The sequence below is a fragment of the Microcaecilia unicolor genome, chromosome 4 (assembly GCF_901765095.1).
Source record: "Microcaecilia unicolor chromosome 4, aMicUni1.1, whole genome shotgun sequence".
NCBI lineage: Eukaryota > Metazoa > Chordata > Amphibia > Gymnophiona > Siphonopidae > Microcaecilia > Microcaecilia unicolor.
Window position 1 is genome coordinate 343,996,296 of NC_044034.1, and position 206,899 is coordinate 344,203,194.

Genomic DNA, 206,899 nt, shown 5'->3' on the forward strand with positions numbered 1-206,899 from the left:
TAAGGGCTCAGGCCGTAAATAGGCGCGTTCTGGTTTTAATTTCAGCTCACGCCCATTTCCCGGCCCACTAAAAAAAGGCCTTTTCCCCAGCTGGGGTAAAAAAAATGACCTTCGCACCGCCCATAACATGCTCCTCGCTTTCATTGTAAATGTTCTCTTCTAGAAAACGTCAGAGAGGACTTTCAAGATGTCACCTAGTAGCATATAAGCAAGACTAGCCGTTGAGCCCGTAAAAACGGGCTGGTATTGGGGGTTTTCCTTCCCCCTCCCTCCCCGCGAGGTCGCCCACCGCTAAAACCGTCCCCCCCCCCCCCCCCCCGGAGTTGCCGCCATCCCTCCATCTGGCCTGGGCCTTCTCTCCCGCTACTAAACTTACACATTCATTCGCCGGAACGCAGCACGCACATCAGCTGAGCTGCCGTCGGCCCTTCCTTCTCTGCCTGTGTCCCGCCCATCCTGTGACGTAACGTCAGCGAGGGCGGACACAGGCATGGAAGGAAGGCCGACGGCAGCTCAGCTGATGTGCGTGCTGCGTTCCGGCGAATGGATGTGTAAGTTTAGTAGTGGAGAGAGGGCCCGGGCCGGGTGGGGGGGAGGAACGGTAGCGGCGATCTCAGGCGGGCGGGCAGGGGGGAGCGGCATCACCTCGGCGGCGCAGTTTTTCCTCTCTGTTCCGCCCTCGTCATCACGTATTGACGCGGGGCGGGACAGAGAGGGAAGTCTCTACTGCGCATTTGCGAGTGAGTCGGTCACTCGCCGTTTATATGTTTGATGAGCAGGTGGACCCCACTCATTACGGAAAGGCTGAGCCAGTCCTAATTCTGTCCCATTATAAACACAGACTTCTAGTCCTGCTTTGTCTTTATGAGTAGTGGAATTATTCATAACACCTAATGTGGATCCTAACCCAAGACATATGACACCTCATTCCATATAATTCCTTCTTTTTTTATTCTTTACTTTTTTCTTTTTTCTTCTATTTTACTTATTTTAACTTTTTATACAGAAATATCTCATTCAACGGAGGAAAAAAAACCTCAAAAAAACAATTTTAACACAACAGTAATTTGGATGCCCATTTCTTATAATATGTGATGGTAGTTTTGCTTGGCTAAGTTTGTGGTAGAGCCGTTATACACATCATTAGTGAGCATAAGTAATAAAGTTTGATGGTTCTATAACGTGGTTTCAAGAGCGGAGGTTGACAAAGAGGGTGCACAGCAAAAAGCAAGATAAGTGTACCTCCAAATATTTTTATTCTGTGCTTTAAGTATTGGGGAAAGCAAGAGACGTGTGCTTTGAAGCAATTTTTATGCTCCTGCTTTAAGTATTTAGATGTTTCATGGACTTTGATGGACATTATAGTATATAGCAAATTAAGGGCCATATTTACTAAGCTGCACTATAGGCACGCTATCGTTTTTAGTGTGCTAAAATATAGGCACGCGTTTTTAGCACAAGCTAAAAATTAATGCGTGCTAATGCTTGAGACACCCATATGGCTGTCTCTAGCATTTAGCGCGTGCTAATTTTAGCATGCACTAAAAACACTAGTGCACCTTAGTGAACGGGTCCTAAGAAATATATTAATAATGGAGAGAAATGTTGTAAAATTCAGAGGTTTTTTTGACCAATGATGATAGATTAAACAACATGTATTCAATAACCATGCATCCAACTTACATAAGTAATGCCACACTGGGAAAAAACCAAGGGTCCATCGAGCCCAGCATCCTGTCCACGACAGCGGCCAATCCAGGCCAAGGGCACCTGGCAAGCTTCCCAAACGTACAAACATTCTGTACATGTTATTCCTGGAATTGTGGATTTTTCCCAAGTCCATTTAGTAGTGGTTTATAGACTTGTCCTTTAGGAAACCGTCTAACCCCTTTTTAAACTCTGCTAAGCTAACCGCCTTCACCACGTTCTCTGGCAACGAATTCCAGAGTTTATTTATGCGTTGGGTGAAGAAATATTTTCTCCAATTTGTTTTAAATTTACTACATTGTAGTTTCAGCGCATGCTCCCTAGTCCTAGTATTTTTGGAAAGCGTGAACAGACGCTTCACATCCACCTCTTCCAGTCCACTCATTATGTTCTATACCTCTATCATGTCTCCCCTCAGCCGTCTCTCCTCCAAGCTGAAAAGCCCTAGCCTCCTTAGTCTTTCTTCATAGGGAAGTCGTCCCATCCCCGCTATCATTTTAGTCGCCCTTCGCTGCACCTTTTCCAATTCTATTATATCTTTCTTGAGATGTGGCGACCAGAATTGAACACAATACTCAAGGTGCGGTCGCACCATGGAGCAATACAACGGCATTATAACATCCTCACACCTGTTTTCCATACCTTTCCTATTCCAACATTCTATTCGCTTTCCTAGCCGCAGCAGCACACTGAGCAGAAGGTTTCAGTGTATTATCGACGACGACACCCAGATCCCTCTCTTGGTCCGTAACTCCTAACGTGGAACCTTGCATGATGTACATAAGCACGCGTCTGTGGAACGCACTGCCACATGTGGTGAAAACAACTTATGATCACCTAAAATTCAGAAAATTATTAAAGACTCACCTATTCGGAAAGGCATATCCGAATGACCCAACTTAGGTGACTCAACCCTGCAACACTTCACTATCAAAGATCGTATTGGACATTAACAAACCCTTCTACCTCTAGCCCAACTTGACTGAATCTTATCTTCCCTATCCCACTATAACATCTTTTGTATTTATCCCCTACCGGATTTGGCGAATGCCTTTACGGTATTATGTAAGCCACATTGAGCCTGCAAATATGTGGGAAAATGTGGGATACAAATGTAACAAATAAATATCAGAGATGTTCTGATCGATACCACCTGGTTTTTTTTTAGGTCTTTTTTTCCTCTGTTGAATGAGATATTTCTGTATAAAAAATTTAAAAAAGGAATAATATATGGAATCAGGTGTCATATATTTGGGTAAGGATCCACAGGAGTTTATGAATAATTTTATGGTTTAAGTGGAAGTTCTGAAGACTATTTAAAAGTGTTTATTTTTTTTTTTTTTTTTTTATTTATTTATTTATAAGTTTCACATAATTACAAGATATACTTGTTTAAGATAACTCGGAATTGAAAAATCATTCAAAAGAAATCACAATAATATTTCACATATCCTTAGAAACAATATTTTCCTATCTTAGACCACAAATAAGGGGGAGTTAAAGAACTTGAGGAGACAAAATCAAATTATTTCCCTTATTTAGGTAATAGGACCTAGACCGCCCCACGGGTTCTCAATACTTCATTGTTCCCCTTAGTCCAAGAGGTCACTTGACAATCTTCTTTGTTTCAACAAAACTTTTCAATTGTTCAGGTTCAAAAAAAATGTACTTATTATCCAAATATTTAATTTGACATTTACATGGATATGCTAGCAAAAAGCTAGCCCCCAGAGCTTTAACTTCATCTCTCAACAAGAGGAACTCCCGTCTTTTTTCCTGGGTAATTTTAGTGACATCTGGGTAAATCCACAAGCGAGATCCCAAAAAAGTTTTTTGAGCATTTTTGAAATACAGTTTCATAATTGAATTTAGGTCTTGTTCAAAGACCAAAGAAACAAGTAAAGTTGAACGAGTATAAACTGCAGGTAATGAATTTTCCAGAAAAGCCGTTAAGTTTTGTAATCCTTCAGCTTGAATTCCGTGTTCTTCTGATTTTCTCCCTTGTTCCTCCATTTTTTTTTTTGGTATTGGAAGGTAATATATTTTATTTATAGGAGGAATCATCTCAGAGGAACAACCGAGAACCTCAGTAAGATATTTTTTGAATAGTTCCAAACCACTCAGTTCAACCATTTTGGGGAAATTTAAAACTCTCAGGTTAAGTCTCCTATTATAGTTCTCCAATTGATTTATTTTGCTATGAATAAAAGTTTTATCTTTTACCAGAGAGAGTGTTGTATTTTTTATAGTAGAAATCTCTTGTTGAAATACTTCATTCTGTATAGCAGTATCTTGCTTGATTTTTTCAAATGAGGTTTGCAAAGAGTCTACTTTAATCACTAAAGAAGCTGTATCAGCAGCTGCCTTTAGAACTGTTTGATTTAAAGTTTTTAACATTGCCCATATGGCCTCAAGGGTTACCTCCGTGTGAGCTGCATGCTCTTGTTGTTGAAGATCCCTCCCGTTCACTGCCTCAGCAGCGCCAGCCGCCGAATAGTCCACAACGTCAACTTCGGACGTTGTTGGAGAATCCACCGCTTCTCGGTAGTGCGCGGGACACGGGGGAGGGGAAATATCCGGTGAGGATAGAGTGATGGCATCGTGTTCCAGGGAAGGCGTCGCTCCTCCGACCCCCTCCACAGCAGAACTCCTCACCGCTGTAGCCCGTGGCGTGCTTGTAGCGAAAGCGTCGAGGGTCGACTGGACCGATCGGGTGGTCGTCGCTGCGGGTGGTAAGCTCTTGACCACCCCTTTCCTTTTAGTATGGGGCATTTTAAACGAAGAAATCAGAAGTCAAAAAGGAAAGGTCCAGGGAGACTCGGCGAACGCTAACAAGCTGCGTCCGCCATCTTGAAACTCCCTAAAAGTGTTTTATGTGTAGTGGGACAAACTAAGAATAGATTGAGCTTGCGTCTGGAGTTGTGTATAAGCGTGCTTACGGACTGGGGTTTGATACCATATTGAAAGCAATGGAAGTAAAACCCAGACTGGCTCAACCTATCCTACTTATTCTGGAGCCATATGGTAACCCATTGGTCAGGGCCGCTGAGAGGGGGGGGGGGGACAAAATTCCCCAGGCCTCCAGGGGGGGCCCGGTGCTGCTGCCGCGTCACTCCCTGGCATTGAGCTTAAGCGCCTCACCTTCGAAAGCGCAGCAAGCAGCAGCAGACCACTCCTTCCTTCCGTGTCCCGCCCTCGCCTGATGTAACTTCCACGAGGGCGGGACACGGAAGGAAGGAGTGGTCTGCCGCTGCTTGCTGCGCTTTCGAAGGTGAGGCACTTAAGGTCAGTGCAGAGGGCCCGGGGGTAGAGAAAGGGCCCGGTGGAGGGGGGGCCCAGCGACCTCGGGTGGGGGGGCCCGGGGGCGGCCTTGTCCCGGGCCTGGCCTAGTCTCTCGGCGGCCTTGCCATTGGTCATCTGACTTTCAGCTGGCTCAGCATTTTTCTCCTGTCGGATCCTTCTTCCTTTGGCTTTTCAAGATGTGTGGATTTCTACGACGTGTTCTTTCTTTGATGTGTCGCTGTCGCCGTCATGTTTTCTGTTGATCTGCTCCTGGCTCGCACTGCTTTCAGAAAGAGCAAGCTTGTTCTTAATAGTGAGTCCTTTAAGTTTGATGAATACATTTGGAAGCTCTTTCTTTTCGCTTTGCTTTCCAGTATACTCCAAATAATAATTCTCCTTGCTCTGCTTGTTAAGGATGAGGTTACTGACCATCAGACAAAACATAAGAAATGCAAAAAATCCTACAGTTGCCAAGATGTACAAGAAGGCTTCTCTGCTTTCCTTACTTGCTGCATGTGACGTTTTATTAAAGGTGGTCATGTAGTTTTCTTCTCTAGAGGTCACCCAGGAGAGAGGGCTTGCTTCTGTTACATTGAAACCCATTTTTCTGCTCTACTCTGGAAAACAAAAAGAAAGCTGGTGAAATTTTGAATTGTGCAGGTAAATAGGGCCAGATTAAGATTTTGGTACCCACAGGCAGTGCTCTGCTCCCCCACCCCCACCTGTGTCTGCATGTCAGTTTGTATTGTACTGACAGCCGATAGCTAATGTAAGATATACTCTGCCTTGGCCCTGTAACCTTTTCCCCTGTAACTTAAATGTTTCATGTGACTCTTTCTCTCTAGTCTCCTTGAGACTTGACGTGCTCATAACTCAGCAGGTATAACCTTTGACCCTACTGGTCCGTTTCAGACTCCTCCCCCTCAACCTTTTGGGGTAGGCTCCTGAACCTAAATAAAACAGAGATTCTTTTTTTTTGTTACATTTGTACCCCACGCTTTCCCACTCATGGCAGGCTCAATGCGGCTTACATGGGGCAATGGAGGGTTAAGTGACTTGCCCAGAGTCACAAGGAGCTGCCTGTGCCGGGAATCGAACTCAGTTCCTCAGGACCAAAGTCCACCACCCTAACCACTAAGCCACTCCTCCACTTATTAGGTTTTAATCTACGTTTTTCAAGTTTACCTCATTTATTGTATTTAACTTTATTCTTGGTTATTTTACTATTGTTATACTGTTAACAAAATTGTAAGTTTTATGTTAAACAGTACCAGCTGTACACTGCCTTGGGCGAATCTCTTCATAAAGGCGGTTAATAATCCCAATAAATAAATAAAAATAATAAATTCCTTCCCTTAGGATGAAAAACTCCATCTTGGCTGAGTTCTGGAGGCAAGATCACATGAGCCTCCTCATTCCTTCCATACCTGGGCAAGTCTATTGTCTTTTCTCCAGATCTACGGTTTAACAATCCAATATTCCTCTCTCTAGCAGCTTCCTGCATTCACTTCCCACGGAGGTCATGTACCTTACAAAAGAAACAGTTCGATCTTCATCAGCTACTCTCTTTTTTTCAATGTTCTGCATTCAGTAAAATTTTTTCATCATTACTTACCCCCCCCCCCCCCAATATTCAGTTGCATTTGACCAGCCAGGATCAGCATCTACTACTACTACTACTTATCACTTCTATAGCGCTACAAGGCATACGCAGCGCTGTACACCATACATGAAAAGACAGTCCCTGCTCAAAGAGCTCACAATCTAAAAATGGAATGTTGCTAGTGGAATAGCAACATTCCATGTAGAATCTCAAATAGTAGCAACAGAATCTCCAATAGTAGCAACATTCCATGTAGAATCTCAAGTAATAGCAACATTCCAGAATCTCAAATAGTAGCAACATTCCATTTTCCACTGCACTAACCACTAGGCTACTCCTCTACTAGCAACATTCCATGTAAAAGCTTGCCCTTGCAGATCAGCAATGGGGCCGCGCAAGCTTCTGTTTCTGTGAGTCTGACGTCAGGACGCCAGACTCACAGAAACAGAAGCCTGCGCAGCCGCGTTGCTGATCTGCAAGGGCAGGCTTCTACATTACTACTACTACTTATAATTTCTATAGCGCTACAAGGCATACGCAGCGCGTTACACCATACACAGAAAGACAGTCCCTGCTCAAAGAGCTTACAATCTAGATGACAGGTAAACAGACAGAACAATAAGGGTAACAGACAGAACAATAAGGGTAAGGGAATAAAGAGATGAGGATAAAAGGACAGGGCAGGTGAGTGGTGGTTAGGAGTCAAAAGCAGTGGTAAAGAGGTGGGCTTTAAGTTTGGACTTGAAAATGGCCAAAGATGGGGCTAGACGTACAGGCTCAGGTAGTCTATTCCAGGCGTGAGGTGCAGCAAGATAAAAGGAACGGAGCCCGGAATTAGCAGTAGAGGAGAAGGGAACAGATAAGAGAGATTTATCTACATCTGATCAGTTAAATGCGGGATAACTGGCTATATGCCGATATTCACTGGTACATGGTTGGCCGATTAGCAGCTAGCGGATAGAAGGTTATATTGGGAGGTATAACTGGCTATTCACCAATTTTTAAAGTCAGACTGGCCAAGTTTGGCAGCCATATTTGGTCGAGTGAAACCCTGGAATATCTTTGGCCAGTTTGACTTTAACTGGGCAGCGCTGAATATAGGCTTGGCTGGTTAAAGTCTGACCGGCCAAAGTTAAACCAGGTATTCAATGCCGGTAACTGGAAACGACCCGGCACTGAATATTGGCTCTCAGTGCTGACCGTGGTAGTTAGCCGGTCTAACACCCATGGTCTGAAAATTGGCAGCTTAGAAACTAAAACACACTAGAATCTGGGTTTAGCAGTTTTTAATGCAAGATTTTCTGGCGCACTAAGCCCAGATTCAACACAGCATGTTTTAGCTTTTTAAAAAATATATTTTTATGCAGGTTGTGCGCTAATGCAGCCATTAGTGAGTGGGCTGCCTGCTGGGGTTAAAGTGGAAGCACTTATCATCTCCTGTTTAGGAGGCACTAAGGGCCAGATTCTATATAATGCGCGTAAAAAGTCAGCATGGTAAACATTTCTGCCTAAGCATATTCTATAACTGGCACCTAGATTTAGGTGTCGTATATAGAATACGCTTAGTTGATATCCCAGCGCCTAAAACTACGCACCTCCATTTACACCAATGAAAATGTGGCGTAAATCCCTGCACGTAGATTTACGTGCACTGGGCCATATTCTATAACCATACGCATAAATTTGGGAAGGCCCATTTCCCTGCCCGTAGCCACGCCCCTTTTGAACTGCACGCATTAGAATTTAGACGCAGTTAATTACAGAATACGCTTAGTGAGTTGTGCATGTAATTTCTAATTATTGCCAATTTGTGCAGATTATTAGTCATTAGTTTCCATTATCGGCGAAAACCAATGGCGGCCATCTCTTACGCCGGCGATCTCTAAGGGCGGCCCAAATGTTGAGATTCGGCCGGCCCCCGACTGTATTATTGAAACGAAAGATGGCCGGCCATCTTGTTTCGATAATACAATCGGGTACGCCGCTTGACGGGGCCTGAGTTAGAGATGACCGCCCATATAGATGGGCGGCCCCGTTCGATTATGCCCCTCCGTGTTACTTGCATGCATAAGGGCTATTGTAGTGGTGTACAGTTAGGTACAGTACATTTTTTTTACTATTCCCGGAGAGCTCACCATACAATAATATGAGCCTGCTAATAAGTGGGAAAGCGCGGGGTATAAATGTTACAATCAGGGCTTTTTTTGAGGGGGTACTTGGGGGTACTGAGTACTGGCACCTTTTCCATTGTCTGCTAAAATTGACCCATGGACCCCAAGTTTTAATGAAAGAGCTCAGGCTCTACACACCAATTCTGCCTTGTCATAGATTCTGTGACTGGTTGCAGGGGGCCTGGCTATTGTGAGGTGGGTCCCTCAGTGATCACCCCACTCCTGAAGAGTGGCTTAGCATTTGAGTACCAGCACCTTTTTTGCTAGAAAAAAACGCACTGGTTACAATACAATACAATATAAGGGGGTTACGATGTGATGTGTACTACCTTTTATGTGAAGTTCACTGCAATGCCCCCTAGGCTGCCCCTCTGCTGTGATGTCTGTGTGGTCAGTTTAGTAAGACTGCTGGCCCCCAGATATCCCAATGGTTCGTTTTTGTGTGTTTTTTCCTTGGACTTTTTTTTGTTTGAAAAGGGGCCTTAAAGAAAGAGGCATTGAACACAAAAACGTCTAAAATAGGGTGATTTTTGAACCAAAAATATAGACCTTTTTCTGATTCAAAAATGACCAAGTTTGGAGCTGGATTTTTGGAAGTCCCCCCCCCCCCCCCCCCCCAAATGTCCAAAATCAGATTTGGACGTCATATCGAAAATGCCCCCCTGCGTTTCCTCTATGAATGTTGGACTGGATATTAGACTCGTTTAACCAACCGTTAAGTATTGCGCTAGGAAATACAGTATGAGAACAGTGAGGAAGTAATCACAGGGGCAAAGCAAGCCAGTGGAAAAAAGTGTTCTTTAGGGGCACAATGAGCAAAGTACAAAATATTAACCAGTAATAATTTTATTGTTTTGTTACATTTGTACCCCGCGCTTTCCCACTCATGGCAGGCTCAATGCGGCTTACATGGGGCAATGGAGGGTTAAGTGACTTGCCCAGAGTCACAAGGAGCTGCCTGTGCCTGAAGTGGGAATCGAACTCAGTTCCTCAGTTCCCCAGGACCAAAGTCCACCACCCTAACCACTAGGCCACTCCTCCAGTAAATCTCACTTAATCCCACTGATCAAAACTTTCCTGAGGGTTTAAAGCAAGCATACAAAATAATTAGAAAAAAAGGCAGCTGTGGACACCAATTTCTCAGCTTGGTAATGCTTAACTGAGGCTGTTATTCACAGAGCCACTGCCCTCCTCCTTCTCCCTTACTAGTGAAACCTCAGATACTGTAGCCATCCTGCAGAAAAAAAAGGGGCAAAGCTGACAATTTCGGAGTCCAATGTTCTACCACAAAATTAGCAAAACGAAACTATCATGACATACTATAAGAAATTGGCATGCAAATTACTGTTCTGTTAAAATTACCACACTTGAAGCAGTGCATGCAAATCTGTCTCATGCATATTCATTGTAACAGTGGCGTTCCTAGGGGGGCTGACACCCGGGGCGGATCGCCGATGCGCCCCGACCCCCGGGTGCAGCGCCCCCCCCGGAACAGCGTGACACCCCCAATCCCCCGGCGAAAGAACCCCCCCCCGGGTGCACGCCGCTGAGGGGGGGTGCCACGCGCTTGCCGGTTCTTCGTTTTCATGCTCCCTCTGCCCCGGAACCGGAAGTAACCTGTTCCGGGGCAAAGGAAGCATGAAAACGAAGAGCCGACAGGCGCGCGGTACACCCCCAGCGGCGTGCACCCGGGGCGGACCGCCCCAACCGCCCCCCCCCCCCTTGGTACACCACTGCATTGTAGATATCCTGAAAACCTGATAGGACTTGTTTCGGAATGGCTGCACCAAAGAACAATGGTCCCGATGATCAGTTTCTCTGCACTGTTCCGAACAGCGCTGTAACATTAGCACTGGAACAGCACGGGGAAACAATGCCCCGATGATCAAAATTAATAGCGTGCAAATTTATGTACGCTATTAGTTTTGATTATCGGGCTACTTCTGCGGGAGGATTGTGTCTGGGAATGCGCCCAAGGCCCAATCCTCCCGCAGAAGTTGTTTGACAGGTCCGGGCTGTCAAAAAAAGCCCGTACCCTCAAACATACCGATGTGGGCTGGAGGTCCAGTGGACCTCAGACTCCCCAACCCCCCCCCCCCCCCCCAGAACAGAGGCCCTGGTGGTCTAGTGCCCTGCCCCTGTACAGGATCCAACCCGATCCCCCATCCCTCTGACAGAAGAGAGGGCTGGAGACCTCCAGCCCCCTCAGTGGTCTAGTGGCCCCGAACTCCTTCCCCTCTCCTCCAAAATGGCGGTGCCCTGCCCAGGGGCGCAGCCAGACACCCAATTTTGGGTGGGCCTGGGCCCAAGATGGGTGGGCGGAAGAACTCCACCCTGTCCCACAAATGATTTGGTCTCTCCCTCTCTCGTCTGCATGCCATATGGTCTTTTAAACATCCCCTCCCCCAAATACCTTTTAAATAGCAGATTTTCACCGTCAGCGAGCAGCAACTAATACACACTTTTCATGTTGGCCCCACAGTCTTCCCTCTGATGCAACTTCCTGTTTCCACATAGGCGGGAATGCATCAGAGGGAAGGCTGCGGGGCCGGTGCGAATAGTATATATCAGTCACTGCTCGCTGCAGGCAAAGATCTGCTATTTACAAGGTACTGTATGCAGGAGGGACAGTTGTTGGGAGTTTTTGGCTGGTGGGGCTTAGGAATCCCTGCCAGCCACATCATAGGATGCACTAGGCGGGGCTTCCATACCATATAAGGGAGACGCACATAGGCAGTCATAAACCGCACAAGTTTGCTATTGTTTTCAATAGCGTCTGCGAATGTTTGGGGGTCACACAATATGGCAGCTGCATGGGAGAGACGGTTTCAACTTTTTGACATCATGATGAAACCTAACCATTTTTCTCCTGCTGATTATCCGCGCTTATCTCCTGCTGAATATCCCGGTTAGTGGCTAGCCGCTAACCGGTTATATTGCACAACAAGGCTGGTTGGGCGCAGATATTCAGCGCTTAACCAGCTATGTTGAGCGGTCAAAATAGGCCACTTAAATAGCAGCTATCTTTGATTGCTAAAAAATTAACTAGTTAGCGCTGAATATCAGCACAGCCGGTTAACATTTTAGCGGCCACGATAAACTCGGACATTCAGTGCATTACAGCCTGGCATTGAATATCTAGGTTCAATGCCAGTGGCAGACGGCAAACATGCTGCCCGCCGCCAGCTGTATATCGGATCCTTAATCATTTAATACCAGTTAAATAGTAAAGTTTTTAAGCATTTCTTAATTATTTTACTGTTTGTTTACTGCCTAATTTCTGTTGGCAAAACATTCCAAATCTTAGCAGATTGGTAAGGGATCGTTAGAGAATTAACATGTTTGTATCTGTAACTCGGGTCTCACCCGGTACTAGCTCAGGACCTGGGTCCATAAAACACACAGTCTCATTCCTGGGTCACTCTTACCACACACACATCTGTTCCAGTTCGCCTGTAGACGAACTAGGGTGGGTCAACGGTCCAGAATAGTGATCTGGGGGTTTGGGAGACACTCTTTCCACTTCTAGGTTCCACTAAGCTCTTCAGTCCAGGAACCACACAGCACTCCACAGGGGTTTAATAAAGGAACTCAACTTTTATTATAACTACCGCAACAGGCAGACTTCAACTTTTACTTCTTTCTCAGTAACAGTCAATATATAAACTCGGCAGTAATTTAGTTCCAGACTTCTGTTGCTCCCAAACGGGAATATCTTTTACACCGTCCTTTTATACAGGGGCACTCCCTCTCCAGGGCTATACACATATTTACAAGGCTCAGGTCCATGCCTATCCTGTACAGAGATTTCTCTTTCCTGCATCTGCTCTCCTCCTCTCAAAACCAGGTCCAATCCCCCTTCACTTGACCCACCTTTAGTCTACCCTAGTTCTGGGAGAAGCTCTCCCTTGCTCCGGTTCCTTTGCTCCCAGGCTTGGTCTCCATCTACCTACCTGTAGCCCAATGTCTCCAGGCTGCCATTTTATGGAGCTGCAACCAGCCTCTTTCAGCTACAGGAACTCTCTATTTTTCCAGGACTCTCCTTCTCCAGGTCAAGGGCAGGGGATCATACAGGCAACTCGAGCCTGCAGGCAACCAAAGACACCCTCTAAGGCAAAAACTCTGCTATATCTTCTTCTAATCTCCTCCCCCCCCTGTCACTCTTCATTACCAGGACACTATCTCTCTGCATTTTAATTCAAAACTACTCCCCATGGGTTGGGCTTCCTCCCACCCAGGGATCTCCCAGTCCCAGTCCAGGGAATTTACTCTCCTAGTAACCCCCAACCTAATAGGAGATCACTGTTTATTTCTTTCCGTCTTCCCAGAGGAATACTCCACACACTCCCGTGGTTAGGGAGAGACAAAGTAGAAGCCACGCAGATAATATGAGAAAATACTTTGGCTTTAATAACTTACCAAGGTAGTAAAGCAGACAGGCACTATCAATACTGTCTAAGGCTTTTCTCGTAGGAGAATACCCGGCTGTACACAGATACAGGCTCAGAGTAATTTCTCCTTCAAAAAATGCAGTAAAACCAGTGTCTACTAAATGGTAAACTAATACAAAACAACACACTGAAGGCACTTTACACGTGGCTGTATAGCTCAAATAAATGTTTTTATGAAGAGAATCCCTCAGAAACCTAAAAGACCTTAAGTCCTAGGTTAGCAACGGACACAAAGTTAACCGCTGACTTGTTTCTATCGTAGGGATTTTTATACTCTTCTCTTTCGTACGGGCTTGATTTAAAGTGCTAAAGTGCTTAAATTAAACAAGATACATTTTGATTTGGACTGGAATCAATATATATTGAGGAAAGCGCCCATCAGATAAAGTGCAACACTTAGCTTTTAGTCCTACGGTGCCACCGTTTTTGAGAGAAGAATTACTAACAGGAAATCAAAAATATACAAGCAAGGAAAGCTGAACGAACAGTATTTGCAGCGCTAGACCCTGAAGAAACCACAGAACGGCGAAACGGTGTCCGTTGCTAACCTAGGACTTAAGGTCTTTTAGGTTTCTGAGGGATTCTCTTCATAAAAACATTTATTTGAGCTATACAGCCACGCGTACAGTGTCTTCAGTTTGTTGTTTTGTATTAGTTTATCAGAGTAATTTCTCCCCAAATACAGGACATACATTCATTTTTTACATAGAAACTTTAACATGGTGCCTATGAGCTGCATATAATTAGACCTACCCCTTTTAACTTGTGCTTTTCTACAAAAACTAATCAAGATTATTTAGGGTGGTCCACAGAAGCATAATAAGCCTGATAGGTTTGTTTATGAACTTGCTCCACGGTCCATTTCACCATCAACCTGATATCTCGTGTTTCCATCACCTGCATATCCAGATAATTTGCAAACAGCGCCTTCACACATTCACACTACGTTTCTAGCTGGAACTTAGTTCCTCTTTCTGCAAGCTGCAAGCAAGCTGAAAGAGCCAGCCTGTCAGCTTCTTATTTCTGGGTCAGACAAATTACAGGATTGAGAGGCAGATGCATCAACCAAACGTAAGGGAATGAAAAATGTTAAAGGACTTACCGATTTGTAAAAAACGAAGAATGCACCCCCATCAGAAAAGTCCGTTTCGGGATTCAAAAGTCGGATGCATTAAAGTATCGTTAATCTGGTCAAATCTCCGTCTGTGGTATAGGGAACGCATGCTCACAATCGCCAAGAAGAACAGCTGATCGGGTAAAAAGTGTGGGCGAATTGTGCTGAGCATGCGCTCAGCATAATCCTCCCGCACTTGTTTGACAGGTCTGGGCTGTCAAAAGCCCAAACCTGTCAAACACCCTGTCAAACTAGAAATACCCTGCCCTGAGGCCCAAGCAACAGGGCCTGGAGGTCCGGTGGTGGGCAACAACAAAATTTACTTTGTAACCTCTGTAAAGTGAATAAAACACTGCGCCCACAAAACCAGGGTTATTCATAGAAATAAAAAAAACTGTTAGGTATACAACTCAGAAGAGGAAATACTGGCTGGCAACAAAACCCCCTCCCACCCACCGAGCGAAGGAAGTCTCCAGCCCCCCCCCCCCCCCAAACCCTTGAAATTGGTCCCTGGTGGTCTAGTGGCCGCCAACAAAACACCCACCCACCCAACGAGCAGAGGGGGACTGGAGGTCCGGCGAACCTCTAGACCACCCCAACCCCCCCATGTTGTTCCAGCAAGTACAGCCCCCCAACAAAACACCCACCCACCGAGCGAGCAGAGGGGGGCTGGAGGTCCGCCGGACCTCTAGACCACCCCAACTCCGCCCCCAATGTTGTTCCAGCAAGTGTAGCCCCCCTACCTTAGTTGGAGGAGGGATGCAGCCTGCCTCCCTCCTCTTCTTTGGCTTGACGACATCAAAATGGCGGCACCCAGCCCCACCCAGTGCATCCTGGGATGCGCTGGGCGGGGCTACAGACTATATAAGGAAGCGATTCCCTTACTTGGTCTGTAGCCCTGCCCAGCGCATCCCAGGATGCACTGGGTGGGGCTGGGCGCCGCCATTTTGATGTCATCAAGCCAAAGAAGAGGAGGGAGGCAGGCTGCGTCCCTCCTCCAACTAAGGTAGGGGGGCTGCACTTGCTGGAACAACATTGGGGGGGAGTTGGGGTGGTCTAGAGGTCCGGCGGACCTCCAGCCCCCCTCCGCTCACTCGCTCGGTGGGTGGGTGGGTGTTTTGTTGGGGGGTTGTACTTGCTGGAACAACATGGGGGGGGGAGTTGGGGTGGTCTAGAGGTTCGCCAGACCTCCAGTCCCCCTCTGCTCGCTGGGTGGGTGGGTGTTTTGTTGGTGGCCACTAGACCATCAGGGACCAATTTCAGGGGTTTGGGGGGGGGGGCTGGAGACTTCCTTCGCTCGGTGGGTGGGAGGGGGTTTTGTTGCCGGCCAGTATTTCCTCTTCTGACTTGTATACCTAACAATTTTTTTTATTTCTATGTATAACCCTGGTTTTGTGGGTGCAGTGTTTTATTCACTTTACAGAGGTTACAAAGTAAATTTACGAGTCCACACAGCCACAACGATAGGTACAGACCTCTCGTTGTTTTTCCGGCGTTTTTCCTTCGTTAAGGCATTCGGAAAAGGTTGGTGCATCTCGGTTCAATGGGGTTTGTACACGAATTGCTCATCTGCATTCCGTTTTCGTTAGCTGCTAGCTTCGTTGGTAAAAGCCCTTTGATGCATGCAACGGATCAAAATTTCCTCGTTGGAGGGTCGTTAAAGTTTAGTGCATCTGCCTCTTAAAGAGCAGGCAACTCTAGGCCTCAGAAACCTTGGCTCAGTGAAGGCCCAAACAGGTTCATTATTATCATTGCATATCTAATACCAACAGATGGATAATTTAGCTTTAACTGACCATCTGAATTAATACTTTTCCCAGAGGAAGAAAATGACAGAATTAATGTGAATGCAAAAGGTGCAGAACCATGAATAATATTGAATATTAACATACATAATTATCTATAAATGGTGTGACCAGCAGTTTAAAAAACCTGCAGACTGCAGGTGTTTAAACATTGACCTGTCAGTGGCTGGCATAATGCTTCTTTCTGGAATAGACTTCCTGAGCTGGTACGTCAAGCTCCATCTCTAGCCATCTTCAAATCTAAGCTAAAAGCCCACCTTTTTACTTGTTCAGAACCCTTATTTTATCATCCTCACTTTAATATTCCCTTATCTCTTGTTTGTCCTGTTTGTCTGTCCTGATTAGATTGTAAGCTCTGTCGAGCAGGGACTGTCTCTTCATGTTCAAGCGTACAGCGCTGCGTACGTCTAATAACGCTTTAGAAATGATAAGTAGTAGTAGTAGTTCTTTCTGGAACATCTTGTTCACCTCTAGCCACCTTTTAAACTGATGACTAAACTCTGACTATAAGTCAGTTCAGTGCTGATACCCTGCAATGTTCAGTAACATCAGGACAGAACTGGAATAGAGCTGTAATTTCAGCTAGCCCCTAAATTACTATCATAGTCCATTCATTCTCTTTAAGTCATATTATGCAATCCGAGACTAGAAATATCTTGCCAAGCTCCTTGCCTCTTGCATCACTCTAAGCTCTTCCTGCTTATTTCCAACATCTGTTCCTCTCTGAACCAGGGGCGAAGCCAGACTTCAGCGGGAGGGGGTCCAGAGCCTGAGGTGAGGGGGCACATTTTAGCCCCTCCAGTGCTGCTGACCCCCCCCCTGCCATTTTTGAACCCGCCCCGGCAGCGGTGCCGCCCCTCCCCCGTCCCTTTCGACCCCCCCTCGCTGCTGCCAACCTTCCCCCGCCACCGCCAGGTACCTTTGCTGGCGGGGGTCCCCAACCCCCGCCAGCCAAAGTCCCCTTCAGCGCCGGTCTCTGAGTCCGGCGCGTTTGCTGATCCGGATTCTGTTTCTGTGAGTCCTGACGTCCTGCACGTTGAAGAGGACTTCAGCTGGCGGGGGCTGGAGACCCTCACCAGCAAAGGTACCTGACGACAGCGGGGGAGGGGGGGGTCGAATGTGGCGGGTGAGGGTTGGGGTGAAAGCAGGGGGCCAGGTATAAATCTGCAGGGGCCCATGCTCCTGTGGCCCCACCTAGCTACGCCCCTGCTCTGAATGGAACACTTTTTGGGTGGGGGGGAGGGAAGAGTGTAACCAAACAAACCAATCTTTGTGCTTGTCCCCCAAGTTTCTAATACTGTGTGGGCAAGACGTTGATGAGACCGGGGCCCCTTGGCTCACTGCATTCCACCGCCTATGCTGTCTGGGTCATAATCGATGCCGAATTCTCCCACACTGTGCCGGTCTCTGTTTCCCCACAGACCTTTCTCTGTATCTTTGAACCATTTTGCAACTAATTCAAAAACATGCATCTTTTTTATAATGCTCCACATGAGCAGAAAACTCCCCTCACCCACAGGCACTACAGCTGTTGCTGGATTTGCTATGGAATAGAAATGATTTAACTAAATAAAATAAATATCTAGCCGATGTTCAGGCAGCAGCAGTCAGCGTCTCTTTAAAAACTGACCCACCACTGGCTAATTTAGACCCAGACAGTCAGTGCCGGGACCTATCCAGGCACCAGCACAGAATATCTGGGCTTTTAATGGTGCCCAGAAATCATACGGATGTGGCCAATATTCAATGTCAAACCCATACAGCTAATCAAGCAAAGTTAGGACTGCCTTTTGTGGTCCTACATACCCAATTACTTATTTGGGCACTGACACCGAATAATGCCTCTGCCTGCATAACTCCTGGCAACGCCTAGCCTCTGCCCCTGAATCGCCTTCACACTAACTGGTGAGTGCCACAGTGGTCACACTGGATTTTCAGTGTCACTGCGCTGTTAAATGCCACTGAAAATCTGGGGATGGCCTGCTCACCACCTCTCCTGCCTAGCTAAATTGTTTGGAATATTGACCGTTATGGCCGGGATTCTACATGCCGCGCTGAGATTTCTGCACAGAGATCTAATCGTATTCTATAACAATGCGCATAAACTAATTAACAAGCTAATCAGCTGTGATAACGGGATGTTAACAAACAATCATCAGCACTAATTGGCATTAATTAGAATTTACGCGCACGACTGTCTAATTTATGGTGCATAGAAATTCTAAGTTGCATTGTGCGTTGTTATAGAATACACCTGTTCTGCACCTAATTTAGGCGACGGGATTTTCACCAGATTTTAATTGGCGTAATTGACTGTGACTAAATTTAGTCGCATGGACTTGTGTTCTGCGCATCCTATATACCAAGTGGAAATTTAAGCCTATTCTATAAAATGTAGGTGTACTTTAGAGAATACGCCTAGGCGCATTTTTTTCCACGTGGAATTTTCAGGCGCCATATATAGAATCTAGCCCTATATTTTTAAATGACATGGAAAAAATATTCCTATCTTTACATACATGTTCATTGTTCCTTTTCTAAGGATGTGTGTATTGATACTTCTCTGCTAAACCTGCATTCAGTAGAGCAGAGCTTCCCAAACTGTGGGTTGGGATCCCAAATGGAATCACGACCTACATGAGCTCTTCAAATGCATATTATTATTCTGCACCGCCAGGGAGGGGGAGGAGTCAAACAGTTTTAGTTGGCTATGGCTAGGGTTGCCATATGTCCGGATTTACCAGCAGTGGTCAGTATTTCTTTAAACAATGACCACTGTTGCACATCCAGTGCTTGGCCTTCTCTGGTCAGTGGCACTGAATATCCAGGTCTTTGGCAGTCTTGAAGTTATGCAGGATCAACTAAGGTTCAGTGCCACACCTGTACAGGTAACTGGGCAAAGTTAAGGCTGCTATTTAAGCCATCTAACTTCCCCACTTAGCTGTGTGGGTGGGCACTGACAATGAATATCTGCTGGTGCCCGCAAAACTCCTGGCTCCACCCCAGACCAGCGTTGCCAGATGGGCGGTTTTCCCGGCCAATTAGGTGGTTTTCCGCAACCCGCCGCGGGAAACTTTTGCCCGCGGCGGGTTGCGGTTTTTTGGGCTGGTTTTGTTTTTTTTGTGCGGGTTTTGGGGCGGTTTTTCGGCCGGCGGGGGGTGGGGCTAATGGCAACAGAGGCGGGGTTTGTGACATTTTGGGCGGGGCGATGACGGTGGGGGCGGGGCTGATGACGGCGGGGCAGGGGTGATGACGGAAGGGGCAGGGTGATGACGTTGGGGGTGGGGTGTGTGCGGTTTTTGGGTGGGTTTTTGGCTGTTTTGTGTGGGAATTTTTTTTTTATATGGCAACCCTGCCCCAGACCACCCCCGGGATTAACTGGGATGGGGGAGGGGGGTTCCATGGTGGTCAGTGAGGATGCTTAGCAGCACCGCTTGGGTAAGTGGTACAAGATATCCCCTCCTGATCTGCTCAGCTGGCAGGAGCCTCTTCTGCTAGGTAAAATCATTTTGAATAACAGGTCAGTAATGTTTTATTAACTGGAGAACAGGGACACTTGCAAGTACGAAATAGCCAGGTTTACAGATAAGAAGTAATAAAAGTTTAGGCCGCATGTTTACTGCTCTCTCACAATTCTGCTGCCATGGGAGAGGCTGTATAATGACTGTCTGCTGGACAAACATTCCAGCAGGCTCCTCAGCCTGAAATTCCAGTCAAATGTCTGCAGGTAGTTTGCTGATTTACTCATATGTGGGAAGGAAAAGGATTGCTTAAGGGTAGCATGCCCTGACCGACAAAACAAGTTAGCATTTTTTTGTAAGACAGAGATAAAGTATGCATGCCAAGGAGCTGCAAAACTTTGTCTGTAGATATCAAAAATTAAATAAGAAAAAGGGGGAAAAAAAAGAAAAATATGGACATTAAAAACAAGGGGTTGATGGCTGAAACTTGTAGGGTCTTTTTACCAGTGCAATTTTTCTAGCAAAAAAGGTGCCGGTACTCAAATGCCAGGCCATCGTTCAGGGGTGGGGTGATCACTGAAGGACCCACCCCACAATAGCCAGGCCCCCTGCAACCACTCACAGAATCTATGACAAGGCAGAATTGGTGTCTTAAGCCTGAGCTCTTTCATTAAAACTTGTGGTCCATGGGTCAATTTTAGAAGACATTGGAAAAGGTGCTGGTACTCAGTACTCCCGAGTACCCCCTCAAAAAAAGCCCTGCTTTTTACTAAACCTTGTAAAGCACATAACGTGTGGTTTACTGCGTGATGACATCTAGCCCAGAGCCAGATTAAGGGATGTTGTGGTAATTGAACAATTATAACGCGGTAAACCGTGCATTAAGTTTTTGTTTTTTTTTTAAATGTCAGGGTGGAAAGTGGGCATGGAAGGCGTTTGGCAGGTAATGTGCTGCAGTTACTGTGTGCTAACATGGAGTTAACATGGGACCACTTACTGCCTCCTAAATAGAAGGTGCTAAGTGCTTCCACATTAACCGGAAGCAGACAGGACCGCCGAGAGACTGGGCCGGGCCTGGAGCAAGGCTGCCCCCGGGGCCCCGCCCCTTCCGAGGTCATCGTCATCGCCGCCCACCCTCCGTCCACCACGGGCCGGGCCCCCCTGAATTCAAATCATAGCGCCTCACCTCGACCTCACTCCGTGTGAAAGAAGCGCAGCAGCGGCAGTCTGCAGATTGCCTCCCTTCGGGCCTTCCCTCCCTGTGTCCCGCCCTCGCGCAAGTTACGTCAGACGAGGGTGGGACACAGGGAGAGAAGGCCCGAAGGGAGGCGATCTGCAGACTGCAACTGCTGTGCTTCTTTCACACGGAGCGAGGTCGAGGTGAGGCACTAAGATTTGAATTCAGGGGAGCCCGGCCCAGTGGTGGACGGAGGGAGGCAGGTGGAGGGGACTGCGGAACCAGGCCCCCCTTGGAGGCCCGGGCCCGGAGAATTTTGTCCCCCCTGCCCCCCCTCTCGGCGGCCCTGGAAGCAGATACCACATGATGTGAATATTAATCCACGAACTGAAAAGGAAAATACTTGGGCCCCATACGATAAGCTTTCACCTACTTCAGGAAGAAGGTGAAAGCTTGGCTCTTCAACCAGGTCTTTAATGGAATAAGTAACTAACGTGTTAGTCTCACTCACGCTCACAAGGAGTGCCTCGGGCTGCACATACTGCAGCGGGATATGTTTATCCACTCCTGCCCTAGCTGAGAAAATATTTAGCCATCTCTCTGACCTCATGTGCACCTTTCTTTAAATCAGTCACCCTACTTTCTAACTGTTCTTACTCTCTTACCTATCTATATGTTCCATCTTTGCTTAACCCTTCACTATCAATTATAATGTTCTATTACGTATTGTGTTGACATTGTAAGTAGTACACTATGCCATACTTTGTATTTTTGAATATTTTTATTGCTGTAATTGTTTATTGCTCATGTTTGATCTATTCTTACTGTACACCGCCTTGAGTGAATTCTTCAAAAAGGCGGTAAATAAATCCTAATAAATAATTAAATAAAATAAATAAGCCATGGTAACTGCAAACTTTACCTCAGCTTAGTAAAAGGGTTCCTTAGTGTTCACAAAATTGATTTAACGTGTTAATCTATCCACTACATAATAATGTGGAAGTGGAGGAGGTGAGCAGGCTTGATGTCCAGGGGTTCTTGGTTCAAATCCCACTGCTGCTCCTTGTGATCTTGGGCAAGTCACTAAACCCTCTATTACCTCGGGTACAAAATTAGATTGTGAGCCCTCCATAGACAGGGGAGTACCTGAATGTATCTCACCTTGAGCTACTACTAAAAAAGGTATGAGTAAAATCCAAATCAGGGGCGTAGCTACGGGTGGGCCTGGGTGGGCCGAGGCCCACCCAATTTCAGCTCAGGCCCGCCCACCCAGCTGATCTCTCCAGACTGGCAGCAGCGGCGAACTGGCAGGCAGCGGCACTAAAAGCATAAAGCAGCGAAGCTCTTCGATTCCGTCCTTCGCTAGTTCGCTTTCCGTTTCCTGCCCTCTCAGCGTCCCGCCTTCCTTTGATGTCATTTCCTTTCTGGCGGGCGGGATGCTGAGAGGGCAGGAAACAGAAAGCGAACTAGCGAAGGACGGAATCGAAGAGCTTCGCTGCTTTATGCTTTTAGTGCCGCTGCCCGCCAGTTCGCTGCTGCAACTACAGAAGGAAGTCATTGATTTAAAATCTCTGTTTCTACTCCCCTGCACAGCCGTCGCCATTCACTTAAAGCACAGCAAGCAAACCAATGCGCTGCTGTGCTGCCTGCATCCACGTTGTCTTCTTTATTCAGCAGAACGTGGTGAGCAGAGGGAAGGATGGGTCTGGGAGGGGTGGTGAGCAGAAGGAAGGTGCAGGAGATAGATGGGACTGGGAGGGGTGGTAAGTACAGAGTATGAAGAATGGGGGATTAATGAAGTGGGTGAAAGATGGGGAGGAATTTAGGAGACTGGGTAAGGGAGAGACAGAGGGGGGACTAGGAGTGCTGGAGAGGGAATGAGAGGGAGATGGTCAAAGGGGAGAGAGGAGCATCGATGGACATGGACGGGAGGACAAGGACCAGGGAGAGAGGAGAAATTGCTGGACATGGAGGGGAGGGCAGGGGAGAGAGGAGAATTTCTGGATATGGATGGATGGAGGGGGGCAGGGAAGAAAGGAGAATTGCTGGATATGGATGGATAGATGGATGGAGGGCAGGGGAGTTGCTGGACATGGGTGGATAGAGGGGAGGGCAGAGGAGAGGAGAGTTGCTGGACATAGGTGGATGGAGGGGAGGGTAGAAGAGAGTTGCTGGACATGGATGGAGGGAAGGGCAGTGGAGAGAATTGTTGGACATGGATGGAGGAGAATGAAGGGAAGACAGGAAGGAGATGCACATGGATGGAGGGAAAGGGAGAGAGAAGAAATGCTGACATGGATGGAGGGGAGGGAAGAGAGAGGAAGGATATATGAGGGAAAAGGGAGAAAAACAGCACATGGATGGAGAAAATAGGCAGAAGCTGGATCCACTGGACAGTCAAGTCTGCGGAGGACCCAACTTTTACTTACAGATGTAGAGCAAGAAATGAAGAAGAAAGGAGGAAAGTAAAAAAATAAATGGAAAGGAAGCTCTGGAAACGGAGTTAAGAGGACAGATAGCAGCAGAATCAGATACTGGGCCAGTATGATCAGAAAAACAAAGTCACCAGACAACAAAGGTAGAAAAAAAATCATTTTATTTTCATTATAGTGTTTGGAATATGTCCACTTTGAGAATCAGGTGCTCAACGTTAAAAGTTTATATTTATTTATTTATTTACTTATTTATGGCATATTATCCCACATTAAACATGAATTAGATTGGAACCTGGGATCATTTAATTTTTTTTTTCCTGGAGAGAGTAATGTATTGCCTCCCCCCCCCCCCAGGCTCTCTCCCCGGCTATAGCCAGCTCTGCAATTTTGAGGGGAGGTGGAAGGGGGGGGGGGGGGCGCAGAGGTGGACTGGGGATTGAGCCTGTTGTTAAACATTTACCAGCAAACCACTGTCTAGTGCCCACCCATCCAACCTGTTGGCCCACCCAAAAATTGACTTCTGGCTACGCCACTGATCCAAATAATCAGTTTGCATGCTTCAAAATGTTCCAACGCACTTCAAATACATTTTTTTGAATAACAGAATTGTGTGAAATGAACTGAAAAATTCTTCCAAGATAGAGGGAAAAGCCACATTAAAAAAAAAAAAAAATGAACCAAACCTTTTCTGCCTCTGTATATCCCTATCAGGTTCATACCTTATTATATTTAGTGACAGGGTAGGCAATCCACCTAAGTGGATGAATACAAAATCCCATGGAATCAAAACGCAAGCAAGGAAGTGGGAAGTGGAAGGTTCATGGAATCCGATCCAAGATGGCCGCAACTCGCTAAGTAGCTGCGAGTCTCGATCTCCTTACTAAAAAAAAATGCCTAAACGGAGAGGGAGATTAGCAGTCAGAGCTTCCCCGCTAACTCCCTCCTTACCTGGTCCTTTAGATCGCTATCTGAGACCGCAGGGAGTTATTCACGAAGGCGGAATGCCGCCAGTGGGAGACGCCGGCGAACTGGAGATTTCGGCGTTCCCTGGCCTCGATGTTACCTTGAGCCCCGCCGAGCGCACCCCTCCTCCTCAACCGCTTGGCGCCAGTTCGTACCTCGAGGAATCGACAGGGTCCACCCCGGAAGAGGGTAGGGGCCCAGAAGATCGCCGAATGGAAGCTGCTATTACATCTGGGGCCGGACTGGAGGGCAGTTTGCCCATGGAAATGCCACGGATCGAGGAGAGAAGACCTGAGGAACAGAGTGCGACACCTGAGCAGAATGTAAGGTTTGAAATTCCCATAGAATTCCTGGTCAAACCAAAGGAGGTTACATTAGAAGCTTTGTGGGATTTAGTCTCTAACCTTGGGCAGATATTCTTAAAACAAACTAATGAGGTATTGCCTAAATTAAAAACTTTGGAAAAAGACTTACAAAAGAGCAGATTAAGGATTTGAATGATAAAGTTGTTAAAATGGACCAAAGAATTATGAAATTTGAAACAGTACAACCCACTATGATTAAAGATCTGACGAACCTAAGGGTTAAAATGGAAATTTTTGATAATTACACTAAAAATTGTAACCTTAGATTTGTCAATTTTCCTAAACTTCAAAATGTTGCTCCCTTGGAAATGTTGAAGCGCTATATGCGCGAAATATTATTAATTCCCGAACAAAATATACCACCAATGACTATGGCTTATTATATCCCTGGGAAAGACCTGAATCAACCTGAAGCTCCGATAGATGTTTCTCTTTTGTTGGAGACCTCGGACATTGACCTAGCGACTGCAGCCACATTAGTGGCAACAGTCGCACTATTACCAGATAAGAGTTGGATTTTTCGTCTGTTTTTTCGTAACAAGGACAAACCTTTTCTAGGTTTTAAAGTATTATTATTTCCGGATGTCTCTAAGGAGACAAGACGACGGAGGAAACAATTTCTGCTCCTTAAACCTGAAATTCTGCACTTGGGGGGCACCTTTTTTTTAAGATACCCCTGCAAGTGCATAATAAAGTTTAGGGATAAAAAATATGTATTTACAGAACCTGCCCATGTGTCGGCGCTTATAGCCTCAGTGAAAGTGGAAAAGCGCTAATTATAAGAATTAACTCTGCTTAGTAGAATTAGCATATCTTGCGATTTTTTTTTTCCTTTGTAATGTTTTTCTCCTATAGATTTCCGAAATCTTGGATCCGAATTTATGGACTTGAGTATTGTTTTCTATTGAAAATGTGAGGAATTCTTTCTTTCACCTTTTCTTTTTTTTTTTTCTTGATATTAGGTTTGAGTATGTTATTGATAAACGGATACTTTCCTACACAAGATTTTTGCTTGTAATAAATCTAACAATATGAATAAATAAATAAATTAAAAAAAAAGGAAGTGGGAAGTGGACCAATGACTCCAGGAAGCTGTGACTATGGTACTAGATGATGAACAAACTTTAATGTAGACTCGACACAGTACTGTGTTTCGGCCACAGGCCTGCCTCAGGAGTCTAAAAGACACATTAAAAATACAAAAATTTGAACAGGAAATATAATACATATGAACCGCGTTTAAATATATGTCAATAAAAACATCAAAATAAAATATAAATTATAATCACATGAGCCATGTATAAACATATGTAAAAACAAAATCAAAGTACATATGAACAATGTATAAATTAAAACAGGTTTAAACATATTTGAGTGAAAACATCAAATAAAAAATATACAGTACTGTGTCGAGTCTACATTAAAGTTTGTTCATCATCTACTACCATAGTCACAGCTTCCTGGAGTCATTGGTCCACTTCCCGCTTCCTTGCTTGTGTTGTTATATTTTGGTTCCTTACTTTTGATCTATTAGTGACAAAGCCATAAAGGTGACTGCCCACCATTAATGACATTTCTTACAATCACACAGGGGCCCTTTTACTAAGCCGCGTAAGTGTCTACGCGTGCCCATGCACCAAAATGGAGTTACCACCCAGCTACCGTGTGGCTCTTGCGGTAATTTCATTTTTGGCGCACAGCCAAAAAATAATTTTCGGATGTACATATTGGGCACACACCAAGTGGCATTTGATGTGCATAGCTCATTACCACCTGGTTACTGTGTGAGACTTTTTACCAGTAGGTCAATGGTTGGTGGTAAGATCTCAGACCCAGGGGCATATCTGGACTTCTCCGTTAGGGGGGGTCCAGAGTCGAGGTGAGGGGGCACATTTTAGCCATCCCCCCGGTGCCACCGCTGCCCCCCCCCCTGCCAATGCCACCCGCCCGCCATTGCCGATACCCCCCGCCGCCGCCGCCAGAACCACCTCCAACAACTGTGGCCCGCCCGCCGATGACCCCCTGCCCGCCGTCGCTGTGATGTCGCCTACCTTTGCTGGCAGGGGACCCCAACCCCCGGCAGCCGAAGTCTTCTTGCTTCGTTTGGTTTCTGAGTCTGTCTAACGTGCAGGACGTCAGACTCACAGAAACAGAACGAAGCCCTGCAGATCGCAAGGCTTCGTAACGTGCAGGACGTCAGACAGACTCAGAAACCAAACAAAGCAAGAAGACTTCAGCTGGCGGGGGTTGGGGGACCCCGCCAGCAAAGGTAGCAGACGGCAACGGCAGGTTGACGGCGAGAGGGGGAGGGGTTGAGAGGGTCGTTGGCAGGGGGGTCCAGGCCAAATCAGCTACGCCCCTGCTCAGACCCAAAATGGACACGCGGCAATTTTCATTTTGCCGCACGTCCATTTTTGGCAAAACTTTTAAAAGGCATTTTTTTTTTGCAGGGGCGCTGAAAAATGATTCTGTGCGCGTCCAAAACACGCACCTACACTACCTCAGGCCATTTTTCAGCACACCTTAGCAAAAGGACCCCACAAATTCCAGGGAGTTCTCTGCACGCATACTTTTGGCAGGACTGTAATTAGTAAACAGTGGGTAGTCCCTGCCTGTAACCTTATTCCGCACCGGGTCTCTGCTAACCATGTAAGAGCTCCAGCTCCAGCCAAGGTATGAGACTAGCAATATGCTAGTTGGATTGGACGGAAGGCAGAGACGTTCTGATTCTACTGCCAGAGCCAAGGTATGAGACTAGCAATATGCTAGTTGGATTGGACGGAAGGCAGAGACGTTCTGATTCTACTGCCAGAGCTGCGGTGTCGGCCCACAAAACCTTCAACTCTGGCTCCTCTATTTTTCTGCTGTCTGACTCTGACTGAAATTTTTGGTCTGGATCTAAAGTACTGGCAAATACGTATATTAACCAGTGCTTCAGATCCATATATAACTGTAAAATGTTAGAACCATATGTTAGAATGTTGTAAGTTTTTATTTTGACGTTGGAGTTGGTGTCGTTACATTTTTAATGACTCCGACTCCACCCCAAATTGTTTCCGACTCCCCAGCCCTGCATACCAGCCTTTTTTCTTACCACCATCCTCATACTGGAGGCCAGCTGTCTGAATAAAGGGAGGTTGAGTTCTGGCTCCCAGAGAAGGTGGAGAAGCAGTGATCTTATCAGCTTTTCTTGGATATGTGGAGCATGGTGTGTAGTGCAAGCACCCTATGTTTCAGGAAGTCTCCATTATTATTTTATCCCAGATACATCAGGGGTTCTGAACCCAGTGCTCTGGACAGTCAGATTTTCAAGATATCCACATGCATAAGTTAGATTTGCATGGAATGGAGGTAGTGTATGTAAATTTATTTAAAAAACAAGATGGCAAGCGATCCGCAAAATCCAACGTGGAGACAAACAAAGCAGATCAATCAGTGATATGGTTCAAATTTAAATAACACAATTATTTGTGTTATTTAAATTTGTATGTTTGTAAACATAGGTTTATGCAAGTATTTATGTTTATTTCCTCGACGATATTTGATTTCTCCTTCCAAGTGTTTGATTGATTTTATATATCTGATATGGTTTCTTTTTCATTATTAACGCTTTATGATATAGTATTATACAAATATATATGTTTTTAATTGTATTTGATTTTATTTGCTTTTGTAGAGCCCCTGACGCAGCCCTTGTGGGCGAAACACAGTCTGTGTCGGGCGAATCTCTGAAAATAAAGTTTTGAACCATATCACTGATTGATCTGCTTTGTTTGTCTCCACGTTGTAAATTTATTTAATGCATTTTTCATTGTGGGGATCCTGAAAACCTCACTGGCTAGGTGTGTCCTGAGGACTGGTTAGAAAATCACTGTAATACATTTAACATACATACATAGTAGATGACGGCAGAAAAAGACCTGCATGGTCCATCCAGTCTGCCCAACAAGATAAACTCACATGTGCTACTTTTTGTGTATACCTTACCTTGATTTGTACCTGTCCTTTTCCAGGTACAGACCGTATAAGTCTGCCCAGCACTATCCCGCCTCCAAACCACCAGTCCCATTTATTTAATTACTAGCCGTTAAGCCCGTTAAAACGGGCGAGTTTTTTTAATTTCACCTCCATGTGTAGCAAGTCTGCTCTGTCCCCTGTCCTCCCCCCATGTCCAGCAACCCTCCTCTGTCCTCTTCCCTCACCCCATGTCAAGCCACACTCCTCTGTTCCCTGCCCTCCCAAAGAGACAGTGAGTGTGAGAGTGAGCAGCTAGTGTGTGTGTGCTTGGGTGTCTCTGTGTGTGTGTGTGAGTGAGTGAATGAGAGAGAGTGTGTGAGTGAGTGAGAGAGAGTGCTTGTGAGCTGTTAGTACTCCCTGTCTCAGTGGAGGTTCAGTGTCTCCTTGTAGTCAGCTGTTGGAGCTGTGTGGCAGTGGAGGTTCAGTGTCTCCTTGTAGTCAGTTGTTGGAGCTGTGTGGCAGTGGAGGTTCAGTGTCTCCTTGTAGTCAGTTGTTTGAGCTGTGTGGCAGTGGAGGTTCAGTGTCTCCTTGTAGTCAGTTGTTGGAGCTGTGTGTCAGTGGAGGTTCAGTGTCTCCTTGTAGTCAGTTGTTGGAGCTGTGTGTCAGTGGAGGTTCAGTGTCTCCTTGTAGTCAGTTGTTGGAGCTGTGTGTCAGTGGAGGTTCAGTGTCTCCTTGTAGTCAGTTGTTGGAGCTGTGTGGCAGTGGAGGTTCAGTGTCTCCTTGTAGTCAGTTGTTGGAGCTGTGTGGCAGTGGAGGTTCAGTGTCTCCTTGTAGTCAGTTGTTGGAGCTTTGTGGCAGTGGAGGTTCAGTGTCTCCTTGTAGTCAGTTGTTGGAGCTGTGTGGCAGTGGAGGTTCAGTGTCTCCTTGTAGTCAGTTGTTGGAGCTGTGTGGCAGTGGAGGTTCAGTGTCTCCTTGTAGTCAGTTGTTGGAGCTGTGTGGCAGTGGAGGTTCAGTGTCTCCCTGTAGTCAGTTGTTGGAGCTGTGTGGCAGTGGAGGTTCAGTGTCTCCTTGTAGTCAGTTGTTGGAGCTGTGTGGCAGTGGAGGTTCAGTGTCTCCTTGTACTCAGTTGTTGGAGCTGTGTGGCAGTGGAGGTTCAGTGTCTCCTTGTACTCAGTTGTTGGAGCTGTGTGGCAGTGGAGGTTCAGTGTCTCCTTGTAGTCAGTTGTTGCAGCTGTGTGAAAGTGGAGGTTCAGTGTCTCCTTGTAGGCAGTTGTTGGAGCTGTGTGGCAGTGGAGGTTCAGTGTCTCCTGTGTGGCAGTGGAGGTTCAGTGTCTCCTTGTAGTCAGTTGTTGGAGCTGTGTGGCAGTGGAGGTTCAGTGTCTCCTTTTAGGCAGTTGTTAGAGCAGTTTGAAAGGCAGGCTCGTTTTTTCAGTCTTGTGCCGGTCTGCCCCCCCTCCCCGCATACATGTTGTTGTTGTGCCGCCCCTTCTGCTGACTCGTGCTGTTCAGTGAGCCAAAGGGGCGGGACAGCTATGTCTTTGCTTCATGCTGCAAAGCAGGACTTGTGTGTGTGTGCTGTGAGTGAATACACCTGTTTACCTTTTTCTGTTGGCCCCAGAACGTTTTTTGATCCCTGCTTGGTTTCTGCTGTGGGTTTTTTTAGTTGCCTTGGCCACTTCGTCGTTCCTGCTGTGCCCTTGTACATGGTGGTTCTCTTCAGGGTTGCCAGGTGGAAAATTTTTTTCTAGCCCAATCCAGCCCAAAAACCAGCCCAAAACCCGCCCAAACACAAACCCCGCCCCTGACACCCCCACCCCCGCGTCATCACCCCGCCCCCGCCGTCACCGGCCCCGCCCCCGCCGTCACCGGCCCCGCCTCCCCCGTCATCGGCCCCGCCTCCTACGTCATCGGCCCCGCCTCCTACGTCATCGGCCCCGCCTCCCACGTCATCGGCCCGCCCAAAACGTCACTAACCCCGCCCAAAAAACGTCACTAACCCCGCCCCCCCGCGGCCGAAAAAGGCAAAAAGCCGCCCAAAAAACCGCACAGAAACCCAAAAAGCCGCCCAAAAAACCGCAACCCGCCGCGGGCAAAAATTTCCCGTGGCGGGTCGCGGAAAACCGCCCAATTGGGCGGTAAAACCGCCCACCTGGCAACACTGGTTCTCTTCTCCATCCTCCCTCCCTCCCCCATTGATGTCCACGCCCCCTCCTTCCCTCCCTATTGGCTGCATTACGTCCTCCTTCAATTTCCACGCCCCCTCCCCTCCCTATTGGCTGCATTACGTCCTCCTCCAATTTCCACGCCCCCTCCTTCCCTCCTTATTGGCTGCATTACGTCCTTCGTTTTCCACGCCCCCTCCCCTCCCTATTGGCTGCATTATGTCCTCCTCCGATTTCCACGCCCCCTCCTCCCCTCCCTATTGGCTGCATTACGTCCTCCTCCAATTTCCACGCCCCCTCCTTCCCTCCCTATTGGCTGCATTACATCCTCCTTCATTTTCCACGCCCCCTCCCCTCCCCTCCCTATTGGCTGCATTATGTCCTCCTCCGATTTCCATGCCCCCTCCCTATTGGCTGCATTATGTCCTCTTCCGTTTTCCACGCCCCCTCCTTCCCTCCCTATTGGCTGCATTACGTTCTCCTCCAATTTCCACGCCCCCTCCTTCCCTCCCTATTGGCTGCATTACGTTCGGTACAGGAGCTGCTGGTGGAGGCGGGGTTTGGAGTGTTGCTCCTTGAATGTTCGGTCTCTACTGCGCATTTGCGGTGAGTACAGTCACTCGCAATTTATATGTTTGATTTTTGTTACATTTGTATCCCGTGCTTTCCCACTAATAGCAGGCTCAATGCAGCTTACATATTGTATACAGCTACTTATTTGTACCTGGGGCAATGGAGGGTTAAGTGACTTGCCCAGAGTCACAAGGAGCTGCCTGTGCCTGAAGTGGGAATTGAACTCAGTTCCTCAGGACCAAAGTCCACCACCCTAACCACTAGGCCACTCCTCCACTCCACTCTTGCCACACTAAATTATTTATTTATTTTTATTTATTTTAGCGCATTTATATCCCACATTTTCCCACAAGCTACTGTCAGCTTTCCAAACTAGGTGTGTAGGTGCCTATGCGCATCCAACATGCGTCTGAATCTGGAACTACCGCATGCCCCGGGCAGTAATTCTATTTTTTACGCGTGTCCAAAAATATTTTTTAGTTTCTACCGTGTGGTGGTAATCGGCAGTGTACGCGTGCTGAGAATTACCGCCCAGTTAATGCGTGAGACCTTACCGCTAAGTCAGTGGGTGGTGGTAAGGTCTCAGGCGCAAAATGGACGTGCGCCAATTTTTATTTTGCCGCATGTCCATTTTCGGCCCCCCCCTCAAATATTTCTTTTGTAGGTACGCTGAAAAATGGACCTGCGCGCGTCCAATTCATGTGTCTACAACAGCACAGGCCATTTTGGCCTGGAGTCCTGCTGAGATTTCTGGTGTGGAGAGGTAGACCTGGGAATAATCAGCGTAAAGGTGATACTGAAAACCGTGGCATGAGATCCTGCGTGGTTTGGCCATTGTGGAAAACAGGATATTGGTCTTGATGGACCTCTGGTTTGACCCAGTATAACAGTATAAATTCTAGAATTTCCACCCTAATATAAATGCAGAAAATTTCGTATGGAAAAGTACAGAGTGGCCATGAAAAAAAAAATTAATGAACATTCATTATAACCTATTTAATAGTGTGTTTTCATTGTGGCGTGACTGTGTCTTTCTTCATCAGGTCAGGGTTTGTGAAAATGTATTTAACATACATTGCAAAACTAAAATTCACAGACCCCCCCCCCAGATTTCCTGTATAGTGACACACTGACTTCAGATTATAGAGCAGCTTTTGGACCTACTAGAATTGAACATGGTATTGATGCCCTCTGGTGGCACTCTGAGGTAGTGCAGCTGAGAAGTTACTATAACCATGTATAACTTGATTCCAGCAGCAGTACTAGCACACCCTGATCAATTCACTGGCAGGGAGATCATATTAAATGATTAAAGTTTCCCTTTATTCGTTCAGCTTTTGCTAGTGGTTAATGTTTTTTTTCCCCAAAAGTTCTTTCCATTGTAAATACCTAGTGTACCTAAATGCAAATCACCTTGAGCTATTACTGAAAAAGGAGTGAGCTAAATCCAAATAAATAATACAATTAAATTGGAAATCTGCTTCACTGGTCCTCAAGCCCAATTACTCACAAGGACTTTCTCAAATTGGCTGTCAACAGCTGCTTTTGGCTGTAATGGTTGCTTTAGCATCCCCAGTATTTTGCAGATTCATTGAAAATGCCCTTAAGAAGATAGGAAAAGCCATGCTGAGTCAGACCATGGTCACTGAATACAGCATTTATTTATTTATTTATTGCATTTGTATCCCACATTTTCCCACCTCTTTGCGGGTTCAGTGTGGCTTACAATAAGATATGAATAATGGAAATACATTTGTTACAACTTGTTTATAGGTTACATTGTGCAAGTTTTGTGAGACCATCAAAGTATCATTAAGAATATGACAATGGGAGATCAACATTAAAACGTTGGAAAGAGACAATGGGAAGCTTAGAGGGCAGTGTTAAGACACAGAGATATATGGTGTACATATTCCTGTGAGCAGATGTATGAGTGATGTGGAATTACGGGGATGAAGGTTAGAAGTGGATGTATGGAGCATTGATGATCAGTGAGTGTGGACTCTATGTGTTTTGGCTCTTGCCATAAATTGTTTCAAACAGATGAGTCTTCAGTAATTTGCGGAAGGAGGCTTGTTCGAGAGTCATTCTTAGGTTGCGCCAGTGGCGTAGCCAGACCTGAGATTTTGGGTGGGCCAAGAGCTAATATGGGTGGGCACACACTGTCTATATAAGCATGAGTAGTGTCTCTTGGGATCCTACAAAATAATGCCTTAGAATTCACTTGATGATGGATTTCTAAGTAGTCTGCCCAACAGCTGCCCTGCATCAGTATAACCACATACATACTTAATGGAAAAATTGATATTTTTAAATATAATTACATTATCCCACAATCTCTCCACTGCAAAATGCTATACACAAACTTGTGCAAAAACACACTCATATCCTTACTAAACCATAACAGCACTAATTCCAAGGACAGGACGAGCTACAACCTTATGCTTGAAAAGGCAGAACTGTAATTACACTAGGCTCTAAAACACCAATACACTACCTCGTGAAAAAAAAAAGCTGCAAATACTACACGCTATCAGAATACTGCACCTTGATCACACATGAACAACACAAGACACAACGGACATGACACAAGGAACTAGAAATAAAAAAATATGAAGGCAAAATACTGAACTGGAAAGTTAACTCAAGAAGTCAGACTCAGCATGTAGCAATACCAGAAAAATTGAAACTTACATGCAAAATATCACAGATGCACATTTCCAAAAGCTGACATATTCCAATTAATAAATTCTGAATAAAATACTTTTTCTACCTTTGTTGTCTGATCTATTCGCTTTGGTCCCAGTGTCTTCTGTTTTATGCAGTGTCTTCTTTCCATTTGATATTTTTTCTCTCACCATGTCCACCATCCTCCTGTGTCCTTATGTGTCCTGTCTACCATCTGTAGCCCTGTCCTTATCCTTCCTCGAGTTTCAGTATCTGCTCTCAACGTGTTCCAAACCAGCCCTTAAACTCAGCAGTTTTCCCTCCATCCATATCCAACATTTCTCCTCACTCCCCTCCATCCATGTGCATCTACTTCCTCTGTCTTCCCTCCCCTCCATCCATGTTCAGCATTTCTCCTCTCTCCCTTCCCCTCCATCCATGTGCATCTCCTTCCTTTGTCTTTCCTTCCCTCCATCCTTGTCCAACATTTTTCCTCTCTTCCCTGCCCTCCACTCCATCCATGTCCAGCATTTCTCCTCTCTTCCCTCCCCTCCATCCATGCACATCTCCTCCCTGACTTCTCTCCCCTCCCTCCATCCATCTGTCCAGCAACTCTCCATTCTCCCCTGCCCTCTCCTCCATCCACCCATATCTTGCAAATGTCCTCTGTCCCCTGCATTCATCCATCCATGTTCAGCAATTCTCCTCTCTCCCCTGCCTTCTCCTCCATCCATCTCCAGCAAATTTCCTCTCTCTCCTGTCCCCTCCATCAATCCCTGTTCTCCAGCAATTCTCCTCTCTTCCCTGCCCATCCTGTTTCTTTCCATCCCCTTCTCCATTCTATCCGGCGTCTCCCCCGCCCCCTCCCCCTTCGCAGCATCTCCCCTCTCTCAATAAAGAACAACAACGTGGATGCAGCAGCTCACAGGTTTGCTTGCTGTGTTTTGAGTGAACGGCGACGGCTGCGCAGGGGAGTGGAAACACATTTACCAAATGGGTTACTTCCTTACAGTGGAGTACTACTACTACTACTATTTATCATTTCTATAGCGCTACAAGGCATTCACAGCGCTGTACACCTTATACAAAAAAGACAGTCCCTGCTCAAATAGCTTACAATCTAGATAAGAAAGGTAAAACAGACAGAACAATTAAGGGTAAGGGGATAAATAGGTGAGGATAAAGGACAGGGCAAGTGAGTAGTGGTTAGGAGTCAAAAGAGAGGAGTCAACAACAGAGCCTGCAAGAAGGCAGCAGGAGATACATGTTGGGGGAGCTATTTTGCACTTTCTCTGCTCCTTACCTGAGGTGAGCTTTAAGTTTGGACTTGTGCACATTTCACTGGACAAAAAAAATATAAAGTCAAAAGCCTGAGCCTTGTGTATGACGGTGCTAACCCCTCAGCCTCACTCACTATCATTGCTATGGGTGTACTATTAGACTCTACTCCCCCTCCCCCCCCCCCATTTAATTTAATGGGGTTATTTTGCACTGGACTCAGCAACCCCTCCTCCAAAAGGAGAAAAAAAACACAACAAAAAACAAAATCAGAAAGATGGCTGGCAGCAAAGAGAAGGGCGTGCAGAGCAGGATCAAAATGAGAATGGGAAGTTTGGAAGGCAATAGAACATGAGAGACTAGGGCAACAGGGGAGAACAGGAGTGAGAAAAGAGGTGAAGGAGTGAGTCTGAGAAGAGAATGGACGGGAAGAGAGATGGTGGTGAGAAGACTGAAGGGGGATAGACGGATAAATAAGAGAGCACAAGAGGAGGGATGGCTTGGGGGAGGGTAAGCATGTCAGGAGCGGGGCATCATCAAGAATGTAATGTGGGACCTGCGTGACGATGATGACTTCGTCTTCTTGCCCGCAGCGGCGAGCGGGCGGGCATAAAGGCAGAAGGCAGACAGGCGCGACTCCGTCCTTCGCTTCCTGCCCTCTCTCCGCGCCATCCCACCTTCCTCTGACGTCATTTCCTCTCGGGCGGGCGCAACGCTGAGAGGGCAGGAAGCGAAGGAAGGAGTCGAGCCTGGCTACTTGCTACTTTTACGTCCGCCCGCTCGCCGCTGCAGGCAAGAAGACAAAGTCATCATCGTGGTCATGGAAAGTTGCAAACGACTGGGCGGGCCTGGGCTGAGATTGGGTGGGCCTGGGCCCACCCAGGCCCACCCGTAGCTACGCCCCTGGGTTGCGCGGCAGTGTATTTCAAAGTTGTGTGCTCGTGTGAGAAAAGGTTGACGCGTGTAGCGTCTTGTATTTCACGCCCTTGCAATTAGGGAAGTGGAGGTTGAGGTATGTTCTGGATGATCTTTTAGCATTTCTGGCTGGAAGGTCTATCAACTCGGACATATAGGCAGGGGCTTCACCATGAATGATCTTGTGGACTAGTGTACATACCTTGAAAGTGACGCGTTCCTTAAATGGAAGCCAGTGTAGTTGCTTTAGAAGTGGTGTTGCCCTTTCATATTTTGGTTTTCCGAAGATGAGTCTGGCTGCTGTGTTCTGGGCTGTTTGCAGTTTCCTCATCACTTGCTCTTTACAGCCTGTGTATAGTGAGTTACAGTAATCCAGATGGCTTAGGACGAGGGATTGCACTAGGTTGCGGAAGACGAATCTTGGGAAGAATGGTTTAATCCTTTTCAATTTCCACATGCAGTGGAACATCTTCTTAGTTGTGTTATTTGCGTGAGTTTCGAGAGTTAGGTGGCGGTCAATAGTGACTCCAAGAATTTTTAGCGTTTCTGAGATGGGAAGGTTTTGGTTTGGTGTGCTTATCTCGTTGAATTCATTTGTGTTGTATTGCATCCTGTCTCCAGTCACAAGTACCCATGTGGCTACCTGACCATTTAGCCCCACTTTCTGATATCTGTCTTTTAGCTAGTTTGTAATCCACAACAGGCGTTGTTGCTGTTGTCTCCTATCCCATGCTTCCTGAAAATCCAAATATTTATATCACTTTGTTCACCATTATCCACTTGTTGACACCTTCATATAGAAACATAGAAACATGATGGCAGATAAAGGCCAAATGACCCATCCAGTCTGCCCATCCTCTGTAACCCCCAATTCTACCTGTTCCTAAGCGATCCCACATGCTTATCCCATGCCTTTTTAAATTCTGGAACAGTCCTCGACTCCACCACCTCCACCGGGAGGCCATTCCATGCCTGCACCACCCTTTCTGTGAAATAATAAGCCCATTCCCTCTTAACTTTGTCATATGCCCCCTCATTCCAGAGCTCTCCTTCATTTGAAAAAGGCTCTCTTCTTGTACATAAATGCCCTTGAGATATTTAAACGTTTCTATCATGACTCCTCTCCCTCCTCTCTTCCAGCATATACATGTTGAGGTTCATAAGTCTGTCCCTATAATTTTTGCATTCAAGACCGTTTACTAATTTCGTAGCCGCCCTCTGTCCTGACTCCATCCTGTTTATTTCTTTCCGTAGGTGCGGTCTCCAGAACTGCACGCAGTACTCCAAATGGGGCCTCAAAAGAGACTTATACAACAAGGCCTTTGTTGAACCCATGCTGACTCATTCCCACCAAGCCGCATCTCGTAAATGATCAGTAATTTTATTTTTTTTTAGTACAGCTTCAACCATTTTGCTCAGAACTGATGTCAAGCTCACCAGTCAAAGTTACCTGGATCATCTCTAGAACCCTTTTTAGAACTTAGCATTACATTGGCCATCCTCCAATCCTGTGGTATTGTGGGCAATTTGAATGATAGTCAGGGCCGGTCTTAACAAGTGCGGGGCCCTATGCAGACCAATTTGGTGGGGCCCCATCCTAGCCCCGCCTACCCTAGCCCCGCCCCCACCCTAGCTCCACCCCATTGATAAGATTATTCCATTTTTAGAACATTTTTTTATTTACGAAATTTCAAATAAAGACAAATGAAGCTAAACTTGTACAAAAAAAACCTGATTGAAATAATAAGCACAATGCTATCATGAAACCTCCCCTCCCCAGAAATTATTCAGTTCAAGCCCACTACAATTAGTAGCGGGCCCAAGCCGGGGGTGGATGCCGCGCCGGTGGTGGCGGGAACGGAGTGGCCGAGCCGCGGGAATGGGGATCATCTCAGGCGACTAAGGCGAGCAGCGGCGGAGGTCGGAGCGGAGGCACGAGCGAGGCAGAGTTGAGGCGCTGTGCAGGGCGCCCTTAGGCGTGCCGTGTGGGCCCCCCTTAGGCGCGGGGCCCTATGCGGTCGCCTTGGTCGCCTCTGCCTAAGACCGGCCCTGCAACTAGTAATGGATTAGCAATTTTATATTTAAGCTCATTTAGGACTCTGGAGTGAATGCAGTCTGGTCCTGGTGATTTGGTGCTCTTCAGTTTATTACATCATCTAGTTGCTCCGAATTAACTAAGGTTTCCAGTGTAGGAATGACCCAATATCCCCCTTAGTAAAGGCCGAAGGAAAGAAAATATTTAGGAGCCCTTTTACTAAATCTCAGCATGCGCTAAATGCTAAGAAGCCTATTTTATACCTATGGGCTTCTTAGCAGTTTTGTAGTCCAATTTAATACTGGCATTTTTATTACGCTTTATTACTGAAATGGCTCAAGGTGGATCACAATTTAGTAAAGAACCAAAGAGATAATTTTTCTTTTAACAGTAAATGTTCCTATAATGCCTCTGTATCGCTCCATGGTACGACCACACCTTGCATATTGTGTTCAGTTCTGGTCTCCTTATCTCAAAAAAGATATAGCGGAATTAGAAAAGGTTCAAAGAAGAGCAACTAAAATGATAAAGGGGATGGAACTCCTCTCGTATGAGGAAAGGCTAAAGAGGTTAGGGCTCTTCAGTTTGGAAAAGCAGACGGATGAGGGGAGATATGATTGAGGTCTACAAAATCCTGTGTAGAACGAACAGAAGTAAAGTCGATTTTTTACTCGTTCCAAAATGACAAAGACTAAGGGACACTCAAGGAAGTTACATGGAAATATACGTTTAAAACAAATAGGAGGAAATAATAGTTAAGTTCTGAAACTCTTTGCCAGAGGATATGGACGGGTTTTGCTTCCATTGAAAACAATGGAAGTAAAACCCAGACAGGCTCAATCTGTCCTCCTTTTTCTGGAGCCATATGGTAACCCTAATATGATATGGTAACAGTGGTTAGCGTATCTGGGTTTTAAAAAAGGTTTGGACAAATTCCTGGAGGAAAAGTCCATTGTCTGCTATTGAGACAGACATGGGGAAGCAACTGCTTGCCCTGGAATTTGTAGCATGGAATGTTGCCGCGATTTGGGTTTCTGCCAGGTACTTGTGACCTGGCTTGGCCACTGTTGGAAACAGGATACTGGGCTAGATGGACCACTGGTCTGACCCAGTATGGCTACTCTTATATTCTTATGTAATAATTGCAACATTTAGATCTAAATACCCATCACATATTGAGTGAAAACATAACCTTTAACAATTCTCTTAAAGGTGTGATAACAAGAGATATTACAAATATTACATGAGAATTCATTCCACAAAACAAGGCCTTCCAATCAAAGATGTCTGTCTAGTAGTCTGTTTCCGAGAGGTTTGATATTGCTCTAAGCTTTAGTAAAAGGGTCCCTTAGTTTTTTGAGTTTTTTTTGCTATCTCTTTTTTTTTATATATATATTTCCTGAGCACTATTTTTGTCCCTTGCTAGTAGTCTAACTGACTCCCTCACAGGCTCTTTGCTTCAGATGTACTATACTTGAAACAATTTTAGTATTTGTTCTTGACTGTACAGCAAGTTTCTATTCAAGGTCTCTCTGACTTATTACTTTTCTTTAACATCTAACTAGCCAGTACTTGTGTTCAACCCTGTTTTCTTCATTAGAATCTGCTTTCTATTTTTTGAAAGATGCCCTTATGTCTTTCTTTCACCTCTTAAGCACATAAGAATAGCCATGCTGGGTCAGGCCAATGGTCCATCTAGCCCAGTATCCTGCTTCCAACAGTGGCCAATCCAGGTCACAAGTACCTGGCAGAAACCCAAATAGTAGCAACATTCCATGTTACCAATCCCCGAAACAAGCAGTAGCTTCCACGTCTGTCTCAATAACGGACTATGGGCTTTTCATCCAGGAACTTGTTCAAACCTTTTTTAAACCCAGATACACTTATCACTGTTACCACATCCTCCAGTAGTGAGATCCAGAGCTTAACTATTCTTTGAGTGAAAAAATATTTCCTCCTATTTGTTTTTAAAGTATTTCCATGTAATTTCATCGAGTGACCCCTGGTCATTGTCCTTTTTGAAAGAGTGAAAAATCGATTCACTTTTACCTGTTTTACTCTACTCAGGGATTATTTATAGACTTTAATCATATCCCCCCCCCCCCTGTCAGCTGTCTCTTCCACTTCAACATTAACCACATTAGTCGTTGTTTGGCCTTTTTTCAACCTTTTAAGATGTATGGAATACATTTTATCTGGGCTTTCAAAAAGGGCCTTTTTAAATAATATCCACACCTTAAGCAAATATTTGACCCTGGCAATCATTTCTTTTAGTTTTTTTCTAATTTCCTCATTTTATCATGGTTTCCCTTCTTAAAATTAATGGGCCCTTTTACTAAGCTGCGGTAGGCTCTAGGTGCGTGCAGCGCACGCCCAAATGAGACGACCACCAGGCCAGTGCACCCTCCTGGCGGTAGTTTCAGATTTGGCATGTGCCTGTAATGTGTAGATGAATGATTTATTTATTTTCTCCTACGCGTGCCAGTTCTGGCAGTAATCGGCACTTGGCACACGCCAACTGGTTACTGCGCGTGTAGCATGTGAGCCTTTACTGCTAAATCAATGGGTGGCATTAAGGGCCTAGGCCGGTTTTGGGCGTGTGTTGGTTTCGTTTTTACTGCAGGCCCTTTTCCCATCCCATTTAAAAAAGCCATATTTTGTAAATGCGGTAAAAACTGGCCCAGTGCGCACCCAATACAAGTGCCTACACTACCGCAGGCCACTTTTTACCACGGCTTAGTAAAAGGACAACTAATTGCTGTAGCAGCAGTTGTGTTAGCATCTTCCATTGATGACAAATTTAATCACATTGGGGTCCTTTTACAAAGGTAAACTAAATGCTAAGATGCCCATTTCATACCTATAGGCTTCTTAGCTTTCAGCGCACGCTAAATCCATTAGCGCACCCTGGTATACCTTACAGGTGTCCCCGGCACCTGCAGTAATTCAATTATTGCTGCCTGCACAGACTACACAGGCTTCCATTGGCCGGGTCCCGACAGACAGGAAATGATGAAAGCGAGGGCGGGACCTGGCCAATGGAAGCCTGCAGGGCCGGCGCAGGCAGCAGTAATTGAATCACTGCAGGCACCACAGATGCCTGTAAGGTATACCAGGGAGGGACAGGGTTCAGCGGCGAGCAGTCATATGCCACGATGCCGCGGAGGACAGATGTTGAAATTGAGTGCTGCCGGTGGAATGGGTAGGCCTGTGCCCACCAAGGGCCAACCGGAACTATGCCACTGATTTGTAAGACTTTCTAATTTCTGTTAGTATTTCATAGTCTGTTTCTTCATCCTGTCCAGGTTAACAGTAGTATAACCCCACATGAATGCTCCTCCCCATCACAGATGGAATTTCTATCCATAAAGATTCCATATTGCATTTTGCTTCCTGCTGAACTTTTATCCTGTTGTAGTCTATGGCAACATATCCCACATGCCTCCACAATCTGATCTACTCTGTCATTTCGATATAATTTGTACTTCTGTACCTTGGTGTCTCATTGGTTCTCCTCCTTGTGCCAAGTTTCTGAGGTGTTTAGCTTCCATTCTTAATCTCCCATTTTATTAAATATTATTTGTGACGTGCAGAGTAAAAAGGTACCAAAAGTGGAGGTACAAATAACAGGGATAAAGGCTATAAAAGTTTGGAGGGGTAAATTTGGGGAACTTTAATTTTTGAAAGTTTTGGGTACTAAAGGGTCAGTAGAATGGGACTATGCAATTTTTGTTTCACAACTATGATGTTTTTCATGTTCTGAAGCCTAAAAACTGCAAATACCTAAAGTAGTGTATGTGATTTCTGGGGTTAATTACTTTTTTTCATGACAAACGTTTCTCATTTTTTAAAGACGTAATTACGCCATACCTAAGGCTGAAATTTTGCAGGATTATGCAGTTGATATCCATCTTATGGTATAAATAAGTCACATACCCCACTTTTGGTACCTTTTCGCTCAGCAGGCACATTTATAATCTCTGTAGCAGATGATGGGGGTAATCTGGAATAATTTATCTCTGTCTTTTATTTATGCAAATACTCCTGCATTATTTCACCTTTTATCTTCCATTCCTTTCCTAATAATACCTAACATTCTATTTGCTTTCTTAGCCGCAGCAGCACACTGAGCAGAAGGTTTCAACGTATCATCAACGATGACACCTAGATCCCTTTCTTGGTCTGTGACTCCTAACGTGGAACCTTGCATGTCGTAGCTATAATTCGGGTTCCTCTTTCCCACATGCATCACTTTGCAGTTGCTCACATTAAACGTCATCTGCCATTTAGACTCCCAGTCTCGTAAGGTCCTCTTATAATTTTTCACAATCCTCCTGCGATTTAACGACTTTGAATAACTTTGTGTCTTCTGCAAATTTAATTACCTCACTAGTTACTCCCATCTCTAGGTCATTTATAAATATATTAAAAAGCAGCAGTCCCAGCACAGACCCCTGGGGAACCCCACTAACTACCCGTCTCCATTGAGAATACTGACCATTTAACCCTACTCTCTGTTTTCTATCTTTTAACCAGTTTTTAATCCACAATAGGACACTACCTCCTATCTCTTGTCTCTCCAATTTCCTCTGGAGTGTTTCATGAGGTATTTTGTCAAACGCCTTCTGAAAATCCAGATACACAATCCAGCTTATAATCGAAACTTTTCGCCAGCGATCTTCCGACACAAATCGGGAGATCACCGGCGATTTCGCAAAAGCGGCTAAAAGCATATAATCGAAAGCTGGCTTTTTAACAGCATTGCCGCTTTCCCATCGCCTCACTGGCGAAAGTTCAAGGGGGCGTGTTGCCGGCGAAGCGAAGGCGGGGCATGAGCGGGCATGGGCGTGGCTACCAGATGGCCAGCTTTCGGCGATAATGGAAAAAAAAGCGGCATTAAGCGTTATTTGGCTGGGTTTACTTGGTCCTTTTATTTTCACGACTAAGTCTCAAAAAGGTGCCCCAACTGACCAGATGACCACCGGACAGAATGGGGATAACCTCCCCTTACTCCCCCAGTGGTCACCAACCCCCTCCCATACTACAAAAGTTAAAATGAAAACCTTTTTTGCCAGCCTGTATGCCAGCCTCAAATCCCGTACCCACCTCCGTGACAGCAGAATGTGTTATATCGTCTGACAGCCTTTCCGTGGTTGCGATGTGGCTCTCGGGTGAGTGTGACACCTTTTCTGTTAGGTGCCCTGCAGAGTCACATCAGCAATGCATTGTGGTGGGTGTAGGGTACTGGGCTATACTCCCATGGTGCTTTTCCCCCCTGCTAACTGGGTCAGAGTGTGCCCTGTTTTGTTTCCGGTAGTCCATGAGGTAGTGGCCATTTTTGTAAGCCAGTTTTAGATCCCTTTCATGTGTTACCCACGTTAGACAACATTATTACCTTGAATGTTGCTGAAAGAGGGCATTGTACAGCATTCTGCCACCTTGGACCTACTGCTAATCTCAGTATCAGGCATAGGCGCCCGGTATAAGAGGCTTGGACAGGCTAAGCCTCCCCTGCTGTGCTCTGAGAGGTTTAAATTGTTGATTTACCTCCATCCTCACAGCAGGAGCTGCAGTGAAAGCCCTCTAGCCTTGTGTAACCAATTGTAGAAATTGGTTTATGGTTTGTTTACCTTACTGCTGGGAGAGCAGGGGGAGGGGGGGGGGTTGGCTGGGTTGCCAGGGAGATATTTAAGGAGGATGACTTCCTGACCTGCACTGAGAACAGATAGCAGCAGAATCGGACACCCAGACAACAAAGGTAGAAAAGATCATTTTATTTTCATTATAGTGTTTGGAATATGTTCACTTTGAGAATCAGGTGCTCAACATTAAAAGTTTATATTTATTTACTTATTTATGGCATTTTATCCCACATTAATTAGGATGTTTTGTGGCTCTACATGAGAATTGTGATGATATGATCCCTTGATCCATATTGTTGACGGTCTGCATTTTCCGTATGGGTGGTATATTGGTGTATTAGGTTCTGCCCAGCGTAATATTTATGGTACAGTAAGGTTCTGAGTGTGTTTTTGCACAAAGTTGTGCATAGTGTTTTGCAGTTGAGCGATTGTGCTTAGAATATGCTTTGAGCAACCACTTTATTCTTTGACATATGATACATATCTAATATCTAAATTTAATAAAAGGTATTAATTGTGACTTTTATTTTTATTTATTTATTTTTTTCTGTGTATTATCAGACAATTATGGATTTAAGCTCCACCCCTGGCCCCACCCCTAACCCCGCCCCCTTTAGCCTCCCCAAACAGTTGGGCCACCGACCACCTATGGTATCAGGGAGACTCTTTGCCAGTGGGGCACAACCTCTGATCTGCAGTTAACTGTGAGTAAAGGTGCTTATTCAAATAAAGCACTTTTTCAAAGACATTAGTCTTCAGGTGTCAACTGCTGTGCCAAGGTTATACAGCAGCAACAAGTCCTAGAGGCCTGAGTGTGTGCAGGTCCCTGGAGCACTTTTAGTGGGTGCACATTTGTAGGTAGGGGGTTTGGGGGAGGGGGGCTCAGCACCCACAGTAAGGGAGCTATTCATGTGGGAGCTGTTTCTGAAGTCCACCACACTGACCCCTAGGGTGCCCAGTTGGTGTCCTGGCATGTAAGTGCACTACAAATGCTGGCTCCTCCCATGATCAAATGCCTTGGATGTCGCCGGGTTGGAGATGGCCGACATTTTTTTCCATTATCACTGAAAGACAAAACCGGCCATCTCAAACCCAGCGACATCCAAGGCATTTGGCCAGTCTAAACCGTATTATCGAAAAAAAAAAAGATGGCCGGCCATCTTTTTGATAATACGGTTCCAGCCAGCTGTTGCGCCACCGCCAAAATAGATTGCCGGCGATCTATTTCACCGGCAACGTTCGATTATTCCCCTCAATATCAACCAGCTCACCTTTATCCACATGTTTGTTCACGCCTTCAAAGAAATGTAGTAGATTGATGAGGCAATATTTCCCTTCACTAAATCCATGTTGACTTTGTCTCATTAATCCATACTTTTGAATATGCTCTGTAATTTTGTTCTTTATAATAGTCTCTACCATTTTGCCCGGCACCAAAATCAGACTCGCCGGTCTATAATTTCCCAGATCTCCTCTGGAACCTTTTTAAAAAATTGGCGGTACATTAGCCACATATTACTAACAATAGCTCCACAAGTTCATTTTTCAGTTCTATCAGTACTTTGGAATGAATACCATCCGGTCCAGGAGATTTGCTACTCTTCAGTTTGTAGAACTGCCCCATTACATCCTCCAGGTTTACAGAGAATTCATTAAGTTTCTCCGACTCGTCAGCTTCGAATACCATTTCTGGCACCGGTATCCCACCCAAATCTTCCTCGGTGAAGACCGAAGCAAAGAATTAATTTAATCTCTCCGCTACGGCTTTGTCTTCCCTGATCGCCCCTTTTACTCCTCGGTCATCTAGTGGTCCAAATGATTCTTTTGCCGGCTTCCTGCTTTTAATATACCTCTTTGCCTTCCTTATCAGCTTTTTGCATTTGACTTGCCATTCCTTATATCGTTTCTTATTATTTTCAGGCTGATCCTTCTTACATTTTCTGAAGGATTTTCTTTTAACTCTAATAGTTTCCTTCATCTCACTTTTTAACCATGCCGGTTGTCGTTTAGTCTTCCTTCCTCCTTTTTTTTTTTTTTAATAAATCTTATTTATTGCAAACCAAACAATATCTGTGTACATTATGCTCATAATAAACTAAAACAAGTACAGTGCATGGATTGCATAACTTTTTTGAAACATTGTTGCTATTAAACCCCCCTTCCCCCCCTTCCCCCCCTCCCCCCCTCCCCCCCCCAAACAACAAACTACCCTCCCAGCCCTATTTTTTAACAGTTCAATATTTTGCTTCTTGCCACTGGAGTGAGAGTGTCCCAAAATGGAGACCAAGTGTCACAAAACTGCTCGCCTCGCTTGGAGGCCAGGTCCTTTATTCCTTTCTTCTCTATCACACAGGCTTGAATCATTGCTGACCTCCAGTGGGATATGGTTGGGCGATCCGTTACCAACCACAACTGCAAAATGACACGCTTTGCCATCAAAACTGCTCTTTTCAAAAAAGCTTTAAATCCCACCGGAGCTGGGTGTTGTATTCCGAAAAGGTCAAATAACTGTCGTGGCGATGGTTTCCACAGGTTATTCCATATCTGAGATACATGTGAGTTCAACTCAATCCAAAAAGATTTTATCAATGTGCAGTTCCAATACATATGCCCCAAATGCGCACCAGTACCATTGCACTTTGGGCATGTGTCCGTATCTCTAATAGTAGCTCTATATGCCCTATGGGGGGATATGTGCAGACGGAGTAAAAACTTATACTGCATCTCCCACCACGCTGCGTTCTCCGTTATTTTGTATAAAGACTTAAGGCACGCCCCAATTTGCTCTGACTTGAGGTGGAGCCGCAGTTCTGTCTTCCTCCTTTTTTAATACATAGAATATATTTGGCCTGGGCTTCCAGGATGGTATTTTTAAACAGCATTCACACCTGATGTAAATTTTTGACCTTCGTTGCTGCTCTTCTAAGGTTTTCTTTTTTTCACCATTCTCATTTCATCATAGTCTCCTTTTTGAAAGTTAAATGCTAACGTATTGGATTTCTTGTGTGTACTTACTCCAGAGTCATTACCTCCTGCACTAGTTCATGCGCTCCACTAAGGACTAGGTCTAGAATTTTTCCTTCTCTCGTCGGCTCCTGTACGAGCTGCTCCATAAAGCAGTCCTTGATTTCGTCAAGGAAGTTTATCTCCCTAGCATGCCCTGATGTTACATTTACCCAGTCAATATCGGGGTAATTGAAATCGCCCATTATTATTGTGTTGCCCAGTTTGTTAGTCTCCCTAATTTCTGATAACATTTCTACATTTGTCTGTACATCCTGGCCAGGTGGATGGTGGTACACTCCTATCACTATCCTTTTCTCCTTTACACATGGAATTTCAATCCATAGGGATTCCAAGATGTATTTTGCTTCCTGCAGAATTTTCAATCTATTTGATTCAAGGCCCTCCTTAACATACAATGCTACCCCTCCACCACTTCGATCCACCCTTCCACTAAATATAATTTGTACCATGGTATGACAGTGTCCCACTGGTTATCCTCCTTCCACCAGGTCTCAGAGATGCCTAATATATCTAATTTTTCATTTAGTGCACTATATTCTAACTCTCCCATCTTATTTCTTAGGCTTCTGGCATTCGCATATAGACATTTCAAACTATGTTTGTTGTTCATATTTGTATCTTGCTCAACAGTTGACAGTGTTAATTTGTAATCTTTTGTCTGGTTTTTATTTAAAGGCACCTTGTCTACTATGGTCTCTATTGCAACCTCACTTGTGAAAGGATACTGCATCACCTGGGGGAGAAGTCCTGTCACACTAGGAAGATGCTCTCCTTCCAGCTGACCCCTCTCCTCCAAGCAAAAACAAAAAAAGGGGTGGGGAAAATAGGCTCTATTCAAACAATGGGGCAGACGTATAGATTAGTTAAAACAATGATTTTTATTGTGAATAGGTGACTCAACACAGCCGTGTTTCGGCGCCATAGTGCCTTCCTCAGGAGTCTCCGGAAGTGTTTCAATCTTTGAGGTGATTGGCACACTGGGGAAAAAACACTAAGGGATACACAATCCTTTCTTCCAAAGGAGTATTCAATGGTTAGATGGGTAACACTCAGGAAGATAATGGCATAAAGAAATGCACAGTTCCTCCTTAAGAGCGAGCGAGTGGCGATGCAAAAATCTCAAGAATATTTGCACATTGTTTGAATACAGCCTATTTTCCCCACCCCTTTTTTGTTTTCACTTTTTTGTCCTGTGGGGATCAAGTGCACCTCCACACTCCGTGTGGTTTTTCTCTGACCCTCTCCTCCAAGGCCACCATGATGTGGCCAAGCTCTAAGACCACCAAAATAATTAACATGAGAGCTCCTGCTCTGATTCACCAATAAGGAAGTTTTCCATGTCATAAAATCTACAGAGACCAAACTTTGTAGGAAACTTGAGATAAAAGGATTTCAGATAATCTGGTTATTACTTCCTTATTATTATATGACCATGTAAAAACAAGAGCTTGTATTATTTTCTGTGTAAATCTGTGTAGAGAAAAATCCAACATTCACTGGTTTTCCATTGTGTGTCATGGACTTAATAATAGCATGGGATTTGCAAATCAAGCAGAGATTAGCTTCCTCCTTGGAAGGATGAGTGGTTTCTCTTTTCTCTTGGCATGTATAAAGTTACCTGGTTCCCATCGTATGACTATATTGTGAGCAAAATTCAGTACAGTGTTCCGGTTGATTCCAAGAATAGGACTTCTATGGAACTACACAAGGCAAATGACTGTACCAGAAAACTTAAAGCAGAATCATTAAGGGAGATTTCTCACAATGTCAACTACCTGGTTTCTTGGCTTTAGATGTCAGCAGATAAAGACTGCTCTGGCCCACCCAGTTTGTCCATTTGACAAGTATGATTACTTACTTCGATGCAAGTTTTCATTATACCCAAGCATCACACCCCCAACAAACTTTCTCTCCCTCTCCCCCTTCTTGCTCGGTGCTCCCCCTCTCAACAATCTCACCCCATCTCATTGGCCCAGTGCACTCATGCTTCTACCCTTCTCTCCCTCCTCAGTATTTTCCTCCCCTCTCGAACCCATCATACTTTTACTATTCTCTCCTATCCCCGCTGTTCTCTCCCTTGTGTGCTTCCCCTCCTCTCTCCCACCCTCAGTCCTCTCAGCAATATCCCAAGCACCTTAACCGCTTCCCCCACCTCAGTTCTCTTCCATTCCCAGTGCCCTGTTTGGTCCTTCTTTTTTTATATCATGCCCTCTCCCTCTAACTCTTGTTCTTCTCCCTTTTTCAATGCTCTAATCTCCCTTAGTTTTCTCCCTCCTCTAGTGCTCTCACCCTTACTTCCCCTAGGAAGATGCAGAGCTGAGCCTTTTCCGTCTCTGACAGTTGATTGGTTCTTGTGAACAGACTGAGCCAATGAGCTGTGGGAGGTGGAGAATCAGAAGCAGCAGCAACAGACGTCATGGGTGTCACACAGCACTCCTGAAGGGCCACAAGCCAGCCAGGTAGGAGAAAATGATTAGTACGTCTAGATCTTTGTGTCTGTTCTATTCGTACTTGAATTTTACCATTGCTTTAGCTCCTATTATCCAGTGGCGTATCTACAGGTGGGCCTGGGTGGGCACAGGCCAACCCAATCTTGGCTCAGGCCCACGCAGCTGCAGCGCCACACTGCTCTTTTCCCCCTCTCCTCCGCGGCATCTACACTCCGGTCTCTGAACCTCTTCACTCCCTGGTGTTGGTACAGGTATCCTTGGCGCCTGCAGCGATTCATTCTTGCTGCTTGCACCGACCCCATAGGCTTCCATCTGCCGTGTTCCGTCAGACAGGAAAAAGGCAATTATGTCATTGACGTCAGCAAGGGAGGGACATGGCAGATGGAAGCCTGAAGGGCCAGTGCAAGCAGATGACGTTTAATGTGAGCAAGTGCAAAGTGATGCATGTGGGAAAGAGGAACCCGAATTATAGCTACGTCATGCAAGGTTCCACGTTAGGAGTCACAGACCAAGAGAGGGATCTAGGTGTCGTCGTTGATGATACGTTGAAACCTTCTGCTCAGTGTGCTGCTGTGGCTAAGAAAGCAACTAGAATGTTAGGTATTATTAGGAAAGGAATGGAAAACAAAAATGAGGATGTTATAATGCCTTTGTATCGCTCCATGGTGCGACTGCACCTCAAATATTGTGTTCAATTCTGGTTGCCGCATCTCAGAAAAGATATAGTGGAATTAGAAAAGGTACAGAGAAGAGCGATGAAAATGATAAAGGGGATGGGATGGGATGACTTCCCTATGAAGAAAGGCTAAAGCGGCTAGGGCTCTTCAGCTTGGAGAAAAGGTGGCTGAAGGGAGATATGATAGAGGTCTATAAAATAATGAGTGGAGTTGAATGGGTACATGTGAAGCGTCTGTTTACGCTTTCCAAAAATACTAGGACTAGGGGACATGCGATGAAGCTACAATGTAGTAAACTTCAAATGAATTGGAGAAAAATTTTCTTCACTCAACATGTAATTAAACTCTGGAATTTGTTGCCAGAGAATGTGGTAAAGACGGTTAGCTTAGCGGAGTTTTAAAAAGGTTTGGTCGGCTTCCTAAAGGAAAAGTCCATAGACCATTATTAAATGGACTTGGGGAAAATCCACTATTTCTGTGATAAGCAGTATAAAATGTTTTGTACTTTTTTGGGATCTTGCCAGGTATATGTGACCTGGATTGGCCACTGTTGGAAACAGGATGCTGGGCTTGATGGACCTTTGGTCTTTCCCAGTATGGCAATACTTATGTACTTATGTTGGGCGGGGGGGGGGGGGGGGGGCACATGCGCGTGGAAGAGCCCATCCAAAATACCGAGTCTGGCTATGCATCTGCTATTATCTCTGCTGGAAGTCTGTTCTAGGCAGGACTGACCCCAGCAGAGTGGGGGCCACAAGATGAATTACTTGTATGAAACCACAGACTACAGACTTCAAGTGGCAGCCTTGCGAGAAGTCTCAGCAGCCATTTTGAAGCGGTGCTGGCAGCGAGTGGGTCAGCAGGAGCACTGGGAAGGAAAGAGTGGGCTATTTCCCGCCCCAGAGGCCACTAGACCACCACGGTGTAATAAGTTACGTGAGGTGAGGGGAAATGTATGGAGTTGTGTGGGTGGGTGGAGGGAAGGAAGGAAGGAGCTGTAAAAAAAGGTGGGTGGAGGGAGACTGAATAAAAGATTGGGGAGGGGGACATACATTGGGAGGGAGGGAAAAGGGTGAAGTACAGCATATGGATAGAAGGGGAGGAGCGGGAGATATGCTGCTCATGGTTGGGAGGGAAAGGAAAGAGGGACATGCTCATGGATGTTTGCATTTTTGGAAATGTACATCTTTTCATTTTGTATTTAGGACAGTACGGAAGAAAATGCATTTGTTACTTTATCGGTATTTTCGCTGTTTATAGCAACTGGCTTTCTTGGTGGGGGAGGGGGTCGATGACTATGCGGTGGTGGGGTGGGGTAGAGGACAGGGTGGGGGCAGGGTAGGGCAGGCTGCATTTTATTTTGTGTCCTCTTTTTTGTCATGGCAAATACGGTAACACTTACTTATTGACCCAGGACATGAAAAATCAGACACTCTCAACACTTTGGATCTGAGATTTTAGTCACTGTTTCCCAGAGCCAATTACAAAATAAGCTCCCACACAAAACAGTACAGCTGCTCTGGGGCAGGTGTAACTTTGTGAATTTATATGCTAGTAGAAATTGGTGCATATGTGTATATTTCACAAGATATGCATATCCGTGTCATTCGCCTTACTGGACAGAGTTTTTTCTGCCCTAAATTAAACTGCACAGCTAGTAGAGATATGATTTATTTCACGTTAATTTTTTTTTGCCAGATCTTCAATTATTATGAACCCAAATTTTGCCCCGCCTCGATCCTGCTCTCTGTGACCCCCCCTAGCAACCTCCAAATGCGCGAGCTGGCTGGAATCCCCAAGCCCCGCCAGCGGAGCAGGTCTTCTATTGGTGCCCTGGAAGTTGATGGCACTTTCCATGGGCTTCCACCACACTGCCCCCCCCCTCCCAAACACATGAGTTTTTGCACATGCACAAAAAAATGAGCATGTGCAGGGAGGCCAACATGTTGGTGGCCCATGGAAAGTGCCACCAATAGCCAGGCCATCAGTGGAGGCCCTGTTTTGCTGGCAGGGCTTGAAGATCCCCCCCCACCAGACATAGCAGCAGATGGTGCCACAATTTTGGGGTGTGGGGGGCCCGAACCCGAAGTGTAGGAGGAGTGAGGGCCCAAGCCCCTTTCTCCTCATCCCCAGTGGCTATGCCACTGATGTGCATTTTTCTGAAATGGTTTCATATCATTTCTAACTTCTAACCCAAAAAGACAAGAAAATGGCACAAAACCCTGGACAACACCATGATGCAAACTGTGCCAGTGAATATCACAGCACAGATACCTTATCTGAAGAATATTCAACACAGAGGACTGAAATTAAGGTCAAAAAGACAATGATAAACCTGTACAGATATAAAATAACATGTGGGGTGGGTCCCTCAGTTATCACCCTACCCCTGAAGGGTGGCCCGGCACCTTTTTGCTAGAAAAAATCACTAACAGCGTACACAGACAACTTCATGCCTACCCAACTCTGTACTATTTAAACTTGGTGCAACTGCACAGACTTGCCATTGACCCAAAAAAGGAAACCTCCTTCTTCTTCCTTGACCTTTACTGCTACGTTTTTCTTTCAACAAATGATCTTGAGTCCTATATATCTGTCTTTAGACATGGTCATACCACTGGATTAGTCTTACTCTATCTTTTTAGTCATCTTTACCTGTTTTCAACATCCCATTTATCTACTGTTGTATTATATATATCTTATCTGGATCTGTCACCAACCCTCAATACTCCTATCTACCCTCCTCTAGGACACTTGGACTGGTGCATTCCTGTTCACTTCGTATTTGATTAACTTCTTCTTTAGAGTTCAGTGGGTGCTGGTGTTATTCTTTCACTGATGACAATTTTTCATGTTCTTTCCTCATCATTCCTTTGTTACCTTTTCTCTACTTTCCTCTCGTCTTTCTGGCAGTTGTTGCCCAGCAAGTTCTCCTTTTCTGACAATTATTCTTAAACTCAAGCTCTCCATTTACCAGAATCTTCTTATATTCCTCTGGCTCCCTTTCTATTGAATTAATTTTTCTTCACCTCTTGACTCTGCTAAACATCTTGGTTTTCACTGTTCTCAGGGCTGGATTTACATCTGGTACAGAATTAGGCAGTGGAGAAAGTTGCATGAAGTACTATGAAATTGTGAGAGCAGGGTGGAGGCTGCTCTCAGAAACTGTGCTTCCAGGGTCCTAAAGCACCTCACAACCCACTGTCATCTTGGGTTCAAGCCCTTAAAAGTGCACAGTGTTCTCTGGATTCAAGGCATTCCCAGCTAGATTTACATATTTGAATTTGTGACTTGAAAAAAGGCAGCAGTGACAATCAAGGGGAGGAATGAAAACTAACTCAGGAGTCCACCAAGATTCAAAGATTTATTGTGAGTGCTGTGCTCTTTTTGATATATTTAGATGACACAATAATCTTTGAATCCTGATGGACTCCTGAGTTGGTCTTCATTCCTCCTCTTGGTCATCACTGCCACCTTTTTTCATCTCCGACTCTGCAGGGACTCTTCCTCTTCTCTTTTTGTAAATTTTTGACTCTTACATATATATTTATTGATGGCCAAACTCCCTCTTGCCTCCATCTCAGTTTCCTCACTCACAATCACACATACTCCTTTCTCAACTTTGTACCAGACAAGCAACCTCACTGCTTCAAGTTTTTTCTATACTGGCCCCTGCTCTATGGAACTAAGTTCCCTTTCATGACCCTGCAGCCAAACATCCTTCTGGTTTTGGCCACCACCTTGTCAAATTACCTTGAGATAATGTTACTCCAAGGCCTCTCTCCTGTGGAACGCTTTGCCCAAAACCCTGAAATCTATCCACAACCATCTTAACTTCAGGAAGTCACTGAAAACCAACTTGTTTAAGAAGGCCTACCCCCCCCCCCCAGACACCCTTTTCCCTGTTTCACCCCCTCCCTCCATCTCTAAAGGTTTTTTTCCCCCTTCATACCTGTTCACTTTTTATACTGTTCCGCTCCTTTTGCTTTCTCCCGCCAGATACTTTATTCCTGTTCTCATGCCCTCCTTCCACTCCCCGCTCCACAGGACATAATTAGGAAGCCCAATGCTAATTTTTTTCTCCCACTTTTGGGCTAAAGGGCAAATGCTTAGTATATAGGGCTCTGTGTGTATTCAAGTCTCAGTGGAAGGGTAACAAAATAAGAAGAAACTAGAACATAGTAACATAGTAGATGACAGAAGAAAAAGACCTGCACGGTCCATCTAGTCTGCCCAACAAGATAAACTCATATGTGCTACTTCTTGTGTATACCTTACCTTGATTTGTATCTGCCATTTTCAGGACACAGACCATAGAAGTCTTGCCCAGAACTAGCCCCTTTTTCAGGACACAGACCGTAGAAGTCTTGCCCAGAACTAGCCCCACCACCCAAACACCAGCCCCGCCTCCCAATCTCGGCTAGGCTTCTGAGGATCCATTCCTTCTGCACAGGATTCCTTTATGTTTATCCCATGCATGCTTGAATTCCGCTACCGTTTTATCTCCACCATCTCCCACGGGAGGGCATTCCAAGTATCTACCACTCTCTCCGTGAAAAAATACTTCCTGACATTTTTCTTGAGTCTGCCCCCCTTCACTCTCATATCATGTCCTCTCATTCTACCGCCCTCCCATCTCCGGAAAAGGTTCGTTTGCGGATTAATACCTTTCAAATATTTGAACGTCTGTATCACCCCTGTTTCTCCTTTCCTCCAGGGTATACATGTTCAGGTCAGCAAGTCTCTCCTCATACGTAACGCAAATCCCATACCATTCTTGTAGCTTTTCTTTGCACCGCTTCCATTTTTTTACAACCTTAGCAAGGTACGGCCTCCAGAACTGAACACAATACTCCAGGTGGGGCCTCACCAACGACTTATACAGGGGCATCAACTACTCTTATTCAGGCAATATTTTGGGGGGGGGGGGAGTTATCAAGATGCGGTAATACACAGGCTTTTACCACACCTTGATTTACCACAGCACTCACCAACCCGTGGTATCGCAATATCGCAGGGTGCCAACTCCTGTGGCAAGCAGAGTTATTGCATCGGCCTGGGAGCATGTTAAAGGCGTGGGAATCCTTCAGTAAGAGCAGTGGCCAAAGGAACCCTATGTAAAAGTCCTCTTGGGCCCCTCCAAATCAAGCCCCCCATATTAGCACTCCAACCAGAACCCCGCAACCTGAAGGGCTCCCGCTAGTGGCCAACTCCCTTCACGAAAATTGCCCCTTCCCCTACCAAGGGCAGAATACTGTAAGTTATACAGTGGTGGAAATAAGTATTTGATCCCTTGCTGATTTTGTAAGTTTGCCCACTGACAAAGACATGAGCAGCCCATAATTGAAGGGTAGGTTATTGGTAACAGTGAGAGATAGCACATCACAAATTAAATCCGGAAAATCACATTGTGGAAAGTATATGAATTTATTTGCATTCTGCAGAGGGAAATAAGTATTTAATCCCTCTGGCAAACAAGACCTAATACTTGGTGGCAAAACCCTTGTTGGCAAGCACAGCGGTCAGACGTCTTCTGTAGTTGATGATGAGGTTTGCACACGTCAGGAGGAATTTTGGTCCACTCCTCTTTGCAGATCATCTCTAAATCATTAAGAGTTCTGGGCTGTCGCTTGGCAACTCGCAGCTTCAGCTCCCTCCATAAGTTTTCAATGGGATTAAGGTCTGGTGACTGGCTAGGCCACTCCATGACCCTAATGTGCTTCTTCCTGAGCCACTCCTTTGTTGCCTTGGCTGTATGTTTTGGGTCATTGTCGTGCTGGAAGACCCAGCCACGACCCATTTTTAAGGCCCTGGCGGAGGGAAGGAGGTTGTCACTCAGAATTGTACGGTACATGGCCCCATCCATTCTCCCATTGATGCGGTGAAGTAGTCCTGTGCCCTTAGCAGAGAAACACCCCCAAAACATAACATTTCCACCTCCATGCTTGACAGTGGGGACGGTGTTCTTTGGGTCATAGGCAGCATTTCTCTTCCTCCAAACACGGCGAGTTGAGTTCATGCCAAAGAGCTCAATTTTTGTCTCATCTGACCACAGCACCTTCTCCCAATCACTCTCGGCATCATCCAGGTGTTCACTGGCAAACTTCAGACGGGCCGTCACATGTGCCTTCCGGAGCAGGGGGACCTTGCGGGCACTGCAGGATTGCAATCCGTTATGCCGTAATGTGTTACCAATGGTTTTCGTGGTGACAGTGGTCCCAGCTGCCTTGAGATCATTGACAAGTTCCCCCCTTGTAGTTGTAGGCTGATTTCTAACCTTCCTCATGATCAAGGATACCCCACGAGGTGAGATTTTGCGTGGAGCCCCAGATCTTTGTCGATTGACAGTCATTTTGTACTTCTTCCATTTTCTTACTATGGCACCAACAGTTGTCTCCTTCTCGCCCAGCGTCTTACTGATGGTTTTGTAGCCCATTCCAGCCTTGTGCAGGTGTATGATCTTGTCCCTGACATCCTTAGACAGCTCCTTGCTCTTGGCCATTTTGTAGAGGTTAGAGTCTGACTGATTCACTGAGTCTGTGGACAGGTGTCTTTCATACAGGTGACCATTGCCGACAGCTGTCTGTCATGCAGGTAACGAGTTGATTTGGAGCATCTACCTGGTCTGTAGGGGCCAGATCTCTTACTGGTTGGTGGGGGATCAAATACTTATTTCCCTCTGCAGAATGCAAATAAATTCATATACTTTCCACAATGTGATTTTCCGGATTTAATTTGTGATGTGCTATCTCTCACGGTTACCAATAACCTACCCTTCAATTATGGGCTGCTCATGTCTTTGTCAGTGGGCAAACTTACAAAATCAGCAAGGGATCAAATACTTATTTCCACCACTGTATATGCCCTTGACACATTTCTGCGATACTGGGCTATGGAATCCAGGTGCCCAAGTGACCGTGTGGCATCAGGTGCTACAAAGGAGGCACCTACTTATAGAACTGTCCCCATATTGGGCGATATTCAGTTGCGGCAGCCAGTGTTCATTAAATGGTGGAAGCCGTAGGCGTTTTATACTCCAATATTCAGCACTAGGCAGACCCTGGATCCCAGGGCTGAATATTTGGGGACCGGGTGGCACTGTTCCCTCTGAGCGGAAGTCCTCCAACTGCATTGCTGCCACTGGGGGGCGGTGCTTCAATATTGTGTTTACAATCACTAGGGACAGTTAAGTTCTCTGGAGTCCTACAGAGCTTGCCTCACTAATGCAATAGCGAAACAGCAGCCCCACCGGCAGGACTATAGGTGGAGGACGCCGCTCAGCTTAGAGGAAATTGTGCTGGGTGGCCACCAACACTTATGCAGTTACTGGTGATATTCAGACCAGTACCAGCCTTTTTCCTGTCCCAATGTCATCCAGGCAGTTGTTAGTAGACTGAAAAACTGCCACTAACCAGGTAACTCCCAGATGCGCCCTGGCGATAACTGTATAACATTGAGGCAGTCTAAGCAGAGGAGATTCAGTGGCATTAGCCAGTTAAGTGCTACTAAATATGTGGGCAGAATCCAGTCAGTGTAATTTAACCTCTCTTTTCTATCTTGCTCATGGCTCCTACCCAGTTAACTCACGCTAAATATAGATGACATACAGGGTGAGGCAAAAAAAAAAAAAAAAATTTAACCTCCTAGAGTTTTTTTGCTGTTTTCTCAGCAAAAGCTTGGAGTTGCCATGTGAAATTTTATAGCTTTCTTTGTTGTTACTATCTACGTTTATGTGCCGAGTGGAATGAGATTCAGTTCAGTTCTGGTCACCGTATCTAAAAAAAAAGATATAGCGGAATTAGAAAAGGTTCAAAGAAGAGCGACCAAACTGATAAAAGGGATGGAACTCCTCTCGTATGAGGAAAGGCTAAAGAGGTTAGGGCCCTTCAGCTTGGAAAAGAGACGGATGAGGGGAGATATGATTGAGGTCTACAGAATCCTAAGTGGTGTAGAACGAGTAGAAGTAAATAGATTTTTAACTCGTTCCAAAAGTACAAAGACTAGGGGATACTCGAGTAAGTTACATGGAAATACCTTTAAAACAAATAGGAGGAAATATTTTTTCACTCAACGAATAGTTAAGCTCTGGAGTTCTTTGCCAGAGGATGTGGTAATAGCAGTTAGCGTATCTGGGTTTAAAAAATGTTTTGGACAAATTCCTGGAGGAAACGTCTATAGCCTGCTATTGAGGCAGACACAGGAAGCAACTGCTTGCCCTGGGATTTGTAGTATGGAGTGTTGCCACAATTTGGGATTCTACCAGGTACTTGTGACCTGGCTTTCAAAACAGGATACTGGGCTAGATGGACCACTGGTCTGACCCAGTATGGCTACTCTTACGTTCTTATGAGATTACCTTTAAACAATGTGAAGTTACAGACTTTTCAGTGTGACCATACAGCAATTTTCGTGCATTCAAAAATATTTGTAAAAACTAACATTATTTGGAAAAAAAAAACCCCACAGGGTACCAGTTTACTGTTAATGTCAGTGATGTAGACTTTTGTCTGGGGAGCAATGTTGGAGGCTTATCAAGCTCCACCCAAAGCCACAAACAATCACTGAACTCAGGAAGCGCTGAAGATGATCTGGGACAGCCTGCCAGAAGGACCAATCAACAAGGCTGTTAAGAACTTCCCAAAATGCCTGAAGGCCAGTGTTAAAGTTGGGGGTGGACACCTTGAGCATTCACATTGACTGCGAAATTCAGACACATTGTTAATTGTATTGTTTGACTGACGTTAATTTACTGTGTTTTAGCTCAAACATTTTTAACATGCAGAAATCGCTGGGTACTAAAATGTCAGCAACATCAACGTAGCTTAAAATACTTAAATGTCGTTTACTAGTAATACATAAGTTTGATGACTAAATAAGTATGTAACATTTCTCATTGAAATTCAAAGTGGTTGCTGAGAAAATGGCAAAAAACTCTTAAGGGGTTACCTTGTTTTGCCTCACCCTGTACATTATTCATTTAAAGTTATGCTGGCATTTTCAGTGCTCATGTTTGAACACACACCTCCACCGAGTATTTGCAAAAAACATTTTGCACTTACAACTAGGAGCTCATATACAATGGATGGAAAAGTCACAATACAAGACGATAATGCAACTCACCTAGCAAATCTCTGAAGACCAGTATGAACACAACAAAATATAAGAAATCAAGCATGGTTTATTGCACATCCTCAGAACAAATTCAAATATGGGGTTTCTCAGCATCTTATGAAGAAACAAATCTTATAGCATCTTCCACGCTATAGAACTCCTAGCCCACTTGTAATCTGTTACTAATTTTCAAACCATTTCTAAAAAAGAAATGTACATGTGTTGTGCATCCTGTAATTTGCAGAGTAAGGCATGCTAACTAGAGCTGAGCATAGGGGGGGCAAGCCTTTCCTTCATGTAATCCAGCTGTGATGGGTGCTCTGAAGCAGCAAAAGGTACAGCCAGAGGTGGTATTGAGTGCATCAACTGGATCATACAAACCAATTTCAGAGACACCAAGGGGTGGGGGCACATGTTATTTTTGTGCTCTGTTCAGGAACAGTGCAAAACCACAAGTGAGATTAAAATTGAAGAGTTGCCCAACCTAGATCTTGCACTAGATATAGCCATCAAAAGTCACATCTGGGCACAGAGTCATGATCTGTTCAGCTCAAAGTCCTTAATATCAATATTTCTAAAAGCAGGCTGGTTAAGACCATTTGTTTGTTTAATTAGTAAGCTTTCATTCCGTTAGCTACGAGTATTGGTAAGGAGGTGCTTCCAGTCCCTTGTAGGGAGGGAGCAGTGGGCATGGCAGTATGCTCTTAAATTTTGGTTGGATAGTTTGTGACAAACTTCAGTTTAAGCCTCAGAATCCTTGAGGAAGGAATGCGACAGGTGTAGGGCAGGTAGAAACCCTTGTGTTTTTCTATTCCCTGGCTTACTCTACAGGCTTTTGTGCTCTATTCATATGTAATGCACGTTTGTAGCCCGCAGGAGGATTCATCCTAACAAGATAAAATTTAAGAGTGGTTAACTGGAAACAGTAACCCAAAAATTAGATACCAGAATGACCTCAGTAATGAAATAAAAATCAGAAAAAAAAGAAAGAAGTGATGATTACATTTTAAAATTATCTTGTCACTTTCACCCATAATCAGTAATCTGAATACCCTGCTCCAGATCAATCCTCACTTAAGTAATCCCTTCCTTTAATGTGTTTCTCTGCAAGGTAATCAGATCACAGGTATTATTCATCCGTAACAAGACAATGGACATAAAGCTGTTTCTGTCCAAATTGAACAAGAAGTTGGTTGGAAGGGGCAGTCCTCAGACCCCATGCGGAAACCTCTTGCCCGAATTACTGAACAGGACGTAGGTCAGCCTCTATCTACCTCCACGATCCAAGGAGGCACAAACACCTTGAGGTACAGGTACTGAAACAGCAGAGGTAGATCACAGTGAAGCCAGCTACTGGTACCAGTTTGGTTTCTAGCTCATGATCAGTTTCCTAATATTTTGTATTTGAAAATACCACTTAATGAAGGATTATTGTAAAGCGAGAAGATCACATACGCCATGAAAAAAACAATGCATGGAGGTGACTAGTGACCTTCTAACGATCTTCCAAAGAATCTGTCCAAGAACCTGGAACTACTGTTAATTAGGCTTCACCTCTGGAATGATACTGCTGGGCTGTTCAACAGCAAACTGGTTTTCAATCAGAAAGCAGGTAGAATTACTTTCTGCTGTTGGGGTGTTGACAAACTTCTGGAGGCTCTTATCCCAGTCCTTTGCGATATACGTGTTGTAGGGATCATTGGAATGCTCTTGCTTCTTGGATCGAATGTAGCTAAACATTATTCCGAATGTCAGGAATCCAAAGAAGCCTAAGAGCAGGAGGACATAAATTACTTCCAACTGGTCATGGTGTTTGTGCAGTGCGACAACTGTGCTGTTCTTTTCTTTCACCATGTACTGATATAAATTGAAAAGGATCGAAGTTAGCTCCGTGTCGTTGGCCTCACCCATTTTCCTGTGCCACGGTTTCCCTTGTTAATGGTGTTTTCTAAAAGAAAGTAAACATGCAAGCATTAAATCTTTCAAGAGATACCAACTTTAGTATTCAGAACACTCGATGGATAATGCGTCCCCCACAATCCTTTCTGGGTGAGACTTGTCCATTGACGCCACTATAAAATTCTAGAATAGCAGATCAACCCTGAAAAACTGAATCTGTCTTTGTCCAATTTCTCTAGGAGAGTCAGGACATGTCTATAATGTAGATAAAAGGGGCGAAACCAAAACTGGATCAGCTTCTCAAGGTTGACCTGGGTCAGGTGACAACTCTACTCACACTTCCACAGATTATACGCGGTGGGCCTAATATACATAAAAGCCTAGACTCCTAAATTTAAGCACCTAAGTTATGTTTCTAAATAAGAATTTAGCTGAAACTTTATGGGAATAATGCTCCTAGGAGCCTAAATTTAGGTACCCGATGCCAAAAATCAGTGTTAAGGACCAAGGAGTTGCTCAGTTTCTAACAGTGGCCACCAATTCAGGTCACAAGTACCTGGCAGGATCCCATGACAAGATTCCATGCTACCGACCCCAGGGATTAGTAGTGGTTTTTTCCAGGTCTACCATTAATAATGGTTTATGGACTTTTCCTCCAGGAATTTTTCAGACCTTTTTTAAACATAACTACATTAAGAAGGCAATTTTATATAAATATTTACAACATTAATACATACGCCAGTGGCATAGCTGGGACTAAATGTGCCCCGGACGGATAATTAAGATGGGCTCCTATAACACTATCTCTCCCAAGGTAGTGGGGACCGAGGGGGGAGGGAAGGAGCAACCCCTTCAGAGCTCCAGTAAACAAACAAACCCAGCAAAGAGCAAATACATTCCAGACCTATACATAAAATCTGTCTTAGTACTAGAAACTGAAATGCAAATGTATCAGACATAAACATTTCCCAAAGCTGACATATTACAATTAATAAATTCAGAAAATAATGCTTTTTTTCTACCTTTGGTCCCATTGTCTTTCTGCTTTTCTGTTTTTTTTTTCTGAACTCTTTCCGGGGTCTCATGCCCTTTTGACACTTCTCTTCTATGTCCACCATCCATATTCCCTGTGAAAATATGTCCTGTCTAGCATCTCCCCTGTGATCCTCTCCCCAATGTTCAGCATCTCTCCTGTGTCCCTATCTTACTTTGGACAGCATCATCCCTCCGTGTCCCTATCCCTATGCTCCCTCCATGTCTATGATCTCCTCTCTGTTCTTCCCCATGTCTGCTTCTCTGCCCAGGTCCTGCATTTCTTCCCTTTCTCCCCCCCCTCCCCGGCAGGTCCAACATCTGTCCATCTCTCACCTTCTGTGATGCAATTTCCTGTGGGTGGGACAAAGCAGATGAAAGGCCTGGCAGAATCAGCTGGAGGCAGCGTGTATTCATCTTTGCCTCTGCTGGCAACCCACTGTGGGTTTGGAGGACTAGGGGTGGAGGAGAAAGGGAAGGATGCCAGAGATGTGGGGGGGGGGGGGGGGGGAAGACGAGGAAATGGGAAAGAGGGTTCAATGATCAACGGTAGCCACAGCCCTGATACATGCATACATAGTAACATAGTAGATGATGGCAGAAAAACACCTGCACGGTCCATCCAGTCTGTCCAACAAGATAAACTCGTATGTGCTACTTTTTGTGTATACCTTATACATGCACATGCCAATATTCAGCCTAAGCGCTGTCTGTAAATATGCCTCTTGGATCGCGTGTATTTGCAAGGGGGAGTACACAGGGGCAGAGCATGGACAGGCATCCTGTTTACTTGCATAACTTATAGAATGCTATTACGTTATGAGTACATCTCCAGCATTTCAGCACATGCATTTATACTAGCTCTATGAGCTTGCATTAGTGGTTACATCAAAATGCTAAGCTCGTATATACCCGGTTACACTAGTATTCTATAAAGGAAAGTAGGCACCTAGAACAATAATAGGGCGACTGGAAACTGCTTTTACCACATCCTCTGGCAACGAGTTCTAGAGCTTAACTATGCATGGAGTGAAAAATATTTTTTTCATATGCCACTTAGTAACTTCATAGAGTGTCCCCTGGTCTTTGTAATTTTGGAAGACTAAAGAAATTGATCTATGTTTACCCATTCCACTCCACTCAGGATTTTTATAGACTTCTAACATTTCTCCAAACTGAAGAGTCTTAATCCTAAATCCACTACTATTGTTACCCACTTATTTGGGTCCTAAATTTGGGAGGAGGTTACTGAATTTTGAGCAAACATTTAGGAGCCCTAGTCCTCAAATGTAGGCCTCTAAACCCTTGGAATGTCAGCCTCTACAAGTATACAGTTCTGGCCCTTCTATAGGAAGATACAAAACATTTATCATTCAAGTTTACGGAGATCTTTGCAAGCATTTTCAACATGCTGAAGATATCCTCAATATGACTGCAAGTGCAGCTAACAAACCTATTAATAGCATGCACAGAATCAGAAAACATCCAGAGGTTGAACAAATCTGAAAGAACAAGTCTGGTGTTAGACATGCAGGGGGCCCACGAGGCGTTGTATCATGGGCGCTGATTACACTTGATTTTTGCACCTACTGCGATGTTCACTGAGACGTACTTTAATTTTTCTAATGGTGCGACCTACATAATATTTGGGACACGAGCATTTAATGTATAAGAAAAAAGATGATTCACATGTAGTCATTTGGCGTAGTGTGTACCGACGACTTGTACATATGAATTCCCAGTTGGTACTGGTTTTGGTGGAGGAACAAAATTTACAATTGCCACACGGGCTGCGTTGTCTTACTTGAGACTCAACATATTCCTGAAAATGGGTTCCCACTGTTAAATTTCTGATATTTTGGCCCCTTGAGTATGCTATACACGGACCGTCTTTAAAAACGGAATTCTGGAGCACATGCCAATGCTTATAAATGATTTTAAGTACCTGAGGGGCTAATACTGAAAATTTTTATATACAAACCTGTTTATCCATACTAACCCTAGCTTTAATTTGTAATAACAAATCGCTGTTTGTCTATAATAAGCTTTCTTCACTACTGCAAGTGAATATCCAGGATGTAAAAAATTGATGAAGATTCTTTTTGCTTGAATTTTATATCATGCAAAGCACAATTTCGAAGACCTGGAATGGTGGATCATTGAGCAGATAAATACCTCTCAGATGGCGGTAACACAGAACAATAATTAGCTGTACATGAACTTGGATTTTTCATTTGAAGTTAACTACAGAGTGGGGTATGAATGATACTGTGGAATGGAATTCCATCGTTTAAACAGCCAAGGAGGCATTAACTTGATTGATACATTTTGGGTCTCCATCGCACAAGTCGGGAGACTCTTACACATTGTCACGTTGCGTGGGGAATACTTAAGAAGGAAGTCCCGGCTGTTTCAATCAAGCCCTGGATTTATTTTCAAGTTATTATAGAAGACGTGATGTTGTTGTTTAATATGCTGGCTGCGCTTACGGCTCCTGATGAAGGATTACAAAACGGGGCACCTCATAGAGCTGCAGTCCATGGAGACAAATGCCAAAGCTCAGCTATAGAATGATTTAAAGAGGTTTTTTTTTTAAACAATTTAGTGATTGTATTTTTGGGCACATTAAGTTCAGCACATTGTATTTCTGCATGGGGCATAATAATCTGCACCAACCATATGTACACAATTTTTTGTTCACATAAGAGATCACGGTGATGTGTGAACACAGTCACCATTGTTAGCGGAAGTAGCTGACAGCTCTGTTCCGTGACTCGACGCTTTGCTGTGCACATGGTGTTACACTGAGTGATTTCTTTTCACCTTTATATTTACATTCACATTTATTACAGTGTACGATATTGCTGCAGATATTCTGTGATTTTGTGGTCCGTGAAGCGATAACATCAGTGGCGCAGCTAGGTGGGGCCACTGGGGCCTGGGCACCCCCAAATTTGCTCTGGGCCCCTGGTTCACTGGCAGGGGTCCTCAACCTCCACCAGCTGAAGACTTCATCCAGTGCTGGTCTGCAGTAGCGCCGCTGCTTTGCCTGCCCTGCTCTCTCTTCCCCTCACGTCAGGCACACTCCTTTTAGTGAAATTGAGCGCAGCATGCCTGACGCGAGGGGAAGAGAGAGTAGGGCAGGCAAGGCACTGGAGACCAGCGCTGTATGTAGTCCTCAGCTGGCTGGGGTTGGGGACCCCCTGCCAGTCAAGGTATTTCTGGTGGAGGTGCTTCAGCTAGCGGGGGCTGGGGACCCCCGCCAACCAAGATGTTTATAGTGGCGGCAGTGGGTGGTGGCATGGCAACCAAAATGGGCCCCCCACCTTGGGCTCTGGCTACGCCCCTGCGATACATTAAGAGAAGAGTATTTGAAGTTATATCAGTTATATTCTCTTCTTACAGACATATATACTTTTGACAAGTATTTGAGATTACTTTTGAAGGCATAAACATTTGACCATTTTAAACCTCTCCTGATAAAATTACACTGGTGCTGTGCTTAACCCACAGCCTGTGATGGTCCTCCAAGCCAGGGACATGAACCATGATTCACTTCAGAGGTGTGCCGAGCCTGCATGTAGCATTTCCAACCTAAGCAAAAACTTAAATGATGATATAAAAGGCATTTGGGGGGGGGGGGGTGTATAGAACTAACCTCTAAGGAGCAGCAGTTGCAATCTTGACCATTTTACCAGGCAGACTGGATGGGCAGGTGTGACTGGGAATTGTTCCTACCCCTCTAAACCACCAACAATACAGTAGACCTGGGGGGGTGTCTGCGTGTGGTTCTAGGAAGGGGGGGGGTTCCTTGTGTGAGGGGGGAAGGAAGAGAGTAGGGTTCACTGGTATGTGAAAATATTTTAGGGATTCTGCCATAGGAAAAAAAAAGTTTGGGAATCACTGCTTATCAATAGAAATCAAACAAAATAAAACATGGAAAAGAAAATAAGATGATACCTTTTTTATTGGACATAACTTAATACATTTCTTGATTAGCTTTCGAAGGTTCGTCAGATCAGAAATAAGCAAATGTGCTAGCTGACAGTGTATATAAGTGAAAACATTCAAGCATTACTATGACAGTAAAATAGATACCATTGGAGATTCTACATGGAATGTTGGTACTATTGGAGATTCTACATGGAATGTTGCTATTCCACTAGCAACATTCCATGTAGAAGCCTGCACGGCCACATTGGTGATCCACAAGGGCCGACTTCTACATGGAATGTTGCTAGTGGAATAGCCTAAAGAGAATCCACAAACAGTGGAGAACTCAATAGATCCCAAGAGGCGTGAAACGAAAAATAAAAAGGTGGGAAAATAAGCCAGGCTATCCAAAGAATGGAACCAAATTATCTTTTCTTAAAAAACAAAATTTAATAATCTTCAAACAAATAATAATGAGTCAATTTTAATGTGTTATTGTTACATTATTATTTGTTTGAAGATTATTAAATTTTGTTTTTTAAGAAAAGATAATTTGGTTCCATTCTTTGGATAGCCTGGCTTATTTTCCCACCTTTTTATTTTTCGCTAGTGGAATAGCAACATTCCATGTAGAATCTATAGAAATCAAACAAAATAAAACATGGAAAAGAAAATAAGATGATACCTTTTTTATTGGACATAACTTAATACATTTCTTGATTAGCTTTCGAAGGTTGCCCTTCTTCCTCAGATCGGAAATAAGCAAATGTGCTAGCTGACAGTGTATATACAGTGGGGGAAATAAGTATTTGATCCCTTGCTGATTTTGTAAGTTTGCCCACTGACAAAGACATGAGCAGCCCATAATTGAAGGGTAGGTTATTGGTAACAGTGAGAGATAGCACATCACAAATTAAATCCGGAAAATCACATTGTGGAAAGTATATGAATTTATTTGCATTCTGCAGAGGGAAATAAGTATTTGATCCCTCTGGCAAACAAGACCTAATACTTGGTGGCAAAACCCTTGTTGGCAAGCACAGCGGTCAGACGTCTTCTGTAGTTGATGATGAGGTTTGCACACATGTCAGGAGGAATTTTGGTCCACTCCTCTTTGCAGATCATCTCTAAATCATTAAGAGTTCTGGGCTGTCGCTTGGCAACTCGCATCTTCAGCTCCCTCCATAAGTTTTCAATGGGATTAAGGTCTGGTGACTGGCTAGGCCACTCCATGACCCTAATGTGCTTCTTCCTGAGCCACTCCTTTGTTGCCTTGGCTGTATGTTTTGGGTCATTGTCGTGCTGGAAGACCCAGCCACGACCCATTTTTAAGGCCCTGGCGGAGGGAAGGAGGTTGTCACTCAGAATTGTACGGTACATGGCCCCATCCATTCTCCCATTGATGCGGTGAAGTAGTCCTGTGCCCTTAGCAGAGAAACACCCCCAAAACATAACATTTCCACCTCCATGCTTGACAGTGGGGACGGTGTTCTTTGGGTCATAGGCAGCATTTCTCTTCCTCCAAACACGGCGAGTTGAGTTCATGCCAAAGAGCTCAATTTTTGTCTCATCTGACCACAGCACCTTCTCCCAATCACTCTCGGCATCATCCAGGTGTTCACTGGCAAACTTCAGACGGGCCGTCACATGTGCATTCCGGAGCAGGGGGACCTTGCGGGCACTGCAGGATTGCAATCCGTTATGTCGTAATGTGTTACCAATGGTTTTCGTGGTGACAGTGGTCCCAGCTGCCTTGAGATCATTGACAAGTTCCCCCCTTGTAGTTGTAGGCTGATTTCTAACCTTCCTCATGATCAAGGATACCCCACGAGGTGAGATTTTGCGTGGAGCCCCAGATCTTTGTCGATTGACAGTCATTTTGTACTTCTTCCATTTTCTTACTATGGCACCAACAGTTGTCTCCTTCTCGCCCAGCGTCTTACTGATGGTTTTGTAGCCCATTCCAGCCTTGTGCAGGTGTATGATCTTGTCCCTGTCATCCTTAGACAGCTCCTTGCTCTTGGCCATTTTGTAGAGGTTAGAGTCTGACTGATTCACTGAGTCTGTGGACAGGTGTCTTTCATACAAGTGACCATTGCCGACAGCTGTCTGTCATGCAGGTAACGAGTTGATTTGGAGCATCTACCTGGTCTGTAGGGGCCAGATCTCTTACTGGTTGGTGGGGGATCAAATACTTATTTCCCTCTGCAGAATGCAAATAAATTCATATACTTTCCACAATGTGATTTTCCGGATTTAATTTGTGATGTGCTATCTCTCACTGTTACCAATAACCTACCCTTCAATTATGGGCTGCTCATGTCTTTGTCAGTGGGCAAACTTACAAAATCAGCAAGGGATCAAATACTTATTTCCCCCACTGTAAGTGAAAACATTCAAGCATTACTATGACAGGGTGGGAGGATGGGGGTGGGTCGGAGGTATGCATGGGGACATCAAAGCATATCATTGATATTCTAACAGGGTGGGTGTGGATAGGTGAGGGGTATCACTGCTACAACCCCTTTTAGTCACATATAGAAAGGTTGTACTGGACTAAACACATTGCACAGATCCTTCATTCTGGAATATTTCTGGCCAACTCTGATTGACAGGGTCTTGCACAAGATCCTGTATTCTCTATTCTTCCCCTCCGATCTCAACCAGCAGCTTTTTATTTTTCATATACTAAATCCTTGCAACGAGGGCAATAAAACTAGTTTCAGTAGCCTAACAATGTGTCTCTACTCTCACTGTACAATACACTCATTATTCCAGCATTTCTTTACACATAAAATTGAAAAACATTTTCTAATCATCGTTTCTCTCAGTGTTGGCACTTTCACAGACAGCCTCAGGTCTCACCCTCAAGGTCACTAAACAAACATCCCATTGACAAGTCTTCTTGTACGTAAGCATAGATTTCTCCCAGTCTTCAACGCAGACATTCACGTTGTAGGGAAGCGTGCATTAACACTGACAACTCTAAAATTAGGAAGAAGTTCAGCGAACAATTCAGATCTATGTTTTTAACTGCACTTATTACATGCAGAGGGGTGGTTTATAATCGGTTGCTTTGGCCACTTCTGCAACTCATAAGTCCTTCTGTGTGGGAGAAGTGAACGCTCAGTCAGCAGCAAGGATTCAATGGACCAAGACAACAGCGCTTTAAAAACAAAAACAGAACAAAATGCACAAAATGTATACAGAACAGCACACAGCAGGGCTGGTTGAAATGTCCGACCCTGGTTTTCAGCCATTTCCAGCCCACTCACAAGAGCTGCCAATCCACCCCGTTCAAGAAGGAACACTTTTTGGCAGTCCTGATTTTATGTATTTATTTAGGATTGTTTACCATTTCTACATGAACTAGCCGTTATGCCCGTTAAAACGGACGAGATTTCCAGCTACCCTCCTCGCCAGGTCGCCGCCACCCCTCCACCCCGAGGTCACCGCTACCGTTCCCTCCCACCCCCCCCCCCTGGAGTCGTCGCCGCTACCGTTCCCCCCCTCCACCCAGCCCCGGCCCTCTCTTCGCAATTGAACTTAGAGCGCCGAAAACGCAGCAGGCAGATCAGCTGAGCTCCCGTTGGCCTTCTCCGCCTGTGTGTCCCGCCCTCATGTGACGTAACGTCGGCAAGGGCGGGACACAGGCAAGGAAGGAAGGCCAACGGGAGCTCAGCTGATCTGCCTGCTGCATTTTCAGCGCTCTAAGTTCAATTGCGAAGAGAGGGCCCGGGATGGGTGGAGGGGGGGCGGCAGCGGCGACCTCAGGGGGGGAGGGAGCGGTAGCGACCTCAGCGGTTCCCTCCCTCCCCTTCGCGCAGTTTCCCTCTCTGTCCCGTCCCCGTCATCGCGTATTGACGTGGGGGCGGGACAGAGAGGGAAAGTCTCTACTGCGCATTTGTGAGTGAGTACGGTCACTCGCAATTTATATGTTTGATGCCCAAAGTCATTTACATACGAACATAAGAATAGCCATACTGGGTCAGACTAATAGCCCATCTAACCCAGTGTCCTGCTTCCAACAGTGGCCAATCCAGGTCATAAGTACCTGGCACTGCCATAACAACAAATACAGTGATGTAAAAAGGTTCCCCCCCCCCCCCTTCTTGTCACACTGAATGGTTTCTAATCTTTAAACAAAAATATAATCTTAGACAAAGGAAACCTGAGTAAATATATAACACATAGTTTAAATTATTAGATCACAATATTACAAAATGTAGCCCCTCCCCCCACCTATTTTAACATAGCCACAAATCCAGCCCCCCCCCCCCCCCCCTGTGAAAATGCAGGTAATCAATATTTCTCCGATTACTCTCTTGGACATTATTCCACTGTTCTGGAGCCACCACTGAAAATGATTAGCCTGAACTTTGGCTAGCAGCTTAACTTCAAAATTAAGCAAGGAAACGGGTTTATAGGACCCAGGTAATAAAGGGTCCTACCCAGTTTCATTAGCACTATAATTTTTTCCAGGTTTAAGGAGGGAGGCAGTTCTTTTGAATCTGTGATATAATTAATCATATCCTACAAGGCTTGAGCAGTGTCCTCCTGAAGGAGCTTGTAGAATTCAACCCCATACCTGTCTGACCCAAGAGCCTTACCGAGAGGGCTTTGCTTGATTGTCCACCCCACTTCTTTGACTGACATAGGGGCATTAAGGAATTGTTGGTCTTCTGGGTTAATGCAAGGCAAGTCCAAACTATCCAAATATGTAGTCATCCAGACCCAAATCTGGAGGATTTGTATACAGTTTTTCATAATAATCTTGGAATATCTCACAAATCACCTTATCCAAACTAGTTTCTCCCCCTGAAGATATTTTCAAATGGGCAATCTTTTTGGGTCCTTCCCAATATTTTAGCAATGGGCCATTAACCTGCCACACTTGTTACCATGAGTATAGAGATAATACTGATAATGTATCTGAGACTTCTGGGATCTCTGATTTTGAAACGCATTCAGAGACGTCTTTAATGCCAACAAGTGGGCCTTATTAGCTATCATAGGGGCTTTCCCATAAAGGTGCCTACCCGCCACAATTTGCCATTCTAACCTCAATTAACAAGATGCACACTGGACTTTCACAATATCTAATTCTTTATTTCCTATCGCTCACACTATTTGGAGTTTAATATTCATGATTGTGTCAAGCTAAATTATCCCGATTTATATTATAAGATGAACTTTCCTTCCTGAATACCTACTCCATTCTGTCTCTTCTACCTTAACTATGTATTTCTTTTTTTCCGGAACTGGTAATCACCATTACGGTACTATGTAAGCCACATTGAGCCTGCAAATAGGTGGGAAAATGTGGGATACAAATGTTAACACAGAAAAAGAGTGGGAAATGGACCAATGACTCCAGGAAAATGGGAGATGAATTTTAAAGAACCACTTTATTAAATGACTCGACACAGACAACTGTGTTTCGGCCAGAAGGCCTGCCTCAGGAGTCTAAAAACAATAGATATTTAAAAACATAAATTCAAATAAACAACAAATATAATAAAAGTAATATAATAAAAAACAATAGTAAGTATTTAAAAATATATTCAAATAAGCAACAAGTATAGTAAGAAACAATAGTAGAAAATCATGCATCAGAAAATTTTTTAGAAAATTTTTATCAGAAAATTTTCAGTATATGTCTTGAGTAAAAGTATATATATAAACAAATATCCAAAATTATTAACAAAGATATATATAAATAATACAGAATGATAAAAGAATATGAATTTGTATGGTCTAAGAAAAGAGATATAAAATGTAGTAAAAGGTACATATATAATATATAATTACATGTCCATATGTGGAAACTCTATATGGTATAACAGATAAAAGGCAGAACATGCTTATATATTATATTACATTAGTGTGCACAAATATAAATCTGTGATTAAGACAAAGAAAGTCAGGAATATATATGCATATAAATATATATACATACACACATATATACATGCATACACACATACACACATATATATACATATTATATGTATATGTATCTTTAAATCAAATTAAAGGTTAAAAAAAAATATATATACTAAAGATATTTAATTATCAAAAAAATATTTTTATATATATATGGCCATGTTCACAGCACATTTACAAAGAGGGTGTAAAATAAGTAAATGCATAAAGCATGGAATGCAGTGAATATAAAAAAAAGGTGAGATAAGGTGTTTCTATGAGGAAAATGGAATGACCGACCTTGGTGATCCTTGTATTCTCAAATAAGAACTTGAGGTCGAATAGTCTATAAAGAAAAATAGGAATATAGAAAGGAAAAAGAAAGCGTCATTACTCCAACTGAGGTTACTCCAGAAATATATTGTCCTTTAAAGATGTGTCCACGGGATTTTACGTTGTGAATCGGGAAATGTAGGGCAGAAAAATATGCACGGTGTTATAAATAAATAAATAAATGAAATAACTACAGTACTCTGCTACTAGAGAATCAGAAACAATTCCTTACAGGATGGCACATATCACAGATCCCTCTATGAAGATCACAATAAGAGCTGCAAAAAAATTTGTTGTGTTTAGTTTCCTGGAATTTTCATTTAAAAAAAAAAAATTTGTTTCAGAGCCAAATGCCATAAAAGCACGCACTATTGAAAAAAAAACAAAAAACAGTGTGTACTCTTCAGAACACAGGGAAAAGACAATTTCTAGGTTTTTTTTTTCCTGTTTCAGGTGGAAAATAACATAAAATGACATGTTTCAGATCCCTGTGGATTATATGGAACCAGGAACTCATTCACTGTGGGCTTAACAACCAGTGTCAAGATTTTGAATATCACCGGTAAAGAGTTTCAAGGGAACATTGCTCAACAGAAAGAAAATGTGGTCTTTACTCCCCAAGCAGGATGACATTTGTACTCTCCCTGGGCTCAACATTCAAAAGGGTCTTGTACAAAGAAAAATAATGGAGTCGCTGCTGAAAGAAAGGATAGTTAACTTTCTAGGGGTTACAGGACCCGAGGCAACATGGCTTTACCAAATGAAAATCCTGCCAAAGGAATCTTATTGACTTTTTTGACTGGGTGACCAAAGAACTGGATGAGGGACGTGCGCTAGATGTAATCTACTTGGACTTCAGCAAAGCCTTTGATACGGTCCCCCACAGAAGACTCGTGAATAAGCTGAAAGGGTTGAACTTAGGACCGGAAGTGGTGAACTGGATAAGAAACCGGTTGACCGACAGCTGGCAGAGGGCGGTGGTAAACGGAATCCGCTCGGAGGAAAGGAAGATGAGCAGTGGAGTTCCTCAGGGGTCGGTGCTGGGGCCTATTCTGTTTAATATATTTGTGGGAGATATTGCTGAAGGGTTGGAAGGAAAGGTGTGCCTTTTTGCGGATGACACGAAAATAGCCAATAGAGTGGATACCCTGGAGGGAGTAGAAACGATGAGAAGGGATCTCCGAACCTTAAAAGAATGGTCGAGGATCTGGCAGTTAAAATTTAATGAACTGTAACAGAAACCCTAATTGAAAATCTTAAAATATCAGTATAGAGAAAATTGTGCTTACTGGTGATATGTGAACAAAAGTTATATAAATATTTGTTTGTTGTGCTCAGTTTTTTTTTTTGTGTATTGCAGTGAACTGGCAGTTCAAATTGTGCATGAACACCACATTTACATCATTGCACATCCTACCTCCATCCTCATCATAGTACTGAATTGATGAACAATATCAAAAAAACTGATGTTATGAGTGTAAAGATTATTATATATAAGCTACTTAGCTTAGGTAGAGTTTGTGCAAGTCCAAAGATCTTCTTCCTGCGAGTTCTTAGTCACTGTAATACTTTTTTGAATATCAATCCGTGCAATGCACAACAAACAAATAATTATATAACTATATTTATTTTCTTATTTTTCACATATCACCAGTAAGCACAATTTTCTCAATACTGATATTTTAAGATTTTCAATTAGGGTGTCTGTTACAGTTCATCAATTTTGACATCTGAAACCGATCCTTGTAGGTTACCCAGAACTGTGTTTAGTTAAAATTTAATGCCAAGAAGTGTAGAGTGATGCACTTGGGGTGCGGAAACCCAAAAGAGAGATACCGGATAGGAGGGGAGAGATTAGTAAGCGCGACTCAGGAGAGAGACCTTGGGGTGTTGATGTTGGAGGATATGAAGATGAAGAAACAATGCGACAAGGCGACGGCCGTGGCCAGAAGGATGCTAGGCTGCGTAGAGAGGGGCATAACCAGCAGAAGAAAGGAGGTGTTGATGCCCCACTTGGAGTATTGTGTTCAGTTTTGGAGGCCATATCTTGCTAAAGATGTAAAAAGACTGGAAGCGGTGTAAAGAAAAGCTACGAAAATGGTATGGGATTTGTGTTGCAAACCGTACGAGGAGAGACTTGCTGACCTGAACATGCATACCTTGGAGGAAGGGAGAAACAGGGGTGATATGATATTTGAAAGGTATTAATACGCAAACGAACCTTTTCCGGAGACAGGAAGGCAGTAGAACTAGAGGACATGAATTGAGGTTGAAGGGGGCAGAATCAGGACTAATGTCAGGAAGTATTTTTTCACGGAGAGGGCGGTGGATATGTGGAATGCCCTCCCGCGGGAGGTGGTGGAGATGAAAACTGTAATGGAATTCAAACATGCGTGAGATAAACACAAAGGGATCCTGTTTAGAAGGAATGGTTCCACGGAATCTTAGCGGAGATTGGGTGGCAACGCCGGTAATTGGAAACAAAACAGGAGCTGGGCAGACTTCTATGGTCTATGCCCTGATCATGACTGAATAGATAGGGATAGGCTGGAGTGTAAATTCGCTTTGTACTTATTCACATTACATTTAATTTACCATTTTGATGCACAGTCTTTCAATTTTCTAAGGTCCTCACAGTCCACATGCAATTTAACAACTTGGAACAGTTTTGTGTTATCTGCAGATTTAATCATCTTTCTCGTTGTTCCCATTTTCAGGTCATTTATAAATATGTGTCCACGTACACTGACAGAGGTTCTAAAAGGGAGCCCCTCGAGGACATAATGGGTCTCCCTGGGGGATTAACTGGATCTTTATGAACCTTCAGTAGTATGTATAGTACAGGGATCATCGGTGTTTTGTTGTTCAGAAACTGGTGTTCCTTCCCCGTAAGGAACCCTTGCTTAAGACCCTCTTGGGTGACCTCCTTAATTAGCCTTAGAACCTCCTGAGTGAAATCCTCCTCCAGCTCTCGATATGATGTTGTATCAGCTAATTGTGATTCGACTTCAGCAATATATTGTGCCTTGTCCAGAACGACCACAGCCCCTCCCTTGTCCGCACGTTTTATTACAATGTTTGTATCTTCCTTTAAATCTTGTAAAGCTTGACGTTCAAGCTTACTTAAGTTGTCATGGGTGCCTCGATGTTCGGTGTTGTAGAATTTATTGATATCACGCAATACGAGTTCTTTGAACACACTCACAACAGGGTCAAGTCCCGCATCACCCCCCACATCACCTATCCCTACCAACCCATCCATTCTATCACTACCCCCCTATCGCCTATCTCTACCGACCCCATCCATGCTATTCCTATGTTATATTTCTTACTTTACCTAACAAAATTCTGTATAACCTAATACTATGTAAGCCGCATTGAACCTGCTTTTAGTGGGAAAGTGCAGGATACAAATGTATTAAATAAATAAATAAATTTTAAAGGGGCTTCGATGTTAGCTTCAGAACTTAGTACAAGAACAGTACTGGGCAGACTTCTACAGTCTGTGCCCTGAGAAAGGAAAGGACAAATCAAACTTGGGTATACATATAAAGTATCACATACCATGTAAAATGAGTTTCTCTTGTTGGGCACACTGGATGGACCGTACAGGTCTTTACCTGCCGTCATTTACGGTTACTATGTTACATTAGTGGCCACTGTTAAATGTACAAGGTCCTTATTCCCTGATTTTTAGTGGTACTATGGGTTAGATTCTATATATGGTGCCAAAAAAAAAAAAAATCGGCAACGAAAGGAGCGCTATTCTATAAGCTGCATTTAAAGTTAGGCGTGGTTTACAGAATAGTGCTTACGCCCAGGAATCACGTCTAAGTTTAGGCACGGCCATTTGCACCAACTGAAATGCGATGCAAATGTATGCACCTACATTAGGCATGCGTCCCCATTACTCTATAACGATGTGAGTTAATTTTAGGAATGCCCCTGTTCCACCCATGACCCTCCCACTTCCACACTCCTTTTTTCAGATCATGCATAAATCAATTACATTTAATTAGTGCCAATAAATGCTTGATAAAAAGCCACTTGTTGGAGCACTCAGTATCAGGCTCTTAAATCACTGAACAGCCCAATATACATACATAGTAGATGACAGCAGAAAAAGACCTGCATGGTCCATCCAGTCTGCCCAAGACAAACTCATATGTGTATACCTTACCTTGAATTTGTACCTGTCCTTTTCAGGGCACAGACCATATAAGTCTGCCCAGCAGTATTTCCCGCCTCCCAACCACCAGTCCCGCCTCCCATCACCGGCTCTGGTACAGACCGTATAAAAGTCTGCCCTCCCCTATCCTAGCCTCCCAACCACCAACCCCTCTTCCCCCCACCTGCTCCGCCACCCAATTTCAGCTAAGCTTCTGAGGATCCATTCCTTATGCACAGGATTCCTTTATGCATATCCCACGCATCTTTGAACTCCGTTACCGTTTTCATCTCCACCACCTCCCGCAGGAGGGCATTCCAAGCGTCCACCACCCTCTCCGTGAAAAATACTTCCTGACATCTTTCCTGAGTCTGCCCCCCCTTCAATCTCATTTCATGTCCTCTCGTTCTACCGCCTTCCCATCTCCGGAAAAGATTCGTTTGCGGATTAATACCTTTCAAATATTTGAACGTCTGTATCATATCACCCCTGTTCCTCCTTTCCTCCAGGGTATACATGTTCAGGTCAGCAAGTCTCTCTTCATACGTCTTGGAACGCAAATCCCATACCATCCTCGTAGCTTTTCTTTGCACCGCTTCCATTTTTTTAACATCCTTCGCAAGATACGGCCTCCAAAACTGAACACAATACTTCAGGTGGGGCCTCACCAACGTCTTATACATGAATCTGGATAATGTCGGGCCAGGATTTGGGGGGAAGCAAAGTTGGGGATATTCAGCCACATTCCCCCCCCCCCATCCTATATAGGTTGCCTAATATTGGGCACAGAGCCCAAATGTGCACATGAACTAGTCAATTGGGTGTAACCAATTATTGGCATTAATTTGTATTAATTGCCAGTAATTTGGACTTATTTTTATGTACGTATGACTATAGTTCTGTGAAGTGCATTGTAGAATATCTTAGCTGTAAAGTTCAATGTTTCCTTTTGAAGAAAAGGGGAAAAAAGCCTCAGCAGAAAGCCCAACAACCACCTGAAAACAACGCTGGAAAACAACGTGGGTGGAAAGAAATCAACGGACTGTTTAATCTTCACAGGCGCCAAAAAAAAAAAAAATACCCTTCTAACTCCAAAGCTATAATGTAAAAATGCTGACTTCACAGAACTGACTTGAAGTGGATCCCCAAACATGAAAAAAGTTATTACTTAACTTAATTATCAAGTAGAACAGGGTAATGTGCAAGTAGTCAGTCCATCACACCGACTTTGGCCAGAGTTTGGCAATCAGCAGTCTCAAGGCATAGAGGACCATTGATATCAGGCACATTTAGCCTTAGTATAATGCTCAAACTCCACAACACATCAAAACCACAGTACATAACGGCATAACACAACCCTTGCGCTTTATGATACCCTAACGAGACTGTTCCATGAGAACCTATCTTACCACAACACCATTTCGTATTTGTTCACACCGTCTGCGAACGCCTCTCCGGTACTATGTAAGCCACGTTAAGCCTGCAAATAGGTGGGAAAATGTGGAACACAAATGCAACAAATAAATAAATAAATAATGGGATCACCAAGCCGTTGTTTTCTTTCCACGCACGTTGTTTTTCAACGTTGTTTTCGGGTGGTTGGTTGGGCTTTCTGCTGAGGCTTTTTTCCCCTTCAAAAGGAAACATTGAACTTTACAGCTAAGATATTCTACAATGCACTTCACAGAACCATAATCATACATATATAAAAATACTTTGGTGCCAACATATGAGAGAAATCTTTGAGGTTATACAGTAGTGATACTCTCTCAAATCCTTTTTTGTGACATACACTAATTTGGACTTATACACACAACCCAAAAATAGGTGTGGCCAGTGACTTTTAGCCAGGAATTTTTGACAGGGGGTGCGACAGTGAGATCTTCCAACCTTCCAGCTGCCTCTCTGTGTATTCCAAGCCTCATTCTGGTGCACCAATAGCCTCTCTCGGGGAACTTCAAGCTTCATTCTGGTGCTCCAATAGCCAGCCTTGGTGTATTCCAAACCTCATTCTGGTGCTTTCAGTGCGTTCCAAGGTGCATCTGTTGCATACAGGGAACGAACTTCCGGTGGGTGAATATTATATGCAGCCTCTCCTTCCCTCCGAGGGCGGGGCACTGAGAGCGAGTGCGAGGCCTATGGTTGGTCCCTTCTCTTTCTGATGTCGCGTTTCTTTCCCAGGCAACTATACAGAGTTCCCTCAAGTGCGGGGCGATTACGAACACTACACGGCTTCACTGCCACGAAGTCAGCTTCAGAACGTTGGAGGTGTGAATTATTATATTAAATGTCAGTTGTACACAGATGAAACACTTGGGCACACTCACTTACACCTGCCATTGACCTGGCAAGTGTACACCTAACATCTTTGGGCTTACGCTGGTATTTTATACGGCTATCTGTATGCATAGATGCCGTTATAGCATTTGAAGCTCAGGGTGGCACCCAGTTATAGAATTGGCCCCTTTGGATTGCTTGTGGAAGGGATCTGCTCATGCCCAGTAGTGCAATAAATGCGTCAAGCATATTTACCCTGACTCTCAAACAGCACAGCCTGGAATTGAGACGCCTGGGACTTGGGACGTAACTCTGTAAAGTATGTGCTTATATTAACAGGATGATTCTCTGAATAAATGATTAGAATAATGGCATATACATGTGTAAATGCAAAAAAAAAAAAAAAAAAATCCACCAAGGTGCTATTCTCTAAATATGTATCAGTACCCCCTCCTGTTTGAAGTTAGGGTGCTGACGATATTGAGATTCTCTAAATATGTGCATATCTTACATCAGTAGCATTGCCAGAGAGCAGTCCCCCAAAACTCAAGGTTTAAAAGAAATTAGAAATACCTAAGCTGACAGGGATCCCCAAGCCTGGCCAGATGAAGAGCTCTCCGAAGGCGCCAAGAAACACCTGTGCTCAGCTGAGCATGCTCAAAGTACTGGCGTGGACGGCTCACGATACAGCCACCAACTGCCAAGCTAAGCACAGGTGCTTTTGGTTCCTTCAGAAAGATCTTCAGCTGGTGAGGCCTGGGGATCCCTGTCAGCTATCACAACAGTGTTGGTTAGACCTTAGCCCAAAAAGAGTGGGCCTGTGCCCACCCAGGCCCATCTGTGGCTACGCCACTGTCTGTCACACTAATATTCTACAAAGGAATCTCCATTCCTTTATAGCAGGGGTTCTCAACCCAGTCCTCGGGACACACCCAGCCAGTCAGGTTTTCAGGATACCCACAATGAATATGCATGAGATAAATTTGCATACAATGGAGGTAAGAATGCTTTATAGGATAGGCTTCTGCTAGGTGACTTCTGAGTGTCTATACAGTTTCCTCCAAGGTACAGGGAAGAGGAGATGGCAAATGAATGAGGGCAAAGAGCACATGAGAGAGAATTGAGTCCAGGTGTGCGGATGTTATAATGCCGTTGTATCGCTCCATGGTGCGACCGCACCTGGAGTATTGTGTTCAGTACTGGTCTCCGTATCTCAAAAAAGATATAGTAGAATTGGAAAAGGTACAGCGAAGGGCGACGAAAATGATAGTGGGGATGGGACGACTTTCCTATGAAGAGAGGCTGAGAAGGCTAGGGCTTTTCAGCTTGGAGAAGAGACGGCTGAGGGGAGATATGATAGAAGTGTATAAAATAATGAGTGGAATGGATCGGGTGGATGTGAAGCGACTGTTCACGCTATCCAAAAATACTAGGACTAGAGGGCATGAGTTGAAGCTACAGTGTGGTAAATTTAAAACGAATCGGAGAAAATTTTTCTTCACCCAACGTGTAATTAGACTCTGGAATTCGTTGCCGGAGAACGTGGTACGGGCGGTTAGCTTGACGGAGTTTAAAAAGGGGTTAGATAGATTCCTAAAGGACAAGTCCATAGACCGCTATTAAATGGACTTGGAAAAATTCCGCATTTTTAGGTATAACTTGTCTGGAATGTTTTTACGTTTGGGGAGCGTGCCAGGTGCCCTTGACCTGGATTGGCCACTGTCGGTGACAGGATGCTGGGCTAGATGGACCTTTGGTCTTTCCCAGTATGGCACTACTTATGTACTTATGTACTTATGTAAAGATTAGTCAAGTCCAGGAAATAAAAAATGATTATCACTCGGAGGGGCAGATATCAAAACTTTGGCGCTATTCTGAATAGCACCATAAAAAAGCGCAGAACAACGCTCTAATGCTCAAAGCTAATGAGATGCAAATATAAGCGGGCTTGTAGCTTTGAACATTAGGGAGGATTGTGCTTGGCGCATGCACAGAAAAGTTCAGTGGTAAAGTCAGCTCCTGTGCGCATGTGCCTGGTAAAGCCTGAACGTGAAGCACACATCGGTGTCCATTTTAGTTTTTTTTTTTTTTCTCAATGCTTATATTTAGATGCAAGTAACAGATGCAAATGTGTGCTTTGCTTTTTTTTTTTTTTTTTTTAAGCATGGCCACTTTAAATTTAGACGCAGGACAAGAACGCTGTTTCTCACAACCAGCGCTCAAGGGCTTGCATGGGCTTCCTTCTGCTTCCAAAAGCTAATTCAAGACTCCGTTCCTTTTATCTCGCTGCACCTCACGCCTGGAATAGTCTTCCCGAGCCTGTACGTCTAGCCCCGTCTTTAGCCATTTTCAAGTCCAAACTCAAAACCCACCTCTTTACCACTGCTTTTGACTCCTAACTCACTTACCCTGTCCTTTATCCTCACCTCTTTATTCCATTACCCTTAATTGTTCTGTTTACCTGTCTTACTTAGATTGTAAGCTCTTTGAGCAGGGACTGTCTTCTGTGTGTGGTGTACAGCTCTGCGTATGCCTTGTAGCACTATAGAAATGATAAGTAGATAGATAGATTTTGTAGAAAGAATCATGAGAGAAGTATAAGAATCATGGGAGATCGTCTCTTCCAACACCCTAACGCCTGCTCGGATCTGGCGCTATTTTCTACAGCAGTAAGGCACCTTTGTTTCGGACACTCTTTTCTGATTATCGGAGAGGAACATATTTAAATGAGCTTGACTAGATTTGCATGCTAGCTGCGTAAGGCCTGGCGCACTCGTTGTTTGCTGCGCTAGACCTCTCTGATCATTCTGCGCCGATAATGCGGGCGCTTGTACGGTGCTAGTGGTCTCTAGTGCCCACCAAGGCCGCAGAGAGGGGGGACAGGGGGGACAAAATTCCCCGGGCCTGACCTCCAGGGGGGGCCCGGTGCCCCAGTCCCACCCGCCTGCCCACGTCTCCATCGTCTGACCGTCTGCCACCGGGCCCCTTGCATTGAACTCACAGCACCTCACCTCCGAAGGCGCAGCAAGCAGCGGCAGATCGCCTGCCTTCGGCCCTCCTTCCCTCCCTGTGTCCCACCCTCGTCTGACGTAACTTCTGCGAGGGTGGGACACAGGGAGGGAAGGAGGGCCGCAGGCAGGCGATCTGCCGCTGCTTGCTGTGCCTTCAGAGGTGAGGTGCTGTGAATTCAATGCAGAGTGCCGGGCTCAGCCTGGTGGGAGGGAGCGGCGGCAGCGACCTCATGGGGGGGAGCGGCGGCGACCTCGGGGGCGGGGCCCCGGGCCCGCCCCAGTCTCTTGGCGGCCCTGGTGCCCACGTTTATTTTTTGATCATTGGGGCCTCAGTCTCCACAGCAACAATAAATCAGCAGCGATTTTCTTTGAAATAAAAAAAAAAATGGTACCAAGCTGGGGCAGTGGCAGACTTCACTTTCCACTCCATCTGTAGTGGGAGAAAGGAAGCAATATCTCCCAGTTCAAAATGTACCAGGTCAGTACCCTGGCACAAGATCAGCATTGATAACCTTTTCTACAAAAGGCAGCCAACAGCTGTCTCTCCTAAAAGGACACAACAATGAGAAAGTTATAATAAAATGGGCAAGGATGCTCACAAGAACTTCCCTTCAGATCCTGAACAAGTGATCCTTAAAGTGCTGAGAAAACAAGGCAGGAGAGGACAGAGAGGTTCCCTCCTCTCCCCTCCCCTGGAATATTGAGCAAATCTCTGAGCGTTAAGGGTGCCTCAGAAATACAGGGGACATATCAACTTTAAAAAAAATAAATAAGGGGGGGGGGGCTGCACATCTAAGCAGAGTTCACTTAGTTTCACTAGTCTTAATGTTTCTTCATTTAAAAACAAGCCATAAAGCCCGTTAAAATAGGCAACATTTTTGTTGTGAAAAATGTGATGAAATAGCCAAAGCAAGAAATGAAAGTGGATGTCTACAGTACACTTTTATATACTACGACCCTCCTCTCTCCCCTGCCCCCCCTCCAGCCACCCATGTCCAGCGACCCTCCTCTCCCCCCTACCCCCCCTTCAGCCACACATGTCCAGCGACTCTCCTCGCTCCCCTGCCCCCTCTCCAGCCACGCATGTCCAGCGACTCTCCTCTCTCCCCTGCCCCCTCCTCCAGCCACCCAGGTTGTCCAGCGAATCTCAGTGGCCATTTTGAAGAGCGATCCGGCAGCGGGGGAGAGTCAGCGCAGGCAGCGGGCAGGCAGGCAAGACTGGGGATCTTTCCTGCCTGCCCCGAAGAATTCGCTGGACAACCTGGGTGGCTGGAGGGGGGCAGGGGAGAGAGAAGAGTCGCTAGACATGGGTGGCTGGAGGGGGGGCTGCGGAGAGAGGAGAGTCGCTGGACATGGGTGGCTGGAGGGGGGCAGGGGAGAGAGGAGGGTCGCTGCACAGCACTGCGTACGTTTAGTATAGCGCTTTAGAAATGATAAGTAGTAGTAGGTGTTGTGGTTATGATCAGCTGACGTCGGGAGAGACTTGTGATGTGCCGCGCAATGCGCAGAACAGCTGCTCTCTACTGCGCATTTGCGGGTGAGTCAGTCACCTCTCATTTATACAGTTAGATATTTATATGTCGCCAATCAATAATTTCTCAGGGTCAATACAATAAGACAACTACTACTACTACTACTATTTAGCATTTCTATAGCGCTACAAGGCGTACGCAGCGCTGCACAAACATAGAAGAAAGACAGTCCCTGCTCAAAGAGCTTACAATCTAATAGACAAAAAATAAAGTAAGCAAATCAAATCAATTAATGTGTACAGGAAGGAGGAGGAGAGGAGGGTAGGTGGAGGCGAGTGGTTACAAGTGGTTACGAGTCAAAAGCAATGTTAAACACTTAAACTACAAGACAGTAATCGAAACGTTAAACATTCACTAGAATAGTATTTTCCAAGTCCAGTCCTGGAGTACTCCTTGCCAGTCAGGTTTTCAGGATATCCACAATGAATATGAATGAAGGAGATTTGCATATAATAGAGGCAGTGTATGCAAATCAAGTTCATGCATATTCATCATGGATATCCTGAGAACCTGACTGGCAAGGGGTAGGAAAACACTGCACTAGAACTTATCTCCAAACACATTATCTTAACCATAGGCACCAACTTTTCAAAATTATTGGGGGTGCTAAGCACAATGGAAATAACCCCTCCCTGGACACATACAAGGAATTTTCTCAATATTGGGGGTGCTCAAGCACCCACAGAGCCGGCTCCTATGGTCTTAACACACTTCCATAGGCACCAACTTTTCAAAATTATTGGGGGTGCTAAGCACAATGGAAATAACCCCTCCCTGGACACATACAAGGAATTTTCTCAATATTGGGGGTGCTCAAGCACCCACAGAGCCGGCTCCTATGGTCTCATCTCCCCTTATGTTCCCACCCGAAACCTCCGCTCACAGGACAAATCCCTCCTCTCAGTACCCTTCTCCACCACCGCCTCCAGGCTCCGCCCATTCTGCCTCGCCTCACCCTATGCCTGGAACAACCTTCCTGAGCCCTTACGCCAAGCCCCCTCCCTGCCCATCTTCAAGTCTTTGCTTAAAGCCCACCTCTTCAATGCTGCCTTCGGCACCTAACTCTTAACTTCAGGATATCCAGACTGCCCCAATTTGACTGCCCCTATCGAACTGACTATTCACTTGTCCTTTAGACTGTAAGCTCTTTGAGCAGGGACTGTCCTTTTATGTTAAATTGTACAGCGCTGCGTAACCCTAGTAGCGCTTTAGAAATGTTAAGTAGTAGTAGTAGTAATATACTTCCAAAATCTCAGATAATCATTTCCAAGTGCAAGACCAAAGGCACACGCACAAGATCGTATCTCGGCTTTATAAAAACCTTAAGGTAGGTACCTGCCGCAGATCACAACGCTCTAGAAGGGCAACAGGTCCGCGACACCGCTGTAAAGTAAACCGATGTCAAAGTTTAGAATTTCCCCAATACTCAATCAGCAGCTGGAACAAATATGGGGTAACAGGAACATTCTTGTGTACAGCAAGAGAGTTTGGGAGTAATGTGGAAGACGCAAATACATAATATTTCAACATTCTACTGAGGACAAAAACAACACTTGGAGCTCCGATGCTCTCTCTGCTTCTAAGGAGAAGGGAAGTCACCTAGTGTGAGAACCACCGACACTTCTTGTGACCTTGGATGTGTCACTTCACCCTCCTTTGCCCCAGTACAAACAGATTATAAACCCTCTGGGCCAGGGACCTACCAATTGGATGTAAGTTGAAATTTTGAATAAAACAACACATAAATAATACTTTAACTCCCCCTGAGCTTGGGTTTGGAAAGGTGAACATTTAAATCCAAATGCATACCTCTGCATCTTGTGTTTCCACAGCACTGATCAGTGCAAACTGGCTTTTTTTATTTTAATCTCACAATGTTAACATACAAACACCACACAGAGGGGTTAATTTAAGGATGACAATGCTTGGCCAATCAGTAAATGACAACAAAGACCAAAACAGTCCATCCAGCCTGCCAGGCAAGGTTTTTAGGGCTGTAAATGCTGCTCATGTTACTCTTTTGCATTTTCTTTAGGGCTGTAGCTCAGGCCCCCTGTTTATTGTATGATGGAACCCAAGTACATAAGCCACCCAGGTCACTGCAGACTCACCCACTGCTCATTGAAGCAAGCAACAGAAACCCCAGTACTCACATTTTTCAGGCTATTGGTATCTGGGGCCTCCAGAATAGAGAATCCAGTACAGGATTTTTGTCATTCCCCTCCCTGGAGTTTCAAGCTTGCTCTACAGGGAACTGGATCCTCTTGGCTGATATCATTAGGAGCTGTTACCACACATCCAACTCCTTCCACGTTCACTGGAGAACTTTTAACAGACTGTCTGCATCCTTTCTCCTACTTATATATACGGTATACACACGCAACCACACACAGGAAAACCACTGCCATCTACTGGCACCTGCCCAGAACACACCTAGCTCAGCCGTCATTGCTTTCTGTACAGGGTGATTGGATATACCAGCTCGACCAGTTCAATTAGTAATAGAGCATCTATTTGTCCAGAAATCTGCTTTCACAACTTTGTCCTCATTTCTGGGGAGGGAGCAGCACTGTGCATGGCAGGGCTGACATTACCAAGCAGGGGCCAGAGGAAAGCATGGATAATCCACCTCATTAAGGGAAAACTTTTCATATGTATTTATCCAATCAGACCATTTTCCACTAGTTAGCAATCTGACCAGGCATTGCAGAACAGACCCACAGCAAAAGCAGAGATACTTCTGCTGTGTACATTAAAACAGGTCTGCTAACCAGGGCTTAATTTGTAGAGAAAAAGGAAGTGGAACCAGGGTTGCCAGGTTGAAAATGTTTCCCCACCCAAACGAGCCCAAAACCCACACAAAGTTAAACCCTGCCCCCGACGTACCCTCGACATCATCAACCCCGCCTCCGAAGTAGCTGCTGACGTCACTAACTCCGCCCCAACGTAGCCGCCGACGTCACTAACCCCGCCCCCGATGTCACTAACCCCGCCCCTGACATCGTTAACCCAGCCTCTGTGGGGCTTTCTATTGGACCAAATTGGACCAATAGAAGCCCCAGAAAACCGCCCCAATCGGCAACGCGGCTTTTTAAAAGCCGCCCAATTTCCCGCAGCCCGCAAAAATTGCCCGCAACGGGTCGCGGAAAGCCGCCCACCTGCAACCCTGAGTGGAACTTAGAAACAGGGGGGGGGGGGGGGCTGGTGTAAACTGTTTTTCTCCAAGAAACATAGACACACACTCTTGTCCACATATTTGAACACCGAGGAGCCACAGATTGTGGTAAAAGCAGTTAGCTTAGCTGAGTTTTAAAAAAGCATGGATAATTTCCTAAAAGAAAAAAAGTCCATAAACCATTATTTAGAAGGACTTGAGAAAACCCATTGCTTATTTCTAGGATAAGTGGCATAAAATCTGTTTTACTATTTTGGGATCTTACAGGTACTTGTGACCTGGATTGGCCGCTGTTGGAAACAGGATACTGGGCTTGATGGACCTTTGGTCTGTCCCAGTATGGAAACACTTATGTTCTTATGTTATTTCTTCACACCATCAATTCTGTTTTGTTTCCACGGGCAAGCAGAACTGACTTCAAGGCTGATCCTGCCACTGGCTAGGCTAAGTATCCACCTAGGGCAGGTTGGGGGAGGGGCGGCAGACATGCATCATATTCTCTCCCCTTCCCCCCCTCATTCACCCTGCCTCCACCCTCTGCCCTATCTCTTCCCCAGGTCAAACTGCAAGTAGATATAACAGTGCGGGATTATTGAACATAGGCCTGCACTCCAGCACTGCCATGATTCACTTCTCTCTCTCTCTGTCACACAGAGCAAGAGTGGGACTCTGCATGCATTGTGTAAGCACAGATCCGTGTTTAAAGGTTCAGCTAGGACGTCAGGTAGTCATGGGCAGGCCCTGACTGACTTACACTGCCGGCTTTGCTACATTTACTCAGTGCCTGGAAAAAAAAGGTGAAAGAATGCAGGTTGTTCTGACAGACAGGGACAGGACATGACAAGGGGTTGAATTAGCACCAAGAGCTGAAGCTTATGGCCAGTAATGCCAGTTGTCAAGGGCTGGGTTGAAGCTCTGAAGAGTTTGCTCACACATTTCCGACCTGTGCTAATTCACCTCCTCTTATGTCTCGTCTTTGCTCTGCAGTGTGTTTCCGAATCACCACCTCCTCCCAGGCTGGTTAAGCTCTTTGGTGAGCCTTAGACACACAAGGGTGTTGGGGTCTCTCACTGTGCATAAGAACATAAGAGTAGCTATACTGAGTCTGGCCAATGGTCCATCTAGTCCAGTATCCTGTTTTCCAATGAGTGGCCAAGCCAGGTCACAAGTACCTGGCAGAAACCCAAATCGTGGCAACACTCCATACTACAAAAACCCAGGGCAAGCAGTTGCTTCCCATGTCTGTCTCAATAGCAGACTACGGACTTTTCCTCCAGGAATTTGTCCAAACCTTTTTTAAACCCGGATACGATAACCGCTGTTACCACCTCCTCTGGCAAAGAGTTCCAGAGCTTAACTACTCATTGAGTGAAATAATATTTCCTCCTGTTTTTGTTTTAAAAGTATTTCCATGTAACTTCCTCGAGTGTTCCCCAGTCTTTGTACTTTTGGAACGAGTAAAAAAAAAAAATCGATTTACTTTTACTCATTCTATACCACTCAGGATTTTGTAGACCTCAATCATATCTCCCCTCACCCGTCTCTTTTCCAAGCTGAAAAGCCCTAACCTCTTGAGTGCCACCTCCTTTATCAGTTTAGTCGCTCTTCTTTGAACCTTTTCTAATTCCGCTATATCTTTTTTGAGATACGGCGACCAGAACTGTAATATGAATACATTTTAAGATGTCCACAAACATGACTCTGACTACAAAGGAGACAGCCAGTAAGAACCGCTGCTCACCAGTTTCTTCTACCATAGTGACTGGAGGCCAATGAACAGGGAGAACAGACCTCTGCGGGGGGGGGGGGGGGGGAGTGGGGGCTCTGTTCCCACCCCTCCCCCACCTCCACTCTTCTTTCTGCCAGCAGCTGACTTACAAGGGTAAATATCACCTTTGGGAGTGACTGAATTACACTCTGGCAGGGCCCCCTGAAACATTTAGGGGTCAATATTCAAGCAGGCTGGAGAGGCTCCTGGCTGTTTAAATTGCCTGTGCGGGCTCTCTGCTGAATATCAGCACTAACCAGGAAAGCCAGTGATCTTCTGGGCAGTCCAAGGGCAGAGTTAGCACTTATGTGGTTAAGTGCCAATATTCAGCACTTAACTACCTAAGTGGATAAACTGGACCACATAAAACATAGCTCTGTCTTTATTTAGACAGTTAAGTGCTGACTCTCACACTTAACCATGTAAGAGACAGCAGGCTGCACAAACCCGGATATGGCCATGGCCCCTCACTGAACATCGGGGCTAAATATTTACCCCAGTTTGCCTACAACTTAATCCTGCCCTGTTCTGCCCCTCCCCATCCCCTCCTGGTGCCTGATTTAGGGAACAGAATAGCCGTTCTCTGCCGCCTCAGATCACCCCACTTTCTCCTCACTGCAGGCTGTGATTGGACCTAAACACCCTTGCAGCTCCACTTCTGAAAAGAAGCAGCAGAACTGCCTTATAGCCCAAGGCTAACCTGTAATTAAAATCCTAACTTTCCAGGAAACTCAAACATCCCTCTATCCTTCCTCATTTCACAGTGGCTTTTCTAAATTAATTTTAACTCAAGTTGACACTGATGCATCACTGTCAGTGTTAGATACACAGAGGCCAAGGGAGTCCCTTGGGGTACTGGGGCCCTGGGCACTTGTCCTGCTCCCCTTCCCCAAACATTCACAGATGTATATTTCAAACTGAAACCCTCTGAAAACAAGTGGTCGAGGCATGCATGGCAGCTCTGAGGGCATGAAAAAAGGCAGTTACTGCTAACTTTAAACACACTGCTCTCCCAAAACATCCCTGGGTTAAAAGGACTCACAGGAATGGCTGTTTTTTTTCTTAAAGCTTATAAGTTGTTTAAGAGAGCCAAAAGAGATCGTTAAGAATCAAAGAGGAAGCTTACCTGGGAGTTGCATGGGTGCAAGCGGTTATGTAATCTTCAAGATCCTGTCTGCCTCTCATTCAGCGTGGGCAGATGGGAAAAATTTTCCCCATCCCAAATCAGCCCTAAACCAGCCCAAAACCCACCCAAAGTCAAACCCCGCCTCCAACATCACCGACCCCGCCTCCAATGTCACCGCCCCCGCCCCCAACGTCACCGACCCCGCCCCTGACGGCACCTCTGATGTTGTTAGCCCCGCCCCTGATGTCACCTCTGATGTCATTAACCCCGCCCCTGATGTCAACCCTACCCCGGAAAAGCTTCTATTGGACCAAATTGGACCAATAGAAGCCCCTGAAAAAAGCGCAAACCTCGCATAGCTGCAACGAAAAAGAAGCCCAATTTCCCGCAGCCTTCGAAAATTCCCAGCATCCTGGCTTAAAAACCAGCCCAATTGGGTGGGAAACCCACCTATCTGGCAACACTGCTCTCATTCCTCTGTCCTTTGCCTTAGAAGAAGAGACCTCAGACCAGACCCTGTATTTGTGCCCCCTGCTGGCAGGAGTTTTAATAGGCTATTTTTCCTTTGAGCACCTCAAAGAATTGATAGAGCAGTGAAGAACAATTCTATAATTGGGAGCCTGCAATTAATGCATGCATAAGGCAACTGAACGCTATTCTGTAATGGAGTGTGTAAGTGCCCTGAAAATGACAGTTACAAATCAAGGTAAGATATACACAAAAGTAGCACATATGAGTTTGTCTTGTTGGGCAGACTGGATGGACCGTGCAGGTCTTTTTCTGCCGTCATCTACTATGCTACTATGTTATGTTACTATATAACTGCAATGGGGGAGCATGGGAGAGGCATGGATATCTCCAATTTATGCATATAAATCAGGAGCGTAGCCAGACCTCACGGTGGGAGGGGTCAAAGCCCGAGGTTGGGGGCACATTTTGAATGCCGCCCCGCCGCCCCCCCCCCACCGCCACGCCTCACCTCACCTCACCTCCTCATCCTTCCCCACCGCCTCGCCTCCTCGTCGCTCCCCCTCACCTCCTTGCCGCTTCCCCTCACCGCCTCATCGCTCCCCCTGCAAAAACAAATACCTTTGCTGGTGGGGGTCCCCAACCCCCGCCAGTCGAAGCCTCCTTCAGTGCCGGTCTCCGGCGCAGCCGTATTCGCTGCCCTGCTCTTTCTTCTTGCTCCTCTTGTGCACGCTGACGCTCCTTTACAAGAAGAAAGAAAAGCAGGGCAGCGAATTTGGCTGTGCTGGAGACTGGCGCTGAAGAAGGCTTCAGCTGGCGGGGGTTGGGGACCCCCACCAGTCAAACCAGGGGCCCGGATGAAATTTGTGGGGGCCCAGGCCCCCGTGCCCCCCCCATAGCTACGCCACTGATATAAATTCTAGAATACTGTAAGGTACACGCTTCCCATGGCACACTTAGACACGCCCATTGACACTTGCCATTGACCTGACATGAATGGGTACATGGGAAGGTGGTAGAACGAGAGGACATAACATGAGATTGAAGGGGGGGGGGGCAGACTCAAGAAAAATGTCTGGAAGTACTTTTTCATGGAGAGAGTGGTGGATACTTGGAATGCCCTCCTGCGGGAGGTGGTGGAGATGAAAACGGTAACGGAATTCAAACATGCATGGGATAAACATAAAGGAATCCTGTTCAGAAGGAATGGATCCTCAGAAGCTTAGCCAAGATTGGGTGGCAGAGCCGGTGGTGGGAGGCGGGGCTAGAGCTGGGCAGACTTCTATGGTCTGTACTCTGAAAATGGCAGATACAAATCAAGGTCAGGTATACACAGTGCGTTTTTTCTAGTGAAAAAAGGTGCTGGTACTCAAATGCCTGGCCACCCTTCAGGGGTGGGGTGATCACGGAGGGACCCACCCCACAATAGCCAGGCCCTCTGCAGCCAGTCACAGAATCTATGACAAGGCAGAATTGGTGTGTAGAGCCTGAGCTCTTCCATTAAAACTCAGGGACCATGGGTCAATTTTAGCAGACAATGGAAAAGGTGCCGGTACTCAGTTCCCCCAAGTACCCCCTCAAAAAAAGCCCTGGGTATACACAAAAAGTAGCACATATGAGTTATCTTGTTGGGCAGATTGGATGGACCATGCAGGTCTTTCTCTGCCGTCATCTACTATGTTACCACGTTACTATGTTACATTGTGGTAATATTGCGACAGAGAGAAAGAGAATGTGTAAATAAAAATTGAGAGGGGTAAAAAGGGTTCAGGGTGTAAATAAAAATTGAGAGGGGTAAAAAGGGTTCAGGTCTCCACTCAAAAGGATAAGATTACATTTTATTTTGCTCACACCTTTTTCAGTAGCAGCTCAAAGTGAGCTACATCCAGGTTCTCTGTCCCTAGTGAGCTCACAATCTTTGTACCTGAGACAATGGAGGGTTCAGTGAATCGCCCAATATCACAAGGAGCAGTAGTAGGATTTAGAACTGGGCACTCCTAGATGTTCAGGTTGATTCTCTAATCATCAGGATACTCCACATTTCCTTTCTACCCTTGTGTTATGCACATACCATAATTTATGGGTTATAAGTCACGTTTTTTTAAACATAAGAACTTGTGGGTGTGACTTATGTACTGATAATTTGTTGCCAGTGATGATGCTCTGACTTGTTCCGCTGCACGCAGAAAACTGATCCAGGAACATTTAGAAAGCATATTATCAGTCTATGACACATCCAAACCAGCTGCATCAAGGAAGCCGGGCTTCCACTGCCACACCTGCCAACTCTCCTCTCCCTGCCCTCTTCTCCATCCATATCCAGCAATTCTCCTCTCTCCCCTCCCCTCCATCGATCCATGTCCAGCAAGTCTCCTCTCTCCCCTGCCCTCTCCTCCATTCATATACAGTAATTCTCTCTCCCCTACCCTCCCCTCTTATCCATGTCCGGCGAATTCTCCTCTCTCCCCTGCCCTCCCCTCCCCTCCCCTCCATCCATCCATGTCCAGCAAGTTTCCTCTGTCCCCTGCCCTCTCCTCCATCCATATCCAGCAATTCTCCTCTCTCCCCTGCACACCCCTCCATGTCCAGTAATTTCTCCTCTGTCACCTCCCCTCCATGTTCAGCAATTTCTCCTCTCCATGCCCAGTAACGCGCCCCAAACACCACCTGCCCCTTTTCAGCCCCCCCCCCCCGAGTTCCAGTTCCAATCCCAGCCCAACCTCTTCTCCCACAACAGTCCTCCGTCCTCGCAGAAACAGAAAATGAGGGCAGGACCAGAGCTGAGAGAGAAAGATAGGCTGAAGACGAACCTGCTTGCCTTTCACTGCCGCTGCGACCTGAGGTAAAAAGAGTTTTAAATTCTGGGCGGCAGGAAGGAGAGGACGAGGACTGTTGAGGGAGAAGAGGGCGGGCAGGCCGGGCTGAGGTTGGAACCGGAACTTCCGACGACGGGTTAGAAATTATTGGGGTGCTCGAGCACCCACAGCACCCACGGAGTCAGCGCCTATGGATGCTTACAGGCTTGCACGGGCTTTCTTTCACTTCCAAAAGAGATAAAACCCGGCAGATTTTAAAGAATAAATCATGAGAAATCATCTCTTCAAACATCCTAATGCCTGCTCCAAGCCAGCGTTAGGTTTTCAGCAGTAAGGGCGACTTTCTTTTGTGCACTGTTCTCTGAGCATTGGGAGGGAATAGGAAATGACCTCATTAATATCCGTTTGACTACATTTGCATGCTATTTGTACTAATCTTTGGCAGGCACATGGTCTCCTGTGCTAGAGCCCTCTGACCATTTTGTACTCACAAATGCCAGCACTAGTCCAGTGGTAATCGCCTCTAGCGCCGGTATTACATTTTGAGCATCGGCCTGTGAGAATTATGGAGATGAAGGACATGTTCCCATGAAGGTGTCACTCTTGCAATGCAGGGTTTGAAATTGGTAGCCTTTCCCAGCCTTGAGGCGGCTGCATGTATGTTTCAGAATTGTTTCGGTTACATCCGCAGTGTGCTTGTAGAAAAAGATTCATTTTCACTTTTCTTCATGCTGATAAATAATTTAATTGAGCTACAAGGAGAGGAAAAGGGGAAGGGGGAATTGGGACTTGATATACCGCCTTTCTGTGCTTTTTGCAACTACATTCAAAGCAGTTTATAAGTATATACAGGTATTTATTTGTACCTGGGGCAATGGAGGGTTAAGTGACTTGCCCAGAGTCATAAGGAGGAGCTGCTGGAGGATTTCTTACAGCTAAACCTTTTCCTTCTGCACGTTTGCATAGTTCCACTAAGGGCTGTATCACTGACTGGAACTACCTTGCAAGACAGGCCTCTGAAAAATTGCATTTAAATCTTCTCCCTACAACCTGGAACACATAGTTCATGAGAAAATGGCTTTATGGAATAGACACTGTTCTTTTATAGCTTGTTTCATTGATGAACTTGTGGGGGATAAATTATTTTCCCTTTATTTAATAGTGTGTGCTAATGCATATTGATATATTCCCTTTTTTCTTCACTTGTTTATATTATAGACACATTTAATATAATTTACATAAAAAAAAAAAAAAAGAGAGAGAATGGAACTGATTAAAGAGAAACAATTTTAATCCTGAATTTTCATGCTTCCCATTTCAAAATGAAATGCCTTCTACCTACCATTCATAGTAACATAGTAAAGAACGGCAGATAAAGACCTTAACGGTCCATCCAGTCTGCCCAACAAGATAAACTCATTTTACATGGTATGCAATACTGTATATGTATATCCAAGTTTGGTTTGTCCCTGCCCTGCACCGGTTTTATTCTCCAAATACCGGCGTCGCCACCCAATGTCCGCTAAGATCCTGAGGATCCATTCCTTCTAAACTGGATTCCTTTGTGTTTATCCCACGCATGTTTGAATTCCATTACCATTTTCATCTCCACCACCTCCCACGGGAGGGCATTCCACGTATCCACCACCCTCTCCGTGAAAAAATACTTCCTGACATTACTCCTGAGTCTGCCCCCCTTCAACCTCAATTCATATCCTCTAGTTCTATCACCTTCCCATCTCCGGAAAAAGGTTGTATGCAGAATAATACCTTTCAAATATTTGAACGTCTGTATCATGTCACCCCTGTTTCTCCTTTCCTCCAAGGTATACATGTTCCGGTCAGTAAGTCTCTCCTTGTACAGTTTGCAACGCAAATCCCATACCATTTTTGTAGCTTTTCTTTGCACCGCTTCCAGTCTTTTTACATCTTTAGCCAGATACGGCCTCCAAAACTGACCACAATACTCCAAGTGGGGCCTCACCAACGACTTGTAGAGGGGCATCAACACCTCCTTTCTTCTGCTGGTTATACCCCTCTCTGTGCAACCTAGCATCCTTCTAGCCACAGCCGTCACTTTGTCACATTGTTTCTTCACCTTCATATCCTCCGACACCAACACCCTAAGGTCTCTCTCCTGAGTCGAGCTTACTAATCTCTCCCCCTCCTATTCGGTATCTCTCTTTTGGGTTTCTACACCCCAAATGCATCACTCTTCACTTCTTGGCATTAATTTTGTTTTTTTTTTTTGTAGAAATCTTCATTAGGTTTTGAGAAACAATACAGAGGCAAATAAGTCACAGCCATCAGCATAGAAAATACAACACAGATATAAAACCGTGCGATTTCAAACGAAGAGCGGAAACAAATAAACAGTGTATTAATCCCTCAAAGCTAGAGTTCGCTTACAAAGTACTCCTAAGATTTGTAACAAGATTTTACATGATACCTCCCCCCCAAATGAAACCATCCCCCAGCCCTCCCCTATTCCCCCACCTCCCCCCCCCCCCCACCTTCCAACCACAGACTCTCAACATGAACAATGTGACACAAATGGTTCCCAAATACCTTCCCACGTGGACAGAGTTTTGTGACGTATGGCCCAAAGCCTCTCCATTTCACAAATGTACCATAGCTTATTTAACCATTTTACCAAAGAAGGAACCTGAGGAGACTTCCAATGAGCGGCAGAGTGACCCTAGTGGCCGACATAGCATGGCGAACCAATAAGGACTGGGATGTAGTAAGGCAAGGAGGTTTTTTTAGGAAAAAGAAAAAATTCAGGTGACCACTTTATAGGCTTAGAGAGCCAACTCTGGAGTCTCTGTTGAATTGAAAGCCCGAGCCTTAACGCATGACCACCAGAGATGACCCGTAGTACCTTTCTGCCCACACTCCCTCCAATACAATGGGGATACCTTCAGAAACATGTGATGAAGGCGCGCTGGAGTCAAATACCACCGATATAAAACTTTTACAGCATTTTCTTTAAAAGGAACAGAAATAGAAATCCTCGATAAAGGGTATTCCATAAAATTCCAATCATCATCTCCCAGTGTCAAGCCCAGTTCCTGATGCCCGCGTAATTGATGCTCAACGGGAGGCTGCACCTGCCTACGCTGATTATATAAGTAAGAGATAAGACCCCTCGTTCTTTTAGAGTCCTCACACAAATCTTCCAAAAAGGAGTCCTCTCGAATTACCTTGGCCTTTATTTCAACAGTAGAAAGAAAATGTTTCACTTGAGTATAAGCAAAAATATCCTTAGGAGAAATTGCATATGTTTCAGCCAAAGTATTGAGTGGAATAAAGGCCTCTTCATCAAAAAATTGACCCCCAGGTCTCTAGACCCACAGAGAACCAATTCTAGAAAGGCCCTGGTTTGGAAAGGACCAAATCAGGCTTGGCAAATAAACTATCCCAAAAGTAAAAAGTTGTCGAAATCGAGGGACAAACATCCCTACCCAGTTAACGATATCTCTGAGGAAACCACATTGATGAACGCAAAGGGCACGAGCCTACCGAGTCCTGCTCCAACCCAATCTACCGCTTCTGGGGGCTCGCATGAAACCATTCAATAGCAGCCCGAGCCTGAGCAACTTTGTAATACCAATACACATTCGGAACACCCAAACCACCCTTTTTCTGATCCAGATACAGCAGTGTTCTAGAGAGACGTGACAGTTTATAAGACCAAATGAAGCAAAGAAGGCGATCTTGGAGAACTGAGAGAAAGTTACAAGACAAATGAAGAGGAAGAACCTGGAAGAGATACATCAAACATGGCAACACGTTCATTTTCAGAGTAGCAATCCGTCCAAACCATGATAACTCAATGGAACCCCAAGCCTCCAGATCTTTGTATAGTTCCCGCAAAAGGGGAGGGTAATTAGCCGAAAATAAATCAGAAAAGTTCTTGGTAAGATGAATCCCTAAATACTTGATACCTCGGGTTACCCACCGAAAAGGGAAGGCTTGTTGTATAGATTGTAAAATCAGACTAGAAATACCAATAGCCATAACTTCCGATTTAGTCATATTGAGCTTGAATCCTGAAACAGAGGAATAGTCCGCTAAAAGCTTAATTAAGTTAGGCATGAAGAGTAACGGTTTGGTTAAGGAAAGCAAGATATCATCAACAAACATTGCCAACTTGTATTCCTGACCACCTACCATAATGACCGAGATATTAGGATTAGAGCGAATAGCAATAGCAAGAGGTTTCAAAGTATCTTAGACTTCAGTGCATTTGTTAAGGGAAGGCTGGCTGGTTGATTCACTCACTAAGGGTCTGGATTTTCCGCATGTTGCATCTATGGGGAAAATGTTTGTATGTTTATTTATTTATTAGAGTTTATTTACCTCCTTTTTGAAGGAATTTACTTGAGACGGTGTACAGTAAGAATAATTCAAACATGCGTGGGATAAACATAAAGGAATCCTGTTCAGAAGGAATGGCAGAGCTGGTGGCGGGAGGTGGAGATGGTGCTGGCCAGACTTATACGGTCTGTGCCAGAGCCGGTGGTGGGAGGCGGGACTGGTGGTTGGGAGGCGGGGATAGTGCTGGGCAGACTTATACGGTCTGTGCCCTGAAAAGGACAGGTACAAATCAAGGTAAGGTATACACAAAAAGTAGCACATGTGAGTTTATCTTGTTGGGCAGACTGGATGGACCGTGCAGGTCTTTTTCTGCCATCATCTACTATGTTACTATGTTCCATAACCAAGGCAAATAGAATTGGCGAGAGAGGACATCCTTGGCGTGTCCCCCTAGACAAAGGGAACATAGGAGAATTGCCACCATTAATTTGCACACACGCTCTAGGAGAGTTGTAAAGAGCTTGAGTCCAATCCCTAAATCCTGACCCAAATCCCAATCGCTCCATAACACTGATCATGAAAGGCCAATGAACACGATCAAATGCCTTCTCGGCATCTAATCCCAGAACACACAAGGGGTTTTTTGACTTTGTAGTTACGTGCAGCAACTTAACCATTCGGCAGATATTATCTTTAGCTTGTCTTTGGGGAACGAACCCAACTTGATTAGGATGGATTAGATCAGAAAGAACTTTCTGTAGTCGATTCGCTAGGACCTTAGCTATAATTTTAACATCAGAATTAAGAATGAAGATAGGATGATAGGAGGCACAATCCATCTTTTCTTTACCTGGCATCGGAATCACTGCTATCCAGGCTTCCATCATAGAGGGAGGTAAAACCTCCCCTTCCCGGACTCCACTAAGAATCTTGACCAAGAGGGGAGCAAGCTCCCCTCTAAAAGTCCTATAAAAGTCATTTGGTAAGCCATCCAAGGCAGGTGCCTTCCCAGTGGGCAGATCCTTAATAGCTTTAATAACTTCACCCACTTGGATGAGACCATCTACAGTGGGGGAAATAAGTATTTGATCCCTTGCTGATTTTGTAAGTTTGCCCACTGACAAAGACATGAGCAGCCCATAATTGAAGGGTAGGTTATTGGTAACAGTGAGAGATAGCACATCACAAATTAAATCCGGAAAATCACATTGTGGAAAGTATATGAATTTATTTGCATTCTGCAGAGGGAAATAAGTATTTGATCCCCCACCAACCAGTAAGAGATCTGGCCCCTACAGACCAGGTAGATGCTCCAAATCAACTCGTTACCTGCATGACAGACAGCTGTCGGCAATGGTCACCTGTATGAAAGACACCTGTCCACAGACTCAGTGAATCAGTCAGACTCTAACCTCTACAAAATGGCCAAGAGCAAGGAGCTGTCTAAGGATGTCAGGGACAAGATCATACACCTGCACAAGGCTGGAATGGGCTACAAAACCATCAGTAAGACGCTGGGCGAGAAGGAGACAACTGTTGGTGCCATAGTAAGAAAATGGAAGAAGTACAAAATGACTGTCAATCGACAAAGATCTGGGGCTCCACGCAAAATCTCACCTCGTGGGGTGTCCTTGATCATGAGGAAGGTTAGAAATCAGCCTACAACTACAAGGGGGAAACTTGTCAATGATCTCAAGGCAGCTGGGACCACTGTCACCACGAAAACCATTGGTAACACATTACGACATAACGGATTGCAATCCTGCAGTGCCCGCAAGGTCCCCCTGCTCCGGAAGGCACATGTGACGGCCCGTCTGAAGTTTGCCAGTGAACACCTGGATGATGCCGAGAGTGATTGGGAGAAGGTGCTGTGGTCAGATGAGACAAAAATTGAGCTCTTTGGCATGAACTCAACTCGCCGTGTTTGGAGGAAGAGAAATGCTGCCTATGACCCAAAGAACACCGTCCCCACTGTCAAGCATGGAGGTGGAAATGTTATGTTTTGGGGGTGTTTCTCTGCTAAGGGCACAGGACTACTTCACCGCATCAATGGGAGAATGGATGGGGCCATGTACCGTACAATTCTGAGTGACAACCTCCTTCCCTCCGCCAGGGCCTTAAAAATGGGTCGTGGCTGGGTCTTCCAGCACGACAATGACCCAAAACATACAGCCAAGGCAACAAAGGAGTGGCTCAGGAAGAAGCACATTAGGGTCATGGAGTGGCCTAGCCAGTCACCAGACCTTAATCCCATTGAAAACTTATGGAGGGAGCTGAAGCTGCGAGTTGCCAAGCGACAGCCCAGAACTCTTAATGATTTAGAGATGATCTGCAAAGAGGAGTGGACCAAAATTCCTCCTGACATGTGTGCAAACCTCATCATCAACTACAGAAGACGTCTGACCGCTGTGCTTGCCAACAAGGGTTTTGCCACCAAGTATTAGGTCTTGTTTGCCAGAGGGATTAAATACTTATTTCCCTCTGCAGAATGCAAATAAATTCATATACTTTCCACAATGTGATTTTCCGGATTTAATTTGTGATGTGCTATCTCTCACTGTTACCAATAACCTACCCTTCAATTATGGGCTGCTCATGTCTTTGTCAGTGGGCAAACTTACAAAATCAGCAAGGGATCAAATACTTATTTCCCCCACTGTAACAGACAACATTGCTCCTCTGTCAAAGAAGGAAGGTCCTGGGATGATAAAAAGATCCTGGTGAATCTTAGAATCGGCTGAGTATAAAGACTGGTAGAAGGACTGGAAACGCTGACGAATCAAAGAAGACTTAGTCAGCACTGTATTCTTACCGTCTCCAATCTGAAGAATAGTACGATCAAATCTTTGCTGCCTCAATTTAAGGGCCAATGAACGACCGGGCTTATTATAATTAAAGTACTAAAGTTGCTGTTGTTGACCCCGGATAAAGTGCAATTGGTCCGAGTAAATATTATCTAATCTTAACCGGAGAGCTTGGAACTGCCTCAGAATAGAGATCGAGTGAGAAGACTTATGAAGATCCTCCAAATGAGACAATTGTGAGATGCAGTCAGCAACTTCCTTTCGCCTGGCAGTTTTAGACTCTGATGGGAGTTGCTCCTTCCCACAGTTGCTGATCTATTAGTTCCCCTGAAGACGCCAGCATTTTGGTGAAACATGGTCCATGTAGGGAACCAAAGATAAAGATAAAGAAGACTGTTTGGTTGATGTATCACGGAGTGTTTTGCAACATATAAGCATTACGTTGCCCCGGGGCTTGCATTGTTCTCTGCATCTGACACCAGTGCTCACGCCATCCTACGGATAAGATCGTCCCCTTTCAGACTCTACAAGAGCGCTTTTTGCTACGATCATACAGCTAAGTAGCCATTTTTTTTATTGTTTTTTCTTTTTTTGTTAATTTTTGGTATTGGAATGGAGGTAGGGTGTGCGATGATGCTGGAATGGTGTCTTTACATATCAGCAGCTTTCGGGTTGATGTAAAGCACCAAAAAAACTGAGCACAATTCACTATATACAAATACTGTTTTATTTGTGTACATTTGAGTTTATATTATTGTTTTTTAAAAAATAAATAATATATATTTGCATTCTGGTTTCTGTTAAATCAAGAGGTTTACTTAAGGGAAACCCATTATATTTACTAGCTTTTCAAGATTAAATTTAAACTGCCAGACCCTTGACCATTCTTCTAACTTTCGTTTCTACTTCCTCTAGGGCATCCACTCTATTGGCTATCTTCGTGTCATCCCTTGCCAGATTCAATATGAGGTCTGTACAATCAGACTAGCCAAAGGCAGTGGAATGGGTGGCACACAGGGGCCATGGCCCCAGCAATAGTTTGGATAACCCAACTTTCAGTGACAGCAGGAATCTTTCCCTTGGTCTAATTTTGGTTATATGACAGTTTGATGTGTCAGTTTTTAGAGCTGTCACAAGTTGTTATGTAATTGAGATCATAGGTGCCAACATTTCAAAATGATTGGGGGTGCCAGGCACAAAGCTAATCCTCCCCCTTCTCCGGACACAGTGAAGGAGCTTGCTCAATGGTGTGCTGGTAAATTTTTAACAACAGGCGCTCTCTCTGGGCTTAGCCAGCCCTGTAATTTGGGGGGACCCATGGGTGGACAACGGGCGTGCTAGGCATACCTTTGCCAGTAGGGATGCCAAGTCCCACCAGCCAAATAAATGCACTGCCGCCACCCCCTGCTGCTGGTTTCCGTCTCTGAGCAGCATGCCGGGACTTGTGCATGCTCAGATGCACGAGAAACCCCGGCATGCTGCTCAGAGACGGAAACCAGCAGCAGGGAGTGGCGGCAGTCCATTTATTTGGCTGGCGGGGCTCGGCATCCCTGCCAGCAAAGTAAAAGGGAGTTTAGGAGGGGGCCTGAGCCCAAGGTTTAGGAGCCAGTTGTTAAAGTAGCCATGGGTGGCCTACTTTAACAATGGGCTCCCAAAATTCTTAAAAGCTTTGCAAACGGCTCTTGCGAGCCGGGGTGAGCTGGCTCCAGCACATCATTGAGCTTGCTGAATACTGGGTGTGCTCAGCATCCATTGACACCCACAGAGCTGGCTCCAACGATTGAGATCATTTCCAACAGATTGTGATGCAGCCTGCTTTGGCAAAATATGGCCACATCAGGTTATCTTATCAATATAGGTGTGTGCATTTTTATTTGGACTCCTTCTTGTATGGTGCTAATTTTTTTCATTTCCTCTTTGGTTCTTTAACACCAGCCTCTTTTTTTTTTTTTTTGGTCTACCAATATTTTGTCCAACACTGTATCAGCAACCAAAGAGCATTGGGAGGAGCTGGAGATTGCTTTGTCTGGCCCATCCAACCATAAAGATGTTCTGCTGCAACTGAGAACAGCTACAATTTCCATATGAGAATACCTGAATACAATTAGTGAAAATATTTGGGCCAATATTCAAAGCTATTAAAGTGGGCAGGAATGGGTCCTGCCCATTTAAATCCCTCTGAGCCACCCAACCAGCAGCACTTAACCAGGCACTTAACTTACTGAATATTGGCTCTGACTGAAAAAAGTGGGCAGGTCAGGGGTGGTACAGGGGGCGGCGCTGGGGAGGAGCTGGAAGTTATGCAGGTGCTAGCAATATTCAGTGCTGGCACCCGCTTAAATAAACAGGTGAATTTAAATTTAAGTGCTTAGCTATGTGGGCCCAGGCTAAATATCAGACCCCCCCCCCCCTCCTTTCACGGTAGTACCATGAGGTCACGGCAGCTATTTTGGAAAGGCAGCCACTAAGAGCAGGAGTGAGTGGACTTTGTCCTCACTGTACCACCATAACATAGTAACATAAAGGGGCATAACTGAACAGGGCCGGCCATCTATAAGGGCGGCCATCTCTAATGACGGCCCCGTAAAGCGGCATACCCAACCGTATTATCAAAACAAGATGGCCGGCCATCTTTCGTTTCGATAATACTGTTGGGGCCAGCCAAAGCTCAACATTTGGTCCGGTCTTAGAGATAGTAACATACATAGTAACGGCAGAAAAAAGACCTGCACGGTCCATCCAGTCTGCCCAAGAAGACAACTCATGTGTGCTACTTTTTGTGTATACCCTACTTTGATTTGTACCTGTGCTCTTCAGGGCACAGACCGTGTAAGTCTGCCCAGCACTATCCCCGCCTCCCAACCACCGGCGTTAGAGATCGCCGCCATTGGTTTTCGCCGATAATGGAAACTAATGGCGGCCATCTCATACCTGGCCAAATCCAAGCCATTTGGTCGTGGGAGGAGCCAGCATTTGTAGTGCACTGGTCCCCCTCACATGCCAGGACACCAACTGGGCACCCTAGGGGGCACTGCAGTGGACTTCACAAATTGATCCCAGGTGCATAGCTCCCTTACCTTGGGTGCTGGGCCCCCCCCAAAAACCCCCAACACCCACTCCCCACAACTGTACACCACTACCATAGCCCTTAGGGATGAAGGGTGACACTTAGATGTGGGTACAGTGGGTTTCGGGTGGGTTTTAGAGGGATCACATTTACCACCTCAAGTGTAACAGGTAGGGGGGATGGGCCTGGGTCCGCCTGCCTGAAGTGCACTGCAGTACCCACTAAAACTGCTCCAGGGACCTGTATAGTGCTGTGATGGAGCTGGGTATGACATTTGAGGCTGGCATAGAGGCTGGCAAAAAGATGTTTTAAAATTTTTTTGGGGGGGGTGGGAGGGGGGTTGGTGACCACTCGGTGAGTAAGGGGAGGTGATCCCCGAGTCCCTCCAGTGGTCATCTGGTCAGTTCGGGCACCTTTTCAAGGCTTGGTCGTGAACAAAAAAGGACCAAGTAAAGTTGGCCAAATTCTCGTCAGAGCCGGCCTTCTTTTTTCCATTATCGGCCGAAGCCGGCCATCTCTTAACCACGCCCCCGTCCTACCTTCGGTACACTGCCGACATGCCCCCTTGAACTTTGGCCGGCCCTACGACGGAAAGCAGTTGAATCCAGACAAAATCGGCTTTCAATTATACTGATTTGGCCGGGTTTAGGAGAAGGCCAGCCATCTCCCGATTTGTGTCGGAAGATGGCCGGCCTTCTCTTCCGAAAATAAGCAGGATAGTAACATAGTAAATGAGGCAGATAAAGACCTGTACGGTCCAACCAGTCTGCCCACCAAGGATTGCAGTTAGGCTCGGGGGGGGGGGGGGGGGGCTATCTTGCTGCTGGAGTTCTGGGAGGAGGTGGGAGGTTTGTGTGGTTGAGGGGAGGAGGGATCGAAGTCCTGTGACAGGGAGGAGGCAGGATTGGGACCGGAGAAGGGGGATTTTTTTTTTTTTTTTTTGTTACATTTGTACCCCGCGCTTTCCCACTCATGGCAGGCTCAATGCAGTAGGCAATGGAGGGTTAAGTGACTTGCCCAGAGTCACAAGGAGCTGCCTGTGCTGGGAATCGAACTCAGTTCCTCAGTTCCCCAGGACCAAAGTCCACCACCCTAACCACTAGGCCACTCCTCCACTGTTGCTACTATTTGAGATTCTACATGGAATGTTGCTATTCCACCAATGTGGCCGCGCAGGATTCTGCTTCTGTGAGTCTGACGTCCTGCACGTACGTGCAGGACGTCAGACTCACAGAAACAGAAGCCTGCGTAGCCTTCTACATGGAATGTTGCTAGTGGATTAGCAACATTCCAAGTAGAATCTCCAATAGTAGCAACATTCCATGTAGAATCTCTAATAGTATCTATTTTATTTTTGTTACATTTGTACCCTGCGCTTTCCCACTCATGGCAGGCTCAATGCGGCTTACACAGGGCAATGGAGGGTTAAGTGACTTGCCCAGAGTCACAAGGAGCTGCCTGTGCCTGAAGTGGGAATCGAACTCAGTTCCTCAGGACCAAAGTCCACCACCCTAACCACTAGGCCACTCCTCCACTGTTGCTACTATTTGAGATTCTACATGGAATGTTGCTATTCCACCAATGTGGCCGCGCAGGATTCTGCTTCTGTGAGTCTGACGTCCTGCACGTACGTGCAGGACGTCAGACTCACAGAAACAGAAGCCTGCGTAGCCTTCTACATGGAATGTTGCTAGTGGATTAGCAACATTCCAAGTAGAATCTCCAATAGTAGCAACATTCCATGTAGAATCTCTAATAGTATCTATTTTATTTTTGTTACATTTGTACCCTGCGCTTTCCCACTCATGGCAGGCTCAATGCGGCTTACATGGGGCAATGGAGGGTTAAGTGACTTGGCCAGAGTCACAAGGAGCTGCCTGTGCCTGAAGTGGGAATCAAACTCAGTTCCTCAGGATCAAAGTCCACCACCCTAACCACTAGGCCACTCCTCCACTGTTGCTACTATTTGAGATTCTACATGGAATGTTGCTATTCCACCAATGTGGCCGCGCAGGATTCTGCTTCTGTGAGTCTGACGTCCTGCACGTACGTGCAGGACGTCAGACTCACAGAAACAGAAGCCTGCGTAGCCTTCTACATGGAATGTTGCTAGTGGATTAGCAACATTCCATGTAGAATCTCTAATAGTATCTATTTTATTTTTGTTACATTTGTACCCTGCGCTTTCCCACTCATGGCAGGCTCAATGCGGCTTACATGGGGCAATGGAGGGTTAAGTGACTTGCCCAGAGTCACAAGGAGCTGCCTGTGCCTGAAGTGGGAATTGAACTCAGTTCCTCAGGACCAAAGTCCACCACCCTAACCACTAGGCCACTCCTCCACTGTTGCTACTATTTGAGATTCTACATGGAATGTTGCTATTCCACCAATGTGGCCGCGCAGGCTTCTGCTTCTGTGAGTCTGACGTCCTGCACGTACGTGCAGGACGTCAGACTCACAGAAACAGAAGCCTGCGTAGCCTTCTACATGGAATGTTGCTAGTGGATTAGCAACATTCCATGTAGAATCTCTAATAGTATCTATTTTATTTTTGTTACATTTGTACCCTGCGCTTTCCCACTCATGGCAGGCTCAATGCGGCTTACATGGGGCAATGGAGGGTTAAGTGACTTGCCCAGAGTCACAAGGAGCTGCCTGTGCCTGAAGTGGGAATTGAACTCAGTTCCTCAGGACCAAAGTCCACCACCCTAACCACTAGGCCACTCCTCCACTGTTGCTACTATTTGAGATTCTACATGGAATGTTGCTATTCCACCAATGTGGCCGCGCAGGCTTCTGCTTCTGTGAGTCTGACGTCCTGCACGTACGTGCAGGACGTCAGACTCACAGAAACAGAAGCCTGCGTAGCCTTCTACATGGAATGTTGCTAGTGGAATAGCAACATTCCATGTAGAATCTCCAATAGAAGCAACATTCCATGTAGAATCTCCAATAGAAGCAACATTCCATGTAGAATCTCCAATAGTAGCAACATTCCATCTAGAATCTCCATTAGTATCTATTTTATTTTTGTTACATTTGTACCCTGCGCTTTCCCACTCATGGCAGGCTCAATGTGGCTTACATGGGGCAATGGAGGGTTAAGTGACTTGCCCTGAGTCACAAGGAGCTGCCTGTGCCTGAAGTGGCAATCGAACTCAGTTCCTCAGTTCCCCAAAACCAAAGTCCACCACTCTAACCACTGGGCCACTCCTCCACTGTTGCTACTATTTGAGATTCTACATGGAATGTTGCTATTCCACCAATGTGGCCGCACAGGCTTCTGCTTCTGTGAGTCTGACGTCCTGCACGTACGTGCAGGACGTCAGACTCACAGAAACAGAAGCCTGCGCAGCCTTCTACATGGAATGTTGCTAGTGCAATAGAAGTCGGCCCTTGCAGATCACCAATGTGGCCGTGCAGGCTTCTGCTTCTGTGAGTCTGACAGACGTCAGACTCACAGAAACAGAAGCCTGCGTAGCCTTCTACATGGAATGTTGCTAGTGGAATAGCAACATTCCATGTAGAATCTCTAATAGTATCTATTTTATTTTTGTTACATTTGTATCCTGCGCTTTCCCACTCATGGCAGGCTCAATGCGGCTTACATGGGGCAATGGAGGGTTAAGTGACTTGGCCAGAGTCACAAGGAGCTGCCTGTGCCTGAAGTGGGAATTGAACTCAGTTCCTCAGGACCAAAGTCCACCACCCTAACCACTAGGCCACTCCTCCACTGTTGCTACTATTTGAGATTCTACATGGAATGTTGCTATTCCACCAATGTGGCCGCGCAGGATTCTGCTTCTGTGAGTCTGACGTCCTGCACGTACGTGCAGGACGTCAGACTCACAGAAACAGAAGCCTGCGTAGCCTTCTACATGGAATGTTGCTAGTGGATTAGCAACATTCCAAGTAGAATCTCCAATAGTAGCAACATTCCATGTAGAATCTCTAATAGTATCTATTTTATTTTTGTTACATTTGTACCCTGCGCTTTCCCACTCATGGCAGGCTCAATGCGGCTTACATGGGGCAATGGAGGGTTAAGTGACTTGCCCAGAGTCACAAGGAGCTGCCTGTGCCTGAAGTGGGAATTGAACTCAGTTCCTCAGGACCAAAGTCCACCACCCTAACCACTAGGCCACTCCTCCACTGTTGCTACTATTTGAGATTCTACATGGAATGTTGCTATTCCACCAATGTGGCCGCACAGGCTTCTGCTTCTGTGAGTCTGACGTCCTGCACGTACGTGCAGGACGTCAGACTCACAGAAACAGAAGCCTGCGTAGCCTTCTACATGGAATGTTGCTAGTGGATTAGCAACATTCCATGTAGAATCTCTAATAGTATCTATTTTATTTTTGTTACATTTGTACCCTGCGCTTTCCCACTCATGGCAGGCTCAATGCGGCTTACATGGGGCAATGGAGGGTTAAGTGACTTGCCCAGAGTCACAAGGAGCTGCCTGTGCCTGAAGTGGGAATTGAACTCAGTTCCTCAGGACCAAAGTCCACCACCCTAACCACTAGGCCACTCCTCCACTGTTGCTACTATTTGAGATTCTACATGGAATGTTGCTATTCCACCAATGTGGCCGCACAGGCTTCTGCTTCTGTGAGTCTGACGTCCTGCACGTACGTGCAGGACGTCAGACTCACAGAAACAGAAGCCTGTGCAGCCTTCTACATGGAATGTTGCTAGTGGAATAGCAACATTCCATGTAGAATCTCCAATAGAAGCAACATTCCATGTAGAATCTCCAATAGAAGCAACATTCCATGTAGAATCTCCAATAGTAGCAACATTCCATCTAGAATCTCCATTAGTATCTATTTTATTTTTGTTACATTTGTACCCTGCGCTTTCCCACTCATGGCAGGCTCAATGTGGCTTACATGGGGCAATGGAGGGTTAAGTGACTTGCCCTGAGTCACAAGGAGCTGCCTGTGCCTGAAGTGGCAATCGAACTCAGTTCCTCAGTTCCCCAAAACCAAAGTCCACCACTCTAACCACTGGGCCACTCCTCCACTGTTGCTACTATTTGAGATTCTACATGGAATGTTGCTATTCCACCAATGTGGCCGCACAGGCTTCTGCTTCTGTGAGTCTGACGTCCTGCACGTACGTGCAGGACGTCAGACTCACAGAAACAGAAGCCTGCGCAGCCTTCTACATGGAATGTTGCTAGTGCAATAGAAGTCGGCCCTTGCAGATCACCAATGTGGCCGTGCAGGCTTCTGCTTCTGTGAGTCTGACAGACGTCAGACTCACAGAAACAGAAGCCTGCGCAGCCTTCTACATGGAATGTTGCTAGTGCAATAGAAGTCGGCCCTTGCAGATCACCAATGTGGCCGTGCAGGCTTCTGCTTCTGTGAGTCTGACAGACGTCAGACTCACAGAAACAGAAGCCTGCGCAGCCTTCTACATGGAATGTTGCTAGTGCAATAGAAGTCGGCCCTTGCAGATCACCAATGTGGCCGTGCAGGCTTCTGCTTCTGTGAGTCTGACAGACGTCAGACTCACAGAAACAGAAGCCTGCGCAGCCTTCTACATGGAATGTTGCTAGTGCAATAGAAGTCGGCCCTTGCAGATCACCAATGTGGCCGTGCAGGCTTCTGCTTCTGTGAGTCTGACAGACGTCAGACTCACAGAAACAGAAGCCTGCGCAGCCTTCTACATGGAATGTTGCTAGTGCAATAGAAGTCGGCCCTTGCAGATCACCAATGTGGCCGTGCAGGCTTCTGCTTCTGTGAGTCTGACAGACGTCAGACTCACAGAAACAGAAGCCTGCGCAGCCTTCTACATGGAATGTTGCTAGTGCAATAGAAGTCGGCCCTTGCAGATCACCAATGTGGCCGTGCAGGCTTCTGCTTCTGTGAGTCTGACAGACGTCAGACTCACAGAAACAGAAGCCTGCGCAGCCTTCTACATGGAATGTTGCTAGTGCAATAGAAGTCGGCCCTTGCAGATCACCAATGTGGCCGTGCAGGCTTCTGCTTCTGTGAGTCTGACAGACGTCAGACTCACAGAAACAGAAGCCTGCGCAGCCTTCTACATGGAATGTTGCTAGTGCAATAGAAGTCGGCCCTTGCAGATCACCAATGTGGCCGTGCAGGCTTCTGCTTCTGTGAGTCTGACAGACGTCAGACTCACAGAAACAGAAGCCTGCGCAGCCTTCTACATGGAATGTTGCTAGTGCAATAGAAGTCGGCCCTTGCAGATCACCAATGTGGCCGTGCAGGCTTCTGCTTCTGTGAGTCTGACAGACGTCAGACTCACAGAAACAGAAGCCTGCGCAGCCTTCTACATGGAATGTTGCTAGTGCAATAGAAGTCGGCCCTTGCAGATCACCAATGTGGCCGTGCAGGCTTCTGCTTCTGTGAGTCTGACAGACGTCAGACTCACAGAAACAGAAGCCTGTTGCTAGTGGAATAGCAACATTCCATGTAGAATCTCCAATAGTATCTATTTTATTTTTGTTACATTTGTACCCTGCGCTTTCCCACTCATGGTAGGCTCAATGCGGCTTACATGGGGCAGTGGACGGTTAAGTGACTTGCCCTGAGTCACAAGGAGCTGCCTGTGCCTGAAGTGGGAATCAGACTCAGTTCCTCAGTTCCCCAGGACCAAAGTCCACCACCCTAACCACTAGGGCCTCTGGAATTTTCTTTTAAATGGCGACCCTGGCTGACATTCAGCTAGGGACAGCATAATTGTCTTATGCAGGCCCTGGATGAATGTCAACTGGGACCCACACTAGTACAGTTAGCCCTGGATATTCAGTGCTGGTTCTGCACATGGCCTACAACAGAATATCCAGGGCTAATTTAGCAGCCCACACTCAGCATTTGAAAAAAAATACTGACCACCGCAGGACAGGGGCGTAGCCAGCCTTCCGTGGGAGAGGGGTCCAGAGCCCGGGGGGAGGGGGCACATTTTAGCCCTCCCCCCGGCGCCGCCCCCCCCCCCCCACCGCCGACATTGCCGCCCCCCCCTCCCGCCGCGAACCCGCCGCCGCTGCAGCCTACCTTTACTTTTGCTGGCGGGGGATCCCACTCCCCGCCAGCCGACGTCTTCTTCTCAGTCCTTCCTGCTCTTCAATGTGTTTGCTGACATCCTGCACGTACAATTATGTGTGGGATCCCCCGCCAGCAAAAGTAAAGGTAGGCGGCGGCGGGGGCGGGTTCGCCGGGAGGGGGGTCCTGGGGTGAATCTGCGGGGGCCCCGGCCCCCTCAGGCCCCACGTAGCTACGCCACTGCCGCAGGATGAATACTGACTGATTAAGTCTGAAGACATGTTACATAAGTACATAAGTATTGCCATATTGGGAAAGACCAAAGGTCCATCAAGCTGAGCATCCTGTTTCCAACAGTGGCCAATCCAGGTCACAAATACCTGGCAAGATCCCAAAAAAGTACAAAACATTTTATACTGCTTATCCCAGAAATAGTGGATTTTCCCCAAGTCCATTTAATAATGGTCTACGGACTTTTCCTTTAGGAAGCCGTCCAAACCTTTTTAAAACTCCGCTAAGCTAACTGCCTTTACCACGTTCTCCGGCAACGAATTCCAGAGTTTAATTACACGTTGAGTGAAGAAAACTTTTTTCCGATTTGTTTTAAATTTACTACATTGTAGCTTCTTCGCATGCACCCTAGTCCTAGTATTTTTGGAAAGCGTGAACAGATGCTTCACATCTAGCCATTCAACTCCACTCATTATTTTATAGACCTCATCATATCTCCCCTCAGCCGCCTTTTCTCCAAGCTGAAGAGCCCTAGCCGCTTTAGCCTTTCCTCATAGGGAAGTCATCCCATCCCCTTTATCATTTTCGTCGCCCTTCTCTGCACCTTTTCTAATTCCACTATATCTTTTTTGAGATGCGGCGACCAGAATTGAACACAATATTTGCGGTGCAATCCGTACCATGGAGCAATACAAAGGCAATGTTAATGAATGCAAATGTGGTAATTCTTTACATGTGGAGATTAATTTGGTTTGGAAACCAATAAGAATGTGTGAATGGGACACCCTCCCCCCCCACCCCCCCCCCCCCCACCCCCGAGGACAGAAATAAGATAGATACTCTGGGTCTTTATAGTGTGAGAAGTTTGGTGTCCGGAGGAAGCCAAGCGCTTTGAGCGATAACAGAGAGAGCACTATCCCTTCCAAACTGTTAAACTACAAGTCCCAGAGTTCCAGTGGGGCTAGGCTCCGCCCCCTAGGGAGAGGGATCGAGTGAGCAACCAGGGAAGGAGGGAGAGGTATAACACCCAGAAGCCTTTGCCACAAGGGAAGGAGCAGGAAGAGGAAGACTACAACTCCCAGCAGCAGGACGGGGGAGGACAAGATTGGGAGATGGAGTCTAATCAGGAGAATGAGGATCAGCTGGGATGTCAAGGAGGGTTAGAGTTAATGGACTGGGATAAAGGTGACACAATGCAGGAGGAGGAGGCAGAGAGAATGGAAGTCTCTGCACTGGCTCAAAGACAGGGAGGAGTATAAGCCCTTTGAGTGATTATCAGGAGGGTAAGGACTCTTGGGCTTGTTGTTTATAATGATTGCTGAGTTTCCCTTTTGTCTATTTCCCGCTCTATGAAGATGTGAGGCAGTAAAATCCAGACCTAAGTGGGTGCTTGTCAGATGCTGGTTATCTGGCAAATGTGGGAGGTGGGGCGGGCCTTTCTTCTCCAGTACAAGCTAAAGGGAGGGGGGGAGTGTGGGTTTGAACTGTGACTGTGAAAAGGCAGAGAGTTGGGACTGAAAGAGAAATAAGTTTGCAGCATTGTGAATGAGGGGGAATAAGGCTGCAGAACTGTGAAAGAAGTGTCTTTAAGGCCAGCGTTTGGCAGAGCAACTGCGGCCAGTCCAGGCTGTAACGAGACACAGCCGGGTACACTGAATTGAGGAGGAGGAGGTGTAAAGGTGTTGAAAGTGTTCCTTGGACTTTATAACTTTTGGAAGTGTTCCTTGGACTTTATAATTTTGGGAGAAAGGAATATTTATTCTGTCAGAGGTGGTTGAGAGACCAATGTGAAGTGCCCAGCAGCCCCTATTCAAGATTCCGGCAGACCTGAAGACCAGATGCGGCTCACAATAGCAACAAGCTGATATAAAGGTATTAAAGCTGCTTCAGGGCCTGGTGTTAAACATGCTGGGCCCAAGGTAGGTATTTGGGACCAGGCCTCAAAGCCCTCCAGCCGACTGTTTCTCCCTCATCTTAAGAAAGACTTGGAGCCACAGGTGGCCTGGGGTGTTTGCACTCCCCTAACACAAACCCTGCTAAAGCCAGTTTCACATGCAGAAAAGGGCTTTTTAAAAATTGCACCACCAAAATACACAAGAAAAAGTACACACCCGTTGACTTCTGGCCCCTGTAGGATACAAGCAGGCGGGTGTGCATTCCATAAGGTCTGACTCAGAAGTTTAATTAATCGGTGTTTAAAGATCCATTTTCTCTGTGTGAGGATGGAAAAGATCTCCAGTATGCCTCAGGTGCTGAAGGAGAAACCAGGAAAATCTATAAAAGAGCTGCACGCCATAAAAATGAGCCAAGAGCAGTGCACCAAGATGGAGACAACTGAGCTACTTCTGCCTCCACCGGCGAAAGGGCCTGAACCAAGGGAGTCAGAGACCTAAATATGCTGCTAAGAGGGACATAGGGGTCGAAAATTGAAGTAGTAAATAGAGTGATGGAGAAATTAGAGGAGAAACTGGTGTCAGTCTCACAAAAGTGGAGAGGAGATTGGGAAAGATATATTGGGGGAAGGAGGTGGGGACCAGTGGCAGTAGGGTTCATGATGGGAAGCAAAGAAAAGGGTTTTGGGAACTGGTGGTAGAGCAGTGACCATGGGGTGGGCATGTAGTGTAAGAGAAACAGGAGAAGGAAGGTGGGGGAGGTGGATGGTAAAAGGGCAAGGGTAAGGTGAGGCATACAGGAAGAAAGAATGAAAGAAAGAAAGATGACTGGGTAACCATTTATGGAAAGCATGGGTAGGCTCGCAAATGCTCAGAAAAATTGGAGGTGTATTCCTCCAAATAAAATTGCACAGGTGCCTTATAGGAAGGGAAAGGGGAAGAACGGAAGGGAGGAAAGGGATGGAAAGGGTAAAGGAAGAGTAAAGGGAGAAATAGAGATGAGAGGTGCCATTTAGGGGTGTTCTGGGGATGCCTGCACATATACTCAATGTTGGGGGCCTGAACAGCTCGGTAAAGCACAAGCGTATAAAGGTTATCTGAGGAGGAATCAAGTTGACACAGCACTTCAGCAAGAGATAAAGGTATTTCCTCAGATGATGAAATTACAAAGGGAATGGTGTGGTAAATTGTTTTTCACAGCGTACAACTGCAAGAAAAGGGAGTGGCAATTCTAATGCACAAAAAGCTCCCAATTGTATTATATGAAACAGATCAAGATACTTATGGGCAGGTGCTTTGGGTGGTGGGTAGAGTAGATGATGCGGAAAGTTCGATACTGAATTTTAACACATCAAGGACTAAATTCAATAAATGGTGCCCAAATTTGCGCCCAAAATGAGCGCTGAGTACTATTCTATAAAATAGCAAAGAACAAACCATAAAGAAACTTCAGACCGCTCAAAACACGGCAGCTAGGCTTATCTTCGGAACAACGCGATTTGAAAGTGCAAAACCCCTTCGCGAAAAACTACACTGGCTCCCAATCAAAGAACGCATCGCTTTCAGAATCTGCACTCTGGTTCACAAAATTATTTATTGTGAAGCTCCGGGATACATGACAGACTTGATCGATCTACCAACTAGAAACACATCTGAATCAACACGAACGTACCTAAATCTGCACTACCCAAGTTGCAAAGGACTCAAATACAAATCAACTTACGCGTCCAATTTTTCCTACAAAAGCACACAACTGTGGAACGCATTACCGAAAGCCTTGAAAACTACGAACGACCACCTAAACTTCCGGAAAACACTAAAAACTAACCTGTTTAAAAAAAGCATACCCTACCGATCCAACATAAATGCCCAATCTTTGCAACACAACAAAACTAAAGAACGAAATGGACATAACACAACTCTTCCGTTGTACGATTGCCTAATGTGGCTGTGCCACATGAACTTTATCTTACCACAACATCACTGTGTATTTGTTTACACCGGAGTCTGTAACTCCTCTCCGGTACTATGTAAACCACATTGAGCCTACAAATAGGTGGGAAAATATGGGATATAAATGTAACAAATAAATAAAAATAAAATAAATGAAACTGTGCTTCAAATTGGGCACCATTTATAGACTAGTGCATAGTGCCGGGATCCAAGCCCAACTTTGGGTATGATGACTTACTACTACTACTTATCATTTGGATAGCGCTACTAGACGTACACAGCGCTGTACACTTGAACACGAAGAGATAGTCGCTGCTCGACAGAGTTTACAATCTAATTGGGACAGACAAACAGGACAAATAAGAGATAAGGGAATTACTAAGGTGGGGATGATAAAATAAGGGTACTGAACAAGTGAGTAAGGGTTAGGAGTTAAAAGCAGCATCAAAAAGGTGGGTTTTTGGTCTAGATTTGAAGACGGCCAGAGATGGAGCTTGATGTACTGGCTCAGGAAGTCTATTCCAGGCATATGGTGCAGCAAGATAAAAGCAACAGAGTCTGGAGTTAGCGATGAAGGAGAAGGGTGCAGATAAGAGAGATTTTCCCAGTGAGCGGAGTTCCCAGGGAGGAGTGTAGGGAGAGATGAGAGTGGAGAGGTACTGAGGAGCTGCACAGTGAATGCACTTATAAGTCAATAAGAGGAGTTTGAACTGTACGCGGAAACGGATAGAGAGCCAGTGAAGTGACTTGAGGAGAGGACTAATATGAGCATAGCGACACTTGCGGAATATAAGTCATGCAGCAGAATTTTGAACAGATTGAAGAGGAGAGAGATGGCTAAGTGGGAGACCTGTGAGAAGCAAGTTGCAATAGTCTAAGCGAGAGGTGATGAGAGTGTGGATAAGGGTTCTGGTAGTGTGCTCAGAAAGGAAAGGGTGAATTTTTGTGATATTATAGAGAAAGAAACGACAGGTTTTAGCAGTCTGCTGAATATGTGCAGAGAAGGAGAGAGAGAGGAGTCGAAGATGACCCCAAGGTTACGAGCTGATGAGACAGGGAGGATGAGAGTGTTATCCACAGAAATAGAGAATGGGGAAAGAGGAGAGGTTGGTTTAGGGGGAAAGATAAGAAGCTCAGTCTTGGTCACGTTGGTTGAAACCTGGTGTAAATCCTGGTGCGTAAATTAGGTGCAGAATCCACAAATTCTATAATACTGTGCACATCTTTAGTGAATGCTCCTGACTTGGCCATGCCCCTCCCACAGCCACACCCCCTTGTGTGTGGAGGAGACAGGCTGTGGTGGGGAGAAGGGGAAGAGATGCCTGGACCATGGGGTCCCCTAGAGCTGTGGGGCCCAGGTGTCACGGACCCCGGGATGGTGAGCCCTTGGGCTGCAGCCAGGCTGCAGCAGACAAGTCCTCTGGGGAGGCACAGAGCAAAGGAGAACCAGGCACTGAATACAAACAAGATACCAGACATGGCAAATAGACAGAGCACACTCAAGACTGGCAGCAACTCCTTGAGCCACTGATGCCGGCACCCCATGCATTCTTAGTTATCAGTGGCTCAAGGATATTGCCGCCATCTGCCAAGCTTAGTAGAAGGGAGTTTTAGCTGCCTTCGAGGAGGTCCTCAGCTGATGGAGCTTGGCGATCCTCACCAGGGCTGCTGAGAGGGGAGAGCGGCAGGGGGGACAAAATTCCACGGGCCTGGGCCTCCAAGGGGGGCCCAGCGCCAGGGTCAGGCTGCCGGCGCTGCATTCCCCGGTCTCACCTGCCTGCCTCCTCGGCTCTGGGCCCCCTGCATTCAAAGTGGCAGTCACAGATCGCCTCCCTTCGGGCCTTCCCTCCCTGTTACATCAGACGAGGGCGGGACACAGGGAGGGAAGGCCAGAAGAGAGGCAATCTGCGACTCAAGAGAGGCAATCTGCGACTGCCACTTTGAATGCAGGGGGCCCAGAGCTGTGGCGGCAGGCAGGTGAGACCGGGGACTGCAGCGGCGGGGGGGGGGGGGCGGCAGGGGGAGTGACAGAGCGGCAGCAGCAGGGGGAGCGCCGGGGGACAGCAGTAGCAGGGGGTGCAGGTGGGGCGGCCTTGCCCCGGGCCCGGCCTAGTCTCTCGGCGGCCCTGATCCTCACCAGCTACAGCAAGGGTCAGGATTGGTGTTAGACATGTTAGGACCCAGGGCAGAAAATAAAGAAGGCCGCTCCCCCTCAATTCTCTCTCTTCCATGCCTCCCCTCCAATCTCTCCACTTACCATTACAATCACACTGACAGACCCTCACCAAATACAGAACAAGGGATCACAAATTAGAAATAAGACAAAAATTGAACTGAGAACTTCGGCATGTACTGCAATAGTGGAGAAATAAAAACAGAAATGTATTTCCTTTTCTACTGAACACAATAAAATGACATCTGCTATACACATTTCTCAAGCTAACATATTTCAGTTAAATTCAAAATAAAATGCCTGTTCTACCTTTGTTGTCTGGTCATTTTTGTTTTTCCATCATATTGGTTCCAGTTTCTATTTTCCACTTTTCTGTCTTTCTGCTAATTCTCTTTCAAGCAGCTGCTGTCCATTTGTCTTTTCTCCTCTCTCATTCCATTCCCTCACTGCACTTGCCTCTGTCATATTGATCTTTCCATTTTAGCTCTTTCCTATCTTTTTTTTCTGCTGTCTGTCCAATCAAATTTTACCATCTTTCTAACCCTTTTCCTTCTTTTTACTTTTCAGATATCTATCAGATTTCTATCTCCTTCTTTCACCCACTAGCTCTGCTATCCCCATCTCACTCCTTCCCCAGCCTTCCATTCCCTTTCATCTTCAATCTACTCCCCATTATCATTTCTACTCCTTATAATCGCTATCCTCCATTTCCTTGCCACCCCTTGGACTCTCCTACATGGTTCCACCATTCCCAGTGTCTCCCTCCCACCACCCTTCTAGCCCAGCATCTGCTCCCTTTTTCTCCTCCCCCCCCCCCCCCACCCTCCACCCCCTCCCAGCATCTTCCTGTCCCTTCTCTCTTTCCTCTTGCCCTCTCTCCCAGGGGCCAGCATTTCTCCCTTTCTCTTCCCTCCCACTCATAGTCCAGCATTTCTCCCTCACTCCCTTCTGCCCTTGGATCCAACATCTCCCTCCTTCTTCCCCCTTCCTGTGCAGTATCTCTCCTTCCCTTTCCTCCGCTGTCATGTCAAACACCTTTCCCTCTCTCCCATTGTCCACTAACTCTCTCTCTCTTTCTTATCCAAAGTTTAACTTCTCTCTCAACCCTCCAGCAGCATCTCTCCCTCCCCTTCATTACCATGTCCAACATTTCTCCCCGATTCCTCTCTCCCCTGTGCAGCATCTCTCTCCCAGGTTCAATATTTCTTCCTCTCATGTCTTTCATCCTTCCTGTTCAACATCTCTCCTATCCCCCCCCCCCCCCCCCATGCAGCATCTCTCCTCTCCCCAGCAACTTTCCCTCTCTCTAGTCCTACTCCCCCCCCCCCCCTGCAGAATCACTGCCAGCTGACCCAGAAACCTTCCCCTGTGCCGCATTCCTCCCAGGAATTTGCATTAGAGTTGGGGAGGGTGTGACAGAGGGAAGGCTTCTGAGTCAGCCGACAGCAGTGGCAGTGATTCTTACATGCTGCTGGCGATCCTTTGAACAGGCGCTGAGGGAGATAAAAAAAACAGCAGCAGGACCTTAACTTGCTCCCTAGTGCTGTTTGCCCTAGTGCTGTGTGCCCAAATTGGCTGGTGCAAAATAAATATCTGTATATAATATGTAAACTGCTTTGATTGTAACCACAGAAAGGCAGTATATCAAGACCCATCCCTTTTCCCTTTTCCCCTTACTTAGAAGGCTACACTACAGGATGTACTGAACTCACTTCCAGGACATATGAAATAGAGCTGACTCACAGCAGTAGCAGTGCTAACATAGGAAACCTTGTTAACAGTTTATTTAGACAACAATTATAATGCTTGACTAAAAAACTAACAGTCATAAAAAGTCTCATTGTTATCACAATAATTATGTCAGTGACTGGCTCCATTGTTCTGCACTCTGTTCATAAAAAGGGAATATTTATTAAGGTGCAGTAAATGTCAGGTTTTTACAGCACCTTAATTTCCTACAGGAATTCGTTGCCGGAGAACGTGGTGAAGGCGGTTAGCTTGGCAGAGTTTAAAAAGGGGTTAGACGGTTTCCTAAAGGACAAGTCCATAAACCACTACTTAATGGACTTGGGAAAAATCCACAATTCCAGGAATAACATGTATAGAATGTTTGTACGTTTGGGAAGCTTGCCAAGGGCACGGATTGGCCGCTGTCGTGGACAGGATACTGGGCTTGGTGGACCCTTGGTCTTTTCCCAGTATGGCATTACTTATGTACTTATGATTAACAAACGTTGAGTTTTAGGATTTTGAACTGATTTAGGCAGTGGCGTTCCTAGGCTGGCTGACACCTGGGGCGGATCGCCGATGTGCCCCCCCCCCCCCCTGGGTGCAGCTCGTTCCCTGCTGCTCCCTCTGCCCCGGAACAGGAAGTAACCTGTTCCGTGCAGAGGGAGCAGCAGGGAAGGAACGAGCAGACTCAGAGCCAACAGGCATGCGGCACCCCCCCAGCGGCGTGCACCCGGGGCGGACCACCCCCCCCCCCCTTGGTACGCCACTGGATTTAGGACTCAGAATTTTCAGCAGGCTGTTTTACGCACAGACAAGTGCTTTAATACAATTGTCCAGTACCTACTACTTATGATTTCTATAGAGCTGCTAGATGTATGCAATGCTATACTCTAAACATGTAAGAGACCGTCTCTGATCGACAGAGCTTACAGTCTAATTGAGACCAAGAGGACAAATAGCTGCACACACAAGTAAAAAGAAAGCACACAGAAACCCCAAAATTTTAGAAATAGTAGTCAAAATTGTGCACTCGAATTTGGGCACACGTCCAATTTGCATGCGTAATTTAACCGAATAACAAGCCAATTGGCAAAAATAATTATCTACTAACAATCAATTATTGGTGCTAATTTGGCAACACTTTTTTATTTACCCGTACATCTTCCTAGTCGGTATTCTATAAAGATGCACTCACAAATTTTAAAATGTGGACCTGAAAAGTGGGCGTGGCCATGGGAGGAGCATGGGTGGGTTTGGGGCGCTCCTAGCATTCGTGCACAGTTATAGAATGCAGCGGATCTGCATCTAATTCAGGCCTCAGGATTTACACCAGGTTTCACTTGGTGTATATCCTGATATGCTATTCTATGAATGGCATGGAACTCGGAGTGCTATTTTTAGAATACCGCTTAGCGCTCATATTTTTTGACACCCAAATTTGGCCACTATTTACTGAATTTAGCCCAAAGAGTGTTTTTATCTATAAGCCATCTTCATGTCGCTGTCTGTGGGGGGTATAGATTGGGTGGAATATGCACTGACAGTCTTTGGAGCAAGAATAAATTTCTGCACACTTGGAAATGATTCTTTGACTCAGAAGCCTAAGTTATAAAGGGGAGGGGATTTGGGATTTAACTCAGTGGCGTAGCCAAGGGTGGGCCCGGGTGGGCCCAGGCCCATCCAATTTGGGTTTAGGCCCACTCAGTAGCAGCACACCTATCATGTGGCTGGCAGGGATCCCGAAGCATCTCCTGCTGAAAACTTCCAACAACTGTCCCTCCTGCCAACCTTGTAAATAGCAGATCTTCGCCTGCAGCGAGCAGTGGCTGATACATACTTATCGCACCGGCCCCACAGCCTTCCCTCTGATGTATTCCCACCTATGCGGAAACAGGAAGTTGCATCAGAGGGAAGGCTGTGGTGCCAACATAAGCAGTGTGTATTAGTTGCTGCTCGCTGCCGGTGAAAATCTGCTATTTAAAAGGTATTTGGGGGAGGGGGATGTTTGAGAGACCATATGGCATGCTGGCGAGAGAGGGCGAGACCAAATCACTTGTGGAACAAGACGGAGTTCTTCTGCCCACCCATCTTGGGCCCAGGCCCACCCAAATTTGGGTGTCTGGCAACGCCCCTGACTTAACTCACTCCTTTTTTTTTAGTTGTAGCTCAAGGTGAGTTACATTCAGGTACCAGAGATACAAAGTAAGGGGCCCTTTTACTAAGCTGTGGGAAAAAGTGGCCAGCAGCAGTGCGAGTGCGTCTTTTGGGTGCATGCCGGACCAGTTTTTACCGCGTCCTGGAAAAAGGACCATTTTTTTAAGGTGCCGGAAAATGGACGAGCAGCAACATAAAAACCAGCGCGCATCTATTTTCGGCCTGAGACCTTACTGCCACCCATTGACTTAGCAGTAAGGTCTCACACGCTACCAGGGCAGTAGGCATGCAGCACGCGCCCATTGCTATTTCCTGCCGGGTAAGTGCCACGCGGTAGAAAATAGAAAATATTTTCTACCGTGTGTTTTCGGCGTGCGCCAAATTCTGAATTACCTCCCCGGCCATGCGGTAGCCGGGCATTAATGTCGATTTGGCACATGCTGGATGTGTGTAGGCCCTTACACGCCTTTGTAAAAAGGCCCTAAGGGACCAATGCAGTAAGATTGTGTTAGAGCTGTGCCCTATCACTTAGCTCTCGGCTTGCTAACACAAAATTACAGCTTCCCAATGAAATGTAAACCACTTAGGCACTGATATATTTCATGGTACATCAAATTATTAAATCCAATCCAATCCCATAAGAAATAGCATGAAAATTACAAGTGCTGCCAAAGAAAACAGCACACACCCACTGCAGTAATATGCAGTTGTTTGCAGCATTGAAGAGTAAAAAAAAATCCCTGGTGTTCTAGTGAACCCCTTCTGTTCTCACGGACCTCCTGTCCCTAATTCCTCAGCCTACGAACAAAGTAAAATTCATGGTTGACCCCTAGCCCTTCTCATCACCCAACATCCAAAATAAAATTCCTAGTGGTGTAGTAAGCCCCTTTTTCTCCTGTGCCCCCCCATCCCCAATTTCTCAGTCAATACACAAAGTAAGATCCATGGTGGTCTAGTTGACTCCCTCCCCTCCCCTGACCCACACCCTTCCTGAGCCTCCAACATCCAAAAAATATTCCTGTTGGTCTAGTGAAACTCTTCTCCTCTTGTGGCCCCCCTGCCCCCGATTTCTCACCCAGCACCCAAAATAAAATCCATGGGGATCTAGTGAACCCCTTCTGTTCTCACGGACCTCCTGTCCCTAATTCCTCAGCCTACGAACAAAGTAAAATTCATGGTTGACCCCTAGCCCTTCTCATCACCCAACATCCAAAATAAAATTCCCGGTGGTGTAGTAAACCCCTTTTCCTCCTGTGGACCCCCTGCTCCCGATTTCCTACTTAATACACAAAATAAAATCCATGGTGGTCTAGTTGACCCCTACCCCTCTTGATCACCAAACATCCAAAATAAAATTCCTGGTGATCTAGTAAGCCCCCTTTTCTCCTGTGCCCCCCCCCCACCCCCAATTTCTCAGTCAATACACAAAGTAAGATCCATGGTGGTCTAGTTGACTCCCTCCCTTCCCCTGACCCACACCCTTCCTGAGCCTCCAACATCCAATAAATATTCCTGGTGGTCTAGTGAACCTCTTCTCCTCTTGTGGCTCCCCTGCCCCCGATTTCTCACCCAGCACCCAAAATAAAATCCATGGGGATCTAGTAAGCCCCTTTTCCTCCTGTGGTCCCCCCCCCCCACCCTCAATTTATCAGTCAATACACAAAATAAGATCCATGGTGGTCTAGTTGACCCCTACCCCTCCTCATCACCAAACATTCAAAATAAAATTCCTGGTGGTCTAGTAAGCCCCTTTTTCTCCTGTGCCCCCCCATCCCCAATTTCTCAGTCAATACACAAAATAAGATCCATGGTGGTCTAGTTGACTCCCTCCCCTCCCCTGACCCACACCCTTCCTGAGCCTCCAACATCCAAAAAAACATTCCTGTTGGTCTAGTGAACCTCTTCTCCTCTTGTGGCCCCCCTGCCCCCGATTTCTGACCCAGCACCCAAAATAAAATCCATGGGGATCTAGTGGACCCTGACCACCCACAGCCCCCTGGACCCCTCCTATGCACCATGAACTTGGGAGACAGGAGTCATGCCCACTCACTCCTTCCTCCACCTTGAATAATGGCAGCGCCTGACCCCCACAAGGTGCATCCTGGGATATATGGTCAGTCAGCCAAATAAGAGAGTTTTGACAACTCATATGTGCTACTTTTTTTGTATACCCTACTTTGATTTGTACCTGTGCTCTTCAGGGCACAGACCATATAAGTCTGCCCAGCACTATCCCCGCCTCCCAACCACCAGCTCTGGCATAGAACGTATAAGTCTGCCCAGCACTATCCCCGCCTCCCACTACCAACTCTGGCACAGACCGTATAAGTCTGCCCAGCACTATCCCTGCCTCCAAACCCATTTGCACCAACATTGGGCAAATATCTCCGTTACTCTAGAACAATGCGTGCTAATTTTAGGAATGCCCCTGTTACACCCATGACCCTCCCATTTCTGCGCTCCCTTTTCAGATCACACGTAAGTGCCAATTAAATCTAATTAGTGTCAATAACTTTGCTAAAAAGCCAGTTATTGGTGCTAATTAGCTCATTATTCAATTAAATTGCATGCACAATTACAGCACACACCCAAATTTATGCACGCTAGTTCTCAATATACAGAGACATCCTCTATTGCCTTCCAAAATTATAACCATCTACCCAGAAACTCCTCAGACGCATCACTAAATACATCACTGAGGGGCCCTTTTAAAAAGCAGCGGTAAGCCCCAATGTGGGCTTACCGCTCGCTAAAAGAGAAGTACCATTGGGCTACTGCACAGTGGTGTTCCTTGGTCTGCTGTGCGCACCCCCCCCCCCACACCGGGTGCAGAGGCGTCTGTCCCCCCGGGTGCAGCATGACCCCCCCCAGCGCATCAACACCCCCCTGGTGTATCATCCAAGCCCCCCCCCGGGTGTATTCTTACCTGCTGGGAATAACCTGTTCCGAGGCAGAGAGAGCAGGGAACCAGCGGAGCCGACAGCCATGTGGCTGCTCTCTGCACCCCTCCAGCAGCGTGCACCCGGGGCGAACCGCCCCTCCCTCGGTACGCCACTGCTACTGCAGCAGGCCGGTAATAGTTCCCAAATCCAGCATGCATCATATTTGGTGCTACAAAAATATTTTTATTTTTCTAGCGCCGGTGTGTACCTGGTAGTAATTGGCTGGTGCTGCACACTGCCCAGTTATCGTCGGGTTAGCGGCGTGGGAGCCCTTATTGCCACCTCAATGAGTGGCGTTATGTGCTCCCCCTGAAATGGCCGCACAGCAACCATTTTCTGAAAAAAAGAAAGACCTGCCTTTTACCCACTGTGGTAGCAGGGGGCCTTGGCACGTTCAAAAACACGTGCCAACACCAGCGCAGGCCCCCTCTTGCCACAGCTTCGTAAAAGGGGCCCTGAATGTATCAGTCTAAAAAAAATAAAACAATTTTTATAACAATGAGTGCAAAGAAACTTTATCATATCAGCACTTATCTGATCATGCCAGCTGCTTACATTTCAGAAAACCAACTAACGTGATCACGTCGACCCAGTAACAGCTCTGCGTCAGGGTTTCACCAAGTACTCATTCATTCCATTTACACCCCTATGCTCTCTTATGGGTGCTGAGATGATAAAGTTTCTTTGCACTCATTGTTGTAAAAAAAACCTTTTAAGTGATATATTCAGTGATGTATTTAGTGAAGTACATGAGGAGCTTCTGGGTAATTACCACTAGGTTGGAAAATCTGGGGTACAAATGCGGGAAGGCAATAGACAAAGTATCTCTGTATTGGTAGCTTGCATTTTCCCGGAACTCGAAAGAGATTTTCCATTGATTAAATAATTTATTTTTAATTTTCAATTCTTTATTTATAATTTATAAAAAATTGTACAAGTATTACACTTAAGCAACTCAGAAAAGAAAAAAATTTCATCAAGAATCCAAAGAAAAGGGGAATCATATTAAACAATCTTTCTAAGACCACCAAATAAAAGGGGAGTGTAGTCAGTAAGGATAAGGAGATCCAATAAGGAACAATTAATAATATTCAAAGCCTTTTATATGATATATACCCCCAGGGCTTTTTTTGAGGGGGTACTTGGGGTACTGAGTACTGGCACCTTTTCCATTGGCTGCTAAAATTGACCCATGGTCCCCAAGTTTTAATGAAAGAGCTCAGGCTCTACACAACAATTCTGCCTTGTCATAGGTTCTGTGACTGGTTGCAGGGGGCCTGGCTATTGTGGGGAGGGTCCCTCAGTGATTACGCCCACCCCTGAAGGGTGGCCTAGCATTTGAGTACCGGCACCTTTTTCACTAGAAAAAGTGCTCTGTATACCCCACAATTCCTTTAAAGCGACCCTTAGATGCTAAAACATGTTATTATCAAGGAAACCAAATCAAGTTACAATTTTTTTCAAATCAAGAAAGACCTTTAATTGTTCAGGCATGAAGAAAACATATTTTGTCCCTAGATATTTAATCAAACATTTACATGGATAGGCCAATAATAAAAGTAGCCCCTATGGTCAAAAGTTCTTGTTTTATAGACAAAAAGATTTTTCTTCGATCCTGTGTCTGCCTTGTTACATCCAGGTATATCCAGACATTTTTTTTTCTATAAAATAACACTTGTGCATTATGAAAAAAGTCTTAATACCGCATTTCGGGGCCCTTTCACAAAGGTATGTAGGCGCCTACGTGCATCCAACGCACATCAAATTGGCACTACCGCCCGGCTACCCGCATGCCCTGAGCGGTAATTCCATTTTTGACACGCGACCAAAACACGTGGTAGAAAATATTTTCTATTTTCTACCACGTGGCACTTACCCAGCGGTAATCGGCAGTTTATGGGCTCTGGCCACTTACCGCCTGGTTAGTTCACGAAACCTTACCGCTAAGTCAATGGGTGAGGGTAAAGTCTCTGCCCTAAAATGGATGTGCGCTGGTTTTAATTTTGCCACACATCCATTTTCCGGCACAAAAAAAATGCCTTTTTTCCAGGTGCACTGTGCAGATGGACCTGCACACATTCAAAACACACGCCTACACCAGGGCAGGCCACTTTTAGGCAGGCCTTAGTAAAAGGGCCACTTAATTCTTTGTCAAACACAAATGAAAACAGTGTGGCTTTTTCGGTCTCTTCAGTTAAAGATGACTACTACTACAACTACTATTTAACATTTCTAAAGCGCTACCAGGGTTGCGCAGCGCTGTACAATTAACAAAGAAGGACAGTCCCTGCTCAAAGGAGCTTACAATCTAAAGGACAAAAAGTGCAGTCAATCAAGATTGAGGCAGCCTAGATTTCCTGGATAGAGGTACAATGGTTAGTATTAACACCTCATTATTTGCCATTTAATCTCCAGGCCCTTGACTCACTTCTGAACTGTTTTAAGAGGAATAAAATAAATCCAATTCACAGGAGGTATAGTTTCAGGGGTGAACTTCAAGACCTCTATCAAATATCTCCTAAAGATATCCATTGGAGGAATCCCCAAGGGCTTTGTAAAATTCAAGAGACGAAGATTAAGTGGGTGGTTATACTTCTCTAATTGTTCTATCTTCTTATGTAACACCAATTTATCTTTAATAATAACTGCTGTTGTTTCCTGCAAAGGTTTCAACTCTTTCTTGACACTCAAAATTTGAGTAGAAAACTCCTGCTTAGTCTCATCCAAACTCTTTGAGAAAGAATCGACAGTACTCAGAAGTGTAGAAATCTCTTGAGTAGATTTGGTATAGTTTCAGGGGTGAACTTCAAGATCTCTATCGAATATCTCCTAAAGATATCCATTGGAGGAATCCCCAAGGGCTTTGTAAAATTCAAGAGGCAAAGATTAAGTGGGTGGTTATACTTCTCTAATTGTTCTATCTTCTTATGTAACACCAATTTATCTTTAATAATAACTGCTATTGTTTCCTGCAAAGGTTCTAGCTCTTTCTTGACACTCAAAACTTGAGTAGAAAACTCCTGCTTAGTCCCATCTAAACCCTTCGAGAAAGAATCGACAGTACTCGCAAGCGTAGAGATCTCTTGAGTAGATTTGGCAACTGTCCCATCCAATTTCTGAAGAACACACCACATATTCTCTAGCATCACTGCCGCAGTCTTCTCCGACTCCACTTCATCAGTAGAGGGTACACCACAACCGTTTTTTCCCACACCCTTTACTCACGGCTTCTTCACCCCCAACCAGAGCCTCCCAACTAGTGCCTTCCGCTGCAAGAAGCTCTTCCAGAATCGCTGGTATAGGTGGTCATGGCAGCGGGTTGCATACTGGGGGAGACAATATTATTTAAGGTAACATCAAGCCCCAAGGGACCAGGCTTTCTTTCGCCCAGACCCGCAGCAGGGAATATCCTCCCAGGCTCCTGCAGTGGGGTCCTGGCAGCATATCTCTATATTGTGTTCTGCACGGGGGATGAAGTCTTGACTGTTGGGGGACCAGTCATGACTACCCTCTTCTGTTTAGTATGTGGCATAGTTCAGGCAAGAAGTAACAGTAAACTGCAGTAGATACAAAGTTAAGGCAATGCTGTCACCTCACCCTGCCATCTTGACCACTCCTCCCAAATAATGTTTTTTAAAGTGATATGGAAATATTTCAGATATTTACTGGAAGTGCTTTTTGAAGGATAATCTTTATAAAATAGGCTATAAAAAGGATCAGTTTTTCTATCACTCATTTGGAGCAGTTGATATTATTATAACTATTTGATTAAGGGAAAAGACAAGATCAATTAGTCCTCCCTCAGATTTTATGATCCTGAAAATGCCTATTTAAAATCATGCTTTTAGGTTCATCCTAAAAACGGAAGTAAGGGTCTCAAGTCTCAGCTACTCTCGTAAGGCATTTCAAAAGGTAGGACCTAGTACATTGAAAACCCATGCATGAGTTTCTGATAAATAAAAATTACCAGACTGGTGGAACCTCAGTTTAGGAATAATAAATCATTGTGTAATAGTGATCAATATGTCCTGACCCAGAACACCATCCAGACAAAGTTCTCACTTTAAATCTATAACATATTGATTTAACTATAGAGATAGTTACACATCTGCTATATGGTGTATGGTAGCCATGTTAGTCCACTTTTAAGGGTAATATGAAAATAAGATGATACCTTTTTACTCCAATAAAAAAGTATCATCTTATTTTCTTTTTTTATGTTTTGTTTATTTCCATATATTGGCAAAGCCTATATGAATTTATTATTTGGCTCAAATCGGCTGAGTGCTTTTGAATATTGAACTTTTAGGGAAGGGTAAAAAAAAATAGGCAACAATAGCTTTTAAATCACTGTTTGTTTGAGTTCATGGTACTTTTCAGAGGATTGTTTCAGAAAACAGGTCAAGGAGGCGTCAAGCTGGCCCAGGGCAACTTTGTGCAAGATATCTTGGCAAATTCTCATTCTGGATGTATACAAGGAGAGCTCACTGTCTCTAACAAGCAGGGACTAACAATTAATTAACAGGATGCTTGGTGGATCTATGAGAACAAAAGAAGATTGAACAATACCTGTAGGACGAATATTCACACCTAAAGACTAATGATTCAAGAAGGAAATCAAGGGACGATATTGGCTCAGTCGTTGTTTCAGTTATCTTGTTACTAAATATTAATAGTTTGATCAGAATATACTTGCAGAAGGAACCACCTAGTTCTCATTGATAGCTGCAAGTGCCATGTTAGTCCTCTTGAATATCTGGAAAGGAGGGTCAACAACCAATCTGTAGGTGATACCTTTTCATTGGACTAACTAAGGGGTCCTTTTACTAAGCCGTGTAGGCGCTTATGCACGTCCTACGTGTGTCAGTTTTGAACTGCCGCCCGGATACCGTGTGGCCCGAGCAATAATTTCATTTTTTACGCGTGTCTACTAAGTGCACTGGAAATTTTCCAGCATGCAGCGCTAACTGGGTGGTAATTGGTATTGTACGCACATAGACCATTACCGCCCGGTTAACGCGTGAGACCTTACTACTAGGTCAATGGGTGGCAGTAAGGTCTCAGGCCCAAAATGGACGCACCAATTTTTATTTTACCGCATGTCCACATTCAGCCCCCCCCCAAAAAAGAGGTCTTTTTTGCAGGTGCGCTGAAAAATGGACCTGCGTGTGTCCAATACACGTGTCTACACCAGCGCAGGCCATTTTGCGGCACATCTTAGTAAAAGGACCCCTTAATGTATCTTTGACAAACTTTTGAGAATGAATCTCAGAGCTGGTAGGTTTCCAGCATTAAGAGCAGGATTTATTTGTATGCTGTACTCTAAGCACTGGAAGGGAATAGCACATGACCTGATTAGCATCCGCTTGACTACATTTAAATAAAATTTGCCGCCATCTTTGGCACACACTTTTCCTGCTTTAATGCCTTCTGAACACCCTGCGCAGATTAACACCGGTGCTAGTCCAGCGCTAATCAGCTCTAACGCTGGCGTTAGTTTCTAAGGGGGTCTTTCACTAAAGATTAGCTTGCGTTATCTGCAGCAAGGCTCATAGGATTAGAAAGCTAATCTTTAGTAAAAGACCTCTTAAGCATCGGGGCCTCAGAAAATGGTAGTTCTATCCTCACTAACCCCAAATGGATATTCACCAGCAACCACAAATCATACCCCAGGGCCCAGTTCCTATGCAGCGTTTTTCAACTGGTGTGTTGCAGCACATTGGTGTGCTATGAGTCCGCAGGAATCCCCTCCAAGTCTGCGGTGATCCCTTGGAGAGGATCCCTCCAGGTCATAAGTGTCGCCTCACTATCTTCCTCCTCCTACCCCTCGGGTCTCTCTTCTCCCTGCTGCAATTTTACAAACTTTGCGGTTGTTGGCAGCTATTAGAACAGGCCTTCATCTGGCCAGCCCTGGGGTCCTTCCTTCTGATGAGGTTCAAACTTGCATTTAGCTACAGTTCAAGACCCCCAGAAGCAGGTCGTTTGATCAAAACGCTGCATTTACTATGATCGCCAGCGTCGTGTGTCACAGCTTCATAGCCAGCGCTGAGCCTGCTAATGTAGTATAAGTAGTCGCTCTCTTTTTCTTCTTTATATTTCTTATTGATTGCTTTTTGCTTAGAATGGTTGTGTGCTTAAATGCAGTTGCTATGAGGTTTTTTTTAGTTTATAGCCTCATATGAAGTATTCTTTAGAAGAGTTATATACAAACATTTTTTTGGTTTTGTAGCATTTTTAATATATTTACATGTTTTATGCACTTGGATACAAGTTTATAATAAAGATTAAATAACAGTAGAGGTTTTGGCCACTGGAGACAAATGATTGATTACATGCAGTAGGCTCAAGGGTTTGAAATAGCTTTGTGCTATAAGAGAGCTAATAGCCTTGCCACTGATGGAAATCTGATGCCCCCCAGGGTCTTTTTCTTCTTTTTTAGTGGTGTGTCACAGACGTTTTCCTGTTCCCTTGGGTACATTTCAGCTATACCAGCTGGGATAAGGCTTCCATACCAGCACTCTATGCACAAATCTGTTCACCCCGTGGAATTGGACCTGGTAGAAAGAATCAACCACCTCCACGTGGTGTAGTCGAATGAAGCGACCCACAGTCCAGTCCCTGAACTGTGAATCAACACGGTTCTTCATGCGGGGATCCTCCATTTTGATCAGATAGCTGGGGTCAGGCCTCATTCGCCTAAAGATATCAGCTCAGGCCCACACCTACGCATCCACTATGCACATAACAGTCAACGTAATGTGCAGTCCCACATGCTCCTTACTAGTTTCTTGAGGTACCAGTCCACCCAGCTAACCTTTGGTAACCATTCACCATTGGCCCTTCCTGGATCAATCCAGGGCTCTTCCAATAGTTTGACAGGCACTTGGTCTCCCAGCCAGCAGCCCTCCAACTCTTTGGGTTTCAAGGGAGGCAACACTCCCTCCGCAACCATGCTTGCTTGAACGTGGATCCTTTGGAGTAAACAGTCCACTTCTGGGCTATTCATTACTCAGTCAGTGGCCAAAGGCACAAGGATGTTCACATCCACTTCCCAAGTAGAGGTACTCCACTGCCCTGCGGTCTTTCCAAATATCCCCAGAGGGCCTCCGATGTTGCTGCCGCCATCATGAGTCCTGCCGGTATCCCCTCTAGAGGAAACACCCGCTCCTTCTCCACTCCTATTCGTCTCCATCCACATCCCTGAATCATGGTGATCGCCAGCTTTGGGCTACTGGTAATCCAGAACGAGCTCACCTCCTCCTCACCTTTACTGCTCCATTTCTTAGCAGGCACCTCTGCTGTGGCTGGGCCTCCCGGTCCCGAGCTGGTATACAGGCCCGCTGAACTTGACCCAGCCACCTCCATCCCCTCAGGGCCTTCCCCCAAGGAATTTGCGACAGTGGATTCCACCACTCCTGTGTCCTCATCCATATGTAGCTCTGGTCTTTTCTGGTGGGTTTCTCTTTCTCTGATTCCCTCGGAGCCGAGGCCTCCACGGTAGGAGTCACTGCTCTCAGCACCCTTTTATAAAACCCTATACCACATGCCTGGCAGCAAAACCATATTGGAATCAGGTCACTCTGGTAGGTGCACCCCAGGCAGATGATTCACCCCACGCTCGCTCTGTCCTTCACCATCAACTCAACTCTTGCACACAGACTGTGCTGCATTTCCTCCACTCGGTTGCTGTTATCATGAACCAACAGGAACTCCAACTCCCCTACACAATCCATGCATTCTTCTGCAGCTTTTATTCCCATGAGCAGCACCCTAGATCCATGTGCTTGACCTCCACCCTTTAACACCACGTGTGATGTCAAATGAGCTGTCCAATGGAAACTCTCTCCCAGTATTCCACGCAATGTGCAGCAAGTTGGCAAGCTTTCCTCCTCCCCCTGCTATTTTCCAAGTACTCAGAGTTCTGATGTTATCTCTCTGGTATGCCTGGCAGTTGGGCTAACTGGTTTGCACAGTTCATCCTGGTTGAGAAAATTCAAATTTACCTGTTTCAATCAAGCAGTCTTTTCTCCGGTATTGAAATATTTGTAAAAGTCCCAGGTCTGAACTAAGCAGTCATTCTGGACTTAATTTATCACCCCACGCCAAGCTCCTCCAACATCGACAATCAAATTTGTAATCCTTGGCCAAAAGTCCTTCCAACTTATACTCAATTGCCCCGTGTTATGGGTGCCATTTTATGTAACCTGGTCCTCGCTGCCAACTAGCTCAGTTCCCGGGAGGTTCTTCTCCACATGACATGCAGAGTCTGGTATCATTGCTTTCCATTTTTGTCTGCATGTTTTTTGTAGTTCCCTATTTTGTATCAGGCGGGAGTCATATTCTGCAACTGAGGTGAAGGGGTCTGCTGGCATGTGGTATCTGTGTAGGAATCTGTTACAGTCCATCTTGTTCCAGTTTCCCAGTAGCATATTGGTTCTCTAATGTATTTCAGTAGCATAATTAAATGAAATAATTACTTCTGAAGGTTAGAGGTACAGGTGGGGGATGAAGGAGATTACTTGTGGGGATGGGTGGGAATGGAATGGATCTTAGCGGGGATAGGCAGGTATAGATTCGATTCCAGTGGTGTGCCTTGACAATTTTCGCATCTTGTAAGTGTGCCATGGTTGATTTGTTACTGGATGCATAATTTGGTTTGAGCAGCCAGTTGGGAATGGATTCCATTCCTCCTCTTAGCCATAGATGCCAAGAAAGCATTTGATGGGATGTCTTGGTCTTTCATTGTTGAAGATCTTACATGCTAGAAAATGGAGGGGAGCTTCTTGAAATGGATTAGGATACTTTCTGTGGAACCTTTGGCATGCCTCTAATCCCTTCAAATTGGGCCGGGGAGTTAGACAGGGATGTCCCCTCTCCCTTCTGCTGTTTATTTTAACGTTAAAACCCTTGGTAGAAAAAGTGAAGGGGAATGTGGGGGATAGAGGATATCCAGCTCGAGGGCCATGAATACAAGGTGTCTTTGTTTGCCGAAGATATTCTGTTTTCAGTTTCTGAACTCCAATCTTCCTTAGAAGAAACTAGTGGGGGGTGTGGGGGGGGGGGGGGATTGGATCAATATGGGAAAGTATCTGGTCTCAAGGTAAATGCTTCTAAATGTGAAATCTTAAATATTAATCTAATACAGAATGTGATACAGGGCTTAAAGACTGCTTCCATACCCAAAAGTCTCTCGTTTATAGGCACACAACTTTGGAACTCACTACCCAAAGACCTGAAACTCACAGAAAACTACCTACAATTCAGAAAAAAAACCTGAAAACACATCTTTTCAAGAGGTCTTTCCCCCCTGGATCTGCCTAATCCCACACCACCATACATCACGAAAAGTTCAGAAATGGAAAACAATAATATTACCCTCTCTCACAATATGCTAAGATATCAACCTAAGTGTTTATTGTACTTCTGTATTATGTACTAGACTTCTACAAATCTAAATTTTGTACCGCCTTTTTAGCAATATGTAAGCCACATTGAACCTGCCATACGGTGGAAAAATGTGGGATGCAAATGCAATAAATAAGATGATAATAAAAATACCAGTATTGCATATAAAGTCAGCTCAAAGTAAAGGATCTGATTGATGATCTAACACATAAAAGCTCCTCTTGGTGGCTAGCAGTTCGCAAATGTCCATCTTGAAGACGAGTTAGCACAGCTATCACCGTTGGTAATTCTCTGATTTTATAAGTACATAAGTATTGCCATACTGGGAAAGACCAAAGGTCCATCGAGCCCAGCATCCTGTTTCCAACAGTGGCCAATCCAGGTCACAAATACCCAGCAAGATCCCAAAAATGTACAAAACATTTTATACTGCTTACCACATTCTCTGGCAATGAATTCCAGAGTTTAATTACATGTTGAGTGAAGAAAACTTTTCTCTGATTCGTTTTAAATTTACTACATTGTAGTTTCATCGCATGCCCCCTAGTCCTAGTATTTTTGGAAAGCGTGAACAGATGCTTCACATCTACCCGTTCAACTCCACTCATTATTTTATAGACCTCTATCATATCTACCCTCAGCTGCCTTTTCTCTAAGCTGAAGAGACCTAGCCACTTTAGCCTTTCCTCATAGGGAAGTCCCATCCCCTTTATCATTTTCGTCGCCCTTCTCTGCACCTTTTCTAATTCTACTATATCTTTTTTGAGATGCGGCGACCAGAATTGAACACAATATTCGAGATACGGTCACACCATGGAGTAATACAAAGGCATTATAACATCCTCATTTTTGTTTTCCATTTTATCTTGGTTCAACTGCCAAAAAGTCCTTGACTTGACTTGTGATAGTATTGTTGAAACTCACAATATCACTTGGTGAGACAAAGGACGCCTCGTACTGGATACCGCTCAATGCTATTCACAATCCAAAATGGACTACATTAGTCTTTACATGATTGTGTGTTTCCCCAAATATGCGTCATCAGGAAACGAAACCTAAAAAACACAAGTTGGTGTCGTATAAAACTATCTCACTACTGCATAAACCTAACTATTCTACATCATTTTATCAAACTTAACTCACTGTTAGTCTTATAATTTCATGCATGACCACTTCAGGTACTGCATTCCACTGGTGGGGCTGTTGCCTCAGCGAAACCTCAACACCGGAAGTTGAATTGTCATAGGTCAGATTTCTATTTAAAGGGAAAGGCAGCCGGGATCACCCAATCAACCTCCGTATTAAGACCAAATGCTTTCACTGTGTTCCACTTGAATATTATACATTGCTCTCTTCTAATTAAAATAGCTGAAATGTCTCCTCCCCCCCATCTGAGTAACAATATCTGTTCTAAAACCACAAATCGAAGATCTTCTGCTAAGTGTCTCGCTATTCTCCAGTGATTAATCAATGGAAGATTGAGATTACTTAATCGTTGCGCTGTTCTATGTTTGACTGGTTTCTTAGTTTGACCCAGATACCATTTATCACAGGGACACACTAGTCCGTAAATCACCTGCTTGGAGAAACAATCAGTCTTACCTCTCAACTCATATTTTTTGTGACTATTAAGCATTGAAATGATGTTAGCCGTTAAAGTCAATGGGCAATATATACCGTGGCCCCCATGGCAACCTCCTTGACCTGAAGAAAAATAATTTCTTGAAATATGAAATAATTTTTCAAAATTACAAACGAGTCTAATTTCCCAGAAATTCTATCTTCTGTGATGACATGGTCAATTGTTTCAGTTCGGAATGTACTGAGACATCTACTAGAAAAAGCGTACACAGCGCGTCAGTCACAGAACTGTCTCAAGATGGAAACCTCATGTAGAAACATGGAGCCAAGAGCACTGAGCTGCTTTCCATATGAACTTGCAAAGATGCAGCAACAGAAATACCTGCACAGCCGCTAGAAGTAGCAGACCAGGAACAAAAGAAAAGTGCCAAAACTGAAGTGAGGGAAACAACTAGGGCAGTCCTGGTTGGGGTTGTTTTTTTTTTTTTTGCCATGCGCTGCCACTGCCAGTGCCCACAAAAGGTGGGGGAGGAAACTCCAAGCCTCCCGAAAGGAAAGGGCACAGAGTGAGAACCCAACTAGGCCAGTCTAAAACAGGGCTCAACTCCCCCAGAACACCACCACAAGGTGGAATGCCAGGTCCTCATATAGGACCAACTCTGGATCCGAAGGAAATGTGAGAACGCACAGCAAGTGACAGATCCGCAGTATCATGAGGCCCACAGGATCCATGTTTTACTTGAACCCAGCAAGTAGCAAGGGCAGCCGGGGATTGCCGCCACCAAGGAAAAGCACCATGACCCAGCGCAGCTGTTCTGTGCAGAGCGGGAACAGGAGAAATGGTGCAACAAAGGCACCATGGAACCCTTTAAGCTGGGAGGGCGCCCAGCACCTTAATACTAGGCTACTCAGAGCCAACAGAAATGTGCCCTGACCAAATGCAGTTCAAGCAGGACTAGAAACAAAATACCCCAGCAATTCCCTGGAAGAAAGACCATGCACTAGGGTGATCGCTTTGGGACTCCTCAGGAAGCAGAAACATGCCCCCAGGCCCCCCACAGCTAGGCATAAGCAGAGCCTGACCATCCCTGTCTTCTCTGGGAGGCAGGGGCTGGGAGAAGATTGGGAGGCAGAGAAACATGACATAAGTGGCGAAACGTGCTAGTGTGGTCTGTCTGGGGTTAAGTTTAAAAAAAGATAAACAGAAAACCGCTACTAGAGCCACAGGAGAACCCCTGTGCAGAAAATTCTCCCCCTTGGGAAAACTCCCAGAGCCATACAGAAAGACCAGCATCAAACAAAGTCGGGGTGAGAAAACCGCTTTGTCAGTCCCAGCTAGCACACTAGCAAGATGGCCACCAACCCTGCTAGTACTGAAGGACTCGTGTCCCGTGCGTGGGAACAACCAGCGAGGCCTGCCCAAGAGCTGCCTCGAGAATCTGCTGTAAAACCAGATCAGCAGCCAGGGAAAGAAACGCGCTATACCGCCCACCCAACCGTGGAAACAGCCAGCGAAAGGAGGGAAACTGCAGGATGCAACACAGTAAAATACGGTAAAATGCAGAAATGAAAGACTCACTGCAGGGTGCCAACTGCAGCCCTGTTTGTGTCCCAGTACAGTCTGAGATGAATTGTCATCCTCTCCTTCACAGCCCTGATACTGAGAGCACTAGTATCTCTCCTAAGCCATATGCAGGTCCACTGCAGAAAGCTCCAAAAATATGGCTTTGTTTCTTTTTCTTTTTTAAACGCTGATTTCCACCGCATGGAGGAAGGAGAAGGAGCAGGGCAGCAGGGAGGGGGAGGGACCTGGGGTGAGCAGGTGTACACCCTAAAGGCGGCACTGCTCAGCTGCACACCCCATAGCTCTAGTAAACAGGCAAAGCCAGAAAAAGAGCTGTAACCAGATGAGACCAGGAGCTTGAGAGAGACCGTCCATCCGCCTGCTGGAGATAGAGAATACTGACTGGCGAAGGAGCATTCTATCCCGTAAGGCACTTCCGTTCAACGCTCTCTATTTCCACCTGCTGGTAGATGAACACAACCCACAAATATCTGGATTCATCTGCTGCTGACACTAAGGGGTCCTTTTACAAAGGCACACTGAAAAATGGCTCGCGGTAGTATAGGCATGGGTTTTGGGTGGACGCCGATCCATTTTTTTTAGTGCACCTGTACAAAAGGCCTTTTTAAAATTTTTGCTGAAAATGGATGTGCGGCAAAATGAAAATTGCCACGCGTCCATTTTCGGTCTGAGATCTTACCACCAGCCATTGACCTAGCGGTAAAGACTCTCGTGGTAACCAGGCAGTACTGACCTATGTGCACCAAATGCCACTTGGTGCGCGTCCATTACGCACGCCTGAAAATAAAAAATATTTTTCAGACACGCGTATTGGATGCACGCCAAAAATTAAATTACCGCAAGAGCTACACGGTAGTCGGGCGGTAACTCCATTTTGGCATGCATTGGGTGCGCATAGACGCTTAAGCGGCTTAGTAAAAGGGCCCCTCAGGAACTTAAATTTAACCCTAAACTCTATAATTAACCTATACATTTGTTGGAGGAGAGACATGATCATAATGGAATGCTCGACAACGTGTACGAGCCGCAGTATTTTGTAGTGTTTGCAATCTTTTAAGGTTATAGTTGCTAATCCCGGCATAGATGACATTACAATAATCATACCTGGAATGGAGAAAGGCGTAGAATAAGGTACTTAGTGCATCAAAGTCCAGCACGTTACATATTGATCTCAATTTATATAAGAAAAGAAACTTGTTTTGACACTGAGGGGTCAAAAGACAAATATAAATCTAAAGACATCAAACAGATTGAACCAGGACAATTTTCCTGCCAAATAGCAGAGGAAAAATATTTGGAGGTGATAATGACCCGGCAACCCAACAAGCTATTGTCATTTCGGGATTCAGAACCAACCGATTATCTCTGAGCCAAACTGCCCAAGTTCCAGACAATCTTGGAGAGGATGCAGATCAATAGAATTCAAATTAATATAATAAACTAAAAGAAAGTTGTCTGCGTAAGAGTAAGAGCTAATCCCCAAAGATTGAATGAATAATTCCAAAAGACTAACAAACAAATTGAAAAGTGTAGGAGAAAGCACTGAACCCCGAGGAACCCCCACGTGTAAGAGAAACGAGAGTGGAAACAGAAGAAGTCTGAACCACTTGAAAAGAACGCTGCCCTAGGAAAGAAGCAAACCATTCCAAAACTACACCAGCAACACCAAGTGAAGAAAGACGGTTTAATAGATCATGATTAATGAGATCAAACGCTGCCGACAGATCAAGAGAGACTAACAGAGCAATTTTCCCCTTTTCCAGATTACAGTATATGCCACAATGTATGCATTCCACAGCAAGCAAAATTGAAAGGAAAACATATACCGGTATATTCATTCCTTACCTCACTCTCACTCAGCCATCCTGCCACTCACAACCCCTATCCATGTACTTGCTCAGCCTCACCACTCACAACCCCCTGTTCACTCACTTACTCAGCCCCCCAATACTCACAATACCCCATTCACCTACTCAGTCCCCACCACTCATAGCCCCCATTTATTCTCTCACTCAGCTCCCCACAACTTATAACATCCAGTACTCATTAACACCATCCATTCACTCAGCCCCCACAACTCACAGACTCCCATTCACTCACTCATTCATTCCCTTCACCTTTCATAATCCCCATTCACGTACTCAGTCACTCATAAGCCTCAACAATTTTCTCAGCTCTCAGCTCTCACCACTCATAACCCCCATCCACTCACTGATTTATTTCTCCCACCAGTCATACCCCCATCCACATATTCATTTATTCCCCCCAGCACCCCCACCACCAACACTCAGTCATTCTATTCCTTCACTACTCATAACCCCATTCAATCAATTTACTTATCCCCCACCACTCATAACCTCTATCTACTACTACTACTACTTAACATTTCTAGAGCGCTACTAGGGTTACGCAGCGCTGTACAGTTTAACAAAGAAGGACAGTCCTTGCTCGAAGGAGCTTACAATCTAAAGGACGAAATGTCAAGTTGGGGCAGTCAAGATTTCCTGAATAGAGGTGTAGTGGTTAGGTGCCGAAGGCGACATTGAAGAGGTGGGCTTTGAGCAAGAATTTGAAGATGGGCAGGGAGGGGGCCTGGCGTATGGGCTCAGGGAGTTTATTCCAAGCATGGAATAATCCAACACTCATAATCCCCCATCCACTTACTCATTTATTTCCCCCACTAATTACACCCCCATCCACTCACTCTTTTATATCTTCCATCACTCATAACCTCTTTTACTCATTTATTTTCCCCACCACTCATAATTCCAATCCACTCAATCAGCTCCTTCACTACACATACCCCCATTCACTTATGTAATCAGCCGCCATCCACTCACTCATTCATTTCCCCTACCGCTCATAATCCCTATCTACTCACTTACTCAGAACCCCACCACCACTCATAACTCTCCATTGCCCCCAGTATAATATATACTACTTGTGCCCATTAGGGATAGTACTAGTACCTGTATAGAAAATTGTACTTATTAACCGCTGTATGCCAATGTGAAGGTCAGTGGTATATCAAATATGCTAAATAAATAAATATTAACTACTAATTAACCCCAACCACTCAGCCCTCACCATTCAACAGATTCCCCTCATCAACTCAGCCCACACCGTTAATAAACTCCATCACACACTATTTCACCACTCATAACCCCTATTTATTCATTCATTCAACCCCCACCACTCAGTCACCTTTGACTTTCATAATCCCCCATTCAATCACTCAACCCCAGCCCCTCATTTACTCAGCCCCCACCAGTCATAACCCCCACCACTCAAAACCCCCTATTCGCTCACTAATTTATTTCTCTCCCCACCCATACCTCCAACCACTCACACATTTATTTCCCCCTACACTCATAGCTCCCATCCACTCTCACTTAGCCCTCCACCACCACTCATAACCCCAACCGCTTACTCAGCTCCCCACCACCACTCATATCCACCATCTACTCATTTATTCATTTCCCTCACCACTCATAACTTCCCATCCATTCACTCAGCCTCTACCACCATTCATACCCCTATCCACTCATTAACTCTATTTTATTTTTGTTACATTTGTACCCCGCGCTTTCCCACTCATGGCAGGCTCAATGTGGCTTACATGGGGCAATGGAGGGTTAAGTGACTTGCCCAGAGTCACAAGGAGCTACCTGTGCCGGGAATCGAACTCAGTTCCTCAGGACCAAAGTCCACCACCCTAACCACTAGGCCACTCCTCCACTGTTGCTACTATTGGAGATTCTACATGGAATGTTGCTATTCCACTAGAAGTCGGCCCTTGCAGATCACCAATGTGGCCGCGCAGGCTTCTACATGGAATGTTGCTAGTGGAATAGCAACATTCCATGTAGAATCTCCAATAGTATCTATTTTATTTTTGTTACATTTGTACCCCGAGCTTTCCCACTCATGGCAGGCTCAATGCGGCTTACATGGGGCAATGGAGGGTTAAGTGACTTGCCCAGAGTCACAAGGAGCTGCCTGTGCCTGAAGTGGGAATCAAACTCAGTTCCTCAGTTCCCCAGGACCAAAGTCCGCCACTCCTCCACTGTTGCTACTATTTGAGATTCTACATGCAATGTTGCTATTCCACCAATGTGGCCGCGCAGGCTTCTACATGGAATGTTGCTAGTGGAATAGCAACATTCCATGTAGAATCTCCAATAGTAGCAACATTCCATGTAGAATCTCCAATAATATCTATTTTATTTTTGTTACATTTGTACCCCGCGCTTTCCCACTCATGGCAGGCTCAATGCAGCTTACATGGGGCAATGGAGGGTTAAGTGACTTGCCAGAGTCACAAGGAGCTGCCTGTGCTGGGAATCGAACTCAGTTCCTCAGGACCAAAGTCCACCACCCTAACCACTAGGCCACTCCTCCACTTCGCTTAGCTTTCACCATTCCTAAACCCCCATCTGCTCACTCATTTATTTTCCCTACCACTTATAAATGAAAGAGATGGAGGGAGGGGTATTTTTCCACCACTATCTCTATCCAGTTAATCATTTATTCCACCCACCACTCATACCTCATCCACTCAGTTATTTACCTCATCAGTCATAACCCCCATCCACTCACACAGCCACCATCACTAATAACCTTTCGCCATTGCTAACCTCCATCCACTCATTCATTCTGAATCCCACCACTCATAACCCCCATTCACTTGCTTACTCAACCCCCACCACTCATAACCGCTCATTCACTCACTCAGCCCCTTCACCACTCATTCATTTCCCCACCACTCATAATCCATGTTCACTCTCCCTCAGCCCCTCATCTCTACCACCACTCATGACCTCCCTAATCCACTCAGTCATGCACAGACCACACCTAGTCATACACTCCCTCAATAAACACACTTTCGTGCCATGCTTACACCATGCACTTTTCAACTGGTTCTTTCTTGCCATAGAGATACTGGCATCAGCATAATAGAGCTTTGCATTGGGAGGGTTGAAAGTTTAGCCCAGTGTTTTATGTAGGTGAAATCCAGGCTGAAATGTGGTTTGCATTGTTTCTCCAAAATTATAATCTGATAATTAACCTTCTTATGTAGATGATAGCTAGAACTCTCAACAGCTGCTTTCAGGCAAATCTTTTACAAGTTTGAAAGGGATCTATCCAATATTGATTATCTACTAGCAAAGAGATTGATATTTTGCTAGCTATTTTGTTTGCTAAAAAAGACTTTTAGCTTTTTACCCAATCTTGCATCATATTTTTCTCCATAAAAATGCAAGTGCCTGTTCATATCAAAGTATTTATTTAATGAAAGTTATTATGGGAAAATAAATATACAGGAACTTTATTTGGAGGGAAGTGAGTATAAAGCATTGATTTGATGGCAGGGTATAACTCTCAAAGTATAGTTGCACATGTATGGAGTGGCCACATGGCACTGGATTGATTCACTTTGTTGCAGGACATCATCACCCTCGAACTCCAATCTCTCCAACATCATCGCTTTCACTTCTCCACTTCCTCTCTCCCTGGTATCATTACCTTCCCATCCACTTACCTCCCTGGCATCATCAATTTCTCTTCATATCCTCCACTCCCCTGGCATCATTACCTCCCTCTCTCCACCTCCCTGGCATAATTTTCTCTTCCCTTTCATCTCCCTTGGCATCATCAAAGTAAGTTCTTTCCTTTCTTCTCACCCCCTGGCATTTTCACCTTACCTTCCCTCTCTGCCAGCTCCTGACATCATCATCTTCTATTCCCTTCACTACAATTTCATCCCACTCCCTGGCAGGGGCGTAGCCAGACACCCAATTTTGGGTGGGCCTGGGCCCAAGATGGGTGGGCAAAAGAACCTCGCCCCATCCCACAGGTGATTTGGTCTCTCGCCTGCATGCCATATGGTCTCTCAAACATCCCCCCTCTCCCTTATACCTTTTAAAAAGCAGATTTTCACCAGCAGCGAGCAGCAACTAATGCACATTGCTCATGTTGGCCCCCACACCCTTCCCTCTGATGCAACTTCCTGTTTCCGCCTAGGCAGAAATACATCAGAGGGAAGGCTGTGGGGCCGGTGCAAGCAGTATGTATGTCACTGCTCACTGCAGGTGAAGATCTGTTACTTACAAGGTATACAGGAGGGACACTTGTTGGGAGTTTTCGGCTGGTGGAGCTTGGGGATCCCTGTCAGCCACATCATAGGTATGCTGCTACTGGGTGGGCCTGAACCCAAAGTGGGTGGGCCTGGGCCCACCCAAGCCCACCCTTGGCTACGCCACTGCTCCCTGGTATAATCATCTTCTCTTCCCTCTGTCACCACCTGGCATCATTACCCTCCCTTTTCCTTCCCTCCACTCTCCACATCATCACCACCTCTTCTCTTACCTCAATCACTAATATAATTCAAACACGCGTAGGATAAACATAAAGGAATCCTGTTCAGAAGGAATGGATCCTAAGGAGCTTAGCCGAGATTGGGTGGCAGAGCCGGTGGCAGGAGGTGAGGATAGTGCTGGGCAGACTTATACGGTCTGTGCCAGAGCCGGTGGTGGGAGGCGGGGCTGGTGGTTGGAAGGCGGGGATAGTGCTGGGCAGACTTATACGGTCTGTGCCCTGAAAAGGACAGGTACAAATCAAAGTAGGGTATACACAAAAAGTAGCATATATGAGTTTATCTTGTTGGGCAGACTGGATGGACCATGCAGGTCTTTTTCTGCCGTCATTTACTATGTTACTATGTTACTATGTAATCACTTTCTGGCATCATCATTTTCCTTCCCTGCCATTATTACCTTCCCTCTTTCTCCTTCTCCTGACATCACCACCTTCTCTCCCTCATATCACTAGCATCATCATTCTCCCTCCCCCCCCCAGGTCATAACACCATCCCCACTCTTCCCTCTCCCCCAGCTTCAGATCTCATCAACCCCATCAACCTTCCTTCTCTTCTCCAATACCCCTTGCATTATCTCTTTCCCTTCCCCCCATGCCCTTACATCATCACCATCCCTTCCCTTTTTCTCCAGCCTTTGACATTCTCTCTCCTTCATGACCTAACATTGCCACTTCCCTTCCCTCCCTCCTTTGGCATCATAACCTCCCCTCTCCCCCAGCATCATCACCTTCTCTCCCTTCTTTCCTCATTCTCTTCCATCGTTACTTTCTGTCTCCCATCCCCCATCCCCCTCATATAATCACTCCACTTTCTCACCAGAGCCTGGCACCACTTTTCTTTCTTGTTCATCCGCCCATTCCCTGGCATCACCATTTTCCTCACATCTCCTTCCCCTGATATCATCACCTTTCACATATTAGCAAAAAAAAAAAAAAGAATAAAAAAACACAAAACAAAACAAAAAAAACAACAACCCAATAACAACTTCCACAGTGAGCCTACAATTACTATTTTTTAAACAAATTATTTTTAACACCCCTTTACAATCACTTACATGCCCTCCCCCCACCTCTAGGTATCATTTTCTCTTTCCTTTCATCCCACCCCTTGGTATCATCACCTTTCTCAGTGGTTTACAATAAAATAAATCTCAAAAACATAAAATAAGTAGGAAAGAAAATGAGGGGCTGGGGTAGGAAGTAAAATTAAATAATTGATGAGAAAAAAAAAGAACTAAAGCTGGGTATAGTGCCCAGCTCTTGGGGTAGGCGTCAGCTTACCAGGTTCCACTCTTGGGTATATGTTTGTCTACTTGCCAAACATATCCTAAAGTAGATATGTCTTAAGGCTGCTTCTTATCTACCGCTCTTCCCCCTGGCATCATCATCCTCCCTTCTCTCCCTACTCTTTGACACCATTTTCCTAAAAGAAAAGTCCATAAGCCATTATTAAGATGGACTTGGGAAAATCTACTGCTTCTTTAGTAACCTGGAGGGTCCGACTTTAGTTTTGCAAAAAATGTCTAAAATCTGAATAAGAAAGAAGTTCACTTTCCAAAAAGAAAAATGTCTCTTTTGTTTTAGAAAATACTGTTTCCAACAAGGTTTTGTGCTTTGGAAGTTTTGTTTTTTGGTCTATTTTCAAAACAAAAATGTCCAAGTGAAAAATGTAGAAAATCAAGCCATTGGGATGTAGGATGGGCCAGCATTTTTAGTAGACTGGTCTCCCAGACATCCCAGAAGATAAATGGGCCACCCTAGTGGAGTTCAAAAACATGCTCCCAGGTACAGATCTCACCATTGCAGGGGCGTAGCCAGACAGCAGATTTTGGATGGGCCTAGGCAAGAAGTGGGTGGGCACCAAGTGTTCTCCCCCTCCCCCCCCAAAAATATCTAAGCTGGTGGGAAAATGTTTCTCTCCACCTTGACAATCTGCAGCAGGCATGCGCTGAAAACTGAGCATTCACAGGTGCCAGTAACATGGAGCACACCATTTTCATTACCATCAGGGGGAAGTCTTCAGCTGGTAGAGCTTGGAATCCCCATCAGCTACTGTTAAACATGTGCTACGGTTGGGTGGGCCTGAGCACAACTTCGGCAACATCAGTCTTTTTAAAGGTATGTTGCAACAGTTCTTTCTGTGCTCTGGCACATTTCTTTTTCATTTTTATACATACACACTCTCTTTTATTTCTATTTAATTCTCACACTGATACATATTTGCTGTTCTAGACACATCAGTGTCGTCCGTTCTCTCAGTTACTCATCTGTAATTCAAGATGTATAAACGATGCATTTATTTCATGCTACCGGTCAGTTTCATCCTTTTTATGTTTAAATCATTTTTATTGGTAAACAACATATGAGAAATATACATTGTGTAACTCCTTCTGATTCAACTATTGTTCACATTGATCCATGTTTTGTTAAACAAAGATTTTAATTTTCACCCCCCCCCCCCCCTTACCTAATTCTAACATTTCCTTTTATGTCTAAAATATTAACTTGGTAGTAAACATCAGATCTGAAGTCTCTTATCCTCCCTCCCCCCATCCCTACCCTCCCCTGTCCCACCCTACTCCTTCATCTTTTCCGTATCCTCCTGTTTTTATCCAAAACATTACAGTCATGGGTTTAATATGTGACTTCTTGCTGTCGGTGTCATTGTAGTCCAAAACGGGCTCCAACGTTGTTGGAATTGTATGCCCTCTTTAGAGTCAAGGTCCTTTATAGCCATGTGTTCCATACGCAACAAATGTATCATACGTGTCCTCCACTGCTGCACCATGGGAGGTTGGTGGGACATCCAGTCCGACAGTATTGTCTGTTTACCTGCGAGTATAGCTTGCATCGCAAATGCTGTATATCCTCGCTTGGGTACCTTTCCCAATTTTGGGTGACCAAATAGTAAGAAAACGTCATAGCACCATGTTTGTCCCCACATATTGGTCACCTGAGCCACAATCTGCTGCCAAAAGTTTTGGATATGCATACAGTGCCAGAACATGTGTCCCGTTGTAGCTCCAGAGGTTCCACATTTTGGGCACTCACCCCAAGGCGACAATCCCATGTGGAATGCCCTTCTCGGTGGGATGTGCAGTCGAAGGGCCACCTTATATTGTAACTCCCAATGTGCAGCTGCATTTGTAACCTTCCTAATCTTGTAAATTACACTACTACTCTAGTGCTCTCTAAATTTGTAACAATCAATCCTACTACAGCACTATCTATTTGTCAACACAGTCTTATTTGTTGTATCAATAATCTAGACTTCAGATTTCCGGTGTGTTTATTCAATTTCATAAACTTCACCTCTCCGCTGTATCTTTCTCTTGACAGCGGGAATCCTCATTAGTCTTGATTATTAAATTTTCAATTTTTTGATTTTTCTAAAATATAGCACTTATCTTATATTCCGGCTTTTACTGGTTAGCTCTACAGTGCGCTTCTGTTTCGTAACTTCTTCGTCTGGAGCAATCACTTTAGTATACCAGTTCCCGTGCCTGTTATGTCGTTTTAGCTATCGGGCTTAAGCACACAAGCAAAAAGACGGAGAAGTCCGATAGCTAAAACGACATAACAGGCACGGGAACTGGTATACTAAAGTGATTGCTCCAGACGAAGAAGTTACGAAACAGAAGCGCACTGTAGAGCTAACCAGTAAAAGCCGGAATATAAGATAAGTGCTATATTTTAGAAAAATCAAAAAATTGAAAATTTAATAATCAAGACTAATGAGGATTCCCGCTGTCAAGAGAAAGATACAGCGGAGAGGTGAAGTTTATGAAATTGAATAAACACACCGGAAATCTGAAGTCTAGATTATTGATACAACAAATAAGACTGTGTTGACAAATAGATAGTGCTGTAGTAGGATTGATTGTTACAAACCTTCCTAATCTGCAATATATGGGTTTGTAACATTTGTGCAGTTATTGTAATTTGTAAGTCCAGAGTCCAGGTACGTGCTAAATTTAACATAATCCAGTTCCAAAGCCGTGTCTCGTATGTGTCTATGATGATATGTCATGGGTACTTTTTGTTGGGATTCCAAAGAGTAAGCTGAGGAAATTTCTTCCTGTACATCCTCTGTTAATGGTGTCCATGGTAAGAATAACACATAGTGCCGCAATTGTCTGTAGTAGAAATCATTACTGGTAGGCAAGCCATATTTGTTTTGTAACTTGTTAAATGATTTGAGTCTGCCCTCTGCAGTCACCACCTGAAGAAGATACACTATACCCTTCCTTTCCCATCTTCTAAATACAGAGTACATTTGTCCAGGTACAAAAGAATAATTGTCACAGATAGGTAAGTATGGTGTCACCTTAGATGAGAAGTGGTGGAGGCGACACACCCATTCCCAGACAGCCCTAGCAGCTGTCATTATCCCAGAGTGCTTCAAGGGGTACGGAACCACTGCACCAGTATTATGTAGGTAATTACTAAACAGTTTCATCCTTTTATACTGTTCTGAAACCATGGGAATGTCCCTCTCACTTAACACTTTTAAATATGGTTATTTTTCCATCATTATAACGATGCATACTCATTTGCATATTCAGTGTTCTGAGTATGGATGTTGTCTTTCCATTATAGATGTGTTCCTGGTTTACAGCTTTACCTTTCGTACACCCATACCGTTGATACAGGTTAGCATTTCATTTAACTATTGATTTTTTTTAACTATTTTGACTCATATAGGTAAATTTGTACCCCACATCTTTTAATAAGATTACATTTATTCAGTAAAAATCTATGTTTTATCTTGCAATTTACATTTTTGGTGTTACTCAGATTCTCTAAGTACATGTGCACGTATGAGCTTTATGCACTCATCAAATTTAGGACCCTGTTTACTAAGACGCGCTAGCGAGTTTAGCACGCACTAATATTAGCTACACCCATATATTCCTATGGGCGTCTCTATTGTTACCGCATGCTAATTTTTAACGCTTGTGTTTTAGTGAGAGTATTATGTACTTCAGTTAACGGTTTGTTCAATGAAAATGATTTAACCATAAAATCATAAAGATTAATAACCTATCATACTACTGGGTGAGGCAAAAAAAAAAGTAACCTCCTAAAGTTTTTTGCCATCTTCTCAGCAACCACTTTGAATTTCAATGAGAAATTTTATGCACTTATTTAGTCATATTTGGACACCTGAATGTGGAGTTCCACAAGGATCACCTCTCTCACCAACTATCTTCAACCTTATGATGATCCCTCTAGCAAAAATCCTATCAAACCATAACCTTAACCCATACATATACGCCGATGATGTGACGATATACATCCCCTTCAAACAAGACATCAAAGAAATCGTCAACGAAATCAATCAAAGTCTATATATCATGAACACCTGGGCAGATGCATTCCGTCTGAAACTAAATGCAGAAAAAACCAAATGCTTAATACTCACCTCCCAATACAATACAAATGAATTCAACGAGATAAGCACACCAAACCAAAACCTTCCAATCTCAGAAACTCTAAAAATTCTTGGAGTCACTATTGACCGCCACCTAACACTAGAAACTCACGCAAATAACACAACTAAGAAGATGTTCCACTGCATGTGGAAATTGAAAAGGAAATTAAACCATTCTTCCCAAGATTCGTCTTCCGCAACCTAGTGCAATCCCTCGTCCTAAGCCATCTGGACTACTGTAACTCACTATACACAGGCTGTAAAGAGCAAGTGACGAGGAAACTGCAAACAGCCCAGAACACAGCAGCCAGACTCATCTTTGGAAAACCAAAATATGAAAGGGCAACTCCACTACTAAAGCAACTACACTGGCTTCCACTTAAGGAACGCGTCACTTTCAAGGTATGCACACTAGTCCACAAGATCATTCATGGTGAAGCCCCTGCCTATATGTCCGAGTTGATAGACCTTCCAACCAGAAATGCTAAAAGATCATCCAGAACATACCTCAACCTCCACTTCCCTAATTGCAAGGGCGTGAAATACAAGACGCTACATGCGTCAACCTTTTCTTACACAAGCACGCAACTTTGGAATACACTGCCGCGCAACCTAAGAATGACTCACGAACAAGCCTCCTTCCGCAAATTACTGAAGACTCATCTGTTTGAAACAATTTATGGCAAGAGCCAATACACATAGAGTCCACACTCACTGATCATCAACGCTCCATACATCCACTCCTAACCCTCATCCCCTGTAATTCCACATCACTCATACATTTACTCACAGGAATATGTACACCATATATCTCTGTGTCTTAACACTGCCCTTTAAGCTTCCCACTGTCTCTTTCCAACGTTTCAATGTTGATCTCCCATTGTCATATTCTTAATGATTCTTCGATGGTTTCACAAAACTTGCACAATGTAACCTATAACCAAGTTATTACAAATGTATTTCCACTATTCATGTCTTATTGTAAGCCACACTGAACCCGCAAAGAGGTGGGAAAATGTGGGATACAAATGCAATAAATAAATAAATCATACGTACTACTATTAAACAGCATTTAATTATCTTAAGCTATGTTGATGCTACTGACATTTTAGCGTTATTACCTAACAATTTTTGCACGTTAAAAATGTTTCCGATAAAACATAGTAAAATAACATCATTCAAATGATACAATTAACAATGTGTTCGAATTTCACAGCACTGTGAATGCTCAGTGTCCACCCCCAGCTTTAACACAGGTCTTCAGTCTCTTTGGGAAGTTATTAACAGCCTTATTGATTGGGCCCGCGGCAGACTGTCCCAGATCATCGGCAGCGCTTCCTTGAGTTTGGCGATTGTTTGCGGCTTTGGATAAGCCTCCAGCATTGCTCCCCAGACAAAAGTCTATATCACCGTGATGTCCTTACATAAGTACATAAGTGTCACTATAATGGGAAAGACCGAAGGTCCATCAAGACCAATATGCTGTTTCTAACAGTGTCCAATCCAGGTCATAAATACCTGGCAAGATCCCAAAACAGTACAATACATTTTATGCTGCTTATCCTTGAAATAAACAGTGGATTTTCCCAAGTCCATTTTAATAATGGCTTATGGACTTTTCTTTTAGGAAGCTATCCAAACCTTTTTTAAACCCCCTAAGCTAACTGCTTTTACCACATTCCCTGACAATGAATTCTAGAATTTAATTACACATTGAGTGACGAAATATTTTCTCAGATTCGTTTTAAATTTACTACATTGTAGCTTAATTGCGTGCCCCCTAGTCCTAGTATTTTTAGAAGCAGTAAACAAGTGATTCATGCCTACCCGTTCCACTCCATTGATTATTTTATAGACCACTGTCATATCTACCCTCAGCTGTCTTTTCTCCAAGCTGAAGAGCCCTAACCGTTTTAGCCTTTCCTCATAGGGAAGTCGTTCCATTCCCTTTATCATTTTCACCGCACTTCTCTGTACTTTTTCTAATTCCACTATATCTTTTTTGAGATGCGGTGACTAGAACTGTACACAGAATTCAAGGTGCAGTCGCACCATGGAGCGATACAGACGCATTGTAACATCCTTGTTTTTATTTTCCATTTTTTTCCTAATAATACCTAACATTCTATTTGTTGGTATCCTGGTTGTTGTTTTCTTCAAATAATGGTAGTTTTACAGTGCAAACATTTTTGAACGTGCAAAAATCGCTAAATGATCATCCTAAAAAGTCTTACTTTGTGTGTTGAAAGGTAATCTCATTCCACTTGGCACATAAGCATAGGTAGAAACAACAAATAAAGCTATAAAATTTCACATTGAAATTCTAAGCAGTTGCTGAGAAAACTCTAGGAGGTTACTTTTTTTTTTGTCTCACTCTGTACATAATATGTTAAAGAAACTAGACCATTACAAAGAAAAAGTATTACCTTCAGAGAAAGAGCTCCCCAGTTTTAAGATCAACCATGTACAGAATGCTATTAATTGTTCACAGCACTCCTCAATTCTGATTGTGAGTCATCATCCCACACCCCTATCAAAGATGGAGTTTTTAGCATATCCACAATAAATATGCAAAAGCCGTACTCATATGTTAGTCCAAAGTTCAGATGACTTTGAGTACTTGGCTACCTTTGAAACCAGACCTATCCAGAGGCGTACATAAGTACATAAGTAGTGCCATACTGGGAAAGACCAAAGGTCCATCTAGCCCAGCATCCTGTCACCGACAGTGGCCAATCCAGGTCAAGGGCACCTGGCACGCTCCCTAAACGTAAAAACATTCCAGACAAGTTATACCTAAAAATGCGGAATTTTTCCAAGTCCATTTAATAGCGGTCTATGGACTTGTCCTTTAGGAATCTATCTAACCCCTTTTTAAACTCCGTCAAGCTAACCGCCCGTACCACGTTCTCCGGCAACGAATTCCAGAGTCTAATTACACGTTGGGTGAAGAAAAATTTTCTCCGATTCGTTTTAAATTTACCACACTGTAGCTTCAACTCATGCCCTCTAGTCCTAGTATTTTTGGATAGCGTGAACAGTCGCTTCACATCCACCCGATCCATTCCACTCATTATTTTATACACTTCTATCATATCTCCCCTCAGCCGTCTCTTCTCCAAGCTAAAAAGCCCTAGCCTTCTCAGCCGCTCTTCATAGGAAAGTCGTCCCATCCCCACTATCATTTTCGTCGCCCTTCGCTGTACCTTTTCCAATTCTACTATATCTTTTTTGAGATACGGAGACCAGTACTGAACACAATACTCCAGGTGCGGTCGCACCATGGAGCGATACAACGGCATTATAACATCCGCACACCTGGACTCCATACCCTTCCTAATAACACCCAACATTCTATTCGCTTTCCTAGCCGCAGCAGCACACTGAGCAGAAGGTTTCAGCGTATCATCGACGACGACACCCAGATCCCTTTCTTGATCCGTAACTCCTAACGCGGAACCTTGCAAGACGTAGCTATAATTCGGGTTCCTCTTACCCACATGCATCACTTTGCACTTGTCAACATTGAACTTCATCTGCCACTTGCACGCCCAATCTCCCAGTCTCGCAAGGTCCTCCTGTAATCGTTCACATTCCTCCTGCGACTTGACGACCCTGAATAATTTTGTGTCATCGGCGAATTTAATTATCTCACTAGTTATTCCCATCTCTAGGTCATTTATAAATACATTAAAAAGCAACGGACCCAGCACAGACCCCTGCGGGACCCCACTAACTACCCTCCTCCACTGAGAATACTGTCCACGCAATCCTACTCTCTGCTTCCTTTCTTTCAACCAGTTCTTAATCCATAATAATACCCTACCTCCGATTCCATGACTCTGCAATTTCTTCAGGAGTCTTTCGTGCGGCACTTTGTCAAACGCCTTCTGAAAATCCAGATATACAATATCAACCGGCTCCCCATTGTCCACATGTTTGCTTACCCCCTCAAAAAAATGCATTAGATTGGTGAGGCAAGACTTCCCTTCACTAAATCCGTGCTGACTTTGTCTCATCAGTCCATGTTTTTGTATATGCTCTGCAATTTTATTCTTAATAATAGCCTCCACCATCTTGCCCGGCACCGACGTCAGACTCACCGGTCTATAATTTCCCGGATCTCCTCTGGAACCCTTCTTAAAAATCGGAGTAACATTGGCTACCCTCCAGTCTTCCGGTACTACACTCGATTTTAGGGACAGATTGCATATTTCTAACAGTAGCTCCGCAAGTTCATTTTTTAGTTCTATTAATACTCTGGGATGAATACCATCAGGTCCCGGTGATTTACTACTCTTCAGCTTGCTGAACTGACCCATTACATCCTCCAAGGTTACAGAGAATTCGTTTAGTTTCTCCGACTCCCCCGCTTCAAATATTCTTTCCGGCACCGGTGTCCCCCCCAAATCCTCCTCGGTGAAGACCGAAGCAAAGAATTCATTTAATTTCTCCGCTACGGCTTTGTCCTCCCTGATCGCCCCTTTAACACCATTTTCGTCCAGCGGCCCAACCGACTCTTTTGCCGGTTTCCTGCTTTTAATGTATCTAAAAAAATTTTTACTATGTATTTTTGCTTCCAACGCTAATTTCTTCTCAAAGTCCTTTTTTGCCCTCCTTATCTCCGCTTTGCATTTGGCTTGGCATTCCTTATGATCTATCCTGTTACTTTCAGTTGGTTCTCTTCTCCACTTTCTGAAGGATTGTTTTTTGGCTCTAATGACTTCCTTTATCTTACTGTTTAGCCACGCCGGCTGACGTTTAGTCTTTTTTCCCTTTTTTCTAATACGTGGAATATATTTGTTCTGAACCTCCAGGATGGTGTTTTTTAAACAGCATCCACGCCTGACGCAAGTTTTTTACTCTGCGAGCTGCTCCTTTCAGTCTTTTTTTCACCATTTTTCTCATTTTGTCGTAATCACCTTTTCTATAGTTAAACGCTAGCGTACTTGATTTCCTAGTTTCACTTCCTTCAATGCCAATATCAAAACCGATCATATTATGATCACTGTTATCAAGCGGCCCTCGTACCGTTACCCCCTGCACTAGATCATGAGCACCACTAAGGACTAAGTCTAGTATTTTTCCTTCTCTTGTCGGCTCCTGAACTAGCTGTTCCATGAAGCTGTCCTTGATTTCATCAAGAAATCTTATGTCCCTTGCGTGTACAGATGTTACATTAACCCAGTCTATATGCGGGTAATTGAAATCCCCCATTATTATTGTGTTGCCCAGTTTGTTTGCGTCCCTGATTTCCTTTAACATTTCCGCATCCGTCTGTTCGTCCTGGCCAGGCGGACGGTAGTACACTCCTATCACTATCCTTTTCCCCTTTGCACATGGAATTTCAATCCACAGTGATTCCAAGGAGTGTTTTGTTTCCTGCAGAATTTTCAATCTATTTGATTCAAGGCTCTCGTTAATATACAATGCTACCCCTCCACCAATCCGATTCACCCTATCACTACGATATAATTTGTACCCCGGTATGACAGTGTCCCACTGGTTATCCTCCTTCCACCAGGTCTCAGAGATGCCTATTATATCTAATTTTTCATTTAGTGCAATATATTCTAACTCCCCCATCTTATTTCTTAGGCTCCTGGCATTCGCATATAGACATTTCAAACTATGTTTGTTGTTCCTAAGTACATCATGCTTAGTACTTGACAGTATTAATTGGCAATCTTTTGTCTGATTTTTATTGTTATTTAAGGATACCCGATCTATTACAATCTCTTTTGCAACCTCACTATCAGGATACTCTATCTTCCCTGTTATGGTGATATCTTTGAAAGATACCTTATCCCGAACCATGCTCTTTTGAGCGACTGTCGGCCTTCCCCCCATTTCTAGTTTAAAAGCTGCTCTATCTCCTTCTTAAACGCCGATGCCAGCAGCCTGGTCCCACTCTGGTTAAGATGGAGCCCATCCTTTCGGAATAGGCTCCCCCTTCCCCAGAATGTTGCCCAGTTCCTAACAAATCTAAAGCCCTCCTCCCTGCACCATCGTCTCATCCACGCATTGAGACTCTGGAGCTCTGCCTGTCTCTTGGGCCCTGCGCGTGGCACAGGTAGCATTTCAGAAAATGCTACCCTGGAGGATCTGGATTTCAGCTTTCTACCTAAGAGCCTAAATTTTGCTTCCAGAACCTCTCTCCCACATTTTCCTATGTCATTAGTACCCACATGTACCAAGACAGCCGTCTCCTCCCCAGCACTATATAAAATCCTATCTAGGTGACGCGTGAGGTCCGCCACCTTCGCACCCGGCAGGCAAGTCACCAGGCGATCCTCACGTCCACCAGCCACCCAGCTATCTATATGCCTAATGATCGAATCACCAAGTACAACAGCTGTCCTAACCTTTCCCTCCCGGGCAATATTTGGAGATATATCCTCGGTGCGAAAGGATAGTACATCCCCTGGTGGGCAGGTCCTGGCTACAGGAGTACTTCCTACTTCACCAGGGTGATGCTCTCCTTCTAGGAGACCTCCCTCCTCCAAGGTAGCACAGGGGCTACCTGACTGGAGGTGGGACTTCTCTACAACATCCCTGTAGGTCTCCTCTATGTACCTCTCTGTCTCCCTCAGCTCCATCAAGTCTGCTACTCTAGCCTCAAGAGAACGGACACGTTCTCTGAGAGCTAGGAGCTCTTTGCATCGGGCACACACATATGACACCTCACCAATTGGGAGATAATCATACATGTGACACTCAATGCAAAAGACTGGATAGCACCCCTCTCGCTGCTGGACTGCTGACTCCATCTTAGTGTTTTTTGAGTTTTTCCGTAATTTAAAACTTGCTAAAGTATTAAGGATATCAGCCTATCACTAACTTACAGTTCCTCCTTTAAACCCCAATCTTCAAGTTCCGAAAGCACAAGCAAAATTTGTTCACTTACCAGAGAAATATCCTCTTCTCCCAGAACTTATTAGAAGGAAAGCTGATCTTGGCTAAGAAGTACCTGGTAGCTCTGGGTAGGTGGAGCGAAAGCCCTGGGTAACTGTGGCGAAGGCCCTGGGAAGGTCGGGGTGGATTTGGGAGTCACCCCGGATGCAGCTGTGAGGATATGCAGAACGCTGCAAGTCCTCCACAGCACCTGGTAGGAGCACTGTGCACCTTGAGCAGAGGCCCCGAGTGGATCGGAACGGACCTGGGAGTCACTCCGGTGAAGGCTCCGAGGATATGCAGATGAGCTGCAAGTCCTCCACGGCACCTGAAAAGGCAACCGGTGGGAGAGCTGGGCACCTCTCAACCAAGAAAAGGCTTACCAGGGGTTAGGCCGAAGCCAGCATTCCTCCCCCTGAGGGTCACCTGATCTTGGCTAAGAAGTACCTGGTAGCCAGACAACAGGTTTTGGATGGGCCTAGGCAAGAAGTGGGTGGGCACCAAGTGTTCTCCCTCCCCCCACACTACCACCAAAAAAATATCCCATCTAGCGGGAAAACTTTCTTTCTACCTTGGAAGTCTATAACAGCCATGTGCTGAAATCTGAGCATGCACAGGTGCCAGTATCGTGGAGAGTAGCGTTTTCGCTACCATCAGGCAGAAGTCTTCAGCTGGTGGAGCATGGGATCCCCACCAGGTACCGCTAAACGTGTGCTGCTATTGGGTGGGCCTGAGCCCTAAGTGGGTGGGCTCTGGCCCACCCAGGCCCACCTGTGGCTACGCCACTGGACCTATCTGATGCCTGCGAAGACTGCCACACTACTGCAGAGTGATCTCTGGAGTGTCCTTTAATGGTCCTCCCTCGTCTGCTGTCTTGTTTACGACAAGGAAGCAACTGCCTTGGGTGAATCTCTTCATAAAGGAGGTTAAGAAATTCCAATAAATAAATAAAATTCAACAATTTTAGACTTATCATTCACTGTTGCCTGATTTGCTCCCGCCATCGTGGGAGTCCTCTCTGTGGCAAGTGTTATAAAGGTCCTTTGAATGCACTCGGTTAAGTTGAGAAGATATAGCTAAACATGATTCCAATTGTTAAGAAGTCAAAAAGCCCAGGATTCCGAGAGTATACACTAACTTCTCTGGGCCTTGCAGGTTGAAGTCATTGAAAGAATTGCCCGAGCATCTTCTTCACTCCTCAAGTAAAAGTTCTTCAATTAACAAATTAGTGCAAAGAGATTTAGGGGAAGGGGAAGAAAAGCTGACATCATTGTTAATGTCATCAGACCTGCATCTTTTGCAAATATGAGACTCCCAAAAAGAGTTCTATAAATGAAAATGTAAAAGATTCAAAAAACAAATTTATATCTTTCAGAACCGCTGACCTCCTTCCTCTCTTTGCCTGAAAAATCTCTCTTGGCAAACAAGGTGAGCGTAGCAGAATGACACTTGAATTTCAACTTGGTTTTCCTTTCTCTCTTACCTTGACTCATTTAGAAACTCTCTCACATCCACAGAGGGGAAGGACTATTTCTGTTATGGATGCTTCGCTTTTGGAACTTAAGTCATGCAAACGTGCAGAGTGCACCTGATCTGTTTCTCCAGCCTTGCTTGTTTAGTGAACTGTAACATATCAGAACTGAACGTTTTAGCCAATTTGTATTTTCTTTGGTGCAAGTTTGCTGCAGAATATTCCTTTTCTAAAGCACAGAATGCTTTTTAACTTCAGCAGTTCTGCAGCCCATAAGGATATACAGCCTGGGAATGAGGGCTTGTATTGTTTTGCCTCTAAAACGTTCCTAAAAACACACCTTTCCCAGATGGAACATTTTTCTGCAAAATCAGATATAGCTAGCTACCTCTTTCTAGTTATCATCCTCTTTATACATTTTGTTTCATAAATCTTTAATAAAAACAGAATAAAACTTACGGTACCTTAGTTTGCTGAGAAGATTTGGGTGGCTAGGCGTAATGCCAGTGAAGCCCTGGCAGGCAGGCAAGATGACTCTGTACCTTGTTCAGTGTGGTTTGATTAGCTGTATTGTTTCATCTTATTGTGAATGTCCATGGTTATTATATATGTTTATTTGTATCCTACCTTCAATAAGTGATTTTTAAAAAAATATTTTTTATTGAAATTTCCGTTGAATAACAAAAACCATAAAAAAACAAGCAAGCACATTTGAATCAGGGTGTAAGAGTATACAAACAAGCATGAACCAGAGGAGGGCTTGGTTTCTGATATCAATAAGTGATTTTATAAATAAATATTCTGCCCATTCCAAAACATCCAAGCTGTTTATAGTAACAATATAAATAAAATAGAAAGAAAATAGTAAAATCACCCAGAGAGTACAAAACAAAAAAACAAAACAACAGTTATGTGTCCAAAAGGAGAAAAATAAAGACAAAAATCATAAAAATTGCCAACCTTCTGAATTGCTGTGCTCCAGGCTCTCTCTCCCCCTTGAACTGTGACCCTGTGATTTCATAAAACATATAAAACGCCTTTTTAAAGAAAAAAAACTTATGTGGGTCTTGGCTGAATATCACCTGGGACTTGTAAAGTGCAATACCCCACCTGGCCTTTCCCTCATGTCACAACAGACCCCCTTAATAGGCCTGGTGGCCTAGTTGTGGTCAGGGCAGGAGTGAACCCCATTCACTTCTGCCTTTCACGGGGACAATGGCTGGTACTATCGTTAGAGACTGACCCCTAGCTGTAGTACAGAAATGACATAGAAGAAAAGTTGAAGGGAATACTAAGAATCACTTTTACGCAAATGCACAATTTGCATCTGCAAAGGGGCAACTTTATCAAGCACAGTTTTTAAAGCATCATTCCAGGCCTCAGCCTGTGTGTCCACAGTCAACTCTGAAAATTAATCCAGAGGAAGAACAAACTCCTTCATTAATAAAACTCAATAGAGAGAAAACAAAGTTCATGGCGATAACCAATCCTTCCAAACCAATAACAAAATTCAAATAGGTCAAACGGAATTCACACTAGAAACAAATGTCAAAATACTAGGAATACTGATTGACCAACACCTCACACTAGAACCACAAATGTCAGCTTTATCATCAAAAGTATTCAGATCTCTCTGGAAACTACAATGAATAAGAGCATATTTTTCAAAAACTGCCTTCTGAATTCTAGTACAAAGCAGGGGCGTAGCCAGACCTGTCATTTTGGGTGGGCCCAGAGTTTGGATGGGAGGGCCTTCTAAAGTCCCCCCATTTTGTCCTTCATCTATCTCCCTCTCCTCTGTCCCCAGATCCAGCACTTCTCTAATCCCCCCCTGCAGCCTAGCAATACCTCTTTCTCTGAAACAACCCCCATACCTTAGTACTTTCGACAGCAGCAACAGTAGAGATGTACATCCACTGCCTGCACCAGCCCTGTAGACTTCTCTCTGCCGCATCGTGCCAGAGAGGAAACAGGAAGTGGTAAAGGGAAGACTGAGTTTGGCGCAGGCAACAGACTGCATCGCTGTTGCTGCTGGTAAAGGTGCCAAGTTAGAACAAGAAAGGGGAGTGTTGCCAAGCTGTGTGTGTGGGGGGGGGGGGGGGGGGGGGGGGAGCAAATGCCAGTCCACGGGTGGAGGAGAGGGAGAGAGGGGAGTGAGGCAGCTGCTGCTGAACTGTTTTGGAGGCCAGACAGGGTGGGCCTGAGCCAAGAATGGGTGGGCCTCTGCCCACCCAGGCCCACCTGTAGCTACGCCACCGGTACAAAGTTTTGTTTTGTCTCAGATAGGCTATTGCAATGCAGCCTATGTAGGATGCAGAAACACATACTCAAAAAACTACAAACAGCACAAAATACCTCAGCACGCCTGATCTGTGGCGCATCCACATACAACCATGCTGCAATACCTACACTGGCTACTAATAAGAACAAGAGTAATCTTCAAAATTTGCACCTCCGTGTACCAGATCGAATGTGGCACCGTGGCAAATTACATGATGTCACTAGCTGATCTACTGCAACCTACCCTCAAGGAAAAACTGAGAGATTACCTCATCATACACCTGTAAAGGGGTGACCTACAAAGCAGCCCACACCATAAACCTCCCATTTAACGCCACCAGATGGTGGAATGTATTACCAAAGGACACACAACACACAACACCTATGAAAGTTTTCACAAAACTTTAAAAACATTTTTGTACAAAACATTCCTGATGTTCGAAGCAACCTAACATCAAACGACAGCCAGCACAATAAATATACCCAGACCATGACACTGCACTTCCACCCAAGATACGTTAACTTGGCCATCTATCTCAATTCAACCTCTTCATGCACCACTGACCTGTTATTGGTATATCTGATTTGTATATCTGACTGAACATAATGTAAACCAAACAATAAAATATATAATTCCCAATAATACCACTGGTATACTCACAATCAAATAATAACAACAAACCGGGATGTGCAGTATCAAATGTCAAGAAGGACATGAGAAAATATCTCAATACCAATGTATGTTATCCCGTTCAGAAAATATATATTATCCAATTCAATGGAAACAGAGCATGGCTATATAGTAAGTATTTTACTTACTACTTACATATATTTAAGGTATTTTGCAAAACTAATATTGTCCAATTATATCTAATGCATTTAAATCATAAAAATAAAAATAAATATAAGTAAAAATATATTGTGGAAAGTGCTCAGTTCACACGTACATCCCATCTTATTAGTCCTTGACTCTAACTGATCCGCAAATCTTTCACTAATAGTTCCAGCTGAGTTTCAACGAGTCTTCATCAGAAGGAATAATATGTCAAAAAACTGAAACTTATGCCTAATCAAAACACTACAACCTAACATATACGCTAACATAAATTGCTTATAAACATGAAAGTAATAATATAAAGCTATTATAAAACAATAAGTTGGCCACTTACCCTGTGGGAATTCCAAAATCTACTCTTCGTCAACAGAGCTCTGTGTGAACTGGAAGTTTAAATAGCTCCTAGATTTGACCCACCTTAACGTGTGACTTAAAGCGTAATTGCATCATTACTTCACTATCTTTCCATTCACTACATATAATAGTATAATATAAGAGGCCATTCTACTATAACCATTCAACTTCACGGTTTAAACCATTGGGGTGTACAGTCGTTGTTCCTTTGTAATCAAAACCTTGGATATATTACTCCCATTGGGCAATTCTACCTGTAATAACACAGTAAATTTAAGATCTTGTTCCATATGATTGTGCTCCATCCAATGGGAAGTAAGCGGGGCTTCTTCTTTATGTTGTCTCAAATTACTGAGATGTTCATCAATTCGTAGTTTGATGCTCCGTCTGGTTTGGCCAATGTAATACAGATTGCATGGACACACAATGCAATAAACCACATTGGCACTATTACAATCAGAATACAGTAACACACATACCAGAGAGTTGTCCTGAGTATGAGAATGGTCTGATAATAACAAATCTCTATTGGTAAACAGAGCCCGTTTGTACGCTTGTTTGACAACTCTCGGTGGATAACCTCGATCAATAAATCTATGATATAGGTTCTGGGCATGTGTCTTATATTGTTCTGTGGTGGAGCTCAAATGTTTAATCCTAAGGAATCGCCCCATGGGGATATTTCACCATAGGCTTTTCGGATGAAAGCTGGAATAATGGAGTAATGTATTTCAATCACTACGTTTCCTAAATAGCGTGGTTGTAAATGACCTCGATGTATCAATGGCAACATGTATATCAAGAAAGTTAACTTGAGTAGGGCTATATGAGGACGAAAATGCAATTGCTGAATCTACATTGTTGACATAAGTAAAAAAACATTTTTAATTGTTCAAGAGGACCCTTCCATACCATGATGACATCATCGATGTAGCGTTTCCACATGATGATATTAGAATTATATTGGCATTGATATATATTGTTCCTCGAATTTGGTAATGAATAGGTAGGCGATGGACGGGGCCACCGTGGCACCCATTGCTATGCTTCTCGTTTGTAAAAAATATTGCTGTTCAAACCGAAAATAATTATTTTTAATGACCAATTCTGTCATCTTGTTAAGCAAGGCCAATTTAGGGCCAGAAATAGAAGACAAAGACAAGTATTCATTGACCACTTGTAACGCTTTATCTAATGGGATGTTTGTATATAATGCGTTGACATCCATGGTCACGAGATAAATTTCTCCATCAGTACAAATATCAAGTTGAACTGAGCACTTTCCACAATATATTTATACCTATATTTACATTTATTTTTATGATTTAAATGCATTAGATATAATTGGACAACATTAGTTTTGGAAAATACCTTAAATATATGTAATTGGACTGTAAGTTTATTTGTTTAATTTCCTATTGATACATTTTTGATATATAGTAAGTATTTCAAGAAGAACTTAAAGGATAAATTCTCAGAGTAGTAACTCGCCCAAGCCGAATGCCACCTTACGGTCAAAGGCTCTTCCTAGAAGGTGGTTAAGTTTCTCAATCATTGAAATTCTCCTAGTTATGAATAAAGGGCACCCCTTGCACTCCCAATGCTTTTATATCTGTCAAGCCATGCACTGTATACAACAAGAAGTAACTGAGAAGGACAATTTTAACAATATCACTCCTCCTCAGAAACTATCACCATTAAAACATTCACAGTGAATTTCAACCTTACCCATTGTCCTCTCAACTAAAAGTTGGCAAACATACTTCCACCATAATTATGCTAAATAGCTGAGCAAGCATCCTCACCATTGTTCACAACCTTAGTATGATTCAAACAATGTTAACAATCTTTACAATCTTGTAATGTTCCAAACCACCTTTTCTGTTACTCATGTTACTCATATCTGACATATTCCAACTTTTCCTCCATATAATGTCACATGAATCAAATATCATACTACCCCATGCATTAAATTGCTTCATGTAATTGCTTAGCTAAGCTTTACTAATACTTCTTAACAAAAGCGCACTTACCATTAGAGGTCTATAAAATAATGAGTGGAGTGGAACAGGTAGACGTGAATTGTTTGTTTACTCTTTCCATAAATACTAGGACTAGGGGGCATGCGATGAACTACAAAGTAGTAAATTTAAAACGAATCGGAGAAAATTTTTCTTCACTGAACATGTAATTAAACTCTGGAATTCATTGCCAGAGAATATGATAAATGCGGTTAGCTTAGCAGGGTTTAAAAAAGGTCTGGACAGCTTCCTAAAGGAAAAGTCCATAGACCGTTATTAAATTGACTTGGGGAAATTCACTGCTTATTTCTGGGATAAGCAGCATAAAATGTATTGAATTTTTTCAGGACCTTGCCAGGTATTTGTGACCTGGATTGGCCACTGTTAGAAACAGGATGCTGGGCTTGATGGACCTTTGGTCTGTCCCAGTGTGGCAATACTTATGTAATGTACTTATGTCCTGCTTTCAAGTGTCTCCTTACTTATATATATATATATATATATATATATTTACTTTCCTCTCCTGTTTAGTTCCATGTGCAGTGATATTATTTAATAATAATACAAGCCGCTTTTTTCTGGTTTTCAAACATGACGTCAGTCATAATTAGTACGTCAGCTTCCTCATTTCCTGCCAGGGGAGCATTGTAGTTTACTTTAGGCACGTTTTTTGTTTCAAGATATAGTAGTGCATTTATTGTTGTTGTAGATCATGGCAGTTTGAATCTGGGTCCCTGACAAAGATTCTTTCGAAACCCTGCAGTGTCGGACACCAAGTGGATCTTGCCTGTATGAGAGGATTGGAGTGTGGAAAATCTTGCTAAACACTGTATGGACATCATGGCTGCCGGGTGTAGTGCACACACCCGACAGCCTTAAGATAAGTGCACTTTTATTAAGAAGTATTAATAAAGCTTAGCCAAGCAATTAAATGAAGCAATTTAATGCATGGGGTAGTATGATATTTGATTCATGAGACATTATATGGAGGATATGTTGGAATACGTCAGATATGAGTAACATGAGTAACAGAAAAGGTGGTTTGGAACATTACAAGATTGTAAAGATTGTTAACATTGTTTGAATCATACTAAGGTTGTGAACAATGGTGAGGATGCTTGCTCAGCTATTTAGCATAATTATGGTGGAAGTATGTTTGCCAACTTTTAGTTGAGAGGACAATGGGTAAGGTTGAAATTCACTGTGAATGTTTTAATGGTGATAGTTTCTGAGGAGGAGTGATATTGTTAAAATTGTCCTTCTCAGTTACTTCTTGTTGTATACAGTGCATGGCTTGACAGATATAAAAGCATTGGGAGTGCAAGGGGTGCCCTTTATTCATAACTAGGAGAATTTCAATGATTGAGAAACTTAACCACCTTCTAGGAAGAGCCTTTGACCCAGTGGCGTTCCTAGCATCAACGACACCCGGGGCGGATCGCCGATGCGCGCCCCCCGGGTGCAAGCCGCTAGGGGGGGATGCCACGGCGCGTGACTGTTGGCTGCGAGTTTGAATCGCTAAGCTAAATTCTCTCGTTCGCTGCAGCTCTCTCCCTCTGCCCCGGAACAGAAAGTAACCTGTTCCGGGGCAGAGGGAGGGAGCTGCAGCGAACCAGAGAATTTAGCGTAGTGATTCGAAGTCACAGCTGACAGGCACGCACCGCACCACCCCCCCAGCGGCGTGCACCCGGGGCAGACCGCCCCCACCGCCCCCCCCCCCTTGGTACGCCACTGCTTTGACCGTAAGGTGGCATTTGGCTTGGGCGAGTTACTACTCTGAGAATTTCTCCTTTAAGTTCTTCTTGATATACTTACTATATAGCCATGCTCTGTTTCCGTTGAATTGAATAATATATATTTTCTGAATTGGATAACATACATTGGTATTGGGATATTTCCTCATGTCCTTCTTTACATTTGATACTGCACACCCTGGTTTATTGTTATTAATTGAACTTAATGTAAGCCACATATAACTGAGTCCCCCATTCGGACGTATATAGGGTATCAAACATATAAATGGCAAGTGACCGACTCACCTGCAAATGCACAGTAGAGACTTCCCTCCTCTGTCTCGCCCTCGCGTCAAGACGTGATGATGTCAGAGGGCGGAACAGAGAGGGAACCGGAGTCGGACTGTCGGACGCTGCCGCTGGAGCCTGGAAACGAACATCGCGTGCACCAACCTCCACCCTCCCCCCCATCCCCGCCGCCGCTCCCGCCCCCCTCTGTATCGGGCCCCCTGCCCTTGTTACAAGAAATGATTTATCTTGGGGGAAAGAGCTCTAGAGCCCTCGCTACTGTTTATAATTTAAGAGCAGGCGCTGTATTTATAAGTTTTAGGATATTAATTTCTCCACCAATCACCAAAGGGGATAATTGCAATAAATTAAATAAATTAAGTATATATAAAAGATACCATATACTCAGAACACAAAGAGACCGTATTTTTAGCTTCAAAAAGGTTGATTTAATATACAATTGCACACGAGAGGTAGGTTTTTTAAAGAGATCTTTACAGATAATCTGTGCTTAAGTAAAGTAAAGTAGCAGGTCTAGATCAAAAGTTATGTTACTTACAAGTCATTGTTACATAGTATTTTTTATTTATATTTGTACCCCTCGCTTTCCCACTCATGGCAGGCTCAATGCGGCTTACATGGGGCAATGGAGGGTTAAGTGACTTGCCCAGAGTCACAAGGAGCTGCCTGTGCCTGAAGTGGGAATCAAACTCAGTTCCTCAGTTCCCCAGGACCAAAGTCCACCACCCTAACCACTAGGCCACTCCTTCACTCCATGAGGTAAGCACATGTTTGCAGAAGAGGTCCTCATAGCAGGCAGGTGGGCTACAGGTCAGGAAGAGAGAGAATCTGTGTTGCAGTTGAAGGGAAGCATCTGCTTGTCTGGAACAGCTTCTATCTTTTATACTCTTGCAAGCTGCAGGAAGACATGCCATGTGTAGGGTTACCATTCGTCCGGATTTCCCCGGACATGTACTCTTTTTGAGGGCATGTCCGGGGCGTCCGGCGGATTTTGCCTGCACCCACGTTTGTCCGGATTTCTGGACAAACGTGGGCGCGAGTGCGGGCAGGCGCGTGCGTGTGGGCGGGCGATCGGCGCCGTGGGTCTGGTCTCCCGTCCCCTCCCCTTCCTTACCATGTTCCCTGGTGGTCTAGTGACGTCTTTGGGGCAGGAAAGAGCCCCCTCTTTCCTGCCCGGAGCGCTGCCTCCCCTGTCTATCATCCTCCTCGGTCTGGCTGGGGATTCAAAATGGCCGCCGAGAGTTGAACTCTCGCGAGGCCGCTTCAACTCTTGGTGGCCATTTTGAATCCCCAGCCAGACCGAGGAGGATGCAGCAGGCAAGGGCAGGCAGCGCTCCGGGCAGGAAAGAGGGGGCTCTTTCCTGCCCCGAAGAGAAGACGCTACTAGACCACCAGGGCTAGATAGTAAGTGAGGGGGGGGGGGGTATGTGAGGGGGGGAGGGGACTATGTGAGGGGGGCAGGGAATAGGGGCGGAATGAGGACCCGAAGGGGGCGGGGTGGGGCATGAGGCGTGGCGGGGGCGGGGTAGGGGGCGTGACATGTGTCCTCTTTTTCAGAGGACACAAAATGGTAACCCTAGCCATGTGTATCTCTGTCCTGGTTTCCTGTTTTGCACACGACCCTTGGGCATTTGCAAAGCATTGTGGTATCTTGGTCTCATGTCTTATGACATCACAAGACTTGCTGTCTGGATTTTGCTGACAAATGGTTTATTGTAGTGCAGGGTTTTCCCTGCTTGAATTTCTGTGATAAGATTTGTCTGGGGCAGCCAGCAGGTGTCCTTTGTTTTTAGTAGCTGTATTTCACACCTTTCCCACCTGCTTGTCTCCTTGCTTCTACTGGTTACCTTTGATATTTGTTGTGTTGATCAGAGGAAGAGAGTCAATTTAACCTTGAGACAGTCTCTTACTTGAGGGTAGCTGGAAATCTCGCCCGTCTTTTGTACAGCTCTGCGTAACCCTAGTAGCGCTCTAGAAATGTTAAGTAGCAGTAGTAGTAGAAGTCTTTTATTAAAGAGGGAGGGAAAGGGGGAGGTGAGGTCCTTGCAGCAGTGCCTTTGTCTTTTAAATGTTTTTTTAATGTTCCCCAAAGGGAGAGGGAAGAGGGCTTTTGGAATGAAAGCCAGTTCTGCTGCAGTGTCAAATATATATTTTAAAAGCTGCACAAATATATTGGTGTATATATATGTATCTGATCCAACACAACATCATGCTACACATTTAATTCTGATGATTGGCTTATACCATAACATTCTGACCTGACAGCGCCTCTCACCTCCGTGTGGAAGCGCTGCAGGCAGCAGCAGAGCGATCTGCTGCTGCCTGCAGCGCTTTCACATGGAGGTGAGAGGCGCTGTCAGGTCAGTGCAGGGGGCCTGGCATGGAGAGGGGAGGGAGCGGCGGCGGCGAGGAGGGTAGCTGGAAATCTCGCCCGTTTTAACGGGCTTAACAGCTAGTAAATCCAATAAAATAAGTAAAGGGCCCTTGTACAAAGGCACGCTCAAAAATATCCTGCGGTAGCATAGACGTGTGTTTTCGGCATGCATAGAATCATTTTTCAGCGCACCTGTAAAAAAATGCCTTTTAAAAATTTTTGCCGAAAATGGATGTGTGGCAAAATCAAAATTGCCGCGCGTTCATTTTGGGTCTGCGACCTTACCGCCAGCCTTTGGCTTAGTGGTAAAGTCTCATACGGTAACCAGGCAGTAATGACCTACATGCGCCTAATGACACTTGGTGTGCGTCCCATATGCGTGTCCAAAAAAAAATTATTTTTGGGCTGTGTATATTGAATGCATGCCAAAAATGAAATTACCGCAAGAGCCACGCAGTAGCCAGGACATAAAACCATTTTGGCAAACGTTGGGCGTGCGTAGAGCCTTATGCGGCTTAGTAAAACGGCCCCTTAGTAAATTATTTGTCAGATTTTGAAGATTTCGGATGGATTTTATTAACGGTGTCTGACCTTCAGGCATATTCAAATTTGAGACTGTAAATGTTATTAAAGAATGATCATACCAAGGCAAAGACACCACTGCTGGGATAGAGATATATTGGCTGATGAAGGGGCTGGTCGTCCAGTATCACTCACTTCAGTTAGTAATCTCTATCGCCACCTGCTGGTAGATGGACATAATCCACCAGTTCATGGATTCATCTGCTGCCTGCGCTAAGGAAATTACATTCACTCTCCCTCTTCCTTCCACCCCCTATCATCATCATTTTCCCTTCCTTCTTTCTCATTCCCTGGAATCATCACTTTTATTCCCTTCCTCTACTCCTATTATCACATCCCTTCTTTTCCCATCCCTAGGTTGATCCCTAGCTGTAGTACAGAAAAGATATGGAGTGGAGGAGTGGCCTAGTAGTTAGAGCTCTGGTCTTGCAATCCACAGGTGGTCAGTTCAAATCCTGCTGCTGCTCCTTGTGATCTTGGGCAAGTCACTTAACCCTCCATTGCCTCAGGTACAAATTTAGATTGTAAGCCCACCTGGGACAGAGAAATATCCAGTGTACCTGAACGTAACTCACCTTGAGCTACTACTGAAAAAGGTGTAAGCAAAATCTAAATAAATAAAATAGAAGAAAAGTTCAAGGGAATACCAAGAATCACTTTTATGCAAATGTACAATTCGCATCTGCAAAGGGGAAACTTTATCAAGCATAGTTTTTAAAGCATCATTCCAGGCCTCAGCCTGCCTGTCCAAACTCAACTCTGAAAATTAATCCAGAGGAAGAACAAACTCCTTCATTAATAAGTCATTTGTCAGATTTTGAAGATTTCTGATGGATTTTATCTGTGTCTGCCTTTCAGGCATACAGTGGGGGAAATAAGTATTTGATCCCTTGCTGATTTTGTAAGTTTGCCCACTGACAAAGACATGAGCAGCCCATAATTGAAGGGTAGGTTATTGGTAACAGTGAGAGATAGCACATCACAAATTAAATCCGGAAAATCACATTGTGGAAAGTATATGAATTTATTTGCATTCTGCAGAGGGAAATAAGTATTTGATCCCCCACCAACCAGTAAGAGATCTGGCCCCTACAGACCAGGTAGATGCTCCAAATCAACTCGTTACCTGCATGACAGACAGCTGTCGGCAATGGTCACCTGTATGAAAGACACCTGTCCACAGACTCAGTGAATCAGTCAGACTCTAACCTCTACAAAATGGCCAAGAGCAAGGAGCTGTCTAAGGATGTCAGGGACAAGATCATACACCTGCACAAGGCTGGAATGGGCTACAAAACCATCAGTAAGACGCTGGGCGAGAAGGAGACAACTGTTGGTGCCATAGTAAGAAAATGGAAGAAGTACAAAATGACTGGGGATAAGAACGGAAAAACCAACCATAAAGCATCGTCACGCGTACTGTTAGAACATGCTTACAGCAGAAAAAGAAAAGATACAGCCCTCAAAAAGTGAATGTGTCAGTGTTTTGCAGGTCCTCAAACCGTTGTATTAAAACAATCAAAAAAGGTATATATGATGATTGTGATGGTCTTGTCATGTATTTTGACAGCGCAGAATACAAATAACACCGTGACCCCCGATCATTCCCACTGCTCAAAGAAACGTCTCAAGCGGCTCGGAGGTTTACATCGGCAAGAAAGTAGGTATTTTTGTTTTGAAAAGAACAATTTTTGCATTATGCTTGATATAGCTGCAGAGCTTCAAAATGGCACTTGTAATCACTGCCATGAGGCATCCACTAATCTTACAAAATGACGTATGTAGACGCAGCTGCGTAGCGTCCGCATGGTGGTGTGTTGGCGGCCATCTTAATGAACCCACAGCCGCTGACTGTGGATACAAATGTATGTGTCTACATTGGGCAGATATCTCTAGAACAATGCGTGTTCATTTTAGGAAGCCCCTGTTACTCCCATGACCCTCCCATTTCTGCGCTTCCTTTTTCAGATTACACATAAGTGCCAATTAAATCTAATTAGTGCCAATAACTGTTTGTTAAAAAGCCAGTTATTGGTGCTAATTAGCTCATTATTCAATTAAATTGTGTGCACAAATAGAGCACGCACCCAAATTCATGCACGCTATTTTTGGTGACTTTTATAGAAATTAGGAGGCAAATGTCTAAAAGGAAGTGATACTGTAAACCATAGGAGCCAACTTTTCAAAATGATTGAGGGTGCTTAATTTTTTTTTTTTACAGGTGGTGCATTTCTCCCCCTCCCCTCGCCCCCCTCTCCCCCCTCTCCTCAGAGTTCCAGGCCCCCTCCCTCTCCTCAGTTCCAGGCCCTCCTCAGAGTTCCAGCCCCCCCTCTCCTCAGAGTTCCAGGCCCTCCTCCTCAGAGTTCCAGGCCCCCCTCTCTCCCTCCCTCCAACTCGAGTTCCAGCCCGACCTCTTCTCCCACTCCCACAACAGTCCTTCGCCTGCCCCTCGCCTTCCTGCATGCTGCCCATAACTTAAAAGTCATCTTACCGGGGTCCCGGCGGCAGCAATAGTGAAAGGTGAGCACGAGTAGGCTCGGAGAGTCAGCGCTTCAGCCTGCCTTCCCTTCTCGTTGCTCTCAGCTCTGCCTCTGGTCCCGCCCTCATTTCCTGTTTCCGCAAGGGCGGGACCAGAGGCAGAGCTGAGAGCAACGAGAAGGGAAGGCAGGCTGAAGCGCTGACTCTCCGAGCCTACTCGTGCTCACCTTTCACTACTGCTGCCGCCGGGACCCCGGTAAGATGACTTTTAAGTTACGAGCGGCATGCAGGAAGGCGAGGGGCAGGCGAAGGACTGTTGTGGGAGTGGGAGTGGGAGAAGAGGTCGGGCAGCGGGCTGGCTCCTGTCCTGGGGAACTTCCGGTTCCGACGGGGAAATATTGGGGGTGCTCGAGCACCCACAACACCCATGGAATCGGTGCCAATGCTGTAAACAATATTCTTCAGAAAACACTTCCAGTAAATATCAGAAATATTTCCATATCACTTAAAAAAAATTCATTAATCAATGGAGAGAAGTATCTTTCGAGTTCTGAAAAATCATATATGTCACATCCGTCGCTCCCTCCGGCTGCTCCTCTGCGGGAAGCAGGGGCTGGGAGGAAGGACCCGCAGCTTTACCCGACAGGTTCCCGGATGGGCACCGGTTCCGGGTGCAGCTGGGACCGCGCCGGTGCCTTCTTGAGGCCGCGGCTGAGAGCCGGGGCTCGCCGCGGCGATGGCCGCCCTGTTCAGGGCCGAGTCCATAGGCCGGCGATCGCGGCTTCCGAACTCTCGATGGCCGGCTATGGGGTTCGTACTTGCGCCAGCGGGAAGGATGGCGCCAAGACGCGATGGCCGGCGTCTTCTCCACATTCGGGCGCGGGAACCCGAAGCCCCGCCTCAGAGGAACCAGATTGGGATGCCGGTGCTGTTGCCCTGCCTTGGAAACCGGACGGAACCAACCAAAGGGATTTCTTCAGTAGCCGGGTTCTGATTGGCTGGCCATGTTGGCTGGGGGCTGGGCGGTCGAATGCGGACAGTATTTAAGGAGCGGGGCTGAAACAGGACGTTGCTTCAGGTTCTGTTTCCCGAGGCCAGTCTTTGTGTGTTCCAGTTTCCTATACGTTCCCTTGCTAACCTGGTTTGATCTTTGGACTGTTTCTGGACTATCCTGCTAGCCGCCTGCCCTGACCTGTTGCCTGTATTTGGACGACGCTGTGCGCTGCCTGCCCTGACCTATGGCCTGTTTTTGGACGACGCTGTGCGCTGCCTGCCCTGACCTTTTGCCCGGTGTTGGACTGCCCTGATTTCCTTCTGCCTCCCCGCTCCTGGTTCGGTGCTAGGTCAGTTCGTCAACCCCGCGGTTCCGGAAGTCCCGTTGGCCGCCTGCAGCTGGTGGCTCAACCCCCGGTGAACGGCGGTTGCCGCGGGTGAAGACTTGGGGTTGCACGGCTGTCCTCTGAGGTCCTTCGGGGCCTTGCGGGAAATAAGGGCTCACCTCCTTGCCAGCCAAGACAATATATGAGGCAAAAGGCTAGTTCTCAATATACAGAGACATCCTCTATTGGCTTCCAAAATTATAATCATCTACCCAGAAGCTCCTCACATACATCACTGAGGGGCCCTTTTACTAAGCTGCGTAAACGTCTACGCGCGCTCAAAGCGTGCCAAAATGGAGTTACCGCCCAACTATTGCATGGCTCTTGCGGTAATTTCATTTTTGGCACGCGTCCGATATGCGCGTCTGAAAAATATTTTTGGATGTGCGTAACAGACGCGCGCCAAGTGGCATTTGACGCGTGTAGGTCATTACCGCCTGGATTCTGTATTGCTAGGTCAATGACTGGCGGTAAGTTCTCAGACCCAAAATGGACGCGCGGCAATTTTGATTTTGCCGCACATCCTTTTTCACAGGCACGCTGAAAAATGGATTGACCCGCACCCAGAACTTGCGCCTACACTACCGCAAGCCATTTTTCAACGCACCTTAGTAAAAGGACCCCTGAATATATCTCTTTAAAAAAAAAACCACTTTTACAAGAATGAGTGCAAAGAAACTTTATCTTATCAGCATGTATTTATTTATTTGTAACATTTATATCCCACATTTTCCCACCCATTAGCAGGCTCAATGTGGCTTACATAATACCATAAAGGTGAATGCCAAGTCTAGTAGATGTTAAACAAATACAATTTAAAATAAGGGTTAGGTAAGGTTAAAGTAAACAGGTACAAAAAGGGACAAGGAAATAAAGGAATATATAATGTCCAATGCGATCATGCCAGCTGCTTATCTTATATTTCAGAAAAGCAACCAACGCGATCACGTGTTAAGCCAGTAACAGCTCTGCGTCAGGGTTTCGCCAAGTACTCATTCATTCCATTTACACCCCTATGCTCTCTTATGGGTACTGATATGATATCTTATCAGCATTTATCTGATCATGCCAGCTGCTGATCTTATATTTCAGAAAAGCAACCAACGCGATCACGTGTTAAGCCAGTAACAGCTCTGCATCAGGGTTTCGTCAAGTACTCATTCATTCCATTTACACCCCTATGCTCTCTTATGGGTACTGATATGATATCTTATCAGCATTTACTTGATCATGCCAGCTGCTGATCTTATATTTCAGAAAAGCAACCAACGCGATCACGTGTTAAGCCAGTAACAGCTCTGCGTCAGGGTTTCGCCAAGTACTCATTCATTCCATTTACACCCCTATGCTCTCTTATGGGTACTGATATGATATCTTATCAGCATTTATCTGATCATGCCAGCTGCTGATCTTATATTTCAGAAAAGCAACCAACGCGATCACGTGTTAAGCCAGTAACAGCTCTGCGTCAGGGTTTCGTCAAGTACTCATTCATTCCATTTACACCCCTATGCTCTCTTATGGGTACTGATATGATATCTTATCAGCATTTACTTGATCATGCCAGCTGCTGATCTTATATTTCAGAAAAGCAACCAACGCGATCACGTGTTAAGCCAGTAACAGCTCTGCGTCAGGGTTTCGCCAAGTACTCATTCATTCCATTTACACCCCTATGCTCTCTTATGGGTACTGATATGATATCTTATCAGCATTTATCTGATCATGCCAGCTGCTGATCTTATATTTCAGAAAAGCAACCAACGCGATCACGTGTTAAGCCAGTAACAGCTCTGCGTCAGGGTTTCGCCAAGTACTCATTCATTCCATTTACACCCCTATGCTCTGTTATGGGTACTGATATGATATCTTATCAGCATTTATCTGATCATGCCAGCTGCTGATCTTATATTTCAGAAAAGCAACCAACGCGATCACGTGTTAAGCCAGTAACAGCTCTGCGTCAGGGTTTCGCCAAGTACTCATTCATTCCATTTACACCCCTATGCTCTCTTATGGGTACTGATATGATATCTTATCAGCACTTATCTGATCATGCCAGCTGCTGATCTTATATTTCAGAAAAGCAACCAACGCGATCACGTGTTAAGCCAGTAACAGCTCTGCGTCAGGGTTTCGTCAAGTACTCATTCATTCCATTTACACCCCTATGCTCTCTTATGGGTACTGATATGATATCTTATCAGCATTTACTTGATCATGCCAGCTGCTGATCTTATATTTCAGAAAAGCAACCAACGCGATCACGTGTTAAGCCAGTAACAGCTCTGCGTCAGGGTTTCGTCAAGTACTCATTCATTCCATTTACACCCCTATGCTCTCTTATGGGTACTGATATGATATCTTATCAGCATTTACTTGATCATGCCAGCTGCTGATCTTATATTTCAGAAAAGCAACCAACGCGATCACGTGTTAAGCCAGTAACAGCTCTGCGTCAGGGTTTCACCAAGTACTCATTCATTCCATTTACACCCCTATGCTCTCTTATGGGTACTGATATGATATCTTATCAGCATTTATCTGATCATGCCAGCTGCTGATCTTATATTTCAGAAACGCAACCAACGCGATCACGTGTTAAGCCAGTAACAGCTCTGCATCAGGGTTTCACCAAGTACTCATTCATTCCATTTACACCCCTATGCTCTCTTATGGGTACTGATATGATAAAGTTTCTTTGCACTTGTAAAAAAGTGTTTAAGTGATACATTCAGTGATGCATTAAATGTAGGACAAGAGGAGTTTCTGTGTAGATGATTATAATTTTGGAAGGCAATAGACAAAGTCTCTCTATATTGGGATCTAGCCTTTTGCCTCATATATGATTTTCCCAGAACTCGAAAGAGACTTCTCTGATTTGATTAAATTGGTTTTTTTTTCATTTTTAATTCTTTATTTGTAATTTAAAAAAAATTAGACAAGTATTACACTTGAACAAGCAACTCAGAAAAGAAAAAATTTTCATCAGGAATCCAAAGAAAAGAGGAATCATCTTAAACAATCCTTCTTAGACCACCAACTAAAGGGGGAGTGTAGTCAGTAAGGATAAGGAGATCCAGTAAGAAACAATAATTTTCAAGGCCTTTTACATGATATATACCCCACGATTCCTTGAAAGCAACTCTTAGGCACTAAAATATAATGTTAATATCGTGGAAATTAGTTGTCAAATCAAGTTACAATTTTCTTCAAATCAAGAAGGACCCTTAATTGTTCAGGCATGAAGAAAACATATTTTGTCCCTAGATATTTATTCAAATATTTACATGGATAAGCCAATAAAAAAAAAGTAGACCCTAAGGTCAAAACGATTGTGTCTGCCTTGCTACAGCCAGATTTTCCCCCCCTAAAATAACACTTCTGCATTATGAAAAAAAAAGAGTCTTAATGTGTGGGATAAACATAAAGGAATCCTGTTCAGAAGGAATGGATCCTAAGGAGCTTAGCCGAGATTGGGTGGCAGAGCCGGTGGCGGGAGGTGGGGATGGTGCTGGGCAGACTTATACGGTCTGTGCCCTGAAAAGGACAGGTACAAATCAAGGTAAGGTAAACACAAAAAATGACACATGTGAGTTTATCTTATTGGGCAGACTGGGTGGATCGTGCAGGTCTTTTTCTGCCGTCATCTACTATGTTACTATGTAATACCCCATTTAGAGGCCCTTTTACTAAGCCAAGTAAGCATCTATGCGCGCTCAATGCGCACCAAGTTACCACCCAGCTATCGCATGGTTCTTGCGGTAATTTCATTTTTGGTGCACATCCGAAAAATCATTTTTATTCTCAGATGCGCACCAAGTGGCATTTGCAGTATAGCAAAGAGAGGGAGCAAAGTACAAACAAAAGTCCAAAGAGCAAATCAAAAAGTACCAGGAGCCTTCAAAAACAGGGGCTAGAACCTTTAATCATATATTTTGACGAAACAATCCTAGAATGGACCCGACACGGCCCGTGTTTCGGCGCACAGCGGCTGCGTCAGGGGTTGCGAAGTGTAGCACAATGCGTACTGCTGTTAGTTGATTTCGTGACCAGAAGGAGTTCGTCTGTGAGAGTTTGTTTCTACTCGAAAACTGTGCGAAGGGATAGCACGGCGGCGCAGCTTATTGGTTCCAACTAACAGCCGTACGCATTGTGCTACACTTCGCGACCCCTGACACAGGCGCTGTGCACCGAAACACGGGCCGTGTCGGGTCCATTCTAGGATTGTTTCATCAAAATATATGATTAAAGCAGGGGCGTAGCCAGACTTGCGTGGGAGGGGGGTCCACAGCTTGAGGGGAGGGGGCACATTTTAGGCCCCCCCCGCCGCCGCCCCCCTCCCGCCGCCATTGTCCCCCCCCGTCTCTGCCGACCCCCCTCCCGCCGCAAACCCTCCCCCGCCGCCGCCTACCTTCCGTTTTGCTGGCGGGGGACCCCACTCCCCGTCAACCAATGTCCTCTCCCGTAGAACGCAGCGGCACTGTCTGGCAGAGAAAAGTCTTCTTCCTTGCATGCTGACGTCCTGCACGTTGTACGTGCAGGACGTCAGCAAGCAAGGAAGAAGACTTTTCTCTGTCAGTGCCGCTGCGTTCTACGGGAGAGGACGTCGGCTGGCGGGGAGTGGGGTCCCCCGCCAGCAAAACGGAAGGTAGGCGGCGGCGGGGGCGGGTTCGCCGGGAGGGGGGTCCCCACTGAAATCTACGGGGGCCCAGGCCCCCTCAGGCCCCACGTAGCTATGCCACTAGATTAAAGGTTCTATCCCCTGTTTTTGAAGGCTCCTGGTACTTTTTCTTTTGCTCTTTTCACCAAGTGGCATTTGACATGCATAGGTCATTACCACCCAGTTACCACGTGAGACTTTTACCGCTAGGTCACTGGCTGGTGGTAAGGTCTCAGACCCAAAATGAATATGCGGCAATTTTCATTTTGCTGCACGTCCATTTTCGGCAAAAATGTTAAAAAGGCATTTTTTACAGGTGTGCTGAAAAATGATTCTGCGCGTGCCCGAAACACGTGTCTACACTACCTCAGGCCATTTTTCAGCACGCCTTTGTCAGAGGGCCCCTTAAATCTTGTTCAAACACAAATTAAATTATCAGTGTTGTTCTTTAAGGGGTCCTTTTACCAAGCTGTGGGAAAAAGGGCCCCGCGCTAGAGGCAGGTACCATTTTTCCCAAGTGCCAGGGCCCTTTTTATCACAGCAGGTAAAAAGCTCACAGACAAACATGGCCATGCGGTAAGAGAACTCTCTCCATTTGGCCATGTGGTGGGGAGCCCTTACTGTCACCCTTTGAGGTGGTGATAAGGACTCTTTCAGCAACCCGGCGCTAACCGAGTAGTGTGTGGATGGTCGATTTATATTGGATTACCGCCGTACAAGCCATTTCCAAGGGTTTTCTTTTTCCCTGGAAATGGCACGCGCTTGGAGTGGAACTACAACCGGTGACTGCATTGGGCCAGCGGTAGTCCGGATTTAGCATTCGGTAAACCCGCATAGGGCTTACAGATGCTTTGTAAAAGACCCGCTCTGTCTCTTCAGTTAAAGATGAATCAAGTATCTCAGATAGATTTAATACTTCGTTATTTGCCACTTAATCTCCAGGCCCTTGACTCACCTCTGAAACTGTTTTAAGGGGAATAAAATAAATCCAGTTCACAGGAGGTATAGTTTCAGGGGTGAACTTCAAGACCTCTATCAAATATCCATTGGAGGAATCCCCAAGGGCTTTGTAAAATTCAAGAGGCGAAGCTTAAGTGGGTGGTTATACTTCTCTAATTGTTCTATCTTCTTATGTAACACCAATTTATCTTTAATAATAACTGCTGTTGTTTCCTGCAAAGGTTTCAACTCTTTCTTGACATTCAAAATTTGAGTAGAAAACTCCTGCTTAGTCTCATCCAACTCTTTGAGAAAGAATCGACGGTACTCAGAAGTGTAGAAATCTCTTGAGTCGATTTGGTATAGTTTCAGGGGTGAACTTCAAGATCTCTATCAAATATCTCCTAAAGATATCCATTGGAGGAATCCCCAAGGGCTTTGTAAAATTCAAGAGGCAAAGATTAAGTAGGCGGTTACACTTTCTAATTGTTTTATCCTCTTATGTAACACCAATTTATCTTTAATAATAACTGCTGTTGTTCCCTGAAAAGGTTTTAACTCTTCCTTGACACTCAAAATTTGAGTAGAAAACAACTGCTTTAGTCCCATTCAAACTTTTCGACAAAGAATCTCTTTAGTAGATTTGGCAACTGACCCATTCAGTTTCTGAAGAACACACCAGATCTTCTCTAGAATCACTACCACGGGCTTCTCAGCCTCCACTTCATCAGTAGAAGGTAAACCGCCACTGGTTTTTCCCACACCTTTACTCATGGCTTCTTTGACCCCGACCAGAGCCTCCCGACTAGTGCCTTCCGCTGCAAGAAGCTCTTCCAGAGTCGCCGGTATCGGTGGTCATGGTGGCAGGTTGCACACTGGGGAAGACAAAGTAACATCAAGCCCCAAGGGACCAGGCTCTCTTTCACCCAGACCCGCAGCAGGAAATATCCTCCCAGGCTCATGCAGTGGGGTCCTGGCAGCATCTCTCTATATTGTGTTCTGCACGGGGGATGAAGTCTTGACTGTTGGGGGACCAGTCATGACTACCCTCTTCTGTTTAGTATGTGGCATAGTTCAGGCAAGAAGTAACAGTAAACTGCAGTAGATACAAAGTTAAGGCAATGCTGTCAGCTCACACCGCCATCTTGACTACTCACCCCCAAATAATTGTTTTTAAAGTGATATGGAAACATTTGTGATATTTACTAGAAGATTTTTTCAAGAATAATCTTTATAAATTAGGCTTTTTACATAGGTGTCTGGTTAAAAAATTATCAGCTTTTCTATCACTCATTTGGAGCAGTTGATATTGTTAAAACTAGTCGATTAAGGGAAAAGACAAGATCCATTAGTCCTCCCTCAGATCTTATGGTCCTAAAAATGCCTGCTTAAAATCGTGCTTTTAGGTTCATTGAAAAAATAGAAGTAGGGGTCTCGAGACTCAAGTACTCTGGTAAGATATTTCAAAAGGTAGGGCCTACTACACTGAACACCTATGCATGAGTTTCTGATAAATACAATTATCAGACTGATGGAACCTCCGTTTAGGAATAATACATCATTAACATCGTAATAGTGATCAATATGTACTGACCCAGAACACCACCCAGCCAAAGTTCTTACTTTAAATCTATAACACATTGCTTTAACTACAGAGATAGTTACACACCTGCTATATTTATAGGTAAATGGTTTCCAAAGCCTGTATAAAATGTTGTGGTAGCCTTGTAAGTCTACTTTTAAGTTGCTTTTTTCCGATCTGACGAAGAAGGGTAACCTTCGAAAGCTAATCAAGAAATGTATTAAGTTATGTCCAATAAAAAAGGTATCATCTTATTTTCTTTTCCATGTTTTATTTTGTTTGATTTCTATTGATAACCTTAAGGGTAATATGAAAATAAGAAGATACTTTTTTAGTCCAATAAAAAAGTATCATCTTATTTTCTTTTTTTAATGTTTTGTTTTATTTCTTTATATTACCAAAGCTTATATGAATTTATTATTTGGCTCAAACCGGCTGAGTGCATTTGAATATTGAACTTTTAGGGAAGGGTAAAAAAAAAAAAAGGCAACGATAGCTTTTAAATCACAGTTTGTTTGAGTTCATGGTACTTTTCAGAGGATTGTTTCAGAAAACAGGTCAAGGAGGCGTCAAGCTGGCCCAGGGCAACTTTGTGCAAGAGATCTTGGCAAATTCCCATTCTGGATGTATACAAGGAGAGCTCACTGTCTCTAACAAGCAGGGACTAACAATTAATTAACAGGATGCTTGGTGGATCTATGAGAACAAAAGAAGATTGAACAATACCTGTAGGACGAATATTCACATCTAAAGACTAATGATCCAAGTAAGCTATCAAGTAATCAAAATGATGGCTCTGGTGGTGGGCTTCTGGGTTGGGGGTGACTCTTCACTGCCTAGGGCAAAACTTTTTTAAAAGGTATATTTAATCATTAAATATATCTCTTTTGCCCTAGGCAATGAAGATCCCATCCCCCACCCAGAAATTCACCAACAATACATTTTAATAGTGCCCAGTTTAATTTTCCTTCACTCAATCTTTGTACATCACTAATTGTATCTGATATCATGGAATGATTGTGTCAAAACCAAACTCTGTAAGCCACATTGAGCCTGCAAATAGGTGGGAAAATGTGGGATACAAACGTAATAAATAAAAAATAAAAATAATTTTGGTGGGTGTTTGGGTGGGGATGGTCTCTGCAGTGCCTAGGTTAACGTTTAAAAAAAAAAGTGTAGGCGTTTTTCTCTGGGTGGACTGGTGCTTAGGTAGTTTTCTGCAGTGCCCAGGTCATTAAAAAAAGTCTTATATTTAATGCCATGGGGGGTGGGTAGGGAGTAGGACAGGGCTGCAGGGACTGGGGTGGGGTGGTAGGATAAGGCTGATGCTTAGTTATGGGATGGATGTTGGGGGGGGAGGGAAAGATTGATACTGGGCTATAGGAATGGATGGGGGGTACGGATAGGTAGAGAAGGGAAGGGCTGATGCTGAGCTACGGGGATGGATAGGGAGTATGGAAGAGAAAAGCTGATGCCAGGCTGCTGGATAAGCTTCGTGTAACAGCAGCCAGACTTTATATAGTTCATAAGTGGAACAGTAGGGAAGCCCTGAGGATGGAGGACCTGTGGAGTAGATTACAGATAATTTATCAACTATTGCATTTAACTGCCCTGAGGCAGGGCATAATAGGCAAATTTACCACTGTTTTGACTCCATATCAAAAGGAGAACGAAGCCAAGAATGTCCCAACAGAGAAAGGGGAAGGGAAATGCAGCTTGATGTGGAAGGGCGTTTTGGTTATGATGTCCGAATCCGATTTTGGATGGTTTGCTCAAAGTGTCCAAAAATCAAGTGGCAAACAGTGATTTTTGAACCAGAAACACATCTATCTTTCTGTTTTGAAAATGTTGTCCATTTCCTAGATTTTTTGTGCTCAGTGCATTTTTCTTTTGTGGCTATTTTTGAAAATAAATTTTAAAAAAACATTCAAGGGAAAAATGCATAAAAACAAGCCATTGAGACATATGGGGGTGGGGGGGTGGGGGGGTGGGCAACATTCTTAGTAGACTGGGTACACAGATGTCCCAGTAGAGCGGTGGGGCACCCTAGGGGGCACTGCAGTGGACTACACATAAAAGGTCCCAGGTATACATTTCACTGTTACCCCCTTATATTATATGGGGAGTCCTCCAAAGCTCACCAAAAAACCTTCTGTACCCAACTGTACACTACTACCTATATGTACACATATAGGTGACACCTGCACCTTATGGCTGAAGGGGTCACCTAAGTAGGTTTTCCGTAAGTATTGGAGGGCTCACACGTTCTACTACAAGTGTACCAGTTAAAGTGGAATATGGGCCTGGGTCTCTCTCTCTACAATGCACTGCACCGACCACTAGGCAACTCCAGGGACCCGCTTGCTTCACTAATAGGACTTGCCATAACATCTGAAGCTGTCATAGAGGCTGGTATATGTACTGTTCTTTGGGGGGTGGCAGGGGGTGGCAGGCCTTAATTCTTCCAGTGGTCATCTGGTTATTTAAGGCATCTTTTTGTGACTTAATCGTGACTGAACCAGGTCTAGACCAAAACATCTAACTGTTAGCCCTGGACGTTTTTGCTTTGATCCAATATGGCAGAAAAATGCAAGTTCTGGGAATGCCCAAGTCCCACCCCCAACAGGCCCCCTTCTGATTTGGATGCACTGCAGAGGAACTGCATAGAAAAATGTCTTAAAATGGATTTGAAAAATAGCAATTTGGATGTTTTGGCAAAAAATCCAAAAAAAACCTTCCATCTACCGCTTTGTGTCACTTTTTGGATGTTTTTCTGTTTCGAAAATGAGCCCCTTAATTAATTATTGCTTACTTTGTTTGAATGGGGAATGAAGAGCTGATTCCCGGGGTAAGAGTAGGAGTGGGGGTGGGGGGAGGGGAGAGGGATACTCAGTAGAGTTAGAGAGGTTGGATTTAACCGGCTAGTTTATTGAATTCTTCTTAGGTATTATGTTCTTGTTAGCCCAAAGAAGACTCATTCAGGCAACTGTAAATGTAAAGTGTTTATGTTGCAAATTTACTTTTGTTTAAACAATGTATGGATTATATACTATTAATGAATGCTTCTCCCACTCTGGATGCACACAAGCTGGCTGTGTAGTGATTTACAGTAAAAGCCACAATGTATGCATTCCACACATAGGCGGTCGATGGCCCAACTGTTTGGGGAGGCTAAAGGGGGCGGGGTTAGGGGGTGGGGCCATGGGGTGGGGCTTAAATCCATAATTGTCTGATAACACACAGAAAAAATAAATAAATAAGTCACAATTAATACCTTTTATTAAATTTAGATATTAGATATGTATCATATGTCAAAGAATAAAGTGGTTGCTCAAAGCATATTCTAAGCACAATCACTCAACTGCAAAACACTATGCACAACTTTGTGCAAAAACACACTCAGAACCTTACTGTACCATAAATATTACACTGGGCAGAACCTAATACACCAATATACCACCCATACGGAAAATGCAGACCGTCAACAATATGAAACAAGGGATCATATCATCACAATTCTCATGTAGAGCTACAAAACACCCTAATTCATGTTTAATGTGGGATAAAATGCCATAAATAAGTAAATAAATATAAACTTTTAATGTTGAGCACCTGATTCTCAAAGTGGACATATTCCAAACACTATAATGAAAATAAAATGATCTTTTCTACCTTTGTCTGGTGACTTTTTCTGATCATGCTGGCCCAGTATCCGATTCTGTTGCTATCTGTCCTCAGTGTAGGTCAGGAAGTCATCCTCTTTAAATATCTCCCTGGCAACCCAGGACACCTCCAGCCACCCCCCCCCCCTCCCCACTCTCCCAGCAGTAAGGTAAACAAACCATAAACCAATTTCTACAACTGCTTACAAAAGGCTAGAGGGCTTTCACTGCAGCTCCTGCTGTGAGGATGGAGGTAAATCAACAATTTAAACCCCTCAGAGCACAGCAGGGGAGGCTTAGCCTGTCCAAGCCTCTTATACCGGGCGCCTATGATTCCACAGCAAGCAAAATTGAAAGGAAAACATATATTCATCCATCAACTCACTCACTTAGCCATCCTGCCACTCACAACCCCCCCCCCCCCCCCCCATTTATGTACTTGCTCAGCCCCACCACTCACAACCCCCTGTTCACTCACTCAGTCTCCCAATAATCATAATACCCCATCTAATTACCCCTCACCACTCACTTGTTCAGCTCCTTCCCCATTCATAACCCTCATTCATTCGTTCACTCAGCCCCCACAACTTATAAAATCCATTACTCAATAACCCTATCCACTCACTCAGTCCCCTCAACTCACAGACTCCCATCCACTCACTCACTCATTCCCTTCACCTTTCATAATCCCTATTTATTTACCCAGTCACTCAGTCTCACATAAGCCTCATCAACTCTCTCAGCCCACACCATTTATAACCCCCATCCACTCACTGATTTATTTCTCCCACCAGTCATACCTCCATCCACACATTCATTTATTTGCCCCAGCACCCCCACCACTCAGTCATTCTACTTCTTCATTTCTTATAACCCCATTCACTCAACTTACTCATACCCTACCACTCATAACCTCCATGCACTCACTCATTCATTCCCCCCAACACTTATAATCCCCCATCCACTTACTCATTCAGCTCCTTCATTCACTTACTTACCTAGCCCTTTACCACTCATAACTCCTCATCCACTCACTCACCCCCTCACCACTCATTCATTTTCCTACCACTCATAATTCCCATCCACTCATTCCCTCAGCCTCCTCCTCTACCTCTACCACCACTCATAACCTCCCTGATCCACTCAATCATGCACAGATCACACCCAGCCATACACTCCCTCAATAAACACACTTTCGTGCCATGCTTACTGCATGTACTTCTCAACTGGTTCTTTCTTGCCATAGAGATACTGGCATCAGCATAATAGAGCTTTGCATTGGGAGGGTTGAAAGTTCAGCCCAGCGTTTTATGTAGATGATATCCAGGCTGAAATGTGGTTTGCATTGTTTCTCCAAAATTATAATCTGATAATTAACCTGCTTATGTAGATGATAGCTAGAACATTCAACAGCTGCTTTCCAGACAAATCTTTTACAAGTTTGGAAGGGATCTATCTAATATTGATTATTTATCAGCAAAGAGATTGATATTTTGCTAGCTATTTTGTTTGTTAAGAAAAACTTTTTGCTTTTTATTCAATCTCATATCATTTTTTTCTCCATAAAAATGCCAGTGCCTGTTCAAATCAAAGTATTTATTTAATTACATTGATTATGGGAAAATAAATATACAGGATCTTTATTTGGAGGGAAGTGAGTATAAAGCACTGATTTGATGGGAGGGTATAACTCTCAAGGTATAGTTGCACATGTATGAAGTGGCCACATGGCACTGGATTGATTCACTTTGTTGCAGGACATCATCACCCTCCAACTCCAATCTCTCCAACATCATTACTTTGAGTTCTCTTCTTCCTCTCTCCCTGGCATCTTTGCCTTCCCATCCACTTACCTCCCTGGCATCATCAATTTCTCTTCATATTCTCCACTCCCTCGGCATCATTACCTCCCTCTCTCCACCGCCCTGATAACAACATCTTCTCTTCCCTTTCATCTCCCTTGGCATCATCAAAGTTCTTTCCTCTGTTCTGACCCCCTAGCATTTTCACCTTAGCTTCCCTCTCTGCCAGCTCCTGAAAGGATTGCCTCACCAATCTACTACATTTCTTTGAAGGGGTGAACAAACATCTGGATAAAGGGGAGCCAGTTGATATTGTGTATCTGGATTTTCAGAAGGCATTTGACAAAGTACCTCATGAAAGACTCCAGAGGAAATTGGAGAGCCATGGGATATGAGGTAGTGTTCTATTGTGGATTAAAAACTGGTTAAAAGATAGAAAACAGAGAGTAGGGTTAAATGGTCAGTATTCTCAATGGAGAAGGGTAGTTAGTGGGGCTCCCCAGGTGTCTGTGCTGGGGCTGCTGCTTCTTAACATATTTATAAATGACCTAGAGATGGGAGTAACTAGTGAGGTAATTAAATTTGCTGATGACACAAAGTTATTCAAAGTCGTTAAATCGTGGGAGGATTGTGAAAAATTACAAGAGCACCTTACGAGACTGGGCGTCTAAATGGCAGATGACGTTTAATGTGAGCAAGTGCAAAGTGATGCATGTGGGAAAGAGGAACCCGAATTATAGCTACGTCATGCAAGGTTCCACGTTAGGAGTCGCCAACCAAGAAAGGAATCTAGGTGTCGTCGTTCGTTGATGATTCGTTGAAACCTTAAGCTCAGTGTTCTGCGGCGGCTAAGAAAGCAAATAGAATGTTAGGTATTATTAGGAAAGGAATGGAAAACAAAAATGAGGATGTTATAATGCCTTTGTATCGCTCCATGGTGCGACCGCACCTCGAATATTGTGTTCAATTCTGGTTGCCGCATCTCACAAATGATATAGTGGAATTAGAAAAGGTGCAGAGAAGGGCGACGAAAATGATAAAGGGGATGGGACGACTTCCCTATGAGGAAAGGCTAAAGCGGCTAGGGCTCTTCAGCTTGAAGAAAAGGCAGCTTAGGGGAGATATGATAGAGGTCTATAAAATAATGAGTGGAGTGGAATGGGTAGATGTGAAGAGTCTGTTTACGCTTTCCAAAAATACTAGGACTAGGGGGCATGCGATGAAGCTACAATGTAGTAAATTTAAAATGAAGCGGAGAAACATTTTCTTCACTCAATGTGTAATTAAACTCTGGAATTTGTTGCCAGAGAATGTGGTAAAGGTGGTTAGCTTAGCGGAGTTTTAAAAAGGTTTGGATGGCTTCCTAAAGAAAAAGTCCATAGACCATTATTAAATGGACTTGGGGAAAATCCACTATTTCTGGGATAAGCAGTATAGAATGTTTTGTACTTTTTTGGGATCTTGCCAGGTATTTGTGACCTGAATTAGCCACTGTTGGAAACAGGATGCTGGGGGGCTTGATGGACCTTTGGTCTTTCCCAGTATGGAAATACTTATGTATTTATGAACTCTCAGTTCCCCACCTCCCCCCCCCCCCCCCCCCCCCAGCCACTGACATTATCATCTTCCCTTCCCTCTCTGCCACCAACTGGCATCATTACCCTTCCTTTTCCTTCCCTCCACTCTCTTCACATCATCACCACCCCTTCTCTTACCTCAATCACTGATATAATCATTTTTCCTTCTTTTTCATCCAACCCCTATTCCTTTCTTCCTCCATCTCCCCCTAACATAATCACCTCACTTTTCTTGCCATTCCCTAGCATCACTTTCCCTTACTTTGCCCCCTTCATCCCCCATTTTCTGGCATCATTTTCCTTTCCTCCTCACCCTTCTCTGCCATCATTGCTTTCCCTCCTCCTGACATCATCAAGTTCTCTCCCTCAGATCACTGGTATCATCATTCTCCCCCCCCCCCCCCCCCCCCCCCCCCCTCCCAAGCTCATAACACCATCCCTTCTCTTCCCTGTCCCCCAGCCTCAGACCTCATCAAACTTCCTTCTCTTCTCCAATACCCCTTGCATTATCTCTTTCCCTTCACCCAATGCCCTTACATCATCACCATTGCTTCCCTTCCCTTTTTCTCCAGCCCTGACATGTGGTAAAATTATGTCTAACCTGCTAATTTTCTTTCCTGTAGTCACAACAGATTAATCCATGAACAGGTGAGTTATGTTCATCTGCCAGCAGGTGGAGATAGAGACTACTAAGTGAAGTGAATGATACCGGATGACCAGCCCCTCCATCAGCCAGTATATGTCTCATCACAAAGCAGAACCCGGCAACAAAGTGGAAACCTTCCTCACCAACGAAAACCACAGCAGTCATAACAAAACTGTAATTTATAACAAATTGAATCTTAGGTTCCTCTGCTTGGCTCTCATGTCTGTGATCTTTCTCTGTATTTATTTTATTTTACCTTTTACGTAAGCAGGAGGGAGCAGAACACACAGCGGAGAAAGAATTGCGACGGTAATCAATAGAGGGATCCTGGATTTATCTGCTGCGGTTAAAGGAAAGAAAATTATCAGGTAAGACATAATTTTACCTTCCTTAACGCAGGTAAGGGATTGCGTTTGGTGGGTTGTACCAAAGCAATCCCTAGCAAGGGAGGAAACTCATCACCCCCCAAGCCAACACCACTGCTCCAAAAGAAGCGTCTGATCTGGTGACCATATCCACTCTATAATGCCTCAAAAAAAATATGCAATGAGGCTCAAGTAGCCGCCCAACAGATCTCATCCAGGGACAGAACCAACATCTCCACCCAATTGTGCCTTAGTAGAATGAGCATGTAATGCCTCTGGCGCTACTCGGCCACATGCACATCCTTGAGTGACACACCCCCTTCCACTGGGAGTGTAGTCTTCTTGGTGACTGCTGTCACCAGAGCGTCCACGGTAGGGAGGACAAACTTGTCCAACAGGTCAGAAACCACAGGATAAAAGTGGGCCATCATATTTGTCACGGTTGTCATCGTCCGTGCCTTGCTTGTCAGTGCCCTGCTCCATCTAGACCCATTAAATTTACTTGCAGTTCTAGTCAGTGACATGTGAGGTCACTGTAGAGTGGTGGAGGCCAAGCTGGTGATGTCATCAGTGCCAAGTCCTTTCTTAAACTGGCCTCTGCATGCACTCAGGGTTCTGGCAATAATTCCTGATTGAACTCAAGCCTGCCTGAGGCTCTGCTAGTTCCATCTGATGTTTCTTTGTCAGGCTGTGGCCTGAAGCATTGCTGCAGCTTTCACCTTCTTGCTCTGTTCCAGTGAAGCCTGCTTCTAAGCCTTGACGTCCAGAGAGCTTCTTGTACTACAGCTGAGATTACAGACATCCGCAGTGAGTCCTTGGTCGCTGGTTGCAGTGAGTTGGCTTTGTGCTGAGTTTTGGACTGTGTGTGCTGAGATGACGTGGAGTGCTGGAGGTACTGGTCTATGGCCGTATCTCAATCTTTGGATGAGGTGGCTGTTCTCGGAGCGTGGAGGGATCTGCATGGGCTCTTCCTAGTTCCTCTTTGCTGTGCCTGTGTATGTCCTTTTGCCCTGGAAGCATTGGCTCAGGCATTGCTTGCTTAAATGTTGTCTTCCCTGGGAGCATTCAGCTCAGGCGCTTCAGAGATTGTTATTAACCCTCTGCCCTGGGATCCTCGGCTCGGGCATTGCTTGTTCTTCTCCTGCTTCCAAGAGAACTTGCCATGGAGGTCTCACGGCTTACATGAGAGTCCTGACAGAATGAACCTTTATCTGACTGCCAGCGGTTTTACCGCTTCCAGCTAAGTGCCTTTGCTTTCCTTTGTCCTGCCAGGTCAAAGCTTTACTTAGCTTCTTGTGTTTGCTTTTCCAGTTCAGCTGGACTGTTCCCCTATTTGCCATTATTGTATGCTCTATGTTTTGCTTTAGCTAGTGTTAGGATGTGCAGCTAAGCTGCTTTGTTCTTTCCCTTTTGTTTTCCTGGACCGTTTGTTTGCCCTTTTGTCTTGTGTTCCCTTTGCTGCCAATAAACCTACCTTATTTCACCTCCACTTGCAATCCAGTCCATTTCTTTGGAATACTCTTGTCTCTGATGGGACTCTGTCTACCCAGAGGTGGTAGAGTGATCCTCACCCAGTCACCTCTGGGCCAAGGGCTCACAAACGTTACAGCCTTGGACATCTTGAGGTTTCCTTCCGGGTCCGGCCACTGAGCTGAAATAATCTCCTGTATGGCCTCATGGACCGGGAATGCCTTAGAAGGCTTTTGCGTGCTGGCCATTTTAGGATTGACAGAGGCAGCAGCCTGCGCTTCAGGGTCAGCTAAATTTAGGGCCGCTAAGGAGTTAGATATAAGAGACGGCAGCTTGTCCTTATGAAACACTAGGGCTTTTTTGAGGGGGTACTTGGGGGTACTGAGTACCGGCACCTTTTCCATTGTCTGCTAAAATTGACTCATGGACCCCAAGTTTTAATGAAAGAGCTCAGGTTCTACACACCAATTCTGCCTTGTCATAGATTCTGTGACTGCTTGCAGGGGGCCTGGCTATTGTGGGGTGGGTCCCTCAGTGATCACCCCACCCCTGAAGGGTGGCCTAGCATTTGAGTACTGGCACCTTTTTTTACTGGTAAAAACGCACTGTGAAACACGCAGATAGAAGTAGGGTCACCAGGCTCCTCCTGCACCATTTCCCAATCCTGCAACTCATCTACCCACAAGGGGCAGAGGGAATCCTCCAAAAACGCAGCCAGTGAAGGTGTACCGGGAACCAGAGAGGTACGCCGCCTCCTCTTCTGAGCATTGTCCTCTGGAGCAGAGTTAACCATCTGAATCTGAGGCTGAGGAAGGGCCCTCTTTAGCAAATATGCCTGATATAGTATAAGGACAAACTCTGGGGAGAACGCATCCCCGGAGCTGACACCAGAGCAGAAAAATTCCCCGCAGTTCTATTGGTAAAATCCACTGCCCCGTGCAATGGTTCCAAAACCGCCATCAGCTGACTGGCAGGAGCTGCATTGGGTGCAGCAGACAAAATGGCGTGTGCGCTCGTGCCATCAGTGCAGGAAACGGACGCTTCCAAATGGGAATGTTCTCACCTGGCAAGGGCTTTGAACAGCCCTCCAACAAAGCCCCACTATAGATTTTTTCTCAACCTAGTGGGAACACCATTTTACCGCCACAAGGCACTCACCAAAAGAAGTAGCACGGGCAGAACACAGTACCTCCCAGAAAAAAATCTGCTGATCGGACAAGCAGATTCCATGTTCAGGACCCAAGAGAAAGGCAGACTTCCTTCTCCCGCTTTCCTTTCATCCCCCACCTCCCCTTCCCTCCTTTTCATTCCTCTTTTTTCTTTTCCTTTGCTTTTCTTTCTTCCTTTCTTCCCCTTCTCTCTTCCCTCCCTTTCCTCCTCCCCTTCCATTCTTTTTTGTCTTCTTTATTGAAATATATTTTTCTTTTCTATAAGCAAAGGCACCCCGCTGGAGAAGGGACTCCGAAAACACTGTGTGTGCTGTTCATGCTCTCCTTAAAAAAAAAAAAAAAAAAAAACTCTGGTTGCACAGCTCTCTTTCTCTCTCTCTCTTTTTGTGGTGAGGAAGGTTACAGCTAGTAGCCCAACACTGGGAGGCATGGGGACACGGAGTGAGGCAGGGACTCAAAACAAGGCATGCTTCTAAGGATGGCATCCAAAGGCCAGTCACCTCCAGACTCAGCTGCCTACAAGTAGCCCAGGAGATATCCCAAAGGCGAAGAATCCAGGAGTTGGTAAGAAGTCATCCACCACTGCTGGGATAGAGATATATTGGCTGATGGAGGGCTGGTCGTCCAGTTTCACTCACTTCAGTTAGTAATATCTATCTCCACCTGCTGGTAGATGGACATCACCCACAAGTTCATGGATTCATCTGCTGCCTGCACTAAGGAAATTACATTCTCTCTCCCTCATCACCCAACAACACCACTTCCCTTCCCTTCCTCGTATCATCACCTCCCCTCTCCCCCAGCAACATCCCCTTCCCTCATTCTGTGCCATCATTACTTTCTCTCTCCCATCCCCATGATATAATCCACTCCACTTTCTCACCAGATCCTGGCACCACTTTTCTTTTTCTCTACCCCCCCCCCCCCCCCCCCCCCCCATTTCCCTGGCATCATCATTTTCCTCACATCTCCTTCCCCTGACATCATCGCCTTATCTTTTCTCCCTGGCATCATCACCCTCCCTTCTCTTCTCCCATACCTCTTGTTTTATCAATCTCCCTTCTCTTTCCAATTAATACCCTTGCATCATCACCTTCTTTTCCTTTCCTTCTCTCCCACTCCCTGGAATCTATCACCTTCCCTCTGTCCTTACAGCCCATTGTCATCATTTTCCTTTCTTTCCTCTGAGACTAGCATCATCAGCTTCCCTCTTCCTTCCACCCCCTAACATCATCATTTTCCCTTCCTTCCTTCTTTCTCATGCCCTGGAATCATCACTTTTATTCCCTTCCTCCACTCCTATTATCACATCCCTTCTTTTCCCATCCCTAGGTTGACCCCTAGCTGTAGTACAGAAAAGATATGGAGTGGAGGAGTGGCCTAGTAGTTAGAGCTCTGGTCTTGCAATCCAGAGGTGGCCAGTTCAAATCCTGCTGCTGCTCCTTGTGATCTTGGGCAAGTCACTTAACCCTCCATTGCCTCAGGTACAAATTTAGATTGTAAGCCCACCTGGGACAGAGAAATATCCAGTGTACCTGAACGTAACTCACCTTGAGCTACTACTGAAAAAGGTGTAAGCAAAATCTAAATAAATAAAATAGAAGAAAAGTTCAAGGGAATACCAAGAATCACTTTTATGCAAATGTACAATTCGCATCTGCAAAGGGGAAACTTTATCAAGCATAGTTTTTAAAGCATCATTCCAGGCCTCAGCCTGCCTGTCCAAACTCAACTCTGAAAATTAATCCAGAGGAAGAACAAACTCCTTCATTAATAAGTCATTTGTCAGATTTTGAAGATTTCTGATGGATTTTATTATCTGTGTCTGCCTTTCAGGCATATTAAAATTTAAGACTGTAAATGTTATTAAAGAATGATCAGACCAAGGCAAAGACATAACATGAAAATCCTTCAAACAAACAGGGACGTGACCCAAATTAAAAACTGAGGGGCCCTTTTACTAGGTTGCAGCAACATCTGGGCTTCCCAAACACTAAACCCAGATTAACTGTGGCCTATTTTTAAAGCTTTATTTATTTATTTTATTTTATTTTGCAGGTTATGTACTAATGTTCACATTAGTGCACAATACCTGCAACAAGTTAATGTGGGAGTACTTACTATCTTAAGAAAAATCAAGATTATACTATAAAACCAGAAGAAATCCATAATTATAACAGCACATTCAGCTGTGCATGAAGGAGCACACTAAGAAACATGGCCTGCGCCATAAGCATGTTCCTTTGGCATGCGCCCGCAATACCTGCCTCGTAGCAACACTGCAAAGTTACTGGAAATATATAGAACATGAAAAACAGGTTCCTGACAACACTACAGGACCGGTGATGGGTGGGGCTTCCTAACCACAATAACGGTAAAGCATTCAGCACAAAACAGGAGACAAACAGGACTCTGAAACAGAGCACAAAAACAAATACTTACATCAATAACACTCAAATGGCAACACCATAAAGGTAATAAAAATATACAGAAAGTGAAAACCAGGTTCCCAACCTCACCTCCAGGAAGATGGTAGTTGGGGTTTCCTTACACAAATATTCATCAAATATTCCGCACAGCACAGGAGGAAAATAGGAGTCTCTATGCATCCTAGGTGGGGCTTGTAACAGCGGATTTTTCACGGAGAGCGCATTCCTTACTTTACTGTGAAGACAAGTGCAAAATCAGACAAGGTGGCATCCTCAGTGACTTCTGCAGCTGGAGTAAACCACACCAAAACAGAAAGTGTGGGAGGGAGGTTCTGGAAGGCAAATTTAGGCTTTTAGGCAGAAAGGTGACATCCAGAACCTCAAGAGTAGCTTTCTCAGAAATTCTGCCCATTCCATGTTCAGGACCCAAGAGGACGGCAGAGCTTCCGTCTCCCTTCTTCCTTTCATCCTCCTCCTCCCCCTTCCCTCCTTTTGATTCCTCTTTTTACTTTTCCTTTGCTTTGCTTTCTTCCTTTCTTCCCCTTCTCTCTTCCCTCCCTTTCCATTCTTTTTTGTCTTTATTGAAATACTAGTAAAAAAGGCCCGTTTCTGTTTGTAAGGAAACGGGCGCTAGCAATGGTTTTTTTTTTTTTTTTTGGGTATCTGTAGAGTTGTTAGTAAAGTGTGTGTGTTTGAGTGTGTGTCACAGTGAGACACAGAGAGTGGAAAAGAGTGTGTGTGTGTGTGTGTGTGTGTGACACAGAGCTACAGTGTGCCAGAGTATGTGTCTGCGTGTGTGCATGACCCCCTCATTCTGTCAGATGTGCAGTTACCCCCACCTTGTGTGTTTGAAGTTCTGGGACCACAGGGGCGAGCAGTGAGTCTGAGTGTGAGTGTGTGTGTGTGTGTGTGTGAGAGTGTGTCTGTCTCTGTGTGTGTGTATTTGTGTGTGTGCATGACCCCTTCCTTCTGTCCGTGTTGCAGGGTCGTCCCCTCCCCCCTATGTGTTTGTATTTTCAGTAACTTCTCCTTGTTTTAATCCTGCGATTGTGCTCTTTTGTCCATGCCCTCCATCCATCCATGTGTAACATTTGTCCTCTCCCCTTTCCCTCTCATTCTGTTCTCTCCCCCCTCTCCATGTGTTTTTGTCTGTCTCCCCTTGAAGTTCCAGGCCCCTCTCTTTTCCTCCCCCCCCCTCCCTGCATGTGAGAGAGAACATGTGTGTGTGTGTCAGACAGAGAGAGTGTGTGTGTGTGTATGACCCCTTCCTTCTGTCTGAGGTGCAGGGTAGTTCCCCCCCCCCCCCCCCCCCTCCCCTGGTTTTTCAGTTCCTTTTCTTTTTTTTTTTTTAATCTCGTGATTGTGCTCTTTTTTTTTTCCTGCCCTTTCTCTCCCATAAGTGTACCTGCTGTTAGGAAAGTTGGTCCGTCTGCTAGGCTTCAAGCAGCTTGCATTATAGTGGACCCCTGCTGATACGCTGGAGGCTGTGTCTTCACCTTTGTTTTTGTTAGTGAGGGTCCAGAGGGCTGTTCAGCTTCCTGCTGCTTGCTGAGGTGCCCGGAGCCTGTGTGTTCACTTTTTTTTTTTTGATTAGTGCAGGACTGGAGGGCGATTCAGCGATTCAGCCCCTGCTGAGTTGCCCGGAGGCTCTCTCTTCACCCTTTTGGGTTCTTTTTTTTTTTTTGTTACTGTGGGTCTGATGCCTTTTTTTTTCTTTTTTTTTGCACGTGCCAGCAGCCAGTTCCTGCCTTCAGCTGTGTTTGTTGACGTCATTGAGTTCGATGCTGCCTAGTAGACCACCTGCTGAGGGAGCCACGGTCCCAAGCATTAGAACGTTGGAGGTGAGTTTTATTATATAGGATATTTTTCTTTTCTACAGTAGGCAATAGATGATCATAAACAACCCTTTCCTTTTCTACCTACAGACACAGCCATCATTCTAGTTTGCTACAAGTACTTTCTCTGTGTCCAGGGCACTACCTCTCCCTCCTTCTTTCTCTGTGCAGCAGAGCACATAGCTCTGTTTGGGGTCTACTGTCTCTCTCTGTCCAGGGCACTGCTTGCTCTGTCTCTCCGCAGCAGAGCACAGGCCTTTGTTTCTTCTTTTTCTTTCTCTGCACACCTCCATCTTTAGCCCTGTACCAGTTACCTGTACTAAGTGCTGTGAGCCAATACATATATGCAAATATAATATACTTTATATATCCAAATCCGTGTGGATTGCGGATTCTTTGGGAACCCACTGCCTCTGCGAAGTGGACCCCAGGACCAACCCTAGACAACGATAGCTGACCTCCCTAAACTTATTATTATTATTATTATTAGGGCTCCCTAAACTTATTATTATGGGTTAGATATGAAATATAAGGATGAGATAATTCATATTTGTTTTCCATTGTGTTTTGTTATATGTTGAGAATAAGTGTGCTGGACAGTTCAAATGGGGATGCACAGCTTCCTTTTGTCTTTTCTTAATTATTTCCATGTTTATTATTGATTTTTTTCCATGTTATTTTCATTTTTTCCTTTACAAACACTTGTGTTTTCATACAATTGTTATCAACACTTAACACATCCCAGCACCACAATCAACTCAAACCCACATTTTGTTTGAAAAACCACACGGAACCTCAGCAGCAACTTTTTTCACACAAGTCACCCACTTGTGACTCGGTTCTACTCTTCATTGGTTCCAAGTTTAAAGCAGTATGAACATCTTATTATCAGCTCTTTTTATTTAGTTTTAACTTAATTTTTCTTGTTTTTTTCTTAATTTTTCTTAAAACTGGAATTTCTGTAATATTCCATGCAAAGGTTACAAGAACACACTTATCTTAAACTACTGGACCAATTGCTGACATGGGCCATGTCCTCAGGGAATGGTCCTGTAAAAAAAAAAATAACACTTCATCACTCAAAAAAATCTTAGCATCTCAATTCATCTAAAACAATTTATATGACAAACTGTGCTTAGATTAGACATACCCCGCTACCTTGAATGTATCCACATATGTGTTTGATCTCCTGTTTCTTTTTGAAGATGGCAGCGGCATCTCAACTGACTTAAGTAAGTCAGGTGATAACAAAGAGCTAATTGTATAACCAATTACACAATGCCATACAAGCTCATACAGGAACACAATTCAATATAATAAAGTCCAATCTAACTAAAAATTCCAGCTCTTAGGAGATGTGGAGGGGCATTTTCGAAAGGGATGTCCAAGTTTTGATGAGGACGCCCTCGCAAAACGTCCCGATCCAGGGGCGGGGAAACCCGTATTTTTGAAACAAGATGGGCGTCCATCTTTCGTTTTGATAATACGGTCAGGGACGTCCAAATCCTGAAATTTTGTCATCCCTAGATTTGGTCGTCCCTAGACTTCGTCGTTTCTGATTTTTTTACAGGTGCGCTGAAAAATGGATCTACGTGTATCCAAGACACACGTTTACACTAGCGCAGGCCATTTTTCAGTGCACCTTAGTAAAAGGACCCCAAAATGTTCAAAAAGAAAATCCATCTTTGTTCTTTGTAATTTAACAGTTGTGTAGTGTGTGCCACCTTCCCACCCCATCACTATCTTATCTGCAACTCTCCATTTCATGTCCCTCCATGTAAGATTCTGTTGTTTCCAGTGAGCCACTAAAAGGGAATTCTCGACTAATGTGTTTATATGAGATTTGTGTTCATTGAGCAGATTTTTAATGGATCTACTTGACCACCTTACATAAATCAACTGGCATGGCCATTGAATCATATAGGTGATATTCTTAGAATCACAAGTTGAATTTACTCTAGCAATCACAGTTTTACCCGTTTGAGGGTCTGTCCATCTTAAACCTTGTATGGCTAAAGTAAACCACTGACAGCTGTCACATTTTCTGTGTCCCATCAATTCCACATCATCCGTGCTGTAATGCAGTCTCTTGTATGTAGGGCAGGGGGAGAGAAGAGATCGCTGGACAGGACAAGAGGGGAGGGCAGGGGAGAGAGGAGAATTGCTGGACATGGATGGATGGAGGGGAGGGCAGGGGAGAATGGAGAGTTGCTGGACATGGATGAATGGAGGAGAGGGCAGGGGAGAATGGAGAGTTGCTGGACATGGATGGATGAATGGGGGCAGGAGAGAGAGAAAATTTGCTGGATATGGGTGGATGGAGGAGAGGGCAGGGTTGCTGGACATGGATGGATGGAGGGGAGGGAAGTCAGGAAGGAGATGCACATGGATGGAGGGGAGGGAAGAGAAATGCTGGACATGGATTGAGGAGAGGGAAGAGAGAAGACATGCTGGACATGGATGGAGTTTGCATACTCTTTATCTTTTAAATAATACTATAAATAAAAATCACAAAAAAAGAAAAATTAAAACAAAAAAAACATATATAAAACAATCCGTATCTCATACCCCTGGAGCATATTACTCATTATACACCCTTCCCAATTATTACTTATGACAGAACATTGCTCCTAACGGTTCCCTTAAAAACACAATCGCCATTACATGATAACCTTGCTAGCGCTCATTTCATTTGTGTGAGAAACGGGCCTTTTTTACTAGTCATATATAATAAAACGCACCTCCAACATTCTGAAGCTGACTGCATGGCTGAGGCATTCCTGCTCTCTGTATCCATCTCCTGAATTGACATCATGTACTTCCGGGTTCGTCACAAGCAGAAGTGACCAACCACACAAGGTTTCTTGGCTTCAGAATGTTGGAGGTGCATTCTATTAAATAGGATTGGTCAGTTCCTTGAAGCACAGCCAGAGCTCAGCATCCTGCACAGTAACGCTCAGACACCAGTGTCATGCTTCACACGAAACACTGGATAGTGAGCCCTTGGGCTACTGTCGAGGGCGGCAGTAGCAGGAGGAACACCCACTGGAACAGAAGCCACAGCAGAGAGCAGGAAGATAGTCCACAAACCCAGCAGAACCATGGGCAGGCAAAATAAAGTCAAGGTCCAGATCCAGGCAAAGGTTCAAAGGCAGGCAGCAAGCAAAGTCTAAGTCCAAGTCCAGGCACAAGGTTCAAAGGCAGAAACTAAAAGTAGCAAGGGAAGCACAGCAACAAACAATTGCAGAAGACACACCTCTGAGGACCTCTGTTGCAAGGCAAACTAGGGAAGCTTCCAGGTGGTTAATAAAGGCCAACAGCCAGGGAGTTCACCAGGTACGGAAATAGCTTAGTTCCAAAAAGTCTCGAGACCAACTGGCAGGCTAGAAAATCCGGACTGGACCGGCATGACTTCTGGAACCGGGAAAACCACAAAGACAGTCCATTGCGACCACCAGGTCTGACCATCAGGGGGCGAGATGAATGAGAGCATGATACCGGGGCAGAGTCATAATAGTACCTCCCTCTCAAGGCCCCCCTGGACTTCTCGGGTGATCTAGGTCTCCATGGATATCTCTGATGGAATCTGTTGGTGAGTTTAAGCGAGTGATCCATAATCCCCATACTAGGCATGGGTCGTGAGACTGTTGGTTGTAGACCAGGCTGGAGCTTGTACACCGAGTTGGCCCGAGTGCCCAGCACCGAAGCAGGGCTACCCGCCATGATTCGCTGGGGACTACTCTGCGAGCCTTGAGACTTCCGAACATCATGGCGGTCCCGAGCCTTAAGACCTGAATCCTGTCTTCAAGGGGAGGTGTAGGATAACCCGCCTCGAGGAATCTTCTTAGAGCTCCTGATGGCGGAACTCTGGGGTTTGGACGCCTTGCCGACTCCAGCTTGGAACTGACTGTTCGGGGGTGCCATGTAGACACAGTTCAGACCCATTGCAGCAACATCTACGTCCTGAGATTGTGAGTCACTAATGTCAGTCCAGGCATCTGATTCTTGGTCTTGCCGTTCACTGTCAATCTCACCATGAACCGACACGAGGCAATCCTTCCTGCAGGACTCACCCCAGTCCAAAATCTCACCCCTTTCCCAGTCTAGGATCGGATTGTGGCTCTGTAACCACGGTAGACCCAACACAATGGGTTGCACGGCTGACTGGAGGATGTAAAAGGAAATGTCTTCTCTGTGATCCCCAATACATAAGCTCACCGGACCCATCTGGGTGTTTACATCACATTGAATGCGTCCATAAACTGAAAAAAGTGGCATGGTCTTAGGTAGTTCTTGTATAGGAATGTTTAATTGATGAACAAGGGCCTCGGCTATAAAGTTTCCACCGGCACCGGAGTCCAGGAAAACTTCAGTCTGTTCCCTTTTGTGACCAAGGTCAAGCACAGCTGGCACCAAGAATTGAGTACGAAGAATGCCAGAAGATAGACTTACTATAGTGCCTGCTCTCAAACCCTGATCCAGGGGTGCTGGTTTAAGAGGGCACCTGGCCGCATAATGTTCAGTATCACCACAATACAGACAAAGGTTGAGACTCCGACGTCTCTGTTTCTCCTGCATGGTGAGGGAAGTGTGTCCTAATTGCATGGGTTCTGCGGGTGGTAGTGGAGAAGCCTCCTGGCCCCTAGACATCGGGGGCAGCCTGAAGACTAGGTGTTTTGGTTCCCACCCTTTCTGCGGAGCGCCGTTCTCGGCTATGCTCCTGGAACCGAATATCAATTGTAGTGCAAAGTCTAATCAGGTCATCCAATCCAGTAGGAAGATCACATCCAGCTAGCTCATCCTTAATTTGGGGCGCCAACCCCTGCCAGAAGGATGCAACCAGGCTCTCATTATTCCAAGCTAACTCAGCAGAGTGCGGAACCGGATGGCATAGTCGCCCAAGGTCCGCGTTCCCTGCTTTAATCTCAAAAGTGCTGATGTTGCAGAGGTGACTTTCCCGGGCTCCTCAAACACTCATCTAAATTGGGCCAGGAAATTGTGGAGGTCATGCGTCACCGGGTCAATCTTCTCCCACAAAGGGGACGCCCAGGCTAGAGCTTGTCCAGACAATAGCGACATAATATAGGCTATCTGGGTTCTTTCAGTAGGGAAGTTTTGAGCTTGAAGTTCAAAGATTATGGCACACTGGTTGAGAAAGCCCCTATAATCCTTAGGGTTACCATCATATCTCGGGGGAGACTTAAGACAGATCCCAGACGTGTCAGCAGCTCCGGCCGGTGTGGAATCTGGACTCGGGACTTGAGAAGCGACTGTTTTCATAGACACCGTCATAAGGTTCTCCAACTGTTGTATCCGGGCTCCCAGGGAATGGAGGGCCGTGCCCATGTGTGAAAGCTGCCGGGTATGATCCTGGAGCGTCATCAGGGTGGGTGATTCCTCCAAGCTCATGGCCTTGCAAACTGTCACGCTTCACACAAAACACTGGATAGTGAGCCCTTGGGCTACTGTCGAGGGCGGCAGCGGCAGGAGGAACACCCACCGGAACAGAAGCCACAGCAGAGAGCAGGAAGATAGTCCACAAACCCAGCAGAACCGTAGGCAGGCAAAATAAAGTCAAGGTCCAGATCCAGATCCAGGCAAAGATTCAAAGGCAGGCGGCAAGCAAAGTCAAAGTCCAGGTTTAGGCAAAAGGTTCAAAGGCAGGCGGCAAGCAAAGTCTAAGTCCAAGTCCAGGCACAAGGTTCAAAGGCAGAAACTGAAAGTAGCAAGGGAAGCACAGCAACAAACAATCGCAGAAGACACACCTCTGAGGACCTCTGTTGCAAGGCAAACTAGGGAAGCTTCCAGGTGGTTAATAAAGGCCAACAGCCAGGGAGTTCACCAGGTACAGAAACAGCTTAGTTCCAAAAAGTCTTGAGACCAACTGGCAGGCTAGAAAATCCGGGCTGGACCAACATGACTTCTGGAACCGGGAAAACCACAAACAGACAGTCCATTGCGACCACCAGGTCTGACCACCAGGGGACGAGATGAATGAGAGCATGATACTGGGAAAGAGTCATAACAACCAGAGAGAGGGGGGGCCTGACACCAGAGAGGGGGGGGAGGTATCTCTGTCACACACACACTCTCTCTCTCACACACACTCTCTCTCTCTCTCACAGTCAACGTCTTTCTCTCTCTCACTCTCACACACTGTCTCTCACACACTCTGTCTCACACTGTATCACATTCACTATGTGTCACACAGTCACTCACACACTCTCTTGGTCTCATACACTCAGTCTCTCACACACACTGTGTCTGTGTGAAACACACTCTCTCTCTCTCTCACACTGTGTCTCACATACGCACTTGCACACACTCTCATTCTCAGACACACTCGCACCCAGACTCACTCTCTCTCTCACACACACTCGCACATTTACTCTCTTTCTCACACACAGTCACTCTCACATACACTCTCTCAAACATACACACTCCGAGGAAAACCTTGCTAGTGCCCGTTTCATTTGTGTGAGAAACTGGCCTTTTTTACTAGTTCTCTAATAAAGTATATCCATTACCGGCTTGGTCTGAACTCACAGAGTAATAAAAATACTCCTAACTACCTCCAGTGCTACAAGAATTATAACAGCCTTACATAATCTTTTATTCCAGAAGTGACCAACTCCAAGTCTTGTTTCAGGAACCGTGAGGAACCATTTAATCTTCCATCTCAAGGCCCCTCATGAATGCAAACAGAAACAAAGGGTAAATAATCAGGAAAAGACATCAGTCAAGTCTAGAGTACTACCAAGGCTGATAGCTCAGACCTCACATGCCCTTTAATGTCCTCTCTGAATTCCAGTAGGAAAAGCAATGGCAATATGCCAAGGGCAAGGCAAAATGACAGGGCAAGCAAAATTGCTTATTGGCAGAAGTGCATAGTTTCTCTCTCTGCCTAGCAATTAGTAAATTTCAGCCATCCGTGCTGTTTGACCACATTCTCTAAAGATTTTTTGATTGGTTGCATTGATTCCTGGATGGAGAGGTCTAAGCTGGACAGGCACTCCGCATTGGTACTAGATGTCAGTTTTGTGTTCCTTAAAAATAAAGGCTGTCCTTGGGCAAGAAGCCTCAAGCTCGCGTCTCGCTGTAGGGGAGTAAACATACTATCCCTTAACTTTTAGACACTGCTATACGGCAGAAACTGTTATGTGACAAGTCCACAGTGCTTTGTAATAGAAGTCACTGATTTGGTTCAGATTTCATGCGCACACAAAAAAGGTTGGCTAAGCAATGACTTATAGTAACACTGAAATTATTACACATCTATAAGTTAGGTGGGAGCAGTTACGCCAGCCATAGAGCTGGCATGTGGGCACCTAAGTTCCGGTAATATGCCTGTAAATTATTCTGTAAGTTAAACGCATGTCAGTCATGCCCGTGCTCTGCCAAGATTCCACCTGTGTGTACACACGTCAGATACAATTTTATGAAAGATATGCATACATTTACAGAATGTGCCCCAAATTATTCCCAGCAATATACACAACTCACATATCTTTAACTACTTTGCAAAACATATCATTTTGATAATATGGATCTTCAGATATAACAACACAGGTATTGCAGAATCAACTTATCTTAAGCAGCCGAGTGTGAATCGTCATTGATCCAAAATAGTTTTTCAAGAATTTTTTGTTTAAATAACATTGCAAGAAAAAAAATCAAACTCCTTAGCTTCAAATTTCAAAAGCAGTCAGAATCTCTGCTGACATGGCCAGGTTTCGTTTTTCTTCTTCAGGGGAGGGAAGAGGTTCCATTCAATTCTTGGGATGCTTAGTATGGAATGCAAAGAATTGAATGGAACCTCTTCCCTGAAGAAGAAAAACGAAGTTCTGACTGTTTTTGAAATTTGAAGCTAAGTAGCTTTATTTTTTCCTGCAATCTAGAAAAATTATTTTGGATCAATGATGATTCACACTCAGCTGCTTAAGATAAGCTGATTCTGCAGTACCTGTGCTGTTATATCTGAAGATCCTCAGAAGCTTAGCTACAATTGGGTGGCAGAGCAGGTGGGGGGAAGAGGGGTTGGTGGTTGGGAGGCGAGGCTAGGGGAGGGCAGACTTTTATACGGTCTGTGCCAGAGCCGGTGATGGAAGGCGGGACAGGTGGTTGGGAGGCAGGAAAAACTGCTGGGCAGACTTATACGGTCTGTGCCCTGAGAAAGACAGGTACAAATCAAGGTAAGGTATACACATGAGTTTATCTTGGGCAGACTGGATGGACCGTGCAGGTCTTTTTCTGCCGTCATCTACTATGTTACTATGATCCATATTATCAAAAATGATTATTATTATTATTATTATTATTATTACATTTGTACCCCGCGCTTTCCCACATAATGCAGGCTCAATGCGGCTTACATAGTAATTTGAAATACAATGTTTTGCAAAGTAGTTAAACATATGTGAGTTATGTATATTGCTGGGAATAATTTGGGGCATATTTTAAGGTCCCTGCACATCAAGTTTTTGTCCTATCTATTTGACTTATCATATCTACAGAATAGCATTTTGGCACTTATGTATCTACATGTACCACACACCCAAGTATATACCATTATTCTAATGATGTACAAATGTAATTGGCATTGAACTGTTAGAATTACCCTCCGAACACACATACTGCAGCAGGGCTAGCTTACCACACCCCCCCTCAATGAGATCAGATGCAAGCAACTTTTTAGGATGTCAAGTTATTCACTCTTTTTATTTATCTCAGCTCCATTGTTAGTCTATTTTTATTTTTTCAGAATTAGAACTGTACATATACCCCAGATTCTAAACGGTGACTAACGTTTGAACTATTTACCTTAATTTTTGACTTGCTGGATTGATTCTTTCACATTTAAGTTTATACTGGTTTTACACTAGTTTTTGTTCTTCCATGTTTTTAGATGATTAAGTTTTGTTTTACACCTTTTTTAAGGTCTTCCAAGCCTTGAGACAGCTGATAGCGAAACTCTGGCCAAAGTCGGTGTGACGGATCGACCACTTGCACGTTGCCTGTTTGATATGAAAAATGAGCTAAGTAGAAATTCTTTTTCACTCATTCTTTGGGGATCCACTTGAAGTCTGTTCTGTGAAGTCAGCATTTTTATAATACACACCTAAATAAAGAAGGGGTTTTTTTTTTGGAGCCCGTGAAGATAAAACAGCCCGTTGATATTCCTCCACCCACGTTGTCATCAATGTTTTCTCGGGTTGGTAGTTGGGCTTCTTGCAGAGGCTTTTTTCCCCTTTCTTTAAAGAAATTGTTGAATTGAAGGATTAAAGTTCTTAAATGCACTTCACAGAACAATAGTCATCACAAAAATACTCTGTGTCAACATATGAGAGAAATTTTTGATGTGATGAATATCACACTCACAACCTGCCCATGCTCCTCTCCCGTGTATGCCCCATTTCTCAATGATGTGCTGTTCCACTTATGTGCTAGCTTACAGAATAGTACTTAGGGCAAGTGTATGCATAAGGGGCGCCTATTCTGCATTTATGTGTGAAAAGTGCACCTTATATAGAATTGCCCCAATAATACATAAGGAAAGGAGAAAACACAAGAAAACAAGCATCAAGGGCACGTTACTGTTTTTAATGCACATTAATGGTTGACGCCCATTAAATGCTAATGTGCCCATAGGAATATATTGTCACATTAGCGTTTAATGCGCCTTAACTTTAAAGGTGTGTTAAAAATGCTAATGCACCTTAATTTTCTAGCCCTAGTCTTGGATAATTGCTTGTACTAATTTAGTAAAATGGTCTCTGTTTTTTGTATGCCCCTAGTTTCATTTTTCTGAATGTATTTCTAAGTCTATCATCTCTTCCTGGAGTACTCCAGTGATATAGGCAGACCTGACATTTTGGGTGAGTCCAGAATAAACATGGGTAGGTACTAGGCAAACCCCCATAGCCCTTCATCTCTCCTATCCTTCCCAATACCCATTCCCCTACTCCCTTCGTCCACAGCTTCACAAATTTCAACAGCAATCAGAACAAACATTTTCTTTCTGGCTTGAAGTTAAATTACCAGATTTCAGTATGTGAAGATTATATATTTATCCCTGACTAATAACAAGTCTAAATTCAGTTTTATTTACCACTCTCTCACAACTTCACAGACTTTCTTACTCTAAACTTTGACAAGTTTACTAAAGGAAATGTTCTAGAAATGCCTGACGCAGGCATTGTTTGCCAAAACACAGTCGTGTCAGGTCTTTTTGATGTGTGTCACAGATGCTGGTTGTAATAAAGGCCTTCTGGTTCCTCAAGTGTGTCTTCCCACCTCACTGATTTGATTTCTTTCAGTTTTCTTCGTAGGGACCTTACCTTCTCCCTTGTACCACCTTCCTAGAAAGGTATTTTCACAAATCACTCACCCTTCCTACCCAAGTAGGATATAGTGGAATTAGAAACGGTTCAGACAAGGGCAACAAAAATGATATAGGGGATACAACACCTCCCTTATGAAGAGATGCTACACAGGGCTTTTCAGCTGGCAGAGAAAATGGCTGAGAGGAAACAGAAGAAGTTTATAAAATCATGAGTTGACTGGGATGAAATGGTGTAAAAAGGGAAATATTTTTAACCTTTCAAATAACAACAGAACAAGAGGACAGTCCATGAAACTAATGGCCAGCAGACAAATTACATTTTAAAAGCTTGTTTTTTTTTTCATTCAGCACATAATTAAGTTGTGGAATCTGTTGCTGGATTATGTGGTCAACGTGACTAGCATGAGGGATTCAAAAGAGGTTTGCACAAGTTTCTGGAGGAAATGTCCATAAAAATTATTATCCAGGTAGACTCAAAAGTAGAGAGTTGCATAGGGACGAAATTTCACCCATCCTGCCCATCCCCAATGGAATCTAACCCATACCCACTAAGATCCATTCCATCCCCAGCCATCCCCACAATTAATCTTCTCCATCCCCACCCATGCATCAGGAGTTAATGCTATTATTTACTTGCTCGCAGTCCTCCGTTTCCTCCTAAACCCAACAAGCCTCCCAAGGTTTTTTGGATAGTATTCAATATTCAACCATTGAGCATTCCAAGCCTCAGTTTGGTGTTTCAGCTGCCTTGCTGGGCATTCCAAGCCTTAATCTGGTGCTCCAACTGCCTCTCTCCGTATATTCCAAACCTCATTCTGGTGCTCCAATTACCCCTCTCAGTGCATTCCAAACCTCATTCAGGGGTCACCAGACATTTTGACTACACTCCCACAGGAATCCCATGGCAACTTCTTCTATCGCTGTGGGAATCCCATGGTAACTTCTTCCATTCCCACAGGAATCTCATGGCAACTTCTTCCATGCCCATGGGAATCCCACAAGTTCTGCGGGATTCCCACAAATCCCCATTCCTATGCATCTCTCTACTTGCATGAGTTTTTGCTCATCCCAGAAAATGAGCAACAAGGACTGATTCAGGAATCAGTTCTTTGGTTACTCTTTCACTTGTTTTTGTCAGCACCCACACAGACTCCTGCTTTTCTTTTACCAAATAAAAAGCAATCAAAAATTCACTTACCTAGCTCTCTTTCCACACTAAACATAGCTGAACCTGAATATAACCTTTCTACCTAAAAGTACTTTCCTTACAGACAGAAGCTTAATTTTGTCCAGCTCTCTGTCCCCAACTCTAATGTCTCAGCTAAAATTCCTCTTTGCTTGAGCCATTAGACAATCAAATTGCTTTTAACTGTCTCCAGGTCTCCTGCTAATTGTCATTCACACTTTCTTGCAGGCATGCTCACCTCTCAATGTACATGCCCAACACAAATTTTCAACCAGAAACATTTACAGATTTTGAACACTCACTGCCACTTATTATTATGATTTCCCAGTTTCACTTGCACACCCCCTGCAAACCTCTTCTCTTTAATTTGGCCACTGTAAGCTCACCCTGATTTAAGAGTTCTCCCCTCAGCAGACATTAAGATGAGTTTGGGACCCAATTTGAGTTGTATTTTTCTTATTTCCTGTATCCCTTCCTTGACATGGTACCAGAAATTTTGGATCTTCTTGCATTTCCACCAACATGAAACTACATGGGATGTGTCATTGGCATTTCCTATGTTGTTTCAAACATTGCACATCCCTAACCAATTTCTCAACACACTTGTAAAAAGTCAGAAAATGTGTGAGTAGGAAATCTGCTACCTGTACAAGCAGGATGAAAACATGAACTTATGAGGGACAAGCATAAAACAGATGGCATCAGTTACATCACATCTGACATGTAAAGAGTTAAAACATGGTATGATCTTGTGCTGATGCTCCATTTTACAAGATCTTAATCCTCTTCCATTGGGAAAGGTATAATTAAGGATGAGCAAAGAGCATTGCCTAATAAGTTAATTTCCCACAGGATGAATACAGATGTTCAGGACAAAGTGTACAACCGTGACACTCTGGCATTGTTTTAGAAGAAATGTCTGCCTGTATGAGTGTTACTCAATTTTACTATGAGAAAAGTAGTATAACAGGACACCAAAATATACCTACCTTGGGAATACAAGCCCTAGGTCTGGAGTAGTGTCACTCAAAAGAAACGAAGACCTCAGCAGTAAGTGTTCCTTACATTTGGAGGGGTTGACTATCCTCCTCCAGAGAAGTCCAAGGGAGAAAAGGAGGATACCTCCTTGAGAGGTCCCCCTCCCTGCCCCCCCCCCCAAAAAAAAAGAGGAAGGAGGAATTAAGTTTCAAGTTTCTTTATTATTTGTTGTACCACTCATCGGGATCAGTCTGAGCGATTTACATATATGTATAAAATTTATGATATAGAATCTACCAACAGCTTAGCAAAGACCCTAAGAATGCAACAGGAATCATTGTAGAGATTCCAGAGAGAAAAGACAAGCTCCAGATTTCCTGTCTCAGAAGGTAGAGGAAGTGGAATGGAAGACAGCAAGAGTCCGGGGTGCATGACCCAGTGTGGAAAAGAGGAGTAGGTCCAGGTCTGGTCCCAGCCAGACCTCAAAGCAAAGCTTATGTTTCAATCTGGCAATAACAAATGGCTTACCTCAACCAAGTCGCAATTATGGAACTGTAGCTTCAGCGCCATATGTTGGGGATTCAACTCTTCTCTCCCTGGGTCTCCTTAATCTTAGATTGGCCCTGTCTTTTATACTCACTGGTATGGGCTCTGCCCCTTCCAGCTCACTTCCTCCCAGGGTGGGACCAGCGCTTTTAAGGTGGCCTCAGCTATTGGAGAAATTGTTCTTAAGGAGGCCCAGGCTATTGTTGGGACTTTTACTAAGAGTGGGGGGCAATGTTCTATAAACCCCCTCACATACCCTCCCCCTCAGCTCAACCATACCCAGTTCAGCGCCTGCCATATCAGGGTCCACCAGCTGGGACAAAAAGTCCGCATTAGCATGCTCAATGTCTCACTTGGTAGCTAAAGGGCTGAAGTCTAAGGAACCAGTGTACTATACATGCATTAGAATCTTTATGTCGACCCATCAGTGACCAACAGGAAGTGTTGCCCCAACAGATAATACTGGAACACTTCCAGGGCCCATAATTGGAATAATTTTTTTTCTCTCAGAGAACAGCTTCCTGCTAATGTAGGCCACCGGGTGGTCTTCCCCATCTACTTCCTGGGCGAAAAAGGCCCCAAGTCCAACCTCTGAGGCATCAGTCTGCATGATGAAGGGTCAGTTGAAGTCGAAGCTGCCCAACATAGTCTCCGAACAGATATCTATCTTCAGAGTTTGAAAAGTTTCATCCAGCTCCAGCTCTTCAGTTCAGTATAGCAGTTCTGCTTTCTCAGCAAACTCTGGAACCGGCGATAGTAACCGAGCTTGAGGAAGGCTCGTACTTGCTTCTTTGTCTGGGGTACTGGCACCTGGGTTATGGCCTCTACCTTCCAGAGCTGGGGTCTCACCTGTCCTTTCCCGACCAAGTACCCCAGATACTGGACTTCTTGTCCTCCCAAAAAAACACTTTTTGGAATTCACTGTTAACCCAGCGGTCCGCAGACTATCCAGTACTGCTTCTACTTGGATAAGATGGGTCCTCCAGTCTTTACTGTACATGACAATATCATCTAGGTAGGCAGCCACATAGCCCCCATCAGGTCTAAGTAGGCAGTCTACAAGGCAGTAGAAGGTAGCTGGAGCTCCATGTAGGCCAAACGGGAGCACAATGAATTGGAAAGAACCTTGGGGTGTTGAAAAGGCTCTCTTCTCTTTGGCAGCTGGGGTGAGAGGTACTTTTCAATATCCCTTGGTCAGGTCCAGGGTTGAAGTGAACTGGGCCCCTCCCAATCGCTATTGAGCGAGTTCATCCACCACGCACACTGTGCCTTGGCTCCACCCACTCTACCTCATGTCATCTTTTTCTTTTGATGTAGGCATATGGGAAAAAGATTTTAAATGCTTCCAGGATTCAACTCAATTCATGTTTAAAGTTCAGAGTTTCTATTTTATAAATTTACCTTGGAAAAAAAAATCTCTGCCCAAATATAACAGTGCTAGGATGTCCCTATAGCCCAATGACTCACTGATTACACTTTCTAACAAATTACTACTCTACCTATGAAGAGTTATTCCCTTACTATACTTCCTCTGTGCACACCTATATACTGACCAAGCCAGCAATGTTTGAAAATATGTGAGATAAAAAAAAATGCTACCAACAATGTAAGAATGACAATGTGGATGTTACTGTTTGCCTACTTTGTTGAAGGAGAAACAGAGACTAACCTTTTAGCTTCAACTTTTCATCCCGTCTCCCTCCATGATGTAGCCTCTGCAGCAGCCGCAGCAAAAAAAAAAAAAAAAAAAGCAAACATGGGGCCGCAGCAGCCTTTAGGCATGCGCTGTCGGCTCTGCCGGTCCTGTGCCCCCGCTGACGTCAACGTCAAGTTCCGAGGAC

The 206,899-nt window shown here is 44.9% G+C and overlaps 1 protein-coding gene across 6 annotated transcripts; it reads right to left on the minus strand.

The window, feature by feature from the left end:
* Positions 1-60,102: 60,102 nt before the first annotated feature.
* KCNE1 (potassium voltage-gated channel subfamily E regulatory subunit 1) lies at positions 60,103-205,105 on the minus strand. 6 transcript variants are annotated; one of them, XM_030199675.1, is made up of 3 exons: positions 89,208-89,248; positions 84,474-84,521; positions 60,103-60,976 (listed from the first exon to the last, which is right to left on the minus strand). In XM_030199675.1, exon 3 carries the CDS (start codon positions 60,937-60,939, stop codon positions 60,568-60,570), a length of 372 nt encoding a protein of 123 aa, XP_030055535.1. In that variant the 5' UTR covers positions 60,940-60,976; positions 84,474-84,521; positions 89,208-89,248; the 3' UTR covers positions 60,103-60,567. The 6 variants fall into 6 exon arrangements, with proteins under 6 accessions (XP_030055535.1, XP_030055536.1, XP_030055539.1 ...); XM_030199676.1 differs by lacking the exon at positions 89,208-89,248 and adding an exon at positions 85,292-85,452; XM_030199679.1 differs by lacking the exons at positions 84,474-84,521; positions 89,208-89,248 and adding an exon at positions 205,041-205,105.
* Between the last annotated feature and the right edge of the window lie 1,794 nt (positions 205,106-206,899).

What these genes read in the sequence shown, in the direction of transcription:
- KCNE1 (XM_030199679.1), bottom strand. Translation starts at nt 60,939, where the DNA reads ATGGGTGAGGCCAACGACACGGAGCTAACTTCGATCCTTTTCAATTTA.